Source organism: Podarcis tiliguerta (assembly GCF_965153285.1).
Source record: "Podarcis tiliguerta genome assembly, chromosome: 1".
Classification (NCBI taxonomy): Eukaryota; Metazoa; Chordata; class Lepidosauria; order Squamata; family Lacertidae; genus Podarcis; species Podarcis tiliguerta.
In genome coordinates, this window is record NC_139534.1 from 120,082,069 (window position 1) to 120,330,144 (window position 248,076).

Consider the following 248,076-nt stretch of genomic DNA (forward strand, 5'->3'; position numbering starts at 1 on the left):
ACTGCTCTTCAGCCATCTTGGCCAGAGTTACCGTATTTTTTGCTCTATAAGACTCACTTTTTCCCTCCTAAAAAGTAAGGGGAAATGTGTGTGCGTCTTATGGAGCGAATGCAGGCTGCGCAGCTATCCCAGAAGCCAGAACAGCAAGAGGGATTGCTGCTTTCACTGCACAGCGATCCCTCTTGCTGTTCTGGCTTCTGAGATTCAGAATATTTTTTTTTCTTGTTTTCCTCCTCCAAAAACTAGGTGCGTCTTGTGGTCTGGTGCGTCTTATAGAGCGAAAAATACGGTATCAGCCTTCACACCACAGACCACTTCTCTCCTCCACAGCCTGCCTTATAAAGAAGCCTTTTTTCTTTTCTTTTTTGCTAAGGGCAACCCTGTTGCTGGGGAAGACCTGTTGCCAGGGTCAAACTTGTTGCTATGAGCAAACGTTTCTGAGGATCAATTCAAGTCACTAACAAAAGTGAGGCAGCTGCCTCAGGCGGCAGGATCTACACAGGGGCAGCAGATCCAGCCTCCACGGAACGCATTGCCCACTACCACTGCCATTGCTGTGGCACCAAAAGCCGCCTCATCCTTGGCAGTGCACCCATTGCTGCCTCTTGGTGGACAGGAGGTGCTGCTGCTCTCCCAACACCTTCCTCCCAATGTAGATAATAATAATAATAATAATAATAATAATAATAATAATAATAATAATAATAAAATAATTTATTTACAGTGGTACCTCGGGTTACATACGCTTCAGGTTACATACGCTTCAGGTTACAGACTCTGCTAACCCAGAAATATTACTTCAGTTTAAGAACTTTGCTTCAGGATGAGAACAGAAATCGTGCTCCAGCGGCGCAGGGGCAGCAGGAGGCCCCATTAGCTAAAGTGGTGCTTCAGGTTAAGAACAGTTTCAGGTTAAGAACGGACCTCTGGAACGAATTAAGTACTTAACTTGAGGTACCACTGTATATCCCGCTCCCCAGCCAAAGCCGGGCTCGGAGCGGCTAACAACAGTAAAATAATAAAGGTAAAGGGACCCCTGACCATTAGGTCAGTAAAATAATAGAGCATTCTAAAATCAATTCATTATAAAATCAGTTCAGATCATATTGATGGCAACCATTGGGCTAGAGTTCTGTGAGGACTGCCAAAGGAGGGGGTCAGGCTGTGCCTTGGCCAAAGGCCTGGTGGAACAGCTCTGTCTTGCAGGCCCTGCGGAAAGATGTCAAGTCCTGCAGGGCCCTAGTCTCTTGTGACAGAGCGTTCCTCCAGATCGGGGCTATGGCTGAAAAAGCCCTGGCTCTGGTTGAGGCCAGCCTAACCTCCCTGTGGCCCGGGACCTCCAAGATGTTTTTGTTTGAAGACCATAAGGTCCTCCGTGGGACACACCAGAAGAGGCTGTCCCGTAGGTACGAGGGTCCTAGGCAGTATAGGGCTTTAAAGGTTAAAACCAGCACCTTAAACCTGATCCTGTACTCCACCGGGAGCCAGTGCAGCTGGTATAGTACCGGGTGAATGTGATCTCACAGTGAGGACCCCATAAGGAGTCTTGCCGCGGCATTCTGCATCTGCTGGAGTTTCTGGGTCAGTCTCAAGGGCAGCCCCACGTAGAGCGAGTTACAATAATCCAGTCTGCAGGTGACCATCACGTGGATCACAGTGGCTAGGTCAGTGGCAATAATAATTATAATTATAATTATAATTATAATTTATTAATTTTGACCACACAGTGGGAATCTATTTTAAGTGCTATAACAAGGGCGTTTCTGGACCTTAAATTGAGGCTCATACAACAAAACATTAATATTTGGACTATACTGGACTCCATTATGTTTGCTTAAAAAAGGGCTATTTAAGGTATCTAACTGTTGGAGATGCAATAGGGATAATGCTTCTCTAAAAAATATGTCCTATATTGAAAGAGTTTTAACAGAGGCTAACTGAAACTATCAACAGAGCAGTACGGAGCAGCCTTACATTTACAGAGTAAAATATCCTTTTGAATTAGTGTATATGCCCAGCATATGGAACCTTACAAAAGGACAATACAAGTGGACTCTCTGTGCCATTAATACAGCAAAAAGACTGATACTGATGAATTGGAAATATAAAAATGCGGCTCCTTTCTACGATTGGATTGAAGACTTATACAAACTCACAACATATGAACAACTTGCATATAAGCACAGACTTGCCATGGACAAATTCAATGATATTTGGAATCCATTCTTACAAATACTGTAATAGGTTAAGATGATGATGATGATTTTAATATTATCTGGTGAAGTACAATAACAACTTTGTAAAGTATACAGTTTTGTGTGTCCCTCCCCCCCTTTACTTTCCTTCTACACTGGCGCTGTTTCTCTTTTTCTTTCTCTCTCTTTTATTTACGTAAAATTATGTACTTTTTAACTTTTAATAAAGATGTCTGGGGGGGGGGGAGAATTAAAAACAACAACAAGCAAACAAATACCTATATTGAATGTTTGCCATGAAATGGCTGATATTCTTTCCATGGAGAAAACGGGCAGCTGGTTTGCGCTGTCCTTCTCGGTGGGTGGCTGTCAATCCTGGGAAATAATAGTAGTTTTAAACAATTCATGTCCATTTGTGTCTCCACGCTGTATCATTATCTCAAATCTTTTTTGCCTGGCTTTTGTTTTTATAGACAGGAAAGGTAAAATAAAGTGAGGTGAAGTGATTCACCTCGAGTCAAGAACAGCAGAGCTGAGCTGTCGCTGCCTCACACCTCTCTGTCAGGGAACGACATTTCCATGTTCAGAAAAAAAGAAAAACAGCTGCGGTGGCTGTGGATGCTTGTGGCTCTCAAAGAAATGGTCGCTGTGTTCTCCAAGCAAGTCATCTCTCTTTCATCTGTTGCCAGGGCCTTGGAGTCTCTGCTGGGAGGTCACTCTGGGCTGATTCTGCACTGGGGGTGGAGGGTGCGTGTGTGCCAGGATGCAACCTGGGTTTGCAGAAAACATCCAGGCACAGGGAGCAGCTACAGAGATTACTCTTGCATGCATCGCAATCTCTGAGCGGTTCATTTTCCTTGAAAGGAAGGTCAGTGGAAACTGTGGTGCCTGTAGGGCATATGGTTCTGTTTACCCATATACACAACCAGGGCCATCTTTAGCATATGCACAAATAGCGAGGACTGGGCCTGTTACATCTACCTCCCTGAAGCTCAGCACTGGCACTCCACCGGGATGCGTGCTAAGTCCATACCTGTATTCGTTGTATACATGTGATTGCATTTTATCTGACCCATCTACTGCAATTACAGTGGTACCTCAGGTTACATACACTTCAGGTTACATACTCTTCAGGTTACAGACTCCGCTAACCCAGAAATAGTACCTCAGGATGAGAACAGAAATTGTGCTCCAGTGGCGTGGCAGCAGCAGCAGCAGCAGGAGGCCCCAGTGGTACTTCAGGTTAAGAAAAGTTTCAGGTTAAGAATGGACCTCCGGAACGAATTAAGTACATAACCAGAGGTACCACTGTATTAAGTTTGCTGATGACACCACCATAATGGGTTTAATTACAGGCGGAGACAAATCTGCATACGGGGGGTGGTTCAGAAGGTATCCACATGGTGCTCAGAGAACAATCTGCACCTAAACATTGGCAAGACAAAGGAGATGGTGTTGGACTTTCAGAGGAAGAGAGGGGAGCTAGCCCCGTTGTATATCAGGGACGGCTTTGTGGAGAGAGTCTCTTCCTTTAAATTCCTGGGAGGCCATCTTAGTGAAGACCTTACTTGGAAGGTCAACACAGCCCAGGTGGTTAAGAAGGCCCAACAGAGACGTCATTTCCTTAGGGTCTTGCGAAAGAACAATGTTAGACAGCAACTGATGATTTCCTTCTATCGGTCCACGATAGAAAGCATTCTCTCATACTGTATTACAGTGTGGTACGCTGGTTTGACAGCCATGGACAGAAAGTCCCCACAGAGGGTGGTGAAGACAGCATACGATATCATGGGCTGTCCCCTGAGTCTGCTAGATGTTATCACAGGAGACCGTTGCCTCAGAAGAGCGAGGAACATTCCCAGGGATGACTCACACCCTGGCCAGCACCTTTTTAATCTCCTGCCCTCAGGCAGGAGATATAGAAGCATGATAAGCCACACCAACAGGTTAAAGAACAGTTTCTATCTGTGGGCCGTGAGGCTGCTGAATGGAAGACAGCAACATTGCAGCTGATGTTCAGGGTTGGTAGTCGTACGACAGCACACAGAGTGCAACAAGGACTGAGAGATTGTGGGGGGAGGGGGGCTTGTTTAATCTCACTGTAAACAAGTGGTACAGTGACAATAAAGTATTTCTATTTCTATTTCTATTTCTATTTCTATTATTTCTATTTCTATTTCTATTTCTATTTCTATTTCTATTTCTATTTCTATTTCTATTTCTATTTCTATTTCTATTTCTATTTCTATTTCTATTTCTATTTCTATTTCTATTTCTATTTCTATTTCTATTTCTATTTCTATTTCTATTTCTATTTCTATTTCTATTTCTATTCGCCAGGTGCAAAGATCCACCCAGCACCCCCAAATTTTGTTTAGCCACCCCCAGATTTTTTAGGAGAGGCAAACTCAAAGCTGTTGTGCTTTTTTTTTGGGGGGGGGAGCCAAAGTTGTCTTGGGGGAGGAAAATCGCTCACCTGTAACAACAACACAGCGGAAGTAACTGCTATTGTTTCCTGACTCATCAGGAATATTTGATGCTACGGAGTAACAGAGTGGTGGTGGAGGGGGGCGGGGGCTTTCGCTGCAATGCTTTTCATTGCCACCGATTGAGAGGGACCGGTATACAGTAGGTATACATTTGGCGCCCCCCAGAATTCGGCACCCGGGTGCACCAAACCCCTTGCACCCCCGGGTAAAGACACAACCTGTACACAACCTGAGCATAGGATGGAGAGGCTCACAGTATTAACACTCCTGCAAATCTTCCTTCCCCATTAAGTTTCCAGGGAAGCCCTAGGTCACAGCTTTGGATCCAGCACAGAGCTGGACAAGACAAGCTTCTGTGTCTCCAGCTTCCAGCCAAAACTCTAATGCACATATAAAAACTCATTGGCTTATTTTCCCCCACCCTGGGATGGCGTGGCATCCAGCCAGGTGAGGGGCAGTGGAGAAAGGCTCTCCCATCTGCCCCTACAGCAATTGCTTAGGGTATGTAAATGACAGCACATAACTGGTCAGCCAATATCATTACTACCCTAAACAAAGGGACTGGGTTGGCTGGTTTCCTATTATTATTGGGAGCAGCCGCTGAGACCATATAACACTGGTCCTGAAAGACCTGCATTGGTTCCCAGTGTTGGGATACTGCCAGGGAGACAAAGTCCATCATGACTCCACGTTGTCTCTGGACGTCCATCGATGGCAGCTGCTCCACCTGGGATGATCGTTTCTCTCTCGGTGCCGGAACACTGAAGCAGGCAGTCATGTTTTTCTTTGTTCTGATCAACGCAGAAATAAACTTGTAAATAATGCTCTCCTGTGTGCATCTTTCACTGTGTGAATTCTGCTGATAGAGCGTGCATCAGCTCTGGAATGTGGCAAGCTATTTCTGGGGCTCGTGTCGCTAATTGCTGATACTGCGTGTCTACGGGAGATCGAAAACAAAGACACAACAGAAACATCCTGTGAAACAGGAAATACGCAGGCTGTGACACAAACATCCTGCTCCCTTTTAAGGTGGAATGGAAATATCCTAACATCCAGTACGTTTCCAAGCACAATTCAAAATGTTGGTGCTGACCTTTAAAACCCTAAATTGCCTCAACCCAGTTTACCTGAAGTATACTGGTATACCTCTCCACCCCCATTGTTCTGGCCAGACACTGAGGTCTAGCTCCAAGGGTCTTCTGGCGGTTTCCTCACTGCGAGAAGTGAGGTTACAGGGAACCAGGCAGAGGGCCTGCTTGGTAGTGGCACCCGCCCTGTGGAACGCCCTCCCATCAGATGTCAAGGAAATAAAAAACTCTCTGACTTTTAGAAGTCATCTGAAGGCCTGTTCGGGGAAGTTTTTAATGTTCAATGTTTTATTGTGTTTTTAATATTCTGTTGGGAGCTGCCCAGAGTGGCTGGGGAAACCCAGCCAGATGGGCAGGGTATATATGTATTTATTTATGTATGTATACATAAATATATAATTTCAATTTATATGCCGCCCCTTATCAGACGATCCCATTAAATGCACATTCCAGAACATCAATGATAAAAGCATAATAAAAAGCATGCTGAAAGACAGCCTAATAATAAAGTAGTCATTATAATAACAGCCCTCTCCCCCACACTTTCACAGGCTGTAGATTATTTAATAGCCACAAGCCCTGGGCAAAGAGGAATGTTTTTGCCTGGCATCTAAAGACATGTAATGATGGTGCCAGGTGAGCCTCTCTGGGGAGAGCATTCCACAACCAGGGAGACACTACAGAAAAGGCCCATTCTCTTGTTCTCTTGGGACGCGGGTGGCGCTGTGGGTAAAAGCCTCAGTGCCTAGGGCTTGCGGATCGAAAGGTCGGCGGTCCGAATCCCTGTGGCGGGGTGTGCTCCCGTTGTTCGGTCCCAGCGCCTGCCAACCTAGCAGTTCGAAAGCACCCCCGGGGGCAAGTAGATAAATAGGGACCGCTTACTAGCGGGAAGGTAAACGGCGTTCCGTGTGCGGCTCTGGCTCGCCAGAGCAGCGATGTCACGCTGGCCACGTGACCCGGAAGTGTCTCTGGACAGCGTTGGCCCCTGGCCTCTTGAGTGAGATGGGCGCACAACCCTAGAGTCTGTCAAGACTGGCCTGTACGGGCAGGGGTACCTTTACCTTTACCTTTACTTGTTCTCTTATACATTGTACTCTCTCAGATACAGGATCGCAGGTTAGGAACTCACCAACATCATCCAGGCTGACCTCCTTGAATCTGCAATATTATGTAGCATATATGATCTGTCTATTAGGGTTGCCATATTTCAAACAGTGAAAACCCAGACAGAAAAGCTGTTGAGCTTTTTTGGCAAATTCACAAAGAAAATGGAAGTTTTTGAGCTTCTGACTCCTGTGTTCCGGATATGTCTGGGAAATCCTGGACGTATGGCAACCCTGCAGTCTATACCAATGTTTCCTACAGCACTGAAACATAAATGAATGCATTTCTTTAAATAGCCATACAGATGGTTTGGAGAAAACCCTGGTTTCTGCCTTCCTCTGCATTTGATTCATAAAGTCACTTGCCTTAATGTCAGGCCAACCAAGTGGTGGGAGAGACAACCCCTTTACTCTCTTAAGGCATGAGCTGGCGTCACCTTGGGTGTGAATTTGTGCGTTCCATCTTGTGTGGGAGCCTGAAGTTTTGCTGTTACTTGTTAGAAGCAGCAAGTGTTATATATAGTATTTGTGGAGTGAGGATGAAGCACATGAATTCACATGAATGTGAATTGAGTCCTGCCTGTGAAAGACCTGAATAATAATAATAATAATAATAATAATAATAATAATAATAATAATTTATTTATACCCCACCTATCTGGCTGGGTTTCCCTAGCCACTCTGGGCGACTTCCAACAGAATACAGTGGTACCTCGGGTTACATATGCTTCAGGTCAGGTTACAGACTCCGCTAACCCAGAAATAGTACCTCGGGTTAAGAACTTTGCTTCAGGATGAGAACAGAAATCGTGCTCCAGCGGTGCAGCGGCAGCAGGAGGCCCCATTAGCTAAAGTGGTACCTCAGGTTAAGAACAGTTTCAGGTTAAGAACGGACCTCTGGAACGAATTAAGTACTTAACCCGAGGTACCACTGTATTAAAATACAATAATCTATTAAACATTAAAAGCTTCCCTAAACAGGGCTGCCTTCTTGTGCAACAGGGACCCCCCCCACACACACCATTGCCTCTCCAATGCTCCATTTCTCAAGTTAAGCAGAAAATAGTCTGCTGCCTTGATTCCGCCTTTCCAAATGGTTATTCCTCACCTGGAGACTTTTAGGACACTGAACCTTCAGCACCGGAAACTTTAATGCCAAAGATCTCAATGAGAAGTGGCGGTGAGACATTGGAAACACAGCTTGGTGTGTTTTTTATCAAGCTCCTTTATCCTGGTTTCATTAAAAGCAGCCGACTTGACACCAGTGGTTTGATTGCAGCATCCCTTGAGAAGATCTGTGGCCAAAGACAGCGGGGTACTAATAGCCTAGACAAGATATCCCAGCAATCTTCCATCTCAAATGTTCAGTTTGGCTTGCGTCGCCTAGAAATAATAACAGCTTGTGTGTTCGTTAACAGGATGAAAGCAGTCAAAGCAAAACAGAAAAGAAATCAGTTCTGTCTCTCAGTTCTCGTATTAAAGGGCCACTTAGGTTGATACACTTACTAGTAAGAACAGAGAAATTGTAAATAGGTGGTAGAAGAGATGGGTGGATCTGTCAATTTCAGGTCTCTCGATTTCTCATTTTTCCAATCTTACATTCCAATCTCTACATTTCTGCAGCAAGTGGTGAATTTTCTTTTTTCTTTTTAAATCCTCATGAAAATTTATTCAGCATGTTGGTATGAGTTTCTCCTGATATAACACATGTGTGTTTGCAGTTTTGACCTATGTACACATTTTTTGCAAGCTCTTTCTCCCACCATAATACATTTTTGTTATTTTCACCAATTCATTCATTTCAATGCACCCTTTTACCTGATATATGCATTTTTGTAAACACTGATTGAACGCTTCAGATAAGTGGGGATTTTGAAGGATGAGCGTGCTTGGATTCCCATATTGTTTTGGAAAGTACAAATTTGATAAATTTGACTTTAAATGTGAACTGGATTGCTTTCTTTCTCTCCCCCCCCATCCCTAATGGGTGGCAATGATTTCTCATGCCTGTTTATTGGGGGGGGGCATTGCCTGAGTGTGGTAGAGTAAGGACCCTGGCCCAGGTGACTGACTGTGGTCATAATTTAAAAGAAGAGCAAATGGCCAGCTATTTCATCATTTCGTTTCTTCACTGGGTATGTCATTTATTAATTTATTATTAGATTGTTGCTGAATTCAGTTTGCTCAAGTGGTGTTGTTGACAAGGAAAAGCAAGCTGCTAGATTTGGCTTCTGCAAGTCTTGTGCTTGACTCTGGAGCTTGTTGCTTTTGAAAACACTGTCATTGGCTTCTCGGGTGGTTTTTAACAGCACAAGTTTCATAGCAGAAACTTCCCTTCTGGTTTGTGTTTGATTTGCACTCGCAACCCGCCAGTGGATGCAGGGACTTGACGTTTGCTTTTATATGTGGATATTTGCTAAGATTTAAGGGTTTTCTGGAGAATGCCTAGCTGCACACCAGATGCATTGCAGAATGGTAAAACCGGCCATTGTCTCACACTCCAGGCTATGCTGTTGTGATTGCCTCTGAATTAAGCCATTCTTCTTTCCTGAAGCTTTTATGAGCTAGCCTTCCTTTCCTGTGCAACCCACCAATTTCTATGGGCTTATGATAAGGCATACAATTTTACTGCAGCCTAGCTCTGCATGGGGGACGCGGGTGGCGCTGTGGGTTAAAGCCTCAGCACCTAGGACTTGCCGATCGAAAGGTCGGCGGTTCGAATCCCTGCGGTGGGGTGCGCTCCCGTCATTCGGTCCCAGCACCTGCCAACCTAACAGTTCGAAAGCACCCTCGGGTGCAAGTAAATAAATAGGGACCGCTTACCAGCGGAAAGGTAAACGGCGTTCCGTGTGCTGCACTGGCTCGCCAGATTCAGCTTGTCACGCTGGCCACATGACCCGGAAGTGTCTTTGGACAGCGCTGGCTCCCGGCCTTTAGAGTGAGATGAGCGCACAACCCTAGAGTCTGGCAAGACTGGCCCGTACGGGCAGGGGTACCTTTACCTTTACCTAGCTCTGCCTTGCACACACAAGAGAGCCTGCCTTTTCACTGTTCGTGAAAAGTGGAGCTTGTCCCCTGTTATATCCACCACCCTGAGTCCATGCATGGGAAATAAGTTCAAGGAATTATTCACTATTTCTCTGTGTCCAGGCTAGCCTTCCCACTGCACTACTGCTAGCTATCAGCCAGTGGACTGAAGCTCAAGCCAGACAAGATGGAGATACTACTGGTGTGGTTTGGTCAATCAGATGAGCGTTCTTCAACCTGATGTTGACTCCCCTGGATAGATCAGGTTTGTAGCTCAGAGCGAGCAGGTGGAGGCTCTTAAAACTGACCCTTCTTGGATTCCCATCTCAAACCACTGAACTAAGCAAACTTTTACTGCCTAAGAACTGTGTAACAGCTGTGGCCTCTCATTAAAAGTGATAGACTTGTTTATGGATATAAAATTTACAGCATGTTATGGTTTAAGAGAAAATCATATGAAAATGATATATCGTTGGTATCTAACACCAAGTAAACTGGCAAAAATGTATAAATCTAAAACAAGTGTTGGAAATGTTAAGAGAAAGGAGGTTCTTTTTATCATATGTGTTGGTCTTGTAGTAAGGTTAAAGCATACTGGGAAATGATATACAATGAATTGAAAAGGGTGTTCAAATTAACTTTTCTTTAAAAAAACAATCCAGAAGCTTTTCTTTTGGGAATTATAGGGACAGAACTACCTACAGCAGCAATAATGCTACTTGCGCCAAAGTAGAAAGAAGAAGTCCCAGCAAAGGAAGAATGGATACAAAAACAAGAAATATGCAGAAATGGCAAAACTTACCGGAAGAATAAGAAAGCAAGATAAACAAACTTTTTATAAAAGAATGGAAATGGTTTATTGAATATTTACAGATAAATTGCAAACAGATAAAAACATCAGCAGGATTATTGTAATAACCTCCAGTTTCATAAGAGTATATATTTAAAGTAGATAATTAAATGAGCAAATTAAATGAATTTGGATATGCAGAAGATATTAAAAATAATAATTAAGGAACTGCAGAAAGAGGAGGAAGTCAAATTTTGAAATGTTAAATTGATTGTAAAATTAATGAAATGTATAAACTTGAAAAAACTTTTTTTTAAAAACAACAACAGTGATAGACTTGCTGCTGTTGTCCTTTCAGGCTAGACTATTGCATTTGGATATATTAATAATAATAATAATAATAATAATAATAATAATAATAATAATAACAACAACAACAATAAATTTTTATTTATATCCCGCCCTCTCCATATGCGTGGGATCAGTTTGGAGATGTCTTGAAAAATTCAGTTGGTCCAAAATTACTGCAGTGCGGCTGCTGGAGCAAGCTGGGTCATACAGAACATATCTTTCTGTTGCTTAAACAGCTGCACTGAGAGCCAGTGTAGTGTAGTGGCTAAGAGCGGTAGTCTTGTAATCTGGTGAACTGGGTTTGATTTTCCGCTCCTCCACATGCAGCTGCTGGGTGACCCTGGGCTAGTCACACTTCTTTGAAGTCTCTCAGCCCCACTCACCTCACAGAGTGTTTGTTGTGGGGGAGGAAGGGAAAGGAGATTGTTAGCCACTTGGAGACTCCTTTGGGTAGTGATAAAGCGGGATATCAAACCTTAGTGCTACAGCACTCCACTCACTTGCAATTCCCAGCAACTGATATTCGGAGGCAAACTGCCTTTGAAACTGAAGCTACATGGCCATTGTAGCATGCCCCCCCTGGGTTTGTCTGATCCGTTTTTAAAGCCATCCAAGGTCGGCCATCACTTCACTTCTGTGGGGAATATGGCTCCTCCCTGGGGAGAGCATTCCACAAACAGGAGACCTCTGCAGAAAAGGCCCATTCACAAAAGTGCATATGCTAGGAGAATAGGCGCAAAAATATATATGAATATATTGGTGAAAATAACGTACAAGTGCATAGTATTAGAGGAAGTTTCTTGCAAAAAATGTGTACATTAGTCAAAACTGTTTATTAGGAGAAACTCACAGTAACAGGCTGAAGAAATTTCTTGAAGGTTTTGGGTTTGTTTGTTTTAATTAAAGAAAATGTAAATTGCTGCAGAAATGTGGAGGACCGCATTTAAGACTGGACAAATAAGAACTGAAATTGGCAGATCTGCCCATCCCTATTCTCAGAACACCACTTTGGCTGTATTTATGCATCCTTTTCACAGTCAACAAGAAAAAGGGATCAACACGACTGCAGAAATAGACGCAGGCTGCTCTCCAGCTAGAGACACACTCTGTAGCTGTGGCTTCGAATGTGAAACCCTCTTTGGGAATCAGTAGTCATGCTGGGAGGAGTAATTATTCTTCCGTACCCTTGTACCCCTTCCAAAGAACTGGTCCGTGTGGCTACTTATTTTTAAAAGATGTCTCCATGTGCACAGCGCTGGCAGAAGGAACAGAGAGAAGCGCTGCTCATTAAGCCAACATTTGTGCCTGTGGTTTCCTAGGGAGACATATGTGGAGGCCTGATTCCTCGTGAGTTTAGCCCCTAGCTGGATGGCAAACCGGTGCAACCTCAATAAGAAACTGCTGCGATCTGGAATAGCGATCATTATTCTTAATGGTCCCTCTGTATAATTTAGCTTTTTAGAAATGGGAGCTGAAAGCAGATGCACTTGTCCTGGTCTCCCCCAGCTGGGCTCCAACTTGTATCCAGAGAACAGGTTATGTTTTGTGGAACCTCTTAGCAGAGGGGTAATGGATACTTTGAGCCATGCTCAGGTGAGGCAAAGTGCCATTCAGGCAAGGGGAGGCAAGGCAAGACCTTTCAGGACCCTGGACAGAGGAATGCAAAAGACCATTGCCTTGTTCTGCCACCAAATCCAAATCCAAACTCTTCTTCTTCTTCTTCTTCTTCTTCTTCTTCTTCTTCTTCTTCTTCTTCTTCTTCTTCTTCTTCTCTCTCTCTCTCTCTCTCTCTCTCTCTCTCTCTCTCTCTCTTTCTTTCCAGGCTCTCTCTCCAGTCAAATGCAGTCAAACACTGCTGAGGGCACATCATGGAACCTAACTAGTGGCAGCGAAGGCAGCAAAGAAGGCATACTTTGCTGCCTCCATTGCATCCGTATTGTGCCATCTGGCAGAGTTTTACAGGACCTCTTGCAATCTGGCCCAGAGGAGGTGGCAGAGCTGACCGTACGTAGCTCACTGTGATTTGTTTGCAAAGCATTTCAAGAACAAAGTAACTTGCACCCACCGGGATCTTGATTCCATTGTTACAGCAGATGAATCTCAAGAGGTGTCCAGAGCACCATCTAGTCCTGTTGTGTTGGACGAGTTTCAGTTCATAAGGCTTGAGGATGTGGACAAGACGCTTGGATTGGTCAAGGATGTTAGTTTCTGTTATCACTGTGCAGCTGCGTGGAGTCACAGGACTCTGTTTACATTCCAGAGACCTTCAAGTCTCACGGGAAAGGGAGACGGGATATGACGTTAGTGGTTTCCTGTTTCCTTTGTTCCTTTGTTCCTTTGTTTTCAGTTGCTCTCTGCTTCCATAGAGAGAGGATGTCTTTTCTGTTCTGCGTAGCTAGAAAATAAAACTCTTTACAATGTAGCTCATACTGTCTCATCCTTCCCTGTGCTGGGAACTCTGCTGATTGAAGGATGTGCCTTGGAGCCTTATCAAAGGCTCAGGTCATTAAACACGTCAGAGGGGGTTTCAAAGGCTCAGTCGAACGGAGTTCCGACAACGGAGTTCCACTTGTGCTAGGGACTCTCATCCCTCTGGTGGCTCCCTGTTTGCGGAATGCCCTCTCCAAGGAGGCTCACCTGGTGCCTTCATTACAAATCTTTAGCGCCAGGTGAAAACGGTGGATATGTAGGAAAATACAGGTATTCTGGGAGAGTATACATGCAGAACTGCAAAAAATGCTAAAGATCTCTTTCAATAAAAAACCAGAGGCCTACCTCCTGGGAATAACAGATTTGGATATTCCACAAAAGAGGAAGGGTATCTTTTTATATGCCGCAGCGGCAGCAAGAGTTTTGATCGCAGCAAAATGGAAGAGTAATGAAATCCCCTCTATTCAAGATTGGATCTAAAAGCTGACCGAATATGCTGAATTAGATGGTTTATCAGAAAAAATAAAGAATAAATCAAAACAGGAATTTGTTTCTAAATGGGAGGTTTTTAAAGAATATCTGAAAAATAAATATAGTAGTTTAAATTAGTAGTAGTAGTTCTGCTCCAGAGAAGCGGACACGGAGCAATGGATCCAAACTACAAGAAAGAAGATTCCACCTAAACATTAGGAAGAACTTCCTGACAGTAAGAGCTGTTCGACAGTGGAATTTGCTGCCAAGGAGTGTGGTGGAGTCTCCTTCTTTGGAGGTCTTTAAGCAGAGGCTTGACAACCATATGTCAGGAGTGCTCTGATGCTGTTTCCTGCTTGGCAGGGGGTTGGACTCGATGGCCCTTGTGGTCTCTTCCAACTCTATGATTCTATGATTCTATGAAATTCTGTTGCAGCATTCAAGGAACTTCAGTAATAGTTGTAAGGTAGATATAAGAAATTAGATTTAATGAGAATAAGTTTAATTATATAAAAAAATGTGTATTGGCAATAAGTAATATGAATTTGAAGTATGGAATAGACGGGAGGTTGGGTCTTTAGTGTTAAGACCAATAGATGTTTTATTGTTTGCTAAGAATATTATGTGTCTATGGTTATTTTTGTAATTTGTGTATAATTTGTTATTTGTGTTTTTTGTTTGTTTGTTTTTCTTGTTGTATAAATAAAAACTTTAAATCAAAAAAGAAAACGTTTCTCTATGACCAGGCCTTTGGCTGAATAACATTCTTTTTTAAAAAAAGTTTTTATTAACAATTTCAACATAACAAATTATCAAAACATATCATATTCATTATTTTCCCCCTTCCCCCTTCAACCCCCCCCCAGAGACTTCCCTCAGCTCCTCTCTCTGATTTCTCAGCACATATTACTCTCTGCATGTTATAAAATTATACATATTCTTACATTATCTATCTACCATGTTATCAGCCAATAAATTAGTGTATGTTTATTCAAAACCTGCCAAGGAGTCCAATTCATTTTGTTGTCTTTTTAGATATATTGTAAAAAGCTCCCATTCTTCCTTAAAGTCACAGTTGTCCTTGTCCCGCAGTATGTATGTCAATTTAGCCAGCTCTGCGTAGCTCATCAATTTTTCTTGCCACTGTTCTTTCGTTGGGATTTCCTCGTTCTTCCATCCTTGTGCTATCAAGACTCTTGCCACTCTTGTAGCATACATAAATAAGTTCTTTATTTTTCTTGGCAGGTCTTGTCCTACAATCCCTAGCAGAAATGCTTCTGGTTGTTTTTTGTTTTTTTTACAAATGTCATTTTTTTTACAAATGTCATTTAAAACATTTTTTTCAATTCATTATATATCATTTCCCATTTTTTAAAAACTTCTCTACATTCCCACCACATATGATAAAAAGTTCCTTCTTTTTCTTTACATTTCCAACATGTGTTTGACCCGGTTTTGTACATTTTTGCTATCTGTACTGGTGTAATATACCATCCATACATCATTTAATTTTCTTTCAGAAGAGAACAATCTGTAAATTTCAGATTTACTTTCCAGAATTTCCCCTCAAATTGTATATTATGTCCTATATCCTCTGTCCATTTGATCATGACCGATTTGACCTCCTGGCTGAATAACATTCTTTGGTCTTTTAAATGTGTTTGAGGGAGGGGAGTTATTGGTTTGTTCTTGATTTATTATATATTTTGTGTTCTCGTTTTGTATTTTTATGTTGTGAACTGCCCTGTGATTAATAATAATAATAATAATAATAATATAGTCGTACTTTGGATCCCGAACCCCTTGTGAGTTGAACTTTTTGGCTCCCAAATGCTGCAAACCCGGAAGTGAGTGTTCCAGTTTGTGAACGTTCTTTGGAACCTGAACATCCAACGTGACTTTCACAGCTTCCGATTGGCTGCAGGAGCTTCCTGCAGCCAATCGGAAGCTGCGCCTTGGCTTCCGAACATTTTGGAAGCCAAACGGACTTCTGGAATGGATTCCGTTCAGCTTCCGAGGTACCACTGAAATGGTTTACCCAAGCAATAGAGATTTCTGTTATGAAATCTCTATTTTATAGAACCAGGAGATGCAGAGGGTAAGCGCTCTTGCAGAAAATTGGCGGTATCAGTAAAGCGTTGCTATTTCTCACATGTTGAGAGATCAGGGAAAGTGCTACAAATTTTGCTTCTGAGACTCTGTCCTAATTTTGCCTCCAGGGAGAGAGGGAGGCAAAAACTACAAACAGAAATGGGTCTCCTTCTCCATTCTCTCATCTTTTGACCCATCCCTGCCTTGACGTCTCATATGGGGAGTTAGAAAAGGAGCCACAACTGAGTTCGTCGGATAAGAATGAAAAACCACCCACTGTCCAAAGGACAATGTGAAGCCATTTCTGCTAGTTGCTTTCTTTCAAGAGCATTAATTAGGAAAAAGAGAGAGTGCCATTTGGCACTATTATTAGTAATTATGAGATAACAAGCATTTCAGAGAAGGAATGAGCAGAAATGGATAAAGCGCGGCAGTTATATAGAACGTTACCATTGTGCAAGCAGGGAATAAAATCCAATTAATTAAGGCTCAAAGATATCTTCCAAATCGTTTTCAGAACTGGGCTCTCATCGTCCTAACCTACAACCCCATTTCCTGAGGAGCAATTCCATTAATGTTAATAATGCTACTTCGGAGTAAGTGAATTTTGGATTGCAGTCTAACAGCAAGATCCTGGGACCAGCTGTGAAGTCAAATATGTGCTGAAAAGGGTACTAACCGTTGCATTTTTTGCTATTTATTTCCTTGCATCTCTTTTAAAGTTTTCTCCCCTTTCATATTTTTACCCAAGAGTTTATGCTAGCAATGTCACGTCTTCCCTGACATTTTAGAGACTCAAGGGGAGGTCTTGCTAACTGACTCTTTATCATTCATTCATTCATTCATCACAGACACCAGCAGTACATGAAGATCTGATGCACGTTAGATGTGCTTTGCGGGGGTGTTAATGGGGTAGTACTTCTGGGGGAACACACATGGTACTGCTTCTTGGTTTTTTTGTCCACCTTTGGTCCCCAGCCTGGACTCAGCTCTCATTTGTGGCTCCAAAAACTGCCAGCATGCGACAGCAGCCACCCTGCTTCATATATTCATGAAAATGCATGTATTGGTGAAAAATAGCGTGCCAGAAATGCATTGTAGCGGGGGAGATTGCTTTGCAAAAAGGTGTCTAGCAGGTAAAACCGCATACAAAAATGTGTGGATATGAGGATAAATGTGTGAAAATTAGGATAAATTCACATGAACATCCTGGTGAATTTTCATGAGGACTTAAAAAAATAAGTCACCAACTGATGTGGAAATGTGGAAAAATGAGTAACCAAGAGAAGAAGAAGAAGAGTTTGGATTTGATATCCTGCTTTATTACTACCTGAAGGAGTCTCAAAGCGGCTAACATTCTCCTCCCCCTTCCTCCCCCACAACAAACACTCTGTGAGGTGAGTGAGGCTGAGAGACTTCAGAGAAATGTGACTGGCCCAAGGTCACCCAGCAGCTGCAGGTGGAGGAGCGGAGACGCGAACCCGGTTCACCAGATTACGAGTCTACCGCTCTTAACCACTACACCACACTGGCTCTCATTTGCGGCTCCAAAAACTGCCAGCATGTGACAGCAGCCACACTGCCGCATGTATTCATGAAAATGCATGTATTGGTGAAAAATAGCACACTGAAATTGACATATTTGCTCACCCCTAGTTCCAAGGGGCCAGAATGAGATGCTTAAAGCTAAAAAGCATCACCTTCTCTCTCTCCCCCCCCCCCGATTTAGGGGTTCACATGTTGTACAGGCTTTAAATCGTATTCAGGTTCCTTTTCTTGAGGTGCAGGTGTGATTTTCTGAATTGTGTTTTGGATGCCACTCTTTTGGTGCAAGGAAACCGTGATCCTGATCGTACTATTCCTACACAGCCTATTCTGACACAAAGAGAAAACTCTGTGTCTTCCTCTCAGCTCCCTGAGACGGGAGACTCTTCAGTCTCACAAAGTCCCCTTCAAGTTCCCAGGTGTCATGTGACGCTGGAGCGCTCCAAAGTTCACTGGGAGTCCAAGAGGAGATAAAGTGCAAACCACAGGCTGCAGAATGAAGCGTCTGCTTTTCTTCTACATTTTCTTACATCTCCTTGGTAAGTAAAAGATGGCGAGAGAAGCACCTAAGTCTGAAGGATGAGGGTGAAACCAGTCCACCCACACGCCCAACTTTTGTGATGAGCAATGGAACTATGAATCTGGTAGTTTTGTAGTGAGTTATTTAAATTTCAAGCAGGGGGGGAAATCACTTCCAGATGGACAAAGAGATAGCACTGGAGTGGCAATCTACATATCCAGAGCAGTGCAATTATGAAAGTTGGGTATTTTCTGAGTTTTTTGTTCTGTCTTCTATCCCTGAATTCCCGACACCCCACCCCCACCCCATGTAAGGCCTGAAGCGATGCACTGTAAAATGACTTCTGTTGAATATGCATGGCTATTTAGCATTCAAAGACCACAATTCCTTACTGCGGGAACCGAGTAAAGCAGAAGGCAGAATATTTATAGAAATGGAAAACTAGAATCAAAACTGGACAGCAGCAGTCCACGCAAAATCAGCAGCAGTAGTAAATACTAGTACAAATAATAATGTAAACAGAAAACTTGATTAAAATCTAGCTCCTGGGGAAGAGGTTTTTAGAATATTTCTTTGAGCATCATTTACCTTGTGAAAATTGCTTCCCCCTCCCCAGACTATTTTCCAAAACAATTCACAAACTGTAACACGGCTATCATTTGAAATTCAGACTTCTCAAATTCTGTTTTGCAGATCTCTAATGCAAACATGTGTCTGCTAGGGGGGAAATGTGAATATATTCATATAATTCACATATTTTTGAACATAGCACTACAAAAATGCACTCTGTTAGGGGAAATTGCATAGAAGAGATTGCTTATGATGCCCTAAAATGCTGATGAGTTTACATTGTTGTTGTTTAGTCGTGTCCGACTCTTCGTGACGCCATGGACCAGAGCATGCCAGGCACTCCTGTCTTCCACTACCTCCCGCAGTTTGGTCAAACTCATGCTGGTAGCTTCAAGAACACTGTCCAACCATCTCGTCCTCTGTTGTCCCCTTCTCCTTGCACCCTCAATCTTTCCCAACATCAGGGTCTTTTCTAGGGAGTCTTCTCTTCTCATCAGGTGGCCAAAGTATTGGAGCCTCAGCTTCACGATCTGTCCTTCCAGTGAGCACTCAGGGCTGATTTCCTTCAGAATGGATAGGTTTGATCTTCTTGTGGACCATGGGACTCTCAAGAGTCTCCTCCAGCACCATAATTCAAAAGCATCATTAGGACTTTAATAAAAAACAAAAAACACTCACAAACTGATGTGGAAATGTAGCAATCTGAGAGAAACCAAAAGTGACAGATTTTGTCCTTCCCTGCCTCCAACAAATATGCTCATCAAATAAATATCAAAGGCCCTGAGAGTATGGAACGGCCATTGTTTGGCATCTACTCTGTTCTCTTAATCTCAAGCTGATTTTGAACCATAAAGACATCCCTTCTTGTTCACAGCTGCCTCATTAGCCAAAAAGCACACAATTTCTGTTGCTTCCTTGCCTCGGACAGTCGAGGAATTAAAAAGGCGAAGCAGGATAAGAAATTGTTCTAAGCTTTTATAGAATGTTCGCTCCGGAGTCAGATCTTTCATATTGGACGCATCTAAGACAAACCCAGTAACCTTCCTAGAGCCTCAGAGCTTGGAATCCAACTAATTAAACTTCCACCATCGTTGGCCCACAGGGCACCATTTCTTCAGAAAAAGGCTTTATTATCGTGAGTCGTGCCGCCGCCCCCTTATTCAGCCAGCAGCCTTCAGCTTGGTGTGACTTGGCCACTCACAACGCTTGCTAACTAACTCACAATCAATGGACCAAAGGCGCTTAAGCGTTGGGGGGCTGGGGGGGGGGGGGCTTCTCTGTCCAGCTTCAAGCAGTGCTTGGAAGTCATTTGCTCATTTTAGGCTCAGAGCAAGGTGGGGGCAAGAGAAGGATTATTCAAAGGAATTGGAGTCCCCCCCCCCGTGTTTTGTTTTGCTTGTTTCTGGCTAGAGCTTCCTGGCTGCTAATAAGCGATTTCTGGAGAGAGGCAGGTATATAGGGGGGGCGAGGTACAGACTCTCTGTTTCTGCGTTCCTTTGCCACGTGTCTGCTCCCCACATACGGCCTTTTGCCCCTACCCAGCCACCCCCAGCTCCTGCCCCCCAAGCTGGCTTCTTTGCTAGTTCTGAGGCAGGGAGGATGGGAACGGAAAATAATTGATGGTTGCTTAGCAACCACCAGGCATGGCCTACAACTTGCGAGGGACTGAGAAGCATATCTGGAGATGGGCAGGCAACACTGCTCCCTCTCTAAAAAGGCACTCCCCCCCAAAGATACACACATGCCGGCGAGAGGAAGTGGCCTTGGCAGAGAAACTGGTAAAGCAGACTTTCCCAAACTTAGGATGGTTGAGGGAACAGGCAGAGCAAGATGCAGAAGAACCGTGACAGGGCTTCCTGAGGTGGGCAGTTCAGACAAGCACACATGCCCTCTGGGTGAGTGGGATATTAAGGCATGCCATTTTAGGGAGTGATACTTAATTTTTTTTGCTATTTTCTTAATGGGGGTGTCGTAAAAATATGTTTTTGGGTGTGAAGAATTCAAATCTGCTCTTGTTTTTGTGGTTGCACGGCATCTCGTTGGGTAAGCACATAAACTGCTTTTGGAAAGCCAAAGAATGTTAATGTTACCTTCTGAAAACGCCAGGTGACGCTAAAACAAATAAACAAACAAAATGAATATATACTATAACTGCAAGTACTCTGTAATCATTTTTCATGGTTTCTGAGCCATTTTACATGCATTTTACTCACCAAGAAAAACTAAATCATATTAATTTAATAAAAATAGCATTGGAATTACCAAGTCAGGCTACAACTTCTTCTTCTTCTTCTTCTTCTTCTTCTTCTTCTTCTTCTTCTTCTTCTTCTTCTGTCGTTTAGTCATGTCCGACTCTTCGTGACCCCATGGACCAGAGCACGCCAGGTACTCCTGTCTTCCACTGCCTCCCTCAGTTTGGTCAAACTCATGCTGGTAGCTTCGAGAACACTGTCCAACCATCTCGTCCTCTGTCGTCCCCTTCTCCTTAGCACCCCTCATTTTTGGTAGTTGAAAAATTCAACACGCCCTAGTGGGATATTGCCACTGCCGGCCATGCCCCCAGGCCCTGGAGAGGCCTCCTGGAAGTTGTACATGATTCGGCATATATGAAAGGTGGCCTAAGTGTTTATTGGTACATGTGGGTACAGGTCTTCCATGGAATGGGAACCCTGATAAGGTGTTTTAACATGCTTTACCCCTTCTCCTCTCATACTTAAGACAAACATATGACTGCATGGGCATGCTAGAAGGTATTGATGATGGATGCATTATTATTATCATCATCATCATCATCATCATCATCATCATATTTATATCTCACCTTCCCCCCTTATGGGACTCAAGGTATAAATGACCACTCCTAATGGCTCTGCACCTTGGAAAATATAAATACTGTGTAGTATTTCTCCCTCCACCTTTTGTGGTGAAACAAAGCTTATGGGGCTTATGGCCTTCAAATGAATGGGTCAGGGCCCAATGGTGACCTATAGTGGTCTCCAGCAGTAAGACCACCACCATATAAAAATATGGTGAAAAATTCAAAGGTGGGCTTTGAATCCGTGTCTGGGCTAAATATGGGTCCCTGTTTGTGGGCAGTTGATTTAGATGAGGAGACTGGTGTGCAGAAGATTTAAGCAGCCTCTCCTCCAACGCCACTACTTAAATGGAAGTGAAACTATTGAGGCAACTGTAATTTAAAGAACACATTACAGTTTTGGTTGTTTTTAAAGCAACATATCAGGAGATCTGATCATGGTTGTACCATGTGGTTTTGCTCCCCCTCACCCCCGTGACTTAAGAGAAATTCAGTACTTAGACTTACTTTTATAGAATCAAAAAGAAAATTTAAAAAGTAAGTGTGAAACTTGACGTGACATTCATGTGCCCAGGTTTCCCCTTCTAAAATAACAGCCGTTGGAGGGGGGAATCCCCTTGGAGGAGACCATTTAGAAGAAGAAAAACTTTACACGTCTTGAAACGTGTAACGCCTTTAACATTATATCTAGTAATTTAGTTTTAAGAGGAGCTCACCCCATTTTTGTTTAATCACAAGTATTACTATGAGTAATTATTACTAGGGATGGGCGAATTGGTCAGTTTCATTTTCTCTCAGTTGCTCATTTTCTCCACATTTCCACAGCACGGTTTACAGTATAAAGCCTGAAAAATACATAACACCATAACAAGCAAAACTATGCCACCACCACCCAACTTAAAAGGCCATAGATTGTTTAATTAATGCAATAATAATATAATAATAAATTTTTATTTATACCCTTCCCGGTTCAGAAAACCAGGCTCAGGGCAGCTAACAACAAATTTAAAACACTTAATTGATACAACAAAAAAAGCATAAAATACAGTATAAAATGTGAATAACAATAAATTCAGAATTCAAAAATCAATTGGAGGGGGGAATCCATTCAATAAACATTAGATGATCACCAGGGCTAGCTGGCTAAATTAGTCCTATTTGGGCCAGCGAGGAGACCAGGGGAGAATTAGCTGTGAGATCCCAGAGAGGGTAATCTTCATAAAAAGGGGAGGGGGGGGGGAAGAAGGAAGGGGAATAAAAGATCAGGCTAAGTTCAAATTGAAAGCCAGGCGGAATAGCTCTGTCTTACAGGCCCTGCGGAAGGAAGTTATATCCCAAGGCCTGGGAGAAGAGGAATGCTTCTGCCTGGTGCTTAGATATAAGTACTGAAGGCGCCAGGCGAGTCTCCCTGGGGTGAGCGTCCTACCAGTGGGGGTGACACCACAGAAAAGGCCAGTTCTCATGTTATTTATTACATTTATATACCACCTTTTCTCCCAAGAAGGTCAAGGTGTAACACGGTTCTCCTCCTCCCCATTTCATTCACACAACAACCCTGTGAGGTAGGTAAGGCTGAGAGACGACGACTGGCCCAAGGAGACTGGCCCATAGCCCACCACTCTAGCCATCACACCACACTGTCTCTGTGTATCATTGGCTCACACACCACCTAATGTCTGGGCTCCCTACCTGCTGCTCAACCACTCACCATGGGTGCCAGCCATCACTGCAAGCATTAATATATATATTGGGTTTGTTTCAAGGGGTTGCTGGTGGGGAAAGGCATGGACTGGATGTCTCTGGCTCGCCATGTTTATCGTCGTGTCCAATGAGGGCAGGTTGGGCAGAAGCAGACACAGGGATCAGAAGGGAGTTTTTGAAGCTGCAGGCTGGAGGGGGCAGGAGGAAGTTCCACCAGAGCAAGGAGCTTAATTGTTGTTGTTTAGTCATTTAGTCGTGTCCGACCCTTCGTGACCCCATGGACCAGAGCACGCCAGGCCCTCCTGTCTTCCACTGCCTCCCGCAGTTTGGTCAGACTCATGCTGGTAGCTTCGAGAACACTGTCCAACCATCTCGTCCTCTGTCATCCCCTTCTCCTAGTGCCCTCCATCTTTCCCAACATCAGGGTCTTTTCCAGGGAGTCTTCTCTTCTCATCAGGTGGCCAAAGTATTGGAGCCTCAGCTTCAGGATCTGTCCTTCCAGTGAGCACTCAGGGCTGATTTCCTTCAGAAATGGAGAGGTTTGATCTTCTTGCAGTCCATGGGACTCTCAAGAGTCTCCTCCAGCACCAGAATTCAAAAGCATCAAATCTTCAGTGATCAGCCTTCTTTATGTTCCAGCTCTCACTTCCATATACCACTACTGGGAAAACCATGGCTTTAACTATACGGACATTTGTTGGCAAGGCGATGTCTCTGCTTTTTAAGATGCTCCTCAAAGCAAGCAACACATTATTTGAGCATCAGCCACACAGACAAAAAAAGAAAGATCACATTACATCGCTTGCAAAATTCACCCTACTGGCCCTTAGCATCACTCACCAATGCAAGTAGGAAGGCAAAGAAGATTCTCGGGCCACGGAGATGACTTAGCCCTCCTAACAAGACATAGCAAGCTCTCTGTGAAGAAGCAAAATACCCTTGGAGGTTTAGAGTAAAGCTTGTGGTGCTCCAATCAGGAGCACTCGGCGTTGTTGCTGGGAAACTGATCGAAATGCATGTTAATACCACGGTCTAAAAGAGAAGGCTGCATGTGACTGTGCTCAAGCTACAGGTGCGATTTTTGGGTTTTGTTTGTCCACCCTAGACTCGCAGAGAACATGCCTAAAATCTGGAAGGGGCAGAAGTCCTGCTAGCATTTGCTATCTGTCATGTGTGCACACATACACACACTGCTTCAGGGGGAGGTAAATCCAGCAGGGACAGAGACATCTTGCTCAAATATGCTGGATTTTGCCTGTTCAGCATCTCCCTGACCCTCGAAGATGCTGCACCAACTGCCCTTCTGACAAGTGATCACTGTAAACATCTTTTTTTGGTTTGGGATTTAAGCAACAGGACTCAGGAGTCTTCCTCACGCGTGGCTCTTCTGGGGCCACATTTTGCTTTGTAGATTTTCTTCAACATTTCTAAATGACGGCAGCCGACGATCCTTCGCCATAATGAGCACAAAGCACTTTCTTGGCTGCCCTCTTCTCAGTAGATTGGGAATGGCTTCAGGTGGGGGCGGGGGTGGCGAGCAATTGCCATGAACCCCCTGTTTCTGCAGTTAACAGCCTGTTGCCTTTACCCCTCTGCCATTTCTGCTTTGGACGCTGCAGCGAAAGCAGGAACTGCCTGTCAATCTGCTTGCTGTAGCGCTTGCTGGAGTTTGCCAAAATATATGAAGCCATTCTCTGCCTAGAAATTGCCTGCAGACTCGGCTCTAGTCTTTTGTGAGCTGAACAGTAGAACATTGTGGGAACAGCAGGGCAATCTCTCTCTGGCAAACAGCCGTAGTTCTGTGGTACAGTATAGCTCCTGGTTCCAATTCCCTACATTTTCACTCAGGGCTAGGAATTCACCTAAGCTTCCTGCTGTATATGAGGCTTATTTTGATCAGAATAGAGTATATACTACTAGAGTTAACACTAAATTTGTTTTTTTCTGGTAAATGAGCCACCGTAGTAGCTAGAGGGCCATGAAAATTTGTGTCCTGGACTTTTTAGACTCGTCTATCCATGTGCTATCTGAAATCAAAGGGGCACATTTCAGATGTGAAATATACTGGTATTATTTTCATTTCTCCTATCCCACTACCACTGTTAGTTTCTCCAGTGGGCTTGTTCCACAACAGTTCAACACACCTTTACAACATCTGTGCTTTGTTGTTGTTGTTGTTGTTGTTGTTGTTTAGTCTCCGACTCTTTGTGACCCCATGGACCAGAGTACGCCAGGCACTCCTGTCTTCCACTGCCTCCTGCAGTTTGGTCAGACTCATGCTGGTAGCTTCAAGAACACTATCCAACCATCTTGTCGTCCCCTTCTCCTTGTGCCCTCCATCTTTCCCAGCATCAGGGTCTTTTCCAGGGAGTCTTCTCTTCTCATGAGGTGGCCAAAGTATTGGAGCCTCAGCTTCAGGATCTGTCCTTCCAGTGAGCACTCAGGGCTGATTTCCGTAAGAATGGATAGGTTTGATCTTCTTGCAGTCCATGGGACTCTCAAGAGTCTCCTCCAGCACCATAATTCAAAGGCATCAATTCTTCGGCCATCAGCCTTCCTTACCGACACTCAAACTTTGAGGTTGTTGAAATATATACAAGAAAATAAATAAATCAATTTGACTCAAATCAATGTGACTCAAATTGGGTTTCTTAGATCCATTTTTTTTTTAAAAAAAAGCAATGTGGAGTAAAGTTGCTTCTGGGCCCTCTCTGGGATTAGCTGAAGTTTCATTATATTCATGGTAGATCTGCCTCTGGCTGAGAGAGACCCAAGCCTGAAGACCTGGAGAATTGCTGCCAGCCAGCAACATGTCTGCCTAACCAAGAAGCCATTTCTGCAACGCTTGTGTCCACACAGGCACAGCAGTCCCAGTCAAAGCTTATTGTTATTGGTGTTATGTACTGAAGTTCTCACCCTGGGCCAGCAGGGGGATACTGTGGATAGTTCAGGTCCACATATGCAAATAAGGGATCGAAAGTGATGTTCAGTGATTGGATAGTTACAGAAAATGGTTACTGTTGCGTTCTAGTGGAGGTCTATATAAGCAGGCTGGCTGAACCCTTCAGTTCAGTTCTGTTCAGTTCTGTGAATAAACAAGAGCTGTTTGAAGAATTGCTGTGTCATCTGATATGTTCACCCACAACTTAACAATTACCTTCTGTGGTTTTTTGGTCATTCTCAGGGACTTCAAGCGCAGTGTACAAACAATGGATTCCAGACACCAATTTTGAAAATGCCTCCAATTGGGATAAGGGCCGAACCCCGTGTGGCAACGATGTCGTCCTTTTCCGGAGCAATGAGGTACCTGGTTTTGTTTCTTAAAAAACCACACACACACATAAAATTTACTGTGGCGAGTTTTTCTGGAAGTTTGTGAAACCATGTCCCTGTTTCTTCCAGGTTGTGTCAGTCTATGTCCAGTCATCCCACTCCTTGACAGACATGGTAAGTGCACCTGAAATCATGGCATGTAGAATCGAACGCAGGGCAGGTGGGGCTTGTCTACCTGGGAAAGGAGCCCATCTAGGAGAAGGAAACCCCTGGTCCAAAACTTGCAGGATATCTTTGGGAGAAGAGAAGGCCTACACAAATGCAGAGAGGAGTCCCTAAGACGTTTCGATGGCTCACTGTATGCCTCCTTTTGGCAACTGCTGCAGCCAAGCTGGTGCCAAATGTAAATAATAATAAAAATAATAATAATAATGATAATTTTTATTTATACCCCACCCTTCCGGGTTCAAAAACCGGGCTCAGGGCAGCTAACAAATTTAAAACACTTAATTGATGCAACAAAAAACAGCATAAAATACAATATAAAACGTGAATAACAATAAATTCAGAATTCAAAGATCAATTGAGGGGGGAAATCCATCCAGGGCTAGCTGGCTAAATTAGTCCTATTTGGGCCAGCGAGGAGACCAGGGGAGAATTAGCTGTGGGATCCCAGAGCGGGTAATCTTCATAAAAAGGGGGAGGGAAGGAAGGGGAATAAAAGATCAGACTAAGTTCAGGTTGAAAGCCAGGCGGAATAGCTCTGTCTTACAGGCCCTGCGGAAGGAAGTTAAATCCTGCAGGGCCCTGGTCTCATGGGACAGAGCATTCCACCAAGTCAGAGCCATCACTGAGAAGGCCCTGGCCCTGGTGGAGGATAATCTGACTTCCTTAGGGCCCGGGACATCTAAACTATGATTATTAATGGACTTAAGGTCCTCTGTGGTCCTGTAAATACGAGGGCCCTAAGCCCTGCTTTCCTTTGGACCACACCAGAGAGGCCAAGAGGGGATGTCTTGTCAACTGGGCAGCCCAGGACCCCTATGCACACTGCCAGGGAGGTCACTTCAGGGCTGCTAACACTGAGGTTTTGACTTCACCCCCCAGAGGTGCACTCCATTGTTTGTTGAGCCAGATGGATGAAATCAAATCTCAAACACAGTAAGAAACAGGGTAAAGAGTGGGGTGCAGGGATTATCTGAGGGAGGGGTGCATTAGGAGCCGAGGGGGCACCAGGGGTCACTAAGAGGGAAGTGGGTATCAGGAGGGTGCTGGAGGCGGGGCCTTTGGAGCACATTGACATCTTATTTACAATTGGCCAGGCTAGAGCTCAGAGCGAAACACCTTCCTCGTTTCATATTTAAAGTTTTGCTGCTCTTATTGCTTTCAAAACTATTTCCTTTGGTCACACTTGTATGTATTTACCGTTCTGGGTCATCACCAGTCACAGGGGAAGCAATTATTGGCAATAGCTACTAATTTTCTTATGTTAGTTACCTGCGAGAGGTGCATGTGCGGTAAGTAGTTCTATATAAATATTTTATGCTATAAATTTCCTTCAGCGTCATGTTTTTGTTACTAAGGACACATAAACATATTTTTCATGCAACATTCTTTGCTGAATTTTATTGCGTTATGGTCTTCCTTGGTGGGTCGTGCAAGCCGCTATCCTGAATTTTATAGGGTGGGGAGCCCTGGGGATGCCCTGGGCATGAGCTTGTGGAACCAAGGGGACGGTGAACTGAAAAAGGTTGAGAACCACTGGGTTAGATGAACTAGCTTGTTGACTATGTTGGAGTAGGACTAGGGGTCCATTTTTCTGTAGATTCTTATTTTGTTGTATTAGCTGCAAGTTTTTCCAGGTTGGGGGTATTGAAACAACAACAAAATCAATTTCACAGCCATTTGTTGGATGACATTGATGTCTAGTTTTATAAGAAAGGTATTTTTAAAAAGTAATTTGCATTCACCCTTTAAAAACCACCTAGCTGCCATCCAATAAACTTAATTCTGGTCCGGGAGTGATGTTTTTATAGCATTCATGCACGAATGTCAGATTTTATAATGTAACAAGAAAGCAGGCTAAATACTAAAGCAGCAGCTTTGAAGCTTTCTACACTCACATTAATTTGTTTGCTAATGGACCCCTTTGTCTCTGATGCCGGGCTTTGTGGCTCACAGTTTGCACTGTGCTTTAATGTTGAGCCATTTACAAAGATATATAATAACTGAATTGTGGAGAGTTGGGAAAGGCTGTGGCTCAGTGATAGAACTTCTGCTTTGCATGTGAAAGGTGCTAGTTTGATTCCCAACATCTCCAGGTAGAATATTTGTATTTTTAAAATCTATATCCTGCTGTTCTGCCAGTGCAGAACTCAAGACAGCTCACAGCATAAAATAAAACAGATACAACAACAACAACAACAAACCACAATATAGAACACCTCACAATTAAATAAATAACCCTGCTGGAAACAGCACTGGAAACACTCACTATTTAAAAGCATGCACACACCCACACACCCACCCACACCCTCAGAAGACCCTGCTACTACGACAGCCAGTTCATAGCCAAAGGCCTATAAGAGTAACTATTTTGCCTGCCTGTGAAAGGAAAGCGGGGGGGGGGGGGGGAGCCTACCCTCTCGTGGAAGGGAGTTCCAAAATCTAGGAGCAGCCACCAAGAAGGCCCCTTCTGGTGTCCTCACCAAACTCGCCGGTGAAGGTGGTGGAACTGAGAAAAAGGCCTCTCCAGAAGATCTCAAAGCCCAGGCAGGTTCATTCAAGGAGATACAGTCCTTTGTTTCTCCTAAACTGCCAACTCTTTCTCAGACATTCAAACCTTAGCCGAAGGAAGCCATCGCCTTTTCCAAGCTCTTATGGGCCTCTCGTTCAAAACACAAGAGAGCCTCCCTGCTACCAGGAGACCATTGTCTAACCATGAGCTCCCACTGATAAACAACAACAAACCTCCCAGACTGCTAGCCAGCAGTCCAGCCAAGAAAGAAGGCCACTCAGCAGCCATAACATTATAGGTGCCCTCTCTTGTCTTTCTTTTCAGTCTATGCTATCTCTGCAGGAGCCCAAAGCATCCAATTGCAATGATGCAACTAGGGTTGTCATATCCGGAATACTGCAGTCGGCAGCAGAAATTGGGACAATGTCCAGGAAAATACAGGTGTATGGCAGTCCATGGCAGCAGTGCTGTTTTTTTGCTGCTTTTCCATTAAAAAATTGCTCAAAAACAGCATTTTTATTTTGTTATTTTGCCCAAAAAGCTCAACAACTTTGGCCAAAAAAGCTCACCAGCTTTTATGTCCAGATTTTCACTGTTTGAAATATGGCAACCCTGGATACCAGTGACTGAGCAGAGCCTGTTTTGGGGCATGTTCTGGAGGGAACAATTCCACGTTTGTGAATCGCTACGTGACTGAGTGGTTTTCTCCTCCTCTCTTCTGTATTTTGTTGCTTCATCCGGAGCCAGAGCAAGAGAGCGTCTCGCAAGGATGGGGCTATGCTCTGAGCTGCCGTTTCCCATCCAAGAATATCGTTTTTGACTCCCATGCTCGGCCTTTCTCAGAGCACTTAAATAGCCAAGTGAGCACACAGAGGCGAAGCAAAAACTACTTTGCAGCAAGTAGCCCTTTGTTGCTGCTGTAAACAACGATTGTGTCAAAATATACGCCTTTTAATTCTCCCCGCCCTTCTGCTTCCAACAGCGCTTGTTCTGGGAAATGGCAACTGAGGTTGCTACGGTGATTTGATTTTTCTCAGCCACTGACTTGCCAGCCATTATCCAGCTGCATTCGGGAGAGTTTGTATTCTGCAGTGGCACAGGACAAAATGAAAGGGCTGTCTTGCCCACGCAGGATTCTTCCCACCCGCCCTGGACGTCGGACCAGCTCTAGGTCCTACCTCCATTACAGGAGCAGTTGGTTGGGGACGCATGACAGGGTCTTGTCAGCTGCTGCCCCCAGGCTGTCGTCCTTTCCACCCTGGGAGACCCAGTTGGCGGTGGAAGCTGGTCTATCGCGTACCCTCCAAGTGTCCTGATTTTTCCAAGGACAGTCCTGGAAATTATGAAAGCCATCCCAGCTTCTGATTTGATCCTGTTTCCCCTGCCAGTGCTACCGCTGCTGAGCTCAGGGGGAGGATGTTTGTCCTTAGTGGCAGCTGCAAGGGAGCATCGTGTTGGCTCTCCACAACTGCTGCTCCCAGCCTCCTCCTCTGGGCATCTCGTAGCAGCTACTGGAGAGTAGGCAAGGAGGAGGAGATGCTGTACCTGCTGAGACCCAGCCTCAAGTGAGGTGCCGGCAAAGGGCTGCCCTGGGCAGGAAGAAAGGGGGAATGGAGCAGAGTACAAGGGGCCTTAATTATTATTATTATTAATGCTTTGTGGATTCACGTCTAATCTTGCCCCTTTCTCAAATTTATTTATTGGTGTGTGGCTTTGTCAGAGACTGGTCTGAGGGGGACTGGACTGAGGAGGGATGGTGGAGACCGGGCCCCCCTCCTCTTGAACCTTCTAGAGAAGAGGAAGACAATTTTGATTTACAGCAGTGGTTAGAGGAAGGGCACAGCCCAGAGACAGGTGAACAGAAGAGTTGGGGGAGACAGAGACAGAGAGCAGCCAGCTGACACGTTGTCACTGGAAAGCATTCCCAATCCCTTCTCCCAGAACCCAGCGTGCATTGAAAGTGCAAGAGCAAAGAACTCAGAGAGAAATAGCCCCTGGTGGCTGGGGGGAAAGTGTTGTTGCTAGGAAGGGAGGCGGGAGGAGTTCAGTAGGAGCAACGCCATTATCCAATCAGCTGCCTTTCCATCTCTCTGTTGGAATCTTGAATAAATACATTGCCAAGAACGTCTTGTTTTTCCCATTTCTGACATCCAGCCATGAGGGAGGGGGAACGGATTCCCTTGAAGTCTGACAGTACTGTAAGTCTACCAAAGAATAAAATAAAATAAAATCAGGCTTAAGAGGATTTCTCAGGACAGTGGAGGGTATGTGTGCCGTGTCCTATTGGTGTTGCGGTAGTGACAAACATATTCTGATTGGAAATGCTCTGCTGAGGGGGGGACTGACAAAAAAATGGAGGGCCAATGAGGGTCAGTCGGTGGGGAGTAAATAATGTCCCTTCCGCCTGCCCTCAGCCAGTCTGCCCCGCACTTGCTTGCCTATCGATGGCTACAAGCCTTGTGGAGCCAGTGTGGTGTAGTGGTTAAGAGTGGTGGACTCGTAGTCTGGTGAACCGGGTTCGCTTCCCCGCTCCTCAACATGCAGCTGCTGGGTGACCTTGGGCTAGTCACACTTCTCTGAAGTCTCTCAGCCCCACTCACCTCACAGGGTGTTTGTTGTGGGGGAGGAAGTGAAAGGAGATTGTCAGCCGCTTTGAGACTCCCTAGAATAGTGATAAAGTGGGATATCAAATCCAAACTCTTCTTCTTGATGGCTATGCCCGGCGTTTGTAGCTGGAGGCAGCCTTGCTTCTGAATATTTGCTTGTGGGTTACCCACTGGCGTCTGCCTGGTCTCTGTGAGAACAGGGGACTGGACTGGATGGGCCATCAGTCTGGCCCAGCAGGATTGGCTGTCAATGTGTTTGGAAGTTCTAAGGATCTGTTGTGTGGTCTATGATGAGCTCCTTCCTAGTGTCTGCCACAAATCTGCTCCAAAATACCTCTTTGCATCTTCCAGCAGAGCCTTGCGCAAGTTGGAAATGGTTCCTCTTTCTGGGGAGGCGGGCTGCTCAGTCTCTTTCTTGGAAGTCTGGGTCACACCTAAATCACCGCTTCCCTAATTTTTTGCATACAGTGGTACCTTGGGATGCAAACCGGATCCATTCCGGAGCCCCGTTCGCATCCTGAATGGAACGTAAGACGCGATGGCGGGTCTGTGGGTCACATTTTGCCGCTTCCGCTCATCGCGTGATGTCATTTTGAGCGTCTGCGCATGCGCGAGCGGCAAAACCCGGGAGTAATGCACTCTGTTACTTCCAGGTTGCCGCAGAGCGCAACCTGAAAGTGCTAAACCGGAAGCACATTCAACCCGAGGTATGACTGTATACCGTTTCTCCAAGGCGTTCGGTGTACTAATCTTAGTCCCTTCCATGCCATTGGCTGGATAGCTCAGCTGGTTAGGAGGTGATATTGGTAACATCAAGGTTGCAGGTTCGATCCCCATAAGGGATAGCTACATATTCCTGAATTGCAGCAGTTTGGATCAGATGATCCTCAGGATCCCTTCCGACTCTATGATCCACACTTTTTCCTCGCAACAACCCTGTAGGCTAGGCTGACTGGCCCAAGTTCACCTAGTGTGCTTAACGGGAGAATCCTGCTCCCCCCTAGTCCATCAAATACTCTAACCATTAGTGAACGCTCCCCTTTGTTTTTCTCCCCTTTCCTAATGTCCACTGACAGGAAGCAGACAGAACTAAGCTGAAATAATACAGGAAAATTGTGTGGGGGAAGAAGGTCACTTGGCTTTTAGTCATTATGGTGTGTGTGTGTGTGTGTGTGGTTTTCCCTCTTGCACTGTTTGGAGTGGGTGGGTTGTAAGAAGGTTTGTGTGCAAGTGCCTCTGTTCAAATAGCCACTATAATTTTATGTGCCATAATTTATCCAAGCTGCTTAAACTGCTAATTACTTGGATGTTTTAATAAGACAGCATGCTGTGTTTAACTGGTCTATAAACACCCACATGAGGAATTTTGTATCTCCCTGTGTATGCACTAAAAAAAAAAAAAGCATGTGGAATGTTAGCAGACAGGAAATGGACAGGTGGAATATTTGGAAATATGGGACTTATTATAACGTTAAAGCTGAACAGTTCCAATTCCCGCAGAAGGTTTATGGCTTAATGGTTTGTGGTTATTTCTGGCAAAGCACTTCCCATTCAAAAAGAACTGCAAAGTATCTGATTAGGAAGGTGTTGGAAATATAGAGAGCTGCCTTATGCAGAATCAGACCAGTGCTCTGTTTAGCTCAGTACAGTGGACCCTTGATTTGCGAACGCGGCAAACCCAGAAGTGGGTTTGCCGCTCATGCATGCGCAGAAGCGCTCTGCGGCTCTGCGCATGTGCGCAGAAGCGGTCTTCCAGTTACAAAATCTTTGGGATACGGCCAGGCCTCTGGAACGGATCCTGTTCGTAACCGGAGGTACCACTGTATTGTCAACACTGACTGGCAGCCGCTGTTCAGGGTTTTAGGTATGGAACCAAATAACCCAGCCTGAAGCCCTGGAGAGCCACTGCCAGCCTGTGTAGGCAATATTGAGAGAGATGGAGCAATAGTCTCACTCAGTATAAGGGTGTGTCGTGTGTCCTCCAGTGAATCTTAACAGTTTGGAGAATCGGGTCCAAACAGATGCAATTCAGTAGAGACAAATGTAAGGTTCTACGCTTTATATGTCCAGCTGTCAACAACAAATTGTCGCTGTTTTTTGTGTTCAATATATGCTACATGGTAATTTGCAACCAGTCCATGCAGAACGTAGGCACCCTATATATAGAAGTGAGCAAACCAGTGATATTTTAGGGAGCAGGCTAGCAGGCGGGGCCCATGACTTACATCATAGAATAGAATCATAGAATCATAGAGTTGGAAGAGACCACAAGGGTCATCGAGTCCAACCCCCTGCCAAGCAGGAAACACCATCAGAGCACTCCTGACATATGGTTGTCAAGCCTCTGCTTAAAGACCTCCAAAGAAGGAGACTCCACCACACTCCTTGGCAGCAAATTCCACTGTCGAACAGCTCTTACTGTCAGGAAGTTCTTCCTAATGTTTAGGTGGAATCTTCTTTCTTGTAGTTTGGATCCATTGCTCCGTGTCCGCTTCTCTGGAGCAGCAGAAAACAACCTTTCTCCCTCCTGTATGTGACATCCTTTTATATATTTGAACATGGCTATCATATCACCCCTTAACCTCCTCTTCTCCAGGCTAAACATGCCCAGCTCCCTTAGCCGTTCCTCATAAGGCATCGTTTCCAGGCCTTTGACCATTTTGGTTGCCCTCCTCTGGACACGTTCTAGTTTGTCAGTGTCCTAGGCGCCTACACAACACAAAACCCTGTTGCTGTATGTAGGTTTTATTTTATTTGTTTTTTATCTTATACTTTGGAAATGTACATCCAGTTTTTTTCCTTTAATTTTTTTGGGGGCCCCCAAGAGAGTGCTCAAATGCTCACAAGGGTTCCGAAAGGGTTTTTTCTCCCTGATGGAATCGGTGAGCTCATTCGGACAACCTGATTATTCAACGTTCATACTGAATTGCTTGTGCAACACTTACGTAGAGATTAGAAAACCTCCAGCCTTTATTGGACATCTGTTCTAATCTGCTTGCTGGAGGGTTATACGGCAATGAGCATTCACCCTGATTGCATCCTGATTTGCTTTCACAGTGGATGTGCATTTTCCTCTTAACTGGTCATCCCATATGTTGTAGTGCAATTCCCCATGATTTCCATAACCTCAGAAAGTCCTTTAAAAGAAAAGGGGGGAAAAAGATGATTTGTTGTGCCAGAATGCACAAACCTAAATTTCCAGTATCAGTTCTCAACATAGGATTCTGGCACTTATAGTTTCTAGAAGGGAAAGATGACCTCGTGGGACGTAGGCAGTGCCCACTGCCAGCACCTGCTCCAAGATAAGCTTTTAGGCCTTGGTATGGTGACAACAAGGGACGCGGGTGGCGCTGTGGGTTAAAGCCTCAGCGCCTAGGGCTTGCCGATCGAAAGGTTGGCGGTTCGAATCCCCGCGGCGGGGTGCGCTCCCGTTGCGCTCCCGATGTCACACTGGCCACGTGACCCGGAAGTGTCTCCGGACAGCGCTGGCCCCCGGCCTCTTGAGTGAGATGGGCGCACAACCCTAGAGTCTGTCAAGACTGGCCCGTACGGGCAGGGGTACCTTTACCTTTACCTTTATGGTGACAACAGGACACGGGTGGCACTGTGGGTTAAACCACAGAGACTAGGTCGGCAGTTCAAATCCCGCATCGGGGTGAGCTCCCGTTGCTTGGTCCCTGCTCCTGCCAACTTAGCAGTTTGAAAACATGTCAAAGTGCAAGTAGATAAATAGGTACTGCTCTGGCGGGAAGGTAAACGGTGTTTCCGTGTGCTGCTCTGGTTCGCCAGAAGCGGCTTAGTCATGCTGGCCACATGACCCGGAAGCTGTACGCCGGCCCCCTCGGCCAATAAAGCGAGATGAGCGCCACAACCCCAGAGTCGGCCATGATTGAACCTAATGGTCAGGGGTCCCTATGGCGACAGCAGAGGGTGCTTGCCCTTTGATCTTTCTGTGAGCATTTGAATCGAATGCACATTCATGCCTTTGTGAGCATTTGATTGGAATTCTTGCTAGTACTCTGCAACTATGGAGCAAGCAGCAGAATGCTTATTCACCCCCATGTCTGGGTAAGTGTGGCTTGGATTACAGCCTTAATCAGGCCTCATTAAAAATAATAATAATACTATTTTGAATTATAAGTGCTTTGTATTTTATCTTTAAACCATGCTGAGAGCAAGCGCCATCTGAGAATATCCCCCCTTCCCTTTCCCACTGCAGAGACTGCCTCTCCTAAGGTGATCCTAACTGCAGCTCATGCAAACCTTGTCTAAAAGCAAATAATCCTTTTTTACCTTCCGGACTACTGTTTTTATGCTCGCATGCAAATTGATGCAGACATAGTAGATAGAATAATTGGCTAAGGCTCATTCAATTAAAGACTTCTTTAACCAATTGCTTTTATCAGACTTAGGAGAAGGAAACATGGACCATGATAATGGGAGTGTTTTGTGTTTTTGCATCGAAGTCTCTATTTAGGGATCGTTAACTGGTCTCAGCTCCCCCCCCCCCCTTCACTTCTGCAAAAGCAGATTTCATAAAGCTTGATGCCATGAGAAGCACAGCCATCAGGGCACACCTCTGGGGCAGATGGCAGGCAGGAGCCTATCTGGAGATGCCACAAGAAGAGGCTAGTGACCAGGGGTCAGCAAACCTTTTCAGCAGGGGGCCGGTCCACTGTCCCTCAGACCATGTGGGGGACCGGATTATATTTTGAAAAAAATATATGAATGAATTCCCATGCCCCACAAATAACCCAAAGATGCATTTTAAATAAAAGGACACATTCTACTCATGTAAAAACACGCTGATTCTCGGACCGTCCATGGGCCAGATTTAGAAGGCGATTGGGCTGCACCCGGGCCCCAGGCCTTAGTTTGCCTACCCATTGCCTACCCATAAGGGCAAATACAGGTGAAACTCAGAAAATTATTTCAGTAATTCAACTTAAAAGGTGAAACTAATATATGAGATAGACTCATGACATGTAAAGCGAGCTATGTCAAGCCTTTATTTGTTATAATTGTGATGATCATGGCGTACAGCTGATGAAAACCCCAAATTAACAATCTCAGAAAATTAGAATATTAAATGAAATCAGCAAAACAAGGAGCGATATTGGACCTCTGAGAAGTAGAAGCATGCATATGTACTCAGTACTTGGTTTGGGCCCCTTTTGCATCAATTACTGCCTCAATGCGGTGTGGCATGGATGCTATCAGCCTGTGGCACTGCTGAGGTGTTATGGAAGACCAGGAAGCTTCAATAGCAGCCTTCAGCTCTTCTGCATTGCTTGGTCTCATGTCTCTCATCTTTCTCTTGGCAATGCCCCATAGATTCTCTACGGGGTTCAGGTCAGGTGAGTTTGCTGGCCAATCAAGCACAGTAATCCCATGGGCATTGAAGCAGGTTTTGGTATTTTGGCAGTGTGGGCAGGTGCCAAAGGCCTGCTGGAAAATGAAGTCAGCATCCCCATAAAGCTTGTCTGTAGAAGGAAGCATGAAGTGCTCCAAAATCTCCTAGTAGACAGCTGCGTTGATCCTGGACTTAATGAAGCACAGTGGACCAACACCAGCTGATGACATGGCTCCCCAAATCTCTTTTCTGATGAGAGCAGCTTTTGTATCTCATTTGGAAACCAAGGACCCAGAGTCTGGAGGAAGAATGGGGAGGCACACAATGCCAGATGCTTGAAGTCCAGTGTGAAGTTTCCACAGTCTGTGTTGATTTGCAGCACTTGATGCTGCTATTGAAGCATCCTGAGTACATATACATGCTTCTTCTTCTCAGAGGTCCAATATTGCTCTATTTGCAATCCTTGTTTTGCTGATTTCATTTAACATTCTAATTTTCTGAGATTGTTAATTTGGGTGCTGTATGGTGCTGTTCCCATCAGCCTCTGTTTACTCTCACGTAGCCCCCACCTGCCTACCTTCTTACCTGAACACAGTCCAGAGGGCGGCACCACCTGTCTGCTTCCTTTTTCTTAGCCTCGGTGTTCTCCTTGTTTAACTCAGCAGAGAAGAGACTGGGGATGAAACGAGAATTAGCCGACTCTGCTCCAACTGCTTCCACCCGTTCCCACTCCAATAGAAATTGGCCAGTTCTGCATTAAATTCGGGAGCTTCTGCATGGAAAACTCTGCCACTGAGCTGCAGCCCTTTGCCAACGTCGAGGGCCACTCTGCAGAACGAACAGGAGTGTCCCCAAATTGAGTAGGGCTAGCTAACAAACCTTGTAAAATAATCCGTCTAAACAGTCTCCTCACCTCGCCCCCAAAAGCTGATTAAATCCAGAGTCTAAAACCACCTCAGTGCACTGTTGCTGCCATGGGGCACTAGGTTTAAACTAACCATTGATTCAATTTAAGACTGATATTATAAGCTGGAAGATGATTTGGAAACCAAATCTTATGAGGTGCGACTGAGGGAGCTGGAGTATGTTTAGCCTGGAGAAGAAAAGACTGAGAGAAGATATATCCAAATGCAGTGCCGGATTTACGTATAAGCTCTCTTGGGGGGCCGAATTTTTTTTAAAGTAAAACAACAACTGGATGTACATTTCCAAAATAAAAGATAAAAAACAAATGAAATAAAACCTACGTACAGCAACAGTGTTTTGTGTTGTGTAGGCTCCTATTTGTTATGTGCAAGTGGCTTTAGATACCTAAAAGATCACTGGTTTGCTCATTTCTGTATATAGCGTGCCTGAATTCTGCATGGACTGGCTGCATGGCAACATGTGCAAATGGCTTAGATACCTATTAGGTCCATAAATTACCATATAGCATATATTCAACAAAATAAAATAGTGACCATTGGTTGTCGACAAAGGACAGCTGGACATATAAAGGGCTCCATTACCTTCAGTAGCTTAGGGCCTCATCAAACCTAGAGCCAGTGTGGTGTAGTGGTTAAGAGCGGTGGACTCGTAATCTGGTGAACTGGGTTCGCGTCTCCGCTCCTCCACATGCAGCTGCTGGGTGACCTTGGGCTAGTCACACTTCTCTGAAATCTCTCAGCCCCACTCACCTCACAGAGTGTTTGTTGTGGGGGAGGAAGGGAAAGGAGATTGTTAGCCACTTTGAGACTCCTTCGGGGAGTGATAAAGCGGGATATCAAATCCAGACTCTTCTTCTTCTTCTTCTAAATCCGGCCCTGTCCAAAGGGCTGTCACATTTAGATGGAGCAAGCTTGTTTTCTGCTGCTAAAGGGCTAGAACCTAAACTGATGGATTCAAATTGCAAGACAAGAGATTCCAAACTAAACATTAGGAGGAACTTTCTTATGGCAAGAGCTGTTCAGCAGTGGAATGAGCTCCCTCAGAAGGCAGTGGACTGTCTTGTCATGGGAGGTTTTTGAATGGAAGTTGGGTGGTCGTCTGTCAGGGGTTCTTTAGTTGTTATTCCCCAATAGCCGGGGGTTGGACTAGATGACTCTTGTGGCCCCTCCCAACCCTACAAGTCTTTGTTTCAATGATTCAAAAATCCTGGTCCCCAATGTGGTCAGGGGCAGCTCCTGATATCATAGACTCATAGAGTAGAATTTGTAGACTTGGAAGTGAATCCAAGGGTCAAAAATACAATTTTTAAAAAATCAAATGTGGACATTTGTATTCCAATGCCTCCATGCATATGATTTTGTTAAAGGGCGGCTAGGATGAAGCCCACAAGAATGACTGTTGGGTGACGTTTCCCGTGGTATTTCCCCCCTCTCATTTGCTCATCTGTCATGGGTACTTTAGCTGAGATTCCAGCATCGCAGTGGGTTGGGACTAGATCGCTGTTTTGCACCCTTGGGATCTCCGGCTGTTTTCGGACTACAACTCCCATCATCCCTAGCTAGCAAGACCAGTGATTGTTGGGGATGATGGGAATTGTAGTCCGGAGACCCAGGGTTGGGAGCTGGAGACCCAGGGTTGGGAAACAATGGACCAGGTTACCCTTCCAACTCTACGATTCCAGGGTTTTGTACTTGGCCTTATGCCAAATTCCTATAACAAGAGACCAAGGCAACTTCACCAGGTTATTTAGTTGCTGTCAGGCGAAGTGTGGTGGGCCCGGGGGTAACCCAAGCAACACCATCCAGATCGGGTCCCAAATCCAAGGGTTTTGCGAGGAGTCAGTCCGACAGGGCCAAGGCAGGACACAAGGCAGGGTCAGGCACAGGGTCTCAGGCAGGATATAGCAATGTTGCTCCCACAACCTGGGCTGGGGTCCGACAGGCTTTTATCTCTGTTGGGGTAACGGCTGGTCCTGATCCCCCGGTGACTCACCTCCCTGTCTCGCCCGAAGGCGAGCACTCCTCCTACGATTACTCAGGTCTCTCCTTCTCTCAGACCTCAGTCTCTGTAGCTCGGGAGACGTCGGTGGGTTACTAGACCCAGAGGCCGCCTCAGCCTCTCCTGACCCAACTGGTAGTGAAGCAGCTGTAAGTGATGGCCCAGCTGAAGGCAACGAGGTAATCCCCGCATCTGGAGCCAGGGCAGGCTCAGGCCCCTGACTCGGCCCAGCTGGTGCTTGTTGCAGGGGAACCTGTGCAGACTGGTGCTCTTCAGAATCAGGCCCCAGACTTGGTTCAGATGCTGCCTGAGGCAAAGGATCCGGTGCGGACTGAGACCTCTCTGGTTCCAAGTCTGAGCCCGAGTCCCAGGCCATCACACGAAGGGAACAGAGACCTGCATTTATCGCACTAGAATCCTCCAAACTACAAATCTTTCAAGGATAAAGTCAGATTTTGGGAGGAGGGGAGAGAATCAGGGCTCTGTTTTGAAGTCTCCTCAGTGCCGAGGCTCCTTTTAAAAATCTCGGCATGTTCGCGCAACGCACATAATTCCGTACGCCTGCCACGCTTTCCTGTATTAATCTCGCTCCCGTTTTAACAGTGGCCCATAAACCAGCTGCAAGTGGAAATCTAATAGGAACCGTGATGGAGGAACAGGCTGCCAGAACTTGCTTCCCAGCTGACTGGTTCACCCCTCACATTTTCAAGGAGGGGGCCTGGCATTAAACATTTAAACGGCCCTGGTAATTCTGTCCTCTCCTGCAGGGCTTCCTTTTAGAGCTTAAATCCTGTGAGGATTCCAAGTACCTACAGCTCCCCAATCGAACCTAATTTCTGAAACAGGCACAGAGGAGACAATGAGAGCAGCATTAGCCACCCCCAACCCATTTATTTTTTTAAGTGTTAAAGGAATAGGGCAGGCCAGGAGCAGGGGAGAGCGAAAGAAGCCGTTCTTGAAAACCCACACTTCTCTGAATTTTGCAATGCAAGTTCTTCAGCTCAAGTAATGCGTACAAAAATGCACGTGCTAGAATAAGGTCTGCATTTTTTTTTAAAAAAGGTATATATTCTTGAAAATAGCATACAAACACTGCATTATATTAGAGAGCATTGCTTTGCAAAAAAAGGGGGGGAGGTGTATATTAAGCCAAATTGCATACAAAAACATGTATACGTATGAGCAGAAACCCGGAAAGAAATGCAAATGCAGGGATTCCAAACTGTGGTCCGTGAGCTTCATCCAGGTGGTTTGCAGCATGTCTGTAAGAATAAGCTTAAAAATCATCCGGCATCCAGCACATTACAATTGCTACGACAGGCAGAAAAATTATGAAGTTGGTTGCCAAGAGCCTCAACAATTTCCAAGGGGCAGACGGGCAGGGGAGTTTGGGAACGACTGTGCAAACAAATTTTCATGAGGATTTCTTTTAAAAATAATAAAAAAATCACAACCTGCTGTGGAAATGTGGATAATTGAATTTAAGACTGGAAAAACGAGGACCTGAGAGAAACCATGATTGGCAGATTCAACCACCCTAAGATAGGCTCACCATATATATTTGTTAGCAGATTACAAAGCAAAGCTAAAGTCTGACTTTTGTTTCTTTAGAGCCACAGTAGGCAAACTTCAGGCTGGTGGGATCTTTTGGGGTTTTTTTCTAGTGGTCTGACTCAGTATAAGGAGGCTTCCTAATAGTGATGCAATAGATGCTGCCCTCAGATTCCCATACATGAACCTTGCACTCCTCAACATGTTTGTTACATTCACAGTTTGCCATTTCTGGTGCGCAGCCTTAAGTGCACACCAAGCGAAGGTGGCGTGCGAATCAGCCGCACACGAAACCCAGTGGACTTAGACTGCATGTGTGAAGCTGCCTCAGCCGACCTGTGACAAACAAGAGGTCGCATCCTGGTGCCACAGGGCTTGGCAGCCTTCGTGGATCTAAGCCCTGCCCCGAGGCTGTGATTTCAAAGAGGCTCTTTGGGTGCCCACAACGGCTTCATTTCAATCTCGTGCAGAAGTCGCTTAAGCAGGGGCAAAAGCCAATTCCATAGAACAAGCACCATATGGCTGCTGAATGGGGGCATTATGGAAGAGAAAGCTGTGCAGATGTAACTACAAGGAGGGGCCCCCTTTGCAGCGACTGCCAATATATGGGGGTCGCTTCCGCCTTTGTGCGGCAGATGGGGAGGTGAGAGGCGGTCGTGGCGAGCAACACACAATTCCCTGCTCTTGTTCCGCATTCTCGGGGCTTTGCTTTTGTAGATCACGAACGCTGCATTGACAAATGACGTCCCCCTCTTCCATTATAAATAAAGGGCAAGCGTACGTGTGGCTCCAGCTCATGCCTCTGAAGAAAGAGTTGCTGACAGCTGCTCGTCTGGCATTTCTTCGTCTAACCCTCAGGATCAAGATATGGCCAGAGAAGGAAAACAAAGGAGCAAATAAAGAGGGCTGAATTGTTGACACCTGACCAGAAACATAGTCTCTCTCTCCGGCAGCTCTTTCAACCATTCCACCCCAAACCAGAGACCCAAGGCCTCTGAGTAGCATCTTCAGGGAACGGTCCATAGCACACTGCATCCTTGCTATTTAGGCAGGCAAGGAGGAGGAAAGCAAACGGAAGAGATGGCTGCTGGGGAAGAGGCAGAAGGTGACAACGTCTAACAAGAAGTTTGGGGTCCCGGCGGTTTATTCTTAGCCTCCTAATTGGTATGGGAAGAATGTACCAAACTTCGCTTCAGCATCCTTCAGCTAGCAGGAAGGTTGATCTTGAAATGCCAACTGCTCTCCAGAGAGGCAGCTACTACCCAGCTGAAATGTTCCACTGAAGTCTTAAGGGCCTCAAATGTTTTCAGCCTTCCCCTTTCCTCTAAAATAGGGGGGATACTGGTTAAAAAGAAGCAGAGATCTGAAAGGGATTATGACAATTCACATTAAGCTGATGAATCAAAACTCAGGCAGAGGCTATTACCGGTGTGGTGGGGGGTGGGGGGGTCAGGAATGGGGAAGGAATTTGATGCTGTTTCCCTTTGAAAGCAAACCTGACTATCTCTCATTTTCTGAAACCTGACGCGAATTGAAACACAGGCATGCCTCAAAATCCACACTTTTGCATTCCCATTTCTCGAGGCAAGTAACGTGTACAAAACAATTATTTCTTTCAATTAACAAGTTGTATTGATTGCAATAAATCCTATACATGGTGTATAAAAAATACATATACGAGGGTAAAATGCACATTCGAAATATACATATTAGTGAAAATAGCATAAAAATGCTTTGTATAAGGAGAAATTGCTTTTCAAAAAATGCGTTTTAGGGAACACTGCATGTGTACTGGGAAGGGTTTGCACTGAAATGCTGCTGGATTTTCATGAGGACTATTTTATTTTTTTAAAAGTCCCTCACAAACTGATGCAGAAATGTGGAGCCCTGAACTGACAGCCACCCATCCTTACCTGGAAGTTAAACTTTAATCAGTGACTCCGCCAGAGAGCTGGTGAAATCTGCCTTGACTTTCCCCATGGCATGTCCTAGGAAATAATCTAGGTTGTGAATATTTCCTGTCAAACATCCCCTCTCCTAGCTTCTACCTCTGGGGACATGTACAGACCCACTCTTATCTCAAAGGGTGAATCGACACTACAAACTTCCATTAGTTTCATATCACTTGAACTGATGCAGTTTCTGTCCAAGGGACCTGGGCAACTAGTTTGTTGTTGGCATCCCTGCCTCTGGGGGAGAAATCCAACTGAAGTGTGCAAGCCTGGGTAGTGTGTGTGGAGGTCCTGGGCTGTCTCTGAGGCTTGCTGATGTGGTACAAAGGAAAGGAAAGCAATACAACAGCGTGGTTGCGGGAGTTGCCAGAAGGAGGTCTAAACCACTGAGCCTCTTGGGCTTGCCGATCGGAAGGTTAGCGGTTCAAATCCCTGCAAAGGAGTGAGCTCCTGTTGCTTGGTCCCAGCTCCTGCCAACCTAGCAGTTTGAAAGCATGCCAGTGCAAGTAGATAAACAGGTACCGCTGCAGTGGGAAAGTAAACAGAGTTTCTGTGCCCTCTGGCTTCCATCATGGTGTCCTGTTGCACCAGAAGTGGTTTAGTCATGCTGACCACATGACCCAGAAAGCTGTCTGTGGACAAACGCTGGCTCCCTTGACCTGAAAGTGGAGATGAACGCTGCATCCCATAGTTGCCTTTGACTGGACTTAATCGTCCAGGGGTCCTTTGCCTTTTACCTACCTACAAGGCGCCATCCAACCATCTTAGAGACTCCACTCCGGATTTGTGTAGGGTTTTTACTCCTTAGCCTTTTCTTCTCCCAAAGATATCCCACAAGGCGGTAAAGGTTTAGGATCAGAGTTTTCTTTCTCTTAGATGGGGTAACTTCTGAGGTCAACAAGCCCCATCTGCCCCTCACTTCTCTCTACAGCACGTGCAGAATATAATAATAATAATAATAATAATAATAATAATAATTACAGTGGTGCCCTGCAAGACGGATGCCTCGCAAGACGGAAAACCCGCTAGACGAAAGGGTTTTCCGTTTTGGAGGTGCTTCGCAAAACGAATTTCCTATGGGCTTGCTTCGCAAGACGAAAATGTCTTGCGAGTTCCTGTGGGGTTCCCCCCCCTTTTCCCCAAGCCGCTAAGCCGCTTATCAGCTGATCCGCTAAGCTGCTTAACAGCTGATCCGCTAAGCCGCTTATCAGCTGATCCGCTAAGCCGCTTATCAGCTAATCCGCTAAACCCGCTAAGACGCTAATAGCGCTAATCCGCTAAGACGCTAATGGGCTTGCTTCGCAAGACAAAAAAAACCGCAAGACGAAGAGACTCGCGGAACGGATTCTTTTCGTCTTGCGAGGCACCACTGTATTTATTATTTATACCCCGCCCATCTGGCTGGGTTTCCCCAGCCACTCTGGGAGGCTTCCAACAGAATATTAAAATACAATAATCTATTAAACATTAAAAGCTTCCCTAAAGAGGGCTGCCTTCAGATGTCTTCTAAACGTCTGGTAGTTGTTTTTCTCTTTGACATCTGGTGGGAGGGCGTTCCACAGGGTGGGTGCCACCACCAAGAAGGCCCTCTGCCTGGTTCCCTGTAACTTGGTTTCTCGCAGCGAGGGAACTGCCAGAAGGCCCTCGGCGCTGGACCTCAGTGTCCGGGCAGAACAATGGGGGTGGAGACGCTCCTTCAGGTATACTGGGCCGAGGCCAGTATAACTGCCTTCTAAACTGTTGGGCCTGCTGTTGGTCTTGTCTGCTCAATCCTCAGAGTCTGTCTTCACATGGAGGGGAAGTCACTGAGGGTTTGAGACCCATCGGCTACCCTCACCTGGTTTAGCTGGCCAGTCAAACCAGTCCCAGGGTGTGGCTGCTGTCACATGCTGACAGCTTCTAGGAGCCACAGGTGAGAGCTAAATGCATGCTGGGGACCAAAGGTGGAGAAGCTACCCCAGAAGGAGCACAATGTGTCCCCCTAACGGAGGTCCTACCTCCCCTAACACCCCAAACTTTATTTTCTGATATTTAGTGCCCCACTGAGTCACTTGGAAGGACCCTCTCCGTGTTTTACAAATGCAATGAGATATGTAAAAGCCCTGTTAAACAGCTATAGTTCACAAGGTCCTCTTGGAAGAAGGAGATATTATTCAAGGAATCCAAAGTCCTCAGATATTTTGGGCCACGACTCCCATCAGTTCTACTCCCCTACAATAGAAATGCAGCACATTTTGGCACAGTGGAAAAGGCCATGACCAGGTGGTCCCTCACCTGCCCAGGTGCTAATTGCTGGTGAGTCACTTCAAGGCTCATCTGTTCACAAAGGTTCTCGACCTTTCAAGAGGTCTTAGGCCAGGCAGCCCATCAACTAGAGAATGGTCCTCTGTAAAGTAGGACACATCCCTCCCCCAGCAATTCATCTGCCCATGTTGTCTCACCCTCCCATCCTGTGCAGCGACACCAGAGATCACATCAGAGATAAACAGTGCTGCTTTTGTTGCTTTGTAAAGGACGATTTCAAAACCGTACCGCCAGCTGCTTAGCAAAGGCAGTGGTGTGCTGGTGTGCATGAAAGGAGGAGGGTATATGTTTTTTTTTCTTTTTTTCATTTGCTTCTGAGCAGCAGAAAATTTGGGCATATAAATATAGGGTATTTCTGCTCCAAACCCTTGCTTCCTGAGTTTGATCAATACATCATTTAGCAGCAGTGCTCCCAGCAAAATGAACATCAATTCCACGATTGGCAGCGGCCCAGTGTCGAGAAGATTGCTCCATCAGGTTGCGTAAGAGTAAATGACAGCCAAAAACTGGCTTGGGCTGCCTAATGGTCTATATTTTCAGATGTGCTTTTTTTTTGTGGCACTGCAAAGAAGAAGAAAAATTCAGAGGCTTTCAAAGAGAGGCCAAGCCAGGCCAAGCCAAATGAAGAGGTTTTCAAAAGAAAGGGGGGAAATTTCCTTTCAGAGATGAGAGTGGAGCCAGAGTCCCACTCCACAAGACCCCAACTGTCACCATAGCAAAGCACAACTGGTGCACACAAGGCCTTCAGGTTTTGTTGGATAAATTTTATGAAATGTAAGAGTGTAAGATGGATCTAGCCCAACATCCTGTTCTCAAAGTGGCCAACCAATGCATCAGTGAGAAGCCCAGAAGCAGGTTTGTTTTGTTGTTGTTTAGTCGTGTCTGACTCTTCATGACCCCATGGACCAGAGCACGCCAGGCACTCCTGTCTTCCACTGCCTCCCGCAGTTCGGTCAATTTAGATACACTAAGCTTCATTCATAGTACATCCACTGAAATTAATAAGCACAACGACATTAGGCCCATTCATTTCAATGGGTCTGCTCTGCCTAGGACCCACGTACCTACGGGACCGCCTCTCCTGGGATGCCCCGCAGAGGACCTTACTGTCCATAAATGACAACACTCTGGAGGTCCCAAGTCACAAGGTGGTTAGATTGGTCTCAACTACAGCCAGGGCCTTTTCAGGACTGGCCCCGACTTGGTGGAATGCTCTGTCACAAGAGACTAGGGTCCTGCGGGACTTGACATCTTTCCGCAGGGCCTGCAAGACAGAGCTGTTCCTCCTGGCCTTTGGTTTGGACTCAGTCTGACCCTTCTGTTTCCCTCCCCTTACGGTTTTGATCTATGGGCTACTTTTAAAATGAGGCTGCATTTTAAATTGCATTTTAAACTGTATTTTAAATTGGTGGGGTTTTTTCCTATTATGTTTTTATTCTAATTTTATTGGTGTTAGCCACCCTGAGCCCAGCTCTGGCTAGGGAGGGCGGGGTATAAATGATTTTTTAAAAAATTATTATTATTATTATTATTAAAAACTTAACTGAATACTACCCCATTGAATCAGGCCAAAGACCCATTCAGTCCAGCATCCTGTTCTCACAGTGGTCAACCAGTTGCCTATGGCAAGACTGTAAGCTGGGCATGAGTGCAGCAGCGCTCTGCCCTGTTGCAGTTCCTGGCAACTGGTATCCAAAGGCAAATTGCAGTGGTTTTCACCCCTGGGGTGCCTTGAATAATGGCCAGGGGTACCACAGGCAACACTGTCCCTCTTCCCTTCCCTCCCTCCTCTGCTGCCCTCTCGTATCTCTGCCTCCCAAAGGCTTGCACAGCTGTTTGTTGCAGCAGCCCTGGCTACAAGCTCCGCAGGCGAATGGTGTCTCTGGGGCCGGCCAGGGGTTGCTGGTTACCAGGAGCTGAGGAGGCCTCAGAGTAAGCAAGCAAGTGGGCGAGGGAATCCAGCCAGCCAGTCCACCAGCCCTTGCTGTTGGGAATGGACAGACATGTCCCTGTTGGGATACTGCCAGGGAGACAAAGTCCATCTTGACTTCCACGTCGTCTCCGGACGTCCATTGATCTCCCGTAGACACGCAGTATCAGCAATTAGCGACAGGAGCTCTAGGAATAGCTTCCCACATTCTAGAGCCGATGCACGCTCTTATCAGCAGATAATGCACAGCAAAAGATGCACCCAGGAGAGCATTATATAGAAGTTTATTCAGCGTTGATCAGAACAAAGAAAAACATGACTGCCTGCTTGAGAGTTTCCGGCAGAGAGAGAGAAACGAAAGCAAAGACACAACATAAGCATCCTGTGAAAAACAGGAAATACGCAGACTCTGTGACTCAAAGCCTGCTCCCTTTTAAGGTGGAACGGAAATATCCTAACATCTCCAGGCCCCTGTGGGGCACTGTGAAGAGGCACCTCTCTTTGGGGTGGGGTGGGGAGCTCAGAGACTAGGGGCGGCAGCAGCGGTTGCCCACAGGACTCCCAAGGAGAGGGGAGAGGAGAGGAGGCTGAGGGAACACTCCACAAGGGAGGGTGTTTGAACAAGATTGAGAGGCTGCCAGCTCTGCCGGCAAGGGGTGACATAAGTGTTGGGTTTCTCTTTGTGCCACTGTACAGTGCTTGGGATGCTGGTGGTTAAACCACAGAGCCTAGGACTTGCTGAACAGAAGGTCGGCAGTTCGAATCCCCGCGACGGGGTGAGCTCCCGTTGCTCGGTCCCTGCTCCTGCCAACCTAGCAGTTTGAAAGCACGTCAAAGTGCAAGTAGATAGATAGGTACAGCGGAAAGGTAAACAGCGTTTCCGTGCGCTGCTCTGGTTTGCCAGAAGCGGCTTAGTCATGCTGGCCACATGACCCGGAAGCTGTACGCCGGCTCCCTCGGCCAATAAAGCGAGATGAGCGCCGCAACCCCAGAGTCGCTCACGACTGGACCTAATGGTCAGGGGTCCCTTTACCTTTACCGTGCTTGGAGTCACAAGACTCTGTTTACATTCCAGAGATTCCAGACTGTTGGGAGTCTCATGGGAGACGGGAGACAGATGTTGATATTACTGGTTTCCTGTTCCTTTGTTCCAGTTGCCTCTCGGCTTTCACAGAGAGAGGATGTATATTTCATTTCTGTCTGCGTAGTTAGAAAAAAAAACTCTTAGCAATGTAGCTCATATTTCTTGTCCTTCGCTGCTGCTTGGATACTCTGCGTAATGAGGGAATGTGCCTAGCACCTCATCAAAGACTCAGGTCGTTAATCACCGTCAGAGGACTCGACCAGAGGAGCAGCTCGTCTGAACACAAGTTCAGCAATAAGTGGGCTCGTGAGCCCCACGGGGTGCTGCAGTAAGAATGTAGTTGGTCAAGGGAGCTGTGGACTCAAAAACAGTTGAAATCCTCTGGCATATTGAGTACAGATGCATGTTGAATGCAAAGTCAAACAGCACCAGGAGGGGGTCTGGTTGGCGAAGACTGCTGTAGAGCATGAATAAATGAATGAAATATATGGATATATACATGCATAGCTATGATACTGATTTCAGTCCTGACCTATGTTCCTCATAAGCAGTGCTGTTTCTTTTCTGCTGCAGTCCGGCTTCTGACAAAAACTACATTATTTGCCTTGCAGTCCACTCTGGTGGAATTCCACATAATTCATGCAGTTATCGTTACACTATTCGACACCATCCATTTCAGCGCAAAGGAAACACAATGCAAATAGGACGGGCGATGGGGGAGTGAGTAAGCAATTACGTATCCTTTGTGGACTGAAAACAGCAACAGCAATTATTGATCGTAGTTGCTGGATTGATTTCTGTTCTGGACATGGGAGGAGTAAGTGAACACCAGCAGTTTCCACTCCTGTTTCCGCTGAAATTCTACAACATCTCTTCCTGGAAGGGTCCGTTTCTCAAGTGACCATTCGCACTCAGCCACAGAGTTGCAGAATCCAAGCACCTCATTTCTGTTAATGGCACGGAATATAAAGTATGTAGCTAGAAGCAGACACTTCTCAGCGGCCAGCTCTTGGCTGGCAATAAATTAACCACAGTTGTCTTTTCTGGCAGTCAGTCCTGGTGGCTCAAAGGGCAGCAAATTGCCACCTGCTCCTCTGGGTCCGGGCACTTCGCTCCTGACGCTGAGCACGTGGCTTCTGTGGAATCCCATGACTGACACACCCCGTCAAAGAATTCTGAGCTCTCAGAGAGGGCAGGAGTGTTTCTAGGAAGAAGGCCATCTCATCGCTTCCAGATCTCAAGTGACACCAGAATTTCTTCAGCCTAGCACTGCTGGTTCTTTGGTCATTTATTGCGCCACCACACATTGCCTGGTCATTTTTATGGAATCTGGCAGGCTGCGCCTGTTCTGCTCATTCAGTAAAAGCCATTAAGCTTCATCATTACTGGGATTTTTATCTGTTTATTAATGCCTTTCAGTGCGTCCAGCCCCATCCATATTGGGGGGGCTGGCTGGCTGGCTGGTGGCACATAGCTGTGCTAGTGGGATTCTAACAGGAATGCCATTAGAGCCATCAGCCACATTCCTCCTAGTGGAAGATTAAAACCTGCCCAAGCGCATTTGCAGAGGTGTACAGATCACAGCTCCTGTTTACATATCTGAATTCTCTCTTTCTCCTCCAGCCTGCATTGACCTGCAACAATAAGCCAGGCTTCCCGCCATACTGTGGTTTACTGGGAATGAGCACATTGCTGGTGCTCCTGCTTTGTTCCTTCAATGTCGTTGTTGTTTGAATTTATACACCGCCCTATACCCAGAGGCCTCAGGGCGGTTCACATGTTGTGAGCAGGGAAAGCAAGCCAGATCCACACAGCCAGAAGCAAGCCAGGTCAGCGCGAAGAAGCAGAGGCAGTTGCCAGTGAAGTTAACTATTCGAGGAAACAAACGTGCAACCCAGCAACCCTTCCCAGTGTTAGGATATTTCCGTTCCACCTTAAAAGGGAGCAGGCTTTGAGTCACAGAGTCTGCGTATTTCCTGTTTTCACAAGATGTTTCTGTTGTGTCTTTGTTTTCATTTCTATCTCTCTGCCAGAGACATTGAAGCAGGCAGTCATGTTTTTCTTTGTTCTGACCAACGCTGAATAAACTTGTAAATAATGCTCTCCTGGGTGCATCTTTCGCTGTGCATTATCTGCTGATAAGAGTGTGCATCGGCTCTGGAGTGTGGGAAGCTATTTCTGGAGCTCCTGTCGCTAATTGCTGATACTGCGTGTCTACGGGAGATCGATGGACGTCCGGAGACGACGTGGAGTCATGATGGACTTTGTCTCCCTGGCAGTATCCCAACACCCAGTAGCCCCTAGGGGGGACTTGCCAGTTGCCTTCCACCCTTTGTAAGACTCCTTCTCTCCTGGATGTTTCCCAAGCAGTGTGTCTACACACTTCTGGTCTCTGTTCTGCTCTCCTCATTATCCTGTGTGTTCTTGGAGACCCGGGGAAAGAGGGAGCTTGTCACAACGGGAGAGGCAGATGTCCCGGGATTCTGTTTCAGCCTTGAAGTCTGAACAGTGATCGCTGTGGTGTGCTGGGCTCCTTGGAAACTTGATCTGCCTCTTGGTGAATAGGAGGTGCTGCTGGTCTCCTCCCAGGGAGGAAATGGCTGGGGCTGCCCTCTGGCTTCTCCTAGGCTCTGCACCCACATGGCATGATTCAGAGTGCCCCCCGAAACAGCCTTTGATTCCCACTCTAACCCCCAGGTGAGGTTGATTTGATTCCCCCTGTGTTCTCAATGTACCCGTGTTTTCCGCTCTATAAGACGCCCCAGACCACAAGACGCACCTAGTTTTTGGAGGAGGAAAACAAGGAAAAAAATATTCTGAATCTCAGAAGCCAGAACAGCAAGAGGGATCGCTGCGCAGTGAAAGCAGCAATTCCTCTTGCTGTTCTGGCTTCTGGGATAGCTGCGCAGCCTGCATTCGCTCCATAAGATGCACACACATTTCCCCTTACTTTTTAGGAGGGAAAAAGTAAGTCTTATAGAGCAAAAAATACGGTAGATCTTCACTCCCTCCTCCTTTCCGATGTCTTTATTCTCCTCTTCCTTCTGATATAGATCTTCACTCGCTCCTTCTTCCCTGGCCAAAGGAGGCACCATTTTGTGGTTTGCCTCAGGTGTCAAAATGTCTTGGGCCAGCCTTGGAGGCAGAGCATAGCCACCATCGCTAGTGGCAGAAGGGCTTTGCATTTACTGCCAAAGGGAGAACTGAGAGAATTCTGTCATTCTTAAGAAAAATATGGAGATCCCTAAAAATAGCACATTCATCCTGGGTAGAACATTCAGAGTGTGCAATAAAACCATCTATATGTTTAAAGTAAACACGCTGAATATTTATATGCCGCAATTATGACTATTCATATCTGCTGCATTGCAATTAACTCCAATTAATAATATTCATTAGTGTTCTTCCAAGGCTGTAATTCATGATTTTAAAATAGAGATGCATCTGCAGAATCTTGCAGTGGAATAGAGCGTCTTCCTTGGCTATCCACTTCTACTTGCACAGTGTAAATTCAGAATGTTTGTGGATTTTATGGGTCTACTCTTGGGAGACCAGTGAGGAAAGGAACTGGTCACAGCAAACAGAGGGAAGTTCCTTGGCTTCTTCAGCAGCCTGCCTCATCTCTGTCTCCTGGCCCCTCTCTTCTTCTGCCTCTGAGTCTGGACTGTCCTCTGTGTTGGGACTCTGAATACGTGCAGCTACGCACACAGAGTCAATTAGGGTTTGGCCAACAGCCAAGGCAATGTGAAGGAGTAAGTCTGCCTGGTGATACAGAGGCATGGAGACAGCTCCATAATTGGTCAAGCTCTCTCGGGGGAATAATTATTAATGGCCTACTAACTGGAATGTGTTAGTATGAGGTTGAGTTCAGGAGTTGAGAGTTGTGTGAGAGAGAGCTAGTCAAAGATCTGTGTTCTGTTCTGTTCCTGTAAATAGTCCGCTGTATATAATAAACACCTAACTACAAGTTCCTGGTTCCTGCTTCGTCCATCCTGTCTGCAGCCAAGTTGCCAATTGCTTTCGTGAACTCTGCGTTTACTCTGCTAGGTCTGGCTAAGGCCCTGCAACTAGTCAGGAAGTTGCGAAACACCAATAGGTTTTGCCAATACTCTACCCCAGCCTCTTCCTACTCACTAAGCCCTGTTGCCTCTTCAGCTTCCATCACCTCTTCCTCCCAGTCCACTCCCTCTTCTCCCTCTGACCACTCATCGTTGTCCCACCACCAATCCCCTGGCTCTGAGCCTTCTTCCCTTGCTGGTTCCCCAGCTGGTGCCTGCCACCATTCTTCTGCATCCAGCCAGTCCATGACAGTCATCTGTGCAGGGATCTTTTGCCCAATGTGGGGTTCGAACCTGCAACCTTGAGATTAAGAGCCCCATGCTCTACTAGACAAACCTAGACAGCATCTTAAAAAGCAGAGACATCACCTTGCCAACAAAGGTCTGTGTGATGGCCTGGGATTCAGATTCAGATGCTGAACCTGAGGAATCCCAGCCTGCACACAATCCCCCGTCTTCAGAACCAGCTGAGCCCGGGCTGGGGCTTGAGCCTGAAGGGTCCTCACCTGTACTGGATCCTCAGGTGCAGGCATCAGCTGAGTCTGCTCTGGCTCCTGAGGTGATGGAGGATGCATTGCCTGCAGGTGCTCCACTCTCAGCCCCGTCAGGGGAAGCTGAGGTTGCCTCTGGGTCCGGTAACCCTCCAGCCTCTCCTGAGCTGCAGAGGCTCAGGGCAGAGAGGCGGAGGGAACTAAGTTCCCGCAGGAGGAGTGCTCACCTCCAGGCCAGGAGAGGCGAGTCACCAGAGGATCGGGGCCGCCCTATGCCTTGGGGCAGATAAAAGCCAGCCAGCCCCAGTCTTGGAGCAACATTGGTGGTTGTCAGCCCCTGCCTGAACCCTCCCCAGCACCCAGCTTCGACTTTTACATACTGCCTTCATTTTGCTTCATTGACCACGGACTGGACTTGGACATTGCCTCTTGATTAACTCCCAGGACCAGCACAGTCCGTATAGTTAAAGCTATGGTTTTCCCAGTAGTGATGTATGGAAGTGAGAGCTGGACCATCAAGAAGGCTGATCACCAAAGAATTGATGGTTTTGAATTATGGTGCTGGAGGAAACTCTTGAGAGTCCTATGGACTGCAAGAAGATCAAACCTATCCATTCTGTTTTTTTTTTTTTTTTTATAAATATTTTATTCGTTTTTGCATAAAAGACAACAAAGCAAAACAAAACAACAAACAATACACCAAAAACATACAGAATTACACAAACATAACATACTACAAAAAACAGAAATAAAAACAATCTTATCTTCATATTAATCTTGCATTAACTTGTTTCTCTGACTTCCCCGAGTCTCCCTTCCCTGTATTCCAATTCATACAATTAAACAACAAATCCCATTCCTCTGTCATAATTAACCTCTTTTCTGATTTGAATGTCTTAATATAGCTTATTCAATGCTTAGAACTTAGAATGTTGGGTCTTCTGATCCTTAAAATTTTACTCCAATAACCTTCTACATTCAATCTGATGTTATTTTAACATTCATTAATCTTGTAGTGTTTCTGTAAATAGTCTTTAAATTTCTTCCAATCTTCCTCCACCGTCTCTTCACCCTGGTCTCTGATTCTGCCAGTCATTTCTGCGGATTCCATATAGTCCATGACTTTCATCTGCCATTCCTCCAGCGTGGGTAATTCTTGTGTCTTCCAATACTTTGCAATAAGTATTCTTGCTGCTGTTGTGGCGTACATAAAAAATATCCTGTCTTTCATACGTACCTCTTGGTTGACCATGCCCAGGAGAAAGGCCTCCGGTTTCTTTGGGAATGTGTATTTAAATACTTTCTTCAGTTCATTATAGATCATCTCCCAAAAGGTCTTAATCCTTGGGCATGTCCACCAGAGATGAAAAAAGGTACCTTCAGTTTCTTTACATTTCCAACATTTGTTATCGGGCATATGATAAATTTTTGCTAGTTTGACTGGTGTTATGTACCATCTGTATATCATTTTCATAATATTTTCTCTTAGGGCATTACATGCCGTAAACTTTAGCCCAGTGGTCCATAACCGTTCCCAGTCGGCTAGCATTATGTTGTGACCCACATCTTGTGCCCATTTAATCATTACTGATTTCACTTCCTCATCCTGTGTATTCCATTTCAGCAGCAGATTATACATTCTTGACAATACATTAGTTTTGGGTTCTAGCAATTCTGTTTCCAATTTTGATTTTTCCACCTGGAAGCCAATTTTTCTACAAACCTATCCATTCTGAAGGAAATCAGCCCTGAGTGCTCACTGGAAGGACAGGTCCCGAAGCTGAGGCTCCAATACTTTGGCCACCTCATGAGAAGAGAAGACTCCTGGAAAAGACCTGATGTTGGGAAAGATGGAGGGCACAAGGAGAAGGGGACAACAGAGGACGAGATGGCTGGACAGTGTTCTTGAAGCTACCAGCATGAGTTTGACCAAACTGCAGGAGGCAGTGGAAGACAGGAGTGCCTGGCGTGCTCTGGTCTAGGGGGTCACGAAGAGTCGGACATGACTAAATGACTAAACAACAACAACATGCTCTACTATATATGAAACGGCTGTACATATATGTATTCATGGTTGATGTTCTTATTGTTCAATTCCTGCGAGGTGTTTCATAGGAAGCTATTCGTAAATGAAATAAATTAAGATGTTGCAGTATAAAGAGTAGCTGCAAGAAATGTTCTCAGGGCACACAGGTCTTCCCTGATGAACAAAGGCACTACAGCCTTTGAACCTTTCCCCCTCTCTTGCTCCACTCCCATCGTTTCCCACCTCCCTGCTAAATCCAAAATGGCGCCCCTGGGTCACTTTATGTCTTGCTTGCTCGGAACCCTCTGTCTCCTTATTTCACTCCAGGCGGTTCTGTTCTCTGCAGCCTGTGGGGTGAGCCCCCTTTCTGGAGCTGTAAAGAACCCAGCAAAGTCTCTCCTTGCCTCTGATCTCTGAAGCTCCTGCTATAAATCATGGAAAGGCAGATTTTTCCTGAAATGCTGGGTCAGTGTTACGGTGTCCTGCGCAGAGATTTATGAGCGCTGCCACGGTCACAGCTATGGACAGCCAACAGAAGGATGCTGACAGCTCAGGGTATCTTAAGACTTCTCAGGAGGACAGAGCAGAATGCATTGCTGCGGTGATTCAAGTCAGACAGCAGGATGGCGTGAAAAATGGCTTAGATAAATTGGATAAAGTTAAGGCTTGGGTCCAGCGCTTGATTTTGGGCTCTGTCATGCTCAGCCAGGTTCTAAGCCCTATGGCAAGCAGCTGGGTCTGGAAGTTACAGTTTTATTCAATTTTAAAATAATAAAAATAAAATAAAATATAAAATAAAATAAAAATTTCCCATACTGTCTTGGAGTAAAGATGGGAAGCTTGAGCTGCCTGGCAGGTCAAATCCTTACCTCCACCCTCCAGGGGCCATCTTTGGCAAGTGGGAGGAGCCTCTCACCTGCCAATGACTCCAGACGTCAACTTCCACATTTAAGTCCATTTGGAGATGCTGTTTGCAATCAATGCTACTTAGTAAGGAAGTAAAATTAAGCATGAAAATCACATAGGGAGTCCTCTGGACTTGAAGAGGATGTTACCAGCAATGTCTCGCCTGTGGAAGTCCACAAGCTTGGGTCAGAAAGGGGCAAGAGGCAATGAAGAGAGATGAACAACTTCAGTTTGTTATGCTATATGCATTTGGGATGGCGACAGTAGCAGAAGAACAATAGACCTAAGCTTTTATTTTATTTAAGAAAGCTATTGTGCAGTTTATGGACAGTTGAGTCCAATGAACTGGCGGTGAAAAAAGACTGTCACTCCACGTGCTTTGAGGAAAGAGGTTTTATAAGGACATACAAAATGTTGTGAAGTTGTGAACTGGCCAAACAGACTGTGTGGTGTATCAGTAAAGGCGTAAATCATAAAGAACTGATCTCAATGCCTTTGCTGGAAGAACCTCTTAAGAGGTTTGCAGTTAATACAGTGGTACCTCGGGTTACATACACTTCAGGTTACATACGCTTCAGGTTACAGATTCCGCTAACCCAGAAATAGTGCTTCAGGTTAAGAACTTTGCTTCAGGATGAGAACAGAAATCGTGCTCCGGCGGCGTGGTGGCAGCAGGAGGTCCCATTAGCTAAAGTGGTGCTTCAGGTTAAGTACAGTTTCAGGTTAAGAATGGACCTCCGGAACAAATTAAGTACTTAACCTGAGGTACTACTGTATATGAGAATATAATGGACGTTTCCTGGTTGTGGTTGGGTACTTCTCTTACTGTCAGAAAGTTCTTCCTGATGTTGAATCGGAATCTCCTTTCTTGTAACGTGAAGCCATTGGTTTGAGTCCTACCTCCAGAGCAGGAGAAAACAAGCTTGCTCCCTCTTCCATGTGGCAGCCCTTGAGATTTTGGCCCTTGAGATTTTTCCTCTCAGTCCTCCTATTTCCCATGCTACGCATACCCAGCTCCTTCAGTCCTTCCTCAGAAGGCTTGGTTTCCAGGCCCTTGACCATCATGGTCACCCTCCTCTGCACACGTTCCAGTGTGAATATCAGGATGGGTTGCCTACTTAGGGCGCTCTGGATATTGGTGAACTCTAACTCCCACCATGAAAAGCAATGACAAACTTAGACAGCATCTTAAAAAGCAGAGACATCACCTTGCCAACAAAGGTCCGTACAGTTAAAGCTATGGTTTTCCCAGTAGTGATGTATGGAAGTGAGAGCTGGACCATAAAGAAGGCTGATCGCCGAAGAATTGATGCTTTTGAATTATGGTGCTGGAGGAGACTCTTGAGAGTCCCATGGACTGCAAGAAGATCAAACCTATCCATTCTGAAGGAAATCAGCCCTGAGTGCTCACTGGAAGGACAGATCGTGAAGCTGAGACTCCAATACTTTGGCCACCTCCTGAGAAGAGAAGACTCACTGGAAAAGACCCTGATGTGGGGAAATATGGAGGGCACAAGGAGAAGGGGATGACAGAGGGCGAGATGGTTGGATAGTGTTCTTGAAGCTACCAGCATGAGTTTGACCAAACTGCGGGAGGCAGTGGAAGACAGGAGTGCCTGGCGTGCTCTGGTCCATGGGGTCACGAAGAGTCGGACACGACTAAACGACTAAACAACAGCAACAACTCCCACCATCCCAGACCATTGGCCATGCTGACTTGGGCTGATGGGAATTGTGGTCCACTGATTTTTGCCAGGCTACAAGTTCTCCTTTTCTGACATTCATTGCACAGCAAGGATTAAATGGAGCCAGAGAAAAGGAGATGCAACAGGCAGCTCAACTGCTTTGGTGCTTTCCCAGCTGCAGGCTGCTGTGTCCGCTATGCTGCTGTTCTAGACGGTTCTTAGCAACACACCGTTTCCACTAGCGCAACTGTTGCATTGGATTTCTCTGTTGCACAACATTAAAACACACATGCCGGCTAGCGCAAGAGCCCACGAGTGCAGCTTATGGTCTCAGCACCCCTTTCCTTTCTTCCCTTTCATCATGCCCAATTTCCCCAACGTATGAAAAAGGTGTACGGTTTTTCTGAATTGGTAGCCAGAAGACACAGGCCCAGCCTCTTTATCCTTAAATTACCTTTTTTCCTCCCCCAGCTGGAAAGGGAAATTGCGCCTCATTCTAGACAGTACAGATAGCTCTGACCAACTGCTGCCACCTGCAGGTGAGTGCTGGCGAGGACAGGCGAAGGCAGCTCGAAACAGACCGAAAGTAATTAACTGGGTAACAGCGGAATCTACATTTCTTCTTCTTTTCCTTCCCCGGTTCTAATCCCAGAGATGTGGTCCAGGGCAAAGAGACATGCTGGAAGCTTCTATATTAAGAGTCCCACATTCCCCCAAGAGGCACCTTAATCAGCGGCAGGCTAGCTAAATGGCTCTCGCTCTCGCTTTATGGCGGGAGAAGGGAACTCGGGGCCCAATCAGCGCCGTCACAGAGGCTTGATTGCAAATGAGCTCTTTGCAGCACTCCCAAGTGCTTCCAGCATTGCAGAACAGCATGCTCTGATGATGCAGTCTGTGACAGGAGAGCAGGACAGCTCTGGCACGACTGCAGGCAGAGCAAAGCAGAGAGAGATCTTGGCTCGGAGGAACCAAATTAAAACGACTGCATAGCAGGAGGCCTCTGATCGAAAGGCCTCTGCTTTAAGAACTTAATTCTTCCCTGCCCTTTTCCCATCAGCTTTTTTCCGGTGTGGTGTCCTGGATACTTTTGAAACTGGGAAGACGTGGGCCTGAACCCTCTGGGACCTGTGGGTCAACCTCTCTCTCTCTCTCTCTCTCTGATTAGCCTGTTGCCACATTGGGTTGTTATGCGAGGACAAAGTGGGCTCCCTCCGCTCCCCAGTTTATGCTGCCCTGCCAAATGTGCTCAATATAAAGGTAAAGGTAAAGGGCATCCTGATCAAATTTGCAGATGACACCAAACTGGGAGGGGTGGCTAACACCCCAGAGGACAGGATCACACTTCAAAATGACCTTGACAGAGAACTGGGCCAAAACAAACAAGATGAATTTTAACAGGGAGAAATGTAAAGTATTGCACTTGGGCAAAAAAAATGAGAGGCACAAATACAAGATGGGTGACACCTGGCTTGAGAGCAGTACATGTGAAAAGGATCTAGGAGTCTTGGTTGACAACAAACTTGACATGAGCCAACAGTGTGACGCGGCAACTAAAAAAGCCAATGCAATTCTGGGCTGCATCAATAGGAGTATAGCATCTAGATCAAGGGAAGTAATAGTGCCACTGTATTCTGCTCTGGTCAGACCTCACCTGGAGTACTGTGTCCAATTCTGGGCACCACAGTTCAAGAAGGACACTGACAAACTGGAACGTGTCCAGAGGAGGGCAACCAAAATGGTCAAAGGCCTGGAAACGATGCCTTATGAGGAACGGCTAAGGGAGCTGGGCATCTTTAGCCTGGAGAAGAGGAGGTTAAGGGGGGATATGATAGCCATGTTCAAATATATAAAAGGATGTCACATAGAGGAGGGAGAAAGGTTGTTTTCTGCTGCTCCAGAGAAGCGGACACGGAGCAATGGATCCAAACTACAAGAAAGAAGATTCCACCTAAACATTAGGAAGAACTTCCTGACAGTTAGAGCTGTTCGACAGTGGAATTTGCTGCCAAGGAGTGTGGTGGAGTCTCCTTCTTTGGAGGTCTTTAAGCAGAGGCTTGACAACCATATGTCAGGAGTGCTCTGATGGTGTTTCCTGCTTGGCAGGGGGTTGGACTCGATGGCCCTTGTGGTCTCTTCCAACTCTATGATTCTATGATTCTATTGGGTCCAGTCGTGACCGACTCTGGGGTTGCTGCGCTCATCTCGCTTTATTGGCCGAGGGAGCCAGCATACAGCTTCTGGGTTGTGTGGCCAGCATGACTAAGCCGCTTCTGGCAAACCAGAGCAGCGCACGGAGACGCCATTTACCTTCCCGCCGGAGCTGTACCTATTTATCTACTTGCACTTTGACGTGCTTTCGAACTGCTAGGTTGGCAGCAGCAGGGACCGAGCAACGGGAGCTCACCCCGTCGCGGGGATTCGAACCGCTGACCTTCTGATCGGCAAGTCCTAGGCTCTCTGGTTTAGACTACAGTGCCACCCGCGCCCCGTGCTCAATATACAAGCCAACTTTCACCATTCAGATGTTTGGGACTCCAGTTCCCATGGTCAGTAGGCAGCCATGATGGGAGTCATCGTCCAATGACATCTGACACAAACTGTTGCAAACTTTGTGGTAAAAGTAGCCGTGTTGAGGAGAATTCGAAAATCCTTATTAGGTTATTAGGTCAACTAAAATGTCCCCAAACAGTGTGCAAGTTTTTGCCATTTTGAATACAAAAGCTGGTGTGCTGTTTTGTTACACTTTTGGCTGGCCTAATCAAGGTCTTGCCCTATTATGGGTTTTGAAATTTTACAGTGCAGTTGTGGTAGCACTGAGTCTGACCTTTGGAGAAATACTGCCCTGATTCAGACATCGTGCCAAATCATGGTTTGGTGCTACATGAACGATCCTGGGCCTCAGTGACCCAGTCCAGTTCTGTCTAGAAGCTGCCTTCTAGTTTTTCTATCTAGTTGGGGATTGTCTACCCCAGGGGTCAGCAAACTTTTTGTGCAGGGGGCCATTGTCCCTCAGACCTGGGGGGGAGGGGCCTGGACTATATTTTGAAAAATATATATGAATGAATTCCTATGCCCCACAAATAACGCAGAGATGCATTTTATAATAATAATAATAATAATTTATTATTTGTACCCCGCCCATCTGGCTGGGTTTCCCCCAGCCACTCTGGGCGGCTTCCATAGAAACAAAAAATACGGTAAAATATCACAGATTAAAAACTTCCCTGAACAGAGCTGCCTTAAGATGTCTTCTAAATGTCAATTTTCAATTTTAAACAAAAGCACACATTATACTCATGTAAAAACACCTGGCAGGCCCCACAAATTACCCAGAGGTGCATTTTAAATAAAAGGACATATTCTACTCATGTAAAAACACGCTGATTCCTGGAACATCCATGGGTCAGATTTAGAAGGCAATTGGGCCAGATCCGGCCCCCGGGCCTTAGGTTGCCTACCCATGGTCTAACCTGACAGGCAGGGATCCTGACAGGGTCTTAGGCAAATGGTTTTTATACCACCTGCTATCTTCTTCTTTGTACTGGAGATGCTAGGTCTTGAACTTCTGCATGCACTGGGCGTGCTTCATCACTGAGCTGGTTTGCAAAGCAATAGCAACCTGCCCTTTGCTCCCTAATAGAAAGGAGAGAATCTCAGCACAACAGGAAAGGAGAGAGCATGAGACAGGCGAGGAGGGAGCACTTGTCCTACTGCTTTCTCCTGGGAAAACCTGTTCTTTACTGCTGAATCTGCAAATTGATGGTTGCTCCGGTTTAGCAGTAAAGAGTATGTTTTCCTGGGGAATGCAGCAGGGCAAACGAAAATCCTCTTGGACCCATGTCTAGAAAGCACAAAACCAGCAGAAAACCTCTTGGACCCATGCTTTCTAAGCATGGGGCAAGCAGAAGAGTGGATGTGGCCTCTGGCACCCAGACAGCAAAGGTCAACATCATATTTGTGTAAACTTTGAGTCCTCTGGCTTGGTGTGGGACTCTACTGCACTTCAGACTATGTGGGCTGGCCTTTGGGAATGAATCAATCCATGAATCTATGGGTTGCACCCAATGTAGTGCCAAGTTGAAGTCACTTAGCGGTACATGAAATGTTTTGCTCCAGGGAACTTTATAGCACAAGAGAAGTGCAAGCAGGTTAACTTTGCTGTGCAATTTGTTGTTGTTTAGTCGTTTAGTCGTGTCTGACTCTTCGTGACCCCATGGACCAGAGCACGCCAGGCACTCCTGTCTTCCACTGCCTCCCGCAGTTTGGTCAAACTCATGCTGGTAGCTTCAAGAACACTGTCCAACCATCTTGTCCTCTGCCATCCCCTTCTTGTGCCCTCCATCTTTCCCAACATCTGGGTCTTTTCCAGGGAGTCTTCTCTTCTCATGAGGTGGCCAAAGTATTGGAGTCTCAGCTTCAGGATCTGTCCTTCCAGTGAGCTCTCAGGGCTGATTTCCTTCAGAATGGAGAGGTTTGATCTTCTTGCAGTCCATGGGACTCTCAAGAGTCTCCTCCAGCACCATAATTCAAAAGCATCAATTCTTCGGCGATTGGCCTTAGAGAGCGCAATCAGTTGCCTAATAGTTTTCTGCTAGCGCAGCGGCTGTGTTGGATTCCTTCATTGTACAATAAGCAAATTCGCCCGTCCACTAACCCAATAGCCCTTCGGCTAGCGGACAGAGGATTCTGGCCCTATGTTATTAAAGCTCATTGTGTGTGGAAAGGATTTATGGAGAGGAGCCGTGCAAGAATGTTGTTAACGTCGCTCAATTATGAGGCTGGCTCAGGCAGAACAGAGCCCTGAGATGCAACATTTCTGCCTTTTGTTTGTTTTTTCAGTACATCCCACTGGATGGAGAATTCATCCTGGGCCCCGGTGCTGGGTTTGCAGCCTTCGACGGCAGTTTTGATCCAGGATGTGAGACAGGTATTGTGCTCGACCTACCGTTCATTAGTCATGCAAATTAAGCGCAGAGAGAATATGCCTCCGTTACGCTGCTGCTCACGAGTCATTCTCCCAGTCATAATTAACTTTCCCCTGGAGCCCCTTCCCCCAAAGTTTTGAAACTAGTCAGAGCTTTCCTTTTCATAATTGGGGGTGGGGGGAAAGAGAGAGAGAGAGAGAGGAGGAGGAGGAGGTGGAGAAAATGGTAAGCATTGGTTGCAGGCGTTTCTCCAGGACAGTCTCCGTAGAGGTTCCCATTGAAATGAGTTGTTTTGCTCTTGCCAGAGAGTTGCATTCATTTCGGTGCGGCTTACATGGGGGAATATTCCCAGTGGGATCATGCTCATTGTTTGCCTTTCCATTGCATCTAGTACAAGCATAGTGGGATTGAAATCCACATTCTCTGGATTCAAGGCCTATAACAAAAAGGATGCATTGGGCTTAACCTAATCCTAAAGGAACCAGGCAGAGGGCCTTCTTGGTAGTGGCGCCCACCCTGTGGAACGCCCTCCCATCAGATGTCAAAGCGATAAACAACTACCTGACATTCAGAAGATATCTGAAGGCAGGGAAGTTTTTAATATGTGACATTTTAGTGTATTTTTCATCTTTGTTGGAAGCCGCCCAGAGTGGCTGGGGAAACCCAGCCAGATTCGTGGGGTACAAATAATAAATTATTATTATTATTATTATTATTATTATTATTATTATTATTATTTGGAGCCAAGTCTTGGAACCTATGGGTGGTACCCAACTAAATAACCGAGCAAGCAAAATGACTTCGCTTGTGCAATGGGACTTCCGCCGCCTCTCTTCCCTCGGCTCATCTCCCGCACTGTCCAAAGGACTAGCGCAACCTAACACTATTTTGGATGCGGTTCATTTTTGTGTGGATACAGGCGACTCCCCATTTCCACGGGGGTTACGTTCTGAGGCACCATGTGTTGTTTACGTGAAACTGCATATATTGGGAACTCCATCCGAAAAGCCTGGAAACACCCTCTAAACATCTGGAAACCTTTGGAAAACCCTTTGGAAAACCAGCAGCACTTACCAGATGCCAAACTAGGCCTCAGCGGTCAGTGCAAGGGCTCCGGGTATAGCACTTGCAAAGACTTGTGCTCTTTTTCATCCTTTTCGGTCTCTTCAAGGGCCACTTTTATTTTTATTTTATTTTTTAAGTTTTCCAGTTTTCCATTCTTATACAGTGGTACCTCGCAAGACAAATGCCTCGGAAGACGAAAAATTCGCAAGACGAAAGAGTTTTTCGTTTTCTGAGTTGCGTCGCAAGACGGATTTCCCTATGGACTTGCTTCTCAAGACGAAACATCTTGCGCCTTTTTTTAAAACCGCCAATGCATTCCTAGGGGAAACCGTCAATACACAGTGGTGCTTCGCAAGACGAAAAAATTCACAAGACGAAAAAACTCGCAGAACGAATTAATTTCGTCTTGCGAGGCACCACTGTACAGTAGTTCTGTTTGACTTCCCACCCAGCATTCCATGACACTTCTTTTCACATCTTGGCTGCATATACACCAGTTCATTCACCTTATTTTCCACACTCTCGTATCTTTAATATTGTCAGCTGTTGGTCACAAAGTTCCCCTTACCTGGAATTTACATTTTAGGTCGAATTTTTGTAAATATTCCCCCAAGTATTCCCACTCACTCCTCATCTGTTTATCTTCTTGATTTCTCATTTTTGATGTCATACTGGCTAGCTCTGCATATTGTTAATTTATATAGCCATTGTTCCTTCCCTGGGATCTCTCTCTGTTTCCAGCATCTTGCATATACTATCCTTGCTGCTGTCGTTCCATATAGAAACAAGTTGTGGGCTTTCTTTGGTAATTCGTTCCCAATTATACCTAGAAGAAATGCTTTCAGTTTCTTGGGGAAAGTAAATTTCAAAAATTTTCTTTAACTCGTTGTACACCATCTCCCAGACCTCCTTTGCCCCTTTGCATTTCCCCCATAAATGAATAAGCGAACCAGACAATTTCAGCACGATTTTGAACCTCTTTTGTACATTTTGGCCAATTTTTTGACTGGTGTCAAGCATCATCCATATTGCATTTTGTTGTTGTTGCGTATTTTCTCTTATTTGGTAACATTCCGAGAAGTTCCTTGTTGAGTTCCATAATTTTCCCTGCTCACCAGTTAAAATATTATGCCCAATATCCATAGCCCATTTTTGCAGTTTTTAAATGCACTTCCGGGTTCGGTGCAATGCGCCTGTGCATGATTGCATGTCTACTAGATGCACATAAATGTGGAGTTGCCTGTACTAGAATCTCAGCGCTTATGTCGATGACTCCATCCGGCTAGATATGTTTGAACTTATGCCTCATGGCCAGTGCCATATTTACGTATAACCTAAAAAAGTTATAGCTTAGGGCACCACTCTCTTGGGGGCTCCCCAAACAATTAAAGGGGGGGGAACTGGATGTACATTTCCAAAATATAAGATAAAAAACAAACAAAACCTACATACAGCAACAGTGTTTTGTGTTGTGTAGACTCCTATGATGTAAGTAATGGGCACCGCCTGCTTTCCTGCTCCCTAAAATATCACTGGTTTGCTCATTTCTATATATAGGGTGCCTGCATTCTGCATGGACTGGCTGCATGGCAGCCAGTGACAATTTGTTGTTGACAAAGGACAGCTGGACATATAAAGGGCCCCATTACCTTCAGTAGCTTAGGGCAGCCTTTCTCAACCTGTGGGTCCCCAGATGTTGTTGAACTACAACTCCCATCACCTCTAGCTAGCAAGGCCAGAGCTCAGGGATGATGGGAGATGTAGTCCAACAACATCTGGGGACCCACAGGTTGAGAACCGCTGGCTTAGGGCCTTATCGGACCTAAATCTGGCCTTGCTCACGGTGCACGGAATGGGATGGCCCATGAACAGCAACCCTCCGCTTAAGTGAACTGGGAATCCCCTTCACCCGCATCTCCTTGTCATATCCAGATGGAACTGCATGGTGCAGGCGGAGCTCCACACAGGGAGATGTGCATGTATGGAGCTCTGTTGTGTGGAGACAGAGGCTGAGGCTTTATCTGTAGATGAGTGGGCAGGATGTCTGCGGCCCCATGCCATCTAAGGAGACCAGAAGTCAGACCTAAATTCTACACCAAGGCCCTTGACGTCCTTCATCCTTACGGGCCTGCTGCGTTATGCGCAAATCTGTGACAGCTTCGTTAATATTGAACGGGAAGAAAGTTGTTAATGAATTAAATATGAATCTCGGCAAATAGACTGTGTACAGCTGCCCCTGTGTATTGTTTATTTTCATATTAAATTCCCCAGCAGAGGAACTATGGGATATAGTTCGTGCATGGCATGTTTACAATTGCACTTGCAGAGAGCCGGGTCTGGGGTGGGGGCGGCGGCAGGGGAACCAGTGGCTGATACATTGCTAATAAAGTTGTTCCGGTTATCGTCATCCACGTATTTCCCCAGGATTACTCACACTTGACGTTTGTGGAAGATCCTCCCCAGCGACTTCCATAAGATCTGTGCAGCCTTCTTGTAATATGTCTGGGATAATAAACCAGAGGATAGCCGCGTGGAATCATAGAATTGTAGAGTTGGAAGTGACCCTGAGGGTCATCTAGTCCAACCCCCTGCAATGCAGGAATCTTTTGCCCAAGGTGGGTCTCGAACCCACGTCCCTGAGGCTGAGAGTCTCATGCTCTACCGACTGAGAGCTAAATTACTGGATCACACCAAGCCAATCCGGGCTGCATACGCACCATGCATTCAATGCACATCACTTTCTCCAAAGAACCCTGGGAAGTGTCTATCCCACACCGAGAGCTATAATTCCCAGCACCCTTAACAAACTACAGTTCCCAGAATTCTTGGGGGGAGTAGTCATGTGTTTTAGATGGGTGATATGTATGAAGCCACAGTAATCAGCTGTGGGCTATCACCTAGAAGCTCAACATCAAATAAACTAAGATCATGGCCACTGGGCCCATCACTTCCTGGCAAATAGAAGGGGAAGAAATGGAGGCAGTGAGAGATTTTACTTTCTCGGGCTCCATGATCACTGCAGATGTTGACAGCAGTCACGAAATTAAAAGATGCCTGCTATTTTGGGAGAAAAGTGATGACAAACCTAAACAGCATCTTAAAAAGCAGAGACATCACCTTGCCGACAAAGGTCCGTATAGTTAAAGCTATGGTTTTCCCAATAGTGATGTATGGAAGTGAGAGCTGGACCATAAAGAAGGCTGATTGCCAAAGAATTGATGCTTTTAAATTATGGTGCTGGAGGAGACTCTTGAGAGTCCCATGGACTGCAAGAAGATCAAACCTATCCATTCTGAAGGAAATCAGCCCTGAGTGCTCACTGGAAGGACAGATCATGAAGCTGAGGCTCCAATACTTTGGCCACCTCATGAGAAGAGAAGACTCTCATGTTAGACCCTGTTGTTTAGTTAGAGACTGAACAACAACAACATCACCTAGATCAGTGGTTCTCAACCTGTGGGTCCCCAGATGTTGTTGGACTGCAACTCCCATATTCCCTGAGCTCTGGGCTTGCTAGCTAGGGGTGATGGGAGTTGTAGTTCTACAACATCTGGGGACCCACAGGTTGAGAAAGGCTGACCTAGATCAAAGGTGCAGTTAATGCACCTTGCTGCCTCTTAAGAGTGGCCAGAGGGGAAGCAAGGCTGAACTTCCTTGGGAACAAGACAGGGATGGACCTCAGCCCCCATTGTGTGCATTCTCACAAGAAAGGGAGAGAGGGAAGATGGAGGGGGTGTGGGAGAAGGAAGCATCTGGAGTGACATCTCCACCTTTGCACAGATAACCATAACATTGTAAAGTTGGAAGGGACCTTCAGGGTCACCTAGTCCAGGTATCTTCAATGTCTTCTGACCCATGACTCACCTTTAAACCAAACATGCATTTAGGGGCCCACCATATATTTGCATGGTGGCAGTGCTCCTGTTGCAACCCATCTTGGATCTAGCTGTGACCCACTAGGGGGTCACGGCTAAAAATTAGCCGCTGTTTCTTTAATGCTTAAAAAGCTGGGTCAGCATGAGTCAGCGGCCTGCACAGGGTTGTATATATAGAGTGAGAAATGTTAGTTTGTTGTTGGGTTGGTTGGTGAAAGCTGGTAGTGTTGATGTCAGTCGCTTTTGCAGAAAGACTTTTAAGAATAAATACAGAAAGTACTCTGCAAGGATACTTTTCTCGTGGACTCTTATATGCCGACAAGGGTCCGAGGACCAGGCTGAGGCGACAAAGGGAGGTCAGAACCTTTTTTTCTTTTTTTTTTACAAACACTGACAGTCCTGACCCACCAATTGAAGACCAGCAGTCTGGTCCAACCCCTTGCACAGTGGGGGATCTTCAACTGCAGCATCCCTGGCAGATGGCTGTCCAAGAACTTCTTCAATACCACCAGGAGAGGCAGATGTCTTCCATGACAGCCTGTTCCACAGCTCTTAACATCAGGGCATCTCTCCTGATGTCCAGGCAAAGTCTGGTTCCCTCCCTTGGAACACAGAAAGCTGTCAGACCACTGGCCCATCCACTGGTCTATACTGGTTGACTGAAGCTCTCTGAGGTTTCAGGTAGTGGGCATTCCAAGCCCTTCCTTTAGATACTGGGGACTGAGCCTGGGACCTCCTGCATAAGAGCAGATTTTCTACCACTGAGCTATGACCTTCCCCTTATTGTTCTGTTGTTGTTGTTGTTTAGTCGTTCAGTCGTGTCCGACTCTTCGTGACCCCATGGACCAGAGCACGCCAGGCACTTCTGTCTTCCACTGCCACCCGCAGTTTGGTCAGATTCATGTTTGTAGCTTCGAGAACACTGTCTAACCATCTCGTCCTCTGTCGTCCTCTTCTCCTTGTGCCCTCCATCTTTCCCAACATTAGGGTCTTTTCCAGTGAGTCTTCTCTTCTCATGAGGTGGCCAAAGTATTGGAGCCTCAGCTTCACGATCTGTCCTTCCAGTGAGCACTCAGGGCTGATTTCCTTAAGAATGGATGCATTTGATCTTCTTGCAGTCCATGGGACTCTCAAGAGTCTCCTCCAGCACCATAATTCAAAAGCGTCAATTCTTTGGCGATCAGCCTTCTTTATGGTCCAGCTCTCACTTCCATACATCACTACTGGGAAAACCATAGCTTTTACTATACGGACCTTTGTTGGCAAGGTGATGTCTCTACTCTTTAAAATTCTATCTAGGTTTGCCATTGCTTTCCTCCCAAGAAGCAGGCGTCTCTTAATTTCGTGGCTGCTGTCACCATCTGCAGTGATCATGGAGCCCAAGAAAGTAAAATCTCTCACTGCCTCCATTTCCTCCCCTTCTATTTGCCAGGAGGTGATGGGACCAGTGGCCATGATCTTCGTTTTTTTGATGTTGAGCTTCAGACCATATTTTGTGCTCTCCTCTTTCACCCTCAATAAAAGGTTTTTTAATTCCTCCTCACTTTCTGCCATCAAGGTTGTGTCATCTGCAAATCTGAGGTTGTTGATATTTCTTCCAGCAATCTTAATTCCGGCTAGGGATTCATCCAGCCCAGCCTTTCGCATGATGAATTCTGCATATAAGTTAAATAAGCAGGGAGACAAAATACAGCCTTGTCGTACTCCTTTCCCAATTTTGAACCAATCAGTTGTTCCATATCCAGTTCTAACTGTAGCTTCTTGTCCCACATAGAGATTTCTCAGGAGACAGATGAGGTGATCAGGCACTCCCATTTCTTTAAGAACTTGCCATAGTTTGCTGTGATCGACACAGTCAAAGGCTTTTGCATAGTCAATGAAGCAGAAGTAGATGTCTTTCTGGAACTCTCTAGCTTTCTCCATAATCCAGCGCATGTTTGCAATTTGGTCTCTGGTTCCCCTGCCTCTTCTAAATCCAGCTTGCACTTCTGGGAGTTCTCGGTCCACATACTGCTTGAGCCTTCCTTGAAGAATTTTAAGCATAACCTTGCTGGCGTGTGAAATGAGTGCAATTGTGCGGTAGTTGGAGCATTCTTTAGCACTGCCCTTCTTTGGGATTGGGATGTAGACTGACCTTATCCAATCTTCTGGCCACTGCTGAGTTTTCCAAACTTGCTGGCATATTGAGTGTAGCACCTTAACAGCATCATCTTTTAAAATTTTAAATAGTTCAGCTGGAATACCATCACTTCCACTGGCCTTGTTATTTGCAATGCTTTCTAAGGCCCATTTGACTTCACTCTCCAGGATGTCTGGCTCAAGGTCAGCAACCACACTACCTGGGGTGTACGAGACATCCATATCTTTCTGGTATAATTCCTCTGTGTATTCTTGCCACCTCTTCTTGATGTCTTCTGCTTCTGTTAGGTCCTTACCACTTTTGTCCTTTATTATGGTAATCTTTGAACGAAATGTTCCTTTCATATCTCCAATTTTCTTGAACAGATCTCTGGTTCTTCCCATTCTGTTGTTTTCCTCTATTTCTTTGCATTGCTCATTTAAGAAGGCCTTCTTGTCTCTCCTTGCTATTTTTTGGAATTCTGCATTCAATTTCCTGTATCTTTCTCTATCTCCCTCGCATTTTGCTTGCCTTCTCTCCTCCGCTATTTGTAAGGCCTCATTGGACAACCACTTTGCTTTCTTGCATTTCCTTTTCATTGGGATGGTTTTCGTTGCTGCCTCCTGTATAATGTTTCGAGCCTCCATCCATAGTTCTTCAGGCACTCTGTCCAGCAATTCTAAATCCTTAAACCTGTTCCTCACTTCCACTGTGTATTCATAGGGGATTTGGTTTAGATTGTATCTTACCGGCCCAGTGGTTTTTCCTACTTTCTTCAGTTTAAGCTTGAATTTTGCTATAAGAAGCTGATGATCTGAGCCACAGTCAGCTCCAGGTCTTGTTTTTGCTGACTGTATAGAGCTTCTCCATCTTTGGCTGCAGAGAATATAATCAATCTGATTTCGATGCTGCCCATCTGGTGATGTCCATGTGTAGAGTCGTCTCTTGTGTTGTTGGAAAAGAGTGTTTGTGATGACCAGCTTGTTCTCTTGACAGAACTCTATTAGCCTTTGCCCTGCTTCGTTTTGAATTCCAAGACCAAATTTGCCAGTTGTTCCTTTTATCTCTTGATTCCCTACTTTAGCATTCCAATCCCCTATAATGAGAAGAACATCCTTCTTTGGTGTCACTTCTATAAGGTGTTGTAAGTCTTCATAGAATTGGTCAATTTCAGTTTCTTCAGCACCAGTAGTTGGTGCATAAACTTGGATTACTGTGATGTTAAAAGGTCTGCCTTGGATTCGTACCGAGATCATTCTATCATTTTTGAGATTGCATCCCAATACAGCTTTTGCCACTCTTTTGTTGACTATGAGGGCCACTCCATTTCTTTTACGGGTTTCTTGCCCACAGTAGTAGATATGATAATCATCCGAACTGAATTCGCCCATTCCCGTCCATTTTAGTTCACTGATGCCCAGGATGTCAATGTTTATTCTTGCCATCTCATTTTTGACCACATCCAACTTACCCAGGTTCATGGTTCTTACATTCCAGGTTCCTATGCAATATTTTTCTTTACAGCATTGGACTTTCCTTTCGCTTCCATGCATATCCGCAACTGAGCGTCCTTTCGGCTTTGGCCCAGCCGCTTCATCAGCTCTGGATCTACTTGTACTTGTCCTCCGCTCTTCCCCAGTAGCATGTTGGACGCCTTCCGACCTGAGGGGCTCATCTTCCAGCGTCATATCTTTTATATGCCTGTTGTCTTTGTCCATGGAGTTTTCTTGGCAGGGATACTGGAGTGGCTTGCCGGTTCCTGCTCCAGGTGGATCACGTTTGGTCCAAACTCTCCACTATGACCTGTTCATCTTGTGTGCCCTGCTCGGCATAGTTCATAGCTTCTCTGAGTTCTTCAAGCCCCTTCGCCACGGCAAGGCAGTGATCCATGAAGGGGCTTATTGTTCTAGGCCTGTTCATTGGAGCCATAGAGAAACATGTCTGCTCCACCTTCTTCAGATAATTTGAAGACTGCTATTATTTCTCCCCTTCATCTTCTTGTCTCCAGGCAAGACATAACTTGCTCATTCAACCTGCTCTCTTAGCGACTTGATTTCCACAACCCTCAAAATCCTGGTTACTATCCTCTTGGAATACTCCAGTTTGTCAATGTCCCCCTTAAAGTGTGGCTCCCATGATTGCAGACTTCCCTCCATATTATGTAAGGCCAATAACACAAATTTTGTTGTTGTTTAGTCATTTAGTTGTGTCTGACTCTTTGTGTCCCCATGGACCAGAGCACGCCAGGCACTCCTGTCTTCTACTGTCTCCCGCTGTTTGGTCAAACTCATGTTGGTAACTTCGAGAACACCGTCCAACCATCTCGTCCTCTGTCGTTCCCTTCTCCTTCAGAATGGATAGGTTTGATCTTCTTGCAGTCCATGGGACTCTCAAGAGTCTCCTCTAGCACCATAATTCAAAAGCATCAATTCTTCAGCGATATATAATATATTCAATGGAGAACAAAAAAGAATACTGGAATATTTGAAATAAGTTAGAAATGCGCTATATTTGTAATGAAAGCTCAGATGATCAGAATTTCAATGGATTTATGAGCTTTGCTATTAGAGGTTCTGTTCTGCAATTTACAATATCAATATGGCATGGGTGATTCCTAGGGTCCTTGTTCTCATTTATTTTTAATTATGAAAATCGGAAGTCGCCCATGTGCAGCGGCTGGCCATGCAGATGGGTGAGTTTACCTCATGCACTTGCCACGCTTTAAAAAAGAAATCTTAGCATTAATTATAAACAAATAAAAAGAATAAATATCAGTGAAGCAGAACAGACTCCACAAGTTTCTCCCTCCCTCCCTCCTATTAGCTTCAGAAGTCACCTTTACCAGTGCAGATAATTTCCAGTGGTACGACCCCACCCTGTGGCATGCTGCAACCTCATTGGACAACCTCGATCGAGGCAAACATATTTTCTCCGTGGATGAAGAAAGAGTCCCGTGCCAGTATGATGACGTTATCTTTCCGCCCGAAACATCCTTCCGTGTCAACATCGAGTCGTCTGAGCAGGCCATACGGCTCAGGAGCATTTCAGTCATGGGGCAGGTAAAACAGGGTGTTTGTGAGATGAAACCGTGGCTACTTCACCGTTTTCTGTTTTGCGATTCCAAAAATAAAATAAAAGATTGTGAGTGGAGATGGGCACTTCTTCCAGATTCACTGTGAATAGCCTGGGGAGGGGAACAGGTATAGCCGTACTGCTAGATTAAAGCAGCAGCCCACCTCCCCACACCAGCTAAGCTAGGATGCTCTGGGGGAGGGCATGATCCAGTCTTCACTATTGAAGGGTCCACTCCTGAAGAGAGCCAGTGTGGTGTAGTGGTTAAGAGCGGTAGACTCGTAATCTGGTGAACCGGGTTCACGTCTCCGCTCCTCCACATGCAGCTGCTGCGTGACCTTGGGCCAGTCACACTTCTCTGAAGTCTCTCAGCCCCACTCACCTCACAGAGTGTTTGTTGTGGGGGAGGAAGGGAAAGGAGAATGTTAGCTGCTTTGAGACTCCTTAGGGTAGTGATAAAGCGGGATATCAAATCCAAACTCTTCTAAAGCTCTCCCTTCTCTTTCCCAGGTAATCACTTGCCCGGTTTGGGGGGAGGAGGCAGGAAGACTCTAGGACCTTGTCAGAGTCCTCATGCCTCCTGGCTGAAGCCTGGCAAGCACTTACCAGATTTGAAAAGAACACTCTTCTGCTGCATACCCAGTGCCCCGCACTCTTCGTGATGCCCCAAATCCACTTCTGTTCTTGCATGCACACATGCAAGTAGACAGACATATATGCACACACAGAGCTACACATCTTCCGGTGCCGTCTTGGAAGGTCGGGAAAAAATTGCTTGTGATCGAGACCTCAAACTGCCAGTTAGCCACCTCTGTATTAAGCGCATTGGTGGTCTGAAACATCCTTTTCTCTGGCACTGTGATAAAGCGACATCACCATGTCAAGCAGCCTTCACACATGAAAAGCCTCCCTGTGTTCATGCACACTCTCGATTTCAAGTGGCCTAATTTGCATGAATCAAGCCTTATCCCTCACTGTTGTTTTGATGCTTATCCAAGGTCACAGAGTCTTCCCTTCCAATAGCAACTGGTTGCTATTTCAGAATCACAGCAGTTTACAATGCTTAGACATAAAAACCGCTGTACTTTTAATCTGATCATGTTGCTTGTGATTTTTCATGAGGGAACTGTTGATTTCTGAGTTTTGTTTCCCCCATTGCCTCCCCATCGCCACCACTTTCTCCTGAACGGGAATTAGAAGTTCACCAGTGACAACACCCTGGAAGAGTATATGCAGAGCTCTTCTGCAAAGCTACAGTTCCATGGACAAGGGGCATTCCAGCTGTTGAACACCAGGTGCCCAGACAAATCGGGCTGCGAATGTGGAAATGCTGCGGTAAGTTCTTGGCCACTGGCATTCTCTGAGGCACTAGGTTCTGTTATCAAGAGACTTCAAGATAGGAGTTTGAAAGAGTCTGGCCTATTGAAAACCCACATGAGCACAGTTATATACTGATAGATTATTGAAGCTGATTCACTGAGAATACTTTGCAGAGATATAAGGATCAGTGCAGCCAGTGAAGTCTTCTGGGGATCTTTTTCTGCATAACCTGTAATAATAAATAATAATAATAAATTTTTATTTATACCCCGCCCTTCCTGGTTCAAAAAATTGGGCTCAGGGTGGCTAACAAGAAATGTAAAACACTTAATTGATAGAACAAAAACCAGCATAAAATACAGTATAAAACGTGAATAACAATAAATTCAGTAAAGAAAGGAGTAGGGATATTCTGTCAGAAAATTCTGACAGAAACGGGAGGCATTAGGTGGACAAACATGTCCATGAGGGCGCAAGACTGCCAGCCGAACACATGGATTGCCAACATGGCACCTGTGGGGACAGGTATGCCTGCAGAGATTTTCCTTGCTGGAATTAGACAACAACAGCAGCAGCTTTTGCCCTGCCCATCTGAATGGGTTGTCCCAGCCCCTCTGGGCTGCTTCCAACAGAATACACAAAAACAGTACATCAGACAAAAAAATTGAAAGAAAGGCTCTCCCTTCCCCCGGCCTAACTGCTCTGTAGGGGTGATTTCAGGACAGTTGTGGCTGAGGAGAAGAGAGTGGCAGTGATAATGGCTATGTTCTGCCTCCACTGTTTGGGGCAGCAACGCTTCTGAATACCAGTTGCTGGAAACCACAGGAGCTATTGCGCTCAAATCTTGCTTGTGGGCTTCACACAGGCATCTAGTTGGCCACTGTGAAAACAGGATGCTGGACTAGATGGGCCCTTGGCCAGATCCAGCAGACTCTTCTTATATTCTTCTTACAAGCAGGCAGGCAATAGGTATAGTCAGTGCTTTCCCCCCCTAAAAAAATGATTAGGAGTACTCTCATTTGAGAGCCAGTGTGGTGTAGTGGTTAAGAGCGATAGACTCGTAATCTGGTGAACCGGGTTCGCTTCCCCGCTCCTCCACATGCGGCTGCTGGGTGGCCTTGGGCTAGTCACACTTCTCTGAAGTCTCTCAGCCCCACTCACCTCACAGAGTGTTTGCTGTGGGGGAGGAAGGGAAAGGAGAATGTCAGCCGCTTTGAGACTCCTTCGGGTAGTGATAAAGCGGGATATCAAATCCAAACTCTTCTTCTTCTCATTTTCCTACTCATACTGAAATCCTGCCCCTCAATAAGACCAACTTTAGATTAAATGTTTGTGTGGGGGGTGCGTACTCCTGTGTATCCCCCCCCCCAGGAAAAAAAGGCTTCTGGGTATAGTAGTCTTTGTCTGAGCATTGGAGATCTCTGGAAAGCAGTTCATTTGTGCAGGTGGAAACCTTTTTCTTCACTGAGTAATCTACCTGCTCTTGTTGAAGGACCACGACAGAATCTGTGCTGCCTTGCTCCAGAAATCTGGGAATCAGTGTCCACAGGTGATGTGCAAGGACCCCCTGAAGCCCGTTGGCCATTGCTGTGAAATGTGCGGTAAGTGAAGACCAGCTTTGTTATAGCTGTTTACAGGACAGAGGAGCAAATCAGTTCACCTGCAATTCTCTCTGCCAACAGTTGCAATTGCAAGGATTTGGGATATACAGCATATGTTGTATTTTGGATGTAAAAGGCCCCTGGTTCAGTCCTTGACATCTCCTACCTGAGGCTCCAAGAGAGTCACTGCCAGTCAATAACTCTAAGCTAGACGAGCCAGTGGTCTGACTCAATATTGAGGTCAGCCTGGATAGCTCAGTTGGTTAGAGCACAGTGGTGATAATGCCAAGGTTGCAGGTTCGAACCCCATATGGGACAGCTGCATATTCCTGCATGTCCAACTCCCAAGAGACTGCGATCTACTCCCAGTATTAAAAAAACTGACGGTGATCTACCCATTGGAGGGAGAAGGAGCGTGCGTGGGGTGGGTGGAAGGTGGCGGCTAACTGGAAGCGGGGGGAGATTACCAAGAGTTGTTGAGCTTCTTTTGGGGCGGAGGGTGGTGACATTCCTAGCCCTCTTCATTTAATACTGTGATCGACCAGGATCACCCACGATCGACCAGGATCACGCCGGGGATCTACCTGTCGATGGCTGTCGACCGGTTGAGCATGTCTGGACTAGATATTCAGGGTGCCTTCCAATTCTACGATTCTATGATATAAGGCAGATTCCCATGTTCCTATATTAGGGCTTATCTACATCTACTTTTTGCGCCACTCTTTCTAGACAGAGGTCTGTGCTTTAACACTCTGTGTCTGAGTTTGTTTTTTTACCACCCCAAGCTTTCCCCATGCAAATCTGCTCTTCTAAGCTGAATCGGAGCAAATGCTAGTTGGGGTTTGCTGCAGATTGACGTTTGCTCCAATTGAGGTTTAAAGAGCGGATATGTCCAGGGAAAGCTTTGGAGAAAAAGGGCGGGGGGATGGGATGGTGTTTGGACACAGAGCTTTAGACTTCAGACTGTGCCTGGAAAAAGCAGAGGGAAGCTAAGTGTGGATTAGCCCTTCATGGCAATATGTGTACTGCATCAAAAGTAAAGCTGGAACAGTGCTATGTGTTGAAATTCAACATAAGTTCAAACTTTTCACATTTTGAACAGTTACAGATGTTGCTTTTGAAAATTGACTCGAGGTGAGGTGTTGTTTTTTTAAAGAAAGAAGGGAGCAGGGCTAGGGGACCTTTGACAATGGGAGTCAATAATAATAATAATAATATGGTAATTCAATTTATATACCACCCTTTACCAGGAGATCCCAGGGTGGTGTAAACATTAAAAACACATTACAGAACATCGATGAGAAAAACAAAATAAAAAGTTGAAGTTGTATTTCAGCAACATTGGGCAGCCACAGGTTCTCCACTTCAGAATATGATCTCACTTGGTCTGTGGGCAGGAATATTTCATAGATGGCTACCCAGTTGGTACCCTCCCTCCTCTCTCTTTTCAGCATCTTTCCTGGGTCCCCATCTATGTACATACCTGGGGTCTCATCAACAGTTAACTCAGGAGGACTTATAAGTGAAAATATTGAGGGGGGGGGGAATTAGTTAATAATGCAATCCTATCCATGTTTACTCAGAAGTAAGACCCACTGTATGCAGGGGGGCTTACACCCAACTAAGTGTGGATAGCATTGCATCCTGAATTTGAAATTCCAGCAAACATCTTGCAATAAAAAATGGTTAAGTAGCTTTGCATCTTTGCCACCCTCCCAAGATGTCGTGACAGAATGGCATATTTTAAACACACACAAGTTTATTCTCCTGGCAGCCCCTAACACCGTGAATTTATCAGCTTTTAATGGAGATGTGATCCTAGATTTTCCCCATTCTGATACTCAATCCATTACATAACACTCTGCTCTTTTCACATTAGACAACCATCCATCATATGGTAGCTTCTTTAAATTTCTCCAATGGGAGCTCAGACTGCATGGGGAGTCAGTTTATTTGCCGGATGAATTCCTATCTTATCCTTCTTCTTAAAAGGCCCAGCCTGACATTCACAGGATTATCTCATTTTTCCTAAGGAACAATTTTGTGATCTAGGCGAGGGTGAGAGATAAAGGCTATTTCTCCACATTTATCAATATCCTACTCGTTCTCCAAAGAATTCTGGGCATCACACATGGTTTTTTCCCCCTTTTCCTTTCAGCAACAAGTCTGTGGGGGTAAATTCGGTTGAGATATGATGACTTACCCCAAATCACCCAGTCAGTCAGCTCTGTAGCTGAGTGAGGTTTCAAACTCATTCTCTCCAGTACTCCTCAAGTGAGTTTAATGTAGAGAAATCTGAAAAGGACCCCTTAAGTCCAGGAAACGAGGAAACAGTGACTTTGCCCCATGTCTATGATAAAATCCTCAACCTGGTTTTGGACTACAACTCCCATCACTCCTGACTGATGGGGCTGATGGGAGTTGTGGTCCAAAACCAGGTTGAGGATTTTATCATAGATCTGCCTGTCCTCTCTCCTGCTGAGGCAGTGCCCAGCTCCTGGTAGTCCAAGGCTGGATCTAGACACATGAAAAAAGTGTTTCAGTTAAAAGCGTTGCAAACTTTGTATGAGAAATCGGGTAAGTAAACGGGACTCTGCAGCGCCACCTGGTGCCACAGTGTTAGAATGTATAAACAATGCATATAAAGCGTTTTTTCTTTGCTAATGTAGCGGAGTCCCAAGTCTGGTAGGCTGGGTCACGACAGACAGTGCTTCATCTTAAACCTAGAGTTGCTAAGTGGCCAGGGGGGAACCAAACGTGGGCTGCTTTTGTGCTATCAGCAACAGCCTGAAACCAGCAGGTGGAAGTTTATCACAGCGTGGAGATCAGACAAGATCACCCAAGGTGCCCGGTGCATTGTCTATATCTCATTGTCTATACCGTAATTATCTCAGCCCTGAACACAAAAGCAAAAGGTCGCGAATTACCAAATTATTTCAGCCCCTGTTTATTGCTAGGAACCCATTCCAGCCTACAGCTGGAACTGAGGCCAACTAAAGACAACTGTGCTGGACCTAAATTGAAATGCAATTTAAAAATGAGACATATATATCCAACAGGTTAGTTCCATTTCTCGCTCTTCTTCCTCGTGGTTTTCCTCTGTTAGTTTACCTGGGAGGCAAACGTGGAGGTTTTCTGTACAGTGTTCCTAATTACCATATGAAAACTGAATGCTTTAGGGTGCCACCATATGCTGCTTAGGCGAGTGTTTTAAAGCAATTAAAATAACATTTTTTCAGAAGCCGCTTTTTTTCTTCACCAGGGAAAAACCAATAAACTAATACAGAGCCATGCAGAACATGAAGTTCAGTGGCCTGCCACTGTAGTTCCTCCTGGGTAAAGACAGGGCTGGCTGCACCTCTTGAAACCCACACAACCACCAGTTCTGTGCCAGGAAAATCCAGGTTTACTCAAACCTATAAGTAGCTGGCAAGCAGGCTTTTTTGTGCTAAGTTTGCAGCATGTTTTTAATAATAATAATATTTTTATTTGTACCCCAGCCAAATCATAAAAGAGGTGATTTTGCATGACTATAAGCAGTGCTTTTTTTCCAAGAAAAAAACCACGGCATGCTGGTTCTAGCTGGGTTTTTTTTGGGGGGGTCTACCCCTGGTTCTGGTGCAGGTCAAATAAATGCACCTCTGCCACCTCCGAGACTCAGGAGGATGGCTAGAGCAGCTCAGAAGGCCCCTTGCAGAAATCTCTCTCTCTGTGTGCAACAATAGAGGCCTTGCTGCAAAACTTAAAGCCTGCCGCTGCTACACGAGAGATGGATTGAAGAAAAGGAAATACGAATTGACCCCATCTTGCAGCTTGACCAATCAGGGCTAGGAGCAGTTAGGAGCTAGGTGTACTCACAGATCTAAAAAAACAACAACAAGTGTAGACTCGCACAAGCTAACCAGCTTCTGTTTTGACTTGAAATGTTTGTTTTGGGCTTGTCAGAAGTACTTAAAAGTAAGACGCAGGCGGAGGGAGCATCGGCCCGCAATGGCACCCACTTGAGAGGAGCCAGAACTGCACCCTGGCGTTCTCCAGCTGAAAAAGAAGAAGCACTGACTCTAAGCCATGGATGGGGAATCTTTTTCAGCCCGAGAGCCATGTGTAACGTTTGGTGGCCACGTTCAAGTGATGGATGGGGCCAGAAGCAAAATGGAGTAATGAATATACATTGGTATCTTGGTTCTCAAATGTAATCCGTTCCAGGAGTCTGTTCGACTCCCGAGACGGTTCCAAAACCAAGGTGCAGGTTCCGACTGGCCGCAGGAGCCAATCGGAAGCTGCATCAGTCATTCGGCTTCCGAAAAACGTTGCAAAACTAGAACACTCACTTCTGGGTTTGTGGCATTCGGGAGCCGATTTGTTCGTGAACCAAACCGTCTGAGTACCAAGGTACCACTGCACATAGTACAGCAGGCTAGTTTCTGCAACACACCCTTCTCTATCCTTTGTGCAGGCAAGAAGGAGGCATTATCAGAGTTCAAGGATATATTCCACCCAGGGAAAAACATTGAAGGAAGGTGCAAAGTCGGGTTTGTGAGAGCCAAAGCATGGAGAGAAGGGTTGTGGTTTGGAGTACCAATGGTCTTGGAGGGGCACATTTGGCCCCCCGAGTTTGAGTTTCCGCACCCTTGGTTTAAGCGATCTAAGCGTGGAGATTCAGTCTGGGCAGAATTTAGCATTTGGGAGCGGGAGCAACGATGTGGTAGGAAGACAGGTCTAATCTGAGAAGTAGTAGTGTGGAGATGTGAAGGGGAAAGAATAAGCCGATGTGAGTTGCTCCAGCTGTCTGTAAAACGGTGCCCCTTGCAGAGAGGAAGCCAAGTCCCATTAGCATTGATAGAGCAGCAAATTAAATGGATCAGAGTCCCTGTAGAACAGCCGCGGCCGCATCGACTCTTTCCATGAAAACGGCACATTATAGCTGTCTTGCGCTTTGCATTGGGTGGAGGCAGAAGACATTGAGACATAGTGTTGTAAACAAAATCTGCCCTTATTCCCTTATGGGGTACACAAGAGCCCTTATAGAGTCCTTTGTAGGTTCTCCATCGGTCGGAGAAAATAACAGAGGCCAACCAGAGAATACTGAGAAGCAAAGCAGCTTGTAAGCTTGATCTTTATTGAACTGTTGCAACAGGGTGCTCTCCTCACACACAGCGGAGGAGCAGAGGAGGACCCAGAACAAAGGTGTGCCTGCCCTTATATAGACATTTTAAATTCCCTGCCCTGGATCTCAACACCACCCCTCCATGCATCATAAATATATCACAGAAGGGGTGTAACCCAAGACCACCCCCCAGATACATCATACCTACATCACATTAAAGGCGGTCTACAACAGAAATCTGAGTGCGTTGTTTATCTCCTGTCTGGCAAGTTACCTGATTGCCTTTTCTAGTAGTCTGGCCATTCCTTTGAGATGGTAATCACTTAATTCCCGAGACAATGGGAAGGTTCCCTCACCCCCTCCGTCCTGGCAGAGAAACATTTGGTCAGTTTGGGAGTCAAAATGGTTTCAGGACTGTCTTCCTGTGCTGCTTCAGACATGTGGTTTATATATTTATGTACATGTTTGCTTGGTACATTTATGAACATTTATTATTTATATAAGACCTTAAAATTTTATTACAATAGGAAGGTGGCCGATACAGAGTCCATCTAGCTCAGAATTGTCTGCCCTGATTGGCTGGGGCTCTCCAGGTTTCAGGCAGGGGTCTCTCCCTCCCGGCTTCAGCAGATGATGCCAGGGATTGATCTTTTACCTGCTAGGTGTGCATGCACATTAATTCATCTCACATGAAGCTGCCTGAAGCTTGGGCTGTCCCTTCCTTCTTTTCCATCCTGTGCCCATCTGTCCTGGGCACAGGACTTTGCCAATACCTCCCACCTGATCCATTTACCTGCAAATGCAGTGGAAGCGCACCTGGGACCTTCAAAGCATGTTCATCACATATGAGCTACGGAGTCCTCGCCTTCTGCATACCTTCTAAGATGGTGGCCTTGTAGGCAATTTGTTTGGATGGTTTTGCAGAAATAGCTGGTATAAGAAGGGCCACCCCTACAAATGTGGGGAACGTGTGAAGAGTATGCGTGCATGGATCTCAAGTGCACACAGCCAGTACATTTCCGAGCACAATTCAAAGTGTTGGTGCTGACCTTTAAAGCCCTAAATGGCCTCGGTCCAGTATACCTGAAGGAGTGTCTCCACTCCCATCGTTCTGCCCAGACACTGAGGTCCAGTGCCAAGGGCCTTCTGGTGGTTCCCTCACTGCGAGAAGCCAAATTACAGGGAACCAGGCAGAGGGCCTTCTTGGTAGTGGTGCCCGCCCTGTGGAACGCCCTCCCATCAGATGTCAAAGAGATAAACAACCAGACTTTTAGAAGACATCTGAAGGCAGCACTGTTTAGGGAAGCTTTTAATGTTTAATAGACTATTGTATTTTAATGTTCAGTTGGAAGCTGCCCAGAGTAGCTGGGGAAACCCAGCCAGATGGGCGGGGTGTAAATAATAAATTATTATTATAATATTATGATTAGGTGGAGACCTCTGGAGAGAGCAAAAGGGTATCTAGTCAACCACCTGGTATGATGTAGGGTGATTTACCCAGCCACTCCTCACAGCTACAGCTCATAATGTGTCACCTGCAAGAGATCAGGTAGACTATAGAGGAGAGTTGCAGAAGAGTTAAGAACTGCAGCAAGTGAGATATGCTACCTGCTACAGGGCCAAGGGTACTCCAGGCCCCAGAAAGTCTACCTTGGGTTTTAAAAATAAGATTGGTGTATATAGCAGAGTTAAAAGCTAGAGAGGTGGAGCTACCAGCCCCTGTTCTGCCACATTCACACATCAAACACACAGAAGTCCCATTGGTAACGAAGAAAAGGTTCTTGCAGTTTCTTCAACTTTACGAGGATGGAATTGGATTCTAAGCCTACAAGGTGGGAGTTGGTTAATCATGGCTGCATCGTGAGAAAGAGAGAGGGTAGGGAGAGGGGGAATTTGGCCGGAATGTGTATTTTCCCTGGCTATCTGTTAGCCTCAACCCTGCCCTCTGCTGGGCTTAAGCTTGCAGCTTACACATATTTAACTTGTGCACATTATGCGTTTGGGGGAAATGCAATTAAAAATGGTGCTGAAAGGGGCCCACATCTGGGGGGGAGGGAAGGCTTTGCAATCCCACCTGCCATTGAACCCAATGTGTCTTGACTACAGTGGAACCTTGTGTTATGTACCGTCCCCCTTGCAAACACTGTGGGTTACAAGCTCTGCTAACCTGGAAGTAGATGCTCCTGGTTGCGACTTTCGCCCCAGGATGTGAGTGGAAGTCGCGTGCCGGCAGCGTGGCAGCAGCGGGAGGCTCCATTACTGAAACGCGCCACATGTTACGAGCGGTTTCGAGTTACAAACCGACCTCCAGAACGGATTGAGTTCGTAACTGGAGGTACCACTGTGTACACAATTTGGGCTTTAGGTGCAATCCCCAGAACATAACCCCTGTGTAAATTGCTGGCTTACTGTATCCAACGATCTAGAAGTGCCAGTTAGGATTGTAGGATTGCTCTGGGATTCACAGGGTCATCTAAAAACACGCACCACCCTGTAGCAACCAACTCAGCTGCTAGAGCTATGAATGGCCACCTATAGGTGGGAGGTTCATAGCAATTGCTAAACCAATGGTTATGTTTTCTTGCCTTCTTTCTTTTTTATATAAAAAACTGCAGGAGCCATCATTTCCTTGGAATATTCTGCTGGTTTTGAGATCGAGGTGTATCAGAACAGAATACTCCACACATTTCTCAGTTTGGTATGTTGTTCTTAGAGCTGCGCATGGTTTAGGTGGGGCTGGAGGCCCTCAGTCCACCTGGGAGAAATCAGTATTGCCACTACACTTGAGAATGGGAAGAGACAGTTTAGAGGCCAGAGTCATATGCACCTGGCTGATAGGGGTCCAGCTAACTGCCCCAGATGACCCACAATTGTTGGTTCTGACTGACTTTGTATATTACCCGTCAGCAGTACCCTCAGGACACAGATATGACAAAACATACAGCGGAAGTCACATTGTCATCCTATAACAGCTTCAAAATATAGTTAAAGATAAGCAATTAGCAAACATCGAGAATCCATCTCAGATATAATAATAGGGGATAATATTTCTGAGGCCACACCCTCTCCCCTCAGGCCACACCTCTTTCCCAGGCCACACCCTCTCCCTATAGGCCACACCTCTTTCCCAGGCCACACCCTCCCCCTCAGGCCACACCTCTTTCCCAGGCCACACCCTCTCCCGAGGCCACACCTCTTTCCCAGGCCACACCCTCCCCTCAGGCCACACCTCTTTCCCAGGCCACACCCTCACTAGTCACACCCTCTTTCCCAGGCCACACCCCTCACCAGCCTTGCCTTGCAACCTTCCCGAGTGTTTTTGCCTGGCTGGAACGTGTCCTTGAGCTCTGATCGGGTCTTGCTTGTCTGGATGGAAGTTGTGCGAATGTATGTAGAAACTACTAGGCTACCTTAGAAAGATTAAAATTTACATTGGTTTCTCTGCCCACTTCCCCCCCCCCGGCTCTTCCCCTCTCTGGCACGTGGCCCCCAGAATGTTGCCCATGATGGAATGTGGCCCTTCAGCTGAAAAAGTTTCCCGGCTCCTGTTGTAGAGGCTGCTTCTTGCTTTTCAGACGGAAGGCAAGAGGCAATGTAGTATTCTACAACTGCAATTATTTGTTTTGCTGAAAGGCAATGGGTAAGGGTAGATCTTTAAATTCTGGGTACAGAAATGTCTCATCATGGCATGCTGACATGCGGACGAAATGATTACCAGCTTCAACGACACTTACATTAAAGGGCTAAAAAGACTAGTGTAATTCTTGCAGTGTCCAGATTACAAGACGTAATGCTGCGTTCTGTATTTGGACCAGCCTCACCTGGAGTCCTGTGTGTCCAGTTCTGGGCATGCCAGTTTTAAGAAGGATATTGGAAGGCGTCTTAGAGGAGGGGGAAAGAGATGGCTAGGAGACCACAGCTGAAGGACCTGGGTATATTTAACCTGGCGAGGAGATGATTAAGAGGTGATGTGATGGCCATTTATAAATATCTGAAGGGCTGTGACATAGAAGATGCAGGAAAATTTCATTTCTGCTCCTCTAGAGGACAAGACCCAAAACTACAAGAAAAGGGGTGAGGATGTTCAATAGTGGAATAGACTATTTGGGAAGGTGGTGGAATTTCCTCCATTTTTAAGCAGATGCACAATGGACACATTTTCAGTAGTGGACTTCCTAGTCCAGCAGAGCTTTGATGCCTCTGCCAACTTTATGACTCTGTGGTGAAGGTTTAGGTATGGGACTTAATCTAACACCCATCATTCCTGAGGTGAGGAGCAGCTGAGATGGGGTGATACTTGCTTTCCATGCCAAACAATTCCCGAATTCATCTCTTGCTACCTCCAATTAAAATCTCTGGGAAAGACCTTTGTCCAAGACTGTGGTGAATGTGGCCAGTCAGGGAAGAAGACAGTGGAGGTGCAAGTAGACCACTGTCCTCACTCAATCGCCTTCCTATTACAGTGGTACCTTGGTTCTCAAACTTAATCCTTTCCAGGTCTGCTCCAAAACCAAAGCGTTCCAAAACCAAGGCGTGCTTTCCCATAGAAAGTAATGCAAAACAGATTAATCCATTCCAGACTTTTAAAAATAACCCCTAAAACAGCCATTTAACATGGATTTTACTATCTAACGAGACCATTGATCCATAAAATGAAAGCAATAATCAATGTACTGTACCATAAAATAAAACAGTATTGTAGATGATAAAAATTAAAATTAAAAAAAATTCTTACCTGCACTGATGATAGGCATCTCTTGGATAAGGGGCTTTTATCCATTTCCACAGTCACACAATCAATCAATCAATCAATCAATCAGTAGCTGAACTAGGATCCACACAGTCACAAAAACAAATTAACTGGAAAAGTCTCAAAACTAAAAACGCAAAATAAATAGCAAAAACAAAAGCACCAAATATAAGCTCCAAATATTACCTCAGAACACTGCAATTGGAAACGGAAGGCTTGAATTACAATGTGGGGGGGGGGGCGCAAATTAGCAGCTCAACAGGAAACACAGGGGGACTCAAAACGGAGCACGTTCAACTTCCGAAAAAGGGTTCGAAAACTGGAACATCTACTTTCGGTTTTGCAGCATTCAGGTTCCAAGTTGTTCGTGAACCAAGCTGCTTGAAAACTGAGGTGCCACTGTACAGAGATTCTACCGGGCACACCACAGCAGACATGGTGACTGTGTTCCGTGTGTTGTTTGTGTTTTGCAAAGCCCAAGAACGCAGGAATTCAGGCGGCTGTGTCAAAGGTGCGTGAGCGGCAGACTTTCCTGGGAACGATACCACGTAGCTCAGCCTCATTCATCCAGATTGTACTGGTCGACAACAGGACCGGATCTGAGACGGGGACTCAAGCCGAGCAACTGGCCCAGGACATCGTGAAGGATATAGCAGAGCATGGTAAGGCTTGCCAGCCCCTTGCTACTCCAGATCCTTGTTCCACTGGTCTTGTGTGAAGCATTTTGCCCTGGGCAGCAATCTGTGCCTTGACAGTGTGGCAGGGATGTGTGAATTTGTGGCTTTCAGTTTCTCTCAAGTTCAGTTCTCCACATTTCTGCATGACTTACAATAACAATTTATAATAATAATTTTGTTATTTATTCCCCAAAATATAGTCCTGTCCCCCACAAGGTCTGAGGGACAGTGGATCAGCCCGCTGCTAAAAAAGTTTGCTGGCCCCTGCCTTAGATCATTGGTCCACCCAGCCTCATATTGTCAACTCTGGGGATGCCAAAGATTGAAGCTGAGATCCTTCCCAAATTGGGCAACTTCATTCTCATGGGGGAAAGATGTACTAAAGTACTGTGAAAGGAATCTGGTTGAAGCTCCATGCAAACTAATTGGACACCTCATCAGGGCGGTAACATTTTGCTTGGCTTTTGCAGGAGTGCCGTTTGGCATTGCGGTGAGGACCCTGCATGCAGCCACTGGCAGTAACCGGAGTACTCAAGAGGCTGGTGCTACAATTGCTGGGACAGTCGTCGTTCTGTTCCTTGTCTTGCTGCTCTTGGGAGCTGTCCTGCTACTCTACAGAAAAGGCACTTTAAGGTAACAGGACTGGGCTACATATTCAGTGTGCGGTATGGTATTTCAGGAACCGTATGTACCATGGAAGAGCACATATAAATGCTCCTCTGCGATTTTTTACTTTTTTAAAAAAATCCTTGCGTGCAGAAAACAAGCATGTCAGGAAGAAGGCAAGGTTGGAATTTTGCCCCTTGGCATGCCAGGTTTTGATAGGTTCTCAGGCCCACCCAGACATACAATGCAAAGTAATGTCCAGCATTCTCCAGCAGTCATCAGATCTGTTGCTCTCCCTTTGGTACGAAAGTTCATCATTCAGTATGAAAACAAAAACTCCCATGGAGCTGGCCTTGTGTCAGGGGTGAGCTAGCAATAAATCACAAGGACTAAGTGAAGTTAACTCATTATAAAAAGAAACAAGGCCTGCTCAGGAGTGTCAGGCCTAACGAGCTCAGCAACTCTCATTCATAAGTCTTGCCCCTATGAGACAGTTGTGGAGGCCGAAGATCCCTGCCTTCCCTGAGCTGCCGAAGTCTCTTCTTCCCCTGAGTCCTTCCCAAGTCATCTGAGACTATGCCAGCACGGCTGTCTCTGCTCCTCCCTCTTCATACTTCTCCTGGTTCTGGGAGACCAGGGGAGAGGGGAGCCTTCTAAACTAAAAATTCCCAAACAGTGTAACATTCTTCCTGGCGTGCTCTGGTCCATGGGGTGCCTGGCGTGCTCTGGTCCATGGGGTCATGAAGAGTCGGACACGACTGAACGACTAAACAACAACAACAACAACAAATAACATTCTTCATAGGGAAGTTACTCCAACCCCAGAGTGGCTGGGGCAACCCAGTCAAATGGGTGGGGTACAAATAATAAACGTTGTTGTTGTTGTTGTTGTTGTTGCTGCTGCTCTTTTGCGAACCTCTTCCAGCTCTGCAATATCCTCATTGAGTTGACCAGAACTAGACACACACACACACACACACCGTATTTTTCGCTCTATAAGACGCACCAGACCACAAGACGCACTTAGTTTTTGGAGGAGGAAAACAAGAAAAAAAATATTCTGAATCTCAGAAGCCAGAACAGCAAAAGGGATCGCACGCAGTGAAAGCAGCAATCTCTCTTGCTGTTCTGGCTTCTGGGATAGCTGTGCAGCCTGCATTCACTCCATAAGATGCACACACATTTCCCTTTACTTTTTAGGAAGGGAAAAGTGTGTCTTATAGAGCAAAAAATACGATATATATATTAAATTTTCTAATATACATTTCAAAATATTCATTTAAACAACCTTAATCAATGACTTCCCTTCTTCTCTTTCCGTGGTTCATTTTGCAAACCATGTTGTTGTTTAGTTGTGTCCAACTCTTCGTGACCCCATGGACCAGAGCACGCCAGGCACTCCTGTCTTCCACTACCTCCTGCAGTTTGGTCAAACTCATGCTGGTAGCTTCGAGAACACTGTCCAACCATCTCATCCTCTGTCGTCCCCTTCTCCTTGTGCCCTCCATCTTTCCCAACATCAGGGTCTTTTCCAGGGAGTCTTCTCTTCTCATGAGGTGGCCAAAGTATTGGAGCCTCAGCTTCAGGATCTGTCCTTCCAGTGAGCACTCAGGGCTGATTTCCTTCAGAATGGATAGGTTTGGTCTCCTCCAGCACCATAATTCAAAAGCATCAATTCTTTGGCGATCAGCCTTCTTTATGGTCAAGCTCTCACTTCCATACATCACTACAGGGAAAACCATAGCTTTAACTATACAGACCTTTGTTGGCAAGGTGATGTCTCTGCTTTTTAAGATGCTGTCTAGGTTTGTCATTGCTTTTCTCCCAAGAAGCAGGCGTCTTTTAATTTCACGACTGCTGTCACCATCTGCAGTGATCATGGAGTCCAAGAAAGTAAAATCTCTCACTGCCTCCATTTCTTCCCCTTCTATTTGCCAGGAGGTGATGGGACCAGTGGCCATGATCTTAGTTTTTTGATGTTGAGCTTCAGACCATATTTTGCGCTCTCCTCTTTCACCCTCATTAAGAGGTTCTTTAATTCCTCCTCACTTTCTGCCATCAAAGTTGTGTCATCTGCATATCTGAGGCTGTTGATATTTCTTCCGGCAATCTTAATTCCAGCTTAATTGCATACTATACATCCCTGAATATTTTGTGTGAATTAAACCATTCAGTAATCCATTGTTACATTCATCAAAACTTATTTACACTGTTGAATTTGTCTTAATGCTGCCAGCATTTTTAAATGAACACAGTTTTCACCCATACATTCAGTAAGCATTTTCCAGTCTTCTTTGAACATACATTCTTCTTGTTCTCTTATTCCATGTTAAATCTGCAAGCTCTGCGTATTCCATCAGTTTATGTTGCCATTCTTCTTTGCTTGGGACCTCGCTCGTTTTCCAGGCAGTTTTGCTTTCAGACCTTTCCTAACCATCTCTAGCATGGAATTGGACCCCTTTTTGCAGCTTCTGCACATCTCAGCATTGTATACATGGCCAGTGGCTCTCCAGGATCTCAGACAGCGACCTCCCCCTTCCCTGGAGATAACTTAGATTGAACCTGGGACCTCCTGCATGCAGAGTAGACGTGCTAGCCATTGACAGATCCCAGATCTTTCTATGCCTATGCATAGGCGGGTTGATGGAGAGTGTTATGTACTGAAGTTCTCACCCCGGGCCAGCAGGGGGATACTGTAGATAGTTATGCAAATGAAGGATCGAAAGTGACGTTCCGTGATTGGATAGTTTTAGAAAGTTGCTGCAGTAACGCGGTACTGGAGCTCTATATAAGCAGGCTGACTGAGCCCTTCAGATCAGTTCTGTTATGGCCTCTGAATAAACAAGAGCTGTTTGAAGAATCGCTGTGTCGTCTGGTATGTTCACCCACAACTTAACTCTCCCCCTGCTGGCCCAGGGGGAGAACTTCAGTACATAACAGAGAGAGCTTGCCAGGCAGCCCTTTCCTCTGCCCTAGATTGACCTGCTTGCTCATCGCCATTCTGCCGTTTCAGTAGACTATATAAACACATGCTGCAGATATCCGGTGGGCATAGAGGTTGTCACGGTGCGTGCGTGCCCCTGGCAAGCTTCCAGCTGAAGTCCCAAATGCTCCTTCTATGCGCTCTCAGGGGTAATCCCCGTTCTCGGTGTGTTCCACCAGCTGGCAAACCAATGCGCCATGCTCTGTGCGCTTGGGCTGTTCCTGTTCATTAGTGCTAGCCGTCCCCCCCCCCCCACACACACACCAGGCAGCAAAGCTCCTGGGCCTTGCTTGCTTTCCTTGCTAGTGTCAAGCTGATTAGCATTTCCCAGCAATAAAACAGGAGCTTCGTTTAATTTCTAAATAAAACTCCAAACTTCCGTTGCTGAGAATATAGCATGCATTTCCCTGTGGTGTGGATTTGGAAACTGGGTTTTCTATTGAGACAAAATGTCCTCTCTCTCTCCCTTTCCCTCCTTTTTTTTTTTTAAAGGCAGGAGGTGTTTGGAGGAAATCTTTTTGTAAATAGAGGATCAGAGCAACCAGGCAAGGAACCTTCCTGTTCTGTGCCAATTTGCATTATCGGTTGTCCTGAGAAAATGTTCTTTGAAGTCACTACAGCCTGTTGGTTTGTGACTATAATCAGGTGGTGAGTAAGAGAGTGAATTGAGTTTGAAATGGTCAACAACTCGAGACAAGAGAAGGGTCTCTAGGCTCATTTCTCCTTATCCCAGGTTAAGCAATCATGTAAGTTATGGGACTGTCGTCATCAATGGTGTTTCAGTTTCATGGTCCCTTGTTCAAACATACACACTATGTTGTTTGTGCTGATTTCAAGTCATTTCTCCTTCTACAGATCTCTCGCGTCCGTTCATTTTACCTCCTTGTGGAGCCGAAAAGGGGACCTGGATCTTTCAGGAGAAACAGCCGACAAGGGGTTTGATAATCCCATTTTTGACACACCATGTGACCCAGTGGTAATAATTCCACCTTTATGTAAATCATCATCTTGCAACAGTAGCTCCTTCTGCATCGTCTTAGCACAGAGAGAAGGCTGCTGTGCAAGTCAATGGCTCCCCAAAATGAACGGCTATGAAGTTGCACGAATGCCCGGTTGCAGCTTATGTTCGTAGGGTAGCTTGCAGCAAAGCCAGGGGATTCTTTTAAATGGCAGCGGGGTGGGGGGTGGTTAGATAGTAACCCCCCTCAGGGCAGGGGTCAGCCCCCTTGTATGGTGCAATGCACATTTCATGGCACTGTAGAAATAAATAATGAAAGTGTTAAGAAAGGATTTATATTCCAAGTGCTCAACAAAGATCCTTCTGTGCACCTGGACGCTTCCTCCCAACCACCCCCTTTATCCTGATTCAGAGACTCCAGAATCCTATAGACTCATTTCTGTCACTGGGCAAGATGCTAAAATATTTTCTGATATTTGAGCTAATAGATTGGCAAATATATTACCATACTTTTCGCTCCATAAGACGCACCTTTTCCCTCCTGAAAAGTAAGGGGGAATGTGTGTGCGTCTTATGGAGCGAATGCAGGCAGGAGGCTCTGCTCAGCGCTCCCTCTAAAGAGCTGCATGGAGCTGTGTGCGGCTCTTGGGGGCTTTTCCCCAAGGAGGGAGAAGGGCAGCCCATCAGTCCCCTCTCCCTCCTCCGGGAAAAGCCCCCAAGAGCCACACACACACACTCCACACGGCTTGTGAAAGGGAGCACTGAGCAGAGCCTGTATGCATCCCAGGCTCTGCTCAGTGCTCCCTTTCACGAGCCGTGTGGAGCGTGTGTGTGGTGCTTGCAGGCTTTTCCCCGAGGAGGGAGAAGGGCAGCCCATCACAGCCAGGTACCTAGTATAATCCGTGCAGGTCAAGCAGGTTTCATTAAGCATAGGCATATAGCAGTTCCTGCATGTAAGATGCCGAACGCAGTATATTACGGAAAACGGTAGAGAAATCCATGTGTGATCGCTTCATTAGATGCTCATAAAGCTTTTGATAAAATGCTTGGGAATTATTTGTACCTCCTCCTCTCTCAAAAGAACTTCGACGATGGCTTTAGATTAGCGTCACAACCTTTATATACTAATAGCAAGGCAGTAGTTAGGGTTAATGTACACGACTCTTCTACTCTGTAGATGTACAGAGAGGTACAAAGCAAGGCTGCCCTCTGCCCCTGCTACCTTTCATGTTTGCAATGGAGCCACTTGCAAACACTGTTCAAAATAATAATAAAATCAACGGTGTTATATGTAACGGTCAATCCTATCCACTCAATTTGCTTGCTGATGACATAGCTCTGGTGGTCTCTGATCCAGAAGTGTCGCTAATGGAGGCCATCGGGGAAATTAAAGCGTTTGTTAGATTTGACTGGATTGAGAAATAATAAAACAAAATCAGAATGGTTGCATCTGAATGTACCAGTTGATTTACAAGATGAATTAAGAGAGAAGACAGGCTTTCAGATCTGTCCACGACATATTAAATATCTTGGAATTCACCACCCTTCCACATTCTTCGTTCCAGCAGTCCAGGCTGGAAGATTCCAAAACCCACCAAGCTGTAGATTTAGGACTAAACCACATGTAACGTTGAGCACATCATCATCAGCAACCCCCCCCCCCCATTTGTTAAAAAGCAGCAATCAGGATCAGGAGGTAGCTTTGATTTAACCATTTACATGCACCACAGTTGCTTTCTGGATTGAACCCCCCCCCCCCCAAGCCAAGAAAGAGTGCAATTGTGAACAGCATGCTTAACACAGCATGCAGTTTGGTCCTTAGAATAAAGCAAAGATAGGGAAAAGGTTTTGTGCAGTATAAGCAACTTTGCATATATATATATATATATATATATATATATGCAGGTTTTGGTGTCCTCGGGTGTCTTCCCGTGTAAAAGTTGGGGTGTCTAGGCGTCGAAACGTCGCCTAGACACCCCAACTTTTACACGGGAAGACACCCGAGGACACCAAAACCTGCATTCCTGTACCCGTGAAAATCTACGAAAGCATATATATATATATATATATATCCCCAGATATCCAGCTTTTCTTAAATCAGAAGTGGGTTATCATGTGCACAGCAAACGAACAGCCTTGAGCATTGCTTTGTGAAACGTAAGTGCTGCGTTGACAATATGGATTCATCTGAACCCATAAGATCGACTTTCTCTTCAAAGGATTTAAGCTCCAGAGTTATATTTTGCACCAGCCGCATTAAACACTCTGGTCTCTCTCTCTCTCTTCTAGGCTTTAGCTGGTGCGTGCTCCGTGGAGGAGGAGGCACCGAAGGAGATGGCGAGCAAAAATAGCGAGCTCTATTACATTAATCCTTTATATGATGAAACGGAACTTTGTGCTTAACATCAAAGCTGTCAGAGGAAGACAATCCTGCCATCCTGTACTTTGCTTGCCGTTTCAAACAGGCTCAGCCACTGCGGAGACCGGCTCACCATCGCACAGCTCCTGCTCACTTCAGTGGGGACAGTGCAGAAGAATTCCCTGGTGATCGGCCCCCAAAGTTATTTTGACGCTGCCTTGTCTTTAAAATACTGCTTAATTTTCAAATGGGAGAGCATATCAAATTGCTGGGTGGTCCTCATGAAAATCAGAAAGGGTCCGCTAATTTTTTTCTCACCAGTAGTGGAATATGTGTCGTCACTGAATTTCAATAAAGAATGCCTATCGCACTAAAGCAATTAGAGCCTATTTCATATCATTTGCGCATTGCTAGTCCCTCCCATCCTCAAGGGAGAGCAGTGAGTGGAATGGCATCACCCAAGAACCTCTCCACCTGCCTGGTGACTGTGGAACACCCTCCCATCAGATGTTAAAGAGACAAGCAGCTAGCAGACTTTTAGAAGACATCTGCAGGCAGCCCTGTTTAGGGAAGCTTTTAATGTTTGATGCATTGTTGTTGTTGTTGTTTAGTCGTTTAGTCGTGTCCGACTCTTTGTGACCCCATGGACCAGAGCACACCAGGCACTCCTGTCTTCCACTGCCTCCCGCAGTTTGGTCAGACTCATGTTTGTAGCTTCGAAGACACTATCCAACCATCTCGTCCTCTGTCGTCCCTTCTCCTTGTGCCCTCCATCTTTCCCAACATCAGGGTCTTTTCCAGGGAGTCTTCTCTTCTCATGAGGTGGCCAAAGTATTGGAGCCTCAGCTTCAGGATCTGTCCTTCCAGTGAGCACTCAGGGCTGATTTCCTTAAGAAGGATAGGTTTGATCTTCTTGCAGTCCATGGGACTCTCCAGAGTCTCCTCCAGCACCATAATTCAAAAGCATCAATTCTTCGGCGATCAGCCTTCTTTATGGTCCAGCTCTCACTTCCATACATCACTACTGGGAAAACCATAGCTTTTACTATACGGACCTTTGTTGGCAAGGTGATGTCTCTGCTTTATTTTTTGCTTTTTGCATTACTGTATTTTAATATTTTGCATTACTGTATTTTAATATTTTGCTGGAAGCCGCCCAGAGTGGCTGCCCAGCCAGATGGGCGGGGTATAAATAATACATTATTATTATTATTATTATTATTATTATTATTATTATTATTCCCCGACAGCTCGGGGTAGGCTTGGGAGTCACGGACGGGTGGCGTGCCGAATGACACCCCCCCCCCCAGTGAGGACACCTGGGGTGGTCCACCCCTGTCCCCCTTTCTACGCCCCTGCTTGCATGTAGAAGGTCCCACGTTCAAACGCTAATATCTATGGCTAGGGCTGGGGAAGACTCTCTGGCTGAAAACGTGTCATGTCTCTGCCACTCAGAATAGACACAGTATTGAGCTAGATGGAGCAATAGCCTGGGTCAATATATGGTAGCTTCCTGCATCGCTGAACATCTAGCTGAACTCAATAAGTTGGAATCTACATCAGAATTCTCACAGAATTTTGGAACAGTCTCTCTCTCTTAAAGATTCTCACCATCAAGTTGCTGCCTTGTAGAAAGGCACCTTGAAAGGCAATGAATTCAGGCATCCCCCCCCCCCCATGAATTCTCAGTGAGAATTCACATATTTTCTTCTTCTAGTGCTTCGCTCAGCATTGTAGGAGCTGCATATGCAATCAGGCAGTGATTTGTGTGAACAGGACTGGCACAGATAAGTTTCAATGTCACTTGCTTGTTCCTCTGGCCGCTCTTAGAGAGATTATCTAGAGATTTTCTCGGCAGAATTCTTAGCAAGTGCTCCCTTCCTCCCGTCTTTTACTTACGCTCAGATTTTCTGGCTTCATTTTATCGGAGTCTGACATTTGGTCTCATAGCTTCTTTGGGATTCTCCAGACGGTTTTCTGATGCCAGAAGAGAAATACGTTGGCAGAATGAGAAAGGCGAAGAGAGGTGAGGTGCAAAGGACCCTGGGTAAGATCACAGACACATTCACACATGCAAACCCAGACCTTTAGAACAGGGGCGGGGAAGCCTTCTAAGCCCAATGACTCAGCTATACAGCTGAAAGTAAAACATTGTAAAGTGCAATATACAAATGTGACACCAGATGGCAACAGTGAGCTAGGCCAAATTCAATGTATTTTTCAAAACGTTTTTTTAAAAAGCGTTTTTCCATGTGTGAAGATTCCACCTATGTCCTGCTTTCCATGGTGGGGAACATTTTGAGGGTTGTGGGTCAGTGACAGGAATTCTTACCTTCACACAATTCACTCCTTTCCTGTCACGCAAAGGACACCGAAACTCCTTGACAGGAGCGAGCCAGCAGTAAATCACACTGAGCAAGTTGAAGCTAATTCTTTATTAGCAAAAACAGGATCTGCAGAGGAGTGTCAGGCCTAATGAGCACAGCAACTCATCTCCAGCAGGTCTTGCCCCCCATGAATCAAATGCTGAGATTGAATGTCCCAACTTTCCCACAGCTGCCTCCTCTCCAGGGTTTTCCTCAAGCAACCTGAGACTGAGCTTGAGTGAAGCTAATTTCTCCTCCCTCCCTCTTCATGCCTTTCCTGATTCTGGGAGACCTGGAGGGAGGGGAGGTTGTCACAACAGGAGGGGGAAACACCTGTAACTCTCCACCAGCCTGACTCATCTCTGCCTCTTGGCCTCCCTCCTCTCCTGCTTCAGCTTCTGCTCCTGATTCTGGACTTCTGTCTGTCACAGACTCCCCCTGCCCACTTGTTGTTGTTTAGTCGTTTAGTCGTGTCCGACTCTTCGTGACCCCATGGACCAGAGCACACCAGGCACTCCTGTCTTCCACTGCCTCCTGCAGTTTGATCAAACTCATGTTGGTAGCTTCGAGAACACTGTCCAACCATCTTGTCCTCTGTCGTCCCCTTCTCCTTGTGCCCTCCATCTTTCCCAACTTCAGGGTCTTTTCCAGGGAGTCTTCTCTTCTCATGAGGTGGCCAAAGTATTGGAGCCTCAGCTTCAAGTTCTGTCCTTCCAGTGAGCACTCAGGGCTGATTTCCTTCAGAATGGAGAGGTTTGATCTTCTTGCAGTCCATGGGACTCTCAAGAGTCTTCTCCAGCACCATAATTCAAAAGCATCAATTCTTCGGCGATCAGCCTTCTTTATGGTCCAGCTCTCACTTCCGTACATCACTACTGGGAAAACCATAGCTTTGGCAAGGTGATGTCTCTGCTTTTTTGCTTTTTATGCCCCTGATCCATAATCTCTGTTATCTCTTCAGTTTATGACAACTCATCCTCCTAGCCTTCTCCCTCTTCTCCCTTTGACCACTCATTGTGGCAGGACAGGGCCTGGCCACACCTACAATCATCCCATCATATGGAGTTTTCCCAGCGTGACGGATTGGGTGGGAGAGAGAAAGAAAGAGAACATGTATCCAATCAGCAGGGTATTTGCCCCATTCCCTGGAGTTGATTGTTCAGTAATGTTCCTTCACAAAAACGGGAAGGGGAGATTAAAAGGATTTCCCCTCGGTTCCTCATGGACAAGTTATAAGCATCACTTCATAGATTTGACAGGAAGCCTAGGGCTTTGCAGGAAAGCAAGGAGGAAACTCAGTCCTCCAACTCCTTACCCTCCCTCCCTGAGCATACACACCAACCCTGCCATATGAGGCAACTGCCTTACTCTGCCAATTGATAGGGCCGGCTTTGAGCAGCAGCAGCAGCAGCAGCAGGCAAATACCTCCAGTTTCAAACCAAAGAGAACCAGTTCTTTCCTTATATTGGCTTTGCATTATAACACTTCATTTTTTAAAGGCCAACAACTGAATCTTCTGCAAATGGGAAAGTGACGAAAACACACACGCAACTGCGGTTTATTGATGGGAATAGGAGCCTGCCGGCAGATGATCAGCACAGGAAGTTATGGCAACTTGATTCTCCCCCGCCCTCCCTTAGTCTTTTTTACTGTTATTATTTTAGTGGCTAGAATCCCTCTTCCTTCCCTCTCTCTCTCCCTTTGGAGAGGAGACCTTGGAACTCATTTTGATATATATCACGAGCACTGCCAAAATGTGACAGCTACTCTATAGCATTTAAAAGCATTGCGCACCTGTCTCCAGGATAATGGCTCGCTGGAGATGTGCGGATGAAAATTGAATTTGTCTTCCAATATGTTTCTTGCCCAGATCAGATGTACCTCCTTTTCCAAACCTTGGCATGCCCTGGTTTACTGCCATAAACGGGAGCAGGAGGAAAGCATGCAGACAAATGATGGGAAGGTCTTTCCAATGACCTTCAGGGAGGCTTTGGAAATGCAAGCTAAGCATCAGAAACAGTGCTGGATCAAGGATGCGCCAGTGGGAGTGCAGAAGATGCTGTGGTCCTTTGCTCCCTCCTGATCTCAAACCACATGTGATTGGTTGGTGGGAGATGGGGCAGTTACAGCTCAGGGGGAAGAGCATAGCTCCCAAAACAGGACGTGTTGGGATGGTATCAGTAATTCCGGGGTGTCCTGGTCAAATTGGGATGGTTGATGAGTATGGGAAAGTGCAAAGCTAAGCTAATAAGGGGTGTAACCTGGCGAGAGTTCCGGGGGCCAGGCAGAAAGAATTGGAGGGCCACATTCACTCCCTAGGCCTGAGGTCACCGATCCTGGACTTACAAGGTTGTTGTAATAACTAAATCGTACACATGACACATTTTGAACACTCGGAAAGTGCTCTACAAATAACAACAACAACAACAACAACAGCAACAACAACAATAATAATAATAATAATTTATTTACACCCCGCCCATCTGGCTGGGTTTCCCCAGCCACTCTGGGCGGCTTCCAACAGAATATTAAAATACAATAACCTATTAAACATTAAAAGCTTCCCTAAACAGGGCTGCCTTCAGATATCTTCTAAAAGTCTGGTAGTTGTTTTTCTCTTTGACATCTGATGGGAGGGCGTTCCACAGGGTGGGTGCCACTACCGAGAAGGCCCTCTGCAAATGTCGTTTGTTTTATTTTCATGCCAGGGAAAGCTTCTCTGGTGGCTGATGTTATAGACAAAGAGGTAAAAAAGGTAAAGGTACCCCTGCCCATACGGGCCAGTCTTGACAGACTCTAGGGTTGTGCGCCCATCTCACTCAAGAGGCCGGGGGACAGCGCTGTCCGGAGACACTTCCGGGTCACGTGGCCAGCGTGACATCGCTGCTCTGGCGAGCCAGAGCTGCACACGGAAACGCCGTTTACCTTCCCGCTAGTAAGCGGTCCCTATTTATCTACTTGCACCCGGGAGTGCTTTCGAACTGCTAGGTTGGCAGGCGCTGGGACCGAACAACGGGAGTGCACCCCGCCGCGGGGATTCGAACCACCGACATTTCGATAGGCAAGCCCTAGGCGCTGAGGCTTTTACCCACAGCGCCACCCGCATCCCCAGACAAAGAGGTAAGCCAAGCTAAAAAAAGAAAAAGTTTGCACATCCTATGGCAGAGTTGGGAAAACGTGTGTGTGTGTGTGTGTGTGTGTGTGTGTGTGTGTGTGTGTGTTTCCTTCCGTGCAACCTACTGAGGGTCACATGCCTGTGGTGGGTGGAGCCAGGGGTGAAAGTGGGTGGGGCAACCCATGCAAATTTCCCTTTTGTAGTTTCTTCATTCCCTTGCCCTCCCCTCTGTATCCTCCTTCCATCCTGCCAAGAGGCAGCATCCTAGTTGAAGGACATATTCCCACCTGCCAGAAACAGGGGGGGGGGGGGGCAAACAGGGCCAGTGAGGGATGTGGCTTGGGAAGGGTTATGAGGGCCACGTAGAGAGGCCTCAGGGGCCACATTGCTCCCCAAGCCTGAGGCTCCCTCTAAAGTTCTGATCCACATTTCCTCCTGGAAACATTTCAGCGTTTCCTTCCCTTCTTTCCCACATTTTTTGTCTGTTTCGGCTCTCTTTATCCTTGCAGCTACTCGTGTCAATGCTTGGGAGAGAAAAGGAAAGAAAAGCTGCCTGCTGAACACAGCCCTGACTAAGGGGCCAGGAAAAGCAATAATTATAGGGACCGTTGCCCAGCTCAGCGGTGAAACGCAATTTCTCAGCCAAGAGGGTGCATGCAGCGGGTGAGGGCATCTTCGTACAAATATACCAGCGCGAGAATCGAGTGAGTCACGCAGAGGGATGTTTTGATCTAAGGAGAGCGTGTGCCAGGGATAACATGGCAGAATGCAGGGTATGTCAAGGAGGAGGAGGAGGGCTTCAGCCGGCGTGAAATTTATGCCACCTATCAAGGCAGGTTAGCGGTTTGGTATTTGGGAGTCCGGATTCCCTCCGCTAGCGAGGATGATTTCGCAAGGCATTAGCATCAGCGGCGAGAGCTTAAGGTCACTTACTGAAAAGACTTTAATTAAAGCGGTGATCAATTCTGTCAGCGTGCTAACAAAGCACATTCTGTTCCCTTCCTGAGGGAAGACACGTCCCTTCACCCACTCAGGGGCTTTTCAAAGAAGTGGGAGGCAGGGCTGGCTGCTGTGAACTTGCTGGAAATGGTGGGATGCCCTGATAAGCTGGTCTCACTCCTTTAGGACTAAGCTGCATGCCTCTGCAGCCTCATCCTTGGAGGGGGATGAGGGCCGGAGGGAAGCAGTGGCGTAGCGTGGGGGGTGCATGGGGGGCCGGCCGCACCGGGCGCAACATCTGGGGAGGCGCGCTCGCACTCACAGCTCTCTGCCCCTGCCTGGCTCACTCACTCTCTCTCACTGCAGTGCTGGCTGTGCGAATCCGAGCCGAGCCGCCAGGTCGCAGCCCACTGTCGAGGGGGGGTGCCAGGCGTGCGGTGTGGTGCGGAGAGAGAGCGAGGGACTATCTGGGGGAGGGACAGTGCAGCGGGGGGAGGGGCACAAATTACTTGCCTAGCCCCGGGTGCTGACAACCCACACTACGCCACTGGAGGGAAAGTTGGGAAGGGGTGCAAGAGGCATTTCCTCCATCAGAGGACTGATTTCTCTCGCAGAAAGAGTTGGGCTGCAAAGCTCCCGGGCGATTCCTTTCCATTTAAAACTTTGTTTATGAATTTCCCAGAAATGCAATACAATCAGTTCCAGTGTCCAGTGTCCCTTAGTGATTAACTTCCCTTCCATGGTTTCCTCAAATGATTATTCTGTTCCTTCTTTCCTCCACCTTATTCTCAAAATAACTTTTACTGCTGAGCATACTCCAAACTGGCTAGCGTTTTAGCATGTTTACAATATTTTTTTTTAAAAAAAAATCTATGGTTTCCAATCCTCCTTGAAGGCTGCCGCATCTCGTTCTCTTAATTTGATTCAGCATATTCCATCCATTTCATCCGCCACTCCTCTTTCGTAGGTACTGCATCGTCTCACCATTTGGGGGCATATAATACACTCAGGGATGTGGGTGGCGCTGTGGGTTAAACCACAGAGCCTAGGACTTGCCAATCAGAAGGTCGGCAGTTTGAATCCCCGCAATGGGGTGAGCTCCCGTTGCTCGGTCCCTGCTCCCGCCAACCTAGGAGCTCGAAAGCACATCAAAGTGCAAGTAGATAAATAGGTACCATTCCAGCGGGAAGGCAAACGGCGTTTCCGTGCGCTGCTCTGGTTCGCCAGAAGCGGCTTAGTCATGCTGGCAACATAACCCGGAAGCTGTACGCCGGCTCCCTCGGCCAACAAAGCAAGATGAGCGCCGCAACCCCAGAGTTGGCCATGACTGGACCTAATGGTCAGGGGTCCCTTTACCTTTAATGTGCTCATTGCAGTCATTACCCACCCACCCAGGTTCCTTTGATTCTTCGGTAGACCACAGAGATTGCCAAACTCTGTGCTGTGAAAAGTTTGGAAATGTGCTGGGGGGGGGGGGGAGCAAGCCATCACATTGGATACGTTGGGTGCTCTGCTACCAAATCTTTTGGGCCATTGGGCGCATTTAAGATTCTGAGAAAGTGCTGTGGGTGCCAGTCACAAAAAAATAGGCAGTGTATCTAAAAAAAAGGTAGCGCCACAAAATGGTGCCAGAATAGCTTTATATCAGTGGGGAAAGAGCACCGATAACCATCCTTGCCACTAACTCACAGGGAGAAGCTCTTGGTGCCTCTTCTCTATTAAGAATGGAAGGGAGGGTTTGTCTCTAATCCTGGCACTCATCTCACTTTCAGACCGAGGGAGCCGGCGTTTGTCCACAGACAGCTTTCCTGCTCTTGTGGCCAGCATGACTAAACCACTTCTGGTGCAACGGGACACCGTGACAGAAACCAGAGTGCATGGAAACACTGTTTACCTTCCCACCACAGCGGTACCTATTTATCTACTCGCATTGGTATGCTTTCGAACTGCTAGGTTGGCAGGAGCTGGGACAGAGCAACGGGAGCTCACTCCATCGTGGGGATTCGAACCGCTGACCTTCTGATCGGCAAGCCCAAGAGACTCAGTGGTTTAGAGACCACAGCGCCACCCGCAATGTGTTCAGTGCAGGAGAGGTGGAGCCAGTGCAAACGGGAAGCGAGCAGGCAGAGTACACAGTCTCACCTCCACTGTGAATTTTTAAAGAGGATATTTGCTGAAACCTTTTGTGGGTGCCATAGCAGGTACCAGCGGTCACCCATGGGTGCCTGAGGTGCAGCATTGAAGACCTTTGTTTTATGCCCTCTGGGAGACCCAGTGTAGCCCTGGATTCTCTCTGTGTGTGTGTGTGTATTAGGGGCAGTAAAAATAAAATAAAATAGAGACACCAATATTCATAAACTGCTAGAAGTGCCACGGGTGCCGGCACAGGTAAAAGAGCTATCCGATTCCACTTAACCCCTGTCCTGTGTGCTTCAAAGTCAGTGTACTTTTGTATAGAATGTAAAAGCACTACATTTGTAGCACAAATATGCCCATAATTTTCATTGCCCATTCATTTTCATATGCCCATAATGTTGACCTTCTGTTTCACTTTTTTGGGAAAGCAATATTTTTCAGCGTATGGATCATGTCGTTTCAAACAGATGTTGACCCTTTCAGGCCTCTGAAAAAAAGAAACCCAAATTAATCATAGCTTGTCAGTGGGAAAAGATAACCTTGGATGCCTTTGTCACACCTATGTACCAGCCTCGCTCCCTGCCTCTGATCACTTCCCACTCCCAGCCAGAAAAGGCAGTGCCTGGTCATGTTATTATTGTTGGAAAGGACTGAGGTGCCGGAACTGCAAGAAGTGCAGCAGATGGCTTATCTCATCCATTTTTATATTGAAGCTCTCTGGATCCAAACTGACCTCAGAATAGCTTCTTTGCTGGTTTACACAGCCGCCACGCCAAGTACGCAGGGTGTAGGGAACAAGCCTTCTGTGATTGATATTGTCCTGAGTGTGCTGACACAAGGAGGAAAATTGCTTTGGTAATCTGTTTTGCCTCTGGGTGATGTATAGGGAACCAGGAGATAGCAATGAGATGGGCTGATGGGAGGTTTATTTTATTCGGTGATCCCCCTTCTGGTTGAGCCTGTGGTTGGCCTGTGGAAAAGATTTTACTTAGAACAGACCCACCGAAATGAATATGATGAAGTTCAATCCATTAATGGGAGTGGGTTTGCTCTGAGCAAAATTTTGTCGAATACCACCCCTGTGAACTGCAGCTTATCAAAGTGTTGGTGCTGACCTTTAGAGCCCTAAACGGCCTCAGTCCAGTATACCTGAAGGAGCATCTCCACCCCCATCGTTCTGCCCGGACACTGAGGTCCAGCTCTAAGGGCCTTCTGGTGGTTCCCTCACTGCGAGAAGTGTGGCTACAGGAAACCAGGCAGAGGGCCTTCTTGGTGGTGGCACCCACCCTGTGGAATGCTCTCCTACCAGATGTCAAAGAGAAGAACAACTACCAGACTTTTAGAAGACATCTGAAGGCAGCCCTCTTTAGGGAAGCTTTTAATGTTTAACAGACTACTGTATTTTAATACTTTGTTGGAAGCCGCCTAGGGTGGCTGGGGAAACCCAGCCAGATGGGTGGGGTATAAATAATAAATTATTATTATTATTATTATTATTATTATTATTATTAGTTGTAACAAAAGCCCTAGGGACTACTTTCTGTGATCCTCCCGGCGGCCATTCCTCCTCTGGTCACTGCTGTGGTTGCATGACCTGTCTGTCTGTCTTCAGGCACCGCAGTTGCCTGCAAGAGATTCCCACACGGAAGGGTTAATGTTGCCAGCCTTCAAGCCAAGGTTGCAGACATCTGTGTATTGCAGACTTGGTCTGAACAATGGGCCTGGTGCTTGAAGCTAGCTCCCTGCCATCTTCCATTCTGAGGACACAACCTCTAAGGTTTTCCTCATAAACTAAAGGTTCAATTCAAGGGCTAACCAAAGGCAAAGCAACAGCCCATTCAAATATTCCCTTTGGTGTTCTGTATATACAGAGCTTGCCCTAGTTTCCAAATTGCACCACCGAGCTTTGGGAAGGTCTTTCCCCTTGGAAACCCTAATTTGAGGCCTAAGTTAACTCTCAGCTCTCTTGGGACTCTTACAAAGACTTTTAGATAAGAGGTTTATTAACCATCTGAGTTTATACTTCAACAGTAATAGCCAATCAAGCTTTTAACATACTGGCTTTTGATGTTAATTCTTGAAGACCAGTTCAAATTGGGTAGCTGTATACTGTCTGCTTATACTTTCTCCATGGCAAACTCAATTTATGTTCTCAAGAAGGAAAAAACCTTTAATTATGACATGGTCCTTCACTAGGATGTTGTACAAATGATCATAAACCTCATGGACAATAGTAATGTCCCTTTCATTTTTCCAGTTGCGTTTTATTGTAAGACACATTTCTCAATCTACCTGCTTTGTCTTAGGTTTTCCCCTGTGGGGACAACTATTCCTGGAAGTAGGTCTGGAATGCTGGGGATCTGGCAAATTTTGCAATCTGTGCCTAAGATAAAAGGGCAGCAAGTTTTCAAGAGGTTTGTTTCATCATTTAAATCCTCTGTGCTAAAGTGCTCTTGTAAATATGTACTTCTTTGGTTTAAGGCATACTTAAGTTCTGCTCTGGCTATTCAGTCATTTTACAGCACGGCAGTTACTGAGAATGAATACACCGTATTTTCGCTCTATAGGACGCACTTTTCCCCCTCCAAAAATTAAGGGGAAATGTGTGTGCGTCCTATGGAGCAAATGAGGGCTCCTTGGCTTCAGCGATAGCAACGCGAAGCCTCCGAAGCACAGAGGGAGAGCTCCCCCCATGCTCCGGAGGCTTCGCGTTGCTTTCGCTGAAACCGCCTGAAGCCTCCGGAGTGCAGTGTAAAGTCCAGCTGCTCTCCAGGGGCTTCAGGCAACTATCCGCAAGCCTTTGGAGTGCAGCAGGAGTTCCCGCTGCGCTCCGAAGGCTTGCGGATAGCCGCCTGAAGCCTGGAGAGCCGCTGCACAGTTTTCCTTCTCTGCGCAGCGCCCCTTCAGCGAAGCAGGAGGAGAAATGGAAGGGGCTCCGTTTCTCCTACCGCTTCGCTGAAGGGGCGCTGCGCAGAGAGGGGGAGGTTTTTTTCCCCTGTTCTCCCCCTCCTATGGTCCGGTGCGTCCTATAGAGCGAAAAATACGGTAATCTGTTAAGGTGCAATCCTATGTATTGTTTACTGCCCGGAGAACTTTGCTGAAAGTATACATCTGTTAATGATAAAAATAAATTCACGCAGAAGCAATTCCCACTGCATTCAATAAATCTTACTCCCAGGAAAAGTTTATTTAGGAATGTAGCTTAAATGACTTTTAGAAGATCCTGGGTCTAAAATAAAGTGAAATTGTGCAGGCTCCCCTGTCTCAAATTACTCCAGCTTTGCCATTAGCGTGAAAATATTTGGAGAAGCAAATATTTGGTGGCAGCGAGCTTGATCTGGCACTTGGTGTCCATGTTAAGGCTCCTGGCCTGTTTATGAAGTTATGCCTTGGTTGTATCCGAGTGAAAATTCAGCAAAAGAGGTCAAAGTATACCAGCATTTATTTGCTAGGATACCTCATTTCAGTGATGCCTTTGCATTAGTAAATTGTGGTTCAGGTCCAGCCTGCAGCTCTCACCTGCTCCCTAAATGCTGCAAATAAATTGACAGCTTTTCAGCTAAGCGCTGTCCCTAGATAGAAGAGGGCAGCTTAATTTAAACTTCCTGCCTTTGCACATATTCTTCACTGTCACTCTCTGTGTCTAAGTAGTGGATTCATGTGGATTCTTCCGCGATTGCTGTTATGTCTGCAGTGCAACCTGGAACAAGTTGTGCATGATCAAATCCGCACTGTTAAATTACATCCTCTAGAGGGGCAGCCGTTAGTCTGTTGCAGCAAAACCAATGAAGAATCTTGTGGCACTTTAAAGACCAACAAGTTTATTGGCAGCACAAGCTTTCGTGGACTGGAATCCACTGATGTAGAACAGGGGTGGCCAACTCCCAAGAGACTGCAATCTACTCACAGAGTTAAAAACTGGCAGTGATCTACCCCCTTTTGGGGGGTTTGGGGTCAAAGTTGAGTTTTTTCAGGGAGGAGGTAAAACATTGAGCTTTTTTTAGGGGAGCCACAGTTGTTCAGCTTCTTTGGGGGGAGCCAATGTTCTACCAATGATCTACCGCAGACGTCCAGTGATCTACCGGTAGATCATGATCTACCTGTTGGACATGCCTGATGTAGAATATTTAACACCAGAATTTAATTCCAAGTTCTCACCCCTCTCCCACCTTAATTTTTCTAAGCCACTTAAAATATATTGCAGCAAATTTGTCGGGGTGTGTGTGTGTGAGTCAACAGTCCTTAAAAGCTTCTGCATTTCTGGAACAAAATCCCACATAAATGTTTTTCCGGGGCCTGGTCAAAATGCTTGTGTGTAATACTGGCAATGCCCCATTATGCCCACCTCCCGCCTAAAAAGAATAAGAAAAGAGCTTTCCATTTGCACTGAGGAAAACAACAAGGTTAACCAAGGCTATTAATACCATTCTCATCTAGCTATTATTTCCAAGACAAGCTCCCTGCTGTCTACTGCACTGATCTGGCCTCAACTCCACTGGATGACCCTTGGGCCAAAGGAAAAGAGCAACAGAACATCAGCAGCAATTACCACTCTTTCTGCAATCTCTAGTAAGGAACCGAAAGACTGCGGCAAGCTGCAGGAAGCAACTTCAGGTGCTGATACATTTCTCGTCCTCAGAAGACCACTTAAGAGTTGCTGTTTGTATTGAGGTTGCTTATTTGGTTGGTTGAAGGTGAAACATAGAACACAGGGTTGTTCTTCCCCTTTCAAATCATGTCCTGGTGACTTTCAAACGAACCAGGCAGGTACGAGAGGCCAATGCATGCTTGTTCAGAGAAGGAAGACAGGAGCTCCGGGTACTTTTTAAAACCTTCCTCTTCTGCTTTATTGACAAGTAAATTGTTCAAAAATGTTCTCACAATTCAATAATTACAAAGACTTCAGACTTACATTTAAAAAAAAAGGTGTAAAAACCAGAAAACCCCAAAAGCAGTAGTGTCCAGCTCAAATTGAGCTTCATTGATCAAGAATCTGAGAAAAGAGCAAGTATTGTCAAACACTTAATGTAACAGGATTAAATGTTGACTAGAGCCACTTGATTTAAAACTAGGGATAAGTGCATGTCCTATACAGTGTTTCAGGAAAGAGTATTAGCCATTGGTATAGCATTAGCCCATAGAAACCAGATTTTTTTTTTAAACAATTGACATCCAACTGTCATCAAATTGGCACAGAAGGCACACTAATGTGACAATGACAAACTGGAAATGCCAGCCACAGAATTACACACGCTTTTTTAAATGAAACATGATCACAATTCCCCCCCGCCCCCCTGGAAGGGGGTGTGGAGAGGTGGAGGTGGGGAAGAGGGAAAATTACTAAATGTATAATACATGGAAGCATGAGATTAAATATACACGCAATATGTCACCGCTGCACATGGGCCGTAGCATACAGGAGTGTGCTGTGCATTTTTCCTTTTTTCTCTACATGATCAATACTTTTGATTAGCAATCATGGGGTCTTCATGCAGGCGAGGATACAATGAACTGGGGAAGGTGGTGGTGGGGAGAAGATGAGGCACCCTCATATACACATCCTTCAACGTTTCCACTTTGGTTACCAATCAAGATAGACCGATGGTTTAAGTACTACTACACAATCCCTTCGCATAAGCAGCCTTCAAGGGAGCCATCCCAAGAGAACGCTCCCTAGCGTATTTTATTTTATTTTATCTTAATGTAGTGTATCTTTAACACTGGAACAAAAGCAAAACAAAAAGAGGAATTACAAGAACGTCCGCGAAGGTGGTAGCGGGAAAAGCAAAGTAAACCTGTTTCACAGCAGTCTTTTTTTCTTTTCATCTTTTTTTAAAGCCCTGCCCCGGCTAATGATGAACTGAAGAGGTCTAAAAAAGCAGGGTAAGGATAAAATGTTACCGGCAATATGTACATGACTAAAAAGTTGGGAGAAGGACATTTACAAAGCTGAGAATGTATGTAATGGCTAAATAAGTTAAAAGGCCACAAACTAGAACCTCGGTTTTCAACTTCCTGACATATTTCTACTGATGCTGGGAATGGCCCTACAGCTTCCTATCATTCTCCTAAAACTTGAAAAAACACACAACCAGAATATATTTAGAATATATTTAGCCAAGGATGCAACTAGCCTGCTTTTATAGCCTGCTTTTTACTTCCCACTCAAAAGGACCATTTCCCCCCCTAAAAGGATTTCCTGTTAACGAGACATTACATCATCCTATAGAAAAATATTCCTGACACCGCACTGTAGTAAAAAAAAAACTACCAGCGACTCTTCTCTATTTTCTTTCCAACTTAAATATGAAGACTGTTTCCCAAAAGCCTGTAGTGTATGTCACATTAATATCACGTCTGTGCAGAAATTGATCCACCATAGGGTTAAGAACAAACAGTTTTGCATAAAAAACAGTAACAACTTGATCCGTGTCGTAATAAAGAACTCGCTCCTCCTTTTTTTATTCTCCCAAATCTACACCTCTAACTATAGAATTTGCTTTTGTGCAACACTAGAAATTCAGTTATCAAGTCTTGGCACAGTTGTTGGAGACGGGCCTCCTGCTCTTGAATACTCCGTGGAGTAGCTGCTCCTGATGCCGATGGTCCGGAACAGGATTTGGGGAGGGAGGGGGGAGCCGTAGTGTTATGCATCGCAGGTCGACTGGTCCAATCCGTCTAGCGTCAGCTGATTCCTATGTGGGGAGTTGGGACTTGGGGGCCCGCTTGGGTTCGAGCTGTTGGAAGGAGTCGAGTGTTTGGTAGAATCTGAGTCAGGCTGCAAAAGAAAAAAAAGGGAAAGGAAAAATACTGCATGTCAAGCGCCTGAAACCATTAGGATGCTTCCGATGGGAGACAGAGGCAGTGCAGCAAGAGCTCCCGAAAGAACTGGGCCCAAATTGCACCTATTAGTGTGGACAAGTGGCTGACAGTGTGATAAGAGGGAAGGGAGAAGAGGGGGAAGGATGAAAAGAAAGCCTGTCTTTCTTCTTAGCTTAGTCCTATTGCAGAAGGCCCTGCCAAGGAAATGTGGTGTTCCCAGGGGCTGCCTGAGAGCAAATCTTGTGAGCCATTTAGATGGTCTTGGGGGAAATTTCCCAGAGTTTCTGGATTTGGGGGCAGGGGACCCTCAACCCAACCTGAGGAGAGCTTTGAAAGACTAGCCCGTCTCTAGTTCAAGCAGCTGCCTTGTAGGTTTCTATGCATTAAACCGTCTTCAGTCAGAAGCCAGAGCTCATCATTTCCCAAGTCCTTGCACAGAGAGCATCCAGCCTGCTGTCTTGATAAACATGGAGCCAAAATGGGAGAAAAAGTGTCCTAGGAAGCGGCTGCAGAGGGAAAGAGAAACGGCGGGGTGAGGAGTGTTCAGCACAAACACCCTCCATAGATCCTTCTGTGCTTTGTGCTGCAGCCTTCCTACTTTAGAAAAGTTTGAGGCAAAGTCACTTAAAGAGGCAGGCTTGGATCCTAAGACAAATTACCGTATTTTTCACACTATAAAACACACCCAACCACAAGACGCACCTATTTTTAGAGGGGGAGAACAAGAAAAAAAAATTCTCTCCCTCTCTGCGCAGCGCCCCTTCAGCGAAGCGGCAGGAGAAACGGAGGCCCTTCCTTTTCACCTCCCGCTTAGCTGAAGGTGCGCTGCATAGAGAGGGAAAGCTGCGCAGCACCTCTCCAGCGAAGCGAAGCCAGGAGAGCAAGAGGGATCAGTGCGCACCGACCCCTCTTGCTCTCCTGGCTTCAGCGAAAGCAACACAAAGCCTCCGGAGCGCAGCGGTAGCTCCCGCTGCACTCTGGAGGCTTCACGTTGCTTTCGCTGAAGCCATGGAGCCTGCATTCGCTCCACAAGACGCACACACATTTCCCCTTACTTTTTAGGAGGGGGAAAGTGTGTCTTATAGAGCGAAAAATACGGCAAATTAAGGAAGCTCATGGAAGGAAAATTTCATGTCTCTTTCTCCCCCAGAACTCCATCCCACGTTGTTCAGGATGGTGCCCTGATGCCTCCAGAGAGGCTTCTCAAGGGTCACAGATTGCTGAAGAGGGGAGGAGAGGATGAGAAGCCTTCCTTCCGTTGTTTGAACTTCTCTCGGGGTCCAAGCCATGCATGTGATAAGCAGCAAATGTAGTTTGGGCCTCAGCTTGTTATGGAACTCGGATTAGTCTCTCTCTCTCTGGGGGGGGGGGGGGCATAGCAGTACCTCTTTCATCCACAGGGAGAAAACATAATGGGCATACATTCACCCCCACAGGTGGGAAAGGAGTGGGGCAGGACTGGACAGTATTAAAGGCAGTGTATCCACTCCCATCTCTCTTCCTGCTCCTGACAGCAGCCTTGGATGGCTGTTTTACATTAAAAGCAACAAAAAGCAACACACCACCACAAACCCCAGATAAGGGAAAGGATCACTCAGTTGTGAGTAGTGAGTAGCTTGGAAAAGCAGGGGCAAAGACCGTTATGTAAAACAGCTGATGAATTTGTCCACCGGTTATATATGTTATGTCCTTGACAGCAAAAAAGAAAAAAGAAACTGAAGGTTTCTGACTGCAAATGGTGTCAGGGAAGGCACAAATGGCAGCCCAAAATGAGGAATTCACTGGACAGTCAGTTGCGCCTATCCAGCCAGCGTTATTTTCTAGAATTGTTGCTGATGGCTCTGTGGTGTAGCCCTTCCCTTTTCACTTCAGCCATTTGCTTGGACATTTTCCCAGCATTCTGGAATGCAGTTAGCTCTTTGCAAAGTACAGCAGAACTGTTGCTGCGCCAGCCCATTTAATTGGGGGAAGAAGAATTTATATTTAGCCAACAGATTAAAAGGCGATATCACTGAGAGATACCATCAGCAAGGTTTTGCTGTGGGTGTAAACAGCAACTTCAGACAATCATTTAGGCAAGATCTGTTAAGGGAGAGCTGTGACAAGGAAAGGAGGCACCGTGTTTCACAGCACACTGTTGATATACAGGCAACAGCTCACATGCTCTGATCTTAACTACTGTAAGCATAAACTGAAAACGCCACCTCAAAACCTGACACTTATGGCAACCTGCTGGGCTACAGCTGCAAGCTTCGCCTCTTACCTGGGTCGCCATGGATGGAGTCTGCAGCCGTGTGGTTTCTGCAGTCCTCATGGGGCAAAATCAACAGAATGCTGACCCAAGGTGCAGATGGCAGAAATTTTAAAAAAACAACCACCACCACACACCAGTGACAGCCCACAGCCCAAAGGGTGCTGGATCTTTCCACAAATGCGGCTCTCTCTAGTGCAGTATTCAGTAGGAAAGTGGCAAGGGTCAAGAGATATTTGGGGAGTTTTTAGTAGATGCTTTGAAGCTCACTTCCACCCTTTCTTATGCACTTTCCCAACACATGCTTCTTTCCCCCACGACACCCACCAGGCACTATTGTTTATTTAAAGGTATTTTTTATTCCACCTCTCTCAAAACTGGAAGCGCCTCCATTAATGGAAGGAACAGGTGGGAAGGAATAGGAGGGTGAGGGAAGCAGATGGCAAACATGACCCTCAGAGCCTGATGCAACTGGACTGCCTCCTCCGCCATGGGCAAACTGGAACAGAAGATGCCAGCTCCTGCTCCAGCCTGTCTGTTTTGCTTTGAGCATGTCATCTGTGGCGTACCCTGCATTTTATAAATACTATAAAGCACTTTCATGACTACAGTTGAAAACTGACATATAAATATACTACCTTAAATTTTGTTTACTATTGGCCGTTACTTTAGTCCCCAATGGCTCCTTCACTAACAAAGAGGCTACAATCACTACATATTCATAAAACAGCCTCGTCACTGCCACTGCTAACAGTGCTAGAGGGTATCAGAGGAGAAGAAGAACAGATTTAAAAGCTGCAGGCTTCTTAAAAAGGTCCAGCCATCCAGCGACTGCTGTATTAGCATTCTATGACACAACTGCAAAAATAATTTTGCAAGAGATGGAAGGAAAGGATTTGTGCGAACGCACAAATTAGGAAACCAGTGCATGGCTATGTTTGCTCCTGATTTCAGTCTCAGAGACATCCTCCACTAGGAGAATTGTTTTCCTTTGATTGTTTTCCTCCAGGAACGTTGCTAAAAGTTTATGCAAGGTGGCAGACCAACTTGCTGGCAAGAGTGCTCGGATAAGGAATCCAGGCTGTGTTCTTCTAAAAAAGTGCTTGCAAAACTTGGGTCTCCAGCTGTTTTTGAACTACAGTTCCCATCCTCTGCTAACTAGGGATGATGGGAGTTGTAGTCCAAAAACAGCTGGAGACCCAAGTTTGGGAAACACTGTTCTAAAGCTTATCACCTATTTTGGATCCTCAGTTATGAACTGTTGCCAAGACACCCACAAAGTGTTTGAGTGTGTGTTTCTTGGGAATCAGAGCTTTCAAGACATTTCTCCCTAGAATTTTGTAGTGAAGGAATCAAGATTCCTGAAGGTCTATGAAACCTGAGATCTGGCACTTGAGATATACACAAACAACCAAACAGCTGCTGTATACGTAGATGGCTCTTTCCAGACTGCAAAGAGAGCTATGCACCAATATGAGGAAACCATATCTACAGATAGATCTCACCTCTTTGTCAAACTCCTGGTCTGGATCAGACATACTCCTCAAGGGCATAGCTGCTCCTAGGTCACTGCCACCTGTAAAGCAAATATGTTTGAGACTCTCCACTCCGATAGGTTTACAAAACTGCAGGTTATAAATAGATCCATTTCTACTGTTACCTGAAGATGGCCACGAAATGTAGCTTTTGTTTCTCTGAGGTGCTTGGCGTGAAATGTTGGTCGTGGGAGGACAAGCCTTTTCATCTTGTGAAGGAGGTAAGACACTCTGCAGCAGAAATGTAGCCACAGACAATTAGACAAGACACTTTCAACGTTATTTTCTTTTTCAGTGAAACATTTAGCGGAGGTTTTTTTAAACACCGAAGGAATACTGCTTTCAGAGCTATTGTATGGTGGTATTTTTTACAAACTAAGCTTCGCTTGCTAAAGAGGGCCATTTAACACAAAGGCACATCATTCAAATAACCGACAAGGGGGCAATTTATCCCTCCCCCCCCCCCCCGCCTCCCAAAAAGCAAGCGAAACAAAACTGAGTCATCAGTCTAAGTTCCTTCCAAGTGCTGGAGGCAGGATAACAGAACTCACCAGTAAACCAGACTGTGTAAAAGAAAAGAATGGAGTTTGACTGCAGATCATGCCTCAAGGTTTATTCCAATTACAAACATATGAAAATTGTTTTTGAGCTATGGTATATTTGACACCTGGAACAGTAAATACTGCTTTCAAAGCATTCTCCAGTGAGCTTTCCCTTTGCCACCTGCTGTTGGAAGGACCATAATCTAGTCTGTGTAGGGGTTTAGCAGGACAACCTGCTAACTCGAGTGTAGGATTCAGAGCAGCAAGCACTAGTTTATACATATATACAGGTTAGTAATTCCCTGCAAACTGCTAGTGCCCCCTCCCAACTTTTCTTTAATGTTGGCAGAGAGGCATAATGCCCACCGTCACCATCCAGTTCCTAAAGAGCTGCTCCTACCCTTGCTACAGAAGCAGAGGAGGGACAGGAAGAGGAGGAAAGCAGTGAGGAAGAATGGTCACTCTGGAGAAAGATTTCAGCAGAGATAGGGCTCATGTGATAGACGTGCTCAAAGCCTGTTGGAGGTGATATCAGAGCAGAATGTCGGGAGAGTGAAGGGGAAGGAAATTCGTTCTGTTATTTTAGACAAGACAAACAAGAAAAAGGAAGGAGGAGAGAATAGTTATTTAGAAAACACTATTGCACTCTTGGCAGTGATGCCTGCTTGCTTTCAGTGCCGTGTCCGTGTGCTGGCATTCTCAAAGAGAGTTTTCACACAGCCTGCTCAGGCATCTGCCTCCCCTCCCCTTCCCCTCCTGGATAAGATTTGTTGCAGGGGTTGGGCTGGCATGCTTGCTCCTCTCACTATGGAAAGACCTGGGGGGGTTCCTAGGAGATACAACCCCTTTTAAAAGGGAGTTTGATTTCCCAGGGTTAGAAGACATCCTACAGCTGAATAACTATCCTGTCATTCGCATCACCCTACAGTGAAGCGAGCCGAAGAAAAGTAGGGAGAGAGCAGGCATGGTCAAGGCCTCCTCCTGATCCCTTCCAAGACGTATAGTAGCCCTGATTAAACATTGCAGCTGCCCCTTAGAAAATGAACAGCCGCTCTGCTCAAGCTATAAAGTTCTTCTGTTCCCAAGATTTGCGGGCTGTGGCTGAGAATAGGCCTGCCTATCTGCTTTCCCTAGGAACAAGAGGTTTTACCAGCGGGAGATCCATGAGCACTTGCATCCCATCTCCTGGTCCCATATGAGCCACGTGGTTGAAATTGGTCGGATTGGAAATCATTTTGGATCGGAGTTCAGGGTCTCGGAGCATCTCCCTAAACCAACAAAGACATTAAATGATGGGTTTGCATAAGTGGAGTCTCCTTTACCACCAATTGCGGTGTGTGTGTGTGTGTGTGTGTGAGAGAGAGAGAGAGAGAGAGAGAGAGAAGAGAAATAGTAAAGCCACACCTTCTTTGTTGTATTCTTTCTTCTTCGGGGACTTTAAAGACAAATCTTCTCTTGCTTCTGGTGCGAAGCATTTGCTTCTTGCTGTTGTCGGATGTCTCCGGCACGCTAAGGGCGGCTCCTGCTGTGACAAGACATAATGCGGTTTATACGGGTTCTTCCCCTCTTCAGTATATCCTCACAACACAACAGCCCTGAGGTAGGTTAGGCAGAAGGTCTGTACAAGCCCTGCTGCAGTGAAGGAGACTCATGAAGGAGACCTTTGTGGAATCCTTAAACTCTTTTTGCAGAGGAACCTAGAAATTTACAAAGCATCACGTGGACTCTTTGCTGAGTGAGGCAGGGTTACAGACCTTCTTTGGAGGTCTTTAAGCAGAGGCTTGACAACCACATGTCAGGAGTGCTCTGATGGTGTTTCCTGCTTGGCAGGGGGTTGGACTCGATGACCCTTGTGGTCTCTTCCAACTCTATGATTCTATGATTCTACAGCCCTCTCTTATCTGATCTACAGAGTTGTGCCCTGCATGCACACATGTGGGGAGTGTGGGCTAACCACATCCACTACCTGCATGCAGCCCCTAGAGGGGAGGCCGAGGCTGAATGTGGCCCTTGGGGCGAAGGAGGCTAGCCACCCATGGCTGCCTCTGTAATTTTTTACACATGGCTGTAATTTTACACAGACTCTACTTGTCTTCCCTGCATCACCAACACATTACAACCACTCTTCTTTATCCCTTTTCCTTTGTATGTCCCCCCCACCCCACCCCGACTGAACGCACTAACCTGAAAACTTGTTCTTGAAATAGATCAGTCGAGGAGGTTCACAGTTAAGGAGATTCAGTGTGCCCATCACATTTAGGGGTCTGATCTGTTATGGAGACAAAGTAAGGGAAGCTTAAACTTCATCCTCAACACACTGCCAAGAAGTTTCCAGTAAACGAATAAGGCACTGTGTTTTACAGTACGGGCAAGCTACTTACCTTTCTTAAGCCGATAGTCTGAACCCATTCCATGGTGCTGACATTAAATACATCAACACCGTATTCACTGTAGACCGTTAAATAGAATGGACTGCAGCCTAGAGAGAAAATACGAAAGCTGGTTATGGCTGCATACTTCTGAGATAAAGCTGAGCACCATCATTATTTCAACTGTTACTGTTTCTCAAGCCATCTCTCAGGTCTAGTTCTCGCTGATATAAGTAAATGAAAAGGCATTGATTCTGGCAGTCAGCATATTAAGAACTCTTCTTCCTGACATTTAGCTTTTCGTGTGGGAAAGATTTATTGTAAAGGGAGCATTCCATCATGAGAACAACCCTCCCCCTCCCATCCTGCATTGGTACAGCCTAGACAGATTCCTATTTAGGTATTTGTCTATTTGAAACCCTTTTTATACCTCCCATCATTCTATATAGATTTTCAGCACAGCGTGCCATCAGTTATATTGCAACACAAATACAATGACAAAATAGATAAAACCATCAATGACAATAATAAAAAATCCACAAAAAATGAGCAGGTGGACATTTTTTTAAAGGGGGCACAAAAAAGATAGCAATGTGGCTATACTATATATACCATAGTTGGGGGACCAGTGCTGCGAAAGGCCTTTCCTCCGTTGCCACAGACCATACAGAAAAAAGGTTGTGAAGTAGGTTGTAGATCAGGCCTCTCTGGAGCAAGCAATTTTGTTGCAAGTATTTCATTACAGATCATCAGCAGTTTAAGTCTGCAGGGTCCTTTCCAATAGCCCCTCTCCACCAGCCTGCAAGGCAGGTCATCCTTCCCATTTAAAGACAGAAAATGGAAGCTGGAAGATTTCTCCTTGGTCCAGCCTAACAAGCCACCCTGCTATCTACCAGCTATGCCTTCAAAGGGTTAATTCTTTGAAGATGGGAGGAGAGTCTTATTTTTCTGAGAGAGACTGGAAGGCTACAGGAAAGCTAAGATTGCTTCAGAAGGTGCTTTTAAAGGCACAGTACTAGATATGTCTAGCAACATATCTAGAATGAGAAAAATATGTACAAAAAATCAGATAGAGGTATATCTATGCTACACGCCTTCATTTCTGCCTTTTTGGGAAAATACAGCCCTTTGCCTGAGTAGGTGTTTTGATTTATGGTTTCCAAACACCAGCTGGCTACGACACACTTTCTGGGAGATGCATTTGACTTGCTTTCTGCTGTATAAAAGACACCTGCAAAGAAGAACAAGACTGACAAGTCCTTTTACACGGTAGCAAGGCAGAAAGACCTATTCCACTGGCAAGATTATCTGCGTAAATACAGAGGAAGAAGGAAAGACGTGGGCAGGGCTGTCACTTCCAAGAGGCAAGCTAAGGGAAGGAGGAATGGCTTCCCCTGGGCTCTCCGCCTCAGCCCCTCTGCCATGCCTTGCTCCGAGGAAGGGTCAAGGGGGACCTTCCTCAGAGGAAGGCATTCTGGGTATGTTAGAAAGTTTAAACAGAATTTCCAACTGCTCTGGAAGAAAGAAAAGGGGGGGGGGGAGCGAGGAGGAGGAGTGTGGCATAATCTCTTCTGCTGCACCTGGTAGTGAGGGGAATAGAAAGGTCATTGCACTCAGTCTCTGAATGAGGATGAGGTGAACTCCAGAAGCTATGGGGTTTTCCCAAAGGGAAGTGTGGTGTGCTATGGTCATAGGAAGTTGCCTGTACAAGAAAACCCCTTTCAGAAGTGATTCAGAGGAAACACAGCAGACCATTTCTCTCAACGCGTGGTAGGGTCCCTCGTGAAAAAGAGCCCTCCCCCATAGTTCCAATGTGCAATGGTCTTTACCAATGGTCTTTCAAAATGGAGCGCCTGATAGCAACAGCTCTCCTATCCCCCCCCCCCCGCCCCCAGCCTCTAGCTGGAAACATCACAGCTAGCAACTACTGCAGGGATGGCACTTTTGTTAAGGACAAGCTCCTGTGCCTTAAATCGTTAAATGAATGAGATGTGCACCAGCTGAAGTATTTCCCATTACTGTGAAAGGTATAGCTGCTGCAGCTATGTTTGCCATACAGCTGCTGAAAGCACAGAAGACTCAGGTGGTGCTGTTTTTTTAAGGGAGAAAAAGGAAAAGACGTGGCAAGTCTAAGCCACTCTTTAGTTTTGTTGACTGCCTTACTCACATTTCTTAAACGTTTCAATGTTTCAAGTGTTTAATTCCCCCCCCCCCCCGGAATAACTTCCATGATGTTATGTGAGCCCGCTTTGTTGGAAGTGGTTGCTACAGATCGCAGTTGGGAGGGCAAGCAAACTGCAAGAGAACAAGCCCAGACAGGACTAAGCATGCCATAAAAAAGGCCCACGGACAAGGCTAACAAAGGTTTGCAAAAATGTGGGAGGGCAGGGAGTACCCCCTCTGTGCACTAACACTATCAACACAACAGGGTACACATTCACACAGTACAGTGGTACCTCTGGATGCGAACAGGATCCGTTCCGGAGCCCTGTTTGCATCCTAAAGCGAACGTAATGCGCTGTGAGTCACGTTTCACCGCTTCCGCGCATGCCATCATTTTGAGCGTCTGCGCATGCGCAAGCGGCGAAGTGCAACCCAAAAATGCTTAACCTGAAGTGTATTCATCCCAAGGTATGACTGTACAGTGATTAGGAGAAGATGGGTTAAAATCTGCCTTTTAGAACAAGACATTTGAAAAGGTCCGTCAGATGTTTTAGGGAGTACACATTTACACACTATGCTTGAAGTTGACTGAACTAAACTACTGGTTATCAACATGAGAAGTACATGTTTTAGGGGGTGGCTCATATCTTACAATTAAGCCTTTACTACAAAATCAGTGTTCTCCAAGAGCACCTGGATTTGGTCTGTGAACACCTGCTCAAGAACCTTGCCCAAGAAGAGGAGATTGGTAACTGGCCGGTAATGAAGGTTTCCTCTCACCCAGCCACCTAGCAGCTGGTATGTAGAGCAATACAGCCTTCACTTAGCTGTCATAATTAGTAGGCACTGAAAGCCCTATTCAACATGTATAGGTCCATCAAAAACAATGGTAGTATAGCGCGATTTAAAACTATGATGGTTAAAACAGTTATTTGCCGATTATTTTTCAGACAAGTGAAGCAGCAACAGAAAAAAAACAAAACATATACATACTACAGGCAGCAGGAGTTGCAGGCCACATTAGCTCTTGCATGCGTGACCTTCGACCTTGCGCATCAACGTACACTCCCAAAAGGCTGAAGCAAAGCAGGTATTCCTCATTGCTGAGCTCCACAGCACAAAGGGCATCAAGAGGCTGCTGTGAGAGGAATGCAAGCGATGGGTCACTGGAATTTACCAGGTTTATAGATTGTCCATCACCCTGGATGTTCAACAAAGAGAAACCAGATGGGTAGCCAACACAAAGCCTGTCTTTGAACACTGTCATCCACTGTATGCTGCCAGGTGCCTGGATTTCACTGAACTTTTTATGGAAAGGTTTAGTCCTATGAATTTCATAGCACAGAACCTGCCGTTTGACTGCCACAAACAAACTTGTTGAAGAGCTCTTCTTCAGTGTCCCAGTTGTAATGAACTGGCAGCCTTTAGTTTCAGGAAGCTTAACATCAAGACTGCCTTCAGATCCATCCAGAGAGGACCAGGGATACAAGTGAACGTGATGATTCCGGCCACAGATAAGGATAATGATTTTCTCTTTGGGAGCCAGCTCTATCTGGTAGACCTTCTTGCAGTCAGCAGCTCGGACGATCACTGTGAAAACAACAGGTCAATGTGAGTAAGTGATAGGAGTGCAGACAGGCTGAGCCATTTTAAGTGTCAGCAATGTAATTACTTAGGATATATGCATATTTCCATAGTGATAGCAGCCTTCCTCAATCTGATGCCCTCTGGATGTTGTGGTCTACAACACTCACCAGTTCCATGTAGCATGGCCAATGGATAGTGATGATGGGTGTTCTAGTCCTCAACTTTTGGAGGGCCACGGGCTATGGGAGGCTGATGGTAGGAAGACATAGTTTTGACCCAGTCCCACTCTCAACTTTCCCTTAAAACTGTACACCAATATTGCAATATTACAGAGAAATAATATTTTGACCTCTTAAAAAAAATGCAATTTCCATGGACCACTGGTATGTTTTAAACATACAAAGCAGGAGGTACATACTCTCATCTTTTAACAATAAGGTATAATCAAACTGTGTTAAATGGTCCTATATTTCCCATTCAATCCAGTATTTTTGTAGGTAACATAGTACTATGCTGTCCACCATAAATTAGTTAGTAGCCTTCCAATCAATCATCCCTGATGTAGAGTGAACATATTTTTAAGGTACCCAGCACCGACGGACAAAACCTTCCTATTTTCTTATATCCAGGGAAACGCCAAGTGCACTTTACATTATATTTTAAAGGTCAACACACATAAGTTATTATTCTATTAATAACTCATTTTTTATAAAGAAAAGGTTTTTCATTATTAATGAACAAATGGAACGGGGAAGAAAGATATTGGGAAATGCTAAGATAGGTGAGGATGATGCAGCATTAAAGAAGAAAAAAACAATTCTTTGACCTAGTTGGAGGGGTCTGACAGCAGGCATACACATTGAGTGCAGAAAAAGTGAAGACTGAAATACAGGATGGAGTTCAACATTGCACTGAGCTTTACTTCAAATAAAATATTCTGCGATTACAATATATGAAATACTAAAACTGGCCAGATGCAATGTGAATGTCAGTGAATCCCATGAAAGCTAAATGCAGCAATTTAGCTCTGAACTATTTGTACCATTCTGAACATATATTCTAGTAATGCAAACATTGGGAAGAACATTCCCCAAATGGGGAGCCACTGAAGAAAAGGCCTGTTCTTGCGTTGCCACCCTCCAGACCCCTTGCGGAGGAGGCACACAAATAATCTGGGTCAGTTCATAGGGGGAGAGGTGCTCCTTGAGGTATTGAGGTCCTGAGCCATTTACAGCTTGATAGGTCAAAACCAGCATTTTGAATTGGGTCCAAAAACTAATCAGCAGTCAGTACAGTTGGGTCAGGAACTGCAATCATCTGATCAATAACTCTGCCCAAGAAGGGGAGATTGGCAACTGGGTGGTAGTTACTTAAATTTTCCAGATCCATGAGGGGTTTCTTGAAGAGCAGTTTTATCACTGCTGCCTTTAAGCAGGAGGGACCACCCACCGCAGGGAGGCATTAATCACCTCCCCGGCCCAGCCAACTGTCCCCTCCCTGTTAGTTTTTATCAGTCAAGAAGGGCTGATAAAATCTTCCTTTGTTAACAACTAACAAAATTATAGCCACTTCTTCACAGTGACTGAGCTAAAAGGTAACTTTCTGGTTTTTCTTACTCTCTCTGTCTAGCGTTATAAATACTGCCATAAATTTCATTCTACTGGTTCTGTTTTTTGTACAACTCACTTCCTTGATAACAGAAGCAAACCTATACAATTCCATTGCAGCAGTAGCATGACACTGCTATTGTTCAGTTTAATCACATGCAGAGAAGCCAGAACGGTTCTCTTGAGTGAGGCTCAGGAAAGTATTCTACTTTTCTTTGGTAGAGAGAAAAATGTGATAGAGTTTATACTTTGCTATTCATTAGTTTGCCAGAAAGCATGGCGCATCATACAATTATTTTCCTCAGGGGCATGCAAGGTGCATACATAAACACACTCTCACTAATTAATTCTAGTATTTAATGAGACTGTTAGAATAAGGAGAGTCACATTGACATGCAGAATATGGCCACAAGACGTACCCATAAAATAAAAATAAAATAAAATAAAATAGCCTCTAACCAGGGAAGAATAGATACTGATGTCTACAGACTAGTTATTCATTTGAGATAGTTAGTTTTCTGAAAGCTCGTTGACAAGCCATAAAGATTTTTCACTTCTACTGTAATAAATGAGAGCATGAGAGGAGAAATATTTGTCTGAAAATCACCACTGCCTTCAGACAGCCAAGTGAGAAAAAAGAATCATTATTCCTGTAACCCAGAGAAAATTGTACCTGTTTCCAATTACTCAAGTCTATCAAGAGTGTACATGGAGCAAACAGCCCGCAAATTTCACTGACATTTAACATGCTTTCAAAAGTCATGTTTACTCCATGGCACTAGCAATCAATGCTGGGTGAACTCAGCAGAGATGGCCTGGACAACTTGTGACTCACAAAAACAACATCATACGGCTGACATCTATGGTTTCACAAAGGGCTCAATAAATCTTCTGGTTTTGCTGCCTGCCTGAGATTACAAAAATGGTGTGTGAGAGCAATACCTGGCAGGTCACAATATATAGATGGTAGGTGTTGATGGGCATGGTGCAAGCCTCCATTAAAGTCTTTATCACCACCACTTTATTCCCCTTTCACCGGTGATATGTGTGTGTGCTCTATTTGCTATAATATGTAGCAATAAAGCAGGTCTGCAAACTTTTAGAACTTTTGCTTCGTGTGCAACAAAGCCCTGCATGGCAAACATGCCCAGCGTTAGCACAGGAGTCGATCACAGTTACATTCTTAAACTGTATTACGCTTCTGCATGTTTTGGTTTCAATGCTAGCATGAGCATGGAAGGGTGCAGAAAGAGGCAAAATAGTAGATACCTTTTCTGGCCCCTCTTTCATAGCTGAAAGCTCATCTGTGCAAACTGTATGGGGAATCCTTGGATGATCATTCTTCTAGGGTGTCAGCTGCCAGGGGCATGTGAATGCTTAGTACTAAATGCCTTTGCATTTAGGGAGTTTGGAAATGCACTGAAAGGGACTTCTAAGGTGTCTATGGGGAACTGCAAACAGTCCTTACCTGCCTTCAGTGGTAAGATGACCAATGAGATTCTCTTCTGCCAAAAAGGCAACTGAGAGTGACCAGCTTTTGTCTGATAAACAAGTTTTCTGTACAGGATGGACTGCTGTGTAACCAACTTTAAATCGGAACTTTTAAGTGATGGGGTTCAATAATAATAATAATAATAAAGCTGATTGTAGAAAGAACTTCACTTACCATCACGGGTCACGTCTACAACATAGAGGCCTTCTTCAGCACCAATTGCTATTCTATCTCGATCTAATGGTAGTGGGGAGAGGGGGGGGAGGAAACCACTATTAATATAAACAGGTTTGAAAATTGAGAACTTCTGCTGTTATAATGGAAGGGACCCATTTGATAGTGATAGTGAGCTGGAAGGCGTTCACAACTGTACCGGCTCCCCAATTTATTTCTGGGCACCAATGAAAAGAAATTATTCTAACCTTTAAAATCTCCAGTGGCCAGTTTATCTAATGGAACTAACATTTCTGTACCAGACTCCATGGACACAGAAGTCACTAGAGGATGTTCTACTCTAAATTCCTTCTCTAATTTAGATTGGTGGGGAGAAGGCTTTTTTCTGTAGCAGTGCCCTCCCCCTTTACCAGGCTGGTCTCATCTTCACTTTCTGAAGCAAGGAAGAAATTTCTATCCCACCCTTCTATTCAGAGGGTGAAGAGGATTATTGTTTTAACCAGCCTGGCAATTTACATTGCTACAGCTAAACGCTCTATGGTTTTAAGCTGCTCTTAATATTGCATCTTATTTATTGCTCCAAAACTGTTTTTTTATGTGGTGCCATTGTGATAATTTTGGTAGCTGCCCTGAGGCCCATTGTCCAAGAGGCAGGCTATAAATATGAAAATAAATAATACCCCCAAATGAGAAGGCCTGTGGGGAAAATATGCACAATTGCATTTTAAGGCATCATTAGTGTATGAGCTAGCTGTTTTTCCTTAAGCCAAAAAGCAATGGGCATAAGAATAAGACGATTCATTCAAGCACTGCAGATGCCTACTGCAAACAGAGTTAATCATAATTAGCTTTTAAAAATCAATTAGTAAATTTCACACTACTAAGCTTCTCTGGGCACATATGCAGATGAGGAAAAATGCACGAGGATGGCAGCACAGGCAACACATTAGCTCCATCTGCAGCTGTAACAGCAAACATTCAAATGTCTCATTATATTCAACATACCTATAATAGTAGCAGCTAAACTGGCTTTAATGAGAGGAAGTGTGCTATCATAGGCTTCCTGTGGAATATGTACAACTTGGTTTTTGAGTTTATTTTTGTGCAGAATAGATTGCAGCCCCTCTAGGATTCCAACCCACTTTCGCTTCTCGTTCTCATTTTCTGTTAGGATCAGCAGAGAGCAGGTCTTTGAAGGCGAGCCTAAGAGAGAGGCTGTCACCTTGACAGCAAGAGGAAGCAAGATGAAAATATTCAAGTGAAATTTGCTGCCTCTCTATTGCCGGAGAAATACATTGGCTAAAGTAAGTGGCAAATACATCATTCGCAACGGCTTCGTAAAAGTGACAACTTCAATATACACAAGCCCTTCCAGTTCCTCTTAAAGTCTTATGTGTAAAATCCTGTTTCGTGAAACCCTCCGTCTTCCTAACATTTCCCTTAGTACAATGATTTGGCAATCTTTGCAGAATCCATTTTAATGCTGAGCTAAATTCTCGCATTTACGGTATTTCGTGAAGTGGATGTTGTTTGTCCACACTGTATTGCTTTCAGCATGATGCACGTTTAGGGGGATGATGTGCATTATCTTGTCCCACAACCTTGCATTTCTATCTAAAATGTGATCATTAGAAATATTCTCAAGAATTTACATTCAACGGGGCCAGTGTCATTTCTTGGCAATGCAATCCAAATCCTGGCTGGGGAGAGGCAGTGGCAAAGTTGCATCTGCTGCTGAAAAGATGGTGGCGGGAGCAGGCAAATCACTTCAGAGGTGGGGCTTGGCCAGCCCCACTGCTGTCACATGATAACACCAGCTTGCTCATATGATTGGGGAAACAGCTGGGAGAAAAATGTTAATCTTTGTCTAGAGCCTCGTTCCTTATTTCCACTGCTTGGCTGGTATGTTGTGCTCCACAGAACATTAGGAAGTGGGCCAAAAGCAGCTGGGGGAACAGACTGCACACTTCTGAATGAGAAACAGTTAAAAAAGGCATGTTTCTTGACACTATGCATACTGACCGGAGAATATGAATAGTGCCTGGACAATGCACAAAATGCTATTGAGACAGGCACATTTCCAAGGGGCCTCTTGGAGATTATGGATACTGATGAAGAAATGTCCACAATTCCTTCTTCGTGGATGTATTATGAGGCCTGGTGGCACGATGGCCACTTGCATTAATCGTTCAACTTACATTACCCCTAACATGCTTACTATAAAAAGGTATGAAAGTCCCAACTGTGTTATGACCCAAAGCAAACAAGTGAAAGGTTGGTAACATCTGTAGTACCTATGATAGATTACTAGTTGTTGCTAGGGAGGTATATGTAGGTATAGGTCCATTCAATCAATGTATAGGAATTGTTAATGACAAGAGATGCAGTCCCATACGGCAGGGACGGGGAACTGTTGGCCCTCCAGATGTTGTGAATAGTTTTGATTAGTGTATTTAACTTACTTTTTTTACATTTTAATACGCTTTTTTAAATTCTTTGTTTATTTGCTCTTTAAAAAGGTGGCCCTTATATGCCAGTTGTCAAAAATTACAATTGCAAGGAAGAGACAGCTAGTTTAGACGCCTACCTGCTACTAGGCAATGCACCCTGCTAATTTATTAGACAAGGACAACAGCCTAGTTTAATGCACGTGTATGGTAGAGTTGTGCAAACCAGGGGTGGGAAATCTTTTTCTGCATTCCATCAGGGGCAATCTGCTGGGGACCACATACTGGTGTTGTTATGGCCAGAGCCCAATATGAGCAGGGACACCCTTTTCTCTCCCCTCTTCCAGAAGGTTGCGGGGAAGGAACATGTATCTTTTGCTAGAAGTCTGAAATGCTTGTTTTCAAAGGGATTCTCTTTCCTCCCATGGCTTCATTAATTTCAGCATTCCCACCCCTCCCCTTTTTCCTCCTCCCACTCTCTTCATCTCCCTTGGTGCTCCTTCATTCATATGAAATTAGGGCAGGGCGCTGCAGGTTGCCCACCTCTAGCATAAACCACCTTAATATATTTCAGCAGCGTCCCTTTTTTTTTTTTTGCCAGATACGAGCACTTAATTTTAGTATCTGAAAGCACAAATTATTCATATAAAAATTGAATTGTAAACACACAGCCTGTCCTTCACAGATCAGTTACAGCGAGTTTATTAATCTTCAAGAAGTGTCCCTCTACCTACATGTTAAATGGATGTTTTAAAACTGAGATTTATACTAGAGACAGACAATACAACTGTTTATCAGTCATTCACTGAAGCAAGGTATGAGAATAAGAAGTGGCAGTAAAATAAAAACCATATTTGAACATACCCTGAATATGCAAGGAATATCTTTGCGGGTTGCATGTATAACATCTGATGCTAGGACAGAGCTCACGCAAAAATCTTCATCTCTGGTAAGAAACCAAATAATTCAAGTCATTGGTGTTGGATTTTACACTTATTTAAAAGTACAGCTAAAGCAAAAGCTGTCGGCCTCCTTTCCCTAGGATGTTAACGCATGAACTGGTGTTAATACTTGGTTGTGCAGTTCAGGCAGACCCTGGGTACAGATAAGCTAGTTACAGCAACAAGGTAAAACATTAGGTTTTAGCAGGGAGAGGAGGTGAGGGAACAGACGAACACAGTAACAACATGTGCAAATGCAAGGCTCACTCTAACGTCGTTTTGTAGACCAACATGGCCATTTTGTCAAATCGTTCCCTGAAATAACAAAGCACAGTACACTATTTTGATGAAAATTAAGGGGTTGTATGCCAATTTCTGATTGCTTAATTGTATCCCCCCAAAAAAAATCCCGTGTAAATTTTCTATGCAAAGGGGTTTATCACCAGAATGACTACACCAATACAAACCTGAGATCCAGGACTTGACTTGCAACCACTCCCGGCTGGGTGGATTTTCCCTCAGGTACATCATAGAGGAATAGTTTACAGTCACAGACAACTGCATAGGCCCGCTGCCATCCTTTCTTAACTCCTGTTGGCTTTGGAACCTGTAAATAAACAAATGCACACATACATCATTCACATCTTAGCAGATAAAGCAGAAGCGGGACCCTTGAGGACATTTCCATGCAACATTTGACTCTGATTTTTAGTGCTACAATTTTTTTATTATAGTGCTACAATTTCTTGTACAGAATATGAGTTCCATGAGCTTAGATGCATGTACAAATGTACTGAGCATTATGCTGTAAACATGATGTGCTTATTGAAGGACCTACGACCTCCATGATGAACTCTGGAGTGCTATGGATCATGGAGCTATAAGAAACCAAAGGGCATGCATAGTCATATGTGAATTCAAGCATGGAAATGCTAGTGTGTCTGGAAATATAGATAGATAAAGAAACAGATTTTTTAAACATTCCTCTTTTACAAAACATTCCCCTTTTACAAAATTAACTTCAGGATGTGTGCCCTTCAGCCTTGCAACTGGAAAATATCAAAGAGCATAAGATGATGAGAACATTTATCTCTCCCATTTAAAGTTTGGCTAGAAACAAACCTCTCTCACCCAGAATTCTTTCTCAACTTTCAGACTATGGCAATCCAGCTGCCAGTTTCCAGAACTTTTTATCAAATCACCTGCTGTGCTCACTAGTATAAAGATTAGCACTAAGGGGATTACTATAAATTGTAAACAAAGCCTTGGGGCTTTATCATAATTTGGGAAGATGGATGGATAGAGAGAGAATGGGTTTTCGGCACAATTCTAGGGAAGATCCTCTTATACAGTTTGCCCCTTCTAGCATGTAAGATACTAGTGCAGAAGATACTAAGCCATACGCCAAAGGAAAAATATTTTTGTAATATACTAAGATAATCAAATGCCTTCCAGCTACTGCTGCTATAAAGAAGCAGTACGCTAAAATGACACAAGGCAAGATTTTGTGTTTTCTTCCCTTTAGCTTCTGCATAAAGTTTGTATTTTCAGTTGGACTTTTCAGCTTGGAATTCTAATGCCCCATCTTATGTGATATCAAACACACAGAGATTCTTTTCTCATATATACTTGCGCGACTCTGAAAAGCAACAGTTATTTTTTACACTAGTCTGCTGCTTAGTTAAGTGACAAAGCTATTGACATGTGCAACTTTCCATCTAGCTTTGATTCAGGGTGGGCCTCACAAGTTCATGGAGCACACCACGATTACAGTACATTTTAGGAGATGCAATAGGAACCAAAAGCATACCAAAACCAACAGGAACCAAGAAACACAGATGATTTTGGTACACAGTGTTCTTTCGGTACCCTTGCTTCCTGTTTAACTAAACCAAATCCTTTTTTCTAATCTCTGCATTTTGCTGAAGTGGGGGTATGAAACCTGAAAGAAAGGTGATGTCTTTTTAAAGCAGTAAAGAATAAAATGTATTATTATATATCTATGACGTGAAGTGCAGATTAAACAAACAAAGCCCTCCTTTCAGGTTTTATACCCCACCTGAGCAAAATGCAGTGAAGAAATAATTACACAATATACTGTACTTTTTATTGTACACTTCCATGCTTGAAGATTATTATTTAATACGGCACTGAATGAATTAATTGAGTTTGTACCTAATAACCTATGCCAGTCAAACTACTGGATTTTGGGGTAAAAACACAGTAGTGTTTTTAAAGATAGGTGGGATTCAATTAACACTACTGTTAGAATCATAATTCTCTCCCTGCCTCTGCTCCTGTATATTTTTCCTACCTTGACGTAGCCTTTGTAGGCTGTTCCTATGCCTCTTTGAACATCTACCCCAAGGGGTCTCTTGGCTTGCTCTGGAGGTATAGGGCAGACTTGTGGTGCGCTGTCCTTGCAGGAAACATGGCATGCAAATGAACACACTAAGAAAGAAAAGGTGAACTTGTCAAAGTTCTTTGCTGTTACACAATAAAACCTAAAGTTCAGTTAAAAATAAGGAGCACAGCATCATACAAGTACAGTGTATTGCTAGCATGAGGCTTTCTGATTAAAACAGTTGACACATGTGACTGATAACGCAGCTTCAACTCTATGGGTCAAAATGGAATTGGAACCCCTGCAATCCTCTCTTAATGCCTCGCCCTTCCTGAAAATTTCATGGGCTCACATTAGTAACGTAAATAACCTGTTTCTGCAGCTGACCCTTCAAATATGGCGTAAATGACAATCACATTCAGCTCCTTTGCAGTCACTTTTAACTTCTATTTTAGATCACCCAGCCTTTTGCTTTAAAGAGGCATATAACCATTTCCTTCAGGTAACTGTCTTGCTGCAATAAAGATGTAAAATTTATGCTGTTAAGTCTCTGAGTACTTAGAAGACTTAAGCCAACTTACCATCACAAGCGTAGCCCTGTCTAATCAATCCCACCATGAGGGAGGTGCAGTGGCTGCACTGAGTGGGGCTTGAAAAGGATTTGATACTGAGTTGATGAGCTTTAGGCTGGAATATAAATTCAGGGTAAATAACATTTTCAAAAGGTTAATAAAATGACAAGTAATTGCAAAATTGTATCAGTGGCAGAAGTTCCCACTTCAGCAGACCTTGATTTGAAGAGGTGGCCCTGGTTATGCCTTCATTTACTTGCAATGGAATTTTAACAGGAACCATTACTCCTGAACTGTGTACTGAATAATAATAATAATAATAATAATAATAATAATAATAATAATAATTAATTGGGCATCTTTTTGAAATAATACTCAATGCAACTTACAAAACGTTTAAAATATGTAGAGATCTAGCAGTTCAAATTCTCTCTTGTTAACCATAACACTTGTAGGAAGTAATGCTAAAAAATATGCTCTGTATACAAATCACACCATTTTCATTCCTATACTTAGCTGCATGGTGGAAGCAGGGGACGACACAGTTCTGAGACTGGGACTCCCTTGCTCTGCCACTGGGAGATGATCTCACCACCTATATGAGGGCAGAGACATTTGCCCTTATATAAGTGGCTTGGCTTAGTGCTACATCTGAACCTAGGCTACTGGTTGCTTTGACTTGTTTTAGATTTTAGCCAAGGTGTGCTTTGACTTCCTACTCATGGTTTGTCTGAGGGAGGCAAGCCACAAGCCCATGTTCAGATGCAACTCTATGCCATACCACGACTTAGCTAAGAACGTGATAAGAATACTGCTAGGCCAAGATAAATGCCCATCTAGTCCAACATCCTGTTCTTATAGCATCCAACCAGATGTCTGTGAAAAGCCCTATGGGAAGCTCTGAGTAGAGTGGAAGCAGCAGGACCAGGACAAGAGTGAAGTGATCAATATTTTTACTAAGCCTTGGTTTTGCTTAGTACACTGATCAAGTGTGTTGAAATTGGTTCTTTCACTGGTTTTTCAGCACTGAAAGCTCTCTCTCGGGGGGGGGGCATATTTGCTACCCACTCTTCATGGTGACGGGTGTGTAACAATTTTTAAATGAACACAGAATATATACTGTGGTGGATTAGCATTGAATAAAGTTTTGCATCATGGCAAATTTTAACTATATGCAGACCAAGCAGACCAGAACTGCAACCTAAAGGAAATCTATTCCGGCACCCCAACAAAACTAAAGCAATGAGTAAGGACACCACACACAGGAGTGTTTAATAGCACAAGCCTGCACAACTTGCAGCCTACAAAATCATACACAGCTGATCTGCCCCATACTGGCTTGCTGTGTGTTTAACAACACCATAGTTTTTACAGTCCCAAGGAGACAGCAGACCTGTTGGGCTGCTACACCTGGCAAATGGGCCGCATAAGGCTTTGTAAACAGCTACGCAGGACCAATTTGAAATAATCCTAAGAGATGAAAATGACGAACTCAGACAAAATTAACATATAGATGGCTTATGAATGGGATATAATCATTTTCATATCTGCACCCCCCCCAAAAAAAAGTTCTAAGCAAAACAAGTCAACAAGTGCCCCCTACCTTTGGTACAGCTAGAGAAATGGACTGAATGGTGGGGGAAGGAGCAGCAGGCATCCTCTGAAGCCGATTTGGTTCCTGAATTGCAAAAAACTACAGTTGAGCAATTAAAGACTTCCAGGAGCCAATATGCATTTGGTTTGGCAACAACTCGGGTATCTTTTTTGAAGGTGAGTAAGAGCCGATATCACAAAACGCAGCATTGTTCCAAATTTACTAGAAGCAGGTTTGCAGATCAGAAAGACTCATAGGAAAGCCTGCACTCTAGCAAGCAGCAGAAGGTAAACAAGGAAGAAGATGGAGCTCAGCGATACACAGGGACCCAGGGAAAGGGGAGCAAAACAAAAGGGAGCTCACAAAGCATGTACATTTAAACAGTGACGCAAGTCAACACAGAAAGAAGCTGCGAGGAAAGAAAATGTTTTCTTGCGGACTGATGGCTGTAAACATACATTTGTAAAATTTAGGGCTCCCCAAAATGCTTTAATCTGGATTAATGAAACAACGGCGGCTTACTTCTTGCTGCTGCTCTGCAGTCACAACAGATGTCGATGGCGAGACCTCCGCTTTAGAACCCTGTGCCTCCTGCTCACTAACGGAATTTGTCTGCAAAGTGGGTTGGAGCAGAGGAGATAGTAAAGGAAGTTAGCTTCCAGCAACGGATCCCTGAGTAGCAGAACAAAACCAAGTTCACCTGGGGCACAAGAGCCTGTCTGCTCAGAAAATGCTTTGTGTAGAGCATTCTGCTGAGCTCTGTAATGTCAAGCTAGTTAACACCTACACTCTAAAAGGAAACCCTCCACCAGCAAAGGCCACAGCTATATTATGTAAGTGGAGTTGGCTGATGCTGAAAACCCCCAAATTGTGAAGTTATCAGTTCATTCTGAGATTAAGGCAAAGTATTAATACATGGCCTTCAAATACCCTTTGAAGGTTACTTCTAACTCACTGTAGGAACAGACATAATCAGATCTGCCTGGCAAGGACTTACCTCCATACAGTAGGTGTGTGATTACACTGCGCTTGCGTGTTTTTGTCTCCTGTATGTGCGTGTATGCACCCACCCAATCATCATAAAATAAGACTTACACAGTATCTACTTTGTTCATTATTGTTAAAGGCTCTTTAATGAGCATTAGGTATGGAGATAGTACTAATGATTTCTGTATTTTAAAACAAAAAGTTAAAAGATGAAATTTCTGGTGGGGAGGGGAGAACAAAACTGAAGACTTAGGTGGAAAATGCAGAAATGCACTGTTATGTTGCATCTAAATAAAGGATAGAAAATGTTATAAAAATAACCCTTATTTTGCTGAACTATATGGCCTCCTCATTTAAGATTTAGAACTGGGTTAGGTAATTCACTTAACAAAAACAAAAAAACAAAACAGGGTTCAGCAGCTAGAAGATGTAACACACACAAAATTTCATTCAAATTTGAAATGGGAAAATACAGCTATTAGTAGGTGCAGAGCTAAGGTGTATTTAGAAGAATCATTTTTTGACTCTTAGATAATGGGCCTTTAAAAAATGCTAATATTGTTACCAAAATGAAATTCCGCACTTTGGAGCTCTGAAATCTTACATAACAGAGCTAGTCTTTAATAATAATAATAGTATTTAATAAGATGCTGTTAGAGAAAGAAAGGTCTTAGAAAATACGTATGCTACAGTGGAGTCCATGTGCTGTTCATCTTATAGCAAGTTTCAATGGAAACAGGAAAGGTTTTGGCCCTGTCACTATTCTGCTGTCCACAATACAAATTCACCTTTAATACACATTGTAATTGCCACAGCAACTTCAAATGAGCAGTTTACAAGAGAACTCTTAGGAAATGAAGCTATTTCTATTTAGTCGGTTAATCTTCAGTATAATTTAATAAGCATGTATAAAGGAAACTAAAAAAAAGGTCACTAGTTTAGGATGGCAATTTTACACATACAGGTTACAGATTAGGGAGGTAAAGCCATCAGCATGAACTTACTTCTTCCCAAAAGGCTAGCAGAGAAGATGAAGACGAGGAAGAAACATTGTCCTTGTTGTAATAGATATGAGAGGATAAAATTGATCACTTTTTACCCAGCAACAAACCATCAGAGCGGTTATTAGCAAACTAACTAGGTAAGTTAGTAATTGGCAAAGTTTGCAGACTGCAAAGGCAACATTTTCCTGATATTCCCAAACTGTGCATTAGCAATATTAAATATTCCTCATAATACATCTGAATAGTGTTTGCTATCGAATACAACCAACAAAATGTTGCCAGAGAAAATAGCAGCTCTGACTCGGTGAGTGGCCTTGGGAAAGTTCCTAGCACTCAGCCTCCTTTTCCCATCTGTAATACTGGAATATACTGATCTGTCTCAGCCGCTATTGCGAGGTCAAATGAGGTAAGGAACTCGAGAGTAAGTGCAACATACAATAATAAACATTTCCTGCAGATGTATATAATGAAGGCAGATATTTGATCTTCATAAAAAATTCAACACCTCACTATAAAGGGCTTTTAGATCTAACGTAGCAAAGATCTTTCTGCTTCCCAGTTGTCGGTAACAGCTAAGGTTTGGCACAACTTGTGATTGCATTCTAGTTTGTTTTCAAAGAGGCTGCAGTGTGGGTGGAGAGCAGCACACAGCACATCCTTCTGCAACAGCAACAAACCAGCACCCACTTTCTGTGAGATGCAAACAGCCTTTCTGCAAAGACTTGCAGCCAATTTATCTTTCCCCTGGCAACCAACATGCAGTTTGAAAAGGAAATAAGGAAAGCCAGGAAGTCGCAAGAATAGATATAATTGTAGTTCCAGTGATCGCATGTGAAATTGTAGACCCAAACTCCATACAGGTTTTTATCTGAGCTGGGTGGTGACACATATCCTCTCTGGGCTTTATGAAATTCCAGATGCAGATGACTAGGCACTTGCAAGTAAGTCATACATCCCCCGAGGAAAGCAAAGTGGCATACAGAGTTAGTCATGTCAGGTTAAGCACTCTTGATTTCTACTGACTTGGGAGTTTGTTCTATAAAACATGCAGAGTGGAAGAGAATTAAAAATACTTTCATTAAGATTTCATTTTTCACCGTGAATATGATTGTGCTGAATTTGTAATATAACTCTACACTGCATTTATTATATTACTATTGTATCTTGTGACCTTTTCTAAGCATTTGGCTTGCAACGCATGAATTATATGATCGCTTGGTCTGATCAAGCAAGGCAATTGTTAGCATTCTTTTATCTGTTTGTGACGGTCATTCCAATCTCATTCCAATCAACAGATGAATTTCCATACAATAAAACAAATATGCAACCCATTAAGTATTGATAAGGACACTGAATACAAACTGTGCTCAAGTATGTGTTTCTGACAAACACAGAACTCATTAGTTTAAGTAGGTGAATTTATCAAGAACAGAATACATATATTTTTTCCAGTGTCTAGCTACTAATCTTCAGTCACATCACCTAAAAGCTGAAGAAAGGGCCTATTTTTCCTGTCAGGCAAGCTGTAACTGACAGGTTTTGCAGTCTGCTTGGTCTGCTGGATAATTTAGTGGAGTAGCATAGCTTTGGGGATGTTCTTGTGATTTTATTTTTCTATAACCCATCTGTCTTTTAGTAACACTGTCATGTATTCCCTTTCCAACAGAGAGAGAAATAAATGAATGGAGCTGAGGAACATGTGGGCCTCCAAATGCTGTTAGAATACAACTGCCATGATATCAGCCCATTGCCAAGGTTGCTGGGACTGATGGGAGTTGTAGTCTAACAACAGTTAACTACTGCTGTATGGGATGAAACACACAGAGAGAGATAGAGATAGAGATATAGAGATAGAGATAGAGAGAATATACAGATATGGGAGGTCTGAAAAATGGATACAGGTGGGCTCTCCCTTTGTTTAGCCTTAATGGGAGGTGGGTTTAATATACAGCTCAAGGGAAGTGAACAGAGGCTAAATAAGCACACATATATTAATACTGTAAGAGGAGCCAAACAGATATGGACCACAGAATAGGATATTTAAGTTTATGTTAGTGAAGAAAAAACACTCATTTCTCTTCTTCCACACTGTGCTCTAACTTTAAGATACCAAAAAGTAAACTTCCAATTTACACGGCACTTTACAGTAAAAGCAAAAGAGAGGAACCCTGCCTCAAGGAGCTTACAATTCAGATTGCTTGCGGGACAGGGTCCTTTTTCTTTATGAACTGCTATTACCTACTTCAATATCATATAATAAGTGAGTGAGTTAGAAAGAGATGAACCAGTTTTTGAATGTAATTATCTGTATCCACTTTGTTGCATACACTGCTATGATATCCCCACTTACTTGCCTTTCCCCCTAAACTAAAAAGGCCCAAATGTAACTCCTTGTAGGGGAGTTACACCAGCCCCTTGGTCATTGTGGTTGCACTCTTCTGAAACTTCTCCAGGTCTAGCAATATCCTTTTCAAGGTGAGACAACCGGGACTGTTAACAGTATTTCAAGTGCAGTTACACCATTGATTGATGAAATGGCATTATGACAGGGGCAGTTTTATTTTCAATCCTTTCCCTAACAATCCCTAACATGGAATTCACTTTCTTCACGGGTGCCTTGACATCTTCACTGAACTATCCAATAAACATTAGCCCAGATCCCATTGGCATCTATGCAAAATTAGGATTTTTCTGCCCAATGTGCTTAACTTTACACTTGCTGATGTTGAGCTGCATTTGCCATTCTACTCCCCGTTCATCCTTTTGGAGATCCTTTTGGACCTCCTTTGGATTCCTTTTTGCAATTCTGATGGTATCATCAGAAAAACACAGCCACCTCGCTTCTCACTCATAACTTTATGTCATTTATCAGTATAGATCTGGCTATCCTTCTTGCTCCACACTCCTTTTTAACATCCCAACTCACTATGTTTCCTGTGCAAAGGTTTAAGGGTGCTAATACTCACTCTGAAAGTCAGATCGTGAGCAAGAGGTGATGTATTGAAGTATTCAAAAATGGAATCCTGGAAGTCTGAAAGTTTGAGACCTGGAAAAAGAAAGCACAATTAATTAGTCATCATCCCGCTATTTTACTTTTTTAAAAAAATTGCAACAATCATCATGGTGGTGAACAGTATTAAATAAAATTACATTCCTAAAACAACTACAAAATGCATCACAAATTAGTAACTCAGAGTAAACCATCGGCATAGCGGGATCACCCCTCTGGGAAAGCCTGGGTGAAGGTGCTTTAATGCCAATACTGTAGGTCCCTGCTTGATGTTTGATGAAAGCCTATTCCAAAGCCAGGCCTGAACCTTGTCTGGAATGGGTCTAGATAATGCGTATATTCCAAGAATGTCTGAATCTTGATCGCCTTCCCCCAAAACAGGGCATTTTCAACTAGTGGATAGCTATCACAAACTGCTGGTATTGGGGTGACCTTTTTTTTTTTTAGGAATGCCCATACCAAAGCCTCTTTAAGGGCAGTGGAGTCCACCCCCTTGTGTAAAGGCACCTCCAGACCCAACCAGACATACCCTGCTGTCTTGATTTGATTAGTCATGAAGGACAGTGATTGAGAGGGCACTTAGCTGGATGCACAGCTGCAAGCACCTTGAGGCCTCATAATCTGAAACTGACCAAACAAAACAGGGCAGGATGTTGTACTGGCAGCCTGACTAGGAACTGCCATAGTCATGACATCAAGGTGGGTGAGTTCTATCCTCAAAGTGTCATGCAAACATGGCACAACAGACCTTTGAGGAATCCAGTGGTGATCCCTCCATGGACAACTATTAGACCACCCTGTACAGTTCCAGTGGGAGACTACTTGAGGATGCCATGGAGGCACAAGGTATGTTTGATGCCCTCATAGCCACACTGGGTAAGAATGATTATAACCAGTGCTCAATCGACCTCAAAGTTATTTCTGCCATCTGTGTTCTAGTTGTCATCTGGCCTTTTTCATTGCTTCAGAGTCCCCAGAGTACCAGGAAGCTGTACAGTGACAGAGCAGCTGAAGAAGTGTGCATGCACACAAAAGCTTATACCCAGAACAAACTTAGTTGGTCTCTAAGGTACTACTGGACATTTTTTGAAATTTTTATTTATTTCGACTGCATCAGACCATCATGGCTACCTGCTTGAATCTAGTATCTACTGTCCATTCTACAACGAGACAAGGGCCTCTACAGGATTTAGTGTCATTACCTGCATCTGTCCTGTATTTCTCCTCCAGCTTCTTCTTTAAAGCTTCAACTTCTTCCAAGAGTTCCCGATTTTTTGTTTCAGATTCCTTTAGTTTGCTAAATGGTGAAATGGAAACCTTGAAGCATTTGGAACATAATAAAGCAAAACACTTTTCTTTGCCCTCGGGGGGCTCCAGTGGATGTGGATTTGCTCAAGCTCTAGGTTGCTACACTGCCCAGTTTCAGAAAGAGAAGCCACACGCCAGATGTACAAAACCAGCTTCAAAAAAGCTTGCCAAAACCGTGACACTTCCTAACAACATGACACTTTCATGACCCATAATCCTGCACATGCTGGCTGGCTGGAGGAAGCCAGCTGCAAGTCTCTAACAGGGACAGAGATGCCCCAGGGCTTGCTGAAAACAACGACAGGCTAGCCAGCCCACCCCCCTCCCCGCACTATGACAAAAACCAATGCAAGAGCTCTAGGCTCAGGCTGCAGGGCTAGAATGCCTTGGCTTCCTGGCTGGAATTTGACCTAGGGTATCATGAGGAAGGAAATGACTGCTTGCTTGGCCACCTTTTTCCTCCGTCTCTCACAATCCCGATTCTTCCTCCTACACAGGAAATTAGGAACAGGGCTACTTCTTCCCTTGAAAGAGAAGCAGCCATTGTGGTGCACGTGCTGATGGAAGTGATATGGGAAATGGTGCGGAGGTGTGGGGAGGTGAAAGGTGTATTGGGGAGGGGAGTAGAAAATATGACTGGATGGGTTCTGCGCTCCATCCACCCATCATGACTTACAACTGAGAAAAGAAAAGCAGGCCACAGAATTACATGCTTCTTTCCCCCAGCTTGTGTTGTGTGCAATTCTTCCCCCCTGCCCTTATGCTAATAGCCAAAAACCATGGCTAAGCGTTATGACCATACAAATGTTAACCAAGACTAATGATTGCCCATTTCAACCCCTGGTATTAAAATGGTTTACATCCCTATAGTTAAAGCTTAAGAAGGTGCTGCAAGAAAAGCAGGGAGAGGAGGAGGAGAACCCACAACTTGGCAGTTTGCTTTCCAAACAGACTTAAGGGCATTAGCCAGGATCCAAAAAGTTATGCAAATTCACCGAAGGGCTTTGCATGGTCAGTGGGATTATTTTTTACTGTTGTTTCCAAGAGCGACAACCCCAATGGCAAATCCCAAACTGCTTTTCAAAGCTTCCCCCAGTTTGAAAGAGTTCCTCACTTTCCCCTTGGGCAAGAAGGAAGTAGTTGCATTGTTCTTTGGATCTAGATCAACCTTCCCAACCTCGTGCCTTCTAGACATTTTGGACTACAACTCACCCCTAGCCCAAACTGAACTGGCTGGGGATGACAGAGGCTGGTAGTCCAAAACACTGGAGGGCACCAGGCTGGTTGAGGGCTAATCTAGGCCGCTATGCTTAAACTGTAATGCAAGGCAGAGGCTTGGGGCTGTTTATTTTGAGTTCTTAGACTCCCTGGCACATACACGTACTTTCAGAAATATGCATCAAAAAGTCAATTACATAAAGAATTACATGAATGCCATATTTTATATTAGAAAAGCAAAATTGAAAAATGATCTGAAACATTACCTTTCAAAGGACAGGTTGGCATCTTTAACCTTCCTTAACTCTTCCTGGACCAGCTGTTTGGCACGTATTTCGGCATCAAGAGCAGATTGCAGCTCCAACCTTGCTGACATATCCAACTTCTGACTACGTCTCACTTTCCAAAGTGGGTCCTATTGCAAAAAGCAATGGTTAATACTGCTAAAGAATTTATCACATGTGTTTAAATATTAAAAGCGATTAAAAAGCTTCAGTTGTATTCATCATTAGTGAGGTAGGGGTGGAGGGGAGATGAGATCTTAAAAGGAAGACGGCATTCAGGGAACAACAACATTTGTAATGCATTCCAACTTAAAAATTGGGGAGGTGGGGGTGGAATGCAGCTAGAAAATGTAGCTGAAACACAAACCAAGCAGTTTTACATTGAGAGCAAGAGGTGACCAAAAAATCCCCAGAGAATGAATTGACCAAAATATTGCCCTTGAGGGCCGCTGGTGGCCTGGCAGGATGGATGTAAATACAGAAACAAACAAAGCCAAGGAAAAGTTCAAAAATTTGCTTCAAAGGTGCTTCAAAGAGGCAATTACTGGATTGATGATTTGCCAAAATCCATTTCACTGTGGAACTATCCGCTATCCTTTGTAAACAGATAAAATCACCATTTCCCTGTTCTATCCTTACATTTGACATTATTATTTTTTCATATTTTAATGTTTTTATACAGATTAGACTGTTACATTAGAGTCTCTAAAGAGCAACTGAGGCAGTAAACAATGACACTATCCAAAGACTGTACGAGAAAGGAAACTAGCTCTGGGACTCACCCTTCCCCTGGCTTCCAATAGGAGAAACAATTCCTCTCCCTAGGGCCAATTCAGCTGTAACAAGCAGCATGTTGAGAAGGGAGATGGGAATGGGCAAAGGCACCAGCTGTTTAAGCCAATCTATTTCCTGAGAAGGGCTGCTTCCTTCTGCTATTGATTGCCAAGGGCAACGCTCCATCCTCATTTGGAACTTTTCGAAGTTCCATGCTAGATACCATCCCATTCCTGCCTTCTAGAATTCACTGAATGATGTGATTCTTCATTTTCATTGATTCAAACTCTGTACACTCCTCTTCCTTCAAAAAGGTAGTCCAAACTGGGTTGCATTAAATAAGTAAATACAATGAAAGATAGGTAGAAGAACAGCCCGGTAATTTTCAAAAAAATACCCAAGGGGGGGGGGGGGCGGGAATCTCAATTATAATGAGAACTGAAACAAGCCAAATATATAGTAACTGGTTCCAGAATCAATTCACAATATACATTAGAATTAGGGAACGCAAAATGGATTCTCTTTGAGATGGCCACCAGTCTCAAATAGGATATTGTAGTACAGGAAAAAGTGCAGAAAATAACAACTAGAATGATCAGGAGGCTGGGGCACCTTTGCTATGAAGAAAGGCTATAGCGTTTGTGGGGAGGTTAGTTTAAAACGAAGTTACCTGGGGAAGGGGAACATGATAGATATTTATAGAATTATGTATGGCATTGGGAAATCAGTAAGAGAAATGCCCCCCCCCCCCCCAGCAGTCCAGTACCAATTAAACTTATTGGCAGGAAATTCCGTGCAGAAAAAAGGAAGCAGTTCTTCACACGGTATATGAGTCATTTGTGGAACTTGGAGACACAAGATGTGGTGACTACCACTAGCTCAGCTGGCTTTTAGGTGAGTCTATCAATGACTACTAGTCACGATGGCTCCACGTAACGTGACACTGAATAGCAGCTGTTGGTGGAAGGAAAGGAAAGGGCTATAGCTGCTAGTAGGCTGCTGAGGACTACTGACCTGGTCCAGCAAAGCAATTTTTTTTATGTTCTTATGGAGAATGCGGGAAAGAGGCTTTGGGGGAGGAATGGTCTGCCTTTTCTCTATATATAACAAAAACATACGAATGTCATCATGCAGCCCCATGGGAAAATCTGTAGTGCAGCATCACAATTCTGAATTTGCACGAAGTCAGGATGGGATAGGGGAGCAACATCAAAGGCAGGTGGCATAACAACATTTGCCATGACGTGGGAGCAAAAAGGGAGGTACGATGAGAAGGGGAACGTGGTGGTTTAAAGTAAAGGCAGACATTTGAGCAAAGCAGGGATGGAGAGAACTGAGAGGAAAATAGTTTTTGAGCAACAACAGATGTTTAAATGAAGCAGCAATGAAGGCACACTGGGAGGAAAAAAGTGGCAAATTTAAACAAGGGCAGAGTAGAGCAAGCAGGAAGTGATGCAGGGGGCAGTGGAAGTTTAAACAAAGTTTGAGTACGACAGGAAGGGAATTTGGAATAGCTCTGTTGTTAGCTTTCTGGTGTTGTATCCATCTTTTCTATTTCTTCTTGTTAAAACTGTCGTTTTTTGTTTTTTTAAAGGCAACCCTTCTGTGTCCTCCATCCCTGCTTTACTCCAACCTCTGCTGTTGTCTAAAATCACCATTTTCCTCTCAGTGTGCCTCCACCCTCACTTTTACTCAAACTTCTGTAGTTATTTAAAACAACCACTTGCTTTCCTTTCAGTGTCCTCTGTTCTCGCTGTATTCAAGCTTCTCCCTCTTACATTTCTTAGCTGTCTCATGTGTCAGAGATAAAAGATTAGGAGCCCTCAAATATTCTATAGTACCTTCACAAAATGCATTTCACTATTGCTACCGTGCGTTGCTTTCAACATGATGTTCCAGATTCAGTGTAGTTAATTTAGAACAGATATTTTGTTAACAAGTAAATACTCACATCCACCAACTTAATTTAACCATCTCTAACTCAACAAGCTAACCAACAGGCTTGCTCTTAAGATTCTATTCATCTCAAAGATACAGTAACATATGTGGTATGTGCACAAAAGGAGATGCAGAGTAGGAGAGAGGATGAGGAATGGAAATGGGAGCGATCTGTGTACAAGGGAGAGCTGAGAAAAGTAAGGAGGAGGAGGGGAAAAGGGGAGTGAATGTGAAAATGAAGGTGCAAAGAGAGTTGCAAAAAAGGATGAGGTAGGAAACGTGTGGATGGGGGTGAAGATGAAAGCATGGCTTCATAACTGGGTAGAAGCTGAAAAGGCTGCTTAGTAGTTGCAATGTGTGGGGATGAGGAATATGCAGGTGGTAACCATGGGGTGGAGGGACGCGGGTGGCGCTGTGGGTTAAACCACAGAGCCTAGGACTTGCCGATCAGAAGGTCGGCAGCTTGAATCCCCGCGATGGGGTGAGCCCCCATTGCTCAGTCCCTGCTCCTGCCAACCTAGCAGTTCAAAAGCACGCCAAAAGTTCAAGTAGATAAATAGATACTGCTCTGGTGGGAAGGTAAATGGCGTTTCCGTGCGCTGCTCTGGTTCGCCAGAAGCGGCTTAGTCATGCTGGCCACATGACCCAGAAGCTGTATGCCAGCTCCCTTGGCCAATAAAGCGAGATGAGCGCCGCAACCCCAGAGTCGGCCACGACTGGACCTAATGTTCAGGGGTCCCTTTACCCTTTACCTTTACTAACCATGGGGTGGGGTGTGTGCAGGGTGGAGACTACACAGAAGGAGGGGGAGGAGGTGTGGACATGGGACTGAAGATTCAAATGGATGCAAAGAAGGGCTGCAGAATAGAAGGGGGTTCCGAAATGGGGCTGAGAAGGTGAAAAGCGAGCATAGTAGTCGCCTGGGGTAGGAAGGGGACGCTATTGCTGGCTAATTTGTGGTGCAGGGGGTTGGCAATTGGAGCGAACAAGGAAACAAACCCTTAGTCATTTTTAAAAGAACTTCTAGATTCATTGAAGATATACAAAATTGGAAGCCCCTCAAATTGTAAAGCTTTCCAGTTAACCAATTAAGATATTCATGCTTACCAAAGTCCTTGATCCCAGACTGGAGCTTCTTAAAGATTCAAGTTCTTCTGTCATCTTAGAAGCTAAAGCTTGAAGATAGCCACGGGCATCTTTTTCATCACTCACCCTAGTGCACAATCATAAAGAGTCACTCCTTTATATCAATAAAGGACACAGGCACACACACATTCAATAACATGTTATCACCAGTCTCAGTGTTCAAACTATAAAATGTTGTTTTTCTTGCATGAAAATTTTCAGGATTAAACTCAGCAGACACAGCCAGGGTAGTTTTCCCTACAACCATCCCAGGGTAGATCTATTGTAACACTCCTGCTGTGGAGATAATTAAGCAGCAAAGTTTATTGACAGGGGAAATTTGGAGTTTGTGATGACCTGTGAATTCCCATCTCTGAGGTACTAAGAGTGGGCCAACCTTGTTTGATGAGAGCTACTCTTGATGGACAGGCAGGGTCATGCGAAGACCACTGCAAAGGGGATGAGCTTCCCCTTTAGTTCAAGGAATGTATTAAGAACCTGTAAACAGCCCAAAGCAATAATAAAATAACAATTTGCAACAACCACGAAAGAGCCTAACTGAGATATTGCTGCTTAACAGGCAGTGCTGGTCTGGGAGCAAAGGGAGAAACCGTTTTCTTTGATATTCTTAGCCCACTTGATAGCTCAGTCGGTAGAGCATGAGACTCAGTAGAGTATGAGACAATCTCAGAGACATGGGTTCGAGCCCCACACTGGGCAAAAGATTCCTGCATCACAGGGGATGGACTAGATGACCCTCATGGTCCCTTCCAACTCTACAATTCTCTGATTCTTTGTGATTCAACAGAAGGAGCTCTTTCCATCAGCTAGGACCGCCCTACCCTTAAGGAGAATGTAATTTGTGTTGAGGTTGTGCATATGTGGTTGTTTGGAGCATTATAAACTCCTTTTGGAAAAGGCTGTGGCATAGTGGTTCCAATCTTCCCCCTACATGTCTGTGTTATGATGTGAATTTTTAAAAAATATTTGAAGGATCTACACTGCCTCATTTATAAGTCTGGCACAGAAATCATAAGGTTGACTTTAAAAAAGAAGAATTGAAACAAAGAACTGATGAACAGCCAGGCTGCAACCTTTTCATTTAATACAAATTAATTTTTAATGTATGACCTAGACATTCTCACTTTGGTGAAATCAGTTGACATAGAAGGTTAATAAAGTTCCTGTAAGGGTAATAAAAATGTGGGAGCCAGTATGTATCAATCAATATTTGTGGCTGCATGTGATTTCTGAAGTGTATCATCTACAAGATGACAGATTTCCGTTCTATGGGAGCCTTCCTTCTGCCAATACAGCACTAATTTATTTTTCAAAGGATCCTCAAAATGCACATACCACTGAATAATTTCTGCAATTTGAGCTTCCCAGTGGGCAACAGATTCCTTCTTTGCCGCCAAATCCTGAAGCTCATCTTCTAGCTGCCTGTTTTGTGATGTTAGTTTATCCACAAAGGAACAAAGCTGCAACGAGAAAATTAGAAATTTTCATAACTGTAATTTAATGTAACTTTGAACCTCCCACAGCAAATGTGTAAAACCGCCTGCAACATTTTGTTTTCCAAACAGTCAAATTAAGCCAGCCCAGTTAAGTGGCAAAGTATGTGTATAAGCAGCACTGAAGGTTTCTTCGGTTTTGATAACAGAGATTAAACACCCAGATTTCACATTTGACATGGAATAGTCAGACTTTCACACACAATTAAAACCACTGTATTATTTTTAAAAAATTATTTGTAGCCTCTCTTGAATTAGGAGCAGGGCAGGGCACTCTAAAATGGTATTTGAATTATAGAAATAAAACATAAGATATCTTGGGGTAGCCAAGATGCCCTCCAGGTGTTGCTGAACTGCAAATCCCATCATCCCTTACCATTTGCCATGCATGCTGGGGCTAATGGGAACTGAAGTCCATAGCATCTGGAGGAAGCCACGTGGGCGATTACTGTTGTATCTGATGAAAAACTGTGCTTCTTCACAGGTTATGACAATTTACCTTCTCATTTTCAGTTGTTATTTTCTTGTTATCTTCAAAGAGCATGGTTCTCTCTCGCTCATATTTCTCTTTCAGAGTTCCCACTGTTTCCTCCATCTCACTGTGCCTACAAGCGTGAAATAATATCATGTAAATGCCATTTCACAGAACAAAGAAACTATTGCTGCTTTTTATGGAGTTGAGTACATAAATCTTATTTAGTTTTTGGGTGCCACATTATGTATACCGACATTTTTTTTTGCGGGGGGGGGGGGATGTTTCCAAGAAAGCAAGTTGTACACAGAACTTACTTCTCCCGTTTGGCCTTATCCAGTTTATCTTTTAACATCATGATCTCTTTCTGCAGTGCTAGCTGATGGCTTTCTAAGTCATGCACCTCCTTTTTCACATTTTTAACTTCCAAGACATGGGATGCTTCTCGCCTGACCAGCTCCTCTTCGTAAAACAAGATTTTCTTCTCAAGCTCTGACTTCATTTTGGCCAGTTCCTGCTGATGCTCATGCATGGCCACGCCAGCAGCACGACCTCCCTGCTTTATCTGCACAAGAGCAGAGGAAAAAGCCACACAGACAACACCACAATACAGTACACTCAATATTAGAGACTTTAGTTTTGCTCAAAGTGACATAAAACACATTTCATCTCCTTAATACCAGAAGAGTTGATCATGAAGCATAAACACATGCATATTTACCGTATTTTTCGTCGCATAGGACGCTCCGTCCCATAGGACGCACCTACTTTTTGGGGGGGGAAATAAAGGAAAAAATTTTCTCCTTTATTTCCCCCCCAAAACCAGGTTGGGGATCAGTGGGATGGCGGCGCTGCGCCTCCCCGCTGTCCCCCGAGCTTGTGGGGCTGGCCGATGTCTGCCCGGCGCGAGGGGCTCTCAGCTTCAGGGCGCCCCATGCGCCGAGCGGCAGGCTGCGGACACCTGCGCAAAGCACGGGGAGTCCTACGAAGGGCGCCCCGTGCTCCGCGCTGCAGGCTGCCGCCCGCAAGCCTTGCGCGCCGGGGGGAGTTCTCCCCCAGTGCGCAAGGCTTGCCGACACTTGCGCGAAGCACAGGGCGTCCTCCGAAGGGTGCCCCGTGTTCCGCGGTGCAGGCTGCCGCCCGCAAGTCTTGCGCGCCGAGGGGAGTTCTCCCCCGGTGCGCAAGGCTTGCCAACACTTGCACGAAGCACGGGGCGTCCTCCGAAGGGCGCCCCCTGCTCCGCGCTGCAGGCTGCCGCTCGCAAGCCTTGCGCGCCCAGGGGAACTCCCCTCGGGTGCGCAAGGCTTGCGGATAGCTTCCTGGAGAGCAAGAGGTGTCGGTGCGCACCGACGCCTCTCGCTCTCCAGGCTTCCGCGAAAGCCTGCATTCGCCCCATAGGACGCACACACATTTCCCCTTCATTTTTGGAGGGGAAAAAGTGCGTCCTAAAGGGAGAAAAATACGGTATTTGTCTCTGCATAGCTTGGAGATCTCATTTGCTTCATCATAATCTCTCTGAAAGCCATGAACTGAGAGCAGACTGAAACATGCAGAAAACAGTCCACATCAGACTGCAGCAGGAGGGGGGCTGCATGCTTCATTCATTTTGCCTTCATGTAGAAGACTAGCATGTCAAAGTGGAAAGGTTTTACTCTAAGTCTCATAAGCATCCTGACTTTCCACTTTCTTTAGAACCATGGAGCACACACAAACACACGTTATTTGCATCCTGAAGAAGCACAGACCACTATTTAGACATCATTTTAGTTAGCTGTTCCCCATTTATTGAAACTATTTTTTCCAGCACCAGCCATTTGCAGGAGTCCCAATCTGAACATATTCTAGTGAGCATTTAAGGTCCCCATCCTTATTTTGCGGGCTGCCATCTGATTGGATTTCACTTTGATTCTGACTTGATTTTAGGATGTATTTTAATTGATTGCTTGATATTATGGTAATGTGTCATATATTTGATGTTAGCTGCTCTGAGCCCAGTTTTGGCCAGGGAGGGCAGAGTATAAATAAAATAATAATAATAATAATAATAATAATAATAATAATAATAATAATAATAATAATAATTCTGAAAGCCAACTTTCAAATGGTGTCCCCCCCCCTTTAATTACTGTTTTAATGAGCTTATTGTCTCTTGCCCTGCACTCCTAGGACTGAACTGTTAAGAATGATAAAGTCTAAAGAAGTCAAACAACAGAGGCCCTGAAACATGTAAGCAAATCTATTCACTGTGGTACAGATTTAGGTTTTTTTGGGGGGTGGGGCGACTGTGTAAGAGGATACAGCAAATAAAATATTGTCTGGGCTCTGTAAGAGGCTAATTCTGAGCTGGTACCCATGAGAACAGCCTGCAGTGGTATCTCCCATGCAGCTTAACATGTGCTATGTGAGGTTCTTTCCTACTCCAAACTTCCCAAGAAAAACCCATAACATGTATGGCAATCTAAAGGTCTACCAAAAAAATAGTAATAATAAAGTAGTCAACCTGTGGTGGGGATGAAAAATGTGTCAATGTCAATGGTTGCTTCTCACATTAAAATTGTGAGACAGGGAGGATTACTACCTATCCTGCCTACATTCAAAAATATCTTGTTGGAAGAACTAAATCTCGGGCCTTGCGCATTCTGGCAAGCTGTTTTTCGGAAGTGCATAAGTTGCAACTGACATGGGACACCCTGGAGATCTGGATTTCTATCCCTTGTCAAGTGAAGCTGTTCTTATATGGCTTAGATGCTTTTCAAATAATGTCACCTTTAGGGTCTCCAGTTCATTTTCAAGCTGCTTAGAGAAACTCTCACTGTGCTCTCGAAGCTTACGCTCTTTTGATGCCTCTGCTGCTGCGTCATCAAGTTGGGCTTCTAGCTATAAGAAGGAAAACAGGCCTGGTTATTGAAACCGCTATAGCTTAACCCTTATTATTTTTATGACTAGAGCAGCTACAAAAAACAGAAAGGGAGACATATGCCCATCTTGAGGTCTACAATCTAGATGACAAGGGTCACAGAAAAGGAGGAGTAGAAGATAAAAACAGTTTTGGAAGATGATATATTACCTTTTATTCCCAATCCTACCAACTTTCAGAAACTTCAAGGGAATACACACACACAGACACACACACACAGACAGACAGACACATCTTTATAACCCATCCTCATGCCTATGGCGACTTAACCATCTCATGAGATGCCTGCACTATAATATTTTGTAGCCAACTAGGAGCCAGTTACTTTAAAAGGGGAAACATGGAATCCAAGATCAACAAGACAGATCTGGGTAGCTAGGAAACTTCAGTATAAGGAAAGAATGACTGCGGCATTTAACTATAAATATAATAATTGACAGAAAAAAGTTAGTGCTTCTGGTTCTTTCATTGCTTGCTTTCTCTCCTTTACAGACAGACGAAGGGAAGGAGGGAGAGTAAGATGAAAACAGGAAGCCCAAATTATGGTCCAGAATGTGCTACTGTGATATAGCAGGAGTTTTAGCAAAGTGAATCCATGGAATAGCTGGCTCACACATTATGTTTCTCCACACAACCCCACAGGGCAGTGGGGGTGTGGAAGGACTGCATGAAGAAATAAACCAGCTGCTTGTATGTGTGGAACCCAGCCACAGTAACTATTTCAAGCTAAAATAGCAGCTGAAATCCATTATCCTCAAGTACCCTGCCGAGCTACCTCTTTTCTTGCTTTCTCAGATTTACGGATTTCCTGTCTCATGGAGTCAATTTTCTGCATGATCACTTCCACTTCTTCCTCTTTGTCACGGAGCTGTCGAGATAGTTTCTGCTTGTGGGAGCGCAAGTCTGCCATCCTCTCGTTCAGCTCTGAGAATTCCTGCATTGCTAGCTTCCTTTGTTGATGGGCGTCCTTTAGTTCTTTGGACTGTGCCTTTAATCTTTCAGACGCTTCAATGAGTTGCTGGTGAAAAGAAAGGTCCAAACAAGTGTTTAGAGATTGACACTCTTGAGCATGAAGTTCAATCTTATTGCAAAATCACATTTTGACAACATACGTCCTCATCTCCACCTCTCCCCATCCCTGCTCTCAAAATAATGACAGGCATTTTGGCAGTATATAAGCAGAAGTATTTATATATCACCATTCTGATATACCAACGTATTCTATGCTTCCATCTTTCTCCCACCTTCCTCTGTTCTCCCTCCCCTTCTTTCATACACCCCTCCCCTTTCCTCTTCTGTCTCTCCTCATAGCTCTTCAACCACTCTTCCCAGCATCATCTCATTACTTCTCTTCCTCTCTTGTCATCTCTGCTTCTTTCTGTTCGCCTTTTCTCCATCTCCCTTCTTCCCTACTCCTCCCTTTCCTCAATCGTACTCAACCTTCTAAAAAGAAAGAAAAAATAAATATCAGGATAAATTCTTTTATCCCTGTGTGTGCTTCTGCTTTGCGGTGTTCACTTGCATGTGGTGGGGATCAGAGCCAGTCCCAGGGGCAAAAGGAGGTTATAAGCTGATGCTTAAGCTTCTGTTGAAATCCCTGGCAGAAGGACGGTCACTCCCACGAGCCAAAGGACACAAAAGGGTTAAACACCACAGGGAACAAGAGCTGATTACTGCTAGTGATTACCCTTTTTCTCTAGAGAGGACACCAGAAACCTGAGCAGCGCTTTAGCAATGCCACCCTCCCTCAACGGGAAAAGGGGCTGTGAATAGCTTGGGGAGCCCTCATACACAGCCTACTTCCATCAGCCCTTTAGTTTTCTTCTGTTGCCTCTAGCCTTTGCAGGGTATGTCCAGGGTGGGAGGAATGCTTCTCTCTTTTATAGGGCTCAATTTTATTTTATTTTGCCTTTTAAAAAAACCAACCCAAACCATTTGTGCTTTATATTATTATTATTATTATTATTATTATTATTATTATTATTAAACATTGTGCATATAGTTTGGCACAGTCAATATGGACAGAATGGGACTGATACTGACACAATAACATATCAATTCTGAGGGACATTCTCAGTGGAAAAGGTGCTACTGGTCAATCCCTCAAAAGTGCTTAGAAATTCTGCCCTATGAAGCCTTTTTCTCATCCTTCCCCCTCTATAATCCTTTTCTTTAAGTTATTCTTTTACATATACAACGCATCAACATTTATATTCCATTATAATACAGTCGACTCACAACTTACACAGGGCTTATGTTCTGGGGATTGTGTGTAAAGCCCAAATCACATACAGTATAGCCGGAACAGCCCCCACGCGAGCATCCCTACCTTCTCAGAAGCTTGTGCGTCAAATGGGTCTTGCCCCCTCCTCCCCATGCAAGGTGGAGAGCTTCAATTTACGTGCATTTAATTTCTGTGATTGCAGTTGCAAGTGCCTAACACTACAATTGCACAAGTTAAATGTGTGCAAGCTGCAAGTTGACTGTATTTCAAGCCTAAACAAAGCCAGCAAGCTAGCATTATGAAGAAAAAAATATTGTTCTGCTAAAGAAACAAAATTACTAATTTCATCTAACATTATTTAGATACTTGGGCATTACACTTGACCACAACCATTTATTTTTGCTGTATTTAGCAAAAGTATTCCATCTCATCTGAAACCTATCATGCCATTGTTTTTGTTGCCTAAATCTGAGATGGTGGGTTAATTTTGACATAGCAGCAAATTCCTAAAGTTTCTCCATCCATTAAAGAATGGATGTGTGTTTGTTGATCTCCATGACTTAGCAAACAATATTCTTGCCGCAGTTAACATATAAGAAACTAATGCTTTATGTTTTCATACCACCACATCTTCCCAGATAATTCAATACTGTAAAAGGAATTCTGGATGGAGAGGAATTCCATAACCCAAGTTCTTTTTTGTTTCTTAATTTTCTTCCAGGGCTTTTTTGACACATCACATCCTTGCCATCTTTTAAGGACCCAGAGGTGGTTCAGTTTTTTGCATTACGGTGAATTATCCAATGCAGGCTTTGCCGATGTGAAACCAAGAGTAAGCAAGCAAGCAAGCAAGCAAGCAAGCACAAAGTATCATGTGATGTCTTAGTGTGAGGTACACATTCAACTGTATGCTCACTGAATCCAAACGTAATACTGAAATTCACGTGAGAAGAAAACAACAGTATAAGCTGGATACATGCATTCACTGCATTGTTGGTGTGCAGCCAGCAGTCCCTACAACTATGCACCTACAGCAACTGCACCAAGTACCCTATTTGCAATGGGGGGGGGGCCTTCCCGAGTGGCAGTTGGTAACTGGTTTTCCCCTGAACAAGTTTAACTTGTGTCCCTGCCCAACAGTTTTGGGGGAGGGCTATAGCTCAGTGGCAGATGTTTCCAGATCCAATCTGCAGCATCTTCAGGTAGGGCTTGGGAGTCTAGCTGGGAGAGGAGCTGGCAGTCACTGAAGACAAGACTGATCTAGAGAGACCAATGGTCAAACGTGGTGTAAAGGCTGCTTCCCCCTATGTTCCTACTGCAGCACGTGTGATCTAATGGATGAGGAGAACTGGATTTGGCTTCTGATTCTTCCCATGAAGCTTGGTAGCATGGGCATGTCACTATTACTGAGCCTAGCTTATAGTACAAAGTTGATGTAAAATGGGATAATTGCATGTATGCTGTCCTGAGCTCCATGAAGTAAGGACAGAATACAAGTATGACAAACAACAACTCTCTATATAGTGAGAGTTCCACATCGTTGGACTGAAAAATGTTCTATACATCATACCTTATGGAGATCCTCTTTCTCTTGCCGAAATATCCTGCATTGCTTTTCAAGTCCTCTTAACTTGTGGGTGGAGTCTTCATGTTCCTGCCGCAGCGTCACCGCGTCTTCCAGTTGCCGCTCTAGCCTATTTGAATCTATAAATTTTAAAAGGGAGGGTTACTCCATAGCCTTTTTGCTCAGTTGGCATATGCAGCAGTTCTGCATTCTTCTCTGCCAAGAACAATTTACACTGGGTAGTTCAGAGCGAACTCATTCATTCTTCTCTCTAACATAACACACACTGGCAAAACCCCAAGTCCCATCATCACGGCTCAACGTACACGGTGCCGACAAATACAAATAAAATCCAAATTCTACCTCAGTCCCAGTACCAAAGAATTCCAAGTTCTGAAGGCAGAATAAATTATGCAACATAAGCATTCTTGCCATCTGCTTCTTTCAACAATACTGAACCTGCTTTCAATACTCATGTTTTCAAGGAATGAGATCCAAAAAGCTATTTTAGATAAGACCACTGTGGCTTTGCTTGAACAACAGTCCCCATCATATCTCAAATTGCGCTTGAAAGTCCCATCGCTTTTGAAAGCAGCTTGTCACGTGACTTTTAAGTAGCTTTTAAGAGACACACACGTTCAAAACCCATTTGTGCATGCAGAGCTAGAGAAGAGGAAGGGCAAAGAAGAGGAAGGGCAAACATTAAGGTTAGGGTCAGATAAGCAGTACAGGCCATTTAAAGGAACAAGAAACTACTTCAGGCAATGTAATCACAGCTCCCTGCCTACTCTAGTCTGACTTAGCCTTAACCTCCCTACCACCAAAGAGATGTCTCCAATCATTGCTGACATATTTTCAAGTTTCCATGCTAGCACAATAGGACTAAAAACCTTAAAGGAAAAAAGCGGGAACGGGTATATAAAATAATGTCTCAGAAACTCAAAGTACAATTCATTTTCTCGAGTATAAGAGGGTGGACAGTTTTGGCAGAAGCAGAAGCCCCACTGGATTGCCCCTTTGGAAACAGTTCTCTTTCCTTCCCCAATTTTAGCTGCCGTCTGTGAACAGATATAAGCAGGTTACATGATATTACTGTGGTCCTTTCTTTTCCTTTTTAAAGAAAAATTGGATTTTGAATATTCAAAGTAAAATAGAAGATTATAGCAGTGCTGGTTCTACGAACAAAACTTGCAGGTTCGTAGTCTGTGGGTAGCTGTGGGAAAATGTCAGCCCTCCCCCTGCCCCCAGTTCAGAAAATGGTTGATCCCTCAAATTCCATGCATCAGATTTTCACCCAAATTTACAGCTATGGCTACTTCAACACAGCTAACAATAAACCAGCAAAAAAAAAAAAAAAAGGTGTTTTATTTTTCCAAAGTTGAGAAGTACCTCATGGGAGCAGGGAAAGGAAATGCCTCTACGGGGGGAAGAGAGAAACAAGACTACAAGTCTGACAAGTGTTTACTTGTCAGCAACAGCCACCCCTTAGTTTCTAATACTGCAATGTAGCCTATCCACTCAAAAGCAGCTACTTCAGGTAGGAGATTCAGTATTGTATGCAGCCATTTCTTCCACCTCTAGGGAATGTCTCCTCGCGAGCCAGAGGGGCAAGAAGGGCTTTGTGGAGCTGCTCAACCTCCCTGTCTAACAGTTGATATGTGGGGCAGCACAGCAGCAGCAGTTGCTTCCCTGCCCATCAGCTGATTGGCTCAGCAAGCCTCCGGGTTGCGAGGAGACCCTCTCTGGAGCCCAAAGGTAATGTCCTCTACAGGCTCTGGAGAGGGTCTCCTTGCAAGACAGGAAGTGCTCCCCATTTCCAGCTTCCACTTCCAGGTTCCCGGCACTGTGTGTGTACACGGCTGCACGCAAAGAGGTGATGCATAAATGGGGAGTTGCCTGTACAATGGTGCCAATCAGCCTGGCCTGTGAATCTTACTTGATATGTAAATTATAATTTAACGTTATTTATAAATTAAGATTAATTTAAGGTGTTACATATATTCAATAACCTTTGATTGTTTTGTGTCCCTGTTAAGGTTGCACCTGGAGCAGGTTCTCCTACTGCCCCGCTCTAGTTACCCTACTGTCTCACAAAAAGAAACTTCAGGTGCTTACCGTGGATACCTAATTAACAAACAAAAAGAGAGTCACCAGTTACAAAGGCATAACCCTATAAAACGGAGGGTTCTCAGAATGGTGAATGGATGCCGGACCACATCAAACAGCCACTTTCTCACATTTCCTCATAGCAGATGTAGACATCATAAGTGAAATATTGTGCACTGCAGCTTAAAATTTTCCATATGAATGGCACTTGTACAAAGTTCAAAGCTTGCCCCTTTCTGGGGAAAAATATTAGAAGAGGATATCCTGGGATTTTTATAGAAAGGATAGAAGTCAAAAGAATTATCTAAGTGAAGCCGTACAAATTGCCTTTTATTCTTGGCTCCCCAGTGGGAATAATCTGCTATCAAGTAAAGGAAGCTTTAGAAGAAAGATAAGCTTTTGTTCAAAAATCTAAATGCTGCTTAAGGTTGCACCTGCCACACTTTCCAAAGCTGTATCATAATGTAATATTTCATGCATTTCCACACTGAGCCATCTCGGTACTTGAGCTAAAGATCCAAAAGTAAAAAAGAATGAGGCTCACGTCTAATAGGCTGCTATGAGGATTAGCGCTTTACCACTGGACTTATCTTGTACTTTTTTTGAGAACTAGAGAGAAAGCTATTAAAACATGCCAGACACATACCTGCTATTTTGTTTTTCAAGCGCTCGATTTCCTCATTTAGCTTTTTTATTTCTTTATCCCGGTTTGTGTTAGCTGTTATGCGAGCAGAACCATGAAGGGACTGAACAGCCTGGGTAGATTCTTTAAATCGAACCGAAAGAACAAAGCAAAACAATTTGTTTAGTCCAACCTGAAAAACATTCTGTTGCTCCATCGCAAAGCAACATAAAAGGAAAGCGCGAGGGCGTACCTTGCAACTTCCTGCTCAGCTCCAGCTTCTCCTGCTCCAACCTTCGTATTCTCCTTTCATATGCCTCTATTTGCAAGCTGTTGTCCAAGTCACGCTGCACATCCTCATCTTTGGTTATACCACTGGACTGCATGACACTCTTTAGCGAGCCTCTATCAGAAAAACAACTGGAAACCAGAAACATTGGAGAACACGTTTTAATCAATTTATGCTCAACCCTAAGTAGCAGTTTCCTGTTGGAAATTCAACAGAAGCAGAAACCTTGGAACAACTGTGAAGATTATATAACAGAGATCCTTGCTTCAGTACTATCTGAGCTGGCCTGCAAGTAAAATGGCAGCAATGTGCTGTGTGATCTGTTTTCTCTCACTCCAGCCAGCACAAGCTAGCTTATCGGGGAGGAAGCAGCAGCAGCAACTTTTAATTCAGGAGAGACTGGAAATGGAACAATGCTGCTGCCGTGACAATTCTCCCTTACGTTTAAGAGTATGGACACACTACATTTTGCAGGAAGGGCAGGTAGACTGCCTTTAAAAGCTGAAGGAACCACAGCTCAGAGCAAACACTTTTCAATAAAAAGTATCAGGTTGATCTCCTAGAATCTCCACCTGGTAGGATCTCTGCCCCAAAACCTGGAGAGCTACTGCCAGTCATATCAAAGTGCAACGGGCTAGGTAGAATGATGATCTGACTGAACCTCATAAGCTCGTGTGCATCTATGATATCAGTCTGTCCAGGCCTTTCACCACTCCACACACCCTTTGATCCGCAAGAGAACAAACCACCTCCTCAACATTATTTTCAGTACAAAAACTGGCTTTAAAAAATATACTGCAACTCGAACCACGTGGAAAGCCAGTCTATCGCCCTTCTATGATCGCAGCCAATGTAGTATAGTGGAGAGAACCCAGACAGGGAAATCCTGGTTTAATTCCCTGATCAGCCTTGAAGCTCACTTCTAGGGAAGAAGTATGGTGATGTTCAATTCACCTTGAGGCTGGAGACTGCAGATGATGGATTCTCTTTGTGTTTAGAACTACTGGTTGGGGCACCAGTTAAGTGATTACCTTGACAAAGTGCTCTCGCTCTCTATTTTACTGCTCAACTCCCTTTGTCCTCGTTCCCAATTTAAATTGTGCTTAAATATGCGGAAGTGTATTTGCTTTAGTTTACCCTTTTACCTTACCTTGCCCCTTCCTCACTGCTGAATTGTAGATTTTAAGCTCCCGGGGGCAAAGACCTGTCTTCTGCTGCTCGGATTACTCTTTAAAGCACCATATCCAGTGATGGTGCTCATATAAATAAATCATAAGCAACAAAAAAGCACAGGAGCCCAAGACACTCAGGTCAAGCATTTTAAGCTGCAGTTGAATACGTTAAGAGAAAGGCAAATGACAAGATCTTAGTGTGGTGCTTTCCCATATGCATGAACTTTTTTCACCTACCTCTCAGTTGTGTAGGTAAAGCCAACGAACGGTAAATGCAGTCCAGAAAAGCCAGTGTGAGAACCAGGTGGTATCATTTCCTGCACAAAAAGGAATGCAGGGTGAAAACCAAGTTGAATCTGGAAGGACATGTTGGCTTTTTGGTCCCTCACCTCAGGGACAGGGAACAGCCACAACCCTATTTCATCCACGTGTATACTGTCCATCTCATGTAAAAAGGGCCATAGTCATATAAATGTTATTTAGGAAGATTAAGTATTCAAATTTATTCATTTAAAGTAGGAATACCTCACTCTGGACTTTATCTGCCAGTGTTTTCACTATGCACCAAGGAAATATCAGTGAAATGTTCAACAATGGCAGATCAGTTTTTCTGAAAGCCTATCAGTTTTTGATCTCGCTGATGATCTACTGTAGTCACATGAGAACACACAGCCACTGGCAAGCACTGAATATGTTCTCAACTGCATTCAGTTCATGCAGAGGAAAGATGAGGCCCAAGAGAATTAACATTAACCGGGTGTGCACATTAGAACTGTCCCCAGAATCCCCTGGGACATACAGGAGTCCTGTCAGTGATGAAAAGGTTTGGTTCAAAGAAGCAAGTTTGAAAACTATTGCCTTTAAGAAGAAAATAAATAATCACTCACAGGGTTTCTTAATACATCGTCATCTACATCAAAGTTTGATGTGTCCGAAGGACTGCTAACTTCTGGAATGTAAGGTGCTTCTAAATTTCGGATATTGTCCCAATTTAGCCCTTCAAAAAATGCATGAGCCTTGAAGTCTTCTATTCCGTTCTGCCCCAGACGACGTTCCCTACTGCAAATAAGCCTCTGGATTAGGTCTTTTGCCTCTTCAGACACATCACTAACATGGGATGGAAACTGGAATCTCTCCTGAAGAAAACAGAACGGGGAGGGGAGACAATGTTTCAGACTTCTACAATGAGAAAAGGCTAGCTAAGGGACTGTTTTTGAACAGGCTTATGGTAAGTCAGAACGCAACTGAAAATGTTGTGGAAATTTGAAAAATAATAATAATTAGGGTTCACAAACTGTGCCAAAATTTGGTAGCCAACCATTATTTACACACCAGAATATAATTGTGTTTGAGCACACACAGTTTCCTTTCCATGGGAAGGAACCGCCCATCCATACCCACACAGAATTAAGGACAAGGTCTTATAGAAGATACAACAGAAGTTCTTCAGAAATTAAACACTGACTCTACTTGCACTCCATACATTAGGGGCAGACAGACCTCATGCTTGCATAGTCTACTCCTGTGTATCTATCTACTATCTATCTATCTACTGCAAAAATTCCAAAGTTTCCAAAAACATGTTACAGTGGTGCCCCGCAAGACGAATGCCTCGCAAGACGGAAAACCGGCTAGAAGAAAGGGTTTTTCCGTTTTGGAGGTGCTTCGCAGGATGAATTTGCTATGGGCTTGCTTCGCAAGACGAAAATGTCTTGCGATTCCTGGGGTGTTTTTTTCACTCCCTACCCCCTTTTTCTAAGGCACTATGCTGCTAATAGCCTTTTAGCAGCTAATCCGCTAATCCCTTAAGCCTTTAATAGCCGCTAATTAGCCGCTAATAGCCGCTAAACCGCTAATAGCGCTAATCCGCTAATGGGCTTGCTTCGCAAGACGAAAAAACCGCTAGATGAAGAGACTCACGGAACGGATTCTTTTCGTCTTGCGAGGCACCACTGTATATATGTTCAAGATATAATTAGTACATAAGATGAATGAAGGAATTTCAGTGAATGCATAGTTAAATAGTTCTTACTTCATGATTCATAATCTTCCCGTAGGTTTCCACCAGCGACTCTGCATAGAAAGGTGTTTCACCATACAACATTTCGTACATGCAGACTCCCAGGGACCACCAGTCGCACTCAGGCCCATATTTCCCCATGCCATCCTCCATTGCTTGCAGTATTTCAGGGGAAATATAATCAGGTGTGCCCACTGCAACTGAAGATTGCACCTACAAAGTAAAATAAATACCCAAGTCTTAAGATTAATTCATCTGCACACACTACATTAACTATATCTTAGCATGAGAGAGGGCTATGCATCCCTGTGTAATGAAACATAATGGATTGGATTCCGGGAACCATAAGCAGTAAGGGATTTTCCCATTCTGTCTACTACTCCACCCAGAAGCCCCTTGTACCCCTGGAAAGTCTCTCTAGAGCAGTGTTCCCCAACCTTGGGCCTCCAGCTGTTTTGGACTACAATTCCCATCATCCTTGACCACTGGTCTTGCTAGCGAGGGATGATGGGAGTTGTAGTCCAAAAACAGCTGGAGGCCCAAGGTTGGGGAACACTGCTCTAGAGGATCAGGAACTCTCCTGGACAGTGTGGGAAGGGGTTCAGGCAAAGGCACTTTGTGGGTGTGTAAGGGAGGCTTGCAGTTTTTGGGATCCAAGCCAATGTTGCTGAGCTACCATATTTTTCGCTCCATAAGACACACCTGACCATAAGACGTACCTAGTTTTTAGAGGGGGAATGCAAGAAAAAAAATTATTTAAAGGGAGTGCTGAGCAGAGTCTGTATGCATCCCAGGCTCTGCTCAGCGCTCCCTTTCACGAGCCGCGTGGAGCATGTGTGCGGCGCTTGCAGGCTTTTCCCCAGGAGGGAGAAGGGCAGCCCGTCACTGATGGGGCTGCCCTTCTCCCTCCTCAGGGGAAAAGCCCCCAAGAGCCGCACACATGCTCCATGCGGCTAGTGAAAGGGAGCGCGGCTCTTGGGGGCTTTTCCGGGAGGTGCAGGAAGGGACTGAGGGGCTGACCTCTGTCCCTTCCCCCACCTCCCGCAAAAGCCATGCTCCCTTTAAATAGTGTGCGGATCTTGGGGGCTTTTCCTGCCTTCCTCCGCTCTATAAGATGCACACACATTTCCCCTTACTTTTTAGAGGGGGAAAGGTGTGTCTTTTGGAGCGAAAAATACAGTAAGTTCTTAAAATCTTCATTTTGAGTGAACACCTTACAAAAAATATCCTGGAAGCATGATGTTTTAAAATTTCTATCCCGAAATCTCTAGTTTTGTTTTCAGTTATTACATACTGTATCTTCCCCAAAAATATACAGATTAACAAGGAGCAATTATGTCACAAAAATGCACAAAGTTCCATTTGAAATAAGTAATCGTAACATTTTATTGATACATACAGTGCCATCTTCACTCATCTTCAAACACGATCCAAAGTCTGCCAGGCGTATATGGCCATTCACATCCAATAAAACATTGTCAGGTTTTATATCTCTGATTTGAAAAGAAATTATTATTTTCATACAGTACACACATTAGGTCAAAGCACTAACTTTATTGAGCAGTTAGTAATCTAATTTAAAAATAAACCATATATTTTCTCCAGTAAATCATTCTGTTTACCTGGCTATAAATGAAAATTATATATACCTCACTACAATTTTATGATGGTACTGGGCATTTAAAAATTGGTATGCAACAACCGACATTGGTTGGAAATATACCCAACTTGCCAATTTCATGGAAATATGTTAATGACATTTAACTAAATATGCAAATATGTAGACTACTGATTACTTCTGAGACATCCTCAACATTAAAGAAATTGCCTTTTCTGTATTTGGATTAAGAAACGAGGTGTATGCTTCCCATACTTCATAATTCCATGCGTAAGATAATTGCTTTTCATAGCTTTCTGAGGTGGAAGGTCAGAGCAGAAATGACTATATAAGTTTCCAATATGAAACTACGTTACTTTTCTTCCAAATTAAAGAGATAACGCAATTAATTGGGGGGAGGGGGCAGTGTCACTTTCCATTTTCACATCATATTGAGGCAACACTGATCAAGTGTTTCGCCTTCTGTTTACCAAAGATTTTTCTGGAACATTCATTGCTAACAGCAGTTCAACAATAAAAATGTACAATGTGTCCTTTGCCTTCCATTTCCTTCCCACAGGAAGGAAGGTGATTAACTATTGGAGAGTGTCAAAAACGAATTCTTCTTTTTTTTAAAGCTTTTCTTAAACATGCAGGCACCGCCTTTCCTCACAACCACCACGCAAAAACAAGTTTCTTTTTAGTAAAATTAAATACAATCAAGCAGGTAACAATGTTCTTAGACGGCTATGTTATACATCACATTACAGAGTCCCCTCCCCCATGGCATTTTACATTTGTTTACTCAGAAAACTTGACTTAAATGCCAATTTTCTAGCTAGCTCAGTCCCAGACAAAGTCCTCAAGTGATTTCCTGAGGTAGCAGTAATTTAGAAAGGTCATTAAAAGCCATGTTATGTTTTGCAAGATAAAAAATACTTTAATGACGAAATCATGGCACGCTCATCACAAAGAGAGGCTAACACAACGACCAGAAGTGACTTTAAAAAAGGGTTAGACAAATTCATGGCGGATAAGTCTATCAATGGCTATCAGTCATGATGACTGTTATGTTACCAGGATCAGAGGCAGCATGACTCTGAGTACCAGTACAGCCATGGGAGAGAGATAGCTGCCCTCATGTCCTGCTGTGGGAAGTTGCCCTTGTGGTATACTAAACTGTGTTTTAAATCATCCCAACATGAGCCTTGGAATTCAGGATCCTCATAAGCATCCTGATGACCACTGTAGAAAACAGGATGCTTTAAAAACTTTTGTGTGATCCATGTACTTCCTATGTCTCTGACATCCCCACAAGTGGTGGGGTTTTTCTGCAATTGCCTCAAACAGACCGCCATGTTGAAATCTGTCTTATAAAAGAATTCAGAATGGGGGCAACGACCAAATGGCAGACTTGATTTTTGATGGCTGTCATGTTACACCAATGTACATTGAACCACTTCCCAAAAAGAAATTCCATATCCCAACAAGTACGACAGAAGAATAGACAATTGTGTAATTGCCCCAGATTGTAATTAATCCCTATTAGTTGTTCTGATATTCTTAAACTGTAATTAAGCATAAAAACATGGAGTTTACTTATCAGTAAATATTGTTAGGCTTAAGCTGTGACATCAAAATACAGAGGAGTGCATATTCTTTATATATATGCCCCAAATTAGTTTGGTAACTTCCAACTCCTCAGCAGATCTTGTAGTAACCCCAAATTATTATTTTTTAAATGGCCACATGGCCTCAGAATCTGTGGGCATTTCTATTAATACAAAATATTAGCTGATCTGCAGTTTGAGCTTCCTTGCTCACTAATCATGTACTGATACACATTAAGAGGTTTCTAGATGAGACAACTTGACATTTCTGATGCCATGCTGTTAATTTTTCTTTCTTTTTCTGCATTGATTATGTTCCAAATGCTATTATTTGCTATTGCATGAATTAAGCCATCAAAGCTCAAGAGCGCTCTAGCTATCCCCCTCTGTTTCACATATTCAAGCTTCCTTCGTATTACGTACAATTTAACATTCTGGGTGTTCACCCCTAACTAAATGGGGTCATTTTCTTATATGTGTAATTTGCAGTTGTGATTATTTGTGCCAAGCGCACACTGTAAACACTTCCACATAATGTCATTCTTCAGTGTGAGGCTCGCCTTAGTTATATGCTTATTTTTCTGCTTATTATTAATTGGGAAAAGAAATATTATTTAGAAGTGCATGAAATGCATATAAAGAGTTGCAATCTGGAAGTGCATATAACGTGTTCTAGTCAGGTATACCTAATCTAATTCTCAGGATCAGAACATCCGTTTTGCTGAGTTGTAGCAGCTGCACAAAGTACAGATTGGCCAACATCTATAACGTATCACAAAATCCTCTCCCCTGGAGAAAGACTTGCAGCATTTTAAAATTTGATGGTGTGTATTTTTTAAAGTAAGTTGGTGAATTACATTTTGACTGTTTAAATATAAAAGCTATGTTTTGGAAAGTTGAAAACATGGGACAAAAAGGACATGACCGACAACAGAACTGGTGGTGGAACCATTGCTACATATGTCTGGAAGAGTTGCTAAGTATGTCTATCACTGTGAAGACAGGAAGGAAATAAAGAGCACCCCACAGGAGGGATATCATAGCTATTCCTGTTTTTACTACATCAATCTTATATTTATTTCTAATCTTCAGGCGAACATGTCAATGCTTATGAAGCCAAAACTGTACCACTCAAAATAAGAAATATTTATCAGCAGACTTGGTGTAGCCACAATGCATGGAGATGTATAAAATGTTTGGTTGGAGGTGGAGGTTTTCTGTTTTAAGAAAATTGCTTACCCCTAAGTTGTAAGGGTTTCCTCCACAATGTTATTTATTTATTTATTCACAACCAACAAGACAGAATCCTTACCTGTGCACATAATGTAGCTGATGAATGGAATGTATAGCAAGCACCATTTCCCCAATGTAGAACCTGGCCATATCTTCAGGAAGCTTGTCTTCAAACTTGCTAAGTAAGGTCAGTAAATCACCACCCACATAGTAGTCCATTACTAAGTACTGAAAAAAAATGCAAAAACAAAATAAACATGGGTGAAAAATCAATGCAGGATGCGATCCAACTGATCACATTCAGCAACTGCACAACCACGGCACAAAAGTTGTGTCTGCAAAAAGAGGAGTCAAAGAGGCTGATGTCTTTAAATTATTACCATTCAATTTATTACCGGCTCTTCACCAGCAGGTCCTAGGGAGGGTTGCAACAATTTAAAATTCAGCATTAAAAGTTAAAGCAAATTAGAGCCATGGAAATAAAACACAGAAATATCAAAATGTATTTAAAATGTGCTTTTAAATTATTAAGTAATGCAGTTACAGGAAAGATGGAAAGTTAAGCTATTTCAAGCTTTCCTACGGCCAGTTGCTAAAGTGGGCACAAGCCATCAAACATTTCTCCTCTGCAAGCTTCAGTGAAATATGGGAATGTGTGTGAGAGTGGCATGGTCCCAGGTCAAGAACTGAAGGAAGATGACATTAAGCTAAGCAGCTCTAAGTCTGGTCAGTTCTAGAAACCTACGCTACCTTGAGTACGACAGATGAAAGGTGGGGTGCAAATGTAGCTGAATAAATTGATCAACTAGTTGAGTTATAATGAAGGTGCCTGACTTAATTGCATCCAGTCAAAGTTCTATTTATTAACTCATTGTGGGTAACTGAATAGCTTCCAGGAATATTTTAGAGCATTTACACAGAAAACTGAGTGGCAATATTTTGCTATGAAAATAGATTCCAAGAGCTATGGTTATAGAGTTGTCCTTAAGACTTGTAAAATGATGCCTTGGAGACAATCTGCTGGGTCAGAAGTTTGGTATCATCAGTTCTTGACAGGCAGTTAACTCAAGAGAGAACAGCTTGAGAATATGGTTCACCCAACAGTCAAAGATACTGACTGCTTGTCATGTAAGAATTCTGGGACTCTTGGTCAGTACTGACAAAAATGCTTTCTGGAATTTAAATGATTTTATTTAAACTTTTTTTAAAAAAAAATGCAGTATTTTCTCTGTGCTTTCCTGTCTCCAAACCACAGGATAATCAGTGAAGAAAGATTTTCAAAAAACAATACTTCAAATTAAAAGATACACAGAATAAAATTAAGTGCAGAAACTGCGCCAAAGGTGAGAAGGGTTAATTTGGTTTGGAAAACATAACTGTAAAAAAGTACAAGAAAATAAGAGGAAATCTGGCTACTCAATCATTTGGGTACAGTAACTTTGACCAAGGTTCCCGAGAACTGAATCCATTTTGTATGGATAAAGTTCCCTTGTCTGTGCATGTCTGCTCCTCGATAACTCTCTTCAAAGACACAAGCAAGGTAATTTTTTGGTGCAATTTCTCTGCAATAGCCCTTGGACAGTACAGCTGCCCACTGCTGAGCCCCAGCCCTCCAAACATATGCAATGGCACTGCAAACCTAGGCATACTTACTAAGAATAACTCCCTTTTAAGTAAGTGAGACTGGCTCCTGGAGAAGCATGCATAGGACTGCACTCTAAAGTTGGAGTTTTTCTGTGTTTTTTCTCAGAAATATTTCAGAGCTGTAACTTAACATTCTAAAAGCCACAGTTGGCCCTCAAATCAGTCGTGCCACCCTGGATTTGAGCAGAAGCCTTGGGATCTTGTGTATAAAATAACACATAATGCAACTGAGCCAAGGTAAATAACTAGAGAATAAAAGCATTTAATGAACAATCTAATTCAATTCACTCTAGCTCATTACGTTTAATGGCAAATCAACATATCAAAAGAGCAAAATAAAGTGTATATGAATGATGTAGGAAATCTGTTTTTCTTCCACAATAAAGACACAAGCAGGCAGGCAGATAATGCTTTAGGTTCAAAAAAGATACCCAACTGAGAAACTAGGAGTCGATGCCCCATTCCTTTAAAGAATTGCAGTTTTCACATACCAAATAGTTTTCATCCTGAAAGGCATAGTGCAATGTAGTAATCCACTGGCAGTCTCCATTCACCAAAACATCTCTTTCTTCTCGGAAACAAGCAGTCTAAAAAGGGAAAGGGAAGTTCTTTTAAATATTTGACATCTTTGCAGAAAACATAGGTGCAAACACATGTTTACACCAATTCTGCAACACACCAATATTCATAGCAAGGAACCGTTTACTACTTACAATATATCAAAACAACATTTCAAGACATGTCCAAAAGGCTCAGTATCTCATTCTATGAATATTTATAAACCACCAAATCATTAAAAAATTGCAGTGTAAAAGTTACATTTTTGTTTTACAAAGTCAAACATTCCTTTGATCACCAAACTCGTTAACCATTCCCAACTGACCAATTTATACAATATGTCTGATATAGCTTCTTAACTAGTCCAGAATTTTTATTTCTATATTTATTTCCCTCAGAGGGCATATAAACACAGCAAAACCATTTATAAGCCACCCAGAGTGGCTGGGTATAAATATAACAATATAACAACAACAACAACCGTAGTAGTAATAAGAAAAAGAAGCTAGCACCATTCAACAGATAGCAAAACCAAGCCATACAGAGTAGGGAAGGAAATGGTGTCATTTTCCTTTCAAACATCTGAACATGCCATGGAATAGGGAAGTGACAAATTTCTAGAAGCAGCTAGGACTATATCTATGTGTGCAGAATAGAAACTATTTCCCAGGACTTCTTACATGAAAAATAAAGTGGTAAATAAAGAACTGGAGAGCTATGAAACTCTTACGATTGATAAAGGTTGTATTGTACCAGAGACTGGATATGGTATCCCTACAATGCAAGGCAGCATCCAGTCATATATATGTCTGTCTAATGAAAACTAGGCACTAGACTTGTATGTGAACTTTGCAACCAAGTTTCCTTTATACTTCTGAGAGTTCTTGCTAAATGTCATATATGCCTTGTTATAAATCATCATTGTTTAGTTTTTTGCTAATGCATTCTTCACTGATTCTACTGTGATGCGTACTATGGTAAGATGCTTTATTCAGCATATTGTGTCCCAGTCTTTTTAAAGGTACATATACGGTCTATCAAGGCATTTATAACATTTCAGAACCAAGTATTACATTTATTAAGGGATCAACACTGCTTCAGTGTTTTCCTTTCACAAATACATTCTGATCTTTTTTAAGGAACTGAAAAAATCCTCCCTCAATTAACTATCCTCCTTGAAGACTTGACTTTCAAATTGCACAAACTTACATTCTTTGTCTTGAATAATGCATTTAGCATGTGGCTCTGTATGTCATAGCAACTGAAATCTGAAGCCTCCATGTAGTCTTTAACTTGGTTTTATAGTAAACAAAAATCTGGCCAATATAATTCATGGTAAAAAAAACTAGGGCAGACTGTCTGGTAAACGAATACACAGTATTGCTGAGAACAACAGATGCCTCGAAGGGACTGTCAGACTTGATTGCATTAAAGCAGCTCACTTTGGGGGGGGGGGGATTGCAGGGAGGAATCAAGCTCCTATATGCTCATGCAGTAATTCTTTCTAATCTGGCTGAAGTTCACTGTGATTTTCTTTAATGCCATTTTTTTTTAAAAAAAGAAATCTATGAATTGGAAATACTGCACTTACCTCTGCCCTTTTAAGCATTTCCCATTTATTTAGAATCTTCATTGCATAAATGCGCTCCGTGCACTTCAATTTAACAACTGCAACCTGAATTTAACAAAAAAAGAAGTCAATGACATTTTAACAATTTTGAATGGATTGATAACTTCTGAAATGAAATACATTTTCTGATGAAGAAAAAATATCACAATATGAATGTCATCTTACATTACACCCTACTGTAAATTTGGGGAAGATCAACATGCTACTGATAATCCGTTTCATATTTAAATAAGGACTACTGGGAAAACAGTGGGTCATGTGTCACCAAATACTTATGAACAAATAAATGGGAAGCCTTTTATAGGAAGATGTGGGGGGACCATTTCAGGCGCGATCACCGATGTGGGTGCTTCTGGACCCAAAAGGGGGCTTAATGGGGCAGGGTATGCTTATACACGCTCCACCGACAAATGTGATGGTCAGGAATGGAACCCCAGCACAAAATGGCCACCATCTGTACATTACTGACCAAAAACAGCAGTATTTGTTTACTATGGGATGTATATTATTATGTCCTTCCATTCATGAAAGAGTCTTTGATTTAGTAGAAGTGTCCACTAACAGAAGACACCATTCTGGTTGGAATGGCATTACTTATTTTTATAACTGTAATTGTTCTCTTTGTTTTAATAACTGAACATTATATTGGTGAAGCCCACCCTGGGATCTTATGGTGAAGGGTGTGAAGAATTCTTATAAAGAAATAATTGGGGGAGGTGTGTGTGTGTGTGTGTGTGTGTGTGTGTGTGTGTGGATTCCCACTTCCCCCTGCCGTCCCCTGAACCACTTCCAGAAGGTTCTGGAAGGATTCCCGACCTATGGAATAGATTTTCAGGGTACAGGGGGCTGCTATAGTGAGAAGGAATTGATGAAAATCATCTTCCCCTGCATTAGCAGAAGCATCTGTTGGATAAAAGTCCCTTCTGCAAACAGAAAAGCACAACTGGATCCAGCCCTATGTCTCTAGGTGGGGGGGGGGGCTGGATCTGGCCAGCAGGTCAGGTAATTATTTCCACCACCCTTTGTGGGCCAGCTGTAAAGCACCTGATATTGACAAGTGGCCTGTTTCTACATGCACGGTTTGAAATCAAACCACACTGGCAAAGGCATAATTCACAAAGCACTGACGATTAGCTGCTCATTAGATCTTAAGAAACCACCTGGTTATTGTAGCTTGTGAAGCCTGGTACACAGCAATTTGCATAAGGTTTTGCAGGTACCTGCACACCTCCTTCTGGCTCAGCTGCACCTTTACCTGCACCACTCCTGATGTTATATATGACTTCAGGTGTAAGGCAGGAGGGCATGGCTTAGCCAAAATTCCCTTGGGGCCAAATGGGGAAGCCTGCCGGACCTAATTAGTTGGAAATTTCACACTGCTCCTCTAGTCAATAAGATGTTTATGCAGAGTAACCACACATAAAACAAGAGCTAGTACCCTAGAAGGAAACAAATTAGACACCAGTTTGAAGGGGGCCAAATTAAACAAGTATTTGAAAGATATGCACATAATGACCTATATGTGAGTATTTAGTAGCAACATGATTTTACTGCAAGACCAATAGAAAACATCTGTCCAAGCTTAGGGTGCACACTCCTAATACGGATCTGCAACCTTTATCACTCTATCATACACAGTTTAGGTGGCTGAAAGAGCCATAGAGATTATGAACCTGTCCCCATTCTTCAGCACGTGTCAGATTGGCAAAGCACTGGAAACTCCTAGATCCTAGGGCAGCATACAATTCTTAAATGCCCAAGATTTTTCCAGCTTCAGCTCCATGTTTGCAAATTGTACTTGAGAATTTTCTTTAACACTATTGACTTGAGCACAACCGCAAAGAAGTTATTCTGGATTAATTCAATTATAATAAAAGTGATCACACGCACCCCTCTAAAATGAGCAAAGCAGACAAAAGGTTAAGAGAAAAGCAAGTTATGACCCACGGATTCAAATCTGGCTCTAAGCATAGACCTTGGATGCAAGGAAACATGTTTTATGTTGCTTTCTTTCTAGGATTCCTTTGCCTTTGTCTTAGAAGGAATGGTCAGCCTTTTGGTCAGCCTTTCTGGTCACAGCTAATGCTGATAAAGAAGGGATTCAATAATTCTTTGCCTTTGTTTTGGATTGCACAGCAAAGTCCACATTGCTGGCTCTCCATCTCTTGCTTTATTCAAAATATGATTCCAATTAAAAGTTAGTTACTAACTCAGGACTTAAAGGATGTTTCACTCATCTCTAACAGCTTTACTTAAAAGGCACCAGGAAGCAAGTGATGCAAGAGACTACTTTGGGTTAGAAGGCCAAATAAATTTGACCTGAAATGTGGAAGTTCCCTAAATTCCATAGCTCAATAGAAACAACTGTGGATGTTCTGTCACAAAAAGAGAAGAGACTGCTCTTCAATGAAATGCATTTTAGAGACACATTGGTGGGTGGGGTGGGCGGAACCCTTTGGCTACAGCTAATGTATCATTGATAGGAATTTGCCTCAGACCTACTGGTCCATCTAGCTCAGTATTATCTACACTAACTGGCAGTGGCCCTCTGGGATTTCAGACAGGAAGTCTCTCCCCAGGCCTACCAGGAGATGCTGAGGATTGAATGTGGGACCTTCTGCATGCAAGACAGATGTTCTACTACTCAGGTAGCTCTGCCTCTAGCTACAGCCCTCCCCCAATGATGTTATTTCCTAGGCTAGTCTCATCACTTCTACTAAACGAAGTTAATTTTGGGAGAGAACACACACACTATCTTAAAATCTGGGCAGCTAAGTGGGAGACTCATTACAACACTGTAATGAGTCTTGGAACCTTGACAAGTGCACGTTTTCTAGAAATCAGTGAAGCAAGCACCAGCAGGTTCTAAAGAGCAGTAGAAAGTAGGATTAGTTTAGCTTTTCACTACTGCTGACATACAATTATAAGCAGAGCTGCTTATTCTATGAAATTTCTAATACCAACTGCTTATCTGGTATACGGCTGTTTTCTTTTTTAAAATCTAGGTTTCATGGTTGCAGAGCTAAGTTCTAAAACACAGAAGCCACAACTGTGTGTGCCAATAGAAAACAACAAAATGCATTGGAATCCAAATACCACAATTCATAATAAAAAAGCTAGTTAGAAGTTTCCAACTATATTCCTTTATCCCTCCCTAGCCTTGAAAATTTATTCATTCAAATGTTTATACCCTGGCTTCCTGCCCCACATAACATTGTAAATCTACTGACTAGAATGCCATTATTCTAGAGTCCAGGATACCAAATCAGGAGATCACTGGACTTAGGAACTCAACTCTGTTTTTGAGACCAACAGTGGTGATTGGAGACCCTCTGAACCAAAGGATGTTTAGTTCAAGGCTGCTGGTGTGGATTCTATATGACCAGAGTCCATAGAACCAGAGCAGGGACCTTTGCATCTGAAGTTTTTCAACTAGTAGGGTGCAGTGCTTTTTTTTCTCTAGAAAAATAGGTGCTGCTACTCACCATGAAGTTGTAAAAGTTAAGTGTTCACTTTTTACGCGGGGGGGGGGATGCCAGTACTGCGTGCCCTTGAGTACCCCCCCCCCCCCGATTAAAAAACAAAACAAAAACCACAGGAGAGGAAAACTGGAGGCAGAGGCCCAAACAATCATAGGTGACCTCTAGTCCTCATTGGAGCGATTTGCTCCATCAGAGCTCTCTGTGGTGCTGAAGCAACCAGGCTGCCCTGTTGGACCCCATGGACTCCTCTGGAGCACCAAAATACTGAGGAGCACCTCCGTCTGGCCTGCATGGCGGAACCCAATTCCAAATCTTCATGCAAACTCTTCCAGCAGTTCACTATAGATATTAAACAACATGGAAGACATAAGAATCCCATAGAGATTCCCTCAGGCCAAGGGAATGAGTAGAAGTTCGCCAGCACTACTTTCTGGAACAGCCTCTCCGGAAAAGAATGGAAGCACCATAAAACAGTGTTGTTAAGTTCCAGCCCAGCCAGGCTATGCAGAAGGATGCCATAATCAATGACAGGCACTAACAGCCAACAAAATCAAGAAAGGCACACTCCCAGCTGTCTGGTTTCTGGAGCAGGTCATCAAAGCTGTCTCTTTTCCAAAGCCAGACTTGAAGCCAGATTGAAATGGGTCTACATATCATCCAGAAAGGCCAAGAATTAAGCCTCAATGTCTCAATGTTTCTCTATTTTACATTTTTTAAACTTTTGCTCCTGTTATACTATCATGTTATACAGGCAGCCCGTTTACATACGTTCATTTGTGTGCGAACATGTATACATGCATCATGCTGAACTCAGAAACGTCATAACGGTGTCAATGAAACATCACTAAAGGGGTGGGATAGGGTGCTTGCAGGCTTTTTCTACGGTTTCAATTATACATGATTTCACCGCCGTATGCATAACTCCTGTGTAAACAGGGGCTGCCTGTAACTGAGCGTGCTGTATTGACTAGCTTGCACTAGTGCATGCGGTGGGTCAGTAGTATATTCTTAATTCAGTCCTATGACCTAGCTGTTATACAAACTCTAACCCCCAAATTTGTGAGTTGTCCCCAGACAGCTCATATACTTTGTTAGGTGGCATTAATCTAGCTGAATGAGGAGTAACTCCTTTGTATTAAGATTATTGCCTATAAACCAATTGAGGAGCGTGGAATTATATCCCTCCTCGAACACACACAATTCCAACATAGGAAGACAAGAGAAGAAGTTACTGTAAGGGGTTGGGATAAGGGGTTATGCACAATAAGGTTTTAGGACCCAAGAGGTTAAAACAAAACAGAAATTGATGGATGCCCTATGCCTGTTTCAGCAGCAACAGCAAATGTAGCAGTACATCTTCCATAGCCACTGTCTAAATCTGGGCACTAGATCAGGCAGTCATTACTGCTTAGATTACATGAAGAATTTTCATCAGTATCTCATTCATGAAAGAACTACACCTTTGCACTGTGATTGGGCACTTAAGGCATGATCTGCATGGTTCATTATCAGTTTTCTGGCCACTAAAAAGCAATCCAGAAAACACAAAAGCATTTTTAAATCTGTCTTCATACTGAGAAAATGGAATAATGATTAGCTATACTGAACTCTTGGATTTTTGCTCATATTAGGCATGGAATGTATTGTTGCAGAAGTGATAAATAACCTATACAGGCAGCTATCCCTTTATATGATTCCCTGTTCAATCCAATCTGCTGCTTGATATTTTGAAAAATATAGTATTTTTCACATAAGCATGTCATTAATCATTTAAACTGACACCCAAGCTGCTGCCTGTACTTTGAATAAAATTCACTGTCTAGACTAAAATGTGCAAACAACAGCTACTAAGTGTCCTTATTTGCTCACAAAATATATAAGAGTTCTTTTGGGGAGGGAAGAACCATTCTGCTCTTTATTCTATAGGGAAAAGATAGATTTGAAGTCATTTTTCCCTCTATGTCCCTGTCCATTTTGTGTGACACAACGGACTTATCAATACAAAGCAGCTGTGGCTTTTAAGGAAGTGGAGCCATGGCTGCATCACACAACCAAAAACCCAAATCCTCTCTGTACCAGAAAATAATGTTTAGAACTTATGGGAGCAAGCCCAAATACTAGGTGTAAATTGAACATTGTGCTTTAATGTGAAGATCAGGCTGTATTGTTTAACACAGGTGACAAGAGGGGGTAGTTCTGTTTGTTGTTTTTGCTGCAACGAATTTTTGAGCGTTGAAACACTTAACATTTTCTTATGGCATAAAACAGGGACCAGATTCAACTATCAGTAGAAGCCAGCTCAAGGAATTCTGCTATTGCAATGTTGCTTCCCGCCACAACTCCCCCCAAATCTACTCTGGAGGGTCAGGAGAACCCCCAGAACAGTGTTAGAAACTGGAGTAGAAAAGGTAGGAGCCAAATGGCTTCTGGGACCTGGGTGGTGGGCACCAAAACAGAATGCCTAGTAGCCGGGGGGGGGGGGGGACTTTTTATTTATTATTTTAGTAAGCATGGATTAATATGCAATTCACAAAAGTGATACATTTTACTGTCATATTTGTAGCCTAAATTGTTAATACATGTTTAATTTGGTGTTTACAATAAAAATACTGGTACCATACTTTTCAAAACACTCTACTCTTTATTGTTAAACTCCTTAACATATTATCTATCCTTAACATATACTTCAAGGCTTCAAAGCACATACATTTCATTAATCCTTGAGTGTCAGCCAAACGCAAAAAAAAAAAAAAAATGGCACCCAGACTTTTTGAGGGGCTCACAAATGGAAAATCTTTAGGAGCAAAGTGCACCTGGTGCCCTGCTAATTTTGAACACTGCCCCAGAATAGTGTGTAGAGAGATGAAGGAGGAAATTGTTCTGTCAGGCAAGCAGAAATGTTTGCATTGATGGAATGACCTTTGTTACACTGAATTCCACCTTATGTATTTGAGCTGCTGCATGATTCTTTGTTTTAATATAATGAATTTGTTTGCCTTTACCATGAACACCAATAAACCTAAAATTAGCTTCAGTGGCTTATTTATATAAAGAATTGTTCTGAAATATTTCTTGGGGGTGTGTGACATTAGCAACTGAAAAAGCCAACATGGGTGCACTAACCTTTTCATTAAATGCTTATCATATTAATACATATTAATTTTCAGCCTTTTTGAACAAGGTTATTTAATTAAGAAAGCTATATAATGTAAACTAGCACTTGCACAATCTAAAACTGGTCTGAGCATTTTCACAAACATGCTTTACTGTTCTACTGCATTTCAGAATATATCTAACTTGTATGTACTATATTTGGAGGAATCCTTAAAATACTTCTCAGGCTGAATAAATTTCTAATAAACTAAAACTATTTAAGATTCCATGGATTATAGATGTTAAGACAGCTTTCCAGATTAAAGATTAAAGTACAGCAAGAAAACCCGTCTTCCTGGGTTTGTGGACAGAACTTAAGTGCAGAGTTACAATGCAAAACCTCTTCCAATCAAGGAGAGGGATCAGCTGGAGGACTGTCCCCCCCCCCCCCGCCCTGGGTTAGGGAAGGTAAATCAAAACTAAATGTTCTGCTATTTTAAAAATCTTATCATCAATAATAATAAAATAGGTAATCACTCAATTAATTAATGGAAACAACAGAAATGTAGAATAACAGGATGTTTTTCTCTGTTCCTTTCCCCAAATCGGAAGCCACTGAGAGAAAACACAAGGAGAAAAAGAACATATTCTGTTGCAAATGCTATATGAGAGACAAACACATACACCATATACAAGCCAAGAGCTGGTAAAGCTCTAAAATAGAATACAGGAACTCCACCAAATTAGAACAGACAGCAACATCAGGAGCAAAAAACTGACCGATTGCTTCATTGATGGGTTCCTATTTAAATGAATTTGAAGCATATCCTCTCTTTCTAGGACACATTCTACATACTGAATTATAAAAATAGACCATGCAATTGTAAGCAGAAATAAAATATCTTGATAGTATAGGTAACTGTGGTCTCTTCTTAATATTTTCTCCTTTATCTAGTCTCTTTTCCAGAACATAGCACCACACATGTCACCTTCTACAGATGACCTAGAGGGGCCCATTCTAAAACACTATAGCACCTAAAGTTAGGTAAACACAGCCACTCTTCATCCACATGACAGAAAGAGACCATTCCCCTTATTGACCAATCAGAAGCCAAAGCTTCATTACCTATACCTTTTCCTAAACATGCAATGAGCATGCACCTGGGCCTTTAACAGTCCTACATATTTACAAGACATGCACCTGTCCTTTGCACTTTGATATGGAGAACACCAAAGCAAAATCAGTATCATCATCACAGCAAATATGACTGTTGGGATGCGAGAACATGAAAGCTGCTTAGCCACACTATATTAAGCAACATCATTCCACAACCCAAAATGCCATTTTTATTAATTCAATAGTGCTGTAATCAATGGTTTCTAAACAAAGGCTTGAGCTTCCCATTCTGAGGATCATGTAAACTTTTTACCTAACAAAAATACAGTGTAATGGTCTGAATTAAAAGACATAGTAATTGCTTATTTAGAACAGTGCCACTGCAGGTTAGATAATCTGTTCTAAGTTTGCAAAATGCTATAGAGGGAATCAAAAAATAAAATTCCTAGACTACTGACGCAAAGTGTACTCTGAAGAGTATAATGGTCTCTCCTACAAACCACTAGAAGCGTCGAAGTGTAGCTCAGTGATAGAGCATCTGTCTTGCATGCAGGGAGCCTCAGGTTCAATCCCCTGCCTCTCCAGGTTGGGGAGGAAGGGGTCCCTGTCTGAAACCCTGAAGAACCAATCAGTAAAGACAGGACTGAGCTGGATGGACTAATGAGTCTGATTCAGTATAAGGCAGCCTCCTAAGTGTTCCTGAGGACTGGAAATGTCCCTTTATAAATTAAAGACCTGATTTGACAGGGAACCAATACCATGCAATAAACAAATGCTACTAACCAAAGGCTGGACTTTGGTCCAGCCTTTGGGTCTAGGACTGGAAATACCACTGATATACAATTTTCAATTCTCTTTCCGTTCAGCTTGTGTTTCCAGAAATCAAGGATGCTGAGGCAGGTCAATGATTAAATCTCCCATGGAAATATAATACCAATGCAAGAGATCCTGTTGCACGAGCAATGCCCTTGTTAGTTCAGAAGCAGCTCCGCATGCTTCCCTAGCAAGTGGTAGCTTCAGCAACCTTCAAAACCAGCTTCTGGTGCATTGTAATGAGTTGCTATTGGGAAGGGGGTAGGAAATGAGAACTCCCAGTTCACATACACAAGTATAGGAAGAACCTAAAGGGATTATGCAGTTGCAGCCAGATTCTGCTGATGAATCCAAAGAACACCCTGAACTCTTTTCAGCATGCAACATTCTCCCGGGATCCAGTACAATTAGTTAAGTGCTGTCTGAGAAGGCAGAAGTACTTGCCCAGACACCGAGATAGCCCTTTTACCAAAATAAATCTCACAGTATTGTATATGACTGAGAAGGCTCTTAAAACATTTATTCCACTCCCATTTATCATGGAAGCATACATTCCCTTGGATTTAACAGAATGCTATCTTCAAGACTAAACATTATGCATTATGTCTCTTTATCATCACTTTGCTAATTTAGCTACTATATTTAGATGCGATTTCCAAAATCATGCCTCAATAGAAATTAATTAACAAATAATTCTCTACATTTTTCACACTATATCCCCGTCAATAAAAGCTAACATTTTTTCCTGTGCACTTTTACAATTCAGATCACTTGCCACTACAAACTTTTTGCCTCATGCTAGGCTAGCCGGAATTCCAACACATTATGGGTTCTACCCAATAGTGTCATGGAAGCATCTTTGATCAACAAGTGGGAGGGAGGGAATTTTTTGCCAATTTCTCATTCTTCTTGCACATGCTGTCTTTCAACTCTCTGGAGCGGATTTTTAGGGTTGCAAGGAAAATCAGTGAAAACTGTATTTTCTCCTCTTCCATTAGTGGAGGCCTCCATTGGATCAAAAGCCCTTCCACAAAATGAAGGACTCAACTGGATTCAGTCCTATATGTATGAACTGTTCACCCCTAGGCTATGACAGCTATAGAGTTAAATATTCTAAAAGGGTGGGGGAATTGGTTTAATTTAGCAAATACAATAAAGATTCCTGAAGCACCTTAAAACCAAGCTATTTTATTGTGCCATAAGCTTTTGTGGTTTGGAGTTCACTTAGTCCAATGAACTAAAAATAGTTAAAAGAGAAACAGTTTGAAAGTAAAGCATGCAGTTTATTTACCAAAAACTTACAATAGACAATGTATCTAAAACTGAGCTCCAATGGCATCTTACCTCACCAAATGCACCTCTCCCAATTACTTTTATGATTTCAAAGTCATCTCGATGAAGCTGCATTTCTTTCACCAGCTGAGTAAATGGTTTCGCTGTTGAAAATAAAGAGAAAATCACAAATTAAGGTCTATATAATAGCCCAACCTTGCAAGTAATCCCACAAAGGTTACTGGAATGCCATCTCACCTATACAGGTATTATTAACCTATGGCATGTTATCACTAATTTACAAAAGTTCCCCACCTGAACATCTTCTTTACCTGATACAAGTAACCAGTCATGCAGCTCTTTACAAGCTAACACTAGCCAGTTTCAATCAGCATTTTTGTTTCTAATGTTACCTTGCATTAGAAATAGCAACAGAGGCTGCAGGGCCAAATCCAGACCTCTGAGGAGTAACACTTTGCCCCCACCCCCCACCCCAGTTGTCTGCAGGATGTATTAAGGAAGTGATTGCTAACAGAGAGCTCTAGGAATGAAATTTGTTGAGTTCATGAGGAGTGGGGGAAACAAGCCTGACCTACTATCTTTTAATCTCTCACAAAAACTAGCTGCAGATCAGTGTTGTACAAAGACTAGTCAAATCAGCGTCCAGAAAAATTGCCTTAAAGCATTACATCAGTCACATAAAATATAGAATGAAGCATATACTTAGAACATTTCAAGTTGTGCCTTTTCCCCTATTACAGATAGTGTATGTTCCAATACGCATACATTCACTCCCTCAGACAAACACACAAAAATAAGGTGCTAAGTGTCAAAAATAAGGCAATAGCTATCCCTGGGTGTAGCACAGAAGTCAGCAGCTTAGCCAACAGGTCTAGCATTCTCTGAGTGTCTTGTCAAAGTTCTCAATTCAAAAGCAATAATAGCACCACTATTATGACAACTGAACATATGCATTAAGTACAGCCCATTGTTTTTACCACAATGGCACTTGGCAAGAAATTTGCAATACAGACAACTAAGAAATTACAGGAAGATGCTAGGATCCAGCAACTGTTGCAGCCTGAGCATATTTCTCTCCCAGGCCTAATAGCCTACAGCAGGGGTGGGGAACCTTTTCTAGCTTGCTAGATCAGTATCACCCTACCCGTCAGGTCAAATTTGACAGATGGGTGGGGTTGCCGACCTGCCAATCACCTGATGTCAGCAGTGATTCCATATATCATATGTGGTTGTAGCCAGTGCTAGTCCAACTCAGAACAGACCCACTGAAATTGATGAGCCTAAATTAGTCATGGGTCTCCTCTAAGCTGGACCGGCAAGGGATAAAATCCAATGTATTTATACTTCAAAATGAAGTTACTGCTGTGGACTCATCTTCTTAAATACAAACAGATATCTTATTGGAGAGGCAGATGTACTCTGTGCATGCCATTTATTTCTAAGGCTCATAATTTTAATTTATCTATCTCACTGTTTAATTTAAACTCCTCAGACTCTATTAAATGCTTTGACTAGGTAGAATATTACGTGCAGATTTTCCTTCTCAGTAAGCCAATTGATAAAAGCTTTGTATGACACCTTTTTGCAAACAAAACAAAACATCCCACCAGAAGATCTGGAGTCTCATGATAAGATAACACACGTTATTAACTAACTCACTCTGCGCTCCCCTCATATTTTCAGACATAGTCACATTTATTTAGGTGAATGAAAAGGGCCCCACAGACCAATTCCGCTGCTGCAACCCATACAGACAAGAAGAGCAGAGGAAAGCGCAGGAACCAAAGGCTGCTGTGACTCATTCTCATTAATGCTAAGCCATGGCTTAGCAGTACAGCTGAACCAGATCACTGTGGTCTGGTTCACAGTCAGAAAAAAATTACTCTTCTTACAATGACTGGTAACATAGCTTTGAGTGGGTTTTTAAACACCTAGTGTCCTAGGGCAAATTAACCCCACCCCCTTTGAGCCGAAAACAGTAAGTATGATAACATGTTCTTCAAGCTTTAGAATGGAGGTAAAACTTAGTGGAGCCTCCAAACATTATTGCAACACCATTTTAAAAGTTCAGGCTCTCTTGTGAGCCAGAAGGGTACTACTGGAATCAATATAATTGCACAGATGATAATGTTGACTACTATATAAACTTATATATCACCCTTCATCCGAGGATCACAGAAGGGTTACAGTATAAAAACACAAAATGCATAACAACAAACAAAACAATCACCCCTTCTACAAATGCAGTTTAAAAAGCCATAGATTGCTGAATTAGTCAAAGGCTTGGGAGAATAGAAATGTTATCTCCTGGCACCTAAATATATGTGATGAAGGTGTCAGGCAAGCCTCCCTGGGGAGAGCATTGCACAAACGGGAAGCCACCATAGAAAAGGTCTCTTCTCTCCTTGCTACCCATCTCAGCTCTTGTGGAGGAAACAGACAGAGAAGGGCCTCAGAGGTTGGTCACAGATTCAGGGGCTGTTCATATGCAGTGCACAGTCATTCCTATTGAATTAAATGTACACAGGAATATCATAACCTAGTGCAACATGCAACCTATCTTGAGACAGAGAGCAGTCTTTGCAAATAACTTTTAAAATGAGTTTTGCAGTCAAGCCAGAGCTACATATGCAAGACTTTAGGAACCAGTGCAGGAACACATTAAGATTTTTACTGTGAAAACTGCTGTAAGAGAAGACTCTGGAGGCTGATAAGAATGCTGAACAGATACTGAGGCCGTGGAATTAATTAATACTGGGGATAATACCTAAAGTTACAAGAGATTTCAGGGGGAAATATTTTCTGCTTTAACAATCAAAGAACAGAATGCTGCTTTATGCTTTGATTTCTACTGTTACCCCTTCGGAATACTTCAGATCACTGGCCAAGCCTCTTGTTTACATCATATTTTAGTGTGCTTTCTTTTTTAAGAATGTGGAACAGCAGCATCCACAGTATGCAAGATTAGATAGCTGGGTAGGTCTTAATGGGTCTGGCTGCTTCCCCAGCAAGGCATGCTCTGCACACAGACCCACAAACCTGGAAGTCTTGCGCATGTGGTATTTTCCAGACACTAACTTGCCTCCTAATTAATGTAGTCTAGATCCTAATTAATTCAGCATAGAAGAGTGAGGTGGTAGGCTCCTGAAATGGTGGTATGAATTGCACCACTCCAGAGTACAAGCAGAAGACGTTTTCGAATACTTCATGGCATGAAAGACTCCCTGCAAACAGAAAACTAGTTCACTCCTCAGAAACAGAGCTAAAACATTTCCCCCTCATGAGCTTATTGGGGGGGGGGGGGGAGAGAGAGAAAAATGAAGAGATGCGGAAGTAGATTTAAAATGTTACCTTATGTAGCACAGTTCATTCTACAACCTGAAGATTCTGCCATTTCAAACTGCTGCATGTATAAGATCAAACTATAGGCAAATCATGATTTAGGACAGAAATCATTTTCCAAGGCATTTTTCCTAGACTTAATATGCAACAGTGATAGCCAACCCCTGCTCTTAACTGCCAGCATGTAGTTAATCAGTGGCATACTGACATTTTTTTCACATTTTCCCATCAGCTTCAGCAGGAGACACCCATGGGCTGTTTCACAGTACAGTACAGCCAAATTAGGATTTAAGGGACTAAGATATGGGATTATGTGCATCCTCCCTTTCTTTTGGTGTGTACAACCATCATCAACTCAAGTTACAATAAAAGCATGTTCAGTTCAATGCTCATTTTAAGAACCTTAGAATTTCAAATCTGGGTTCAATTTATCACATGTTACTGCATGATGAGACTGGGTGATTTATCCCTCTTTACTTTCTACACCACACCATTTTATAAGTATCCATTATGTTCTCCCTCAATTTTGTTCTAAGTATTTTTTTAAAAAAAACCCTTTCCTAATAAGGAAAAGTAAACTAACCTTCTGATCGTTTCTGCAAATGAAATGAGGCTATCAGAAATGCACACTTATATTCTAATTAGGAAATGCCATGCTGTTTACACAGAGCGATACAGAATGTTAAATTTGTAATGTTACTAAGTGGCCTGGATACAGCTACATACGGTACAAATTCAATCAAGCCTATCACACTGAAGAGATGTTAACTTTCCCTCTCCATACCCACACTCAGTGTGAGTAGGGTGTCTGTGTGTGTGTTACTGATCTGTACTGACAACACAGAAAAGGCTTTAAATACTTTTAAATTAATTAATAAAAGGAGAACAAAGTTTCTCAAATTGTTCCCAACTTTGTCCGTCTTCCAAGTCATATCATTTCTGTAAATTATGACATTGCAGTGACGTACCATACTTTATTGAACCATTTGTACTCAAAATTATGGAAGTTCACCATTCAGCTGGTATTAATATTTGAGTGTTGATGCTGTAACCTCAAAGAATTTATAGAGAGCTCATTGATATTCTACGAAGATTTTAACTTTTATTGTGGTTTCAGAAAGGGTGAAATGAGAGCATATGAGAGAATGTATGCTATGAGGAAGTATCATGGAAACTAAATCAGAACAAAAGATATACACCTTTAAACTGAGTCTCCTTTCCAAGAAAAAAAAACCTTTCTCTTTGTACCCAACTTGAAAACTGAATCAGGATTTCCTGGATCTGTCACTGCATCAGTTTACATCCAAGCAACCAACATGCCTACCTTCAACAAACTGCATGCTTAAAAAAAAATACTGCAACAGTACTTGAAAATAAAGTGAGAGATAAGCAACAGAGGACAATGTGAGCTGTCCGTGCGGCATTATAGATACTATAGTGGTACCTCGAGTTACAAACGCCTCAGGTTACAAACTCTGCTAACCTGGAAGAGTTACCTTGAGTTGAGAACTTTGCCCAAGGATGAGAACGGAAATCGTGTGCCAGCGGCGTGGCAGCAGCGGGAGGCCCCATTAGAGAAAGAACGCCTCTAGTTAATAACAGTTTCAGGTTAAGAACGGACGTCCGGAATGAATTAAGTTCATAACTGGAGTATCACTGTACTGAATGACCTCAGAATATCTTCAGAGTGAACTATAGACACATTCATGCTAATTAAGGAATTAACTAGTCCTTATAAATTTAAAATACTGTTTAAAAAGTATCTAAAAGAGATTTGCAAACAAGACTAAGGAAACCCTCACCAATGTTTGCACAGCTGTCTCAAGAGTGTGTGTGCGGGACAGTATTTTCAGTTGTTGTTTTTAACTGATCATAGGAAATTTGCCTTATGCCAGACCAAACTCTCTGTCCACCCTAGGGCACTACAGTGTATACAGATCTGCAGCAGTAACTTTTGCTTCTCTTATAACCCTCAACCTGATCCTTTTAACTGGAGATGCCAGCAACTGAACACAGAAGGCCCCAGTTTCAAAGAAGCAGCTCCACAACTGAGCTAAGAGTGACTTTTCTAAATTCACATTTAGGAGGAGGAAAGTACACAATTTTTTATATCCGGGTTGCCAAACCCTTAAACTGATTGTGTTTTGTGGGTATCAGAGGCATAGCGTGCCACTGACAATATACCTACTGCATTGTAACTTGCCATAACCTGCTTTAGTTTAATAACCTATCTGATAAACAGTACATCTATACTCATTACTAGTAGCTTTCAAAGCTGTAGGGCAGGCAACTCTCCCTACAGAGGCACAGACAGCTGCCAAGGGAGGCTCAAGCTCCTGTGTATGTCAAAACACCAAACCTTATGTTGATTTATGCACTAGGGTTCAGCAGGAAGGCATGTAACATCTTTGCTCCACCCAGCACCTCCTGTATAGCACCTCCACGAGGCCTGGGGCTGTGAGGGACATAAAGAGCACCCACCTAGTGAAGAAGTCACATGGGGCAAACTTACAGCTGCTTAAACAGCCAGAAGATTCAGCTGCAGAATGGCATGTGCTGAAACAAAGGAATGGGAAACTTACCTTTGCCCTGCTGGTAGTGACTGCTGTATCGCTGTTTATTTTATTGTGTTTTAGAGATATTGTAAGCTGCTACATGGGACGCGGGTGGCGCTGTGGGTAAAACCTCAGCGCCTAGGACTTGCCGATCGTCAGGTCGGCGGTTCGAATCCCTGCGGCGGGGTGCGCTCCCGCTGCTCGGTCCCAGCGCCTGCCAACCTAGCAGTTCGAAAGCACGCCCGGTTGCAAGTAGATAAATAGGGACCACTTACTAGCGGGAAGGTAAACGGCATTTCCGTGGGCTGCGCTGGCTCGCCAGATGCAGCTTGTCACGCTGGCCACGTGACCCGGAAGTGTCTTCGGACAGCGCTGGCCCCCGGCCTCTTAAGTGAGATGGGCGCACAACCCTAGAGTCGGACACGACTGGCCCGTACGGACAGGGGTACCTTTACCTTTACCTTAAGCTGCTACAAGAACTTCAGTTAAAAGGTGGGGTATAAATACTCCTAAATAAATAAATAAAGCAGCTGTTTTAAAGCTTTTGGTTTTGCACTTTAAGGTATGTTGTAAGTACGTGGAATACTGTTTCTGCACTTGTGATGACGAGAGAGAAAACAGCAAAATGAACCCTCAGTTGTCTCCAGCCACAACTGTTTGCTATGTCACTGTTTGCTATGAGGAGTGGCATCCTTGTGGTGAGTTTCACATCCCTTCAGACGCATCATCCAGTAAAACTTGCTGCATCAGTTCCAGCCACCACTTTGACAGCTCCCCAGACCAAGCTCTCAGTGCAGGCTGTGACACTCACCACACAAGTGCCCAGGAAGACAGGGTGGGAGGCTTGTCTCCATGTGCTTTGGCAGAGACGGGACAATAACCCTAGGATCTGACATTTGGCTAATATTGAACAGTTCTTTTCTCTAATTAATGAAATCTGAGAACACTTCATTGATAGTCTTTTAATAATAATAAGGCATTTGACATTCCTTCTGGACTTAACTGATGAGGAATTCTTATGTTTATATTTTTTGTGAAATGTAACTTTAAATTAGAAACGAAATTAAGATTACTTTTTGTTAAAGAGGAGAAAGAACTAAATTATTGCTAAACAGATTTTCTATAGTAGCTGGGAATTACAATACCACTGTCCTGTGCTATAAATATAACTGGCTTTCTGAACAGGTGGGTACTTTATGCTTACAATTCAGTAACACAGCACGATAAATCTGAAACTAGAAGTCAATGAGATTTGAGAATAATCCTCCTTAAAGGAGAAGTTTTCTATAGAATGCTTGCTGAAAGTAAAAGCAGTTTTGTGTTTACTATTGGGACACAGTCTAAAGAACTTATTCCCTACTAAAGATAACTACCAAAGAGCAATGATCAGAGAACACATAGGTGTGGCACACCTTTCTGTTCACTGTACTTTCTCTTAATAAATGGCAATATACAACCAGCCGTCTTCAACTCTGTCCCACACCCTGTTTCATTTCCTTAGACAGAATTCTAACTGAAAGGTTTGTGAAAGTCAAACCTCTGCCTTGGGCAAAAATCCATGAAGGCACATGAGAGGCACTCATTGCTGCTATTAGCTGTAATACTTGCAGTGATGAAAGCTATCCAAAGACTCCAATTGAGGACTTTACATTTGTGATGAACGTTGGCCAAAAAAAGAGTTTTACAAGACTTTTTGTTTATTTGTTTAGCAAACTGCAAGTTCTACAAGGGTGGTGTCCCTTTCTGAGCGCGCTTGTTTGTCCACCATTCTCTGGCTTTTCGTGCTGGCCTACCCTTAAGAAATGTTAGCTTTTTTGCTGTTTTGTTGTACATTGCCTTAAGACAATTGTGCAGAAGGCAATTAATAATTTGCTGACAAATTATGTAGGGGTTACATTCTGGGGATTGTGCCCAAAGCCAAAATGGCATATAGTCAAAATACATTGGGCTCAATGCCAGTGGGGTTGTCAAAGTCATTTTTCCTGGAACCCTGACCCCCTTTCCAATTTTTTACGTATTTTTTGCCACGCGCATAAAGCTGAATGTGCGTAAGTTAAATGTGTATAGATTGCTGTCCTACCGTACAAGGCAAGACCCATAATACAAATGACTCTGCTAGAAGCAACAGGTACAAAATAGGCTTGGGGGCACCTAAAGCAGTAGTTTTCAACCAGTGTGCCGTGGCATCCTGGGGTACCTTAAGTGATGGTCAGGGGTGCCACAGGCAACAAGGGCCTCTGTCCCTCTTTCTTTCCCTCCCTCCTCTGATGCCCTCTTGCATCTCTGTCACCCAAAGGCTTACACAGCTGTTTGCTGCAGCAGCCCTGGCTACAAGCTCCGCAAGTGAATGGTGCCTCTGGGGCTGACCAGGGGGTGCCTTCTAGGCCCCTGTGGGGCAGTGTGAGGAGGCACCTTTCTTTGAAGAGGGGGCCCAGAGGACTCCAAAGGAGAGGGGAGAGGAGAGGAGGCTGAGGGAACACTCCACAAGGGAGGGTGTTTGAAAAAGATTGAAAGGCTGCCAGCTTTGCAGGCAAGGGGTGACATAAGTGGGCTCCTGAGCCCCACAGGGTGCCGAAGAATGTAGATGGTCAAGGGAGCCATAGACTCAAAAAGGCTGAAAACCTCTGACCTAAAGGACTGTCAGCTCCTGTACCACGGATGAGAGAAGGCCTGCTGTGTCTCACCTCACTCAGAAGTACAATCCTTGTGTGTGCGTTTTTCAGCTCATATCTGTGTGATCTTTTCTCCCCCTGGTGCTTTGGTTTGATAGCTGGTGCTTTTGTTGCGCATTTGAACCTTATTATTGTAATTTTATGTTCTTTTGATAACATTAGCCTTCTTAAGTGCTCCACTGAGTGAAAAAGCAGGAGAGGAAATCATGAAATCACTAACTGTACAACCATGTGGGATGTTCTTCTAATAGTTCCATTTGTCCCACCTCAGTTTGACAATATCTATCTTCAAATCAATCTCACACCCTTCTCTCAATCCTTTGGGATCACCATAGTTTTCTGATATTAACCCGCCATTCCACCATCTGTCAGACTCAAGCATTAGGCATATAGGAAACTGCCTTATATTGAGCTTGGACCATTGGCCCAACTAGCTCAGTATTGTTGACACTGACTGGCAGTGGCTCTCCAGGGTTTTAGTCAGAGGATATTCAACCTGGGACCTTCTGAATACAAGTCAAATGCTGCACAACTGAGTTACCGCCCTTTCCCAATTCTTAACAACTGTTAAAGGCTTTTACCCTGCTCCTACATTCATAAATCACCTTGCAATTTTTGGAACCTGCATTAGTACCCTACAGAAGCTAACACATTACGTCCTCCAGGCCGTATGTGCTGGAAGAGATGTAACATTACGGGAATATTGCTACATCTATGAACATGTACTGATTTTTCAGGTTCAAGTCTTTGCAGGATTGTCTGAGATTGTTCACGAAATAATTCTCCCTATTCCAGTGTAGGCATCCTTTGATGATGCAGCAGCTAAAGTATAACATAGGGGCCTAGTGCAACTCCTTTTAGCAGTGGGATTTACAGAGAGAGTCAGGCACTGGAAATTAAAAAAAACTACACATTGCAGTAAATATACAAGTTAAATATATATTAGCTAAACAAGACAACCTTTTTACATTTGGTTTTTATTCCTGGCTAGCAGAAACAATGAGAAAACAAAACCACAACTGGCACAAACTAGAGAGACTCTATTGTAAAGTGAACTGTAATGGGAACTCACAAAGTAAGACAATGACATTCATTTTGAACAGAAAAGTATCCTGAACAAATTATTCAGAATTGCCTAAGGGGTCTTGGTTCTTGTGAAAATGCAATTAAAAATAGTAATAATGCAGAGCTAAGCATAACTCTTTACAGGGCCCTGTGATGCATGCATTTACTCTACAAGTTGCCCTTCTCCTGATGAGGGCACAAGGACTGTATTTAAAAAGAAAAAGTGATAGCAACTCCAACACATTTCACTACAATGTGCAAGAGCCACAGAAAGTAGCTGAAAGACTTACTAAATTATCAGAAGATGAAGCTATCTACCACCCAGCTTAGAAATACTGTTGCTGTTGTTGCTTGTGCAATCAGAAGAAAGGAAAACTTTGAGGTTTGAAGCTGTTCTGCAAACCTTGGTTAAGAGGGAATTCATGCTTAGCAACAAGCCATGGTTAAGCCAAAAGAGGTAAGGAATACTCCTGATCTCTTAACAATGGCTAACAAATGGAGAATATTCTGTTTTCGCTAGTCCTTCGAATGGACAGAGAAGGGGATTCAGGGACTATTCTGTAACACACCTCTTTTGGGAACATTGCCAAAGTTCAAATATTTTCAGGAAGCATTATGAGACTTTTCTACTTCAGCAGGTTTTTAGCAGCTGCGATTAAGCCAGCATAATTATGAGAGTTCACAAGTTCTGGATGCAGCCGGATTTTAATTGAATTGCAATGGGATACAATTACATGATTAATCTATTTCAAATTTACATACACAGAGAAAGAGAGAAGCAACATTTCCCCTTGTCCTCTTTTGTTTTCCACAATTCCTTCTCCACAATGATCAGAAGGCAGCAAGAGCTTGTAGGATTCAACATTATTTGCATGTGTGTTTGTGCACTAGTCTCTTTGGAGCATCACAGATTTGCCCTAAAGTTTGTTCTTAGTATACACATCATTCCTAGAAAAGCTCTACAGAACTTGAATATAGCTGAGCCATTCCTAAGTTCCTAGCTGCATGTTCCAGAAAACTTTTCACATTAAATTGGGTTTAGGAAAATGCAGCGAGAGCGCCATGAAACTAATGCTTAAGATTACTGCTCAGTTACTCTAAAAATGTGTGGATTAGGTAACTAGTCTTTCCTGCCTTCCTACAGCGATACAGATACTCATTTGGGCGCAGCTCAGTGATAGATTATTTATCTGCATGGAAAAGGTCCCAGGTTTGACCTCTAGCATTTCCAAGTAGGGCTAGGGAAAAACTCCAGACTAAAACATACAGAATAAAGGCAAGAAGGACCAATAGTCAGCTTACAACTTCCTATGTTCCTGTCCATGTACAAAGTGCTTCTCCCTTGTCCATTCAAGGAGTACTTTAGTTTGGCCAAGCTCTTCCTAGCATTTCTTGTGGGCAGGGACTCACAAGTACATCAAAAAAGATTATTTTGCATTTGGAAGGGGGGAACCAGGTGTTAAGTTGATGGCAACACACAGGTTGTGCAATACTTATATGAGTTTTCTTAGTTTCTGCCTCCCAGGTGGCAATTCAAAATAATGTCCACATGGAATTTCCAGAACCAAATGCCCTTTGTTGCCATGACTTCTTAAAATGTGATTTCATTCCTGTCCCCAATGAAAAACATGTTCTAAAGGTGTCACCACAAACTTGATGCTTTCAGTTCCAGTAATGATATTGTCTAGTTTCCAATCTAAGGGCTTTGGATTAATGAGTGATCTCATCTTATTTCAATTACGCTTTTCTTGGAAGTGTCTCCCTAGAAAGCTGGCTATACATTTATCATTAAAAAAACTGACCAGTTTCAGCTTTTCATAAGAGGACAAGAAGAAGCTAAATTTCCAAACGCAGTATATTAACACTATCTGCAACATTATAGTACAGTGGTACCTCGGGTTACATACGCTTCAGGTTGCATACGTTTCAGGTTACATACGCTTCAGGTTACAGACTCCGCTAACCCAGAAATAGTGCATCAGGTTAAGAACTTTGCTTCAGGATAAGAACAGAAATCGTGCTTCAGCGGCGTGGCAGCAGCAGGAGCTGCTTGAATTCAGAAATTGAATTCAAAAATTGAATTCAGGTGAATTTTTCAAAAATTGGTTAAAATGTCCGGGGGAAACCTGGGTGTATGGCAGTCCATATTGGAAGTATTGTTGTTTTTTGCCAAATTTCCTAAAAATACAATAAAAACTTACCGGTATATTTATTTATTTGAAATTTTGCTCAACATCTTTTGTGTCTGGATTTTCATTTTTTTAAATATAGCAACCCTAGCTCAATGTAGACAAAAAAACTATTCCTAGACACTCTGTATTATTAGAGTAGAATTAATTCAATTTATTCTACAAATTGTTATATCTAGTGCAGCTATGTCCAAACCCAATTAACAGGTGGATCCCCAGGGTTCCACAGGTCGATCACAGGAGTAAAAAAAGAGATTGCCCGGTTGCTCCTTAGCGATCTCGACCTCCCGCCACTGGTGCTATTTCCACTTGTCAACAACTCTGGTATCACCCCTCTAAAAAAAGCTCAACAACTATGGTAGATCACTGCCAGTTTTATTATACTGGGAGTAGATTGCAGTCTCTATAGAGTTGGACATGCCTGATCTAGTGAATATATTATTGTGTCTACATTACATTCCTTATATGTAAAGAAGCTTTAAAGTGAACATTGTACAATTTTTCATCTTTCTCGCTCAAGAACCAGGAAGAATATCCATCCACAAGGATTTCAAGAGGCTGAGAGGGAGGATGCATCCACTCCTCTTCCCCCAACCAAGAAATAATCCATTATCTTCTACCAGCTGTCACCCACTTCAGTCTTCCCCAGATGAGCATTTTTGCAGCAGCCCCAGAGACCTAATGCATTTCAGGGCTTTCATTTTAACATATATTTTGCAGGTCTTAAACACACCTATGCACTTAACACTGGCACTTGCGGAGTGAAAGTGCATGCAATTTTAGAGATTTACAGTATTAAAAAATGGAACTGACTTTTTGGAATGTAAGCAGCAGGAGAGATTCTTAAAAAACAGGTTCACTGTCCTAAAATAACTGTAACCAGAAAGAAACTTAATGTGTGCAATCTACCAAATGATTGGTTGTTGTTGTTGTTGTTGTTGTTGTTGTTATTAATTCATTTTCTCAACTGCCCTTCACTATAAGGTCCGAGGGTGGGTTACAGCTACTGTATTTTAAAAATCCAAAATGTTGAAAGTGGCATCAAAATGGATAGACTCTTTTATGTAGGAGCAGCCAAGCACTTTTAGCAACGTCAAGATATTATAAAGCTGAATAATTGGATCCAAGTGAACAGTAGAATGACAACGAAGGGTGCTGGCTGCTGTTTTATACTCTTGCTCCAAGCACACAAGGAAGAAAGAACAAGAAGGGCACAGCAACAAACACTCCTGCAAGTTCCAGCATGACAGGTTACGCTGCACCCATCCCATCTATGAACTGTAAAATAAATAAATAAATAAACTTATTAAGGCAAACGTGGCATTAAGACTATTGTGCTGCCTCAAAAATGTCCAGTTCCACAGTAAAAATAGAACAAGTACAATGGCACTTAAAACATGTCCATATTTTAAATAAGTTGATCAGTTCTAAATTATAACACGTTGTCTAGGAGAGTACATTACTCCTTTATTTCTGTATAGCAGTACAAGATATTGCTATCTGAACTAGACTCTTTTTTAAAAGCTCTTGTGACCCATCAAGAGTCATTTTTCAATTATCTAAGACCTATTTCTTCCAGAATAACCACCTTACACTCTTGGGGGAAAATGTAAGGAACAGTTTTCCAAGCCTAACGGAAACATGAGATAGGGCATACTCACAAAAAACACATATGAATATATATGAAAATTATTACATAGGGAAAAATGTACTTGTGCAACATTCAACGTACCTATCATCTCATTTAAACTGGATTGCCTCACCTGCATTTGCAGTGTAGCACACTAGACAGTAACCGGGTATGCAATTTAAATGTTAAGCTGGCCATGTGGCACACGACCACAAAGGTACCGTAATTCTTAGTTAAATGTAATCCTGAGCTTTACATCTAACTAAGAATTACATCTAACTAAGCAGTATGAAAATGCCTTTTTAAATTATAGCTGTTGCTAGCAAGAAATAGGTGTAGCTATCTGAATATGATCATTATAGCAAACTGTATCATTGCTTTCTTCACAGAATCGGTAATCACTGCTATTTTCCAAGAGGAATTAGCAAAATACAAGGAAAAATGAAGCAAATACTTTTATTTACACTTCTAGTCTTTTGACATATAACTCAACCTTTGCCTATACACAGAGAAAAATCTAAGTTCTACTTTATTGATGGTGGTTAAGATCCAGAGTTCCATGAGTGGGACAATCCTCCTGAAAGCGTAAGGGGAAGTATTTTCATCAGTTCCTCCCCACAACCTCATGCCCCTGTAAAGCTGCTACAGAGAGTTGGAGGGCTCACCAGAACCATACGGGAGATGGGAGTGGGAAGAAGAACAAATTTACAAGCAGACTCTCTTCACCATTCTCAGTTATTTTCATTTGCTGAAAGGATATTCTGTGCATTCCAGTGTGTATGTGTAATTTTATTAATATACTCCCAGTATATTTTGAAGCAGCACTTCATTATAGGAATAACCTCACTGTACATAAAAAATTGACATTAATCAGATATAAGACATTTGATCATGTGCTCTTGCTTGTGATAATTTAATCATATCAGAAGAAGAAAGAATAGTGTTCAATCATCTGTTTATTCTCATTGTGTGACCTACTTCTTATTTAACTGTTTATACATTTTAACACTTCACTGTTGAAAGTCTCTTGCAATCAGAGGAGAAATGTTCCTTTATAAACAGCTCACCAATCTGAAATCACCCACACACCCATTTTGCAAATATCAGAGCAATAAAAGGATTTTGCAGCTTCATGTTTCCATCGGCTTTTAAAGGCATCCAAGCTGGTGACCATCACTACATCTTGTAATAGTAAATTCTATAGTTTAACTACACTCTGTGTGACTTCCTATTGCTTGTGCTGAACCTTCCAGCATGATCCAATGTATGAATCACCATAAAACATTTCCTTGGAAAAGAGTTTTGCAAACTTCAGAACTGAAATTTAATAAATAATAATACAGGTGGGCATTATTTTTGTTTGTTATTATGGTTTGTATATATTTTTGGTTTTTGTATTGTAAACCGCCCCATGATCTTTGGATGAAGGGCAGCATAGAAATAATAATAATAATAATAATAGTAATAATAGTAGTAGTAGTAGTAATAATAATAATAATAATAGTGACTATGTTTTACGTAAAAATCCAACACAAATATTTATAATTAGAACTTTAACATATGATTTAAAATTAAATGTATAATGATATCAAAGTTATGTGATTGGTATTCTGAGCTTTATCAGGCATTAGTTTAAGATGCTCCAAACACTATCTTAATAGTCTCCCTTTCTCACTACTTTAGTCTAGGGATTTCCTTCCTTATGGACAACACCAGCTAAATCTACCATGGTTATGTGCTGCTGTGCTTTCACTGGTTCCTTTTACAAGAATGATAGATTTCCAAAAGACATGGAAGCAACCATTTCTAATGTAGCTTGAAAATAAAATGATGATGATGATTTTAGCATTTTGTTCACATTTATATACCACCATCAAAATTGTCTCAGCAACTTATGACATAAAGTTTGAATAATTATGTGAAGATAATAACTACATTGATGCATGTAAATAAGTATTGTCCAACATATTAAGTAAAAAGGTAATTTCTCAGTCACAGGAAATACTGATGGCACTTTGCCCTAAATCTCCTAATGACTGCCTACAGGAGTTTCAAAAAGATATTACATTGCACTGGAGATAAAATAGTGCTCTTCCGAATCCCATAGCAAAACCGACAGAGGACCCAAAAGCACTTTCCCAATGGCACTGTCTGAACTTGGCCATGTAAATAGGACTGGAACCACTGTAGCACCATGCCTCCAATTCCCAGTCTATGTTGTCAATAGCTATGGAAAAGATGGGGACCAAGGTCACCCTCCTCTTGTCCTGCAGGGTTTCAATCCCAACCCAGCCATGAAGTTCCCTGGGTAACCTTGGGTCAGTCACCATTTCTAAGCTTAACCTATCACACAGGGTTGTTGTGAGGATGAAATGGGAAGGAGGAGAATCATGTACACCACCTTGAAATCCTTTGAAGATAAAGGTGGTATATAAATTTAATTAATAAAATTAATAAAAGTTTCCATATATTGCTATGCATTACGATCACCCCAGTCATCCAAGCATAAGTGCTGTAAGTGGGAGAACCACCATAAGATGCTGTAAGCTGGAAATGACAGCCACAGCCTCATTTTACACCAACTATTAAGTAAGCTTTGTTTATATGTTTATGTTGCATGTTGATGGTTGAACCTACAATGGCTATGTACTTACTTTCTGTTTCAAGCAAATTACTGACAATTACTTGAAATAAATGGACCTGGGCTCTGTAACTCATACTCTTAGTTGTAAACAGACTGGACTACTGCAGTGCTTTCTACCTATGGCTGCCTAGATCAGTAACAACAACTTGCATAAAACACAGCTGCCAAAATCCTGGGTCATGCTCAACAATCAGATTATAGTGTGATGACTCTGTGTCCACAGTTACTTATACTTTTCAGAGCTCAATCTAAAGTGCTGGTACTCATTTTTTAACCCCCTTCATGATCCAGAATAAGTTTACCCCCAAGAACTGCCTTCACCTATCTGAACCAACCTACCCAAATCTTAAAGATGGCCTGCTCTCTATCCCATGAACTGGACAAAACTGAGGACAGGACCTTCTCAGTGATGGCACCACAACTCTTCCTGGAGAACTCTTATAGGGCTCCTCTCTTCCCAGTTTTAGGTGGGCTGTGAAAGCTTCTTTATTTAGACAGACATTTGATGTGCAAGTTTTCTATTTTTACCTGTTCCAAGTGCTTTAAAAGTTAGCTTTGTTTCTGTTCGTACCATTTTTAAATTGGGTGTGTTTTATAATAATATTCCTAGAAACAATAGATTATTTTGGTTTGCCATTTCTGAGTACATTTTATGTAGGAAAGCAAGCCAAAATGGCCTCAAATTGCTACCTTTTTAAAAAAACTACTATTAACATAAGCCTCCAGACCATAATTTGAAACTATGGCATGAAATGAGCTTGCAAGCTATGGTTTGACGGTTAGCACTAACCATAATCTCATTTGGACATCACAACAAGCCTCAGTTAGAGGAAATGAAGGAGAAAAATTTGAGCTTCACAAAAAGTGAATCGGAACTATGACTTACAGTGAACATGCAAGCTCAAAGACAGGAGATCATGATCACTTTGCTCCTCTTCCAGTCCTGCTGCTGCTTCTGTTGCTATCTCCTGTTGCACAGCTGTGTGTTCAGCTACAATTTGGCTTAGCAGCTCATCCAAACACAGGCTTATGGTCTGTCTCACTCCAGACAAGCCATCAGCTGCAAACAAGCTTTGTTCTTAGGTTTACGGTTCATGGTTTGTCCAGAGAAAGTCCAACTATAAGCCCGGGAGTAGACAAAATGCCAAGTGACAAACCATGGCTTGAATCACAGCAAAAGGAAGACAGGGAGAGATGCACAGCAGCCATGCTGTCCTCACACTGAACCCTCATACTATGCCATGGTCTTGTTTAGCACTGTGTGCAAATGAACTGTATTGTGAGAGGGAAGGAGGAAAACAATGGAGCAGGAAGGCAGGTAGGGTACTCCCAATCTTCCAAATCATGGTTTGGACAATCAGAATGCAGCATCTAAACAGGCCAATGTATATGACACCTATAAAACCCCAACATACTTTGTCTTTTCTTGCTTTCTGTGGGTCAGAGTTTCAAACCAGAAATCTTCAAGTACTAAACAGATATGTTGCTGTAGATTTCCAAATTCTCTTAAATGGCTTAAATAGCAGTTGAACTTTCTGTGCTGGACAGATGTTAAATAATGATGCTACACTTAACTGTATCCTCCAAATAATGAAAGTGCAGATAATCCATCTCATCAAACTATTTTCTGTCCTTCTGCCATCCCCATTCATGTGTATGCCATTCCACCCCACCTCAACTTCCATGCTCCAATACACTCAGATGGGAAAATGAAACATTTTCATGCCTTCGAGTCAACCCTTGCAGAGTAAGAACGTAGAATCAAACTGTGCTTAGGCACTGTCCTTCCCCAAAGCACTTCATGCTCTATATTTTAACTTACACAGAAGAGCTCCGAGTTCTGTGTGCATGTAGAGGCTACTCAAATCTTCAACATGAAAATAATACACACTCAAATCATGTAATAGTTTATAAAACCAAGCACCAGTTTACTCATCTTTTTTTTTTTTTTTTTTGAGTGCTACCACCTGTTCCAATATGCACTGGCTTGGAACCCAAGCTACCTTTCTGCAAAAGGAAAGGTGCCTTCCATTCACATAAGGGACTCCAACACAGAAAAGGCTCCAGCTGGCAGAAGGGGCGGGAATAATTTTTGCCAGTTTCCTTTTTTCCCTTGCAGCCACCTCCCACGCTATTCCAGAGGGCCCCTGTCCCAATCTCCCAGAGCAAATTTTCATGAAACTACAAAACTAACAAATTCAGAGCAACAATTGATATCTACATTCTGCTTCTCTGAACTAATAAAAATAGCTGTTGCTAGTCATACACCTGAACATACGAAGTTGTCCAGTATTGAATCAGACCATTCATTTAGTCCAATATTGACTAGTCCAACTGGCAGCAGCTCTCCAAGGTCTGAGGCAGGAATAATTCCCAATCCTGATAACCCTTCAGTTGTAGCATACCAAGGACTGGAACTGAAATCTTCTAAATGCAAAGTATGTAACTCTTCCACTAAGCTATAGCGCTTCACTATTTGAAGTATCTTGGTCGCTGGCATCAACCATCTGAATTAATGTTCAACTATTTGCTAACTCTGCCAGAGTGAAACTAAAACTATATGTACCATTTAATAGGTGAAGTAATAGGTTATCAATAAGGTATTTCTTCTAAAAAGACCGAAGAACTTTGCTAAGGGTTTGTGGCCTGTCACTAATAGTTGCATAGCAGAGTGTTGACAAATTTCAGGATGTTCAACAACTAGGAATTTCCTTGTTGTTTCCTTATAAGCACTAGTAGCCTAATGGGAAATGGCAAGTCACAGAAATAACTTGGGCCTTTAACAGAAATTTCTGTTTAGGTATTAGGATAATGGTTTGAAATGTACTTTTTTTGTAATGGGCTTTAAACACATCCAGTTATCCTGTATAGCACCAGATGGTGGTTCACACATGCATTTCAATTACTTTAAAAAAACTACTTTCACTCTGATGCTATAGTCTGCTAAACAAGGCAAATGTGGGTAGAAATGGGTGCTAAGGGTCACAATATGGGTCACTGCCCACATCAGAATTGAATCAGGATGTTGCACCGATGCAAGAGTTCAGGACAGTGTTAATTAACTACACACTAGAACATGATTTTTGTGTGTGGAAAAGCGGCATACAAATAAAACAAATGAATACCTCCAATTCTTTCAATAACTGCAGCCTTTCTAAATGCTTCACAAGGAACTTTACAGTGCAGATAATCAGTCTATAAAAAAGGGAACTCCATGGTTCCTGCAGCAAGCAAGATGGAGTCATGGGTGGTCCTAGGCAGCCCTTATGCTTCTGTTCAGAGATTACTGCGGGAATAGCAGGAGGCAAGTAGAAGCTTTGTTATGCTGCTAGATCTGCCCCAGACTGCTGCAGGTTAGAAGACAAAGAACTCTCCTCTCTTTGCTGACACGATCAAACAAACAAAAAATTAAGATGTACTGACAGAATAGTATTCTTGGTTTAATGGGCTATTTAACCAGCCTTGTATTTAAACAGTAGCCTGGTAGTCACAAGTAACTAGAAATTCCATACAGACAAGTGAGTGGACTGGCAAAGGAGGGCTCAGTTTCCATGCTAGTTGTGGGGAAAGCCCATCCCTGAGCCCACTCCCTCCTTGACCAACCTGTTTTGTAGAACTGCTAAGAGGGCAGCATCCTGCGTTTCCATGTTGATCATGGAAAGAGGGTTTCCCCTGCTCTCCAGCCAGCAGGGAAACACAGGCTGCTGGCATCTTATCAGGCTAGGAATTTTTGTGTGCTTCTTTACAAAACAGCATTGGATTTCAATCAGTTGACAATATTTCACCAGTTGACTGAAGGGAGTGCCAAACCTAAACACAGCAGAATGCAAGTATTATTAATTTTCACACTCATATATACTTTTTGTGGCCAGAAATAGGATGTGTGTAGGGCAAGATGGGAGTTTAATCAGTGTAATTCATTTTCTTGATTCACCTATGTCACTATCCCAGAGCCTTTAGGATGTAACAAGTCATATATAAAATAAAATCAGTTAGCTAATTTTTCTTTCACTAAGTTACTTCTTTTTGAATTGTAGTAACTGCTTTGAAAATAGTAGCTGTAAATCTTTTCTACTTTTTTAAAACATCCATCAGTCATGCAATGATGACATGGAAGCTACTGCACCGGTATCAGAATATAAAGGTGTTCACTTCCAGAAATATGCACGTCATATTTCCTCTGTCAACCAGTACACAAAAATGACCTGCACATGCAAGAACACCATATTTCTGCCACAAAACAAGCAATCAATGTGGTGGGCTTCCAAAGCAGATGCTGGACAGTGTTTAATTATTCAGTTGGCAATTATTGACGCCAATACAGATGACTCCAGGAAGTGAATCCTCTTACTTGGTTAATGTATAACGAAGAGCAATGGTCCCTACAGAAATTGAGAGCCAGCTGTTCACATTTTAGAGCACTAAGGTTGAGTAAGAAATACTTCTCCAAAATTACATGAAGCTCTTTCTAGGGAAGTTCTGACACTTTTTAAAATAAGTCTTCCAATAAAAACCAAGCAAAACAACAACAACCATTTGGGAGAAAAGGAATCGTTTTTGAAAGAAGCGAAATGGAGCATAAATACTCTTAAATGTTGGTTCTCCACCTGACAACTTTTTACTGAATGGAAGTTAGTTGTCCTTAGCAATAAATCTTGGTCAAAAACAAATTCTGAAACCATTGCCAGTTTCCTTTGGACTTATCTAGAAGCAGACAAAGTACTTTCAGAATCAAGAAAATGTAACATTCAGAATTTAAAAACAGTATGCTGATTTATATTTCTATTATTATTATTATTACAAAGTAACTTAAAAAAATAAATTCTAGGTCCATTTTTCCTTCTTCAGTCTGTTTAATTGCTGCACACTTTTCACTGTCAGCATGCTTAAAACTATGATCACAAAACACAATTATTGTGTATTCTGTATAAAATTTAAAAAAAATAAAATAAAGTTAGCAAAAAATATCCTGAGGATTGTGCAAAACTGACTTAGTGCATTGAACATTTACTCACAAACATATCCCTAAAAAATCTGACAGAATAGGATATGAAATACTGTTGAAACAGTGGAACTTGAGTGCCTGCTTCTCCTTTCCTCTCCCTCCACCCATTCCAGGTAGAACAGGCTAAGAAAGGTCATGGGATTAACTTGGCATTTCAGGCTAAGCTTAGCCTGGCACCAAGCCGAGGATATTTCACTGCTGTGTTTTCTACGTACATTTCTATTTATCTTCATTTTTTTTATTCCTTTTGGTGCAAAACAATTTAACCAGTGTTAAATAACATACAGTATCAGCGCAACAACAGTGTCAAAACACAGAAGAGCTCATCTGAAAGCATGTATAAACAAAAGCTTTTTTTCTCTCCACAACATCTATATGTTTTCTCAGCAGCACTCAGCTGTAGGTGCTGTACTTCTGAACTGGCGTCCCTCTCAGTACCATATCCTGGAATTTCCCAAGAAGGGGGTTTATGAATTTCATCTCCCCCCTCCTGTCTAATCCTTGCTGATAGGCAGGCTCATTATTGCTTCCAGGCAGGTCAGCTGACAAAAGAAATCACTTGGTCAGTTGCCACATGACCACCATAATTCGGGGAATCTCTTCCCACTTGCAGAATTTGTGACGTGTAGCCTCCAGATCAACTTGCAGCCCAAAACTGCAGACAACCAGACTACACACGGTTAGGCCCACATCGTTTCAAAACTCATAAGTAAACCAATTATTTAGTAATGCAACAACTATGAAATCCAGTCCATCAAGTTGTGCTCCAAAAGTTCGATCTCAACCTTTTAAGTCACGTGCCTTCAACTGATGGGTAGGGATCCACTACTGGATTGTGATCTGATTTAAGGTAGACTGCAATAGGAACACTTCCACCATGCAAATATGGCACGTATGGTACGAAAATGCACAGTTTGACTGAAAGGTGGGTCCCACATCTGGAAAAGTTGAAAACTACTGCTGTATATCAAGAGGTCCATTAGCTACAACAGCTTAACTCCCAATCCAAAATTCTGGCAAATGCTATCCTCCTGCTCCCCAATTTGGAAAAGCATCTCTTACTGTAACCAACCGTCAAGAGGGCTTTTTCTCCCCAAATTGGGGAAGGGGAGATAATCATCCATCTAGATTACCAATATGAAGGCTAATCCTGAATTTACTCTCCCAATATGCCATCCAACTCTGCTATGATAGAATCAGGTTCCCTCACTCTATCACTTTATCGGCCAGTAGGTGAAAATCTTCTTCTTACAAACCATATATATATATATATATACATATTTCTGCCTGTATTTCTGTACTCCTACAGAACAGTAGTACTTCCTTGCTGGGAGCTGCTTCTGCTAGTTAATAGCATCAATTATTTCCAATACAATATTTATCCAAACTGCCACCAGCATGCAAAATTTTCACAAACCACGTAACATATTCTCTTCAAAAGACCCTCCTTGACCATGATCTTGGCCAGTCCTTGCTTCTACCTGGATCATGCATTATTGTTCCATATCTCGAAAAATTCCGCTATACAATTCCAGCCCTCCACACCCCAGCAAAGTTCCTGTTCCTGATCTTGCATATGCATCATTATCTTTCTTCAATATCCTTGCTACTTCTATTCATGAGTCAATGCTCTTCCTACCCCACCCAACTTCCTCACCCCATCACCAGCAAATTCATAGGCTGACAAAACCCATTGCCGGACAGCTCACTGACTTATTTCAAGGCTCGCTCTAACCTATGTTTGTGCTACTCATCATCTCCTTAATAATATTGTATCCCATTTCCCACTGCAAGCCCAAGAGGTGCCATTTATCCCTTAGCTGCTCCTAGCCCCATTTCTCCATGTGTAAGATTTTATGCTTAATAATCTGGAAGTATCCCCACACATACTCCAAATCTGGATAGCACCTCAGCTTTCGCTTCCTTTATGTACGCCGTGCTTTATAATTTGATGTGTCCTCTGCTTGCCATGCGCCACTAAACACTCATTCCCTCACTCTCATTGTTGTCACCATTCCCAGAGTCTCCTAATGGAACAATCATCAACAGGCTATGATGCCGCCCTCCACACCAATACCTGTGTCTGGGGCTAGGCTAGGCCCTGCAAGAGCAGCAGCAATCCCTGCTCAATCCCAGCCAACACTTCCTTCATGCAACCACCATGCAGGCCCTGTTGTTGCACCATGCCCATTGTCCCTTCACATCGCTGTCAGATCCCTCTCCCAATCCGCTCCCTAAGAAAAACCACCCCCGAGCACCCGGAAGCATTCTCCAACTCCCAGCCCGGTATGATCAAAACTCGCCTTTCCTTAAAAGTTTGCTGTCTTCCTTACCCTCCCCCCGCCCCGAAACTATCCCGTCCTCTCCAAACAGACCTGGGCCCAACCCTCAGCTGACAGGTCTGCACAAAGTCATCTGCGTGGGTCTGGGGCTACCTAGCCCTCCGTCGAAAACTCCCGTAAGCAAATGTGCGGCGGGCCACCCACCCCCCCCACCCCAAAACCCCCCCCTACGCTCCCCACCGGTGATTTCCTCGTATTTCTTCGCTGCCAACAGCAGATCCAGGGCCCGAGCCTCGCCGTAGCTCCTCGAGAGCAAGCCCTGGCGATCCCTCCCCAAGACAGCACCCCCGCCCCCACCTCTCGCTTCCCCTCGCTTCCCCGGCTCTCACCCCACTCGAGGAAGTCGGAGACGAGCCTGTCCCTGCGGAGCGGCGAGTCCCGGCTGCACTCGGTGTAGAGGCCGACCAGAAGGTCCAGCAGCGCCTCGACGCTCAGGACGCTCTCGTTGCGCCGCGGCCCGTCCAGAAGCAGCTGCTCCAGCTTCTTCAGCCGCACCTTGGCCGACATGGTGGTGGCGGCGGCGGCGGCTGGCCGAGCCCACCAGGCGGGAAGGAGGGAAAGGCCGCGAGGCTGAGGGAGCGAGAGAGAAGCGAGGCAGGGAGGGAAAGACGAGGGCGACCGAGGAAGAGGGAGGAAAGGAAAGAGGCGCCGCCTCAGGCTCTGGGCAGCGGCGGCGGCGGCAGCATCCGGCTGGTTCCTCCCTCAGCGCTCTCCGGCGAGAGACCCGGCGCCCCGGGCCCGGCTGAGGCGCTGGCGACGGCCGCTGCGCCTCCGCGCTACGCCCGCATTTCCACAGGCCTTCCTCGGCGGCGGCGGCGGCAGCTCCTCCGGGCTCGGCTCCAGGCCCGGCTGGTCCATGGGCCGGTCCCTCCCCCTTCGGACCCGCCCTCTCGCTTCGCCTGGCAACCGAGGAGGAGGAGGAGGAGGCGGTGCGTGTGTGGATGTGTGGAGAAGAAGCCGGGCGGGGAGGGGGGGATTGCGGTCGCCGCCACACAGGCCGCCGCCAAACCGGTGGTCCTTTTCCAGCGGTCTGAGGGAGCTGCCACTAACGCCGGCAGCCTCTCTCTCTCTCACACACACACACACACACATTCACACACCCCTCCCTGGCGCGCCCGTGCGCACGCGCGCCCGTGATCGCGATGCGTTGGCTGTGGCCATCCGGGCAACGGGAAAGGAGGGCGAGGGGCGTGGCCGGGCGGGGGGCGGGGCTGTGTCGTCCCGAGGAAGCTTCCCTCAGGTTGGCCGCTTGCGCAACCGTTGGAAGCCGTTGCCCGGGGAGAAAGGAGCCGCCGAGTCATAGCTGTTAATAATAATAATAATAATAATAATAATAATAATAATAATAATAATAATAATAATAATAATAATAATAATAATAATAATAATAGGGTTTCTTACCGGCCCTTCACTGCAAAATCCCAGAGCGGGCTGCAACCATATAAAAATACAGTATTAAGTTTCCTTGAAAACAAGCTACGCTACTGACATCATAAAATGCAGTATGAAAATTAGTCTGAAGGACCGTTCACATTTGTACGGCGCTTCAGTGGCGTTATTTATCTGTTATACGCTGCTTGATTTGTTTTAAAAAAACAAAAACCATCGCACAGCAGTTTAAGGAAAGATAAAACATTAAAAATCAAGAGAAGTTTAGAGCCCTGCTTGGAAATACTGAGATTAAAATCTCCTCGGTTTCCTAAGCGTCTAGGTTGGCTTGTCTGAACAAGGATGTTTTTAGCAAGCGCTGAAAACAGTGCAGAGAAGGCACCTGCTTGGTATTGATAGGCAGGGTTATGCCGATTTGTATCAGGCGAAAGAGGCTGCTATTTTATGGAAACAATACAGTGGTTTAAGGTTGTTGTTTTTCACCTCTCTCCCACTCCCTGTGACTTGGAACAGCTGCATCAATGGTGGAAATTTTGACGGGGTGGGAGCAGCAGCCTCTCCCAGCACAGACAGATCACTTTCCCCCTGCTGAATATCTGTCTGTCACACAGTTGTGTGAGGTGAGCTGTTTTCCTTTCCTTTCCTCTCCTCACCTTGGGGTGAACTCTGCTGCTGCAGGGTAGGATGGGATCTTGCAGTACGCTCAGAGACTCGGGCTGCAAACCCATATCCACACTGGGAGATTAACATCAGAGCAAGCATGTGTAGAATTTTCCTACCTGGTTTAAATGTCATTCATATCCACATTGCACATTTAACGGTAAAGGGACCCCTGACCATTAGGTCCAGTCGTGGCTGACTCTGGGGTTGCGGCGCTCATCTCGCTTTATTGGCCGAGGGAGCCGACGTACAGCTTCCGGGTCATGTGGCCAGCATGACTAAGCCGCTTCTGCCGAACCAGAGCAGCACACAGAAACACTGTTTACCTTTCCGCCGGAGCGGTACCTATTTATCTACTTGCACTTTGATGTGCTTTCGAACTGCTAGGTTGGCAAGAGCAGGGACCGAGCAACGGGAGCTCACCCCATCGCAGGGATTTGAACTCCCGACCTTCTGATCAGCAAGTCCTAGGCTCTGTGGTTTAACCCACAGATCCACCTGCGTCCCACTGCACATTTAGAGCACTCTAAATACCACTGTAGCATCCATTGTTTCCCAAAAAGGATTCCGGGGGCGGGGGGACGTTTGTCGCTCTTGCGGGGGTGTGGGGTCCTTAAAAGTCTTGAGAGTGAAATTCCTGCATTGCAAGGGGTTAGACTAGTTGACCGTCAGGGTCCCAAGTCCACAATTCTATGATTCTATGAAATAACCACCCATAAGGACATAATAGCTCTTCTGCACCAGGCCAGTGGCCCAACTAGTCCTATTCTCACAGTGGCAATCCAAATCCAAAGCTCACAAGCACTACGTTGATCATTCAGTGTGACTTTCCTTAGTGAAAAGAGTACACCTTGAACTGTTTGAGCATGCCCCCCCCCCCAATTCCCAGGGAATAAGGTATACAGGTACCTTGGATCCCCAATGCCTTGCAACTTGAACGTTTTGGCTCCCAAACGCTGCAAACCTGGAAGTGAGTGTTCAGGTTTGCGAACGTTCTTTGGAACCCGAACATTCAACGGGGCTTACGGGGCTTCCAATTGGCTGCAGGAGCTTCCTGCAACCAGTCGGAAGCTCCGCCTTGGTTTCTGAACATTTTGGAAGTCGAACGGACTTCTGTAACAGATTCCATTCGACCTCCGAGGTACCACTGTAGTTGATTTTGAATAAATGTATGTGGGGAAAAGATTGGTGTCAGAATTATCGTAATCTGGAATTCTCCACAGGAGCCCAGTGCTTCCTGGGACCCAGATTAAGGTTACATAGGAAAAGCAGGAGCAAATCTATGTTCTGCATTCCCTATTGTTGCTATAATGGCCAAAGTAGAATATGGATTGTCCCTGTAGCAGATTCTCTGAGCTCTAGAGCAGCTGTGGGGAACCTTGAGCCCTCCAGGTGTTGCCAAAACTCCCATCATTCCTAGCCATTGGCTATGCTTGTCATGGTTGATGAGAGCTGCAGTTCAGTAACATCTGGAAGGCCAAAACGTCTCTGCTCCAGCTATGAACACAGTTTAATGAAGGCATAACAAATAATAAATATTTAAATACAGTTTTAAAATGTGACCATCAACTCTAGATTTACAAAGCTAGAGCAACAGTTCTTCTTTCGCACATCACCAGCGCAACCCACTTCTGTGGTTCCAACAAAATAATACTGGGAAATGGCATATTTGTTCTTTGCTACTTGAAAGTAATATAGTCTCTGTGTTGCACATAAAATATTTATTTCACTTACTATAAGATCAATAAATCACTGTCTTGGAGCTACATATAGGCTGCATGCTAAAATGTAATGCAGAGGTTAGTGGACTAGCAGCTCCCATCATGACCCTTGGACACGCTGACTGGGGCTGATGAGAGTTGAGAGTACACCAATATCTGGAGGACCACAAGTTCCCAGTTGTGACATAATACACCCTACCTTTTATTACTGGTGCAGTACAGACACATAATCTGGCCCCTAAGTGTTTTTACTGTTATTGGGGTTTCCATCCCATACAATCTGCACAATTTAAAATGATACCCAGTTTTTTAGGTAGGGCATGCCTCTACAGTGTTACCCACCAAGCCAAATACAGGTCACCAACCATATAGGGCAGCCCAATAATATTATTTTGCTTTTGCAACTAGCCTGGGACTGATGAAAATAAAGAGATTCTCGGCAGCCTGCATTCAACCTGGTGGGTCACAAGTTGTACTGGCCTGGGGTAGGTGTTGTCTGTCTTGAGGGATGTGCTAAAAATAAAAGTGACTTGACTAGAAGGAAAGAAAACATGCCCTAACAGTTCCTTTTTCCTGCCTGATGTCTCGGTGGAAAAATACAGACCTCTCTTCCTCACTCCAGTCCTATGAAATTATGTTCAGTTGTTGCTTTTGTTGAACCAGTGAAAATGAAGAGACTCCTACAGTGTTTTTCCTGAAATGGCCCTTAATATGCAACATTTATGTGAAGTAAAACTGGAGGGATATTCTAAGCCAAGATGCTTGCCCAGGTTTCTTGGCATTCTTCCAAGAAATGGAGTAGATAGCACAAGAGGAATATCCTGTGTTAAGATTTTGATGGCAACAGGAAATGGCTGTGTCACTGCTTCAGGAAAATCCACCCAGAGATCAGGGGTTTTGAACCAACAAATGTGAAGTAACCAATAAGGAGATAGAAGAGTACCGATTCTCAAAATGTTAGGATAGCTCATGCTGTGGAGAGGCTGTGTTGAATTCAAGACAATCATTCCCGGAACTCAGGAATAATGTTGGTTCCACTGAAGGAATAATGTTGGTTCCACTGAAGGAATAATGTTGGTTCCAGGATTGGAGGGCAGTCTTTGGCTCTCAGGGAGCCCCCTTAATCTGAAAGAGAAAGGGCGTGCAAACCAATAATTCTCGCTTAGGTCTGAGCTTGGGTTCTCTGTGCAGAATAGGAACAGGAGCATTATTAAGGGGGCCTTGGCAAATACCCAAACTTGTCATTCTCTGGAGCTCCTCCTGAATAAAACCTGCCATGGGGAGACGCAGGGCCACTTCAAGTGGTTTGATGAGTCAATTAAAAACCTTTCAGCCAGCAGAAAGGTGATTCAAGGCAGCAGCAGCAGACCTCTTTAAGAATTGATGTTTGTTTTTATTTATTCATTCACTTGTGATCCCCCAATAACAGTGTTCTCTGAATGGACTACAACAGCAGAACACTAAAACACAGTAACCACCCGCAATCAATTTGAAAATCAATGAAACGATACAAAAACGGGGTGTGTGCTCTTTTTATATGTAATATGAATTAAAAAAAACCCAATGAAAATAATAAAAGGATCAGTTGTAGCAAATTAAGATGTACCGCATCACTAAAATCTGGGAGAGTAAAATTGCACAGATATCAGAAGTGTGGCCTGATGCCAGAAGAGAATGAGGAAGGTGCCAGATGAGTCTCTGCATAACTTGGGTGCTCCAGCTCAAAAGACCTCTCAGTGGGGACACCCAGGGAAGGGCTCCTAAAGATGATTTCAGGGTCCAGGTAGGTCCACGTGGAAGGCAGTGATCCTTCAGGTAATCTAGTCCCAAGCCATCAATACAAGACTTTCGAAAACTATGGTTGACTGGCATTGCCTTAAAAGAGGCATTCTTAGAGTGGCTGTGGCTTAGTTGGAAGTCATACTCTATTTGGAGAGCTGTCCTTTCCAAGGAGATGACAGGGAGAGCAGGAAGGATTTTGAATTGCCCCCCCCCAACAGTGGGCAACTGGGCAGCAGCCTGAGCAGGCGTACAGACCCACTGTACTCCCTAACCCTTGGAACATGTCAATGCAGCCCCTTGCACATACTCAATCTACACAGTAGGTTAAGTGAAGGGCTTTAAATCATTCATTCGTTCATTCATTCATTCATTGAAAGCATTTTGACGAGAAGAGCTCTCCTGAGCGCCTTACAGATCAATAAAAAGCAAGAGAGTCCCTGCCCTTAGCCTGACAATCTAAAAGAAGGAAAAGTGAAAGCGAGCTCAAGCACCCAGATCTCCCAAGTTGGGGTGGAAACAGTTCGGCCTTAGGAAGTAGGGAACAACTGAGAGGGCTAAAAGAAGCTGGTTTCTCAACAGAGCTTACCTTCTCTTCCTCTGCTCAGCAGCCTGATGGAATGGCTTTGAGCATGGGAGTGACAAAGTTTCACCAACACAATGGGGGTACAGCTCTGAATAAGGAGATGGTCATTCCTCACAGAGAGACTGTACCATCCCAAGTTTAGCTTCAAAGTGCATTTCACTCAAATTCCCCCTCAAGACCCATCTTCTCCATGAAGCTTTTGGCACACCCAGTTCTCATGCCGCACTGTAGCGAAACCTAAGTGGGCGTAAATTAACTTATCAAATGTTCTTCTGCTGGGTCAAATGTTAGATTGTAAGCTCTTTGAGGCAGAGGCCTGCACATTTCTACTCTGCCGAGTGTTGTGCCCATTGATGGTGCTATATGAATGGTTTGAGAGCACCCCTATCTTAAAATGACTCCTGTGTCAGTAATTTGCCAGACTGAAGAGAAGGCCATGTGACAGCACAAAAGCCAGAAAATACTGATTAAGAAACGTGAGTTGATAAGATTGAACGACGCATACATTTCTCCCTCATTTTGGTCCTGAAGTAAGTACTGCTTCATGCTAAGAGGGAAATTGTTCATACCTGTTAATAATAATAATAATAATAATAATAATAATAATAATAATAATTTATACCCCACCCATCTGGCTGGGTTTCCCCAGCCACTCTGGGCGGCTTCCAACCGAATATTTAAAACACAATATAGCATGTAAATCATATAGATGTAATCCCAGATGAGTCTGTGTCTCTCAAGTAGGACTTCCAAGTCTAGCATGCTTTCCTGTCTCCCCCTGGGGGAGCAATGGCACACAGCCCAGGAGACCAAGAGTGACCATGACTGGTGGAGCAGTGTACAAATAAAATCCACCATCTCCTTTGCCCATAAAAGTCAACAGCTTCCACAGACATATGTTGGGTGCCACAACATAAAAGGTCTTGTGCCAAATCACACATACATACACCTTGCCTTGGAAAACACAAGACATATCCTTCCTGTGTCCCTATTTTCCATGGACAGTCCTGGATTTACAGAAGCCATCCCAGTTTCTGATTTGATCCTGGAATGTCCCGCTGTTCCTTAGGACGTCCCTATTTTCACTGGAGAAATGTTGGAGGGTATGCAAGGAGCTTGTTATGTACTGAAGTTCTCACCCTGGGCCAGCAGGGGGATACTGTAGATAGTTTTCACTCAGGTCCACATATGCAAATAAGGAATTGAAAGTGACGTTCAGTGATTGGATAGTTACAGAAAGCTGTTACTGTTGCTCTGTAGTGGAGCTCTATATAAGCAGGTTGGCTGAACCATTCAGTTCAGTTCTGTTCTGGCCTGTGAATAAACAAGAGCTGTTTGGAGAATCGCTGTGTTGCCTGATACGTTCACTCGCAACTTAACAGAGCTACTGGGAGAATCTTAATACCTGGGCAACTGTGTGAACAGAGGCAATCCTTAAAGTATCCTGGTCAACACCAGCACCTCAGATGGGGCCCAGAAACAGACAGGGAAGGTTTCTGATTTTTTGGTCCTTGCAAGATATGTCCCATATGCCCAGTCCCAGTCACGAACCTAGTTGTCTTACAACAGCTGTCTTATAGGGAGAGGTTCAGTGGTAGAAGAAGAAGAAGAAGAGTTTGGATTTGATATCCCGCCTTTCACTCCCTTTAAGGAGTCTCAAAGCGGCTAACATTCTCCTTTCCCTTCCTCCCCCACAACAAACACTCTGTGCGGTGAGTGAGACTGAGAGACTTCAGAGAAGTGTGACTAGCCCAAGGTCACCCAGCAGCTGCATGTGGAGGAGCGGAGACGCGAACCCGGTTCCCCAGATTACGAGACTACCGCTCTCAACCACTACACCACACTGGCATATTTACAGACAGAAGGTTCCATGTTCAATCTTCAGCATCTCCTATTAGGGCTGGAAGACACCCCTGCCAGGGTGAAATAGCAGCCCTAGCAAAAAGATGATTGGCAGCACTTCAGGTTTGTTTTCAACTCAGGCACTCAGCCAAGGCCACATGTGTTCTACACCTCCACCTTGACCGCCTTTAGGAAGCTGTCTTACACCAAGTCAGAATTTTATCTAGCTCAGTAGCTTTCCAGGCCTTCAAGCAGGGGTCTTTTCCCGCTATACCTGGAGATTGAACCTGAGACCTCCTGCAGGAGCTCTGCCACTGAGCCCTTCCCCGACAGATGTTAAACATTTCTTCCGTTATCACAAACCTCATGCTGTCACCTCTCTGGAATGGGCCTGCCTGACTTGGCAGCTGTGGCGTAGGCGCCAAGACTCTAATCAGCCCTTGGACTAGGAGTTCAAATAAATGCAGGTTTTTAAAGGGGCGTTTTGTTCCGTCTAGAAAGGTGAGACCGGGACAAGAGTCTGAAGAAGGATGGCAGGAGCACTTATACTGCCTCTGTCTCTCCATTCAAGGTGGTGTACAGGGCAGCGACTGGCCGGAGTGAGCTTCATTGCTCTGGTCTCCTAGGTGCTGGTCTGACAGTCTAACCAGGGGTCAGCAAACTTTTTCAGCAGAGGGCCGGTCCACTGTCCCTCAGACCTTGTGGGGGGCCGGACTATATTTTTTTTGGGAGGGAGGAACGAATTCCTTTGCCCCACAAATAACCCAGAGATGCATTTTAAATACAGTGGTACCTCTGCTTACATACGCTCCAGGTTACATACGCTTCAGGTTACAGACTCTGCTAACCCAGAAATAGTGCTTCAGGTTAAGAACTTTGCTTCAGGATGAGAACAGAAATCGTGCTCCGGCGGCGCAGAGGCAGCAGGAGGCCCCATTAGCTAAAGTGCTGCTTCAGGTTAAGAACAGTTTCAGGTTAAGTACAGACCTCCGGAACAAATTAAGTACTTAACTGGAAGTACCACTGTAAAAGGACACATTCTACTCATGTAAAAACACGCTGATTCCTGGACTGTCCGCAGGCCGGATTTATAGAATCATAGAATCATAGAGTTGGAAGAGACCACAAGGGTCATCGAGTCCAACCCCCTGCCAAGCAGGAAACACCATCAGAGCACTCCTGACATATGGTTGTCAAGCCTCTGCTTAAAGACCTCCAAAGAAGGAGACTCCACCACACTCCTTGGCAGCAAATTCCACTGTCGAACAGCTCTTACTGTCAGGAAGTTCTTCCTAATGTTTAGGTGGAATCTTCTTTCTTGTAGTTTGTATCCATTGCTCCGTGTCCGCTTCTCTGGAGCAGCAGAAAACAACCTTTCTCCCTCCTCTATGTGACATCCTTTTATATATTTGAACATGGCTATCATATCACCCCTTAACCTCCTCTTCTCCAGGCTAAACATGCCCAGCTCCCTTAGCCGATCCTCATAAGGCATCGTTTCCAGGCCTTTGACCATTTTGGTTGCCCTCCTCTGTACACGTTCTAGTTTGTCAGTGTCCTTCTTGAACTGTGGTGCCCAGAACTGGACACAGTACTCCAGGTGAGGTCTGACCAGAGCAGAATACAGTGGCACTATAACTTCCCTTGATCTAGATGCTATACTCCTATTGATGCAGCCCAGAATTGCATTGGCTTTTTTAGCTGCCGCCTCACACTGTTGGCTCATGTTAAGTTTGTGGTCAACCAAGACTCCTAGATCCTTTTCACATGTACTGCTCTCAAGCCAGGTGTCACCCATCTTGTATTTGTGCCTCTCATTTTTTTTGCCCAAGTGCAATACTTTACATTTCTCCCTGTTAAAATTCATCTTGTTTGTTTTGGCCCAGTTCTCTAATCTGTCAAGGTCGTTTTGAAGTGTGATCCTGTCTTCTGGGGTGTTAGCCACCCCTCCCAGTTTGGTGTCATCTGCAAATTTGATCAGGATGCCCTTGAGTCCATCATCCAAGTCGTTGATAAAGATGTTGAATAAGACCGGGCCCAAGACAGAACCCTGTGGCACCCCACTAGTCACTCTTCTCCAGGATGAAGAGGAACCATTGATGAGCACCCTTTGGGTCCGGTCAGTCAGCCAGTTACAAATCCACTGAGTGGTAGCATAGTCAAGACCGCATTTTACCAGCTTCTTTACAAGAATATCATGGGGCACCTTGTCAAATGCCTTGCTGAAATCAAGGTAGACTACATCCACTGCGTTCCCTTCATCTACCAGGCTTGTAATTCTGTCAAAAAATGAGATCAGGTTAGTCTGACATGATTTATTTTTCAGAAATCCATGCTGACTATTGGTGATCACAGCATTCCTTTCTAGGTGCTCACAGATTGTTTGCTTAATGATCTGCTCCAGAATCTTCCCTGGTATTGATGTTAGACTGACTGGGCGGTAATTATTTGGGTCCTCTCTTTTCCCCTTTTTGAAAATAGGGACAACATTTGCCCTCCTCCAGTCTGCTGGGACTTCGCCTGTTCTCCAGGAACTCTCAAAGATGACTGCCAGTGGTTCTGAGATCACATCTGCCAGTTCTTTTAATACTCTTGGATGCAGTTCATCTGGCCCTGGAGACTTGAATACATCTAAACTAGCCAAGTATTCTTGTACTATCTCCTTAGTTATTCTGGGCTGTGTTTCCTCTGCTGAATCATTTCCTCCAAATTCTTCAGGTCGGGCATTGTTTTCTTTATCGGAGAAGACTGAGGCAAAGAAGGCATTGAGGAGTTCAGCCCTTTCTGTGTCCCCTGTTTGCATTTCACCATCTTCTCCTCTGAGTGACCCCACTGTTTCTTTGTTCTTCCTTTTGCTACGAACATACCCATAGAAGCCTTTTTTGTTGCTTTTAACCTCTCTAGCAAGCCTGAGTTCATTCTGTGCTTTAGCTTTTCTGACTTTGTGTCTACACGTGCTGGCTATTTGTTTGAATTCCTCTTTGGTGGTTTCCCCCCTTTTCCATTTTTTGTACACATCCTTTTTTAATCTTAACTCAGTTAAAAGTTCTTTAGATAGCCACCCTGGCTTCTTTAGGCACCTTCCATGTTTCCGTCTCATTGGTATTGCCTGAAGTTGTGCTTTTACTATCTCCCTCTTAACAAACTCCCAGCCATCATGAACTCCCTTTCCTTTTAGTATTACTGTCCATGGGATCTCACCCAGCACTTCCCTAAGTTTTATGAAGTCGGCTTTCTTAAAGTCAAGAAATTGAGTCCTAGTATGCTTGGCTGCTCCTTTCCGTTGTATAGTAAACTTCAGAAGAGCATGATCACTTGCGCCTAATGATCCTTCCACTTCTACCCCATTAACCAGGTCATCGACATTGGTTAGGACCAGATCTAAAATGGCTAGATTTAGAAGGCGATTGGGCTGGATCCGGCCCCCGGGCCTTAGTTTGCCTACCCATGGTCTAGCCACATTGACTCACTGGGGTGCACTTCTTTGACAGCCAAGGTATTTTGTTTTGTGGGGACCCACTTCTTTTGTTGAATCTATACAGTTCTCTTTTTATTGGGACAATTTGGCCATTGTGTTGATAACTATGCTCACGTTTTTTTTAACTCACCCTGGGACCTTATGTTGAAGGTATGGTTGGAAACCTTCCAAATAAATAAGCCAATAATTTTTTTTCCCAGCCAGAGCTCACTGGAACTCCTCCTCACTGCACCTCTCAGGTGGGCGCCATTGTCATTCTAAGACAAACATCCCCAAACTAGGCCCTCCAGAAGTTTTGGGACTACAACTCCCAATATCCCTAGCTAACAGGACCACTGGTCAGGGATGATCATAGAATCATAGAATCATAGAGTTGGAAGAGACCACAAGGGTCATCGAGTCCAACCCCCTGCCAAGCAGGAAACACCATGATGGGAACTGTAGTCCCAAAACATCTGGAGGCCTGTTCTAAGAGAATGAAGGAGGTGTTCATGGTTAGCTCTGGCACCTCTTTTTCCAGAAAAATAGCACTGGAATAAACAAAGTGCATTTCTTCTGACAGCAAAATTCTGACGCCAGTTTCCACAAGTCCAAAATGTTTGGATGCAAGATAGATAGATAGATAGATAGATAATTTATTACAGAGACCAGCTTATAAAACACACTTGGGGGTACAAACACAGAAGGAAAACAAACATTTAAAACAATGTACATCAATAAATTTAAAATTTATAAATGTGATAAGTATATAGACACTTAAAACGTTAAAATGAGCTACTGCAGAGAGATGACCCAGAGTCACCCATGGAACCGAGTTTGGGGATTTTCTTAACGAACTAGTTTGGGTAGGGAGATGGTCTGCGCCTACAGATCTGTACACAGAATCTGGCAACCATCCGGGTCATCTTATGATCTTATGAACAGGAAAAGGTCATATTTTTGCTTTTCAGGGAGGTCAGCGAGCCTCACCAGCAGAGGATCAATGGTCTCACTACGTGCCTCTTCATAAAAGGGACATCTAAAGAACAAGTGCTCTGGGCTTCCTATCTCCCCCAATGAACAGGCGCAAAGTCTCTGAGCGTATGGAACCTTTTTTAAAGGATCCTTCCAGGACCGGCGAGGGATGCAAGATATTATAGAAGAGACGCCATAGAACGATGTGTGGACATTCTACCTATGACTGCTAGCTTGGGAATGTTCACCTCTAGGCAGCAACAGAGTGTATACCCACGCTGCCCAGGGCGTGGCGTGCTCCTGAGGGGGGCGTGGCATGGAGGGTGCCCTCCCAGGCATGGGATAGCCGCTTGAATGCCTGGAGTGGCGCGTGCGCCCCGCAGCTGGGGGTGGAGTGAGCCATCCACAGGGGTGGAGGGAGCCGGCCATGGTGGACTTTGGCGCAACACCCGCCCGCGACTCCCAAGCCTCCCCCAAGCTGTCAAAATGAAGGGGGAAGGGAGGAATGCCACCAGCAAATAGCACAGACCCCCCCCCCCCATCCTGACGGCTTGGAGTAGGCTTGGGAGTCACCGAATGTCAGCCCCCTCAGTGAGGGCACCTGGGTCGGTCTGCCCCCACCGCCCCCCCTTCCTACGCCCCTGCCTCTAGGCGTATAATGTCACCTTTTGAAAGCTCTGCCAACATGCTGATGAAATTAAGACACACTCTGTACGATATTCCATTCCACTCTTGAAGCTTGTCATTGTAACAGAGCAATCCTAGATAAGCTTTTAATACGAATGATAAGCTTGACTCAGGAAAAAGGTTCTAACATACTTAGAAGGCTGCTTTTTGTGTTGTTGTTCTCCCAACTGAGTCGGAGGTGGTGGGAAATAAATCGTTGCGCTTTGGCCAACTCTCTCTCTCTCTCTCACACACACACACACACTGGGAAACACGGTATGAAAACCTCTATTGCTTGTTCAATTGGCTGCCTGTTGTGAACTGGCATAAGCCCATCCATTGTTGCTGAAGGCACATAAAACACATTATGGATTTAAAGGAAATACTCAGAAATGTAAGAGGCACCGAGATGTGCCTGTCTTTGATGTGTTTACTCATGGCGTTATGTAAGAGTAAAGGGATAGCATTGTTTCTCAAGCACTGGAAGAAAATGAGCTCAGTTTTGACATGTCGGTTCGAACAGGCCTGCCAAACTCATTGATTTACTTCCTCAGATCTGTATCCCACCTTTTTTCCAAGGAACTAAGGCAGTCACAGTCTCTTTCGCAGTCTTACTCTCCTGTAAGTGCCGTGAATCTGGGCCCGAAACCTGTTGTTGGGATATTGCCAGGGAGACAAAGTCCATCATGACTCCACGTCGTTTCCGGACGTTCAATGATCTCCCGTAGACACGCAGTATCAGCAATTAGCGACACGAGCTCCAGAAATAGCTTGCCACATTCCAGAGCCGATGCACGCTCTATCAGCAGATAATGCACAGCGAAAGATGCACTCAGGAGAGCATTATTTACAAGTTTATTTCTGCGTTGATCAGAAGAAAGAAAAACATGACTGCCTGCTTCAGTGTTCCGGCACAGAGAGAGAAACGAAAACAAAGACACAACAGAAACATCCTGTGAAACAGGAAATACGCAGGCTGTGACACAAACATCCTGCTCCCTTTTAAGGTGGAACGGAAATATCCTAACACCTACCTGGTCCCCCCCCCCCCCATTTTTTCCTCACAACAATCCTTGCAAGGGAGGCGAGTCTTGAAAGGATTTGGGCGCAAGCATCTGACCCAATGAGCATCCTGGCTGAGTAGGGATTTGAACCTGGCACCCCATGGGCATGCTAACCACTACATAACACTGCCTCTCCTTATGGCAGATGTGGGATATCAGTCACGTATTACGTGTGTGTACTTCATAATACACAGTTACTTGTTCCTTTTTCAGTCAGCCCTTCTCCCAACGAAGAGGTGTGTGAGAAAATACAGATAAAATTGCAAAAATCATAATAAAAACACTAACAGCACAGTCCTATGTATTCTTAATAAAGGTAAAGGGACCCCTGACCATTAGGTCCAGTCGTGACCGACTCTGGGGTTGCGGCGCTCATCTTGCTTTGTTGGCTGAGGGAGCCGGCATACAGCTTCCGGGTCATGTGGCCAGCATGACTGAGCCACTTTTGGCGAACCAGAGCAGCGCACGCAAACGCCGTTTACCTTCCCCCTGGAGCGGTACCTATTTATCCACTTGCACTTTGACGTGCTTTCAAACTGCTATGTTGGCAGGAGCAGGGACCGAGCAACGGGAGCTCACCCCGTCATGGGGATTCGAACCGCAGACCTTCTGATCGGCAAGTCCTAGGCTCTGTGATTTAACCCACAGCGCCACCCGCGTCCCACTGTATGCGTTCCATGTATGCTTAATAAATAATAATAATTTTATTAGTTATATGTGCCACCATTCTAGGCGGCTTCCAGCAAAATATAAACATACAATAAAACATCAAGCATTTTAAACTTCCCAATAACAGGGCTGCCTTCAGATGTCTTCTAAAAGTTGTGTAGTTTTTTATCTTCTTGACATCTGATGGGAGGGCATTCTACAGGGAGGGCGCCACTGCTGAGAAGGCCCTTTGCTTGGTTACCTGTAACTTCACTTCTCGCAGTGAGGGAACCGCCAGAAGGCCCTTGGAGCTGGACCTTAGTGTCCGGGCTAAATGATGGAAAGATTCAGAAGTCTCATCCCCCCCCCCAGATATAGAGCCATAATGTATGTCAGTATATATCTGTAGAATTGTGTTATGACAGTTCACCAAAATTCATGAAATCAGTGTGTTTTAATTATGTATCATGCCACTCCATATGCTTCGTGGAATAATCCCTTTTATCTTTTCTTTTCTTTTTCTAGACTCTGACAACATCTAAGTGGCGGTGCCTCGCATTGAAGGGAGCAAGGACCACAAATGTAGTATTGCATGCTTTGCAACACCTTTGTGACTCTTAAAGAGGCCCTTTTTGTGCTGTTGGCAAGAAAGATTAGGAAGAAGGAACTGGACAAAATAATAAGGGAGATTCAGAGGTCTAAATTGAAATGTGCTCTGCGTAGTTGTAGAGGCTCCCCATCTATAGTCTCATTTGCAATACATGGTTCTGTTGGTTCAAGTAGAGGTACATGTGAAAAGGATCTAGGAGTCTTGGTTGACCACAAACTTGACATGAGCCAACAGTGTGACGCGGCAGCTAAAAAAGCCAATGCAATTCTGGGCTGCATCAATAGGAGTATAGCATCTAGATCAAGGGAAGTTATAGTGCCACTGTATTCTGCTCTGGTCAGACCTCACCTGGAGTACTGTGTCCAGTTCTGGGCACCACAGCTCAAGAAGGACACTGACAAACTGGAACGTGTCCAGAGGAGGGCAACCAAAATGGTCAAAGGCCTGGAAACGATGCCTTATGAGGAACAGCTAAGGGAGCTGGGCATGTTTAGCCTGGAGAAGAGGAGGTTAAGAGGTGATATGATAGCCATGTTCAAATATATAAAAGGATGTCACATGGAGGAGGGAGAAAGGTTGATTCCACCTAAACATGAGGAAGAACTTCCTGACAGTAAGAGCTGTTCGACAGTGGAATTTGCTGCCAAGGAGTGTGGTGGAGTCTCCTTCTTTGGAGGTCTTTAAGCAGAGGCTTGACAACCATATGTCAGGAGTGCTCTGATGGGGTTTCCTGCTTGGCAGGGGGTTGGACTCGATGGCCCTTGTGGTCTCTTCCAACTCTATGATTCTATGATTCTAGGTTCTGGTTTATATTTCATACTGTCTGCATTTGTATGGTTTGGCCATGTCCTTTGGTTAGCACAACTTTCTGAACTGAACCGAATCGAACTGTTTTTATATTTAGGCAAACTAGAAAAGGGAGGAGCAAATTTGTGTGTGAGCAGGTCAGAGTCTGCAGCATAGCTGTCAACTTTTCCCTTTTTTAAGGGACATTCCTTTATTCCGAATAGGATTCCTCGCAAGAAAAGGGAAAAGTTGACAGCTATGGTCTGCAGGCTGCTCCCAGTTGCCTAATCATGGTTTGATTGTGACGGCTGAACTAGGCCCGTGTGTCTGTCACCATGCAAAACAGTCTTATGTCTTTAAAGACATGAAATCTAAACAGTAAGTCTTAGCAGTTTCTTGGCCTTGCGGTTTCCATTGGGGTTGAGATGAAGATGTGCCTTTTTCGGCTGGATGACTTTTATTTCTGATTAAGGAGAAAGAAAGAAAGAAAGAAAGAAAGAAAGAAAGAAAGAAAGAAAGAAAACAGAAGAAAGAGCAGCCATAAATCTCTGGAAGAAAGGAGAGAAGGCAGCAACAAAGACTTCCCTTCCAAGGACCATCTGTGTGTTCAAGGCTCCCATAAGAGAGTCGCCTTCTGCTTGCTCACACCAGAGCAGCCACAAAGCAAGTTGGATGGCTTCTCAAGGCATTGCACAGGGGGAAAAAACTACCAATGTCCAGTGCCACTATTACATTTGTAGTGTTATTATTCCTTTCCTGTTGAATAATTGCTACCTCTGTCTAGTGTTATATCACCAACCACCAGGCCAGTCACATCCCATTTTGCTGTTTGAGGCAGAGTGGGAAGTGTGCCTCTGCTGTCTATGCCACCCGCCCAGACATCTCCACCACTGGCAGAGAAGTGGCTCCAGCATCGGTGCCAATTTCTGGTAGGATCTTGCAGATTTGCCATGAGATATTGCCCAAAATCAGCACTGATGCCAACTCCACTTCTCCACTGGTGGCAGAGGAGAGGGGTGCCCATGGGGGCTTTGCTTTTGCGTGCCTGCCCATCACTTTCCTTACAGCTAACAGTCTAGGAGACTGATTGCCAGAGAATTGATGCTTTTGAATTATGGTGCTGGAGGAGACTCTTGAGAGTCCCATGGACTGCAAGAAGATCAAACCTATCCATTTTTAAGGAAATCAGCCCTGAATGCTCACTGGAAGGACAGATCCTGAAGCTGAGGCTCCAATACTTTGGCCACCTCATGAGAAGAGAAGACTCCCTGGAAAAGACCCTGATGTTGGGAAAGATGGAGGGCACGAGGAGAAGGGGACGACAGAGGATGAGATGGTTGGACAGTGTTCTCGAGGCTACCAGCATGAGTTTGACCAAACACTGGGAGGCAGTGGAAGACAGGAGTGCCTGGTGTCCTCTGGTCCATGGGGTCACGAAGAGTCGGACGCAACTAAACGACTAAACAACAACAGTCTAATTGCAGGTTTATTGCATGGCAGCACCCAATCCACAACTGCAGGAGGTGAATTTGCCAGTGTGCTATTGAATCCCACCCACAAATTAGCAACAAGTCTTGACCCTACCCGTTTTTAACCCCAACAGTGCTGGAAATATTTGCGCCATCCATCATTTTCCAGACAAAAGGGTGTCAACTTTGTATCTATAATTATATTATAGGCAACAATTCAGAAAAGACTAGAGAATTTCACAAGTTTCCAGGCCTGTTCCTATTTCCCTCCTCTGGATATGAGACATGAGCTGCTCTCTTTCACGATGCGAACGCTGAATGGATTGAATGGAGAGCGATGGGAGCCCATTCTAACACAGATTTGTGATGCTTAGAATTTTGGTCCAGCTCTGTAAGCAACCAGCAAAAGGCAATTCCCAAATATTGTTTTGTGACTGCAGTGGAGGGAGGGAGATCATGGTGAGATACACTCCCTAGACAGAGAAGGGAGAACATCTTTTATATGCTCTTTCAAGTGCCAGCTAGTTTCCGGAGCACTTCAGGCATCTTTCGCTGAGTGCATATTATAAGGCTAATTCGTAGGGGGGGCGGAGATGGGGGGGTGAAAAGCGAGAGGTCGGAGATGTACCATTTTGCAGTAGGATGATGCCTGCTAGTATGCAGGCTTAAGCCAGTGGGACAATTGTAAATAATGCAATCTGATGCGATCTAAGGGAAATAATCAGGATATTTTAATTATTATTATTTCATCCCCTCTGAAGGTGCTCGTTAACGTTTCATGATGACATTGAAGGAGCTAATTCGATAAATACCAGTACCAATTAGTGACAATGGCCGGGCAGCTGGCGTGTGGGGAGAGAGGCTTACTAAGCTAATCATAATTGCCTTGCTGCTACCTTGTGGTCCTCTGGGCTCTTTGTTCTGTCCATCTGTTGTCTCTCCGCCGCGGCCACAAGGCTTTTCGGGAAGTGACCTCAGCGCTATTCATGTACAGTACCTAGCACAATGGGGACTCTGGCCGGGGCTTTCAGGTGGCAAAAACAGATCAATTGGATGACTCACCTTTTGGTCCCTGAAACGCTTACAACTTGTTGCAAGATAAAATATAAAAACAACAGCAGTGTGTGTTTGTAGAAAGCGATTCACAAAACCGGCAGAAGAAGCAAAAGTCTAGTTAAACCTATAAGATACAGTGGTACCTCGGGTTACATACGCTTCAGGTTACAGACTCCGCTAACCCAGAAATAGTGCTTCAGAATAGAAACTTTGCTTCAGAATGAGAACAGAAATTGTGCTCTGGTGGCGCAACAGCAGCAGGAGGCCCCATTAGCTAAAGTGGTGCTTCAGGTTAAGAACAGTTTCAGGTTAAGTACGGACCTCTGGAACGAATTAAGTACTTAACCTGAGGCACCACTGTAATTCCAAATAACTCAACTAGCTACCAGAGAGATCAAAAGGTTCTCGGAAGGAAAACTTGTTTGTTCATGACACTGGAAAAGCAATGCACTGTTCCAGTGCGTGGTATGAGGGTACATCTTCTTCTAGCATTCTTGGAATCAGTGGGGATGGGTGCCTTTTTCCAGCTTTGGCTGGTTAGAACATAAGAAAGGGTGCTGGATCAGGCCAATGGTCCACTTTATCCAGCATCCCATTCCCACAGTGGCCACCCAGATGTCTTCCGGAAACCCTCCAGCCGGACCCAGGGGCAAGAGCATTCTCTGTGGTTTCCAGCAACCAGCACTCAGAAGCATCACTGCCTCTGACCATGGCGGCAGAGCATGGCCATGGTGGCTACTTGCCATCGATAGCCTCGCCCTCCATGAATTTGTCCAACCCCTTGTAAATCCATAGTTCACCAGCCATGATCTTTCCTGACAAAATCAGATCTTGCCAGAGTCATTCAGGCCCTCCATACTCACCACCATAGATAGCACTTTGTGTGGGGCTGCCTTAAGTGGTAGAACATTGTCTTTACATTGGAAGGTCCTGAGTTCAATTTCTGGCATCTACAGGTCAGGCCGGGAATGTCCCCTGTCTGAAACCCCAGACAGAGTAGGCAATACTCAGCTATTATTCCTGCATTGCAGGGGGTTGGAGTAGATGACGCTTGGGATCCCTTCCAACTCCAAATTCTATACAGTAGTACCTCAGGTTACAGAAGCTTCAGGTTACAGAAATAGTACCTTGGGTTAAGAACTTTGCTTCAGGATGAAAACAGAAATCACATGGCAGCGGCGTGGCGGCAGCAGGAGGCCCCATTAGCTAAAGTGGTACCTCAGGTTAAGAAGAGTTTCAGGTTAAGAACGGACCTCCAGAACAAATTAAGTTCTTAACCTGAAGTACCACTGTAATTCCATGAAACCATGGTCTGGCATTTGTTGTTGTTTAGTTGTTTAGTCGTGTTTGACTCTTCGTGACCCCATGGACCAGAGTATGCCTTCCACTGCCTCCCGCAGTTTGGTCAGACTCATGCTGGTAGCTTCAAGAACACTATCCAACTACTCTGTCGTCCTCTTCTCCTAGTGCTCTCAATCTTTCCCAGCATCAGGGTCTTTTCCAGGGAGTCTTCCCTTCTCATGAGGTGGCCAAAGTATTGGAGCCTCAGCTTCAGCATCTGTCCTTCCAGTGAGCACTCGGGGCTGATTTGATCTTCTTGCAGTCCATGGGACTCTCAAGAGTCTCCTCCAGCACCATAATTCAAAGCATCAATTCTCTGGCGATCAGCCTTCTTTATGGTCCAGCTTTCACCTCCATACATCACTACTGGGAAAACCATAGCTTTTACTAAACGGACCTTTGTTGGCAAGGTGATGTCTCTGCTTTTTAAGATGCTGTCCGGGTTTGTCATTGCTTTTCTCCCAAGAGCAGGCGTCTTTTAATTTCGTGGCTGCTGTCACCATCTGCAGTGATCATGGAACCCAAGAAAGTAAAATCTCTCACTGCCTCCATTTCTTCCCCTTCTATTTGCCAGGAGGTGATGGGACCAGTGGCCATGATCTTCGTTTTTTTGATGTTGAGCTTCAGACCATATTTTGCGCTCTCCTCTTTCACCCTCACTAAAAGGTTCTTTAATTTCTCCTCACTTTCTGCTATCAAGGTTGTGTCATCTGCATATCTGAGGTTGTTGATATTTCTCCCGGCAATCTTAATTCCGGCTTGGGATTCAACCAGCCCAGCCTTTCGCATGATGAATTCTGCATATAAGTTAAATAAGCAGGGAGACTCATGACTGAGTAGCGGGATTCAAACCTTGGTCTCCCAGGTCCTAGTCCAACACTCTAACCATTACACCACACTGCCTCTCTAAATTGGGCCTGGTAGCTCAGTGTGGTGCTTTTCCAGAGCCAGCAATGCATGGTCCCTTCAGGCTGCTCCACTTGCTATCCTGGCGCCTGCATTCTGCACTAAACAAATCCTCCAGACTGTCTTCAAGGGCAGCCCCATGAAGAATGCACTACAGTAGTCCAGGCATGAAGTCAACAGAGCACATAGCACTGAAGCTAACAAGCCCCTTCACATGGGATGAAATAATAATAATAATAAAGTACTGAGACTCCGGTGGCAAGATAGGACCCAAGAGTGCCCCCAACGAACCTGTTCCTTCAGGGAAAGTGCAGGTCATACACATAATTCAGGAGCCAGCTCCCCACAGCACTTTCATCTTATCAGGATCCGGTCTCAATTCATTGGCCCTCCTCCAGCCCATCATTGCTTCCAAACCCCAGCGCAACGCCTTCATAGCCTCTCCTGACGCAATGTGCCCATTTTGGGGCAATGTCTTTCGTAAAGAGCTGATCCTGGCGAGACCAAAACTGTGGTTTGTACGCCGATTTCCTTCCATTCAAGTTCCTTTGTATTGCACACACGTCTTGCCTTTGTCACCACTTCTCTGTTCCAAATAGAACAGTTCTGAAAGAACCTTCCTCGCGACTCCAAATAATGCACGTATATAGCATCGTAGTTAATTTAAGAATGAATGGAGGAAGATGGAATAGAAACCTTTGAGTGCCCTCTAGTGACAGGCTGGGTAGCTTATGCCTCAGTCGATTCAACAATTCCTCCTACTAGTCCCTAGCCTCCACGACTAGCCCAGCCTTAGAGGCAAAGTACCGTAATTCCAGGTGTGGCTAGCCTCATCTATGCAAAATCTCTCAGGAGAAAAAGACAATGCATTTTAATTTTTTAGAGGAGGAGCACAGTGGCAGCTTGGCATTCAGTGATTTCCAGGGGGAACAATTTGCCTTGGGTGCCTTGGGAAGAGATGGAAATGCAAAGAGAAATAAATAAAGAGAAACACATTTCAGCCTGTTCTGCCTCCCTCAGCCTGCTCCCAATGCTGCATAGATTATTTTTTTATAAAAAAAAATATTAAGTGGGATATGAATGCTTTTAAGTAAGAAAAATAAATAAACACGCTTAGTGGTGGATATCTGTAGCTGGCAAGAAATGGATATAGATATAGATACAGATATACAGATATTACAAACACACACAAATCACTTTCAATGCTCATGATGATCCTCTTTCAGTGCAAGAGGACAGGCCTTCTGCCCCAGGGAGCTTACAATAAGATATAATTTGCTTAGGGCTCATTCACATACTGACATGTGTGCTACTTCTCCCCTGCCCAGTGCATATGACCTTTCATGATCTGTTTATACAGTGGTACCTCAGGTTAAGTACTTAATTCGTTCCGGAGGTCCGTACTTAACCTGATACTGTTCTTAACCTGAAGCACCACTTTAGCTAATGGGGCCTCCCGCTGCTGCCGCGCCTCCGGAGCACAATTTCTGTTCTCATCCTGAAGCAAAGTACTTAACCCGAGGTAATATTTCTGGGTTAGTGGAGTCTGTAACCTGAAGCGTATGTAACCTGAGGTACCACTGTACACTCAAATGTCTTTAGGCACTTCTATGAACGATACATATGCACACAGGAAGTGTAATTCAAGATGAAAACAAATATATTTCCCTTCAGGAATGGGTGAAAGTTTCTCTGCTGCAGAGCGAGTTCCCTTTGTCCTTATGCCAGTCTTGAACCTGCTTATCTGAAAAACAGCCATCCTTTGAAACTTTCAGTTCTTTGCATTTTGCAATGCAGGTCTCCAGGCAAGTACTCTATACAAATGTGTGTGTTGTGTGTGTTAGGGATTGTCAGTGGTTTCCATTACACCATTGTTAAATTGCTATGTTTTCTTCATCTGTATGCCACCTAGAGAACTGATTTTATGAGGCCTCCAAGAAATACAAATAGCAACAAAACAGATTTTTATTTTTTCTAAATAGGTATAGGTTTGCTGTGGGTTGGCTGAGAGGATCAAGGCATTAATGCGGAGGTGAGATATGGTTATTCAATATCCCACCAGATCAACACACACTAGTTTCCTTCAACTCATAAGTCAGATTTATGAATTAAACATACAGAATCGCAGCCAAGGAAATATATAGACTAAATCACAGTATTACCTTTAGCATCTAAAATATGCCCTGCCTGATAAAATTGGCAGATAAACTTTATCTTTTGTAGCTTTAGAAGAGCTGGAGTACAAAGCAGTACATGAGCCAGAAATCAAAAGCCTCGGTCTACAAGATGCATGAACAGAAGGGAGCAGATTTTCTGCTGATTCTAAACCAGAGAGCCTGAACACAAGACTTGGTTGCATGTTTATAGGAACTTGCCTGTGAAACTGATGCAATGGCATGATCAGCCTTAGGTTATCCAGTAGAGGTCAAGCCACAGTCAAAGCAATAGTAGCAGGATGCACGTTGACTGCTCAGGCAGGTTGGAGGTCTGGGCAAAACAAAGGCCGATCAATTGTACAAGAAGCATATTAGACCCTTAGGAAGGAGGCAGGTTGGGCATTTGAGTAAAACAAAGGTCAGTTAAGTATGCAATTTCTGCAATTTAATTGTGCATCCCTAACTCTCCAGGGACGCAGGTGGCGCTGTGGGTTAAACCACAGAGCCTAGGACTTGCCGATCAGAAGGTCGGCGGTTCAAATCCCTGCGAGGGGGTGAGCTCCCATTGCTCGGTCCCTGCTCCTGCCAACCTAGCAGTTCGAAAGCACGGCAAAGTGCAAGTAGATAAATAGGTACCACTCCAGCAGGAAGTTAAACGGCATTTCTGTGCGCTGCTCTGGTCCACCAGAAGCGGCTTAGTCATGCTGGCCACATGACCCGGAAGCTGTTTGCCGGCTCCCTTGGCCAATAAAGCGAGATGAGCCCCACAACCCTAGAGTTGGTCACGACTGGACCTAATGGTCAGGGGTCCCTTTACGTTTACCTAACTCTCCAAGACAGACTCCTGCTTTGTTTTTTAAGGCCAAGTAGTTTGTTTGTTTGTGTGTGTGTGTGTGTGTGTGTGTGTGTGTGTGTTTCAAACTACAACTGCTCACAAAGTGGGTTGTTGCTTTGTGATTGCCACAAGATCCAACCAATCAGCATGCTGCACAGCCAGATTCTCCGGGGAATGGGAAGAATAGCTTTTGAGTTCAATACGGTTTGGAAGCTGTTGTTGTTGTTGTTGTTGTTGTTGTTGTGTCATTTAGTTGTATCCGACTCTTCGTGACCTCATGGACCAGAGCACGCCAGGCACTCCTGTCTTCCGCTGCCTGCCGCAGTTTGGTCAAACTCATGCTGGTAGCTTCGAGAACACTATCCAACCATCTCGTCCTCTGTCGTCCCCTTCTCCTTGTGCCCTCCATCTTTCCCAACATCAGGGTCTTTTCCAGGGAGTCTTCTCTTCTCATGAGGTGGCCAAAGTACTGGAGCCTCAGCTTCAGGATCTGTCCTTCCAGTGAGCACCCAGGGCTGATTTCCTTAAGAATGGAAAGGTTTGATCTTCTTGCAGTCCATGGGACTCTCAAGAGTCTCCTCCAGCACCAGAATTCAAAAGCATCAATTCTTTAGCGATCAGCCTTCTTTATGGTCCAACTCTCACTTCCATACATCACTAATGGGAAAACCATTTGGAAGCTTATAGGTTTGTCCAAAAAGGGATGGGTGCGGATTCACAGCAGGTTCACCACTCATGATATTGTGCCCATCTGGGAAAACCTGGCAAATCCATTTTCTCATTGGCTCTAGGAAGAATGATTACTGGCATGAGGTCTGAGTAAGAAATAAACTGTGCTTATACGACATGTCTTAAAAGAGCCAAGATCCTTGATCAGCTAGATACAGATTTTGAATCTCTGCCTGTTGTGTGGGTTTGCCAGTAAAGTCTTGATGAAGGGGAAATAAATGCAGCTATGGAGCTTTTTCAAGAATCCAGCCATGGCTAATATTAGGCAACAGCCAAATTTAAACATTCAGAGCCATTCCTTGGAAATTATTTCAGCATGGAGAAATAGAGCGTTTTCCTCTCTTTTCATTTGATGGCATGTTCAGAGCTGCTGCATGAAGTTATCCAGAGCAGCCAAACCCAAAGCCAGCCAGCAATCATTCATTCAGTCATTCATTCATGCATACACTTCCATAATGAAAAAACGCAAATGAATGGAGTTCCTGAGTTTTGTGGGCCCCAAAGTCCTTGAAATAGAAAAGTGTTGCTTCAGCAAATACCAGGTCATTGACATTTATGAGCTTTGCGTAAGTCGGTGGGCAACACAAGCACGACACTTTATGTCTCAGCCGTTCAAAGTTCTAGCACAGGATTTAGGGCACTGGCCTTCAGAATGTAAAGTATTTGAACTGCAGACCCCAGGGAGCGCCATCTTTTAAGAAGCTCAAGATCATGCAGTTGTTGGAATCAATAGGAATGTTTTTACTGGGTTCTGTGGGAGTTCGGAGAATAAAGAGCTCCTCTTTGCCACTTCCAGCAAGCCAAGAGTTCAAGTGGGCTTGCCAAACTCTTGATAAAATCCTGCTCTTAAAGAGCAGACAGGTAAGTCGTTGGTATTTGGTAGCTGGTTACTGTTTGCCTTTGTGCCAGGAAATTCATGTTGCGTGTCTAGACCCCGCAACTACCTGTCATTGAGGAATAAAACACACCAGGACACAGATATTAGGTTAATGTTACTGGGCAAATTTTGGCCACAACTTTATTGATTACAGAATGTGAGTGGTAATTGGCTTAGGCATTGAATTGACCCGACTGTAGCAGGAAGTCCAGTAAGGGTAAACCACCAGAAGGGGGAGCCCCGTCAATGCAAACCAACTTGAGCTCCCCCAGGTGTTCCTGATGGGGTCGTGTCATGGCCCTAGCTTCTGGGCTTCGGACAAGATCCACATCCCTGGATTCTTTACTCTTAAGCTTGGAGGGGCAGGTGATGGCCACACCTCACCATAGCTGTCAACTTTCAGATTTGAAAGGAATCAGCAGCTTCACCTGTCCCGGGGACAGTCTATGGGATATCTAACAATCCGGGATAGCAGCGGGAAACGGCACTGGAATAAGGGAATTTCCCGCAAAAAAAGGGAAGGTTGACAGCTATGCATCTCACCTCCCCCATCAAAAGGTCAAACAACTGTAAATATATGGATACCGTAAAGATCTAAGAGCATAAGGAGAACCTGCGGGACTAGGCCAATGGCCCATCTCGTCTAGCATCCTGTTTTCACAGTGCCAACCAGATGCTTGTGGGAAGTCCACAAGACTGAGCACAAGAGCACTCTCCCCATTTGTGTTTCCAAGCAATCATAGTAGAGATAGAACGCATTGTTAGATGCCTCCCCAATCTCTGAGCAGTGCAAGGTTCCAGGGGTACCAGGTGTGTTTACCGGGGTCTGTGTTTCCTTTTGGACAATGAAGCACCGTAGAGACTGTATTGATATATGGTTAATTTACACACACATATATAGAACCTGGGCCTAGGGTGGAGGTATCCATAACATTACAGATGGCCATTTGTCATGGATGCTTTAGGTGAGATTCCTGCAAGACAGATTGTTGGACAGAAGACCTCGGGGTCTTTTCTGATTCTACACTTCTATGATTCTATGGTTCTAAGAGTAGGTAGGACTTGTTGAGGCATCTGATCAAGGCCTGTATTTTAAAATGAGCTTAAAGATATATTTGCAAATGTTTGTAGGTTTCATGCCAGGCAGAAACCAGATGGCTAAGTACTCTGGCAGTTGTTTTTCTTCCTGCTCTCCTGAACAAGCCCCCCCCCCCCCCCGATTCATAGCAGTAGCAGGAGACAAGTTTCTCAAAGTTGTAAAAGGGAATTACAGGCTGGGAGCAAAGGTTATACTGACCCTACATATTACAGAATACAATCGAGCTGCAAAAACACTAATTAAGAGTTGGTAAATAGTAAGATTTATTGTTTAACAGAAAATAATACCATGTGCTTCCCATCAGATTCTAGCCATATTTTCCCAAGGTTTAAGGTATCCTGAGAAAGTTAAAGGGCAATAAATTTTGGGAAGGGCTAATGGGAAAAGCAGCTGGCTGGGAAAGGGGGGTGTAAAATGAAGAGGCTTCTTTTTACTGAGTTCCTTTTACTTTGCAAAGGCTTTTTCTTCTAAAAAGCTATCTATGTTATGTATGAGATTTATTGGCTTAATGTAATGATGCAAAGGATTTAGAAAGTAAGAAATGTTAGATTCTTATGTTAGATTCTTATTTCATTGATGGTGTGTGAGAATGTGAACCCAAGATCTCTGTTTAGATAGAATTTAATACCATGAGCCATTTGTTTTAGTCATTTGTTTTGGAATGCAGGGGCAACAGGGGCAAAAGGTGATCTGGTAATTAAGGCGCCTTGTCGAGGCAAATGTAAGATATATGGCTACTTGTCTGCCATTTATGGATAGAAAGAAATATAGCTCTTTGTCTCCCATAAAAGGTAATAGGAAATGGGTGTATCTTTTATGATTGGTTCTAGCAAACAGCCAATAGGAATTTCAACCAGGCTGATTGGACAGAGGCAGCCAAAGGAGGAGCAAGGGGGCTGGGCTGAGGAAATATAAGTGCTGGCCATCAGGGCTGGAGTGGGCAGAGCTTTGGTAACCATATACCACTGTGCCTATCATTTATTTGTCTGACAAATAAATTATTATTTTAATTTCTCTATTACTGCGTTGAATATTTCATTCCAGCTAAGCGTTAACCACAAGCAGGGTGCTACATTGTCATTTTAGAGAGTGAAACTGAGTTTTTGTAAATTTCTTCAGTGAGGGGTCTTAAAAATATGTTTTGGGGTATGAGGAATTCAAATCTGCGATTCTTTTTGTGCCTTGACAACATTTAGCTTGGTAAATCTAGGTACATAAACTGCTCTCAGAAAAGCAAAGAATTTTAATTTCACGTTCTGAAAATGTCAAGTAATGCTATAAAAATTAGTTCCTCTGCATGAAACATATCCTACTAAATATACAACATTACCTTGCAATCATAGAACAACATTAGAAAGTTCTATTATTCTAAGTCTTGTTTTGATTTGTTTTTGGACATCAGTCGCTGACTTGCTTCTTGGCCTCTGATGTAGCCCTCACATTTCTCATGTGTGTACACCCTGCCTGCTGCCTCTGTGACTTGTTTCACACACCTCTCGACAGACTGAGCATGACTGTGGAACTTGCATGGGCTCGACAATGAACTTCTTTACCTCTGCTTCTGTTGCTATTCTATTGCTTCTCCCAAAGGCATTTGGGTCCAAAACACAGAAATCAGCCATGCTCTCTGCCGCTTTGTTACAACCAGTCACAGTCAGCCCACATGGTGCTCTGACCTTCTCTGCAGCATAAAACAGATAGCCGGCCTTCCCCTCTGGCCCCCTCTCTCCAGCTTGCTAAATGGACACTTTTTTTCCTGTTCACAAACTGCAATCCTAAATCAAAACTACTGGTCTTTTGTCTTATTAACTATCCCCTTTGCGACTGGCACAGCCTTTGGTTTGCTGATTGCCAATCTTGACGGGTCATGACTCTGTCTTTGTTTCTTAATGGCTTCTCTCCAGGTGATTCCCTGGTCAGGAAAAACAAGTTTAGCCTGTTTTTTGTGTTGTTTTTTTACACTGCTAAATTCAACATCTGACACCTTCTCTTAATGCTCCAACCAATACTCCAAGTATTGGTTAAATTCTACCATTTCTTAAATCTAGGATGTATGGCACCCACAAAATATGGCACACAGACATGGCTGTGATTCGGCCCTAGTAAACAGTGTCCGGGCAGAAATTGCTTAAATGTCTGGGAAAGTGTAGATTGTGGCGAATTCCATTAAAAATAGCTCAAAACTTAGCAACCCTATATAACAGTGATGTAAACAAAATCTGCTCCTTTTTCCTTATGGAGTATCCAAGAGCCTGTATAGAGTCCTTAAGTGGGTTCCCCTTTGGTAGGAGAAAATAACAGAGGCCAACCAGAGAATATTGAGAAGCAAAGCAGCTAGTAAGCCTGATCTCTATTAAACTGTTGCAACAGGGTCCTCACTTACCACATGCGGGAGGGAGGAGGAACCCAGAACCATGGTGTGCAAGCCCTTATATAGACTTTTGAAATTGTCCACCCTGTAGCTCAAGACCACCCCCAAAAACATCATACATACATACATTACAGAAGCAGGCAGTCTACAACAGAAATCCTGTCTGCCAGGATACCCGACAATGGCCAGTGATTTGGGCAGCCTGGTCATTCTTTTGTGATGGTAAATACCACATTTTTCTGTGTATAAGACTAGGGTTTTTCCTAAAAAATAATGTCAACAATTTGGGGGCATCTTATACATGGATACACCTCCCCCCATTTTCTTAAATCGGACTCTCCAAAAATAGGGGGCACCTTATACATGGAGGCGTCTTACAGATGGAAAAATACGCTACTTTAATTCCTGGATCCAGGTCACGGGCTCACCTTATTCATACAAAGATGCCCTAAAGACAGGTAAGCAAAACACAATGGAGAGGCTTTTCCATTTCCTTCCTCCTTGCTGAGAAACATTTGAGGTCAATTTGGGAGAGTCAAAATGGTTTCAGGATTGTTCTCCTGTACTATTTCAGACACGTGGTTTACATATGTATGTACCGTATTTTTTTGCTCTATAAGACTCACTTTTTCCCTCCTAAAAAGTAAGGGGAAATGTGTGTGCGTCTTATGGAGCGAATGCAGGCTGTGCAGCTATCCCAGAAGCCAGAACAGCAAGAGGGATTGCTTCTTTCACTGTGCAGCGATCCCTCTTGCTGTTCTGGCTTCTGAGATTCAGAAATTTTTTTTTCTTGTTTTCCTCCTCCAAAAACTAGGTGCGTCTTGTGGTCTGGGGCGTCTTATAGAGCGAAAAATACAGTATGTGTTTACCTTGTAAATTTATGAACATTTAATTTATATATTTGAGACCTTACATTCTTATAACAACAGTCTCATGGCTAGTAGCCACTAGCGAATTTGTCCAATATTCTCAGTATAAAGCAGATTCATCTGAAACTCTATGCACTAACTGCATCTCTTCTGCAACATCTTCCCCTCCTGCCCCTAATTTTCAGGCTATATTTTTGGTGCTGTCACTTCCCTGTAGCGTCAAAGAGACGGGTGTTGTCAGGGTACAGAGGAGATTAAATAAACACTTTCCTTTACTTGGCACACAAACAGATTTCTAGCTGTTGTGGTTCAGGTGTTTTTCTCCGGCAGCCCATCACGACAGCTCCAGTGACAGCCCTGTTTTCGGCCTGCGCACTTAACAGACAGGTCCCAACCGATCTCCTTAATTACAGCGCTCTCTGTTTTCCGGCATTCTCCTCGCCTTCCTGCTGGCAAGAATGTCGCTCCTGCTGGTACCCAAATCTCCTTCAGCTTGAAGAAACTCTCGCTCTCTGTCAAGTGGAGGTCACTGCCCTCAGAGACAACGCACAGAGGCTTTGCCAACACAACACTCAGAAATGCAAGAGAGACAGGGCGGCGTTTTCTGCAAAAGCCCTGGGCCTTCCGAGTATCTCTATCTGGCCCTCAGGAGTCTCCCCACATCCAGGGTTTCTTGCCAGCCTGAACTCACCAGAACTCAGTTCTGGCACCTCTCAGGCAGGCGCCATTACCATGCTAAGAGAACGAGGGAGGCGTTCATCACCATGAATGCCTCCCTCGTTCTCTTAGCATGGTAATCCTGGCATCTCTTTTTCTAGAAAAACAGCACTGTCTACATCTCTTATACACACCTGGGATGCAGGTGTCACTGTGGTCTAAACCACTGAGCCTCTTGGGCTTGCCGATCAGAAGGTCAGCGGTTCGAATCCTTGTGATAGGGTGAGCTCCCATTGCTCTGTCCCAGCTCCTGCCTGTTGAGAATTTCCATTCCACCTTAAGGAGCAGACCTGTGTCACATGTCTGTTTACATTCCAGCACAGCTTGCTGGGAACTTCCATTGTGTGTATTGCTTTTGCTTTTGACTCTCTCACCAAGAAGACAAAGAGGGAGACGACATGTTTCTTTGTCTTGATATATGATTAATAAATCTGTAGTTGTAGCATGCTTCCACAAGCCTCACACCTATTCTGTGTGCGCAGTTCGATCTGCTGATAGTGTGCCCTGGCTTTGAAGCCCGGGACGCTGATTTACGTCGGAGCAGAGGCCGGTGGGTCTTCTCAGCGAGACGGCTGGAAGGAGACGGCCCAGCTGCATGTTGACACTGCCAACCTAGCAGGTTAAAAGCACACTAGTGAAAGTAGATAAATAGGTGCCGCTGTGGCAGGAAAGTAAACAGAGTTTCTGTGAGCTTTGTTTTCCGTCACGGTGTTCCGTTGCGCCAGAAGCGGTTTATTCCTGCTGGCCACATGACCTGGAAAGCTGTCTCTCGACAAATGCGGGCTCCCTTGGCCTGGAAAGCGAGATGAGTGCTGCAACCCCGTAGTCGCCTTTGACTGGACTTAACCATCCAGGGATCCTTTACCTTTACTTTCACCTTTACCTCATGCCTCCACAGCCACATCCCCTTGCTGTCCCTGCTTCACGTGGGTTTTTTTTGGCTGACTAAAATGTGTTATTGAACACTGATGATGCATTTTGCTTGTTTGGATGGAGAAGGGTAGAGAAGGGCTGCAGAATTGCAGAATCCAACCTGGGGTTTTCTGCATGCATGCAGATGCTCTGTTGCTGAGCGACGGCCCTTCCTCAAAGACATGGGCACAGTTGGCCCCCCTTAGATCAAGTAAATCAATAAAAATACTTAACTAACTAAGGTTCTGTCCCCTCAACATGAAGCCTGCCCCCCAGCATAAATCCTGGCTACATGCCCATGCCCAAAGATGCCCAAGATATGAGGCAAACAAGTAATATTAGTACCACAACATCTATAAGTTTTTCAATGACTATTATCAACAACAATATATGTTCAAACACAATATCAGCATGTGTAGTTTTCTTCTTGAGGGAGCCAATATAATATAGCTTTGTACGGTGCTTTTTTCTGGGGGTACGCATATCCCTAAACATTTTGTGACTCCTTGTACTTTTGTCCATTTACTGTATTTATTTCCCCAATTTGAACTATAAAATGGTGATTTTCTTGAGTCAAAATGAGAGTACAGCGGTACTTCAGTTTTTGAACAGCTTAGTTCACGAACAACTTGGAACCTGAACGCTGCAAAACCGGAGGTAGGTATTCCGGTTTTCAAACCTTTTTTTCAGAAGCCGAAAATGCTCCGTTTTGAGTCACCCTGTGTTTCCTGTTGCGCTGCTTATTTGTGTCCCCCGCATTGTAATTCAAGACTTCCATTTCCAATTGCAGTGTTCTAAGGTGATATGTGGAGCTTATATTTGGTGCTTTTGTTTTTGCTATTTATTTTGCATTTTTTTGTTTTGAGGCTTTTCCAGTTAATTTGTTTTTGTGACTGTGTGGACCCCAGTTTAGTTACTGATTGATTGATTGTGTGACTGCAGAAATGGATAAAAGTCCCCCATCCAAACAATGACTATAATCAGTGCAAGTAAGAAAAAAAATTTTTTTAATCATCTACAATACTGTTTTATTTAATTTATAGTACAGCACATTGATTATTGCTTTCATTTTATGGAAATTTTATTAGATAGTAAAATTCATGTTGAATTGCTTTTTTAGGGGTTGTTTTTAAAAGTCTGGAACAGATTAATCCATTTTGCATTACTTTCTATGGGAAAACGCGCCTTGGTTTTGGAACGCTTTGGTTTTGGAACAGACTTCCGGAATGGATTAAGTTTGAGAACCAAGGTTCCACTGTACCCTTAACCATTTTTTGGGGGGGGGGGGGAAGCACTGGCTTTGTAACAGGAGAAAAATGCTCCGTTCCTAACAAAGCCTCTTTGTAAGAACCACAAGAGGGAGCTAAAAGTAAACGAAACACTTGCTACTGCCCTTTCAACATGCAGAGGAGTTAAAACAGCTTCTTATTTCTGTACGATGTATAGAAATAAGCCACTTGCCAAGGGCTGATCCAAACTTCCTCTTGTCCTGCTGCTCCCCCTGCCCCTCAGGGAAAACAGCACTGTAGTGCTCAGTAGGAGTGAAGGACAATCTGGTTTTCGGACAATCTGGGTTTTCTGTGACTTGATATTTGCTCCGATTTAACACTAAAAAGCAGGTTTTCATTGGGAAAGGTGTGGGAATTGGACTCTAGTTCCCATTTGCAGAAGTCAGCCCAGGGTCGTCGAACCCTTTTTTCCCCCCTCCTATAAAAATTATGCAAGGACATATAACTTTTACTTAGGGTTCTTGCAATTGCAGATTAAATATACAATGCAGGTAGGAGATAGAGTTCTACAGCTCTTGCAATTAATAATAATAATTTTGTTTTTTACACCTTGCCCATCTGACTGCCACTCTGGGCAGCTTCCAACATATATAAAAACGTAATAAAACATGAAACATTTAAAAAAACCACTCCCCTATGCAGGTGTCTTCTGAAGATTGTATAGTTAGGTATCTCCTTGGCCCAAGGGGGTCACAGAACTCTATACCCTCCAACATTTCTCCGATGAAAATAGGGACAGCCCAAGGAAAAGTGGGACATTTTTAACCATGATCTCAACATGGGGGAGTGGTTGTTGAAGTTTTTGGAGGTAAAGTTTTACGTTGGACTGGAGAAAGACTATTGTGGACATTTATCAATGACAATAATGGAAGAACTTCCTTTAGACTTGTTATGTGGAAGGGGAAATGAATGAACTGGAGGTGCCTGGATTTGAAGACTGGGGAAACATCACCTAGCAGAAGGAGGAACAGCTGGCTAAAACCTTGGAGTGAATATTTTGAAAAATATTTGTACCTATAACTGACAGACGGAAAACCGGAAGCCCTTTTTTATTTCTCTCTCTCTTTTGCTTCCTTTTCTTTTTCATTTCTTCTTCTTTCCTTGCTTTCCTGAGTGTGTGTGTCCTCTACTCTGGGTTACTGAGGGGACTGTACACACAGGAAGGTGATGGATGGCTGGTGAAGGACCCGATATGAGACTCTGATTCTAAAAATCTGCTGCTTTGTGTTAAGTTGTGGGTGAAAATATCAGACGACACAGCGATTCTTCAAACAGCTCTTGTTTATTCACAGGCCAGAACAGAACTGAACTGAAGGGTTCAGTCAGCCTGCTTATATAGAGCTCCAGTACGACGTAACTGTAACAATTTTCTAAAACTATCCAATCACTGAACCTCACTTTCGATCCCTTATTTGCATAACTATCTACAGTATCCCCCTGCTGGCCCAGGGTGAGAACTTCAGTACGTAACACTTTGTAGGACATCTGTGAGAGAAGAAAAGGCTAAGGAGTAGAACCTCACAAATCTGGAGTGGAGTCCCTAAGACAGTTAAATGGTGCCTTGTACACCTCCTTCCAGCAACTCCTGCAGCCAAGCTGGTACCAGACATATTGCTCTGCTTTCCTTTGGACCAGGCTTGCCCCAAAGAAGTCACTTTGGTGTTGCTAACACAGTGATTTGACTTCACCCCTGGAGGCACACTCCATTGTCTCTAGAGACAGATAGATGCCAACAAGGCAATTGAAGGATGACTAAGGGCAGGCTGAGGTTGATGAAGCAGTGCTCTGTCTGCTCCAATGGACCAGCCTCCCCCCACCTCTAAACCATACTCCATCTGGTACACAGGCTGAGACCCTACCTGCCTGCAGACTGTCTCTCCAGAGTGGTGCATGCTTGTTATCTCCTGCTTGGACTACTGCAATGCGCTCTACGTGGGGCTACCTTTGAAGGTGACCCAGAAACTATAACTAATCCAGAATGTGGCAGCTAGATTGGGGACTGGGAGCGGCCACCAAGACCACATAACACCAGTCTTGAAAGACCTACATTGGCTCCCAGTACATTTCTGAGCACAATTCAAAGTGTTGGTGCTGACCTTTAAAGCCCTAAATGGCCTCGGCCCAGTACCTGAAGGAGCGTCTCCACCCCCATTGTTGTGCCCGGACACTAAGGTTTAGCGCTGAGGGGCTTCTGGCGGTTCCCTCATTGCGAGAAGCCAAGTTACAGGGAACCAGGCAGAGGGCCTTCTCAGTAGGGGCACCCGCCCTGGGGAACGCCCTCCCACCAGATGTCAAAGAGAGCAACTACCAGACTTTTAGAAGACATCTAAAAGCAGCCCTCTTAAGGGAAGCTTTTAATGTTTAGCAGACTACTGTATTTTAATACTTCGTTGGAAGCCGCCCAGAGTGGCTGGGGAAACCCAGCCAGATGGGCAGGGTATAAATAAATTATTATTATTATTATTATTATTATTATTATTATTATTATTATTATTACAGTGGTACCTCGGGTTAAGTACTTAATTCGTTACGGAGGTCCGTACTTAACCTGAAACTGTTCTTAACCTGAAGCACCACTTTAGCTAATGGGGCCTCCCGCTGCTGCCGTGCCGCAGGAGCCCAATGTCTGTTCTCATCCTGAAGCAAAGTTCTTAACCTGAAGCACTATTTCTGGGTTAGCGGAGTCTGTAACCTGAAGTGTATGTAACCTGAAGCGTATGTAACCTGAGGTACCACTGTATTATACTTTGGTTTACTGTGCTGTGTGAACCAGGCCAGAGACTTTCACCCAGCTGAGAACTTTACAGTTGAGAAATGGGTCCTAGTGTTGGACCTGAATCTACACTTGTCCGGTCAGGCTCTCTAACCACTGCACCACCCTGCCTCTCAGATGGAAGTGATGGCTGCATTCAGCCTGGTTAACCACAAATCACGGAGTCTTGCCGGGCCATCGTGCTGCCCAAAGCCATTCCAGTTAAGCAATACGTGACTAATGTGATGCTAAAAGCCTGCTGAGAATCGAGACAGCAGCTTGTCAAAAATGTGTGGAGATTTTCAAAAACTCAGGAACAATAACACGATGCACACACACACACACATACACACAAAAACCCCAAACAAAAACCAAGACTCTCCTGCGAAATTTGCAGTGGCCTTTTCAGGCATTAATGAATCTGTTGAAAGAACATTGTCAGGGCAGGAAGACATTTGGATTCCAAACTGTCAGCAGATACAGCAAAGCGATGATTGGGGTTAAGGCTTGCGCTGGTAATAATTGCAGTGGGTTCTAAAAAAATAAAAATAACAGTAATGGCATAAAACAGCGTAAGAAGAAGACAGAAGAAAAAGAAACACGCCACCTCCCCCTTACTCAAAACAGGCTTCATGTAAGCTCTCCCCCTCCTCCTCACCATTTCTGCCTTTTCTGGTTGTGAGTTGGCTTCTGAAAAATTCTGGAGCTGTAGTTAAGGGATAAGTGGATTTGTATCACACTGAAACATTCCCACACTGTGTTTCTGTGGGCGTTACAAATTGCTAAGCAGATTTCAAGTGTTCTTTTGAGTTGTGAGCTGCAGATTTTCTGCACATACTGATTATTCCCCCTTCTTCTTCTTCTTCTTCTTCTTCTTCTTCTTCTTCTTCTTCTTCTTCTTCTTCTTCTTCTTCTTTCGTCAAAGCACTGTGGGCATGATCCTACAATTGTTGTCCCTATTAAAAAAAAAAAAATTAGGACTAGGAGAATTCCCCCCCCCCCCGCTCCTTTTGGATAAGGGTTGTAGGATTAGCCTCAATTAGCTGAGTTATAGGATATAATTTGATGAATCTACTCTGTGCCACCGCCTCTCGCTTGCATAAGGATCAGGCAACAGGGCACAGAATCAGACAATAGAGTCTTCCATTCACACAGCCCACACAGCATGCGCACAATGCAAGCCCATGAACGCCGTGCGAAATGGTGCATTTAAGCACAATAGTGATGTGTAGTTTAAGTGGAGATGGCAGCACTAGTTCTGCTATAGCACCTGTTTACACTGCCATGAAAGCTTCACCAAGCTGATTATAGCATAGAGACCGACCCTTTCGGGACTTCAGAATTAGCTTCTCTGCTCACACCCACTCGGTGCTGTTGGGGTCCCGTGTTCCACCGAGAAGGAGCGGAGCTCAGAGCAAAAGATGTGGGCTTGCTGTCTTTGTGGGATCCAATTTGAAAGGAGGCAGGGATCCGGCGTCGTTGAGTTAGCCATACCATAGAGTTAATTTCCCCCTCCTCATTTTATAATGGAGCAAGGATGACTCACAACCGTGTAGGCCTGCTTTGAAGCGAGCTCTGGACCAACGCAACTGATTTTATGCAATTTTACTCAGACGTAAACCCAACAGAGTTTAGCAGAACCAAGGAAGCGTGCACAGGGCTTCAGCAAGAAGCAGGGTGGCCCACTTGCACATGGCAAAAAAAGAAAGAGGACATGGAAGGGCTTTAAAAGGGATGTTTGGACTGACACTTTGCCTGAGCAGCAGTGGTCTTCCTGGCTCTTGTGTGTTTCCAGGGCCGGCCCAACCATTAGACAGAGTGAGGCAGCTCCCTTAGGCAAGAGATGCTGAGGGGAGGGTGGTCACAAGGTGTTGGAAGGCAGAGCTGTATGTGCCACACTGAGCTAGCCAGCTGCCATCACTTTTGTACGCGGAACGGGGAGGATGCAGCCTTGCCTTTTACCTAGGGCAGAAAAATACATTGTCCTGCTCCTGTACACATGTCAAAGGAGCCAGTCAGTAATCACACAGTTCAAAGGTGGCCCGCTCCGCAGATTTGGCTGAGTGTCAAGCCTAATGAGCAGAGCAGCTCCTTCCCATGAAAACCAGCTTACTCCATGAAAATCACTTGCCGAGACTGAAAGTCCCCTGCATCTTCACAGCCATCTATGTCCCCTCTTCTTCAGGGTTTTCCCAAGCAATTGGAGACTGTGCCTGTTGCTGCTCTGCTCTTTTCATGCCTCTTCTGGTTCTGGGAGACCAGAGGGGATGAGAGCTTTTTGCAGCAGGAGGGGGAGACACCTGTAACCCTTCCCCAGCCTAACTCCTCTCTCTCTTCCCTCTGCCTCTGCCTCTTCGCCTTCCTCCTCCCACTCTACTGCTTCAGCTTCTGTCTCTGATTCTGGACTTCTCTCTGCCTCAGACTCTACCAGCTCACTGAGTCCTATTACCTCTTCATCTTCCAACGCCTCCTTCTCTCAGTCTTCTTCCTCTGACCACTCATCACCATCCCACCACTACCCCTTGGGCTTTGAGCCTTCTTCCCTTGGTGGTTTCCCACTTGGTTCCTCCCACCGTTCCTCTGTGTCCAACCAGTCTGTGACAACACGTTTCTGTGCCCCGCCCTCTTGTCTGACCCCCCCCCAGCTCAGTCCTTAAACTGTTGAGAGTTACCATTTGAAAAAAGTTAGTAGGACCCCTTGCCAATTTGACTAGCAAGACTGCATGCCTTTCTCTTCTCTTTCTGTACAGTCCCCTCCAAAGGAATGGCTAAAGATTACCATGTTACTACTTTACCTTATCTGGGCCAATGTTAAAAGAGCTGGCAAACTGAAATAACATGGGCAAAATGTGGCCTTACAGCTCAATCCAAGTGCTAGGAGCCATACAATATAATGTCACAGAAATGAAAAGCAGCATTGCTTGTAATCCAAAACCAGGGTGATGCCGTGTAGTGGTTAGAGCAGGAGTAGCCAGTGTACTAAGAACTTAATTCGTTCTGGAGGTCCGTTTTTAACCTGAAACTGTTCTTAACCTGAGGTACCACTTTAGCTAATGGGGCCTCCCATTGCTGCCGCATGATTTCTGTTCTCATCCTGAAGCAAAGTTCTTAACCCGAGGTACTATTTCTGGATTAGCAGAGTCTGTAACCTGAAGTGTCTGTAACCTGAAGTGTTTGTAACCTGAAGCGTCTGTAATCCAAGGTACCACTGTAATCCAAAACCGGGGTGATGCTGTGTAGTGGTTAGAGCAGGAGTAGCCAATGTGGTTGCTGTTGGACCACAATTCCCATCACCCCTGACCATTGACTAGGCTCGCTGGGGCTGATGGGAACTGTAGTCCAGCAACATCTGAAGGGTACCACACTAGCTACTTCTGGGTTAGAGGGTCAGATTAAGATTCGGGTGCTGTAGGCTCATAACCCCACTGAGCATCGATGCTCACCGAGTGACTTTGGGCCAGTCACAATCCCATTGCCTAACCTATCTTACAAGGTTGTTTTTGTTCTGATATTCGGTTCCACCTTAACAGATGTATGGAGTTGTTGTATGTCACATGTCTGTTTACATTCCAGCACAGCTTGCTGGTAACTTCCGTTGTGTGTATAGCTTTTGCTTATGCTGTTTGCTTGGACACGAAGGGGAGAAGACATGTTTTCCCCTTTGTCCTGATGCTGAATAAAATGCCTGTAAATACGCTTTACACAGCCTCTATCTGCCCTTCTGTTGCGAAGAGTTATTTGCTGATTAGCGCATGCTCCAGTTTCTGAAGGCTTCTGAAGCTGTGGGTCACTGTTTCATGCTGAGCCAAAGGCCGGAGATCACCTGGCTATGGGCGGGTGGGCTGGAGCCAGCTGGGGCTTGCTAATTGCCCCCGATTCCTTGGAAGCATCCCAACAGTTTTGCGGGGTAAAAAGTGGGAGGCAGAAGGCCTTGTATGCCTTGAACCTAGGAAGAGTCTACTGACTCAGGCACATAGCTGTCAACCGTCCCTTATTTGGCAGGAAACTCCCTTATCCCAGCGCCGTTTCCCACTGCTGTCCCGGATTGATGATGTCCCTTAAATTTCCCGGGTTTCAAAGGAAGCAGCTCCTCTCCCTTCCTCCCTGCCAGAGGAGGGAGGCTCCAATTGTGTTGCTTGGCTGCGTTGCTCACCCAATAAGGAGTCTAAGAATGGCTGGGGGGTGGAGCTTGCATGCCTTGTGCCTGCCCCGTTGCCTTTGCTCAGCGCTTCCCAGCGGAGAGGTGACAGTGGTTTTCCTTGCTGCATCCCCTTTGCCAGGTTGCTGTTCTGTGGGAACCACCGCTTGAGGTTTTGTTTGGCTGCTGGCTGGGCTTTCTGCCTTTGGCTTGGAGGGGCTCAGAAGTTGAACATACCTGTGCTTAGAATCGGATGGATATGACATCGACGGCCCACTCACCCTTGCCGGGGAAATGGTCTGTCTGGAGCGGGGGCACATGGTGGGGGAAAAGTAAAGGAGCTGGTTGAGTACAATGGTGGGCGACAATCTCGTGGGGGGGGCCTTTGGATTTGTTTTGGAGGCTCCTTCGATTGACTGGTTTGGGGGAAAGGAAAGGAGCTGGTTGACTAAAATCCCTTATTTTGGCTGCTGGTCCCTTATTTTCAAATCTGTAAGTTGACAGCCAAGGGCCCATCTAGTCCAGCATCCTGTTCTCACAGTGGCCAATTAGATGACTGTGGGGAACCCCCAAATGGGACCCAAGCAGAAGGGCGCTCTCCCCTCCAGCAACTCATATTCAGTAATCATTTCCTGCCTCCAACTATGAAGGCAGAGCGTAGGCATCATGGCAAGTACAGTGGTGCCCCGCAAGACGAATGCCTCGCAAGACGGAAAACCCGCTAGACGAAAGGGTTTTCCGTTTTGGAGGTGCTTCGCAAAACGAATTTGCTATGGGCTTGCTTCGCAAGACGAAAATGTCTTGCGATTCCTGGGGTTTTTTTTCCCCTCCCCCCCTTTTCCCCAAGCCCCTAAGTCACTTAACAGCTGTTCGCTAAGCCGCTTAACAGCTGATCGCTAAGCCGCTTAACAGCTGATCTAAGCCGCTTATCAGCTGATCTAAGCCGCTTATCAGCTGATCTAAGCCGCTAATAGCCTTTTAGCAGCTAATCCACTAATCCCTTAAGCCTTTAATAGCCGCTAATAGCCTTTTAGCAGCTAATCCGCTAACCCCTTAAGCCTTTAATAGCCGCTAATAGCCGCTAAACCGCTAATAGCGCTAATAGCGCTAATCCGCAAATGGGCTTGCTTTGCAAGACGAAAAAAACCGCAAGACGAAGAGACTCGCAGAACGGATTCTTTTCATCTTGCGAGGCACCACTGTACTTATTGATAGCCTTCTCCTCCACAAATCTGCCCAATCCTCTTTTAAAGCCATCAAAGTTAAACAGGAGGATAATAAACAGTAATAAATGTTTTCAGGTCCCAAGTGCAAAAGGCGGGGGGGGGGGGGAGAGGTAGTGGTACAATCTGAGAAGAAACTGGTGTTCTATTGAACATGTTTGTACAATACACACACACACATATCCCTCTCTGTCAAAGGGCATCTTGGGATTAAAGGCTGAAATGGATGCCAAGCCGCCCTTGAATTAATCTGTGGGTCCAGGTGGTACAGCTTTTAAAAAGAAGATTCTGGTTCAGTGTAGAAACAGTGACCGATCCCTTTCACAATAATCGCTTGCCATCACTTATATCTCACGCTGAGAACAATGACCATGAGAAGCGAGGTGAAGGCCTGCGGAAGAAACAGTATCTTCAGTTAAATGCTTGTTCTGTGGCTGACATGTAACACCAGGATGAAGGAGCTGAATTCTCGTTCCGTTACTAAGGAGCCGTCGCACAGTATTGAATGGGGAAGGTGATCCAATCACGGAACGAGAGAGAGAATGAGAGAGAGAGAGAGATGATCACAGCAGGGGTAAGGAAGCTCATTCCTCTCCTCTCCTGCACACACCAATTTGAAAATGGTTTGACATAAAGAGATGGTTTCTTTCTCCTCTGAGGTGCTGTTGCAAGCCCGATACCGACAAGAAATCCTACATGTCAAATACAACAACAACAACATCTCATTGAGAAAACCACAGGTAGCCATGGTGGACCCATAGTAAGGTGGGAATGGGGGCACAATCCAAAGCTGACTGTAGGCTAATATTAATATGTAACAATGAAGTTAGTTTGAATCAATTAAAACTTTATGACTTGGATCACACACATGGCAGCAAGACAGGGGCGCACCAGATTTAGGGTGGTATGGGCAGTCGTCCCCCCGGCCGGGCGTCGAGCCGAGGGGGCACAAAACAACAACACGCTATATTTATGCAGGTACCTATTCAAAGTACCAAAGGTGTTATGTATTGAAGTTCTCACCCTGGCCACCAGGTGTATTGTGTATATAGTTTTCACTCAGGTCCACGTAAGTTAATTTAGGTGGGAAACCCTGGGTTGTTGTTGTTGTTGTTACAATGCTGACAGCCGGCTGCCTATAAAAGCAGGCTGGCTGAGCTGATCAGTTCAGTTCAGTTCAGTTCCAGCTTACTTATAAAGAACTACTTGGAGAAATCTCTGTGTCGTCTGCTATGTCCACCCACTACTTAACAAAAAAGAATATTGCGAAGATAAGAAATATTTAGGGGGGAGCGCCAAATTTTGCCCTCACTCACGATGCCATATTAGCAAAATCCGCCCCTGGCTAGGAGTTACCAGTCTAATGACTTCATTGGTGCCCCCAGGAAGGGCCCCCCGACTCGGAGCTTCTTCTTTCTTATAAGGTAAGTCTCTGCCCCCTTCCAAAATAAACTTATGAAGCAAAATATGCATGTACCCTTCTAAGCGATTGCTGTGAAATGAGTTACCTGGCTGCTCACGTCTGTCAGTGTTAACAGTCAAGATGGAGATGCTATCAGGCAAGTTGTTTAGACCCAAAGCAATAGGAATCCCTAGGGTCCTAAATTGCTGCTGTTTCTCCCTCCCCTTTAACACCCTTTTCCTGCTTCTGTCTTATTTTCTAGGCATAAATTCAGCAGACTAAGCCTCTTCTTGTATGGAAATATGATTATAGAAACCTACTTGTGGAATGCTCTCCCCAGAGAGGCTGGCCTGGTGCCTTCATTGCATATCTTTAGGCGCCAGGCAAAAACATTTCTCTTCTCACAGGCCTTTGGCTAATTAAATAATCTATGATCTTTTAAACTGTGGGTGGGGATTATTGTTTTTTTGGTTGGCATTATGCACCTTTGTGTTTTTATATTTGTAAACCGCCCTCTTATCCTTGGGTAAAGGGTGGTATAGAAATTTAATAAATAATACTAATAATATGGGGGGAAAGCTTCACCGTGACTGAACTCTCTCTAGTCTGCTATGCCTTGATCCCCATGGCAGCCATTTTGTGTTATGCCACAGCCCCATGGCAGCCATTTTGTGTGATATGCCACAGCAGAGCTTTTTCACGTTGACGACACACTTTTTAGACATGCATCCTTTCGCAACACAGTAATTCAGTTTTACTAGCAAACCAGAGGTTAAACTAACTCCTTTCCAGCCCTGGGAGGAGCACAGGGAGTGCTTGCGTGACACACCTACACACTGCAACTGACACACTAATGTGTTGCAGCACACAGTTTAGAAAGCTCTGTGCTGCAACCCCATGGCAGCCATTTTGTGTTGGGCACCCGCAGCACTGTTTCAAAATTTAAAATGCATCCCTGGGTCCAAAATGGTTGCCAGCCCCTGCAGTGAGCCAGACTATAGCTTTCAGGGATGACCAGGCTCCAGGAGAGTCACTTTGCTTCTCCCTGGTCCATTTTATTACCACACTGCACTGAGCCAATGTTTGACTTGGCATGTTATTAGAACCTGGGTTCTTGGTTAAGCCCTCTCCTCATGAACTATGGGCTGTAGCTGGGGGGGAGGGGTTGAAATTCAATTCACTCCACATTTATAGGCAAATCTACCTAATTTGCCTTTTCCGAAACAATGCATGAAGTAAAATGCAGCCATCCCTTGAAATTCACACTTTTCTGAATTTTGCAACGCAGTTCTCCCTCCAACTAATGTGCACAAAAATGTATATATTAGTAGAAACAGCATATACAAAGGCATCATATATGGGGAAACTGCTTTGCAAAGAAATCTTTGCTTTGCAAAGAACGTGTATTAGGCAAGATTCTATCCAAAGACGTGTATTTTGGAAGCAATTTGCACTGAGCTGCTGCTGAATTTTCATGAGGACTTGCTTCTTAAAATAAATATGCAAATTGAGGTGGAAATGTGGAGGACTGAACTTATGGTGGGGGGAAAATGAGAAACTGAGAGAAACTGAAATTGACAGATTTGCCCATTCTTAGCTGTAATTTTCTTCTTGGCTACAGCTTATGGCATGGGTAGGCAAACTAAGGCCCGGGGGCCGGATCCAGCCCAATCACTTTCTAAATCCGGCAGTAGCTTGTTTAGCTTATACATAAATCCGGCACTGGCCCTACAGTCCACAAGCATTAAGAGAAATGGCAGTGGTGTCACACTAAAAAATATTGCTCCTATGCTGACTCTTTTTTTTCTGGAATTGTCATTCTTTATTTTCACAATTTTTACAGATATTTCAAGAGATGTGATCATCAGTTCTTGTTGCAGTTCAGTGTGTTCTCCTGTTACTTTCTCTCGAGATCTCAAGTTTTTGTTTTGCCGTAGAATAGAATTACAGCACCACCCTGCCCATGGTGTATCCTGTCCTTCAAAATATTATTAAGTCTGTTCAGGACTCTGGTGCCTTTAATTAAGTTTCCTGTTTGCAGATCCCACCTGTTTTATTGCTTCCTGTTGAACTTGGCTGAGGAACTCGGTGATTTTGAATAAACTCTTAATAACCCCTTGGATCACTTCTCTTAATTGTCCCAGTTGTAGTTTCTGTTCCCTGGTGAGGGGCAAGGAGGTAGACTTTTGTTATTGGTTTCCTATGCAGATTTAATATAGCCATGTTGCTCTTGCTATAAAAGTGAAAAAACCTAAAGCTTTTCCTCTTGCAGAAACTGGTGCTGAGGCAATTAAGGGAGGCTGTTCAAGGAATAGTTCAGAGGGCATATTCCTCATTAATCACCCCAGCCATGTTCAACAAGAAGTAATAAAATGGACAGGAGATGTACACAGGAACCTTTTAACGAACACTGGAAAGGAACTTTGTGGAATGAGACATACAGAGCAATCCTCACCTCTCCTTGAAGGTTGGGTGAAAGAGGTTAGGTTGGAGTGAAAGCCCCCCTCAGATGGTGGAAAAGAGTTGTGCTAGGTGGTGCAGCAAATCTACCCTAGAGGCCCTTGGAACACCCACTGAAAACTCTGTAGTCACAGATCTATCATTTCCAGTGTTTCTGCTGGAGGTGGAGGAGAAAAATCTGATATTTTGGAGTGGCCTTGGGCCCACCAGATTCAAAAACCCATTGTTTCCTTGAAGGACTAGTGCCAGTTAGGGGGGGGGGGAGAGCAAAATAAATGAAAAAATAGCACAGAGGGGAAACAAGCAACACCACACACACACACACACACACACACACACTTGGTGTTATGTACTGAAGTTCTCACCCTGGGCCAGCAGGGGGATACTGTAGATAGTTTTCACTCAGGTCCACGTTAGTTATTTTAGGCGGGAAACCCTGGGTTTTTGTTGCTACAATGTTGACAGCCGGCTGCCTATAAAAGCAGGCCGGCTGATCTGTTTGCTGTTCAGTTCTGTTCCAGCTTACAAAATAAAGAGCTGCTTTGGAGAAATCGCTGTGTCGTCTGCCATGTCTACCCACTATTCAACACTTTGCATCCTGGCTTTCAGGGACTGGGGTGTGCACTGGGGAGGGACTAGAGTCTGACTCAGGAGAGAGGAACTGTACCAGCCAGGAAGCAAGAGTTGGAGGCAGGGGGAGGTTCAGAGCTGGAGGGTGGAGCACAGGATGGGCTGGAAGAAGAGGTAGGCCAAGCAAGCGAAGGGCCAGGTGCTCCCCCACCCTCTCCTACACCACTGTCTCCCAGAACCAGGAGCGGACTGAAAAGGGAGGAGCAGAGGAAGCTTCCATGCAGGCGCAATCTCTGGCTGCATGCGCACAGCCCATTATGGGAAGGTACATAAACTAGTGGAGGGGGAGTGGTCCCCAGTAGCTGCAAATGCTCCATAGAGTAGGGTTACCAGATGTCCCCAGTTCCTGGGGACGGTCCCCGGATTTGCAAATCTGTCCCCGGGAAATGTGGCAGCAGCAGTCTCAGCAGCCTGGAGCCAGCCTGGTAGTGCCGTTGGGTTTGGTTGGCTTCAAGAGCTGCTTGCTGCTGCCATCACTGCCAAAGGGGAACCAGGGACATCCGGCGGTACAGATCTCCTGCCCCCTTCCCCCTTTGTTTTGACAGATTGGAGGAGGCTCGGGAGTCACAGGTGGGTGGCCGTTGCCCAGGAGGGGCGCAAGGCGCATGGTTTCTCTGCCAGGTAAGGTGCAAAGCCCTTATTTTGCACCCTGTGAAACATAAATGCGCAGAATTTTCAAAAAACTGGGCAACGGCCACCCACCTGCGACTCCCGAGCCTCCCCCATCAGTCAAAACAAAAGGGGAAGGGGGAAGGAGATGGGGGAGGCTCGGGAGTCGTGGGCCTGGCCATTGCCCAGTTTTTTAAAAACTCTGCACATTTATCTTTCACAGGGTGCAAAAGGAGGGCTTTGCACCTTTATACAATATGTATGTGTGCTTGAGCCCAGGGTCTTTTGCCTCACCATCCCCACTACTGACTCCTGTTGCTACTCAACTTCAAAAAAAAAAAGTGTCCCCAGATTCGTTGAAAAACAACTGGTAACCATACCATGGGACATGGGTGGCGCTGTGGGTTAAACCACAGAGCCTAGGACTTGCCGATCAGAAGGTCAGTGGTTTGAATCCCTGCGACGGGGGTGAGCTCCCGTTGCTCAGTCCCTGCTCCTGCCAACCTAGCAGTTCAAAAGCACATCAAAGTGCAAGTAGAGAAATAGGTACCACTCCGGTGGGAAGTTAAATGGCGTTTCCGTGCACTGCTCTGGTTTGCCAGAAGCGGCTTAGTCACGCTGGCTACATGACCCAGAAGCTGTATGCCAGCTCCCTTGGCCAATAAAGCGAGATGAGCGCTGCAACCCCAGAGTCGATCATGACTGGACCTAATGGTCAGGGGTCCCTTTACCTTTACCTTTAACCATACCATAGAGCAGTGACCAGGGAATAGCTGCCTAGATGCGGGATTGGTGTGTGTAGGTCTTCAGAGCTGTAGAAGCGACTTTAAATGTCAGCTTTGACAATAAAGAGCTAACTCTCTGTCCTGTGCATTTCTTGGTGGGGAAGTGCCCTTGGCACTGGCTGGGGCAAGCTATCACAGCTTTGAAGGTGATGTTGGCTCTGCGGTGGATCTCACATACGCATTTAGGATCATTCTGTCCATAGCGGGAAAACCTTATAGAAGGATCTCAACCACGGGGAACGGCTGTGAGGAACCTCCATTATAATCCCACCTCCAACTAATTATGGAAAAGCAATGCCTAACTGGCCCTACAGAGGTCTAGCATGTGGGCCGCCATCATTAGATCAGGGCGTGCAGAAAGAAAGAAAGAAAGAAAGAAAGAAAGAAAGAAAGGCAGAATAAATCCCTCTGGTTGCACCAAAGATATGACAGCAGAGATGCGTGGCTGTTCTCTGCATGAAAATGTACAAGCCAGCAGTGATTCAGCTCTAGCATGGATAGGAGAGCACAGGTCCCTGGCAGTGAGGTAGTTCCTATCTAAATGCCTTTATTAGAACAAACTTAAAGGTCACCCAAAGAGAAGCAACATTATGAGTTCATTAATTAAAATGCTGGTGGAAAAGATGGGGAAGGAAGGAAGTTCTAGCTTGCAGTTTTGTAAGGCTGTGCACCTGCAACATTTTATTTTAGAATCAATGGACTTTGAGAACTTGTTTTTCCTCCTACATAGCCCACATATAGCCTAGGTCTATGGCAAGCTTTTTTTTTTTTGCCCCTGGAAAGTGCTTCTTGAGAAACTAGTTCATTCCAAAAATAAAAGCTCATCGCAGAAGGATTCTGCATGACTGCAGTGTGTTCATCTGAGAACAAATGTAGGTGGTTGCAGCTATGTGTATGCTTATCCGCACCTGAACACCCTGCAAGCTTCCTGGAAAAACCGGGACATCCCATTTCCTCCCCCCCTCCTGTGAGATCATGGCGGCTATTTTGGTCGCCGTGATTTTGCGCGATTTTGCGCTGCGGTCTCACCCCGAGAAAAGCGCCCTTGGGGCTCCATGATATATATATATTTTTCCATGATATTGTGCAGGCCACGTGACTCGTGCGGGACCACAGACAGGAAGACACACGTCCTAATTTTGAGGCTGAATGTGTTGGAGGGTTTGCCTCTGCCCAATGACATTGTGGGTGGGCACACACCAACCTCACAATTGCCACTTCCATCTTCATTCACCTGGGCCATGTGCAGAGAAGGAAATGAAACAGATAATCTAACCAAAGGGAGGGTTTGCAAATGTGTAACAAGTAACCACACCCATTCTTTTGGACGTCAGGATCTTCTTCTTCTTCTTGTTTGGTCATTTAGTCGTGTCCGACACTTTGTGACCCCATGGACCAGAGCATGCCAGGCACTCCCGTCTTCCACTGCCTCCCACAGTTTGGTCAAACTCATGTTGGTGTTGGGATACTGCCAGAAAGACAGGGGCATCAGGCAGGCCCCCAGTTGGCTCCAGCCACCGGCCGGCAGCCGGTCTCCCTTGGAACAGCATCAATCAGCGACATGAGCCTCAGATACGTTTAGAGACCCGTGCACGCTCTATCACCAGAGTGTGTAAATCTTCTCACAGCAGAAGAGGCGGACAGAGAAATGTGTAAGCATAATGTACAGCATTTTATTCAGCATAGTTCAGGAACAGAGGAAAACATGTCTGCTTCCCTTCGTCTCCAGCAAAACAGCAGTAAGCAAAAGCAATATACAAACGCAAATTCCCAGCAGATCTATGCTGGAAGTAAGCAGGCATGTGACACTCAACAGTCATGCCTGTACCCTTTTAAGGTGGAATGGAACTATATCTTAACATCTGGTAGCTTTGAGAACACTGTCCAACAGAAAGTAGCATGCTGAGGATGAGCACGAGTGATTCTGGATTGAGAAAAACTACGGTATATTTTCACGCTACAAATGGGTTCATTTGCACACAGCCTAAGTCTTAAAATGGATTGGTGGCTTTTAAAAAGACATATTCTGTTCACCATTGCGTTCTCCTGCTCCTGTTCTTTTACATGTTTATTCTTTGCATTGTTGGCCCTTAATGGTGATCACGCACTGCAATCCCTATGCACATTGTCTAGATGGGAGTAACCTCAACTGAAATCAGTGAGATTTTCTTAGCTTCTGCTATTTATTAATTGAACCTTAGGACTTAAGCAGAAGAGCTGGGTTGTTTTTTAATGATTCCAAAGTCTGTGCCGAGTGCACTTTTGTAATTGTGTGGCATGAATGCCACCCAATCTACTCTGTCCTTGGTGTAGCCTATAACATCACCGAATCTTGCCAGTGAAGGGTGCAGGAGCAAAGCTGAGTCAAACATGCTTCTGAATATATGTGCATGGGATGGGGTAGGGGAATAGAAATCATTCTCCCACAAGATTAACATAATGTCCCCTATCCCTATTCAACGGCATTCAACACTGTAAATATTCTCCTATTCAATAGTGCAAATAGGAACGGCTTGCCCATTTAACTGGCAAAGTGTACCTATTTAATTGGTACAACATATTTTCCGTGACCGTGTGTGTCATCCGGCCCTCTGCCAAATTTCAACGGAACAGGGAACTCTTGGGTGACTTGCAAACAAGTGAATTTTGAAGTGCCAATAGTGTTTCCTGCAAAAGTTAAATTTTTTTAGTAGTTAAGAGTGTCAGACTAGGACCTGGAAAAACAG

General features: G+C 44.3%; 2 protein-coding genes across 14 annotated transcripts; one reads left to right on the forward strand and one right to left on the reverse strand.

Annotated features, from left to right (window-relative positions):
* The first annotated feature begins 18,050 nt into the window (after positions 1–18,050).
* On the forward strand, positions 18,051–93,843 carry AMN (amnion associated transmembrane protein). Of its 5 annotated transcripts, none has more exons than XM_083437216.1 (12): positions 18,051–18,119; positions 26,371–26,489; positions 26,589–26,633; positions 62,907–62,994; positions 72,875–73,110; positions 74,321–74,458; positions 75,936–76,044; positions 83,767–83,849; positions 86,377–86,563; positions 87,049–87,211; positions 91,023–91,143; positions 93,415–93,843. In XM_083437216.1, the coding sequence occupies exons 1-12, from the start codon at positions 18,077–18,079 to the stop codon at positions 93,526–93,528; spliced, it is 1,446 nt and encodes a 481-aa protein (XP_083293342.1). In that variant the 5' UTR covers positions 18,051–18,076; the 3' UTR covers positions 93,529–93,843. The 5 variants fall into 5 exon arrangements, with proteins under 5 accessions (XP_083293342.1, XP_083293344.1, XP_083293343.1 ...); XM_083437218.1 differs by lacking the exon at positions 18,051–18,119 and adding an exon at positions 19,673–19,805; XM_083437215.1 differs by lacking the exon at positions 18,051–18,119 and adding an exon at positions 20,157–20,448.
* Positions 93,844–106,859: 13,016 nt separating this feature from the next.
* On the reverse strand, positions 106,860–199,670 carry CDC42BPB (CDC42 binding protein kinase beta). Of its 9 annotated transcripts, none has more exons than XM_083433348.1 (38): positions 198,872–199,654; positions 175,150–175,241; positions 165,262–165,345; positions 163,604–163,699; positions 161,548–161,696; positions 158,428–158,521; positions 157,041–157,241; positions 155,896–156,144; positions 155,246–155,325; positions 153,801–153,967; positions 153,572–153,691; positions 150,826–150,959; positions 147,807–148,049; positions 146,881–146,991; positions 144,432–144,679; positions 144,142–144,247; positions 143,485–143,609; positions 142,111–142,216; positions 138,274–138,422; positions 136,684–136,778; positions 135,438–135,517; positions 132,472–132,522; positions 131,003–131,092; positions 130,490–130,564; positions 128,896–129,001; positions 128,285–128,421; positions 126,438–126,577; positions 125,894–125,975; positions 123,588–123,804; positions 122,583–122,645; positions 118,716–119,312; positions 115,572–115,669; positions 115,375–115,459; positions 114,595–114,712; positions 114,341–114,458; positions 112,774–112,879; positions 112,619–112,689; positions 106,860–108,818 (listed from the first exon to the last, which is right to left on the reverse strand). In XM_083433348.1, the coding sequence occupies exons 1-38, from the start codon at positions 199,047–199,049 to the stop codon at positions 108,687–108,689; spliced, it is 5,193 nt and encodes a 1,730-aa protein (XP_083289474.1). In that variant the 5' UTR covers positions 199,050–199,654; the 3' UTR covers positions 106,860–108,686. The 9 variants fall into 9 exon arrangements, 8 of the variants coding, with proteins under 8 accessions (XP_083289474.1, XP_083289473.1, XP_083289475.1 ...); XM_083433347.1 differs by having other exon boundaries at positions 114,595–114,715; XR_014509500.1 differs by lacking the exon at positions 132,472–132,522 and having other exon boundaries at positions 114,595–114,944; positions 115,079–115,459.
* Between the last annotated feature and the right edge of the window lie 48,406 nt (positions 199,671–248,076).

Bases quoted from the DNA above. Each gene is read 5' to 3' on its own strand.
- CDC42BPB (XM_083433347.1), bottom strand. From the start codon at position 199,049: ATGTCGGCCAAGGTGCGGCTGAAGAAGCTGGAGCAGCTGCTTCTGGAC. The intron at 114,459-114,594 runs GTGTGGCTTTAC...TTGTTGGTTTAG, and splicing joins GAAAGAATACAACAAAGAAG to GGAGATGCTCCGAGACCCTG. The intron at 112,880-114,340 runs GTAAAACCTCTT...TTTCTGCTGCAG, and splicing joins TGCTCATGGATCTCCCGCTG to AGTGTCTTACCTCCTTCACA.
- AMN (XM_083437214.1), top strand. From the start codon at position 20,355: ATGGGCAGGCAACACTGCTCCCTCTCTAAAAAGGCACTCCCCCCCAAA. The intron at 74,459-75,935 runs GTAAGTTCTTGG...CTCTTGTTGAAG, and splicing joins GCGAATGTGGAAATGCTGCG to GACCACGACAGAATCTGTGC. The intron at 86,564-87,048 runs GTAAGGCTTGCC...TGGCTTTTGCAG, and splicing joins GAAGGATATAGCAGAGCATG to GAGTGCCGTTTGGCATTGCG.